Genomic DNA, 271,509 nt, shown 5'->3' with positions numbered 1-271,509 from the left:
TTTTCAATTATCCTCTTTTCTGTCAGTCATTGAGTAGCTAGCAACCGAGAAGAACCTGGTGACTATATAAGGAAAGTGCGTGACCAGGTGCGTGACTGGCTGTTGTCACATGAATGATTATTTGTGACCAGTCAGCCTTAGTTCTGCTTTCCGAATGTTACTTTAAACGTTTTGGTGAGCGCAAACCCCGAGGGCTGATTCTTTGCCCTCAGGCCCCGCTCTTCCGCTCGCTTCGCTCCCGTAACCCCACTCACTTCGCTCGCCGAAACCCCACTCGGGAGCCTGTTCGCAGGCTAGTATTTAACAGCATCACCCTCGCCTTTATTGTTATCACATGGATAAGACAAATCGTGAATCTTTTATTACTTGTTATCTATTTCGTTTTCAGTAAACGTACAGAGACAAGAGTTTAAATTTAGTGATTATTCTCTGGACATTTACTGAAATGCGCAGAGACTATAGTTGAAACTCATTCTGTTGTCCGGGATGAAAACGCTCCTGAATCAGTTGTTTTATAGGGGCTGGCTCAGTAGCTATAGAGGAGTTTGATGTATTTGGCAGGATTTGGTTATTGACATTTGACGTCCTGGACAATTGTTTCCGTATTATTTTTAAAATGTTACGGGAAAGCAATTGTCCAGAGACGGTTTTGTTTTTATCACACTAATAACTACAAGCTACTACAGCATTATTTGATTACAGTTACAAAAACGAGAAAAAAAATAAAGAAAAGAACTCATTGAATTAATAGATAGTCCATTGAAGTTTTCTTTTTCTGTCATTCACTGAGCTAGTTTCCCCTTTGCGTTAAAATAAACTAGACCCTGGTGACTATACAAGTCAAATGCATGACTGGCTGTTGGCACATAAATAATCTTTTTTAAGCAAACCAATATGACCGCTGGTCACATGGGTGAAAACGCTCTATAACGAGACTCGCAAAACTGAATGCATCATTAGGTTTGGGTTATAGAGCGGTTTTCACTTGAGTGTCGAAAGTAAATTGCGTTTGCTTTGGTTTTGCATTACTACGCTTAGTGATCGGCTTAAAAATCTCGCGCCACTTTCTCAGCCAATCAGAACTAAAACCAAAACCAATCGTGACTCGCTCGCGCACGTTTTCCCGCGCTTCGTGCCGGCTACATGTATTTGCTTCGAGTTTTAATTGGTTCACTGGATTTTCTGTGTCCTTTATGATTGGCCGGAGTAATTACTTTGGTTTTGGTTTTACGACACTCAATTGAAAACTGCTCTACAAGGTCTTGCCAAGTTTTATGAAATCCATTCTTATAAATGCCAAAACAATCCTGTTTCCAGAGTCTCTCTTCAGCGGGAAGAAGAGAGAGAGACCCTGGAAACGAGATTGACGTAAAAAGGGCATTCCATCAAAATAAACTCTTCCACTGCCTCCACGGGGGTTTGTACTATCTGACCGACTTATGACGTCACCTCATAGCAACAAGGCCGTACGTCTACACCTACGTGTCTGGGTTGTGAGAGGTGATAAAGGGATTCGTTAAAAGGACTCGAAAAATTCTCGGATTCATTAAAATGGAAAATTGCTTGACATTCCCTTGTCGCCAATTACTAAAATTTAATTTAAATGGAACAGATATTTAGGGCTCTTCAATAGATTGAATAAACCGTCAAAAGGGAAACAGCGACTTGCAAAAAAAAAAAAAATCGTGTTTCAGAGTCTTGACTTATGTTTAAGAAAGTACTCTTATCATGGGGGTGGGTGTTGTGATGGCTCAAATCCTATTAGATACTGACTGCTTCATTAAGGCTGTTTTTTACTCGGCATAAGCACAACTACAAGCATTAGCCTATAAGAAGAAAGAATACACTCATTCAGATCTCTTAAACCTATGCTCACTAGGAATAAGCAAAACCATTAGCGACCCCCATTAGCTTGGGAAGAACGAAACATTTTGTTTTTTTGTTACTGGTGCTTATCTTAGTAAGGACAGCATGAGATGAATAACACATTGCTTATGCTTGTGCTTCAGACTTGTGAGAATATTAGGAGTTGGTATTGGAATAGCTAACAACTCCTTCAGGTATTGCTTCATTCACAAACGATTGCCTACTCAATGTACTGACTGATGAATTATAGAAACGAAGTCAAAAGTGCGTAAAGCTTATTAAACGAATCCTAACACTCGCGTGGAAAAAATGTTTTTTTGTTTGTTTCAAGATCAAGGCAAAAAACTTAGTATACCATTTCGCGCATTTGCCCCCAATCATTCGTTACTTCGAGTACATGTCATTGTCGACAAAATATAAAGTTCTTTGTTTTTTATTTCCCTTCTTACCTCTGATAATATTTCATGTTCGATGCCGAAGGCTTTTATATTTTTATTTAAATAAATACTTATTGTATTCTTAATGTTTTTTTCTGGCTGTTAAGTCGTGCTTTAGATAAACAAAAAATAATAACAATGGTATGTTTTACTTGTGTTTTATTTGCGTTATTAACCAAATACCGTGAAACAAAAATATTATTCACATGAGATATCATCGCAAGAATCAATTTTATTTGCATAAGGTTATTTCATTCTTCATTTCCAGTAAGCTTAAATCGCACATACAATTACAGAAAAACGACATAAAATGTGAAACAAAGCATTTTATTTCATTTTGAAATAACTTTATCGTTAGCTGCACTAATTAAAAAGATTTCCGTAGATATTCTTTAAAGACCTACCGCTTTGATAAAACTGAATAGTCAAATATGGTAAATAGACACAAGTTAGAACACTTTGACGTGGATAAAAAACCAAAGGCTCTAAACAGCTTCCTCAAGAATTCGATAATCATCTCGTTGATAAAAAGAGGACTTTTCCGCGGATCAAACTTCATTGTTCTAAACTGATTCATTAACAACTTTTCAATTTTGGTTTATCCTTTGAATGGTGTGTGGTTTCCTCGAGTCTTAGCTAATCTTATCTCTGAGAAAATTTTAAAGCTAGCCATTCGTTGTCAAAATAAATGGATTATGTTTAAATATATTCATGAGTGGGGGTATCACGTTAGAGCATAATTGTACAGAAACACTTTCTTTTAACTTTAAAAACGCCGAACAACTCATATTCTTCTTTTTAATGTAGACGGCTCTTTTGCAGTTAATACTTTGTCAATCAAAACTAGCTGTTTTGTGTGGCATAATAAAGAACAACAGGCATAGAAAATCCCCTTAAAATCTCTCACTTTTAATTGTTTATAATTTTATCTCAACTGACGTGAGCTAGCTGTTTCCTCTTATTATTAACAACTTCTTGTAGCTTTTTGGGGTAAGGTGAGAAAACGCCTGACAATAATTAAAATCGCACAAAATTCGTCTTCCGATTTACATGTGGGTAGCTTTTTCTCACGCTATCGGAACAAAAACCTGCATCGGTGACAAATTCGTTTCCTCAGCTCTAACTGAAATCAGAAATCTTTTGTGTTTTATCAATCTAAGTAATAATCCTATGCTAATACATCCGTTCCTTTGATTGAATGTTATGAATATCTACCTATAAATTAACAAGCTTGGCTTCACATCTCAACATTATTAAGTGACTGAGGAGAGCCGGTGATCGAGCTAACACAACTCAGAGAAACAAATTTAGGTAAGTTACTTTAAAATGTTCATTTTTTTACATACGAGAACTTTACCAGAGCCTAAATTCTTCTTTATATTTTTCTTTTTTTATATATATTTTAAATGGTTGAATTTAATCGTTCTTCAAATTAATCGCATCGTTAACTTTGGTTTGTAGTTTTGGGGGGTTTTGTAACCTGTACTCTAACAGTATAAAAGGATTACACTATAGTATAAACTCGAGTTAAGATGGCCGAATAGCATTCAAACATTCTGTCTTGTTATTTATTTTTGATTGCCGAAGACATTGACATGTAAGATCTCTCCCTGTTTACATGTTTTCCTAGTGCGTTCCCTCCCTATAGTGGCTAAGTTAGTAAAACAGTAAAAGATAAAACCCTAACTTCCCATTTTTATACTCAAATGTTTCCATTTACCGTTTAATTTTGCTTACCAGTTTTTTGTTTTTACAAAAATGTGTAATTTATGTTGATACTTCTGTACTAAACTTTATAATTTCAACTTTTTTAACCCGTAGAAAGACAGGTTCAAAAACCTCTCTCCCCGTCTGTTTCTCGCCTCGCATTTGTATTTCATTTTAGTTTTTTAAAAGAATGGCAGAAAAAGCTGTACATAATGTTACAACATTGTTCATTCCCTGTCAGTTACTCTATTAAGGTTTCTCAGACACTGCTAACTTTATGGTCGACGCTGCAAAATTGTCAGGCGACCAGATTTTGGTGTAGAGGCAAAATTTTTTTCGTTTAAATTTTGTATTGTTTTTCTTTTGGTATAAAGAAGAAAAATTATCCTAGTTAGTAATGAACGACACTCACAGAATATTGTGAAACAAACTTCTGTCGTAAAGTACAACTTAAATTCAAACGATTCCGAACTTTTGTTTTAAATTCAGCCTGTGTTATTGTCATTGAAAACAAAAATTGCATTGCATTGTTTCGACATTCACTAAAATGACCCTTAACATCGTTTTCAAGTTGGAAACCAAAATTGCCAAATTAATTAGTCTGAATGGTCCACGAACTTCGGCAACATTAGAAACCTCACAGGCACGAAACAAATAAGACGAAAAAAATAAATCTTTTGCTTTCATGCCGATGTAATTTAAAAAAGCCGAAAAGTCATCATTTTAATTTATTTTTAATAAAAATAATGTCACATTGTTGGCATTTAACTATGAAAGTTTTATGACTTGTAGAATAATAGTGAAATTTCTGAAACCCAAATTTAAAATTGATGTTACAAACAATTGGCAAGACCGAATTACATTTTTGGTCTGGACATCGAAGAATGATCTTTTAATGACACATAATTCGTAGCGTATGAATTTCATTGGTTAAAATGTTATCATTAATTCTTGTAGTTTGGCACCTTTGAGACTTGCGACAAAAGACCATTAAAATTAACTTCCGAAAGTAAAAAGGACAATGATATATAATCACGCTGAAACAGCTGGGATTTGGAACGGAACTGAGCGGATTTTTACAGCAAGATATTATCAGAAGCTAGCTTTCCCCACATTTGATACCAATAATTGCCAGTGACCAAAACAGCACAAAAATTAAGATTGAGACATTTTGTCCTTTTTTTAAAGACTTCTTACTTATCCTCATCTGGCTCATAAGGACTCTTGAGGCCGGCTTTTTCTTAATAGCTATAGATATTTTTCCCGTTGAATAAATCGCCGAGATTTTTTTGCGACACTTAATTTCAGCTCGATGTTTCAAGCTACCAATGACCGTAGCTATCTTAAATCTTTATTAATTTAAACTGTACAAAACCTATCTTTTTGCAATGTTTCAGCTCTAGGTTATTGTATTTAACTTCAGTTGACTAGTTTTACTTTCAGCTTGTATCTCAGTGTTATGCCTTAAGATTGTTAAATACCATATTTCGATATCAAAAAGTGCCAGTCTTGAATTTTACCTGAAAACATTCTGTGTATTTATCGTTGTCAAGCAGTGTAAAACAATTTTTTGAAAGTCAAAATTTGAACTTTCAGATCTATGAAATAGATAAAAAATATTAATGTTTGCCAAAAAATCCTAGACTATGAACACACACAGACTTTAATTTGTATCTTAGCAAGCAGGGCACTCGTTTCATATATAAAAATTAATTAAAATTATGACAAGCTTTAATTGGTTTATTCCGTTACAGAAAAATGTCTTAAAATTAAAGAACAACACAAGACCGAGTCAGAAAAACGACAAAAAAGTTCAAAATACTTAAAGATAAAACGAACACATATTGCTAAGTTTTAAAAGACTTAAAAGATTACAACTGATAAACTTACACTATTTCGAGTTATTGCATATCCATTGTTTTAGTACATACAGACACCTACCCCAAAAATAAGTTACAATGAGTACTTGTTTTTAAAAGACCGACAGCCTAACACTATGTCAAACTGGTGTCACATTTTCGAAACATTGCTACTTCTAAATTTGAGATCAAAATTCATTTCGTAAGTATGAGGGTGTTTTCCTTTGGCCTAACTCTGTTTAGTTTGCTGAGAAATGAAAAAAGACAGAACATTTGGGAATATTTTGACCACGTGTGGGGCCTTCTTTATAACCGAGCCTTAATTAAAAAAAAATATTTCATAGCGAAAAATGGATTTACTTCTTGAGAACGTCAGAAGAACGAATTCCGAAATTTCTGAAATAATTTTCTTTTACTTTTTTAGGCAAACAAAAATCTTTATCATGAACCAAGCCATCGTAACAGCCTTCGCTATCTTACTCGTGATGGGAGCAGTTGTGCAGAAAGGTGATTCATACATCAGAGCGGGAAGAGAAATGGTTTACAACAACCAAGGAAAGCCGATGCAGTTTGCAGATAACCTCTTTGACAGACCTGAAGTCAGGCGCTCTTCACGGCCATTTAAGAAAGGTTAGAAGATATAACAGGGTGGGGAGGGGTGGTTGGGCTGAAGGGGAGAGGTGTATCATGACTACCCGTACCTCTTCTCTCTTACTTGAAAAATGAAAACAAAAATGAAAAAAATGACTGACTGACTGACTGACTGACTGACTGACTGACTGGATGACTGAATGACTGAATGACTGAATGACTGAATGACTGAATGACTGACTGACTGAATGAATGAATGAATGAATGAATGAATGAATAAATGATTGATTGAATGAATCAATCAATAAATGAATGAACACCTCAGTTTAGTTGTGAGAGATGGTAAGAGAACAAAAGGAACGCTTGCCTTGTTTCACTAATTTTGGCTGGTTGTGGTTTTCACTGGCATAATTTTTTATAAGATGCAGGACCTCAAATATCCCACTTTATAAAGTACGGCTTTTTCTTAAAGCAATTCTAGAAATACTTTAAATAGTATGCTACAAATTAAAGAATGTCTTTACTTTTTTCACAGATGTTGTTATGAGGCAAAAGAGAGAGGACAGAGCCTTGAACAGAAACTAAACAAGATATATAATAACATGAAATAAATTCCATCACGTATTCTCTAGCCAAACACTGGATGTCATTCACTTATACTTGCTCAGTGATATAGCTGGGCTATTGTACAATGAATTGTTATTAAAATGAAAATAAATGTAGCTTTGATCTTATTTCTCAACTCGTTGATTTTTCCTGGGTCATTCTTAAAAGGTTAATAGTCCTTTCCTTTTCGTTTTGTTTCGCTGGACATCTCTCCTCTCCTCCAGCCCATCATCATCATCATCATCATCAAAACCTTTATTTACACACGATAGGGTTTAAAGCACAATGCTTGTGGGGTCGTGTATTAAACTAAATATTACAAAATACTAATAAACTAATAGATTTCTAAATTACAACTAAATGCTTATATACTAAATTGGATCGTATCTACTATAAAAATAATTAATTACATAACAATCAGTAACATTTAAAGTCATTGTAATGCCTAGGGAGCGACTGAACCGACTGAGCATTGAAATTAAGCTCCTTAATATAATTGTCATTTTTCACTTTTCGATAGAAAACCGAAAATTGGGATCCTGTATTATACGACGAAACAGCATTCCATAGGATGGCCCCCCTATGTTCAATTGAATTTTTTACAAAGTATGAATTAAATCTAGGGACCACGATGTTATTGTTTCTTCTGAGGCTGTAAGAAATCCTGGCTTTTTTCGCTAGGTGTGACAATGCAGTTGGTGCTTCACCGTTTACCACCCTGTAAATTAGTTTAATTATCCGGAGTTTGTATAAGTAGTTTAGTGTGTTCCATTTCGTATACTGGTAGACTTCAGCGGATGGCATATCGCGGGGCAGGTTGTAAATCACTCTGGCCGCCCTACAATGGAGCACTTCCAAAGAATTTAGTTGCTCTGCATTAACACAACCGCCCCAGACGACAAGACCATAAAGAACTGCCGGCAGGATGACCTTATAATACAAATCCAGAAGGGCTTCTCTCCTTAAGAACGAACTCCTCTTTAAGAGGTTCAGTTTGTTCACAAAACTCTTTTTTACATCTGTAAGATGATGTGACCAGGCCAGCCGGTCATCGATAGTGACGCCCAAAAGGCGAGTGTGTTTCACCCAGTCGATTCGATTATCTCCGATAATGACCGAATTTAGAGGACCGATATGCGGTTTTCTCATCAGAAGCATTGCTTCGCACTTTGCCGAGTGGGGAGTTAAAGCCCTCTACTTCCCTCCCCTCCCCTGACCCTATCCGATCTGCTTTGCGTATCAAAGAGGACAGCAAACGGTCAGCTAAGTGAGCAAAAAAATCCAATTTATCGTACACAACCGAACTTCATGCTTAATGAGCATCCTACGAGAAAATTTAAGTAAAAGGCTTTAGTCTTGGCCGGAATGTCGTTGTTCTGTTTTACCATATAAGACATATAATTTCGGGTATACTTGTGTAAACTAACAAACTTTGTCTGTTTAGAATTTTTAGCTGAATATTAAAGTAACAGGAACTATTAGGGAACGAAATTTTATTACCTGAACTTGTTTCAGGGTGGCGGTCTTTCCGAAAATTGTAACGTTTCCTCGTACTCAAAACGATATTTTAACCTCTCCGAAAACAACAGACATCATATTTACAATATCACGAAAGTTCGAAGCGACATTTCAGTAAAGAAAAGCTGGTGAGATTACAGGCCTTTCGAATAGACTTTCTCAACGCCCGTTTCTGGTAGTTAGGTCATCTGGCGGAAACGAACTACTCGCGACTTGCGTCGCTCGCTTCTCGCGACTTCGTCGCTCAAAAGAGTCGACTTGTGTCTTTAGGGGCCCTTTTCTCGAAGGTACCGAAAGGTTTTCGCACCCGGAAAGCAATAGCAAAATTCCAAACCCTTATTATTACAAAGCTTATTCATATTATCTTCGAAAAGCCCCCATGGGGAAAGATAATAAAGTATGTATGTATGTATTCACTTCTCGGTTTTTAAGATACAGATATTAAAAAATGGCTTTGCATGGCCGAAAAGTTCCCGGAGCTTTCGAGAAACGGGCCCCTGGGCTTATACTATATCCTGGCGGTTTGGGTGGGCTTATAACTGGGAAAGTGTTATATGCGAAAGGGCGTAAGCGGTATAAACTATGTTGCCGACTCAATGTGGCAGGCATACAGTCTTTGCACGGTAATCTGAAGGTATGTAATGTATGTACTTTTGAACTACAGAATTTATTTTTATAAAAACTGCGCATGCATTTTCCTTCTGAAATGGAGCTAACATCTGTAGGGATGCATGGGGAAAAATAAAAATGCGTCTGCAAACTATCCAGGATTCATGATCTATATCTCTCAAATTTTTAGAGGGATTTTTTTTCTATTTGTAGCATACAGATTCTGATATCTATTTTATGAATTTAAAACAATTTGACATTGGATTCACAAAAAGTTTTGCTATGAGTTTGCACCACAATAGACTCTCCTTTAAAGCAACAATAAACATGATGATAACTGATTTTAAGTAAAGACAGAAAAGGCGCGTCATCTGGTTATTTCAGAGTCAAAGAAAGTTTCCTCTTTCCTTTTCTTAACCCTCTCACCCTGTTCATGGTCCACAGATGTTACAGCAGGGCAGTAATTATGATAATTTAGATGATAATACAGTTGTAATATGCTATGCTATTTATAGACATTTGCCCCAGGCATTGACTTTAACTTATCAAAATAATTTTACTGTTTGTAATTGAATAATTTTTAAGCGTAAAACAAACTTTGTTCATCGTTTGCAGCAAAACATCTGGTTCACTTGTCGCAGTGTTGTCTTTTTCTTTGTTTATGAAAAGCGACTGTCTAAACAAAGCCTTCGCACACTCCATTTACGCTTCATTATTCTCCAAAAGAATCTTTTTTATTCATCGGGCTCTTAATTAGTTGATCAGAGAGTTAGCTTATGTAAACATGATGTAGGACCAAGACATTTTCGAGACTGGATAATCGATTCCGTTCGGCTTTCTGTATGTTTTCTACGATTCACTGGCTTGGTATATTACTTGATGTGTAATTTATACGCTCGGCGTGGTTAATTATGCGTTTTGAAAATTCTGAAAAACTTTAAGTACAGCCGGCTGCCTAAGAAGAACACATGGCATTTTGAATGGTACTGTTTAAGGTGTAATGCATTAATAAACGCCTTAAGTATCTCACTGTCGTATTTTTAGATGTTTATATTTTTTATCGCGCTGGAACAAGGAAACACCAAATCACATCTAAATGCAAGAAATGGTCTATATTGAATTCAAGTTTTTGTATTCTGTAAAAAAAAAAATATTTTTGCAGTTTTTAACTTTCAAAACAGCTTTTGTGAGCTTCTGTTTGTTTTTACTGCAGTGCGCATTAACGTATTTAGCGATCAGCAAAGAAATTTGTAGGCAAGATCTACTTGAATAATTAATCGAACACACATACATACAAGTAAAAAATACTTATTCTTTACCCCGTTTTGTTTTTTGAGACTAATGAAATTTGATTCATTATTGCTGTAGAAAATGTAGAAGAAAACTCTTTAAGCAAATATTTGAAGGAAGTTAAAAGGCTTTTCTTACAACTTGAGGATTTGTTTAGTCAGTTTTGTCCGCGGGTCACTCTGACTAACAATTTCCACTAACTCATTTTATAAAAGCCAAGAAGCCCAATTTGGAGAAAGAGAAAAAAAAGGAACTATGTCTATAAACTTTGCCAATCTCTGTTAACTTCCTTGTTTCTTTTTGTTTGGTCGATTTTTACTTTTAATGTTTTACTATTATTCCGAGTTTTTCTTCGACTTGAAAGTAATTATATACACCGCAAAAATGGCATAATTAATATATCCTAAGGCTAGGGCAATAGGGCAAATCGCGCGCTCCTATTCTTGTCTTCTGAGCCGTACGCATACATGTCAAAAGCTGCTCTACCATCGCTTGTACGGTGGAACTGCGATGATTTCTCAAACTCGAACCAAAAAGCCGTTTCCTTTGAATTGGTTTGCTTTACTCAGTCAAACACTGCACTTTTCCCCCCGATATCTTGAGGGTTTATGGTGCGGTGTCGATTCGCGGGGAGCAGGGATAGCGCAATGGTGAGAGCGCTCGCTTACCACCAAAGTGGCTCGGAATCGATTTCCGAACCCGGCGTCAAATGTGGGTTGAGTTTGTTGTTGGTTCTCGTCCTTGCTCCAAGGATTTTTCTCCGGTTTTCCGCTTTTCCTCCCTCTACAAAAAACAACACTTCTCAATTTTAATTCGATTGGGAATCCGAGGGGCACAGGTTTGTCAGTCGAAAGACTGTTATGTGCAACCCTCGTAAAACAAAGTCGATTTATTTATTTATTTATTTATTTTAAGGCGAACCATGCTTGCCTTGCGTGCTACAAAGAAAGAAGAAGAAAAAAAAAAAAAGAACTGAAAATGAAATTTAATATTAAGATAATTTAGAGATCTCTGTTAATTGAATTAACTACAAAAAAAGATTTCACTCTTTTCAGTTTCATAATCCGCCCTTTTTGGAAGCTTCCTTTTGTGATTTTTTTCGTATACGTTTTATACGTAAGGCAACAAATGTCCTAATTATAAGGCGTGTTTGGTTCAGGAACCAATTGTTTCAACCTGAATCGTACTAGTTTTTCCGTGGTTGAAGGCAAACTTGAAACCGTATTTAACGATCTGATTGACCTTGTGTAGTCCGAGTTTTTATCAGTTGAAATTAATTAACAAAAGATGTAAACACAACATCGCTTAAATGAGCGAGATGTATTAAATTTTGAGCCCAGTTTACACGTTTGCCGGCTGCGAATGGTATATAACAACCAACCTTTTAAAATGTTCTTAGGTAATTAGACGCCCTTAGGTCGTACGGGAGGTTCAGTTTCAGAGGGATGCAAAAGCTTCAGTTATAATAAACGTCACCCCTTTTATAAAGAGAGACAAAGATTTTTATTCGTGTCTATGAGATTATAACTAGATATTCTCTCTCGAAAATTCTAGATCTAGAGTTAAACATGCCCTGGAGATATGTTGGATAAAGCTTTCGCCTAGCCGAGAAAAACAGTGTCAAAATGAACCTTAAGTTTGTCAACAGCGCGATGGAACATGGCGTTCCATTAGGACCAAGTTGGTATATCCTTAAAAGACACAATGATACGATGAATAAGAAAAGTCAAATTGTAAACAGAGAAATGCGTATTTCAGCTACTTCTCCTTGAAGTTTGCCCGGTCAAAAAGATATATTGTTTGAAAAAAAAAAAATCGGTTTTTGGTACTGCTGTAATCTTTGCCCTTCTCCGCTATTGGAATTAATTTGGTGCTGACTATTTATTTTTTACAAATTTATTTCGCTTCTTTTTGTGATCTGTTTATAACACACTTACACAAAAATAATCTGCAGATGCCAATTTATTAATAGACTCAGCTTAGTCTCTTTGTTGCGTTGGGTTATTTTTGTTACATATGGCGTCTATAGCAAAGCTTGTCACACAATAATACTCAAGGAGCCCTTCTGCGACTGCTTTGTTATGACAAGTTGTATAATAAGAAAACAAATTTGATTTTATTGTCTGACATTTATTGACCGTCTATTTTTAACAGAGTTTCCCCGAGCTCAAAAACATCCCTTCAGGCTTAAAAAATCTAACAATAATATTGTTTTGTTTTTGTGCGACAATAATCGTAAAATGCCAAGAATCTATAAGACGAGAGGTGATGGCCGGGATGGAACTAGCGGATTAAAATTTTGAAAACCTTTGAAAAAGAGAAGCATTCAGCGATGTGTACAAACTTTTCTTTATAAGAAGAAAACTTAACAATTACAGTTTACTTCGGTAGTAAAACAACAAACTGTCAAGAGTCTATAAGGATGCGAGGATCGCTAACAACTAGCAAATTACAATTTTGAAAAAGATGTGAAAAAAGAAAAGCATTGAGCTTTGTACTTTTTTTTGTAACTGTGTACAAAATTATATTTATACGATAGAGACTTTACAATGCAAATTTACTTCGGCAATAAAATAACAGAGGGGCAAATATCATCCAAAAAAATCAAAAATGGTTGAGACAATTAATTAGGTTGGCGAACTTGAAAACTGCAGCCTAACGACATTTTAAAATAGCGCCATCATATCAGTAGATTGCGTCCTTAATTACTTTTACTCAGCTTACCGTGTTATATTATACATTTCAACTTTTATGTAGCCATGTCACTATTTTCAAATTCATTTTTTGTCTGAATGTCTGAATTTACAGACGGAGAGTGGTGGACTTATTAAATAGGAGGACTTATTAGATCGGGCTTTACGGAACGTGCTCAAGTAAAAATGTATAGTATATATATCGAGAGAAAGGGGGGAAAAAAAAAAAAAAAAAAAAAAAAAAAAAAAAAAAAAGGGGACGGGACGACCCGGCCCCGCGAAAAATATTTTATTTTATTTTTATTTCATCATTTCATATACATACAAGTATATATAGTTTACACCAACAGCGCGCGGTCTCGTTGGTCATTTCGAGGTCACATGATTTCTAACAATAAAACTGTTTCCCCCCAAAAGTCTTTTGAGCTGGCAGTATTGCAAAACCTATGACGTCAGATGGTAACAGTGTACTGTTGCGCGCAAATGTTGACCGCCGACCGCCGATTTTACATGTTTGCTTTTTGTAATCCCTTGGCTGTGGTCCCTCAAAAAACCAGTTAATTTTGTTTCCCTCGAATCTCAATGTTTCCCCAGGCGGAGCCGAGAGAATTTTTGAGATTCTCGGGAAACAAAATTAACTCTATTTGTAAGTGTTAAATTGTGTATAATGACATCTTCATTTTATAGATGATGCATTCAGTGAAATGAAAGTATATTGTGGCACTATAAAGTGGATAATCTCGAGCATTTTCTCAGTCTTTGAATTCGCTATTTTATGTCAAACAAAAAGAAAATATTTATTAGTGTTAGTATTTCCAACTGATAGAAATTCAAATTAACCATTTTGTTTAAAATGCTAGAAATAACCGATTGCGATGTCAGCAGCCTTAGGATTTTACTGATGCCTTTCCGACAAATTTTAGCATCGGTTACAATCTTGAAAACTGAATTCTTCAGAACTTAGAGTTGATGTCGAACCGAATGGTTTACAATAAGTCATTTGTTCATGGGGAAAATAAGAAAAACAGCATAAAAATGAGGATCTTATTTATTTAAAATAGCCTCTTTACCGGTAATTAAAATGTTTGGAAAAGGAAGGCGTTGATAGAAAAATATTTAACTTGCCATTATTCAGTGTTACTAACACACTGAATGTTTTTTAAAAAAAATCTTTTACTGATAAAATTTATTTACCCAGGTTGCTACAACTGCTTAGTTTGCTGCAAACTAATAAGCGCTACTCGGCGCAACTTTTAATAATTTATATGTAGCAACATAAAAAGGAATAAAATGAGAACTAACCGATTAATCGTGAGTGGTAAATGTTTATAATGCGAATATTACATCTGCTTGTCCTCCATCGTTTTTTTTTTTCTTGTGAAATGTTATTTATATTTAAAAAAATGTTCCTTTACCAGAAAAGATTTAGTTTAGCTAACAGTATCGTAATTTTCTCAGTATCCTTAAAATGCTCTGTTCTAACTGACGACTTAAAAGCAAGCCCGACTTACACTGTTGGGCCCTATTGTTAAACGTACTGGCCAGAATTCTGCTTACGTCTTGAAAGAACTTAAAAGAACTTCAACGTATATGCTTTTTGTGTAGAAACACATTACCTTATTTCATTCAAAAGGCAAAGCAAATACTTAGTACATAATTTATTGGTCAATTTTTGTAGATTGATTTAATTTAAACGAAACGAAGCCGAAATTTTAGTCCTAAAATCTGTTATAAATATTTTAGAGAGGATATACTGGACGAAAGCTAGAGTAAATTTTCGTTTTTATTTTGTACTTTTCCTCCGTCTTCGTTTTTGGTACTAACAGTTAAAAAAAAAATTCGAAGCGGAACAGTTTATGCGGTATTGAATATTAACAAGCGCAGTAAAATACAAAGGAATACAAAAACAGAAATCCCATTGTTTGTAGTTAACAGTCCAGAGAGTGTTTTATGATCACGCAGATAACATCTCTCGAAATCATCAAGCTAATTTAAGTTTTAGGCCATGCTGCTAGCAGGTCATATCTCCATTTAATTTCGCTACAAGCCCGGCCCTCGACGCTATGGATAATTAATTTATTTTAAATAATAACAAGACACTGGCAGAGTTGCGATGCCAGGCTGCGATAGCAAAGCAATATGTTTATTCCTTCCCTGATTTGATAACTTATCTATATTTTGATTGTTATTTTCTGGAAACTGTTTTTCACAACTTCTTACTTTAAGGACTGATAGAACAATACCAAGTTTATTTAATTATATCGTATATTTTAACGAACTTGTATATGGCGTCTTTTCGATGATCGAATCTTTTTTGCGTCGGCGAGTCGCGCGTTAGATAAGTTCAATAAACCATAAAGTACCATAAGAGCACAATGTGATAAACCGCAATATCTTCCCTGGTTAGCTTGTCGCTAACGGTAGGGCCAGGTTTGCAGTTATTAAAAAAGGTGTTTTTTCTGAAAACAGAAGTTAATTTAAAGCGAAAATTACCAGTAAACATTGTTAATTTTTTTTTCAAACAGTGCTCAGTCTGCAAGCTGTCGACAATATAAAATACTATTGTTGTTTGCACGTCTTTCGAGTATCACAAACACTTCAAAGAGATTCCGTACGCGTATTGTGGTTAACTCATTGCTTAAACAACTCACATACGCATATTACGAGCGATGATATCTTACTACTAGAAAATTCATCTCTCTTAAAAATACCAGCGACTTAACACACTGAATTGTTAATATGAGAACGTTGTTTGAAAACAAAATTCGATATCGAGTTATTTAGATCAATTTTAATATTGACTAGCACACTTTCGAATAAAAGTCGAACACCGATTTAAAATAAAAGTCAATAGTTGAAAAACAGCAACTATTACCCGAAATTTGATTAATAGTTGATCCGTCGAAGATCTCTAAAGCATGGCGGTTTTAACAAACATAAATGCTCAGAAAGTTTTCTATTTCTTGTGGGACACGACAGAGAATCTAATTGTTTCATCCTTTTTCGCAACATCTGTCCCTCATTTAGTATTGGGTCAAATTTATCTCTACTAATGCGTTCATTATATTAAGAAATTTACTTTTCAACACAATGGGAGAGAAAATACATCAGTTTCACACGAAAGATAAAAGCGGATTCGATGCGTATGCGAAATTATTGCTGAAATGTACTCCAGTAGACCTTTAAAATCTTCATAATTTTCATGTCGTTTTTGTGTTCTTAGTTCAAAGTTTCAAATCTATTTTTGCTGTTTCAATTTTTTTACTATTTGCGCCATTAAAACAAGAATCTCAGCAACAAATCGTAATTCATAGCGGAAATGGACATGCGTAAAAGATTTCATAAAATTGACTAGTTAATCCACGATGAAAACACAATGAAAACCCTATTTAATAGATTTATCATTTTCTTTGAATGATCACTAAAAATTATTCTTGTAAACATTCAGACGCTCAGTTCGACCATAGTTAAAAATTTCAATATTCATTTGGCAATTAGACAATTTTACCTTCGAATTTAAAGACTCCATCAGCTGTAAAAGACAACGCAAGGAAGTTCACTTTATAAATTGGACCAAATATATTCTGCTCGTTTAGTTAAAATATTTTGCGTTTAGACACTTGAGGCATAAAAACGCCGACACAAGTTAGGGCGAAGGGCGTATTTGAACAGTAAACACGCTTTGAATCGCAAAGTAGACGTGTTTTTCTCATTTGCCGTGGCGTTCGCGGGCATATGTACTGTGCGGTAACGCACGGGCCATCTTGATTCTGTAGTTTCGTTTTGTTTATCACGTTCGAGGCATATGCATGTGAAAGTGTGAATTTACGCCTAAACGCGACCTTCAATAAATAATAATGATTGTTTTACGTTGTAATAACCCGTGTTCGGTGTGGCACTCTGCATATTAACCTGCCATAACAGCTTTGGTCTTTTCATTGTAAAATTAAAGATTGCACTTCTGATAGGTGACACTGGTGATGGTTTTTGGCTAAGGAATTTAATCCTTGTAGAAAAAAAAACACTCATTTTTTCCTTCATGATAAGTAAAAACTAACGAATAAATCAAATATTTGCAAAGAAAGTTGTACACTTTAATAGAATCCTTACATGCGCACGTAAACTATACCACAGCAAAATTTTGTGGCTTAGAAAAGCCATCGACTATCCCACAGTTTACAGTTTGTTTCTGACGCCGAGAATCCGTGCTTAATATTTAAAATTGTGGATAAGAATCAAAGATCATGAATATTTTAAACTAGCTGATTTCAATAGCAGGTACGACTGAAAAAAGGTAAAAAGCTTTCTTCATTTTAGCTAAGGAGGTAATACAGACTCTAAGATGCCTTAAAAGGCAATTACTGGTTAGTTCTCAGTAACGAAGCTCAATCAAAAAATAGTTTGTTAATTCTCATTAGATCGCTTAACAACAACAAAACCGTCGTTATCGAATGCAATCTCGCAAATTTACTCTGCGCCATTAAATTGTTGTCTTTGTTAACATCTGGAGTGACCTCGCATTATTCAAATGAGGTTTATAAAGGCTGGGAATGGTCTACTTTCGATTACTAAGCTCACAACTGCGTTCGCCTCTTAAAGGTGTGTTAAGCTTAGCAAAGCGAAGATCAGTTCACTACAGCAAGGACATCACATCTTAACACTAGCAAACTCTGCAACAGTTGCTTCAATTTATAAGGTAAGTTCAAGTACTGTTTAAGTCACTCTCACCAATATGTGTTTTTTAGCCTTTTTTCTGGTATAATCCCTGCCTTCTATAAATTTTACGTCGCATAAGGTTATAGTTACGTATAAGCTTTCACCACCCTATCTTCAAGCAAAAGAAAAGCGTTGTATTTTGGCAATGTCTTGTCCATTAAAGAGTCCGAAACGGCAGTATTTTAACAGCTTAAATATATATATCGTTAATACAAAAAGCAAACTAAGACGCTGTAATAGAGAGAATTATTGCAAGAGTTTGAGAAATATCAACTAAAAATTTGTTTAGAGTGTAATTATGTTAAGCTTAAGGCTCGATAAATAGTCGCTTTGCTTGTTTTCATGCTTCACGTTTTTTAAACAAACACTCACAGCAATGTTTATCCCTTCTTAGCTGGCATGTCAGATAATGTCGCTCACTCTAACCCTTTTGTTAAGGTATTCTTGATTAAAAAAGAAACCTTGAAGGAAAACCAACGCAAAAAATATTGATTTTTGACATTGATATATCGAGTCAACGAATTAACAAAAGGAATGGTTACACTAAGTTTTCTCCAAAAAATATTGTTTCATACACTGTCTCATCGAAACGGCGATTCGAAATTTGGTGCTAATTTTCTGCTTTGCAAGTTAATTTTCAAAGCGCCGGAGATATTTGTTAAAGCTGAACCTTTTTCTGACAAAATAATCATTTCTGCTATTTAGAAACGGAACTGTAAAACAATACAACCAAAATTGGGATGATATTGAAAGTAGTGAAAAGAAGTGACTTTTATTTCGGGAAAAGCTTAGGAAAAAAAAATACAGTGTTAAGGTGCCGCCTGCTAAATTTCCGGCAATTAAAACTGAAACAGTTTTAAATTGTGATTTCGTTTTTGTTATAGAACATATTTAACCAATAGGAAAACGCTAGCCTAACCATATAGCATCACCGCTATTGAGAGTTTTTTAAGTACGGAAGCAATTTATTCGTCGTATACTATTTTACTGTTTTAGAATATGATGAACTAAATGTGAACTACTTTATCTTTCTACACCATACTTATGTTTATTTTAAAGTAAAATTTCGTGCAATGTATTCAGGTAATAAACATAATGTTTTTAAAACGCAGTATTTTCCAAAATTTGAGTAAAAAGACCTGACTTAATATTGCGTTTGTTGTATTATACGATGCGCTTTTTAAGTCTTTTCTCGCAATTTTGGCGTAGCTTTACTTGCAGTCACTTTCTTAGCAGAAATAAATTGAAAATCTGTTGTCAGTGTTCTAATAATTTATCGACTGTTTAAATTACACAACCAAAACATTGACAACAAAATTGAATAAAAGCCAATTACAGTATGTTAAAGATATAGTTGATATACGATTAGTTGGACTTTTAAATAAATTCTTAAATGAAGAGTTTTTAGCAATATGGATTTCCAGTTAATGTTTCATTTTCATTTATATCTTTGCTATTTTGTATTACCTTTGTAGGAAAGCTTGGTTGTTATGAAACCATCATTCTTTTTAGCGAGATTGTCAATTCTTGGTCTTGTTGTTACAGTACAATTGTCATTGTAATTAACTCATTTGCACCCATGTTAAAAAAACTGTACCATGAAAGGGAGAAACAAAATTTTGCGTCGATGTCCTAACACGCCTCGCTGATGTTCGAAGGAGCGGCTTCAATTCTCATTTGCACTGAAGAAAATTTTTTCAGCAAATAATGAGGTTTTTTCGTGAGTGATATTTTTGTTCGTTGATATTTTCTCAGGTGAATTATTATTTTATCGTGCATAGAAAAAAAATATTTAAATTGAACCATCGTTAGCCTGGCAACTTTGATGATTATTTGAAAGAGAAATTGTATAATAAGACATCAGTCGAAGACACCCGTGGCCTCAATTTACTGCCGAGAGTGACTGGGAATATTTAGTAGCCGGGGTCTTTAATCATTAATGGCGATTGCCGTCAAACATCAAAATTTTTCCATTTTAAAAGAAGAAATTAAAGGGTTTGTTGTTTTTAATGACAGCGGAAATCGTCGCTTACCCAAAGGGTACTTGAGATTTCATAAATCAAAGTTAGAGAAGTCTCGATTGTACGGGGCATTTCTAAAATCTAAATGGTAGCCAAATATTCAGTATCGTTCCGAGGGACTGTTTAAAGGCTGAGTTAAGTCTTATTTTATTAAGTTTTGCTAAATACACGATATGAAACTTAACGTTAGCGAAGACACTACTTGTATGACAAAAGCATGGCTTCATAACAAAAACTGAAAAAACATGACTCCCGGCCGTTATAATTAAAAGTTACAAACAAACAAGAAAAACTTTGAAAACTGTTCAGCCTCACAGTTTTTCAAAAACCCATATCGCAATCTAAATCTCCCTCGATTTTTGTCCATCCGTACCTTTTTGTTTTTGCTGTGTTACTGAAATGCTTTTCAATGTTTAAGTGCAATGTTTAATATATCACTCAATTTGGTATCCATTTTCTTATGTCTTAATTTGGCTGAACCTGTGACAGTTCCTTCAATGAGACAATTTAATCATGTTTAATGATAGAACTTTCAGGGGACATTGCCAGTTAATTCTAGAAAACAAAACTAATAAATGAACAAATAAAATATATATACATTTTCTACATCAATGGACTCCATTCCGTTTAAACATAGCTTTCCATCTATATTTATAAGTGACACGGTAAATAGCTTCCTCTTTTACAGTCTTTGTTTTGTTACATTTAACCGCAGAAAACAGAACTATCATTTCTTGTAAAAGTTCACCGTTTGCTGGTTTTCGATCGCTTCTCTCAGGCTAGGCCAATGCAAAATTGAACGCGTTTATGTTAAAAGAAAACCAACCCATTAATTTAGCTTCCCAGAACGCGCATCGTTTTAGTTCTATGCGCCATAAGATTGTAGCAAAAATATTTATATTGAATATAATGAGCTAAAAAAGTATTTTAGGTGATGTACATACCCTTTGAAGTGTTGGTTTAATCAATTTTCTTTTTATTTTAGTTCTGGACCAAACTGATGGAGTACAGTGATTCATCAGTGTTTTTTCCATTCACCTTCACCCAACAAGATATCGACAATGTTCTTTACGGTTACATCCGGACTCCTGAGAAAACATCCAATGGGTTTGCGCTGTCGGGAATTTATGTTGACACGTCAGTTAATGGTAAGCATTGTGAGGCTCCTGTTAGCAGATACATGTTAACTGAGTGCAGTTATTAAATAAAGAAAAATTAAAAATAACGTTAAAGGGGAAGCTGTGGTGTAATTACCTGTACTTGTTTAGGAAATAATCCTAGAACACCAAGAGGAAAATATCAACCAAATTCTTGAAAAAAAAAATCATATACAGTAAAAACCCGCGTATAAGAACCTAGGTTTTTTCAAGTTAGCCTAAACAGGTTCTTATATAAATGGTATTAAGTGTAAAATTAGGCTTACTAGGTTCTTAATTAGGTTCTTAACTTTTGTTCAAGAAATAAAGTAGAATTTTTAAATGATCTGCTCTTTAATGTCCAATAACAGTATTCTTGGAGGCTTCGGTAAGCAAAATACTATACTATTTTAATCTGATTCTGTTAAAATCAAAACTATACTGTAACCTTCACAATAATTCCCAATAAATCTTGTAACTATGCCGTAACTATAAAGTGTATAGACTGTGTTATAAATATATTTTTGAGAGGATTTTTTAATTCTATATTTTTGAGAAGATTATTTTTTCTTTTTTGAAAATAACAACCTGTTTTAAAATTTTAGCCTAAAATGGTTCTTAAGTGAAGGGTGCTTAAAAATGAAATTTTAGCCTAACAGGTTCTTAAATGTTAGGTTCTTATATGCGGGTTTTTACTGTATCGTATTCCGTCACCGATATAATAATGATTTTTGTTTGGCTCAATTACATAAATATTGATCCTTGTAATGTGTAAAAATATGTTAATAAAGTGCTGTTAAGCTTTTCTCAAAAAATAAAGAGCAAGGCAAATTATATACAAAACTTTATTTTGAAAATAAAAATGCAACATTTCATTATTCAACATTCATTAGCCTTTGTGAGCAGCTATCTATACGAGTATTTTGACATTATAACGTACTAAATGTTACTCAATATCCTCTTTTTTGATAAGAAATGCACTGGAATCCGTGGATTGCTAACATTTCCCAAGTTCATCAAGAACCATCCCCAGGCCATCCCAATCCATATATGGAGATGTTTCACGAAGAGTTATGTACGCAAAATTTACCAGAGAATGTAAAGATTGTCGAGACTCTTTTACCGACTGGACGACACCGAGGAGTGTTCTCCGGTCAGCTGAGGATAGCAAAAGGAACTCGGTTTGGGCCGTACACTGGAAATATCGTTTTACCACCGGAAATGAGGTCACTTGAAAAGAACAGCGTCTGGGAGGTAGCGTACAATGAAATCGCCATTGCGTCACTGCGCATCGATATCTCAAGATATAAAATTTTTTATTTTTATTTTTTTTTTATTGCTATCATACACAAAATACGATTACATTCATTTGTAGCACGCCTTTTATGTTACAATATTATTTGATACTAATTGCAATAACACTGGAGTAGGTTACAAAATATTACACTAGAGACACTATATACACTAGAGACAATTGCAATAAATTAGATGCACGATAAAGCAGAATAAAAGGTAAAGGAACATCTTATCATATAAATGATACAATTACATTCATTTGTAGCACGCCTTTTATGTTACAATATTATTTGGTACTAATTGCAATAACACTGGAGTAGGTTTCAAAATATTATAAATTACAATTACGCTAATTACACTAGAGACAATTACAATAAATTGGAGACTCAAGATATAAATACAGGCGTTTGGGGGGTTGGAAAGCGGCTTTCGCAAGATCTCACATGAACGTCTCGCTATCCTTCGAGAGAACAATAGAACAGACAACAGGAACAATGATCTTAGCCTCCCAAACAGTAGCAACTGCTACACTAGAGGACCAGTAGAATTACAAGCTTACGAGAGCTAATTTCTAGCAATCTACGAGCGTACTTAGTTGTCGCCACCTTTTAGTTGCCAAAAACTAAATTGAGTCTACATAAATTCTTCATGGAGCTTTCCCTCACACTAGGTGACAACGTTATCGATAACTACACTTTATGCAAGTGCTTAGTGGGTCCTTAGTTACTAGACAAAGTTAGGCCAGACTATTAATGTGAGCAAAAACCCTTCGTGTGGTTTAATTTTACCCTAAGTACAAATTTATATTTTCATTTTATTCTAGTTTTTGTAAATATATGAAAATGAATATTAAAGAAAGGAAAATACCGGACTGTAACAAGGGTAAAACTGAACCACAACTTACTCATTAGCCAAGTCTGCAATTCGACTTACATAATCTTGCCCGTGTTGTTTACATTTCAGATATTTCAAGATGGTGAACTCACCCACTATGTAGACGGTGCTGGTGACCAAAGAAACTGGATGAAATACGTCAATTGCGCAAGACATGAAGGCGAGCAGAACCTGGTGCTGATTCAAGAAGAAGGTGAACTGTTTTATGAAGCGTGCGTGGATGTTGCCGAAGAAAGCGAACTGCTTGTGTGGTACGGTGATACCTATCTCAAGTACATGGGTATTCCAATCACTATGAAGACCAAACTAACCAAGATAGAAAACGATGGTGGAATCGGTATGTATAAACGTAGCAGCTCTCGCAAGCTTACAATTCTAGCGGTCCTCTAATTTAGCAGCTGCTTTTTTTTATTATTATTATTACTTTCTGGAAGGGTAGAGAGCAATTCACGTGAGACCTTGTTAGAACTCTCACCGACCTCGTCCATGCATCAGGTTTAGAGTTAATGGGGTCCATCCGGAATTAATATAAGTCAGTAAGGGAGTGACTGTTTCAGTGCTCTTTCTATCTAAAGATCTCTTTTCGACCTGGCTATCATGACAGCTTGAGTGTGAGAAATTAATGTTATGACGTTTGGTAGGAAGATTTAAATTTCAAGCTTGAGTAAAATGTGATTTTGTCTTTTAAAAACAGGTGGAGACAGCTTTGCTTGTGACCGATGTGGCAAAGTGTTTGCCTACAAATATTACCGCGACAAGCACCTGAAGTACACACGATGCGTTGACCAAGGAGACCGGAAGTACCCTTGCCACCTTTGCAATCGCTCCTTTGAGAAACGAGACCGACTCCGCATACATATCTTGCACGTTCATGAGAAACACAGACCTCATGAGTGCAGCCAGTGTGGCAAGCGGTTTTCGCAGTCTTCGAGCTTAAACAAGCATCTAAGGGTTCACAGTGGTGAGAGGCCTTACAAGTGTCCTTACTGCATCAAGGCGTTCACTGCATCGTCTATACTACGGACTCACATCCGACAGCACAGCGGTGAGAAGCCATTTAAATGCCGTCATTGTGGCAAAGCCTTCGCTTCGCACGCGGCACACGACAGTCACGTGCGCCGAACACACACCAAGGAGAAGCCCTGCATTTGTGAGTTTTGTGGTAAAGCGTTTGCACAGTCATATGAACTCAAATTTCACATGAACATGCATACAGGCGAGAAGCCCTATACCTGCGGGAAGTGCGGCCGAGGGTTTTCGAGCCCTTCATCCCGTGATCGTCACAAATCAAACTTCGATTGCACGACTCGGAAAAACCGAGCGCCGAAGATGATGCGAAAAGGTTCCGAAGGGAACGAGGGCGATTGCAACGGTATAGACGGTGATGGCTTTACTGCCGAAGAGGAACAAGTTAAATAAGTACTGTTTTGCTGTTTCTTTGGCGGCAATCAATTTTCTAGTAAGAGGACTTGTAAAGGACCTGATATAGCCACCACTCATTTTAAAATGGCTTGTGTTGGGAAGAAAATTACATTTTCAACGTGTCAAAGCGAACGAACGAAAGAAAAAAAATTGCTTCTTTCTTCTTGCCACATAAGTGACTGTTATTGACATTAAAGCCTTTGTTGCAACTTCCAATTCAGGCTGAAAAAAGTTAACTGAAAAACCACGATTCAAAACAATAGATAACTAATGATTATTTAGTCCGTTTGATGTATATGTTACATATTTGATGTTTTCCTATCTTAATGTGAAATAGTTCAGTTATTTTCTGTCTTTTTGTTATTTTACATGCTCAGCGGAGCCAGAACTCTTGTAAACAACGACCGAGAATGACTGAATAGTAACAATTATAAGAAGAAACGAATGCTAAAACTAAGTTTGTCAGTTATTTCATTTCCAAATGGACTTGTCTTCACGGAGGCGGCCTCTAGGTTGTAACATGAACACTCCGCAAATAAATTTAAAGAAAGCTTAGTAAATTCCGCTGGACGGTTTTTTACAGTCAATTTAAAAAGGCTTCTACTTAAACCAATAATGTAATTCAACATTCTTATTTCTGTAGTAATATATTGTTATTACAAGCAGAAGGTTAACGAGATTGAAGACAGTTATCAATTGGGAGATATCATTCTCTATTTTCCAATTGCCCATAATGCACTTTGTTCCCCCAATTTTCATCTATTGTTTTGGAAATATGCAGTCCTCCCGGAATTTGACTGTTATGCAAAATTTGGGGGGCAAACAAAGTGTATTATGGGCATGGAAAATAGAGAATGGTGTTGATGTGCCGCAAAACTCTAATAGTAGGGAAAATAATACAATGAGCTTGTGTCCCTCTCACTTCAGATCAATTTATTTCTGGGAAACTCTCACCTACCCCTCCCCAAACCTAACATTACCCTTACTTATCCTTTGGGCAAAATGTTAGGTTTGGGGAGGGGTGGTGAGCAGTTTCCCAGAAACCTAAATTGATCCTCACTTCTCCCACACACTCCTCCCGTCCGATTGCTCCTTCAGAAAGGTCGAGAAAGCTTTTGATTCCAAAATTCAAATATCCCTTCACCCCTCCCCTTCCTCTACCACCGGAATAACGAACATCTGAGTCTGCGATTTGTATACCCTGCGGTAAATTTAGCATGGAAGCGTTCAATCTAAACGCCATTTAATTCATAAATGGCGTTGAGATTGAAATATTTACGAATCAGCAAAAGTCAAGATGTACCAAAACTAAAACTATCGAAAAAATGTGCAGGCAGATTTCATAAAACTTTAAATGAAACTAACTTACCTTACGACTTGCAGGCAATTGCAGCTCCATCCGATTAATTTTTATGTAAATTTATTCGAAAACCACTAAAAACATCATTCAATAAATAACAGGCAGCAGACTTCGCAAAAATTCCGAAATCTTCTACCTTTGAACTGCTAGAAGCCGTCTTTGAAGATTTATTTCTTACGTTTTTTCTGTAATTCAATAGTTTCCTCCAGTGGCTTCTCAACTACACTCAATTTTGCTCTATGTAAGCCTCACTGTTGTGTATTATCGGAGGCCTTATGAACCCAAAGTCAGGCCTTTGGATCAGCGGTAATTCCCAATTTTCGCGAGCAATCAGTGTACGTTTCATCAAAATTCGCCTGTACTCGAATTCTGGCGATCCGTTATTTTGTTTTGTTTATTAGCAAAATATCATTCCATTTTTACTCTTTCTTTGTCTGAACCCGATTTAACATATTGTTTGCACAGTAATTAACATGTAAACAAAGCATTGTTTTTCCTATTTTTTTTTTATTATATTTCCCTTGGCGTTCAAGTTCCCGGGAGATCAGGCTTTTTTTTTTACGCCTGATCGCAGGTTACCCCTTCTTCAGTGTTAAGGTGGCTCCATACAGTTTTTTCAACAAGCGCTTAAAACCGAAAATTATCTGAAAATTACAATACGAGTGGTCGTAAGAAAAAAACAAATTCTCAGTATCGCGTTGTGGAAACTCGACAAACCTTTCACGACTTCGAAAGATTACTTTAATACACACTTTGGCGTTATTTGAGATTACTTCCTCTACGTAGTGTTTGTGTCTCGGCTCATTTATTATCGCTACACCAAAAGTACAATCTGAAACATTTTTGTGATTTACTCGAAATCAAACATACAGAATTTTTTAATTCTTGAATATTTCATTTGCAGTACATCATAGTTTAAGATGCTGGTATTACTAGTTTTTAAGCGGCAAATCTGATTCACGCGAAAATCAGGTTTTACTGTATTAGCGGTTTTCTGTTTATCGTTGCTATGGAAATATCGATTACTTTAAAATATATATCAAAGTAAACTTCAAGCTAAAATCAATATATGGTGTAATTTTCATATCGATCCGAGTCAGGGAAAATCGTTTAAAGGCCAATTGCAAATTGAAGGTATGGCCCAGAAAAAACTGTATCGAGCCACCTTAAGATCTGCCACTGACACTTCTAAACACTGAAGAAGGGCTAAGCCCGAAATTTTTGTGCGTTTTAAAAAAAGTTTTTTTTTTTGACACTAAAATGAGTTTTGCAACCATTTAGCATGAATAGTGCTTGAGATACTTTGGCGCTGGCAAGTTAATTGTAATTTTCACTTCCTGACACTATCATTACTGCCATGTTTCGCTATCATTGCCAACGAGTCAGGCCTTCTGGAAGACCAGAAGGCCTGACGAGGCGGCAGAATATAGAGCCGCGAGAAGATTTGTATATGCGAAAAAATCTCAGAAACACTCCAAATGTCGAGTAATGTAAGTGATGTAATGTAATGTAATGTAAGGTAGATCGTGACGACACAATTTCTGATGTTTTTTAGCCAATCCGTTCAGCAGAATCTGTTCAGCACGTGCACACTTTGTTGTAGTTTGGCCAATCAGCGCGCTACTAATTTGTTCAGCACGTGCATGAGTCATTGGCTACTAAAATTCCCAGACACGATGCGTCTCAGATAACAAAGAGGTTTCAAATCTGTTCGCTTCAAAAAGCCAAAATTCCCGAACTAGAGATTGAAATACGAAAGAAACTTGAATTAAACTTTGTTTAGAATTTAATTTCATTTAAGATGAAGGTAAGAAATGCATTCCAAAGCTTCAAGATTTCCAAAGCTTCGAAAATTTCGAAGTCATACAAATTTGCATGCGTAATTAAGTTAGGTCTGGCAAAGAAAACAACACAGATTTTATCAATCAGAAGAGAGTTTTATTTCGTTTCTCGAATTTATAAAATAAATTCCCTAAACTACATTTTTTTCCTGGAAACTCCGGCGTTTTTTTCCTCGGGAAACAGGGCCTTTAATTTTCCTAAAAGCAGCCGGTTGCCCGAAAGCAATTTGCAGTGTCTCAACAACAACAATTCAACGTGATATTTGAGACATCACGCATTGCGCGTGATGAATTATTCTCGGAATAATAAAATAAACTTGTTCCATCTTTGACCACAAACTTGGCCGACCAGGCTTTTACCTTTTAAAACCTCAAATTTTTTTAATACTTATGTGCTGAATGGATTTAACTGCAGTGTGGAAAGATTGAAATGCTTTGTTTTGGCAAATCTTTGTAAAAGTTTGCTTTTTGTTTCGTAATTTATTTTTCGTGTTCAGTGGCTCATAGCCACTTTGATTAAGACCTATAGGACTTTAAAACAGCGGAAACCTTTCCAAAATAGCGGCATCGGATAACAATGGCTTGAAACTCGCAAATAGCATGAAGTTTACAAGATTTCTCACTAAATCTTCACTACTTTGGTATTATTTTAGAACTTTTTGTTAGCCTTCATAAAATCGCATTTTATTCCATGAACATTCAAGATTTTCAAAGAAAACGCGCAATGTTTATTGATCGACCAAAATCATAAAGCGTCCCGTTGTACTCGTTGGCATTTCTACCGATAGGTATCACTAGTATATTAAATAGTTTCAGTTTTCGCAATGGGGACCGGGGTTTGGGGAGGTGTACTTTAGTTATTAGCTTTAACAGGGCCGGCGTGAGATGTTATTTCAGCCTTTGTACAGGGGAGTCCGTATTGTTCTCATTTTAGAATCCCCCTCCTGATAATTTTTGCACAATCCCTGTTAGCAAACAAACCATCATAGCTTTGCCAAAAAAGCATTACTTCTATGTTTAAGTAAAACTTTCTTTCGTTTTGCGTGGACGGTTCTAGCACATTTTCTTGTTTGTTCTTAAATTTCCAAAAAATGTTTTATCCTCGAGCTCTAGAAAACTCCTTCTTCAGTTTTATCTTTTAGCGATGCAATTAGTGCTCAGCCTTTTATCAGATGATTGTCAGGTTTCGATGGGGAATGCTCGGTTTAGGATTTTATCGGGACATTTGAAATTAGATGGACAACTAAAAGTTTATTTTATCTGCCACAAATTTGACTACCGATCGATTTTTAAAAATTTCAATTTTGGGTAAAAAGTGGACGTGAAGGAGTAGTATTTGATTGGTGAGTGGGCTCTGTTGTCTCTCCTGCTTTTAAAATGAGAGTGTGTAAAATGGCAGTAAACAGCAAAATATGAGATCAGTCAGTCAATTTGTGCAATTCTCAAGTAGATTAAGGCCTGGTTCTCGTCATTTTTGAGAGGGGGTGGTCTATACTAAAAGCAATAAGAGCTTTCTGTAAAATTGAAATTTAAAGTTAATCATGACCAAAAACCATCCAATTTTTTTGTGTAATGCATATCATATTTCAATCACGTGACTAACTACGCATGATTGCGTGACAATTTCACAACAAGAAATTCCCACTATTTAGAGATTAAAGGAAGAGCCAACGCTATATCAGAGTAATGGCTACTAGTACTTACTTTCAAACGCCGGTCGGAATGAGAGGAAACTGTTTAATGTCTTGTTAGTAGATTTATTAAATATTTGAGAGGGACTGGCACTAGTCAAAGATAGGAAATAACTGTTGTCCAGTTAAATGTTTTGTTTCATTCCGAGCAGATTCCCTAAACCCCTCTTTGGGTAATTGTTTTCATGCAATAAAACTATCTTTTAGTGCGACAAGTGGTGGGAATCGTTAACATTGGTTTTCTCGAACTGTAGGGCGTGGTCAATCACGTGACCAAAATCTTTTACTAAAAATATCCTTGTTTGATTATCTTTAATCATTTGAGCATTTTTTATTTACATTACCGCGCACCGAAATGTGATTTCTAAAAATTGCCAGAAAATATGAAAAAGGTCTCAGAACCAGGCCTTAATGTACTTGAGTTTTACAACTTTTAGCAGCTGCAAATGAATTCTTTTTGCAAAGTTAGCAAAAGTATTAAGATTTTAAAATGCAATTTGTTGAAAAAATCCTAGCACTTATAGCTAAAACTGGGCTCGAAGCTTGTCAGAACGATCAGAAACGTTTAATGGTTCTTAAAAAGAGCTAGCTGGGGTCAGAAAGAATTAAAATTTACATGCATTTCTGCCTCAAAATATTGTTATTTGTTCTAGAAATTTTCTGAATTGTGGCATTAAAGATCTGCTAAGTATTGCATACGCTGAAGTGTCGTCTTCCTTTTATACATTAGTCAGTTCAAATTTTGCCATTTATACGGTTACGGTAGTAAAAAAAATCGTTGTTATACGCTAAACGGTTAACTGAAGCTAAAATGAGCTAACATAAAGTATGGTCATATGCAAAACATTATAAAATTATAATGAACTTCCGTTGGGACAAGTGGGAAAAACAAAAGTCAATTAAATCCTCGTTGCAAAACAAATAAAATAAAATAAAGTGTATTTTCACAGGATGTTGGAAATTAAACTTGAAAGAACACGAAGCAGGGATCAAGAGAAAAACTAACTGTTCCAGCTAATGTTGAATTCGAATTACAATATGAGTTTGAATCAGGGAAAATTGACATATTAAAGAAACGTCAGGGAAAAATGAAATTATAATGGCTTTGATTTAACTGATACCATTGAAGGCTAGAAGAAACATTTAAGGTCAATGTGGTCTCCGCAATGTTTTATTTTTGATAGCGGAGGCTAAAGGCTGCTGCTATATCTGACATTTTGTATTTATTTGGTCAGGGAAACTGTTTGTGGCAACTATAAAATAGCTGGCGCATTATGTTTACAGGTCGAGGTACAGTCTCACAAGAAATAGGAGGCGGCTATAGCTACACGCAGGCTTGTAATTGGGAGGCATATGCAATGCCTGTGAGCCCTACTTGGTAATCAGATTTGTAAAGAAAATGATTCCGTATCATGCCCAATCCTTAATAAACGACTTATATAGATTACCATTACCATATTAAAAAGCAAAATACTGCGTGCCAGAATGGTTTTAACTATGCGTTGGTGAGCGGCGGTGAAGCTGGAGAAAAAAAGTAGTGTTGGGCTTTATACCAAAAAGCGTTAATATCGAGATAAAAGCTGGTAATGTTCACGTGCAAACGTGATAAAATGGATGAGAGTTTAATAGCAAAGAAAAGATCGAGTCCATTTTCACGGCAGTCATTCATCTTTTAAAATCGTGTTTTCGTTAGTTACACTCCCTTTTAAATTATTTTACTTAACACTAGTTTTGTACGTATACAATGTAATAATCATCCGTTGAGAAAGCGCGGAAAGCAATAAATCCTTGTTTTAGACAGGCGTTTTAAGGACAAAAGACAACAGTATCTAGTTCTGGAATAAGATTTTAATTACAACTGAAAGTCCTTTTACAGAAAAAAAAAAGGTTTCGCTCCATAAAACGATAGAATACATACCACAAGTTAATAGACATCAAACGCAGCTTTTTTTTTTTGTCTATGTTAATTACAGTTTTTTATTCAAAACTTCATGTTCAAACTCCAGTTGTAGGTGACTCGGATCTGTTCGTATTGTTCTAAACCAAACATAAAATAAAACCACAACACTAGTTGTGACCGAGAGTTTTTTGTCAGCTTTATTCCCATTTGAAAAGACAATCAACTGACAAAAGTCTGTAACATGAGAACTAATTCCATCGCTAAAAGATAAAACTAGTGAATGTATTTTCTCGAGATCGGAGAATTATCTGTACTTGGAAATACAAGAATAAACACGATAAGGACTAAACACCTGTTTTTTATTCTTTTGTTGTTGACTGAGATATTACATTTGCGTCAAATTTATTAATTTTTGGGTTACTTTAATTAGTTCATTATATTTTGTGTCAAAAGTTATTACATTTTGGGTTACCGGGTTAATTACTTTGCGTCAAAGTTATTACAATTTGGGTAACTATACATTTTACGTCAATTATTACATTTTATGGCGTAACAGCACCTCTTAACAGTTCATCCTTCATCCAAAAATGAAAAACATATCGGCAGCTAACACAAGCAACAACAATACAACTAGTTTATCAATGAGCGTTCCTTCCAAGGCAGAAGGCATCGCATGGTGCACCGCTTTCATATTGACATCCATCTTCATTGTCGTAGGAAACTTGTTCACCATTATCCTCTTTGCAGTTAACAAGAAACTTCGTAAAAAAGGCTTATATCTAGTCATCAATATGGCGTTTGCTGATTTGATGCTAGGAGCTTTGTCTCTACCTATCTACATTTACGAAACCGGAGCTAAATTTCAACTCTGGACAACAGGATCTTCCCGAAATATATCTTAATATTTTTTCTTTGGAATCGTTGATACAATTTTCACGAATTCCTCATTAATTTTTGCGGTCTTTATTTCGGGTGAGAGATTTTATGCCGTGTATTGGCCATTTAAACATCGAACGCTATCCATGCGAGCATACCACATTGTCATCGTTGTGGCGTGGGTACTAGTTCTTCTTGATACCGCAGTTTTTATCGGATTAGGGATGTTTCTTTCATATCAATTTGCAATGTATGAATGGTTGTCATTTTTCTTGGCTCTTACATTCATAATGTTCGCTTGTAACATGACCATTTGGAGAAAGTTTCGTCACGAAAGTTTTGCTTCGCAACAGCAAAACAGAGCATCGCAAAACAAACGCTTAACAAAGACTTTGCTATTTGTATCTGTTCTTGCTTTGTTGTCATGGCTTCCAATAAGTATCATGCATTATTTAATCTATGTCCGCAAAGTCAAGAAACCGGTAATATTTTATCAGCTGATAACATTGTTTTCTTACTCAAACTCTTTTGTCAATCCAGTCGTGTATGCATTAAGAATTCCTGAGTTTAGGCAAGCGCTCGCTTCGTGCTGTTTTCGAAGGCAATTGGCGACGAACATGGACGGTGCAAAACGTGGACAGAAAGCGGCGGCCAGTTTGGTGACACAGGTTAGAACATTACAAACCGGTCCGAGTGACCTTAAACTGGAGCGTGAACAAGAAGTTATGGATACCAAACTGTAATCAACATGGACGAGAGAAAGATGATGTATTAACTAGTCTACTGTATTTCTATTCCCTTGTGGAACGAAACTTTTTTCTCTGATGGGACTTTGTAAGCACAATCTGATTTTAAAACTTTATACTGTAGTTTTTTGTCCTTCTAGTGTAAAACGCCTTTCTAAAACAAGGATATTTCGCTTCCTACGCTTTCCCACGGCATACGATAGTATACAGTTGAATGTCTACAAAAAGGCTTAGGAGAGCGTGCAAATAGTTCAAACACGACATTAAAAGATGAATGACTGAAAATGGACTCTTCCCTGCACTTTACTATCTTATCCATTTTTTCACGTTTGCATGCGAACTTTACCAGCTATTTTAATAAAATGTTTATTAAAATTTCGTTGAACATTAAGAATTGGGCATGAAATGCAATCATTTTTTGTCACAAATTTAATTACCAAGTAGCGCTGACGGTCAACATATGTCTCCCAAAGACAAGCTTGCGTGCAGCTGTGTCCTATTTCATGTGAGACAGTACCTTGCTATTTGTGGATATGTCCATATTTGTACTGATCTCGCTGATTCCTTACAGTTGCAAGTTTTACAAAAATTTCTTCGTAAGATAAGCACGCATAAAACTCTTTCTTTTTTTCTTTTTTGTGGCTTCCCTGCGTTAAAGTATCTAAGTGTTCAATTACCTTCCAGTTGTTTGAATTATTGTTTTAGTAAGGAGTCAGGTTTTCGTTCGCTCTTTCATAGCTAATACATGTATACAGCAATTCTGTTTTGGGTAAGAGGTTTAGTTTCTTTTCAAAAATCATACTGTAATTCGATTTTAGCCTTAGATAGAACAGTTATTTTTTTTTCCTTGATCCGTGCTACGTGTTCTTTCAAGTTTAACTGCAAACTTCCTGTTTCATCAATTCTATTTTATTTGTTTTCAACCAGGACTTAATTTACATTCATTTTTTCCCACTTGTCCCAACGGAAGTTCAATACAATCTGATAACGTTTTAAGTGTGGCCACAAAATCTTGTGTTACGAACTCCTTTAAACAGTTATTTTTTAGCTTCACTTTAGAAGCAGGAGAGACAAAAAAGCGAACTATCCAATTTTGTTATAATAATTCGTTACGTTCACTTTTTACTCAAAATTGAAATTCATAAAAAAGTAGCAGATGGTTCATTTTGTTAATGGGTAGTCAAATTTGTGGTAGATAAAATGAGTTTTTAGTTGTCAAACTAAATTTAAATGTCACGATAAAATCATAAAGAAAGCGTCTTTTAGTTTTCATTCCACTTCAAAACGCTAATCATCTGTTAATAGTCTGTTAAATGAGCACTTATTCCATCGCTAAATGAAAAAAAACTTAAGTAAGTATTTTCTCGTCGACCGCGGAAATTACTATTTCTTAAAAATTAAAGAACAAACAAGAAAATGAGTTTTAACCGGTCAACCATTTCCGTTGTAAGGAATATTTGTATTAAGGTCGCGTCAGTAGAAAATGGGTTGCAACTGATGGCAGTCTTCCAAAGCAGTAAAATTTGACATAACGAGTTATCAGTATATACCTATTATTCTATGACTAGTGCTTGGAGCCGATATAACGCGCGCTGTGATTGGCTGCTAGTTTTAAGGCGGGATTTTCCCGTAATGCCCACGGGCATTATGAGTTATTGTTAATGCCCTACAAGAAAAGAGCACGAAATAATTCCAAACCATTGTCGCTTTTATCGAAACTGCACAGCTGTACAACACCGTACAAAATGAGTGACGATAAACATTCTGAAAGTGAGTTTTATTATCCTGACGAGTTACAGTTTCATGAAGAAAACGAAGTTTTAAACGAGGAAAGTGACCGAGTTGGTGTCGAACAGCACGAAAACAACAACAGCCAAGAAGAAATTGAAGCTTTTGTGAACGAGCAAAAAAGCAAGAACACGGGAAGAAAAACAGCTAGTGACCTTAACACATTCCAGCGTTATTTAGCCTTAATAGACAAGAGTAATGTACAGCTTCTGTACTTACCGGCCGGCGAGCTCGACCATTTGTTGGCGAAGTTTTTTAAAGACGTCCGAAAAATCAACGGCGAAGAGTATGAACCCGATACCCTTTCGGGGTTCCAGCGAAGCATTCAAAGATTCCTTTCAGATGGGAAATATCCATCAAACATTCTTGTGGATAAGGAATTTGAGAAGTCACGTCAAGTCCTTGCCGCCAAGCGGAAAAATTTAGTACAGAAAGCTGGCAAGGGAAACAAGCCAAACGCCACCCGCTCGCTTACGGATGAAGAAGAAGACAAACTCTTCAAAAGTGGTCAGTTTGGTTCCTCTAGTCCTGAAGCTCTCCAGAGACCATGTGGTGGTTTTTGTCCCTCTATTACGGCTTTAGGGCAAGGGATGAAAGCCGAAAATTGTGCTGGGAAGATGTGGAATTGCAACAAGATCCAGTCCAAGATGGCCGCGAGATGCTTGTCTGGTTAAATGAACGTGGGACGAAGACGCGGAAAGGGCAAGAAAATGGCCAACAGCGAGCTTTCCAGCCAAAGATTTACGCAACGAACACAGAAAGATGTCCACAGACCAGAGGACATGAATCAACCAGATTCACCCTTCTTTTTAGCTGTTCGACACGGTAGCCGTCGCGAAAAAAGCGATATATGGTACATGAAGGCGCCACTGGGAAAAAACCAAATTGGAAAATTCCTGAGTTCGGCAGCAGAGAATGCAGGCATTCAAAGAACCGGAGCAAAAGTCAGCAATCATTCTGTTCGTAAAACAAGCATTTCGAGGCTGCTAGACGCCAACACGCCTGAGAATTTTGTAGCTCAGTTAAGCGGGCACAAAAATACTCAAAGTTTGCAGTCGTACAAATCAGCGAGTGAGCAGCACCAGCGGCAGATGTCACACATCCTCAGCAGAACGCATGAAGCCGTAAACCAGTCTCTTCCAGATTCTAATTCCGTGCAGTTTTTGGCTAACGAAGCATCTACAATTACAGGGCAGTCGATGAAATCGGTGCAGCAAGTAACAGCAACGCATTCCCTCGCTGTCACACAAGCAAGTAATCAGTTGATTCCAGTTACACCAGACGCGAACAGCCGAGCGGTTTTTGCCGGTGCAAATATAAGCACTATTTCAGGATGCCAATTCCAAATCTTCAATGGTCCGGTGAAAATATTTCATGGAGCTCAGAAGAGGCGAAGAGCTGTAATTAAAAGTGATGATGAAGATTGAACACAAAGCTTATTTTCTTACGCCGCAAGGCCGTTTGACTTTGACAAACTTTTCATCGCTTTTGTAAACTTTTGGTCGTTGGATTCTTGACATTCTTGAAAGCGTCGATAAATTTTATCCTCTCAAGTTGAAACTGATTTCCATTTCAATACTTGTTTCTTTTATTTTGAAAGTATCAGCAAAATAAAGGCATTTTTCGGACAGAAAACTCTAATTTATTTCGCTAAATAAATTCGCGGGGTTGGGAACGAGATTGAACTGGTGTCCATTGAAGCGAAACCAATATTATCGCGCGCGCGTGCAAAACCGGATGTGAACCAACCACTTCCGCCTGACCAAACAAATGTCATATAATAAACAACTTATTAACCTCGAACGTTCGGTCTTTACGGGAAAATCTCAAACCTCGGCCGTGCCCAGTATTGACCTCGCTATCGCTCGGTCAATACTGGGCAAGGCCTCAGTTTGAGATTTTCCCGTAAAGACCTCACTCTCGGTTAATAAGTAGTTATTATTAACCGAGTTCGAGGTCCGTGCTGTAAAATACGGACCCGAGTTATCCAACTCCAAAAAGATACCTTGATGAATGAAAACATTGCCTTCAAACCGGAATATCCAAAGCCTTTCGTGATACCAAAATCCGCTATTTATAACTCTAAAAGAGATGAAGACAAACCCCGCCCCGTTCACATGGAACTGTCCCGCGCATTTCTGTAATGCTGAATGCAGACTAGCAAGCAATGAGCAAATACACGTTCTATTTCGATATCATAGTCTAGAATCTTTTCATTGCGTGATAATAAAGAGCCATGAATAACAGCTTTGTTAGTTCTTGTGCAAATCTCAGTACTTTAATACAAACCACTATTAAAAAGAAGTAACAGTTGATATGATGTGTTAAAACAGTCATTAAGTAAGGACTGTGTAAATGGTCAGAGATGATTGGCTTTCTAATGGAGAAAAAACTGCAAAAATACTGTGACGTGAAACTTAGCCATCAGTCCAGCTAAGTTTCACACAAAACTCTTTTCTCTGCATCGAGCAATAGCACTTATTCACAGCTTCTCTTTCACCCAAAAATGAACAACACATCGGCAGCTAACACAAGCAAGAATAATATTACCGGCTCATCAATGAGCGTTCCTTCCAAGCCAAAAGGCATCGCATGGTGCAGTGCTTTCATATTAACAGCCACCTTCACTGTCGTAGGAAACTTGTTCACCATAAACCTCTTTGCAGTTAACAAGAAACTTCGCAAGAAAAGCTTAATATTCCTAGTTATCAATATGGCGTTTGCTGACTTGATGCTAGCAGCGTTGTCTCTACCTATTGACATTTACTACACCGGAGCTTTTTTTTTTTGAGCTCTGGAAAGGAAGATTGTTCAGCAATAAATATTTATCTTTTTTCTACGACATCGTTAATAACCTTTTCGTGGACACCTCATTAATTTTTGCAGTCTTTATATCCATCGAGAGATTTTACGCCGTGTATTGGCCATTTAAGCATCGAACGGTATCCATGCGAGCATACCGTGTTGTCATCATTATGGCATGGACACTAGCTCTCGCTGATACCGCAGTTTATATCGGATTACCGTATTTTCTCAAATAAACGCCCCCGGCGTTTATTTCAAACTTGGCTTCGTGAACCCGGCGTTTATTTGAAGCCGGCGTTTAATCGGGGCCCGGCGTTTATTAACGGACTGCAATTTTCTGCCAATTTTTTCAGATTGATTTATTGTTACCGATCTTCGAGACCAAGGGACAGTTTGTCAAGGCGGGACGATTTTTTCTCTTCGTTCTGCTTCGAAAAAGTGTCCTTGGGTATCCAAAGGTGATTATTTCCCAAAGGTGCACTATTACGGATTGGATAGCTTATGTTGCAATCGAGATTTGTGACAAACAGAATATATTTTCTTTTTAGCTTGACCTCAAATAAACGCCAGGACCTCAAACAAACGCCCCCGGCGTTTATTTTAAAACTAGCAATTTTGACCCGGCGTTTATACGAGGCCGGCGTTTAATTGGAGTCCGGCGTTTAATCGAGAAAATACGGTATAATGGCTTGTTTCATACAAAATTGCAATATTTGAATTATTGTCATTTTTCTTTGCTCTTACATTCATAATGTTCGTTAGTAACATCGCCATTTGGAGAAAGTTTCGACACGAAAGTGTCTCTTCGCAGCAGCAAAACAGAGCTTCGCAAAACAACCGCTTAACAAAGACTTTGCTGTTTGTATCGATTCTTGCTTTGTTGTCATGGCTTCCAATAAGTATCATGCATTATTTAATCTATGTCCGCAAAGTCAAGAAACCGGTAATACGTAATACGCCGCGAACATACCGTGTTGTCATCATTATGGCATGGACACTAGCTCTCGCTGATACCGCAGTTTATATCGGATTATACTGGCTCGTTTCACAAATTTGCAATATTTGTTGTCATGGCTTCCTTTGAATATCATGAACTATTTAATCTATGTTCGTAACGTTAAGATACCGGTGACATGTTTTTACCTGATGATCGTTTTTGCTTATTCGATCTCTTTTGTCAATCCAGTTGTGTATGCATTACGAATTCCCGAGTTTAGGCAAGGGCTTGCTTCGTGCTGTTTTAGAAGGCAAGTGGCGACAAACATGGGCGGTGCTGAATGTAGAAAAAACGCGTCGGCCAGTTTGCCAACACAGGTTAGAACATTACGAGCCGGTCCGAGTCACCTACAACTGGAGTATGAACAAGAAATTATGGATACCAAGCATACCAACATAGACGAGAAGAAGATGGGTTTGATGTCTAACAATTAGTGTGCTGTATTCCGGCTACTCTCTTGTGAAACTAAACCGACAGGACTTTGTAAGGAAATCTAATTCGAAAATAAGATACTGTTATTTTTTATCCTTTTAGTGTTAAACGCCTTCCTAAAACAAGGATTTCTCGCTTTCGGGTATGGCATGCGCCTCCCAAAGACAAGAAATTTGTGGACATGACATAAGGCGCTAGCTACTTTGATGTCCATATTTGTACCGATCTCGGTGATTCATCACAGTTGCACGTTTTACAAAAAAATTCTTTCTTTTTTATAATGGTATCGCATTAGAATTTTCCTGAGTAAAAGTACCTAAGCGTTCTATTACCTTCCACCTGTTTCAATTATTGTTTTAGTAAAGCGGTCAGTTTTTCGTTCGCTCTTTTATAGCTTATACCGGTAAACAAAAACTTGGTTTGGGGTATTTTTTTTTCTTAAAACCATGCTACATGTTCTTTCAAGTTTAATTTCCAAGATTCAGCGTAATTATTGTGAAAATATATTTCATTTCATTTTATTTGTTTTTCAACGAGGACTAAATTTACATTCATTTTTTCCCACTTGCCCTAACGGAAGTTCAATACAATCTTATAACGTTTAACATATGCCCACAGTACTTAATATTTCCATCTCCTTTAATCAGTCACTGTTTCTTACCTTCAGATGGTGAACATGGGATTGACTGTTAGCGTATAACAACGATTTTTGACTATCGTAACCATATAAATGGAAAATTTTGACCTGACTTACGTATAAGAGGAAGTCGACCTTTTAGCATATACTGTACATAGCAGATCTTTACAGCCAATCTAATTTGGAAAATTTCTAGGAAAAAATAGCAATATTTTTGAGGAAAAAAGCTCTTGTTGAGAACTACTGCACATTTCTGATCGTCTTGACAAGCTCCGAGGCTACAATCCCGGACAAAACGGAGACACTTTGCTAATTTTCACCAATTTTGGTACTACAGCTCATTTTTGTCAATCCCTCTCAATGTTGTCGTTTTATGGAAACAAAGCCTGGTGAATTGCAAACCCCATAACAAGCTTGCCAGGCAAGACATTCGCGAAAAATCTGTGAAATGCATTTGTCTCAATTGGTTTTGGCCGTGATTGTAGTTTTAAGTTCTTGGCTTTTCTGATCTTTTAGATCTTCACATTCAATTTCCTGTGATTTTAAAAGGAATATTTATTCAAGAGAGTTAACTCAACATCGATTAATGACAATCTTTCAAGTTTCACACAGCGCATTTCTACACAAATTATCGCCAAGAAATCAGTAGCCTACCTGTAGACCTGTAGCCGTACTCAGATCCAAACCGCATCTCCCCTACCCCCCTACCCCCTAACCCTACTTGCACCCACACAGCGGTCAAACGCAGCGCGCGTGCGCAGTTCATGTGTAATTGCCGCCAAAATTTTCCATACAAAGTCTTAAATTTTCCGTAAACTTTTGCTTTAAAGCCAAAAGTTAACGCCGTCCCTGGAAAGTTAAGGTTTATACGCTGCTTATGGATTGGAAATTTGATAATTCATCTCCACTGAGTGTCCCAGCTTGAACTGTTCTTTCACCGTACTATTTCTTTAACAATTTCTTGCAAAAGTTTGCTCACTTTCGAGTCAAAAGTTCGAGGCGGCGAAGAGCGGATGTGACGTCAACTTTTGCGTTTGACCGCTGTGTGACTTGCACCCCTCGTTTCTGTAAAACTGCACACAGATTAGCAACCATTTAGCAACCGCACGTTCACTTCCAATATCATAGTCCAGGATCTTTTTATCGCATGATTGAAAAAAGCCATTAATGACAGTTTTATTATTCTTATGCAGGTGGTCGTACAAAAAGGCTGCAAATTCGGTTTCTCTTAATATAACCCGCTGAAAGCAGTCAAATTATATATGATGTGTTAAAACAGTCATAAATTAAAGATTGTATTAATGGTCAGAGACTGATTGGCTTTCTGACAAGGAACAACCTAAAAAAATAACTCTTACACAAAACTCTTTTCTCTGCATCGAGCAACAACACCTCTTCACAGTTCATCCTTCACCCAGAAATGAACACATCGGCAATTAACACTAGCTCGAAGAATTCCACTGGTTCATCAATGAATGCTCCTTCCAAGGCAGAAGGCATCGCATGGTGCAGCACTTTCATTTTGACTGCCATCTTCATTGTTGTAGGAAACTTGTTCACCATTATCCTCTTTGCAGTTAACAAGAAACTTCGTAAGAAAAGCTTATTCCTAGTTATCAATATGGCGTTTGCTGACTTGATGATAGGAGCTTTGTCTCTACCTATTTACATTTACGATACCGGATCTTATTACAACCTCTGGACAGGAGGATTATCCAGGCATATTTCATCTTACTTCTTCGGAATCGTTCATGCCATTTTTATGAACGCCTCATTAATTTCTGCAGCCTTTATATCTGGCGAGAGATTGTACGCCGTGTATTGGCCGTTTAAGCATCGAACGCTATCCATGCGAACATACCGTATTGTCCTCATTGTGGCGTGGACACTAGTTTTCACTGCAACCGCAGTTTCTAACGGATTATACTGGCTCGTTTCATACAACTATGCACTTTATGAATGGATGACATTTTTCTTGGCTCTTACATTCATAATGTCCGTTTGTAACATCGCCATTTGGAGAAAGTTCCGGCACGAAAGTGTTCCTTCACAGCAGCAAAACAGGGCATCGCAAAACAAACGCTTAACAAAGACGTTGCTAGTTGTATCTATTCTTGCTCTGTTTTCATGGCTTCCTTATAGTATTATGTACTTTTTAGTTTTTGTTTGTTACATCCAGATATCGGATAGTTTCTATTACTTAATAACCTGTTTTACTTATTCGAACTCTTTTATCAATCCAGTTGTGTATGCATTAAGAATTCCTGAGTTTAGGCAAGCGCTCGCTTCGTGCTGTTTTAGAAGGCAAGTGGCGACGAACATGGACGGTACTGAATGTAGAGACAACACAGCGGCCGGTTTGGCGACAAAGGCAAGAATATTACGAACAGCTCCGAGCCACCTACAACTGGAGTATGAACAAGAAGTTATGGATACCAAACTGTAAACAACAAAAACGAGAAAAAGCTGTGTTTGATGTCTAGCCTATAAATTGCTGTTTTCCGGCTACTTTCTTGTCGAACGAAACTGTGATAAGACTTTGTAAGGAAATCTAATCCCAAAATAAGATACTGTTGTTTGTCCTTCTACTGCTGTAAAACGTTCTTCTAATGTACAAGGATTTTTTGCTTTCCACGCTTTTCCAACGGATGGTAATTACATTTTATAAAAGTCCGTGGTTAATCGAAGTATACATTCGAAATTTAGAAGCGCATGTAAATAGAGCAAACACGATATTAAAAGATGAATGACTGAAAATGGGCTCTTCACTTTACTTTCTCATCCATTTTTCACGTTTTCATGTAAACGTTAACAGCTATTCTCCTGATAAACTCTTTGGCATAGACCAACAATGCTGTTTTTGTTGACTATTTTTCCGTCTTAGCACTCGCTAGGAAGACTACAGCTTTACCGCCAGACACAAAAGCATAATTAAAACCATTTTGGCACGCAGCACTTGGCTTTTTATTATGACAACAATATACCATTTGAAACGTCTCCTGTTCCATTTTTGTACTGATATCGCTGTTTCCTTACCTACGTTTAACAAAAATCTGCTTTGTAAAATGAGCACCGCAAAAATTTGGACTTATAACCCTGAACTCTTTCTTTTTGTTTGTCTGTGGTAGCGCACTTTAATTTTCCAGTATTTAATTAGCTTCCAGATGTTTCAATCGTTGTGTTAGTAAAAGAGATTTCTTTCGCTCTTTCAGCTTCCTTTATAACTAATACAGGTATGCAACAACTCTCAGTTTTGGGTCAAATGGCTACCTTTTTACGAAAATCAGACTAAAATTCCAATTCCACATTAGCCTGAACCGTTTCTTTTCTTTTTTTGATCCGTGATACGAGTTCATTTACAACTTCCTGTTTAATTATTGTGAAAAAATATTCTAGTTATTTGTTTTTCTTCCAGGACTTAATTTACATACATTTTTTCCCATTTGTCCCAAAAGTAGTTCATTTTACGTACGGCCACAGTACTTAATATTATCAACTCCTTTAATCTGTCGCTGTTTTTAGCTTAATTGAATTTCAGCAGAAAAGTCACAAGACTATCCAATGGTACTATCCAATGGTGTTATTATATTACTTGTTCACGTTTAATTTTTACGCAAAGTTGAATTTTTTTAAAAAAAGTAGCAGATGGCCATTTGTTGATCAGGACTCAAATTTGTGGCAGATGAAATGAGTTTTTAGTTTCCGATCTAACTTCAATGTCATGATAAAACCATAAACCATTTATTACATCTTTACTTTTTTTCTCTTGTCATAATCAGACAGAATTTCATGCCAGTATTTTAGTTTTCACTTTCCGTCGAAAAGGAAATCATCTGGCAAAAGGACTGAACCTTAATTTCATCCTATAACATAAAACAAAGATTTTTCCTCGTGCTCGAATTCGAAGATGAATATTTCTTGGAAATTCAAGAACAAACAAGACAAGGAGTAAACCCCCTGTTTCGTATTCTTTAATTTGTCGAGTTAAAAGGCAATCATCTGACTAAAGATCTGAACCCTAATTTCATCGTAAAAGATAAAAGGAAAGTGTTTTTTTCGTGCTCGAGGACGATATTTCTTGGAAATTCAAGAACAAACAAGACAAGGAGTAAATCCGAGTGTTTCGTATTAATTCTTCGAGTTAAAAACTGGCCAGCCATTTCCCTTGTAAACAACATTTATAATCAGCTCGCGTCTGTAGAGAATGGCCTGCAACAGATGGCAGTTTTCCAAAGCAGTATAATTTGACATAACGCGTTATTAGCATATACCTCTTATTACACGAGTTCGAGGTCCGTACTGTAAAATACAGACCCGAGTTTTTCAACTCCAAAAAGATACTTTTTTTGATGGGTGAAAAAATAACTTTACACCCGGAATATCCACTAGGGCACTAGGGCGCTCTGGCTGCACGCAGACTAGCAAGCGTTGAGAAACCGCAAGTCAGATGCGGTTTCTTTGAACTCGCTAAAAGCAGTCAAATTTGATATAATGTGTTTCAACAGTCGTAAATTAAAGATTGTCTAAATGGTCAAATTCTATAAGCGTTCTGGCTTGATTTGTGTCAATTTCCGCTATTTTCCTCGCAAAAAAGGAAGAGAGGCCCTTGGAACGAGGTTTGTGAAAACCAAGATGGCGGCTCTAATGACGTTTAATTACGTTTCGTGTCTTGAATTGAAAACCTGGTTTCCTTGTTTACCACCGGCTCTTTTAACCTTAGACAACCTTACATTTCTGTATGGCGTTTCGCTTTACATTTGCAACCCTTTTTTCAATGTTATTTTATATGACGTGAGATCAGCCACGATTTTTAAAATTATTTTGTACTAGTTGAGAGGTCTAACGCAAACCTGTTACACCTGTCCGCATTCGGCATTTTTTATCCTTACATATCCCGCTACATTTCCTTATGACGCATTTTGCGGGCTAAAATGGAGAATTCAACGGACTAAAATGTATTTTAGCCCACTGCCGTGGACCAATCAGAAACAAGAAAATAACGAAGCCAGCCAATTAGAACTGAAAACCATTCAACTGTTCGCGCCGTTTTCTTGCTGGCTGGCAAAAGCTGGCATCACTTCAAGCTCCTTGAGTCGAGACGCTTCCATCTGCAATTGCAAACTGTTTTTAAGCTTTATAACGACAAAACGGTTGAAGGACGGAACGGGGAAGCAAATTCTCAGTCTTCTCAGCTAGATGAAGAGAAATTACAGAAACTTAAAGAAGAATCCAGGCGGCGAAGTAAATGTAAGTTTGTCTTCGTCGAGCGAAACTCGCTCAGTCGAATTTCAGGCATATTCCAAACTGCCAGATCAGTTAATAGCACAATTAATTTAAACACTTCTAAATGACGACTATCATTCTTTCCTGCCGCGGCTCGGGCTAAAATGAGCCTTAGTCGGGCCAAAAACATATTTACGCCCGCGAACATCAACTCTATTGTTATATTAATTCTTCTTCAGGCCGGTGCGTCGCATAGAAAGGCTGCAGGTGCAGGTACCATAAATATAACCCACTTTTAAAAAGAAGTCAACTCTGACACGATGTGTTAAAACAGTCGCGTCATTAATTAAAAATTGTCTAAATGGTCAGAGATGATTGGCTTCAGGCATGAAAAGAGCTTTAAAATTTACCGTGGCGTGCAACTTGGCTATCAGTCCAGCTAATCAACACACAGAACTCTTTTTTCTGCATCAAGCAACAACACCTCTTCACAGTTCATCCTTCACCCAAAAATGAACAACATATCGGCAATTAACACTAGCTCGAAGAATGCAACTGGTTCATCAGTGAGTGTTCCGTCCACGGCAGAAGGCATCGCATGGTGCAGCGCTTTCATATTGGCATCCATCTTCATCGTCGTAGGAAACTTGCTTGTCATTATCCTCTTTGCAGTTAACAAGAAACTTCGTAAGAAAAGCTTATTCCTAGTTGTCAATATGGCGTTTGCTGACTTGATGCTAGGAGCTTTGGCTCTACCCATTTACATTTATGATATCGGAGGTTACTTTAAGCTCTGGACAGGAGGATTATCCAGGAGTATTTCTTTATCTTACTTCTTTGGAATCGTCGATACCATTTTCACGGACACTTCATTAATTTCTGCGGTCTTTATATCCAGCGAGAGATTTTACGCCGTGTATTGGCCATTTAAGCATCGAACGCTATCCATGCAAGCATACCGCATTGTCATCATTATTGCATGGGTACTAGCTCTCCTAGACACTGCAGTTTATAACGTATTATACTGGCTTGTTTCGTATCAATTTGCACTTAATGGATGGTTGTCATTCTTCTTGGCTCTTACATTGATAATGTTCGTTTGTAACATCGGCATTTGGAGGAAGTTTCGACACAAAACATTTTCTTCACAGCAGCAAAACAGGGACTCGCAAAACAAACGCTTAACAAAGACTTTGCTGTTTGTATCGATTCTTGCTTTATTGTCATGGCTTCCTTTAACTCTCATGAACTATTTAATCTTTATCCGTAACGTCCAGATACCGGTGACATATTTTTACCTGATAATGTTGTTTACTTTCTCACACTCTTTTGTCAATCCAGTTGTGTATGCATTACGAATTCCTGAGTTTAGGGAAGCGCTCGCTTCGTGCTGTTTTAGAAGGAACAAGGACGGTACTGAACGTAGAAATAACGCAGCGGCCGGTTTGGCGAAACAGGTTCGAACATTACGAACAGGTCCGAGTCATTTACAACTGGAGTTTGAACAAGAAGTTATGGATACCAAACTGTAATCAACATAGACGAGAAGAAGCTGGGTTTGATGTCTATCAACTAGTGCGTGGTATTGCGGCTACTTTCATGTGGAAGGGAACCGTGATAGGAGTTGGTAAGGAAATCAGATTCCAGAACTAGATACTGTAGGTTTTGGTCCTTCAAGTGCAAAACGCTTTCTATAAAAGGTTTAATCGCTTTCCACGCTTTTCCAACAGATGGTTTTTATTTTGTATACCTAAATAGGTCTGTGGTTAATCGATTGGAAGGAGCATTCGAAAGTCTACAAAATGATTTAAAGACTAGTGTTAAGTAAAGTAATTTATTTAAAAGCACATGTAAATACAGAAACACGATATTAAAAGATGAATGACTGAAAATGGACTTTTTAAATCTGGTCATTTTTTCACGTGTGCATGCAAACGTTAACAGCATCTATTCTCCTGACCGTAAATGTTAAAAATAAAATGAAATCGAAGATTGCATTTCCACTGAGTGGCTCTTCGTCAACTGTTCCCGATCGAATTGGAATTTAGAAGTGTTGGTTTTTTGGAGGGAGGAAAACCGGAGAATTAATCCGGAGAGAATCCTCGGATCAAGGACGAGAACCAACAAAAAACCCAACCCACATATGGACCGGGTCCGGGAATCGAACCCGAGCCACATTGGTGGGAAACGAGCGTTCCCACCACTACGCCATCCATTTTCCCCATGGTAAAGCCCAACCCTGCTTTTAATGTTGACAATTCTCCCGTCGTCCACACTCTCGTCGTCTTCCGTGCCCCTTAAGACGCCTCCAGCTTCACCGCCGCTCAAAAACGAATGGTTTTTTAAGCCATTCTGGTCCGCGGTACTTGGCTTTTTAATATGTTAACGATTTTCCTTATGAAACGTTGATTAAAATTTCGTTGAACAGTAAGAATTGGGATGGAATCATATTTTCGTGACAAATTACCAAGTAGCGCTGACGGGGATTGCATACATCACGCAAAGACAATAACTGGGTGAATACATCTTGTCATCGGTGAACCATGAAATATAAAGTGCTATCTGTACTGATCTTGCTGTTTGCTGACAGTCGCACCGTTTACAAACATTTTCTTTGGAAGATAAGCACCTACGAAATTTGGCCTTCAACTCAAAACTTCTTTTTTCTTTTCTTTTCTTTTTTGTGGAAGCGCACTATAATTTCCCTGAGTTAGTTAGTATTCAATAACATTATCCCAGCTGCCGTGGTTCATTTATTGTTCTAGCAAAAGGAGTTTTTCTTTCGCTCTTTTATGCAACAATTCTGTTTTGGGTGAAAAGGTTACTTTTTTACGAAAACCAGACTGTAATTCGAATTTTACATCAGCTAGTCAGTTTTTTCCTGATCCGTGTTACGTGTTCTTTTCTAAATTCCAACTTCCTATTTAATTGTTATGAAAATATATTCTTTCTTATTCTTAATTTAACCCAACGGTAGTCCATCTCAACGCTTTACGTATGACCACAGTACTATGCATTAATCAGTTGCTGTTGTTAGCTTAAGTCTAGCAGAAGAGTCAAAAGAGCGTGCTATCCAGAATTTTATATTACGTTTACTTTTTACTCAAAGTTGAAATTTATTAAAAAATAGCAGATGCCATTTGTTGATCGGGACTCAAATTTTTGGCAGGTGAAATGAGTTTTCAGTTGCTGATCTAATTTCAAATGTCGTGATAAAACCATAGACCATTTATGACATCTTTTCTACTTTTTTTCTCTTGCCATTATCTCGTCGAAAAGGCAATCATCTGACAAAAAAGTCTGAACCTAAGTACATCGCTAAAGACTGAAAAGAAAGTCTTTTCTCGGGCTCAAAAATGAATATCTATTGGAAATTCAAGAAGAAAATTAACTTTATGGGGTAAACACAGGTACAGGAGTAAACAGCTGTTTGCAGTGTTATTCTTTTGTTGAGTTAAAACCGGCCAAGCATTTCCGTTGTACACAATATTTGTATTCAGGTCGCGTCAGTAGAGAGTGGCTTGCGACAGATGGCTTGGGACGCGAGCGGAATGAAATGTTTAAAGATATACATGCAATTTAACACGGAAATGCCTCAATATCGAACAGATGTCAAATACTAAAATTATAACGCGCACGTACAATCGAACAACAGGAATACCTTTAAACCATACTAGCTAATGTACAATTAAAATTAGACTCCGATCATGATGTTCACACTAAAGTTGCACGAAAAAAGCGATAAAAGCGTAGCAAAAATGCCTATAAATTACAAGAGTAAAAGAAAAACTCATTTACTAAGACAAAATAATTAACCCAATCGAAGCAGCTACCAGTTGATTGACTACAGTGGAGTTGTTTAATTTTCACCCACATGTACAGGGCAATTTAAGGACGTTCGCGCTAATATTTTCGACTACTCGAAGGATTTTTTATTTTTTTTTACTGTGGTTAGATAATGAGTTACTTGTGTCAGAAATGCAAAAAAAGTCTGAGTCACCGACTTCGTTTCAGAGATAAGCGTGTGGGGAAAACCCCTGATTTTTAAAAACTGGTGCACGTAATTCAGCGTGGTTTATAATTACTAACCCTTGGTGCTAGGGTTACCCTAGCAAGAGGGTTAGAAGATAGCCCGGGTTTACAAGCAAAATTCGCAGGTAGGGTAACCCTACTTACCCGGGTCAACTTACACCGGTTACGCTTCAGTTAACCTTGTAAAATTTTGTTGTTAGAAACTGTTATTCGAAAATAATTCCGTTCCAGTGCAAAAATACGACAAATTGTGAATGAACACGATGTTTCTTGGTCACAATTCGCTGTTTTTGTCGGTATTTTTAAACATATTTAGCTTTTTGGAGCCAAAATAAAGTTGTCCCGGGTAGGCGAGTTATCCCTAGCAGAGCGTTTACAAGGCGCTGGGGTTACCCTAGCTGCTAGGGTAACCCTAGCACTCAGCTAGGGTTACCCTAGGTGCTAGGGTAACCCTAGCCCCTTGTAAACACGTCGATGAAAAAAAGAAGAAATGTGGGAGCGCTAGGGTAACCCTAGGTGCTAGGGTAACCCTATGTGCTAGGGTTACCCGCCTGCTTGTAAACGGAGGCAAACGATCTTTGTCACCTTTTGTAGAAGTGTGTTTATTGCGTAAATAGTTCCTAGTGTTACCATCTTTTTTGTAAGACTTAACCCTGGAAAAGCTATTTTAAACCCTCACACGGCAAAATGAAAAGCTCAAAAACTGTAATTCGAACGTGCGTGGAACCAAAAAGTCAAACTTTTAATCGATAGATTTTTTTCATTTTCTAGCAAACCTTCGATTATCGTTAACAAAAGCGATCAGTTATATACAAAAGTAAGGGTCACCGACCATTTAAGAAAGCAAACTGCAAGAAAAGTTATCGCAACGGCTACCAACCCTATTTGTGTTTAGAAAGTTCATGGTCCTTGTTCATTTAACAGTGTTTTTATAGTGAAAAGACTACACTGTATAAATATCGTGTATCGCCTCAATCTTCATCATCATCGTCGTCGTCGTCGTCGTCGTCGTCGTCGTCATCATCATCATCATCATCATCATCATCATCACCATCATCATCATCATCATCATCATCATCGTCATCATCATCGCTATCACCACTACCACATCCAGCAACACTGTCGTCATCATCATAGTCGTCGTTATCATTATCGTGGTCATCGTCATTAGGGTCACCGTCTTTGTTGTTGTTGTCATCGTTTTCGTTACTGTCATAATCATCACCATTTTCGTCGCTCTTTACAGAGATGTAGAGTACCCGTTACTTGTTTCGTCACTATTACAACAGTTACTTGAAGACTGGACATCTTTAATATCAACCATTGCAACCTCGTAGACTTGAAAAGAATTCTTGCTGTGTCTGCTTGGATTTTCCCTTCTTCGTGTTGTGCGGCATTTACACGATGGGGAGATTTCTTGTCGGAATTTCTTTTCCCTTAAAACGTAAAGAAAAGGATTGACCAGCGAATTTAGTGTGAATGCAATTAAGATGATCAGGTGCCTGACTTCTTTGCTGGCAGTGTTCTGACGCCCAAAGAATGCGACAGCTATTGCAGGGACATACCAAAACACCATCGTACTCAAAACAAGGGCAAAGATCAGCTTAGACACTCGTACATATGTTTGTGTTCCCATTCGCTGGTTCTGTGTCTTCACCACTCTGTAGATTCGAAAATACATTATGCAACAGGATACAAACAGAAGAGCACTGGAAGCAATAACGGCCCTCTCAATGTACGAGTCGATTGAATTTGTTGATGAATTCACCCGTGAGCAAAGACTCCCATAGTTCACTTCTTTCATAAAGCCAACTGACCCGATGCTTACAACAACAATAGCTATAAACCATGCAAAGCAGGCGGCTAATGATATACAGCGACGACTTAAAGGAGGTTTTGAATGGTTAACAATGCGTTTGTAGCGATCCATAGTCATTAAGAACAAGACCACTGGCTCGACGATGAGTCCCGCTGAACGAAATGATATTATGACAGGACAGACGTATCTTTTCGAAGAATCGATGTATCTTCTTTCTTCGTAATCAAAGGCAAGAACTGCAACAACTAATAGGAATAATCCAACGAAGAAGTCACAGACTGCTATATGCCCAGCTAAGACCATAGTGCTAATGCGCTTGAGCTGGGATGAAGTGAAAACAACAGTTACCGTGACTAAGTTGATCAAAACGGCCAAGAGACCCAAGATGAATATGAAGGTTTTTAGTTCGATGCTGCCTACAAGAAGAGACGTAGACGTCCGTGAAGCATCGGTATTGTTAAAGTTAGAAACGTTGCCTTGCGTGATGCTGAGAGTGGCATATTGTGCAAAATTCACATCGCTTTTATCCATTTGGTTGGATCTACACGACGAAGAAGGATAGTAGAGGCAGCTTACGCTCAAGCAAAGACCGGTCACGTTTCCAAATGGAGGGATCGTTCTTGACTCTCTTCTTTCGTCTGAAGGACATTTGGATGATAAGTTTATCTCGCAACTTTCACAGCTTCTAGAAGCGTCCACTTGAAGCTTTTCCAGTGACGGCAGGAACAGTGTGGTAGACGGTAAATGTTTGTATCTATTACCTCTGAGGTTTAAATGTCGCAAGGATTGTAGCGGATGAAACGCGTCTTGTGATACGCTGTGGATATGGTTATTTTCCAAATCCCTAGTGAGAAAATCAACACTAACCTAAGTGAAAACTCATTTTACCTATTCATTTAATGTATTGAAATTCTTGATATTGATTTCACTTTTTATTAAAATTTTCGTGTTAATTTTTCGGAATACTTTTGATGGAACATTAAATATATAATGTTAAATATGTTCCTTATTTACAAAGTTTACGAGGTCTCTAACCCTGCGAAAGACCCATTTGTAAGCTGGACTTTCAGTTCAAAAACCTGCCAAAATACTACTCTTCAGTTTAAAGACGCTGCTTTGTATACAAGTGTCAGTTACAAGGTATCTGTTCATAGTGTTTGTGTACTCACAGAAACTGGAGTCGAACAAATCCTTTGAAAACTCCAGGAGGTATATGCTTGATTTTGTTTCTTGCTAGAGATCTTAAAGTGAGAAAATTGGAGGATCTAAAATTAACAACACTAAAATTACCGGCCCACATTCTTAAATCTCAAAATCCCAGACTTCGTTGCTTTCTGTATTCACCGTCCTTATAGAATCACACTATACACATTTAAGTTTTCTTTGATCAATTTTGACATCTCTCTCACAATTTCCCAATTGATCTGTTTGATTTGACCAATGAAAAATATATACGACGCTAGCTTCATAAACCGACTATACAGGTACGTAATAACAACGTAATATTCTTTTTGTGAAATAACATTAAACCATATCATAAAGGACAATGTCAATATCTAACAATAGCTCAATGTACTGAATTCGGTAAAGAAAAGCATAAAATTATTATTTGTTTGTGGTTAAGATCATGGTCACGTCATTCCGCTCTCGAGGTGGCGAAATAAAGTGATATGATATTTATCAGACGCCAAATATCTGATTCTCTTGCAATACTGCTATGACATTTAAAATGCACAGAAGCGAGTTTGCGACAATAGTTTTTACTCGCACGAAAATATGACGTGTACTAATAGCCGTTGTCTAATATTTTTGTATCCACTCTTTTATAGCGCAACCGGGCTGAGGTGGAAATTTACATCAAAACTTGAGGACCTAGACTTCGCTGACGATGTAGCTTTAATTTCCTCAACCCAAAGGCACTTGCAGTTGAAAACAAACAGGCTGGTAGAAAATGCAGAAAGGACAGGCCTTCGGGTAAATGTCGGGAAGTGCAAAGTCTTGAGAGTCAATGCAAAGAATAATGAAGCCATCACAGTGAATGGTCTGGCGTTGGAAGATGTAGAGAAGTTTATCTATCTAGGAGCCACAGTATGTAAGCAAGGGGGCGGAGAAGAAGACATCAAGGCTAGGCTAGGGAAAGCGAGGGGAGCGTTTGTGAAGCTAAATCGAGTATGGAATTCCAGCAGTGTGTCGAGGAAGACGAAGATCAGGCTATACAAAACATTGGTCAAACCAGTTCTCATGTATGGTTGCGAAACATGGAAAATGAACGAAGGTGATGCTAAGAAAATCGATGTGTTTCAGAACCGATGCCCGAGGAGGATAATGAAGATTAAATGGCAAGATAAGATTAGTAATAGAGAGCTACTGGAAAGGGCTAACGTGGAGAGGTTGAGTGAAGAGGTAAGAAGAAGGAGATGGCGATTTATTGGACACATCCTCAGACAACAACCTGACAATGACTGTGTTACAGCCCTGACATGGACCCCAGAGGGAAAGAGAAAGAGAGGCAGGCCAAAAACAACCTGGCGGCGCACAGTAGAAAAGGAGAGGTCCAATGCAGGGTGGCAGTCCTGGAGAGAGGTGCGCACTGCAGCGCAAGACAGGAATCGATGGAGAGCACATGTGGAGGCCCTATGCGCCAACTTGGCGCCAGGGGACAGGTGAAGGTGAAGTTTTATAACGCGCATCGTGTCATGCGGAGCTTACGCGTGTAGGATGGCACTCTTTGTCCCTAGGGGGAGAAGGGTACTCCCGTAAATTTGGGATAGCTGTGTGCCGCAACGGTTCTCAAACCCTGACCCTATTTTAACAATAGAGTGTTTCTGTCGAGGAACTATCGGCTGATAGTTGCCCCGCGGAAATTTGATGTTCTTAAAACAAATATTAGCCCGAGAAGCGAAGCTTCGAGGGCTAATATGCTAGTTTTAAGAACATCAAATTTCCAAGGGGCAACTATCAGAACGATAGTTCCGAGACAGAAACACTCTATTGTCTTTATTGTTTACCACTAAATTTTCTTCCGCGCGCACATACAAAAACCGAGCTTCGTGAATTATTTTTACTTCTCAGGATAAAAAACTCAATTGAAAGCCGAAATTTAACAAACGAAACAAAACCAAACAAAAACCCACGAAATGCAGTGAATTTGTCTGCAGCCACGCTTGTTTACAAAAAACAGTCACGGGCGGGCTCTATCGATCCGGGCATTTTTCACGGGAGGGCACTATGGGCTGATAGTGCCCTCCGGCGGACGGGCACTATCGCGTCACGTGTTCAATTTAAACCAATCAGAATCGGAGAAAATTTAGTGGTGAACTATAATTAAGGATAGAAAACCAAAAAATACCCTTTTCAAGGCCAAAGCCCCCCAAAATGACACTATTCAACGATAAAACGATAACTGAGAATTGTGCGAACAGGTCGTTTGCATTTCTTTTCTTTTCAGTTTTGACAGACCAAATCTTTTTAATTTGTTGAGCTAAACGTTTACGCACCAAAATTCGAACTAATAAAATTTAAAGGAATCCTATCCAAGGATCACACCACGATTGCAACGCCAATAGGGGCTAAAATTAAAGGATACCCGTTTTAAGGACTGAGGATCTCTGAAGCCATAACCTACCCAGAGGCACATACCTAATATAGCTATGACAAGTGTAAATTGAGGGCGCGTTCGTTTGGGAATATTCCGGAATAAGAATATATTCCGGCTATTCTGCTCCTGGGAGCAGAATAGCCGAAATCGAAATCCAAGTATTCCGGAATAGGAAGAGCAGCCAAACAAACGCTTATTCGTATTGTTCCAATTATTCTTATTCTGGATTGATCCCAAACGAACGCGCGCTAAGTGTTAATTGACTATCACATTGTGAAAATATGTTACATTGATACTATTTATGATGACAAACTCTTACAGACTAGTGATGTTTTCACCACGAACGGTTTTAAGAGATCGGAGATCGTCCATGGTACAACGCATTGCTGTATCTTTACACAAGCACTTTGGAGGACAACTGCTAAGTGATGGGTAGTAAGACACAAGTCCAAAGACCAAAGGCAGCATCCATAGCTTGATCATGTTGCTAGACTAGAGAGTTTCCCAAAGTAAAGAAGAAAAAAATGCACGTGAATTAACGAACAAACGAACGAATAAAGAAATGATGGATGAATGGACGAACAAATAATTAAACGAACGAATGAATGAAGAAACGAATGAATGAAAGGACGAACGAACGAAAAATCTGTATAAAGAGATGGGTGGCCGAATCATGATCAGTGCATTTGCTTGAACTTTGCTTTCATTGCCGCTATCTTGATTTCTATTACGTGAGGCCCCCTGCTAGGGGATAGATATGAAAACGATGAATGCAATTTCACCTGATGATTTACGACTAAAAAGACTAACATTTAAGGTAGTCTATCTTTTTCTCCTTACTATATACACTCTTGATTGAAAGTTGGTGTTGTTTCGTTTAATCAGTAATGGCCCCGGGGGTACTTCCTATTGTGGACTATATGAGAAGGCCCCGCCCGAAAAAGGTACCTTTTTCTGGCTGGAGGCATATGAAAGCGTAGCCATTTTACATTGGAGTAAAGAAAAAGGGTAGGTAAAACTGTCGTTTTATAAGGGCCTTTCAAAATATCTTAAACGGGCCCACTGAACGGTTGATTCATCTAAATATTTTATGGCGCTGTTAAGGTAATAGGTTAAGAAAATCGTGAAATAGAGATCTTTTCATCAGCAGCTACAAGTTCAGTAAACACCGCGTGAACATCAATTTTTCATTGTGGCCTATTTTAATGACCTGCGTACGTGCTCTATACCAAAGAGCAATTATTTTATCTGTAGTGCGATCTTTCATTTCTTGTTCTTTACAAATTAAAAGAATGCTTCATATATTGAAACAACTTCTTATCGAACGGCATGACTCAGTTTATGATTGTTTCATCCGGCTTTGGTTTAAAATTAGCTTTAAAAATCAAAAGACGATGTTGTTTCATTTTCATATATTGTTATATAACCATTACATCACTATGCGTTGGATTTTAATTTGTTTATCTCTTCGTACTTCTGAATCGATCATGAATTTCATAAATCATCTTAAGCCTGAGATTGCCTTAATACAAATCACTGTTGATGAAATGCTTTTTTCTGGCATTTATTTATTGTTAGCATCAATTTCTAAAATCAGCGAATATTGTTCTCGCGACACTGATAGTGCCAAAATGCTTTCGATAAAACCGATAAAGTTAGTCAAGTATATTTTCGTTTTCACCTCGTCCCAAGTTATCACATTTCTGGCCTTATGTTACTGGAGAACTGATTAGCAAGCTTTGAACAAGTTACAATCTTTCAATCGGGAATAATTTTTGTCATCTTTCTTGGTCCTTAGCCCAACAAATCACTGAACACTGTCTCAGGTATATTAGATCTTGTTTTCCGAATTTTCTAGTATTTAAAAGAATAAAGACATATAGATTCCTGCTTCTTTGTGGCAGAAGGAATGGTAGGCACATAAGATATTAGTCAGTATGTAGTGTCTCTACTCACCAAATGGCCTTAGGCACGATAGCTGAAGACGACGCTGACTTAAAGGGCATCAAGATTGTGAATAACTGAGCATCTAAGTTGTATTAAATATTACTTTCTGCTTTTGCTTGAATACAATATCATATGTTAAGTGATTAACTGTTGCCATGACTATATTTACGTTTATGTTTTCATAATGACGACACGAAGTCTGTGCTTTTGGCTGAAATATTGTTTTATTTGCTTAAAACTATAGATATACCGGTATCTTACAAAAGGCCAAACTACGTGTTATTGCTTTGCTATTTTATGGTTATTATGAATCCTTTTTTCAAAACTTTTTTTAATATTGAACGTTAAATGAAACGCTAAATAAACGCTTAAAAGAATGTCTTGAGAAAAACTGAATTATGTGTTTTGAAAAACTGTTTGACTCGAACATAAGAGAAACACTCTTTGGACAAAAGTCACTGAGTTTGCTGATTTCAAATGAAGCTTTCGTTACATTCCGGGAATTCAAAGATCCGTTTCTAGCACCTGATCTTCGCAGCATTCATTTCCACTCTGTGCAGTAACACTCTTTGGCGGTCTAAAGATTTACGTTGCTGTGTTTTAATTCTCAAAAGGATAATCTGTTTTTGTACAGTCTCAACCCAACAACAAAATCACCAATTGTAAATTGATGGAATTCCGAGTTTAAATAAAGTGTCACTCACTCGCTCACTTACTCACTAAATTATGACAATCTACCAAGGTTTTATGCACCAAACAACGTAGGAAATACGGCAATTCCAGCTGCTTTATGTGTAACGTAAACCTCTTTCGATGATTATTGACAATGAGTAATCAGGGCAATGTTTTGACGTTGACTGAAATATTGACCATAGGCACAATCCAGTTGCAATCCTCAATATCTGTTTATCTCGAGATATGATCATCTGACGAATTTGCATCTCGAGATATATTCGTCAGGCACAATATATTTTTGTTTCTCGAGACATTTTCGTGTTATACATGATTTGTAAATAGAGCAAAGGATTGCTCGTTGCTGTAAAAGCAGATCTTTTTAAACAAGATAGTGGCAATATCGCGTGTCATGTAGCATTTATTCCTTTGGACATCACACAGCCACTGCACTTGCTTTGACGTAGCACCACTTAACTAAATTGGACATATTAGCAAGGGGACGGTCAGATATCCATTGCAAAATAAAGGAGACTTTGCCAGTGATAAGAGATTTAAAACCCGCCCTGAATGATAATGTGGGCAGCGAAATTACTATTTTATTTTTATTATTTTTCATCATCATCTGTTTTTCGTCATCTGTCAATCCTATTGTTTTTCGAATTCAATTAAGTTGTACTTTCATTATAACGGTTACTTCTAGCTTTTGAAGATGTATGTTGAAGCATATGGAACGTCAAGTAAAGGGTTTTTTTTTTTCTAACAATGCGTTTGTCAGTTTGCGAGTTATTTTTAGTTGAATTCGGCACATTGCTGCCAAAGATTCGTCACACAGCCACTTCACAACACACTTCTTGCGAATACTGCCCCAATTATCGAAATGAGTGCTACTCACGTACATGTATTATATATTTCGATGCCCAAAAATCTACAACCTTTTGATAGAACAAATATTTAGTAGCATAACGTCACTACAAAGAAATCAGTATATTCATCTAAACGTGTTTGACGCATTTCGTGTATCGGGGAATGTACTTACTCATACGTTTGTTTTCGTAAAAAAAGCAGCAATATTCCCATAAATATGTGTATAAAGTTGCTGTAGGTAAAAAAATGTCGAAGTGGCCTGGGGCCGAATTTCGGTTAAGGACTGTGTGTCAAATGTATCAAATTGGCCTGGTGCCGAAGGTTGGTGACGTGGCCGTGTGCCAAATTGGTCGAAGAAGCCTGGTACCAAATCTCGCAAGAAGAAACGCCAGCTAACTTGTGAAGGTCTCTTTAAATTGAGGAGAAAAATCTGTTTCTGCATGATACTGTTTTAACAGTCTTGAGCAGGACTTGAGTTCTATTTCAAAACTGACCGCTCCTTTGACGAACCGCGTAACAGTATCTCGAAATACAAAAATATCTCTACATATGGAAAAAGATATCTTTAGATGCAAATTCTTCAGACGGTGGCATCTCTGGGCCACCGTACGTGAGTGAGGGATTGATGATAGCTATATTTCACTATCTAAACAACTCTCGATTACTGCGATGGTTATTCGGAAGCTGATAACCGGTTTAAAGTGATCCGTGTCAAGGATTTTAGCCACACTTAGGCATAAGAAATGACCATTTAATTCTTTTAGATATATAAAATAACCTCTTGAAACAGTGAAGGAATATTTAAAAACACACCAAATGCAAAAGACGGTGCAGATGGCCAAAAGTGTCGATGAAGCTATGGTTTTGTCATTTAGAATCATAGAATTAATTTCTTTGCAAACACTAAGTTTCATAGCGCATATTTGCCAAAACTAAATGACAAAATTAACTCAGCCGTGACACAGTCCCTTTAATATTCAGCCAGAATATGTGTTTCCTACGTTGTTTGGTAAAGACACCTTTCCAATTAAACTGTCCGGTTAATTGATGTTGGGCTGCGTGACTTAAAAAAATAATCCTTTTGAGAACTAAATCGCAGAAATTTGATTCTTTGGACCAAAATCTTTCATCACAGAAACGTATGATACCAAAAATTAATTTCACGAAAATCTAAATTTGAATTTAGCACAAAAAGAATTGTTCGAAGCACAACCAAATTGCAAACAAACCACCAAACATCCTTTTGTCATTTGCCAAGAAAGCATTTTTCATGCTCGTGAAAATCATTTTACCCAAGCCTTTCACATGTAAATCTCTGTGGAAATTGTCACAATTAAAGAAATCGCCTTCAAACAAATGAAATGATTATTTTTTCAATTCCAAGTCTTAATTTAGCGTTTTATTAACTGGGCGTTAGTCCAGTTCATAGATTCGGTAGCTCATTATACAATTTATACCTCATTCTCCCTGTTGTTTCGTTAATGAGGGTTTTGTTTTTTGCGTATATTTTGAAGGAAAAGGAGAGACGTCATGTTATGTTGCGTAGAATTAGGAGGAACGCTAGGACTGAGTTGGATGACAGGGGAGGAAGCAGGTGAATGCGAAGTTTTCGGGACGAAAAGATTGAAAAAGTTGTTCAAAAAACGCCATTTTGAATAATAGCGGACATATTTGACCGGTGGAGACTAGAGGAATCGTGGACTCTGGGGACGAGAATGGCGAGTCGCAGCCTGAATGTGCGTTTGGAATCCAAATGAACCGAAAAGGAATTTTGTAAGGATGACAGGAAGAATTTCTTGTGAGAGGAGGTTGAATTATATAGGCTGTGCACTGAAGGCAGACGGTAATGAGAGACGAGTTCAGGTATGACATGTGTTTATAATAGAATGTAGTTTGCGCGTCCCCATGTTTATTGACCTTTATTGCCAGCTTTCGCTTTGATTTTGCGATTTTGGACCGGCGATCCGATTAAAACAACTTGAACTGTTTAGTGAAGTAAGAATACTCAAAGCAATGGTCGTCGGGTTATTGTTTTTGGTTCTTTAAGAGCATTTTATCGACATTGCATTATGTAAGCTTATATTTTTGGTTTACGTTTTTGGCTGTGTTTGCTCGATCTGGTTTTGTTTGGCCAGAAAATTACTGAAATAAGCTTAACATATTTCTTTTACCCTTTGTTCGCTTTTTGGAGGCAAAGTTATTTTGGCTACTGTGTGCAACATTGAAGGTGATAAAGAGGGTTAATTGTTACTGATATCCGTTTGCTTCAAATCTGTTTATAAGCTCGGGGAACTTGCTACAAAACGGAAATAATTTTTGAAACTGCATAAAGCTGATATTGCATGGCTAAAAATAGTTGCCTAAGTTCATCACAGGTAACCCAAGCTCCTAAAGGAGCCGTCAACATATAGACCACATACGACATTGCGTAATAACGTTATTATAAGGGTTTGTATGGGAATATAACGATCGTAAAAAATAATTCAAAATAGAGGAAAACTATCCAATAAAATTCACTTAACTATCCTCTTCTGTCTATATTTTGTGTTTCTATGCCGTTTGGAGGCGATTTGAAGCCATTTCAGTGGGTTTTAGGTTCGCTGGTTTCCTATCATTTAAGGGTTTGTATGGGAACAACGATCGTAAAAAAATCATTCAAAATAAAGGGAAAATATCCGACAAAATCGACTTACCTATCCTCTTCTATGTAAATCTTGTGTTTCTATGCCGTTTGGGGGCGTTTTGAAGCGATTCCAGTGGGTTTTAGGTTCGCTGGTTTCCTCTCTATATATAATTCCTCAAGGTAGGGCACTCGAGTGCCGAAGGCCAGCAGATCGACTGAAGGAATTCAGCCATAAATTCGCCCCAAAGGCTCCGATTGCCCCAAATTTTCGCCCAGAGCACCGCCGATAGTTGCTTTAACCATTTCTGTGCTTCATCTGATAAATACGCCCGCCAAGGAGCAAATTTAGCTCGCAAATGTCACAAGGCTTTTCCATCGAGAGCCGTTGAAACATGCGTTGACTGTGTGATCCGTGCACGAAGGGTTTGAAAATAGCTTAGCGACCCGGCCTTTTGGTTCAAATTACCTGCGGACCCCACAGGAGAAGGGATAATGTAATGTTATTACCGTGCGGTGAACTTTATCCCTTCTCCTGTGGGGTCCGCAGGTAATTTGAACCAAAAGGCCGGGTCGCTAAGCTATTTTCAAACCCTTCGTGCACGGATCACACAGTCAACGCATGTTTCAACGGCTCTCGATGGAAAAGCCTTGTGACATTTGCGAGCTAAATTTGCTCCTTGGCGGGCGTATTTATCAGATGAAGCACAGAAATGGTTAAAGCAACTATCGGCGGTGCTCTGGGCGAAAATTTGGGGCAATCGGAGCCTTTGGGGCGAATTTATGGCTGAATTCCTTCAGTCGATCTGCTGGCCTTCGGCACTCGAGTGCCCTACCTTGAGGAATTATATATAGAGAGGAAACCAGCGAACCTAAAACCCACTGGAATCGCTTCAAAACGCCCCCAAACGGCATAGAAACAAAAGATTTGCATAGAAGAGGATAGGTAAGTCGATTTTATCGGATATTTTTCCCTTTATTTTGAATTATTTTTTACGATCGTTATATTCACATACAAACTGATAGGAAACCAGCGAACCTAAAACCCACTGAAATGGCTTCAAATCGCCTCCAAACGGCATAGAAACACAAAATATAGACAGAAGAGGATAGTTAAGTGAATTTTATTGGATAGTTTTCCTCTATTTTGAATTATTTTTTACGATCGTTATATTCCCATACAAACCCTTATAATAACGTTATTACGCAATGTCGTATGTGGTCTATATGTTGACGGCTCCTTTAGGAGCTTGGGCTACCTGTGATTATAGTCGCTACGTATAGATCTGCTACGAAATGGAATGAAGTTGTTTAAAAACTGATAGCCTATTGAATATACACCGATACAAGCAATTTGTTCTTTAAAAAGAAAAAAAAACCTGGCAGTTTGCTGCTGTGTGAGAGTTTTAGGGCCTGTTTACATGATTCATGAATGACTCATTCCGGAACAAGTTAATCCCATCCCGATATATTTCACTCTATCTGTTTACATGATACCAAGACAAAAGTCAAGTCATTCCCGAATGAGTTCATTCCGGTTTTTAAATGAATTTGATTCCGAGATGAAACCGCATCTTGTGAAACCACATACAGAGGTCACAGTTTGAACTCAGAGCAAAAAAATGTAAATTATAGCGTTTACTGTTTAGCCCAAGAAGCAGCCCTAATGATCAAATTGCTTGTTAAAATTGCAGATATAGCCATCATGAGCATTAAAAATAACATGTTTGTGCAAAACATGCGCCATCTTGTTTTGATCTTGAGTGAAAACTTCGCACGTGAAAACAACCTTGGTTGAGCTGGTCGATTATGTCATGTGGAATGTATGCAGTCAATGAACTTCATTGTGAACTTGTTCCGAAATATAAGTCATTCTGGAACTATATGTAAACAGGCCCTCATGTGCAAGCAGCAAGGCGTGTGAGGCATGGCAGCGAGGTATAAGAGGTGAAAATCCCTACTCCAAGTGAAAAGGTTAATCAGAGTGCTATATTTAAGCTAGCTGATCTGCTATTTAGCTGGCTTACTAGAATGGATCGCACACCTTGCTGCCTCGCACTTTTGTGACGACCTGCTGTATGACCCCTTATAATAGACTGTCTTTACTAACCCGGTGGAAGTCGTCGCTCAAAATATGGGTATCACAGAACTGTAAATTGTAGATCACTACAGCAAGGTTTTTTGGTGTTGTGTTCATGTGTATACATAGTACTCGTGCCCGAGGGGGGTACTCCAAAAAGTTTTGTACGGGGAGGCTCCGCCCCAAGTTCTAACCCCTTACCCTTTTATATACCATTTTTGACAGAAATTGTACCCCTTTCGTATACCTTTAACTGAAAAAAGGTACCGGTACCCCTTTCATATACCTAAGAGACATAACATGGTCTTAAAATAGGATGTTTTCTTGTCATTTTTATGTAGCGCTTAATTAATAAATTAAAATAATACAGCCATAAATTGCGTCTGTTTGAAATATTTAAATTAAAGGCCCTTTTAAATAGCCAAATGACATATTTCCATACCCTTTCATATACTTAAACGCGTGAAATCCCTACCCTTTTATATACCTGAAGCCTGAAAAAGGTACCCCTTTCGGGCGGAGCCTCCCCGTATAGGCCATTATAGGGAGTACCCCCCCCCCCCCCGGGTACTCGTGTGTGGAAAAATTCACTGCATTTAGTGGGTTTCTTGTTTAGTGTTGTTTTGTTTGTATGCACTGTGACCAGTGATTTTTTTTCCTCCCTTCCCCTCAGGCATTAGCAGGCCATTCACTTGTTATGCAAGTGAAAGAAAGTAAAATCCCAGGTACCTGGGAGAAAAGTGAGTGGGGGGACTCCCCTGCCTCTTATGTTCTCCCACCATGGAACTCCTTTGTAAAATACTTATACCAATCAAGTGTAAAGGTGGATGACGATAACTTGCACGACTGTCATTAAGTTTTTATGCAGCCAAACATTGAAGTTATCACCCGTAGCATTTCATTCTGAATGCAACTTGTAAAGTAACACTAATCAAAATGTTTACCTGTAACATTGAGTGAGCTCATGATCAGCCGTAACAGGTGTTACGGATTACAGCCCTTAATGACAGGCCTGGATAAGGGATGATAACATTGTTGGTAGCTGTGAAATGAATTCTTTATCTTACCTTCTCAATTGTGGTGCTTTCAAGATATTTACTATACTTAATCGTTTGTTTTTTTAAAGGTGTTATTTGGACTTGTGAAAATTTAAAAAGAATATTTGACAGGTGAACTCATGTAAAAATGCAAGGTGAGATTGTGTGAGTCCTTCTTGGGTTGCTGTATGTTCATCCCACGTGGGATGCTGCCTAAAGGATTCTAAAATGACCTGGGTGGGGTGTCACCTAGGATCCTGCTAATTACTCCAGGTGGGATCCCACTCGAGATACCTGCTGCTAATTCCACATGGAATTTTAGCTGTGCATTGATCCCAGGGGGGATCCCACCTGGGATCCTAACTAGTTCTAGGCAGGATCTCAGCTGGAATCCCATCTAATTCTAGGTCTCTGCGCATATTATCTGAAGTGGTAATTCCACATGATCAGGCAAAAAAGATATATTAATTAGCTGTCTTAGATAACAACAGAATCAATACACTGTAGTGTTGTCATTTGAGTTTGATATATTCAATGTAGTCATCTCATTCATCATAAATACATTGTAATTCCATTCGTGTGGCCACCAATGAGCCACTGGTACTGAGCATTTGCTCAGGTCAACTTGAAGGGGCTTTATAATTATTATAGGTAGCCTAGTTGATTGTATTAATGGGGTGGTGGTAATAGACTTGGCCCATTATTATTGTTTTTTGATTATGTAAAATTACTGAAAAGTTTTTTCAATAACTCAATTTTGTTTTTGTTTATTTAAGGAGTTATAATAGTTTCAACAACTGATGGGAACAAAGTGGTGCAAGGAACACTGCTGCTATCATCTGCATACCTAAATCTGGAAAGGCTGTATTAGCTCACATGAAGGGAGAAAAAGGTTGCTTTTTATGTGAAGATAAAGGCAATGGGGTTGGCAATCAGAGCTGGGCTTACAGAGATTTTGGCTTTACAGCACAGGCATGTTGCTCCACATGATATCCATGGAAAAGTTGTTATCCGGAATGTTATTTAAAATGGAGAACAGGTAAGTGTTACTAGCAGTTATTGTATGCTGTTACTAACCAGTTAATTATTTTCAATACAAGTTTTTTTAACTTTTTCATGTATCCAACACTTATTAATTAACATGATATATCTTCTGGTATATTTTATTTATTAATATTATTATTGCTGTCAATCATATGGAGGTGATATCCTGAAGGGAGAGATGAAATGGAAGTGAAGTCCGTCTGATCAAAACCAGTGAAGTTGATAATGACATGCCTTGACCACTTTATAAATAATTATACTGAATATTTTCAAGTGCTGAATCGATTTTTTTTTATTGAGGTCAATGGGATAAATGGTGCTTCTGTGTCTTTGCTGTTTAAATAATTTGACCTTGTGGTGTGTTAACTACAATTGTCAAGGTCATTAAAAATTTTAATTATTGAATATCAAGTTAATAAATCATTAAAATGATTTATAAACTTGATATTCAAGCTTCAGAAAACAGAAATTAGCCTCTCTACTAGTATTGAAAGGTGTCTTAGTGCCCCCTAATTACTTGCTTCACTACAGTATGCAAATGACAGCTATCACAATTCTTGTGAGTGAGCAGATAACATCAACACAGCTAATAATGATTAATAAATGCATTTATATGGCAGATTTTCCATATGTATTATGTTCAAATAAGCTGATGAACTGTTGGACAATTTCTACAGATTGACGGCAGTACCTTATGGTTAGATATGAATTGGTTGATGCTTTGGCATACACTTTTCATGTCAGTGCACCTGCATAACTCATAAGTACTTCCGAAATGATTCGATTTAACACCCGGGGGGCTTATTTACTTTTGGCACCTCATGGAAGGGCGCTTATTGAGACAGGGCACTTATTTAATTTTTTGAGAAAAAACCAAATGTTCAAAACAAAACTTAAATATATATTGAAATAACTAACAATAACAGAAACTGTCAGTAATAAATTGTTGAAAGTTCAGTTACTTTTAAAAGAATTGTTTATTTTAGCAGTAAATATATACATGTTCGGTAAGGTCAATGTTCGTGAGTTTACTATCTATTTGACATTGATGACATTTTCGTTCCCAGAGGCCGCAATCCTTTTGGGAACGAGAATGCATCGATGACTTCAATAGGGGTGGTTATCCACAATAGGGGGGTTATTTGAATAGAGGCTCATAACAATGGGGCACTTATTAGAATAGAGGCTCTTATTGGAATAGGGGCGCTTATTGACAAAAACACATTCGAAGGGGGGGGGCTTATTCGGAAGGGGGCGCTTATTGGAAGGAGGGCGCTAAATCGAATCATTACGGTAACCAACATTGTTTGGCTTTTTCACTGCCACTGGAAGTGTGGAACTAAACTAATACACCAAAATGTTGCATAGAGAAAGTGCTTTACTCACTCTATTATTTAGCAGTATATCAGCGTGAACTGTTGTCTTTTTGCACGGTCACATGTGCCGAATTTAATTGCAAGGCTGTTTTATGTTATAATTTATTTCTCAATTGTGTTTACAGAAAATGTCAATACTTCCTCCACAGAAGGGATTGGGAATTCCTGGTGATGGGAGGGGTCTCAAAGGCCAAAACGGTAAGGAAAGGTATGAAGCTAAATTGGATTTCCGGAGGGTTCCCTCAGGTTGGGGGTGGGGGGGGGGGGTCTTAGGAAAAATTCCTTCTGTGAGGGAGTTATGGATCACTTTTCTTCAGTTAAGCAGAATATTATTTTCTGTTAAAAAAATAGGGCGTCAGATGTCAATATTTCTAACTGCTGGAAACAGTATGATGATCAACTTGAAGCAAAAAGCGATAATGATTGTTTGAATTCTTTGTTAGACCATGTGTAGGGGTGGGTAAGGTGGGGTGTAAACTCCATTGAAGGGTAGGTGCTGAGGTAATTGGCCCTTTGAGAACTAAAGATGCACACAGTGTCCCTTTCCCATTCCCCAAAGATCACTTGGTTTCCTGTTGTCTCTGGTGGGGTAATAGAAGGGATTTTTTTGTCTAAATCATGAATCATCAACAACAAACATCGGGGATGATGTGGTCCAACTTCTACAACAATAAAATAAAGACTTTTTGATTTTGTATCTTTTTTTCTCACTTAATGATTAATAATAATGTTACAAAAAAATTCTTTAATATAGAAAAGTGGAAAACAGACGTTATAGTAAAAAACGTTAGGTTTTTATTTGTACATATTATAGCCTTTTAACTTTTTTTTAAAAAAAATTACATCTTAGCGAACATTATGTTGAGTAAAATTTGTATAAGTAATTGTGGGTACTTGCAGTGATTCTATAAAGTAAGCCTTTTAAAATAGTAAGCTAAAAGGATTAGGCTCGAGATGGGATTTAAAGTTGGAACCTGGTCTTACCAATGCAGTACTGTATGATGCTTTTAGATACCACTGAACCAACATTGATAATTTTGCATGCCTTGATAATTTTGATAATGGTAGAGCATCAGAGTAATATCGAAAAGTTTCAGGTACATGTATGAAGCTGATGTCAAGTGCGATTTTTGTTGTAGATTTGTTTGGAATCTTATGTTAAGCCGCTTCAGACTTGAAATCGATAAAGCTCTTTGGTAGTGATTGCTGGCTGAGAAGGCTGTAGGCTAACAGAGTTTCTCATTCCTAAAATCTGCAATTTGAATTAAGTTGTGCACAAAGCTGTGGTATAAAAAGACAGTAAACGCCAAGAAAAATACATTTTTGCACCGTGTTTTCCAGCATGATAAATAGATCAAGTTATGTTGATTTGGACTCAAAGTTATTGATATTTTTGTTACTATGGGGGGCACCCATGGAGGGGAGGGGGGCAGCACATTGTGTTGTTTCGAACAAAATTTTTCTTGTTGTGTGTAGAAGCATTTCATCTGTTCGCTAAAATCTGCTTTTGTTCACGTGTTGCCAGTTATGTTTTCCTCTTGTTTGTATATCCCCAAAGGCTATTTCGATTAAAGGCAAACGTCAGTTTACTATTTTTAACCAAGCCAAAGTTGCAAAGTGCCCAGCCGTCGCGACTAACAAATACAGCATTTCCTCCGCGAAAATAAAAAAAAAAAATGCTTGAACTGAAAGACGTTTGCATTCTTCCATAATATGTTCGAACAACAATGCCCAGGATAAACCTTCTACTCATACTAACTTCATGCAAAAAAGTCGATATCTCGAAGAGATCTTTGATTTATTTCAAAATTTAACTTCCCTTAAGGTAAACAACCAACTGGCAAAGTTTGGTTGGAAATCTATGAGCAGTTCTATTTCAAGGGAATTACCTTAAGGTCTCTATTCAGAATTCTTGCAATACATAGTTCCGTTGTGAAGGCCTTACTTACAATTTTAGTGGCATTTTGTGGAAGCGCCGGGAGTAGACGAATGGTGACACCAAAAAATTTCCATACAGATAGCGCATCCAATTTTTTAATAAGCGCCACACTCGCGATCCAATAAGCGCTGCATTTGAGGCGCAAAAAAATATAATAAACAGCGCCGCGCTTATTCGAATAAATACCGTAACCTGATGATAGTACTAGTGGCTACGTGCATATCAATCAGGATGTGAAAGGTATGGGAAGCTTTGTGGTAAATTGACAATTTCTTGGGAACTTAATATTAGATGCACCAGTGTATGCAACAGTATCAACGCATACCGAAAAATAAGGGTTATAAGTGCTCCTGCTTATAATCGTGTCTAGTTATAAGCTCATCTACATGGAAACAAAAAAACATCCGGGTATAAGCTCCCCTCCCCCCCTATGGTAGATGTCAGTACTGAATAGGGCTAAATGTTGCTTTACAGTACACACTCTTTTATCGGACACATATATGGACAGGTGCTTTGTTGCGCATTTTATTTGATTTTTGATTTTTGTGTTGGTCCCCTTTTTTATTCTATTTTACTGTACCTTTTATTGGGATTACACGCCTCCCATGCCTCACTGCCTCGCCTCGCATACCCCGCTGCCTCACATATTTGGAATACTCTAACGCAGTTATCCTTCAACAACACCATTCCATTCCTTAGCTCTAGGTCTCTATGGCTGCGGTCACATCTACGACGTAACTAAAGTTTAACTATAGTTAGTCTCAAGTTACGTGACGTCACACCTAACTATAGTTAGTGCTTTCTGTCGTCTTGGAGGTCACACCAATGCAGTTAACTATAGTTAGTTCTGATTAGGTTGTGAATAATTTGGTATTTAAATTAGTTCATGACAGCCCTTGTTGTTCATCTGTGTCCAGTTTTTCCTCTATTTTTTCTATTTTTGCACGGCATTTCGGCGTTGAAGAAAATAAAATGAAGAAAGGATGCTAGAAACCGAAGAATTCAAGCTATATTTTTGCTAAAATTGATGATATGTAATTTCTTGGCATGTTGTTTTTCTTGTTTTCCTTCCCTTGACCCTTTGTTTTGCATATTTATGTTCATCTCGCACGTGCGAAAAGAATTGTCGCATTCTGATTGGCTTTTCGTTTGTAAACTTAAGACTAACCCATGAACCTTGCTTGGGTATAACTATAGTTAGTGTGTATTGTTTTGGATCAGCGAGGCGTAAATTTTCTAACTATAGTTAGGGCGAACAGAGAAGCGGTCACATTACCGAAATAGCTAACTATAGTTAACGCCGTCCTAACTATAGTTAGCAGTCCAGATGTGACCGCAGCCTATATCTCCAACATAATTCTCAGACACTTAACTATTGTTAACAAAATCAATTTGCTATCCAGTCCTTGATAACCAAAATATTAAATGTCAGCCGGTTTCATATCATCTTAAAGAAATTTACTAGCCTCCTACAAACTCAACTTATCTTGTTATCTTCGTTCTAAAACTTAAAAGGATCTTTCTCTCATTTTATTCAGTTGCAGAGCAAGAAAATACATGGTTCACAACAAGTCAAGTATACAAGAATTAAAGGCAACAACTAACGAAATGGATCCACAAGAAAGAACCATCTCACAATTATCAAGAAGGATTATAGTTCAAACAAAATCCATGGATTCTGACTCAACTTTATCAGCTGATCTGACGTTCCACCTCTACAGAGTAATGCATCACACTCGCGAAGCAACTAAAATATAAAACAAAGTAAACAAAAAGCCAAAGAACAAACTGCCGTGCAGTTATTAATACTTCACATCTGTAGAGGAATTACACTTCTTGCTTCAGTCCATTTGCCTTCTGCTTTAAAATAAAAATGTTCTTTATCGACACACGAACTATACGCAATCGCGTACTTCTGTTTCAGGGATAAAAGTCTTCAGTTTGTAAATTCTGCAACTCACTTGAAGTTAACTTGAGCCATGTGATTTGTCTAACAACGTCACAGCCCAAACGTCACTCGACTTACATAATGAAATACACTTTTTATTTATTTAAAATGAAAAATCTCAATGAACTGTACTCACAGCTGGTGATTACAATGAAAAGCAATGATTGTACTCTGTATATAATATATTACTTATATATTGCTATTTCCATAATATTTCACACTCTAGCCATTAACTGTGCCTGACAACAATCCATGATAATAATCCATCTTCCCCATAATTTTTTTACAAACCTAAAAAAAGCGTCTCTCTCCCAGCAAGTCACACAACCGCACGTTTTGTCCCTCGTCTAAACCAGCCAACGATTACCTACATAAAGCTCGCAACCACACTCACCATCAAGCAAACGAAAAGTAACTTTTCCATTTCTTCTGTATGACTTGCACAACCGTCTTTACTCCTTTGAAACAACTCCTTATATTAATCGAATATACAGAATAACCACGGCCAAAAACCTACCATTTTCACGTTGTACCGACATACATGTATATATAGACCTGTATAATACACTAAGAAGTTCACAGAGCGTCGATGAAAATGACTTAGAAAATTTAAAACCCTTATTCAAACTTTCTCTAACCGCACCTTACCGGCAACCGAAACGTCCTTTCTACACAAAAATATACGAACTGACCTCCGTCCAAAAAGAATCGCCTTTTCAGACTGAAGGTAACTAATATCATCAAAATTTCGCCACAGGACGAACACGAAAGCATTCAGAAAAATCACAATTACACCTTTACAATTATCTTTCAAAGTGTCTCGTCATTTCTCGCCCAGTTTTAAGCTTCTTAAAGCTTCTTGTTTAATACTAAAACACATATATTTGAAAAAAAAAGATAATTTAAATTAAAACCTACCAAAGCAATAACTTGCATTTTGTCCTTTTGTATATTATCTATAGCTATTGACAAGTAAGACAATATTTCTGTCAATGGCACGGTTTTTTTGGTTTCATTATGCAAATATAGAGAGATGAATTAAGCCAACGCAACAGTTAATCACTATTAAAGACTGATAAAATTGTATTGAAGGAAAACCAGAAGGTAATAGAAATATACACTAGCGAACCAAGCTGGCAAAAGATCTAATGTTTTTTTACGTCAGTGTTGTCGTAAATTGTTTTTCCTTTGGCGGATGTTTCTGGTGACAGTTTCAAGCCTAGTTTACTGTTATCAAATAATTTTGGTAAGTAAATACGTTTTCCTGCCATTGCTGACTGTCAACTTTTGTGACGTTTTTTACTTTTTTCTTTAAAGTTTGAAGCCTTACGCTGCTCAATAAAAGGGGCAAAAATATCCTTTCAATTCAATGCTGTTAAAATCTGAAAGAAAACGAGCTCAAACATGGGCGAGATAGGGTCTGTTTTTTATAGCTACGGTCCTAGGAAGAATATGATTCCTTATTTCTTAATGCTTCCTAACCAGTTAAAATTTGATCTTGTAATTTCGTAGTAATTTCTGAGCCAAAAATAGGTAAGCTCGAGACGAGGTTAAAAAGGCATAGGGAAGAAGATTGTCATTTATTGACATACGAGAAGCTTTCGCACAGAGTCAATATTCTCTTTTTAAATAATGCTAAGAATAAATTTATGCCCATCGAAGGCCTGTCATCAACAGCGGTTTTGTATAAAAGGAATCTGATTCTTAATATGATTTATGAAATCCAGCAATGTTTCAAAAGTACAAAGCCAAGTAAAAAAAAGCAAAATAATAGCGGGTGATATATTAGTCAATTGGTCATACAACAATATATGAAAATTGAACATTACTATCGTAATTTTATTGAAGAAGTTTAATTTAGACCACAGCCAGTTAAAACACTCATAAAAGAAATCTTGCGCTTTAAATGGTAGTTAAAAGCTGTTGTTTATCTACAAGGCGATTTGTAATTTAATTTTCTAAAGAACAAAAACGGCACAATGGCTAAATATGATTCCCTCGGAAGGACTAAAGCAAGAACACATGCACGTTTGGAAGAAAAGTGGCTTGAATTTATAATCATCTTAGGATCGCACGAATGTGTAGACGATCGGAGGACGACTAATTCCTTAATATTGTTTGCGAGCTACGTAGATATTGATGGAAAAACTTTATAACTATTTTTTTAACTTGCCCTTCCAGTCGAGAACTTTGAAAAAGCGAGGACAAAAATGAGCTGAAACAGCATTAACCGTCTGGTAAAAAGTTATTGTTTTAAATCTATCTGTTAGCGGGGGGCCTTACACAAAGCGTACTTCCTCCGTTCTTTTCTTATTTCCTTCATTTTTTCCTTCATTAATACATTCATTTTTTTCCATTTAGTTTGGAAGGTCTCTTATTATGATGAAGCCGTGGATTCTGCCTTTGGTCTTCGGTATTGTGTATTGTAGCCTCGCAGTAAGCAGCTGTCCTCTAAACTGTTCCTGTATCGATGCAGTGATGCGTTGTAACATGGACGATCTCCGGCCTCTTGAAAAAATTAGTGGCGAAAACATCTCTAGTCTGTAAGAGTTCATCTAAGACTTGTAATTTGATAAAAGAATGGATGATCCTAAACTACCTCTAGGATATATCCTAACATTAGGTCAAAATCCAACCCATTGTGTGTAGACTGAAATCAGATACATACTATGCTAGGATGATACGCCTTTAGGAAGCTAAGATCTTCTTCCCTCTATGCAAACAGGTGAAGTCCCGAGAAAAGGGGTCTTGCCTGGTCATTCTCACGCCCAGTTGTCAGTGTTTCATATTTTCTAAGAAGACCAGGAATATAGCATGTTATAAAGTGGTATGTTTTGGTTTAATGGGACTTTGAAGCATGTTCAGTTTTCCAGACGAAAGAACAAATTTGCATTTCGCGCCCCAAAGCTTTGTGTAATGTGGTAGGTACCATTCCTTTTATAGCAAAACTCCTTGGTTGTATAACAAATAACTATTTTGAACCATAATTGACTTAATTAAAAAGCGTCCTTTGGTTCCCAAGTAAAAGCTCCACGTAATCAAAGGCTATACAGAGGTGGACATTTTCGTCCAAAAATGACAATAAGTTTTAATTCAGCAAAACCTTTAAGTATGACCTTGTCAATTATAAGTATTATAGAAAACTCTTGAGTCGAGGAACGAAATGGATGAGAGATATATCTACCTACAGTAAGCTTCAACTGAAGAATTTTGAATTTTGACAATATTTGGTAATTTTTTTGTATTTTTTTTTTCGATTTTCTTATTTCATCTATTAAAGATCTCTATCAAGAAACAAAATCAGGCATATACCTCCTGGAGTTTTCAAAGGATTTGCTCAACTACAGTTCCTGTGAGTACACAAATGCTAGTTTTTGTTTCTTGGTTTGTTGATGCTGTTGTTGTATTTTCCTTTTATGCATCACACAGTATGTTTCTAATCTAATGACCACGCTTCAGCAGAACTACTTAGTACCAATGTTTCAGACTAGCTAGGATATGCACTATAAAAAACTTATCGTCTTTTCATAATTCATGGTCTAGAAATTTACAGCGGTATCCGTTTAAAATCACTCTGGCAAATCACAAAGGACAAAGACAGCCCAGTTAACCAATCAAAACTCGAATTCGAGGAGCGACATGTTACCACCGCGAAGCGCGGGAAAACTTGTGCGAGCAAGTCACGATTGGTTTTAGTTTTACTTCTGATTGGTTGAGTAGATGGCGCGAGTTGTTAAATCCAAACACAGAGCGTAGTAAGGAAAACCAACTAAAGCAAATACGTGTCACTTTTGACACTTTCGAAAATTGCTTCAATAGAAGTCGTATTTTTACAGTTTTTGCCGTCATATAATAATAAACCCATTGTGATCTAAACTACATTGTACTGTGTTATTGACGATATACATACAAAAGTGCGTTTTATACTTAAAATAGTTGTATTTTGATAGGTTTCTGGAAGGAAACGAAATAGATCAGCTTACAAGTGGATCTTTCGCAGGGTTAAATAGTCTGCAAACTCTGTAAGTAATACGACACCATACAATACTCTACTCACACTCATTATATACTCAGATTTATAATTTACTTATACTCATATCTGCAACAAAAAGTCATGAATAATCTTGAATCTTGAACTTTAATGAATCAAGTAAATAAGTAAATTGTATTTAACTTAGGTTAGTGTTGAATTTCTCTTTAGGGCTTTGGAAAACAACCATATCCACAACGTAACACAAGAAGCGTTTCATCCTCTACAATCTTTGCGACGATTAAACCTCAGAGGTAATAGATACAAACATTTACCCTGTTCCATACTGTTCCTGCCATCACTGGAAAGGCTTTTAGTGGATGACCCTATTGACTGCCGAAGTTGCGAGATGAACTTTGCAAAAAACTGTTCTTCACACCTGAGAAGACGGCAAAGAAAAATCCCTCCATTTGGAAATGTGACCGGTGTTTGCTTGAGCATAAGCTGCCTCTATAAATCTTCTTCGACGTGTAGATCCAACCAAACGGATAAAAGCGATGTGAATTTTACACCAGACACAGTACTCAGAATCACGCAAGATAACGTTTCTTATCTCAACAGTACAGAAGCTTCATTGACGTCTACGTCTCTTCTTGTAGACAGCATTGCATTAAAAAGCTTCATATTCATCTTGGGTCTCTTGGCCGTTTTGATCAACTTAGTCACAATGACTGTTGTTTTCACATCCCTCCACCTCAAGCGCACTAGCACTATGTTCTTAGCTGGGCATATAGCAGTCTGTGACTTCTTCATAGGATTATTTTTATTAGTTGTTGCAGTTCTTGCCTTTGATTATGAACAAAGGAGATACATTGATTCTTCGCAAAGATACGTCTGTCCTGTCATTATATCATTTCGTTCAGCAGCACTCATCGTTCAACCTTTTGTGTTGTTTGTAATGACTTTGGATCGCTACAGAAGAATTGTTAACCATTCAAAGCCTCCTCTAAGTCGTTGCTTTATATCACTAGCTATCTACTTTGCGTGGTTTATAGCTTTTATTGTAGTTAGCATTGCGGCAGCCGGCTTGAAGGGGGAAGAGAATTATGGAAGTCTTTGTTCGAGGGTAGATTTATCAAGAAACTCAATCTACTCTTACATCCAGAGGGCCGTTATTGCTTCCAGTGCTCTTCTGTTTGTATCCTGTTGCATTATGTATTTTAGAATCTACAGAGTGGTGAAGACACAGAACCAGCTAATGGGAACACAAACATATGTACGAGTGTCTAAGCTGATCTTTGTCCTTGTTTTAAGCACGATGGTGTTATGGTATGTCCCTGCCATAGCAGTCGCATTCTTCGGGCGTCAGAACACTGCCAGCAAACAACTTGAAGTAAGGCAGCTGACCATCTTGATTGCTTTCACAGCAAACTCGCTAGTCAATCCTTTTCTTTACGTCTTCAGAGAGAAGCAATTTCGACAGCGTTTACAACTCTCCTTCTTGTGTAACAGCCACACATCACAAAGACAGGTGAATCCAGATAGGCAAAGGAAGAATTCAGTTCGAGTTGCAGATATTCCAATGGCTGATATTAAAGATGAACAGACGCCAACTAACTGTTGTAATAGTTGTGAAACAGAGAAAGAGTGTTGCACTTCCATTTAGAGAGCGGAAAAAGAGGAAGACGAAACGGCGACGATGATGATGGTGACGACGAAGACGGTGACGACGACGACGCTGATTCCTCTTTTGTAAACAGTCGATGCCGTAATTAACGAACGATGCCATCATTGGTTACCAAGCCTTTCGTAGAGGTCGATGTCATTTCTGGACTAGGCGGAAACTATGCTCTGATTATAAAAAAAAATTGGTTTAAATAAGGCGATCATTAGACCAATGTTAAATTCACGCTTACATTAGGGATGAGGTCATCTATGGATGTTACAGTTTAGATAGACACCTGTTTAAAGTACGATAACACTAAAAGTAATAATTATAGTAAACAATGAATTTGCCTTCTAATTTTGGAGGCAAATTTCATTTTTGCCTTCTGTCATGTGTGTAGACACGTGGCAGGAGGATATGTGGGGGATTTCTTCGTTCTTGTGTAAGAATTATTCGCATTTCTGAATGTAAGATTACATTAACTTTCCTGTGATTCTGGCGGATTAATCAGATAACCGCAAATGACAGGCTTAATGATGGCGGTTCGGGCTATTGAATGGATTTAAGTTAAATACAGACCCACGTTAACATTCTTACAATTACATCCTTGTCGTTCTGACAATTTCCTAGCCTGCGTGAAAAGCTGTTTTAGAATCCCATTCAACTAAATTGAAATTACCAGCACAAAGGACTTAAACAGTGTCGTAGCTTGGGAAGGGGCTGCCCCCCACAAAAAAATGGCAAACACAAAATAAAAATATTCAAAAGTAGAACAGTAATAATGTTAGGATACTGTTGGATTCTTTTGGCGTAATTAGTGTTTTTCCAGTGCTATCTTTATGATTTTAGTCAGATAAAAATTGATGGAAAATAAACATAACCACAACATCAAAACAAATCTAACGATCACGATGAGCCGATTAAGAACATCTAACATCTAATGCTCATTTCCCAAGAAAAAGAAGGAAGAAATCAAGCAGAAATCAAGTGCAACTCAACATGAAATCGCCGCGTAGAACACAAAGCAAAACACAAACATGCACCTGGTAAGTTAGAAAGGGCTTACACAAAATATCTCTTAGATGCCCACGCTCCGGCCAATCACAGGACGCATTGTATCTTAAGAATAATACGTTTTTTTTAAGTAACTTTATGAATTTGTGTTCAGTTGACCAGTTTTTTTTTTTTTTTTGAAACAACTGATTGTTTATCTTTGGTTTGGAAGAATTATATTACTGCATTTTTTTTAATTTAGATTTTTTGCAAAAAAAAAAACAACAAACAAAAGAAACTGCTTTCATTTAAGGAAGCAGACAATAAAGTCATCCATTTGATTCCGTAATTAAAGCAAGTACAGACAATTGGTGTTAACATGGACAGTAGTATAACTTTCAAAAGTACAGTCAGATGAATTCCCTGTGAAGCGCAGGCATGGAACGAATATCCTGCAAACGAAGACGGAATTTGGCAAAAATCCGTCCTTTTTCCGCAGTTTAGGAAATGAACAACGGCTTCCTGATGTTTATTCAATGGTTTAAAAGCGGCTAACGTCATCATAATTCAACAAGAGATCTATTAGCTGCATTAAACGTTTAGTCCATAAAAGCTTTTAACGAAGAAACTAATTAAACTGTCGATTTGCTTTAGACCGGTAATTAACGAAAATTTTAATATTGAACTTGGTTTTCCAGCATAATGCCTTGCTTTTAAAACGATTTAAGATTTGGCTACGGATTTAGTAAGTTTGGTGTTCAGCTACCCGGCTTTTTTCAAGATGCGAGAGCTAACCTTGAGAATTTACAAGGTGAGTCTTTCGCTTATAAAATCAGCATGCACATGGTTGGCAAAATGTTTTCTAATTTGGGTTTACCATATGATAGGTAAATCATTGAGACAGGTAAAAAGTCTTGGAAAATTTCGGTGTTTTTTTTTTGTTAACTATCATTGCATGACAGTTATTGTAAAGCAATACAAAGCTCTCTCGCCAAAAGAAAATGTTTTCTCGGTAGTTTTCAGTAATATTTTCCGTACAATGAGAAGAACATTGGATATTCGTTGTTCAAACCGCCAGACTATTTTTTTTTTCGATTTTTACGTTGTTTTTACTACGGTTTAATTAAACGATGAGTTATTGGATAACTCATCGATTTTGCCTTTCTTAAATCCTTCTTTTGTTCAATTCACGGAAAATGTATTTAAATTTACTAGCAAAATTATCCTGCAATTCAAAAACGAATTCAAGTTGGTTTCAATTTGGTCTCTTCTAAAGCGCGTTTCCGTAAAAATCGACCAATTATTGTCATTTTTTTTTATTAAAATGTATTCTGATTGGCCATCTGTGACAAAATGCTGACTCTGATATCTGACTAAATTGGCTGAAAACTCAAAAGGTCGGCATGTGACGTTCGCTTTTAGACAGGACATTTAAAACTTTCTTACTACTTTAAATGTCCAAAAGCAATTCATTTTAGGCTGCAGCAAAAGTAAACATTTTAACAACTTAGAAGTGATTTCTGGTGGTGTTAAAAGGTTTATACATCCATTGAACTTGACACAAGCTGTTTTCGTATAACGATTGTTCTTTCTTCGCGTTTATCTTTTTCCTTTAGTATTTTAATTAAAACATAGTCTTGAAGGGAAACGGCTTCAATAAAAACAAGAACAAAAGTGGGAGGAAAAAAGAGGTAACACAATTTCTTTGCACGGACAGTCCTTTGAATTACCACCGTTTTGTCGGTGGGAAATCTTCATAAATGTATCCGAAGAGATCCCATCAGAAATAATACGTGCATACTCCTCTGGAAGTCGTCACGTGACAGTATATGTCACGTTGCTTAGCAACGTACTTTTCTGCGCCAACACGAACTTAGTTTACGTTTTTACACCACCGTTTATGCAAAACATATTGCAAAGTCGTCCTCCGATGATTTCCCTCTGACATTCTATCCACAACTGGTATTACGCGCCATGACGAGAAATGTCCACAATGGCCCCTTTTTTTTATTATGTCAACGGGGTTATTTTTTCCCCCCACCCCCCCTTTTAAAATGCACAATTTTAAAAAATATTAAGAAAGAATTCCCAAAAAAGAAAAAAAAAAAAAAAAACCCACGTGAAAACTGCATGAAGGTGGCGAAAGATTGCGAATTATTTGCGTAAACGAGGCTTGGTGGTGAATTTTGAGCTTATGACGTTATCGTGCATAACTCCTATTTCGGTAAACTAGTTGACTAACACCTGGTCGTTTGCCTCCGCTGTCAAAATATTAGTTTTTTCAATCTTTTATTTAAATACTGTGGTTGTACGGGGCATTTTTCGCAACACGGTCTCAAGGGACTTCAACATAAACTTAAACTTTAATAATGAGATAACAAAATAACTACATATCAAAAAATTATTGCTCACCAGAATCTTCTGTAATACTGACTAAACACAACAGCTATTGTTTCCTGTTTAACGTTACAATAATAACGTACAAGAGTAGCTAATTGTTTTGCAAATATACTAATGGTGCATAAATTTATTCATGTTTTCTTTTCACCTTTCCATTCAGAAACAAATTTTCGGTTTCTCAGTTAGAAAGTTAACCGCATATTGAAAACAACAAAAACTATACAATCCAAACCAATGAAATTTACAGCTACTCAATGAAATCGTACCTTTATACAGGAAGACACAGAATTTATCAGCTAGTTTAATCTTTGGGGTATGTATGTAACACAGACGTTTGACGCTTTCGAAACGTTATTGTGTACCAGTTAACAATAGGCCAATAAAACTGTAACCCGTCTTAAGTTGCCAAAACCGCGAAACTTGTGAATTATTTACATATTGCGTTTACGGCTTCTGTTTCAGTGCTTTGATGGCTAAGACTCTACCTGGCGTTTGTTGACAGCTAAGAAAACGAGAATCATCTTCCGTTCGGCGCACAAGGTAACTAAAAATCTGCTGTTGTGAAAGCAGTATTCTGTAGCCAAAAATATGTTACCAAATTTGATTTACAAAATTCCCTCAATACATCTGTTAAGTTATACCTTTTGCAAGATCGCTGATGAAGGTGGTCGAAGGTAGTAAGTAATACCTATGTGGTTTTTTATAATGCTTGAATATTTCTGTAATTTCTGTAATGCTTTTAACTTCGACAAACATTTTAAATCAAAAGCTATTTAGAAAGGCTTAAAATTATTCAGTTAAATACAGATTCGAGTAGATTGAAGGTTATCGCGACGCAAGAACATTTCGCTTAATTTCCGCGAAGGGAAAATGATTATCGATGTTTGGTCTTTAGCAATTACAAATGCCTTATATCAAGTATAACATCATCCAATTTAAAAGCTACATTAAGGGAGTCTAGTCTGTTTTTAAAATAACAAATTAGTGCAATAAACTTTCAAATTAAAAATTTGATTCCTACTTTGGCGTTTTACGTATTCGACTATGAGGGAAAATTAAACTGTATTCCAGCGCTCTTTAGTCTACGGTTGAGGATTAATATTTTAATCTCCGTAGTAGTTTTCCTTTATAAAATCAAATTCATGATCTATAATTTTAATATCTGGACGTTTGGCAAATATATTATATATAAAAAAAGTAAATATTACGTACAAGTCAATATACCACGAAGATCTCCATGTACTTATATATATGCAATTTATGATTTCAGTTACTTCTGTTCTCAAAATCACTGCTCGATGTTATTCTTAGCTTGCATAAGGAATTTAGGTGTGTTAAGCCATGGCAAATTTAATCTCCGGCAGAAATTGTTTGTTATATAGTTGCAACAGCGTGAATTATAATATGTGGAGAGAAAATTTCGTTAAAAAAAATTTTAAGGTGCGCAATTCAAAACTGAGGAGAACAAATGTTGCTTTTCAGCTGTCGAAAGAACATAAAAGTTTCCTATTCAATTGCAAATTAACCAATCAGCGCGGTTTTACTTTTAGTTAATTGCCAACAATTGTCAGCGTTTCATAAAAAAGAAACACCTTTCACTTTTCTATTTTACTCTAAACGATTTCCTGGATCTTTTATAAGAAGCAATTAGCAAAATAGATAGTTTACCCAGGCATTGTGTACTGACATTACACATTTCAATATTCTAAAAAAACTTACGTAGTCAAGCGCTTTTCGGTCCTGAAGTAAATTCAAACGTTTAAATTTAAAACCAAAAGATAAAACATTTCAACCTAATGTGTGCAATCAAAGTTCTAGTTGGTAAGGGTCATTAAAATTATTAAAACTGCTAATGGTTGTCACACACTTGATTTATAACTTGTGTATAAACAACAAGAAAATCCATCAATAGGAAAGATGTGTAAAGAGAGTTTCTAAATGAATATTTAAAATACTGTACCTGGAGAAAAAGTCGAGAAGCAGCTCTCCAGTGCAAGGTCTCACCCTTTAGTTTACTCGTTACCCTTCGAGTAAACAAAAGAACGTTAACAAACAACACCGTACAATGCCTCTAGCCCCTATAACAATAGCAACAGCTACACAAGAGGTCCAAAAGAATAACAAGCTCACGAGAGCTGCTACCGACACTACTGTTGGTGTTAGCGTATTCACCTAATTGAAGAAACGTTGACCATGTGATAATAATAATAATAATAATAATAATAATAATTTAAAAATATTGCGCTTTTCAGTCTGTCGCGCTCTATTTCCATCATCATCAACTCGAATGATCATCATCTGTCTCACGTTCGCACGCAGTCGGCAGCACTGTTCCATGCGGGTGCCGATGGGACCTCCCCAGTGCGTCCCTGCTCTTTGGCGTGCGGTGCTCGCTGCACTCACTCCATGTAAAAAGCATACACTACGAACGATATGACCCAATAGTGTTCTGGGTAGACAGCCTGTATATGCTAAGTAATATTCCTTTTATTGATCATCAAGATATTTTCTTTCTTTGAGAGCTTAAAGGGATTGTGTCACGGATTTTACCCAAATTAAGGCATGAGAAATGACCATTTAATTCGGTGAAATATAAAAATTGACCTCTTAAAGCAGTAATGGAACATTTCAGAAACACAGCAAATACAAATGAAGGTACGGATGGGCAAAAATGACGCAGATTGAAACGGATTGCGATATGGATTTTTCTAATATTGTTGGGTTGAACAGTTTTCAAAGTTCATCTCGTTGCTTGTATCTTTAAATTATAACGCCCGGGGATACACATTTGATTGCAATGAAGCTATGGTTTTGTCATTTGGATCCATAGAAGAAATTTCTTGGCAAACATTAAAGGGACTGTGTCACGGCTGTTTTGTCTTGTGTCTTCGCTTCTGTGCGTTCTCGGTCCCGCCTGCTCTCCGTGTCTCCGGCGGCCCTCTGACTACCGCGGCCTTTCACCCTTCGCATCCGTTCATCTCTCCTCCGTCCCCTCCTGGTGTCTTCCTCTGTGCGATATGTCCTCCGTCTCCGGCACGTCCCTTAGATTTATAGCGAGTATTTGGCAGAACATAATAAAATAAACTTAACTCAGCCGTAACACAGTCCCTTTAAGAGTATGATTTATGCACCTGCCTTGTTATTTTGTTAATTCTGTCAAAGACGACGATTATTTATCCCATTTCCCAGTAAACATTTGGGTCGCATCGTTCAAGATTTATGCTTTTTATGGGTCAACCAATCGTCAGACAGGTATATATAGTTGCTATTGACCAAGTGTGAGGTCCACAGACGTAGAAATAGTTGATCTTATAATGAACGCAGTAAAATAAGCGTTAATTCCACAGTGTAAGTTCTCAATGATAGAATGTTCACCGACTTCTTTTGTTGTTGTTGTTGTTGTTGTTTCCAAAGTAGACGGAGACAAAATCAAGGTCCACTAATGGACAAAAAATTAAGCAGGTTAATGATTCTTCCTCTGCGCCGGACAGGTTTGGTTAATAAGATTTTTGTTGTTTTTCTAACAAAGCAAAAGGTTGCTTAAAATGGCCAACGCGCCGGGGGTCCGGGTGAAAGTGCAATCGGTCCAGATGGGAAAATCTGGACCGCTTCATTAACCAATCAGATTGCAGCTCGATTCAATTCACCTTGACCGCGCGCCGAGCAAAGGAAAATAATTGAAAAAAAAAAAACAATATCGACTTTAAAGGCCTTCACAGATTAGCATTGTCAATCGTAATAACTAGGTGATAAATTCGTTTAACTGAGCTGTCATGCTCAACAAATTTATTTAAACGTTAAACGGTCAATATTTTTTTGCATAGTAGCTCATGTCCTATCCAGCAGAGGAACGCTCATCTCCAATGCAAACAGTTTCTAAGAGAAAGACAAACTGCTGATTAAATGTTTGTCGACTATCGTTGAACGCTGATCGACATTGGGGCAAAACAAAGGTAAAATGCTTCAAAAATGAATATATTTGTTAACTGAAAGACTTTCCCATGTTAGTAACACTGTGATAGTCTATATCAGAAATATTTATCTCACAGGCCTCAGAAAGGTAGAGATTTTAGGTTATGCGGACATTCGTTCAGCTTAAACATTTTCTCTCAGTTCTGGCAAATATCGACAGTATGTTGGCAGTGTGTTTTCGAACTCTATTTCATACCAAGAAATAAATGTTTCTAAGCGAACTCGTTAGATTGAAAGGCGAGCGCCTACAGCACTTTGCCGCGAGTTAGTGAGCCCGGGCTAACGTCATGAGGAAAACACCATAACCAGAAGAAGAAAAAAAGAAATTTATGGGTGTATAAACTGTTCAATGAAATATATCTTAACCTTTAAACTGTTCACGAATCCCGCCAAAGCTCTCGGGTCGAAATGTCAAATCCTCCAGCACGCGCTTATGCAAACGTAGTATTTTCCATTTCATTTACAATGTGAGCATTATACATAAAAGTGCATTTGCTTTTGTATCCGGTTTGGAGAGGACTGTAGAGAACCCTAACTTATTTTAAGCTGTGTCGTGCAAAAAAGTAACTTTGATTCAAAGCGGCATCTGGTTTGACTTTACTATGATTTTCTTATTCTCTAAGGAAACTTAATTCTTTTACTAGTATCAAAAATACATTTTTCCGAGTCGATATTTTTTTTGTAAAAATCGCATTTTCATATATTTTGTTTTGAAATGGGTACTTGTTTTAAAAACTATTATTGGAGTTGTTTCTTGAGTATTATTTCGCAATATGATGTATTTTAAAACGACTTTCCGTGCAGTAGAGAGAGACAAGCTGTTAGTAGTGGTTTTGTGGTGTCTACCGAGCTATTTTAATTTTCTTTGATTTTAATTTGAGGACAGCAAATGAATGAAACAAAGAAAGAAATTGACTTTTATCTTTGGCAGTATGCAGACTAGTGTGTTCAGTTTCAGTTAGAAGCCCAAGGTTGTAACATGACTTGACCACTGATACCGATGGCGCTTTAGCTCCAACATGTTCTTGTCACAGTTGCCACGGTTTTAAATATCACAGCCTTTATAGTTTCATCAAAGTTTCTGAGGTATTTTAAGATTTCAAAAAGAGTCTCTTCGTGGTCACCTTGGACAGCTAGGTAGATATGCAGGTCAGTAAATCACACTTATCAACTGACAAGTGCTACAACAGCCAATAAAATGTCAGTTTCTAAAGCTCTATCGTATGTGCACGAGAAGATTTGTGCACATCCAACTTCTTGATGAAATAACTTTGCCTATTCACTAGATTTTTTAACACTGCGCCTGTTTTCAACTAAAATGCCAAATTTCTCAGCAGGTATGTACTAACGCAGTTTTCTAGGAAGAGCTAGTTCAATCCATCAAAAAGTTGTGCTAGTTTATTGTCGATATTTTTTTCTGCTATGAAGAAGAGTTGACGAAAACGAAAGTTTCTCCCAAGCTGGACAAGAAATATTAACGATTTTCTACTCTGCAATCTAATTTTAAAACCTTCTGTATCGAATATCGATGGCCTGATTGACATTCATAACGTCAACAAGCGAGTAAACATATTAACCTTTTTTTTTTTTTAAAAAAAAGGGGAAACCCAAAAAAAAAAAAGCAAAAAAAAAAAAAAATTAAAATTTCAATTTATTTTCAAAAAAACAAAAAAAAAAAAAATGGATCGGATCCTACGTCTTGTGCAATCATTACAGTAAGAAAAACAAATCTACTTGCATAGAGTAGAAATTTCAATAACAAACATTATCCTTTTCTTAGTGTGTGCTAACTAGTTTTCGATTGAACTTCTCAAGACTTTTTCACGAAATTTGTTCAAATTACGTTGTTTCTAAAATATTGACATTGTTTCAGTAGTATGATTGTGAATTTTTTACCGAATTTTTAACGAATTTTATTACATGTACACAGTCACAAATACCGGCTCTCGGAAGTCGACGGAAGGCTGTCATGTTAAATGACAACTGCTAAGAATTTTCAAAATCTTTGCATCTGTGACCACACAATATCAGGATGGTAAGCCTGTGGTTTTCACTTAGGCGTCTGCATCTAATTTCTGAAACCGCCAACATACAAAAAAAACTAAAACCTGATACGTTTGTTTCTCTTGCAGACGAATGTTACATGATACTTTAATTGTTTTCCTTTTTCGCCTACATATCATTTAATACACTTCCGTTTAATTTTTAACTTTCAGAATATTTTTAAACTGGCAAAATTGTTCCAACGTCAACATCTTCGCTGGGAACTGTAGAAAGGCCAACATTTTAACTAACGTGCATTTACACAGCCCCCTCCAGATCTTAAGATATCGTATCTTCCACATGTATCAAGTAACTAGAGATTTCACATAAAGTTCCTTGACTACCAATATTGGGAAATTGCATACATTATGCAGCCATACGGAAAGTTGATCAGGCATACGAACTTGAAACCTTAGTCTTGTACACGTGCCATTTTTTCTATTCAGGTTTTCCTTTTTCGGGGTTGTATTACAACAATAAAAAAGAAAAGGTTTTTTCTTCACTGCATGTTTAATTACATCAAATGCCCAATTTGTCTATTTGGCCTCGGGGAAAATCTTATAATTACAGTTTCAGTTTCTTTTGTTATTATTATTTTTCACGCTTTTTATTGACGAGGTTCTAGAAAATATAGGAACAATTCAAACTACGTCCAGAACGTTCGCTTTTGGTTAAAATAACTATTCAAAAGGCTTAAAAAATTGTTAAAAACTTCAAAAAAGGATAAACCACACGTTTTCAACTTAAACTGACTAAACTAAGTCAACATCAAGGTAATTCGTTTTTATTAAAAATACATTAGCCTATTAAGTAGAAAAAGTGAAGAAAACATATGTGCACAATGACCGAGGCAGCTTGCCCTCCCAAGTCCATCGAAAGATAAGTTATCACTCGTTCGTTGTCACGCAGACTCTATAAATATGCTGATCTATTAGCATAAATAAGGGTGTTTTTCAAGATACGCAAAACTTCCGCGTTAAACAAAGGACTTAGGTCACTCCATTAAGTTTAGGCGAGAAAAGGTAGATTCTTCAAAACCGCAGAGTTGTTGTTCATATGGTGAAAATGGCTCAAAATTAAGACGTACGTAAGTGAGTAAGTAAGTTAGTAAGTAACTTTATTTCTGTATCAAACATAAAAGACAAGCCGGAGGAAAGAATCCTTCTAAAAGAATAAATATTAGAAATACCATTTACATAGTACAGTAAAATAATTTTAAGAAAGCATAGCTGCACGAGAAGTGATATTATATATAGAAGACAGTTTCGCGGAAAGCGTAGCTTTAGTTACTCAGAAATCGTCTCTTTAACTTAATAATTCAGTAAAATAGCATTGTGTAACTAAATTTGTTAGCTACATTTGAAACTGGCCATTGACGGAGACAGGCAGTCATAGCACGAAATTGTTCTTCATTTTTACACCAAACATCAGATGTGCTTAAGTGTTCGGTCGGAGTCGCTTGTAAATTGGCCAAAAAGTAGCTCATTATGAGCGGTAACAAGCATGATTCTGTTCATCATTTCAACACCAGTCATAGATATGAAGATATCAGCAGTGTTTAAATGGCGAATTGAAGTTGGCTGTAAACCAGCTAGTATGAGCATCTGATTATTTGTACCCTAGTGTAAATCATATAATTTATGCGATCAAATTGCGGGTGATTGAATACAAAGGAAAAATTTCCTAAAAAGTAATGTAGAAACAAGTAAGCATTTGCAAAGAATGCATAAAACATCAGAAAAAATAGGTTTCAACGGGATACGAACCCGTGAGCTGCATACGCAAAAACACTCTAATAAAAAGCCACCCGCAGCAGGTCGGTCGCGAGTTCTATTGACATGTGATAAATAATGTCTAATTGTGAATTCACAGTTTCATTTTTGTGAGCTTTACTGAGCCAAGACTTCGATTTAAAATTTGCCAAACGCTATTTTTCTCTAACATTTCAGCATTTCAGTCTAATGTCACGATATTATTTATATTTTTTTCTCCAGGATCAGTATTTATATTCAAAGATCCCGCCTCTAGGATGCAAAAAGCCGCCTTAAAAATTTGTTGGCATGAATCCATAGTAACTAGTTCAGGGAAATATTTTCGATATTTCTTGTGATGACTCATCGTTGTAGGTTTTAAAATATCTTCCCGGCCTTTTTCAGCAAATAATATAAATAAACAGAAACAGAAATAAATAAAATATGACATTTTTATCTTATCGGTACATTACATTTTCTCGCGCTTCCTTGCTTTCGGAGAATCCGAATGTGAAATACATTTTTTTTAATTAATCCTCAGTTCTGTCAGTTATTTACATCCAGGGAAAAAGGTGTTAAACTAAAAAGGTTTTTATTTAAACATGGATGAATCTTACAGTACAGTACATCATCAGCTTGTTAACAACTGAAACCTATTAGGACCGTTTCTTTCGTGAATTTTTATAATTAAATACAGTCACAGAGTTAAAGGAAAATTTAAATCAGTTGTATAATTACTCCCGCGTTTTGCACACTGTATGTGACACGGCGAGGCGATTGAATTTATTTCAATCGTTTATTCCAGCCATCTTCAAGCTTTTAAGACAAAACAGTAATGTCTCCCTGAAGGTTATTAACGAATGCAAAGTGAAAACGTTTGCTCAACTTTTAAGTCAAGAGCCAAGTTAGCCAATAAAAATGGAGAATTTCTCGCTGGTAAATAACACCATCTGGTTGGCTTTACTCTGCATAAATATCGAATACATCTAATGCAATTTTCTATTTTAACTTTTTTTTATAAGAAAACAGGGGGAAATGAGTCTCTTGTGTGACCACAAGGTTTTTGTTTTTATAATAAGCCAAGAACACCGTTGAGAGAGTGTGTATACTAAATTCTCCTTCTGTTTTGCCGGTGCGTTTCAGGTGAGAAGTCGACGGCTCAATGAAAACCAGACAACGATTTGAGATAATACCGCGTGTGGTTGATACAACCCAGCGTAGAATAATTTTGAACGTAGGTGGAAGAAAGCACGAGACTTATTTGAGCACTGTGCGGAATTATCCCGATACGCGCCTGTACTGGGTCGTCGAAAACGTGACAAAAGCCATCGACTACGACTCGGAGAAAATCGAGTTGTTCTTTGACCGCCATCCCGGCATATTCGAACAGGTTTTGAATTACTATCGCACGGGAAAGTTGCACTGCCCGCACGATGTGTGTGGCCCGCTCTTCGAGGAGGAGCTCGCCTACTGGGGCATTGACGAAAAGGAAATGGAACATTGTTGCTGGACGTCCTACAGCCAACACCGAGATGCAGAGCAGAATTTGAAAAGTTTTAACGTGCACGAAGGTGACCTAGATCAAGACACCGATTTGGAGAGTGACAGATTAGAGGATACTACACCGGCGCGAGATTGTGGTCGCTTCACATGGTGGACAAAATATCAACCGAAGATATGGCCCATTCTGGAAGAGCCCCATTCTTCCAAAGCTGCAAAGGTTAGGTGCGCTTCCTTGCGCTTCACGATTTTCGATAATTTTTTGTATTGTTTAGAAAAACGTTGGTTTGACTTTGTTTATTCAGGGACACTCAATAACAATACTAATTTTAAACTCGTATCCGCTATGGAGAGTGTAACATGGGTGGAACATTTCGATTTGGGAAAAAATATATTTGCGATATCTCGGAAAGCGTGCTTGAAATTTCGTGATAAGTTCGTGTGATTCGTGATGTAGCATATTGTGTCGGCGCAGACGGTAAGTGACGAGATTTAGATCGTGTTAAAACAGCTGCTTCGCGGCATTAGATCCTGGAATTTTTCCCATTGTCAACTGAATCTACGGTTCGTAATTTGTGATTAGTTTCAATTCTGTAATATGCAGTCAAAATGAATCGCCAGGGCAAAAATTGGCGACGACCATAAATCCGATGAAAGTGACGTAGGTCGTTCAGTGAAGATGATGTCGGAGATTTATCTACTGATATCACCCTGTTAAAACTTCACTTTGAGATGCAAATTAGCGTTTGGTACTAATGAAAAGATTTTTGGCTTTTCAATCACCGACAAAACATACTGTCATCTATCATATGAGCACGCTGTTTTTTTTACAAAAGCTATGTCAGGAAAATGTGTGCTTTCCTCCCAAAAGCTTTATATGATAATTAATTTCGTGTAGCTCAAAATAAAAACTTCTTTTTCTGCAAAGCCCCGCTGCGGTTAGATGGGCGATATTAAAACTGCTAAAACTGTGCGATAGTTTGCACGTAATCTTGCCGAATAATCGCTTTAAAAAGCCGCAAAAACAAATTTCGGTTAATTCAAGAAGTTCAGTCTTTAATCACCCCAGTCTCTGCGCGGCTGTTTATATGGAAGTTTAAACAAATTATTTGCATTACCACGACAGTTTGACACTTTCGATAAGCAATTTATAGCTACGACACTTGGCGGAGCTTAACTTCACACACAAAAAAAAACAAGCTAACCGCACGAAGTCTTCTTTCACTTAATTCAGTATAAAACCAAATTGCCTGCGGGGTCGTTATTAAAAATTGTTTCTATACAGCAATAGTTATCAAGGAAACATATACAATATTGCATTCCATAATTTTTTTTTCGGCTAAGCGGCTAAGAAAACACTTGTTAAATCACCTGGGCAAAAATCAATAAATCTTTCGCCGTGGCTAGTGTTAATTACCTAATAGTTTCTTGTAAAACTATCGAGGCTAAGCTTTCGTCCATATTTATGCTATCTAGGCCGAGCTTTCAGCTGCCGGCAAGGTCGGTTATTTTTAGAATGAATTTCGAATTGATCGAATTGGATCTATATTCTTATATAAAAAGCTTCTTGACTTAAACAAAAATTTGTTTTGTGCGAAATTAAAGCAACCCAGAAAGGAATTAATATTTGGGATCATCTTCAAGTCATACGAATTAAAATTAATTGATATTTCTTTAAGGGAGGGATGTCGAAAACTGATAGAAATTCGAACTCATTGGGTGGTGGTGCATTGTCTGGCGAGGGGTTTTAAAACAAAATATAAAAACAATTCTTAATTAAAATCCACGCCTGCTTTCACACTGTGCTCCGTAACGTTAACAAGAAAACCTTAAATTTTCATAAGTTTCATGGGTATGGTGCTTACAATTTCCAATTCCAAAGCCTGTTTTCTTCTACAAGATCACAAAACCGCTTTGTCAATCAGGCAATGAGAAGACCATCAACGTCTCAATCGATTGTCTAAAGCAGAAGTTGTTTTGGTTTTGTCTTACTACGCTGTGTGATTTTTTTTCAACTCGCGCCACGGTTTATGGCCAAAATTAGACATAAGAAATTGAGTGAAAAATAAAAATAACCACTTAAAACAGCGAAGGAACATTTCAATAACACAGCAATTACAAAAGAAGGCACGGATGGACAAAAATTAACGAAGATTAAAACGGATTGCAAAGGGTTTTTGAAAACCTGTTAGCCTGAAATGTTTTCCAAATTAATTTCGTAAATACTTTTTTCTTTGGCCATCGTAGCTTAACAAGAAATAACACGCAAACTGCGGTGATAAACATTACGAAGAAACGCATTGTCGGAAAAAAAGTATCCCTTTTTACTTGAAATTTGTTTCAACATAGATCAATGTTTCAACATAGATCTTCAAAAGTGACCGTTGAAAATGGAAGTAAAGACTAAAAAGGTACAACTTTTTTTCAACAATGCGTTTATTCGTAATGTTAGTACCGCAGTTTGCGTCTTATTTCTTGTAAAGTTAATCTTGTTTGTTTGTAACTCTTAATTTTAACGCCCGAAAGACATATTTGTTTGTAATGAAGCTATGGGTTTTTTCATTTAGTTCTATGGAAGTAATTTCTTCGCAAACATTGAGTTTCAGTCAGATGCCTAATCAAAACCAACCGTGTCTTAGTCACGCGCGTTTTCCCGCGCTTTTTTTCGGCGCTTGGCGCTGAAAACGTGAAATTTTTTCGAGTTCTATTGTTTTTATTGTGTTGTTTGCGTTTTTTGTGATGCCGGGGACTGAGTTTTAGGTGTGGTTTTTCGATTCTCAATTGGAAGCCACTCTAAGACTGCCTTAGAACAACAAATTCTTAGATGGTCAGTTCATTTGATGACTTCATATGTTTATAAAGAAAGTTTACCATGCATGAGGTATTCTTATATGACCTTATGTGCACCTAACATTCTCAGACGCAAATTCCCTTCCAGATATAAGCTCGACCAAACTTGTTTCCTGCAATAAACTCTCCCGCCATAAAAAGTCGCACTTCCTTCCAACCCCTCTCCCAAAAATGAGTCCATCAAGCCAAACTCAGAGCTGATACTTGTGTTTCAATTGCATTGCTCTTTCAGATATTTTCTATCATATCCGTGGCGCTGATTCTGCTGTCCGTGGGCACGTCCTGTGCCTTGACTCTTCCCCAGTTCACCAAGGATTACCGAGATGCAGAAGGTCCCTCAGCCGCGGCCAGAAACCCCACCACGGATACCATCTTCACCACTATCGATTTCGTCTGCGGTATTTGGTTTACATTTGAACTGTTGCTACGGATAATCTTCTGTCCACGAAGGCGTGTCTTTTTCCGACAGGTGACGAACTGGATCGATATCCTGTCGGTGATGCCGTTTTATCTTCGGATTCTCGATCCCGAAGGTGGTTCTCCGATAGCTGATGCACTGCTCATGATCCGTCTTCTTCGGCTTTTTCGCTTCTTCCGCCTGCTCTACGGTCTGCAAATATTACTGCACACATTAAAAGCCAGCTCTTATGAACTGGGGCTGCTGTTGCTGATTCTTTTGATACCTGTGATTCTCTTCTCTTCGATAATTTATTACATCGAGCGAACCATGGATGGCCTCCACACAAAATTCCGCTCCATTCCTGAATCGTTTTGGTGGTCACTTATCACCATGACAACAGTAGGTTACGGTGACATGACTCCACAAACATGGGTGGGAAAGATTATTGGAGGAGTATGCGCAATCTGCGGACTTCTCGTGGTAGCTCTACCCATTTCCATAATAGGAAGTAACTTTAATCTCTACTATGCGCACGCGCAAGCGAGACTTAAGCTTCCGAGAAAAAGGAACAAAGTCTTGTTAAATTCGATCACTTCGGATTTTTCGAATCGTGGCAATTTCTCCGGTGTCAGGCGCAGGGGACTACGCATGCGCAGTAATGTTGGTATTGAAACGGGAGAAGAGGAAAACCTACTAACGGGCATGCGCAATAACAGTTCACCCTGGCAAAATAGCTCTCCAAAACAGAACGCTCGCGAAATGAGCCGAAACTCGCGAGCTTGGAGTATCCCTTCCAGTAAGTCTGACAACGGTCAAAACAGCGATGTCAAAACGTCGCCGACGACTTCAAGACCTGCCAGAGAACGAAAATACAGCCGTAATGAGAGAGTCATACCGAAACTTGGAGATCTCCCTGAAAAAGACGAAACAGAAGAGAATGATTCTTCTGATACTCAGCAGCAAGCAATGAACAACAATTCAAGGAACAGTTTAAATGTTCCAGGTGTTACGCACCTTACTCCGAAGGATCGACTACCACTTTGGATAGCAGAAAACGGGAAACCGTCTCGTGTGCGTTCCTTCAGCGTTCCTACCAACACGCAAAGACCGTTTCCAACACCTCCGCCACGAAAAACCCAGTCGCAGAGCTCTGATATCTGCGAACGCTGCTCTTTACCAAGAGAAACGCAGAATTTATATGAAAACGAGAACGCTAAGAGTTCGTCGTCTGGTGAAGTTTGTTGTTGTACGGACAAAAGAGGTATGGCAAGGGAATCTAGCAATAATTCAGTGTACACAATATACATTCCTGGTGTGGATGAAGGAGTACAAGTTAGTATGGACAGCTTACCATCATGGAGTAGAGAGCTCCCCTTCAATGGAGCCTCACCAGTGCAATTTAATGCTGTTCCTCACTGGAAGCGAGCGCTGTCAGACGACGGCAGTGACCCAGAAAATCTACATGAACAGGAAGAACGAGAAACGCTTGTTAGTGAATTAGGTGATAGTCGGCCTACACTTGAAAACCCTAGGGGAGAACCTAACAGAGAACTTCCTCTTTTATTTATAGACATGCCGAAGAAACGCGATAAATATTCTGATAACGAAACAACGATTTGAAATCAATGGGACGGTTAGGTCTGGCCCCTCGGGGGTTCGAGGAGCATCCTGTATTTTTTAGGTGGGGGGGGCCGCTGAGACTCCTAAACCCTTACCCTATACCAGACCATCTTCAGCTGATTTTGCAACCCTATTTTGGAAAAAAAAAAAAAAATTTTTTTTTTTTCAAAAAAATTTTCTTCCCCCCCAAAATTTTAAAAAAAAAAAAAAAAAAAAAAAAAAAAAAAAAAAAAAAATTTTTTTCAAAAAAAAAAAAAGGGGGGAACCGGTTTTCACCGGGGGAAAGGGATAATGCCCCCCGGCGGCGGCCACTATCGCCACGTGTTCAAATTAAACCAAACAGAATCGGAGAAAATTTAGTGGGGAACTATAAACTAGAATAGAAACCGAATATCCCTACCCTATCCCAGACTTGCTTCTTTTTAGAACTGTGTTACTATTTGTGTTTTTATTGGCAAACCATCTCTCAACAACATTGCCGCGACGATTTTATCTACGTCAAGGGAAGCCTCTTTCTCTTCCGAGTATCTGCTCCCATGTTAGACTTAATTCTTCGCACCACTGATCAGATTTCCGGCAAATGATACCCTATTCTAGACCAAAACTCTCTGATTTATATACCCTATCCCAGACTAAACTGCCTGAAAACCATACCCTTCACAGCTGCACATACATATATAGCTCATATATGGGAGTGCCCCTCCCCGGGGGTCTGGCTCACACTAGCAACAAAACGGCATAACGGCACCGTTTTATGTCACCATTGTGAATAACACAACATAACGACATAGCAGGAACACAATGGCATAAGCATAACGACATAAGGGAAAAAAACTGACTGATCTTTTCTTTATGTCGTTATGTCCATGTTGTTATGTCGTTATGTTGCTACGGTGAACCTGGCCTATCGGTTTGAAGCTAAAGAGCACCTGTACAAATTTGGAGAGAACTACTTGAGACAAAGGAAGAAGACGCCCCGATTTGACCTGCTTTTGCTTCCCCTGTTTAATGTTTAGAAGACCACTTAAAAATATCTGTGAATTTTCTTGAAGCAAAAACATCGACAAGTGGTGTGGACTTGAAAACAAATTGTAGACTTTATTAAAGTGACAGTTTACAGGTGTGTCTTAGCAGTTTCAACTAGGATTGTAGCTCATTGGAAACAGTAATTATGGGTTACAGAACTTTGTAGAAAACATTGGACAAATCAGTGACATAAACCCGGTTTACGTGAGGATTACAAATTGAGGAGGATGAAAATAGATTGTAATATATGTTTGACTTTGGAATCCTGACAGAGTCGTAGTGCTTTTTATATCGAGTTCCAGCCATAGGGGATTTTTTCCTAATTATTCTATTATCATTTTTATCTATTTATATTAGCTATTATCATTCATTTTATACAAATATATTATTTTTATCCTGAAAGAGTCTCTTGATAATCTCTGTTCTTAAAAAATCGTCTGGAACCGCCATGGCTCAAACGCAACATTGCAACATAAACAGGCCAGTATACCTGTACTTGGTCCAGGTCCCCTTTTCAGTGTTTTCCAAGATACGTCAAAACTTGGCCGGATACGAAGAGTGAAAGTAACGAGAATAAGAAGAAGAGAAAGGAAGCAAAGGGGCAAAGGACGGTGGTGAACTTGGCCGCACCTATTTTTATAAAAAATAAATATATTTTAGGAGGGAGGGCTCCAATCACCTAGGGGGTGGTTTTCAGGGGGTCCTCGGAGAAAATAAATTTAAACCTAAAATCCATTAAAATCTAAAATACAATAAAAGAAAAATCTTGTGGTATGCTAATAAGATTATAGAACAATATTACAATTGAAAATATTGGTTTCCTGCTCCGGATCATAGTTAAAAGGGTTTAAAATGTTTTCAACTCGGAGCGCAAATAAAATTTAAAAGCGTAAATATTTCATCTGATATCATCAGACTTCATCAGAAGTTAAACCCTTTTAACTAGGCAATTTGTACGTTGTTACACAATCTTTATCAAAATGTTCCAGTGTAAAAAGTGCTTCTACATTTTCAGACATAGCACACATTTCAGTTGAGCGGCTAAAAAATGTCTTTGGGGAAAATTGGGAGTAAAGGTTAATAAGCACGACAATGGCGAAAGCGAGATAAAAATAGTATGTATGAAACACTTAAGTGCACTCCATTATCCTCGCTCTTGATCAAGATCCCTTATATACAGGGTCGTACCAGGTATATGGGATCGGGACACCCTCATCATCCCTCCGGCTCATCTGCAGTCAGGGTCCACCCAATCTGATGGGATCAGATGGATCAGGGATCAAGTGCCACATTGGGGATAGGGAGGCTTGGGATCCGAACATCTGGACCCAAGGTCCGATTTAGGTACGACTTTCTCGCATGCAACAAGCTAACGACGGGCCTACGACATGGCGTAGGTCCATTTACTCGCGCGATCGTCTGTCGTAAGGATGTCGTAGGTTGATTTACACAAAACGATTCGTGTTGTAGTCATAGCGTAAGCGTGTCGCATGCAATAATCGAAGACAAATTGGTACCGTCTAATTCGGCATTTTACTAACACCCCCCCCCCCCCCTCACCCCCCAAACAAAGCTCCGGTACTTCGCTTCTCTCCCCCCCTCCTCCTCCTCTCCCGCCCTCCTCCCGGCCCCCTGTTGTCGTCCCCCGTGTCCCGCCGGCCTGTGGGTGGGTCTCGGCGCCGCGTCGACTGCTCTCCCCCCCCCCTCCTCACCCCCCAAACAAACTCCGGTCTTCGCTTCTCTCCGCCCCTTCCCCCTATATAAAGCAATGCCGATTTCAAGCATCCCACACACCTTACTCAACCAAAATCATTTCCAAAACTATCAACAACGTTTGGAGGAAAGTAGCCGGGAACAAATGATGCTCCAAAATCAAAAACAAACATCTTTCGTCAATAAAAAGGGAATGATTATTTGCCTGTTTGCTGATTTACAGAACGGCTTTGACATGTCCCAAGTCCTGACTCGTCCCCAGTCGTCTTTTGAGTCCGTCTTGAGTCGACTGCTGAACACGGAGGGAATCATGGTACGACGACTGGGGACGAGTCAGGTGGTGGAACGACCGACTGGTCACGTGACAGGTGTGCAGAAGGCCATAGGTTCAGAAAGCCAACATGAATGCCGATTCAGCCAATTCGGCGATCGAACGACAGGGCCTTTAAACGATCCGAACACGCTGTTGGTCGCAAAGGACCATGAACAGCCTGAAATCATATGAATCGCAATGTTTGAGTATTTAAGTATACGATTCATTACCAAAAAAACAAAGAAGTGCAATGTATGCGGAATCAGCCATTGTTTACCTTAGACTCATATTGTGCTTTGCGGTTGTTTTGACATTGAGTCCATTGGCAATAAAAGCAGTGACCTTTTGTACTCGTTTTGTGCAAGCTAAGAAAGCTTAGCATTGATCAAAGACTATTCAACTATAGAGGCAACCGCTTCAAATGGAATATTTGATTAGGAATTGTTAAAAAGTGCAGCAACATACCGGAGGTATTATTTTCTTTACAAAGAAAAGTTAATTAATTGTTATATAAACTATTTCAAACGTTGCTCCGTTTATATGCTTTTCTTCGTGTAGCTTGTTCAATTCTTTAAAGCGTTAATATCATGCATTTGTAACAACAATTTATATTACATATAACACAATCATGGTCGTACTCCTGCCTATTTTCCTTGGTCGACAAAGGATCTTGCGTCAGATTTATCTGCCTTTTTGTGTACAAAGGACTTAATCCGAGTCATCATTCAAAACATATCACAGCCCTTCTGATAAACAGATCGCTGAGCCAATATTTTTTCGTGGGAAGCAGTTTAACACTGAGTGGATAATTTTTCCTCAAGTATACGGACGATTTTGCACGCACGCTGGCAAATCATTTTTAGGAATTAAAGTCATTCTTAATCGCCTCTGTGGTTTTGGCAAACAGTAAAGAAGTAATGAAGTAATGAAATAAGTGATCCCAAGAGAAGGTAACGACATGAGCGTACAAGTTAATTAACTGCTAGGCGGTTATTTCAATCTAATGACTTTGTTTACAGTTGTATGGTGCCGATTAAGACTTGATACACAATATGTAATTCACAGAAGTGTCGCAGTAAAGCCAGATGTATAGGTATGATAATCGAGAACTTTCAAGGGAACTAGCTAGGCATGTGTTACAAGCAACTGACTTCAGGATTCGCCAAGACTTGTGGAAAGCCAACAAGATCGCTCAACTGACAATTCAGGTTAGTGCTAGATAATGGAACGATCGGGCTTAGAGTGCAACATGGTGAAAGTGGTTCAAAGTCTTCAAAAGGGCATAACATCTTGAGTTTAAGCACTCTATAAGAGAGTTCTTTCAAGAGACTCGCCTTGGTTAATTTAAGAATTTATATTGTCCCATGCATCGGTCACTAAAAGTACCAAAATGTCATTGCACGTGTCTATTGTTTTCAGACTTCTAAAGGCAGCATGATACTCGGTTATTTTTTATGATCTGATACTAGTAAGTCTTGATAGTAAAGCAAGCCGCTGTAAGACCGACTGAGTGAAACGAAATTGAGTGAAATATTATAAACAGCTATTAATGCAAGCTACCCAGTCATTAATATAACAGAATTAATCTCAAACAAACACAACACTTTCTGGTGTAGTTTGGGAGAAGACGTTATTAGTTCACTGAAACAAAAAGTCATGCTTTCGCACACAAAAACATGGAAGAAATTTCACCTTACCCCCATCAACGGATGGCATTGACATGTATCAAAACATCAAAAACTCGTTATGGAAAGCGCGGCAGAAAGATCGGTATTCCTATTACGTTAACACATATTTAAACGTTGGCTTTTCGTCATCTGTCACATTCGAGTCTTACACTGTATGGACCGAAGCGAACCTTAAAAATTGGTCAATGGATGTTTCTACCGAAACAATTTAAGAAATAGGAAGCTGTGTTGAAAATTCTTAAAATAAAGGTAAAGCTAAAATCACACATTCATAAACAAGAACGGTAACGATCAAAGAAAACAGACAGAAGGAAAAATCATTACTTTCTTATTTGATTTCAGCTTAAAAGTAATCATGAAATAATTCTTTCCTCGGGCAAAAATCTGTGGATGTCATTTAAAGCCAATGTAAACAGCTTACGAAATGATTAAACTTTAAGATGTTAAAGGGCATATGTGTTCAACTGGCAGAGTCCTAACAACACTCAACGATATCCAAATAAACAAAACCTATTGTATACATGGATTATAGTCAACGGTCCCCCGCGAAATAAACAATACTATAGTGTTAACGACGCGCTTTCCATTCATTTTTAAAATAGTAATTACCGAAGTATGACATTACAGGAAAACGTCAGACAGCCGAATTTAAAGTAAACACAAAGTGCCGCCGGGTGATGCGAACTTTGGAAATAATAGTAACTAGCTGTGCTGAGATATAATGTGTTCGCGCACAGGTCGCCTAAGCCCGATGAATGTCCGTACTGTGTTATGCATCAGTTACGCAACAGTCGAAATATAAGGATTTGTACATACATACATACAATCTTAAAAGCTACAAGCTTGTAGGGTCGTGAAAAAATTTATAAACCTGAAAATACAAGCGAGTTTTGAATTTAAAGTACATTACCTCGCTTCAGTCTTTTGTTTCTTTCTTTTTTTTTTTTTTTTGCGGTGAGGTTTCTGGGTCAATTTATCGCTATTTTGGGTAGTTTTCAGTTCCATTGCTTTGCTCTCCTATTCTCAGGTTCAAAAATTCAACTGTTTTTCAGGTTTCTCGCCATACAAATCCTTTGCGAACTACGTACACTCATTGAGCTTGCCCTACCTGCAGCTGTGGCTACGGCTACGCTAAAACATGTTAAAAACCTTTAGTAAAACATGGTTTTAAATTGCTCTTTTTAAAATTTCTGCTTTATCGAGTTGAAAGTTGTCATACTAAATAACACACACAGCGAAACTTTGAAAATTACAAATTGCATAAAGAAAAAGTTGGTTAGTATTTTCCACTCGTAAAAGTTCGTTTTGAGCCATTCTTACTTTCTTCATTATCATGCATTGGAGCGGTCCAGGATGCTTTTCACGAGAAGCAAAAATGCAAGTAACTCTGAAGTAAGTAACTCTGAAGACAACAGTCACATCTTTGCTGTTTGCTCTTAGACACAATTTTGCCTTATTGAACTGTCATTTTCACTTCCCGCTGAGCTTACAATCAATTGTAGCACATGAAGGCTTCAATCGACTTCAAGATATATCAATCTCCAACAATAAACTCAGAAGCACTGATGAAGACTATTTGGAACAAGTCAATAAAAGAAAACACACGATATAAGATCATTGAAACTCATTGTTAATTGCTTTTCTGCAGTCTCTAATAATTCAAACGTGAAGTTTTTTATTTATATTTTTTTAATTTTCGACAGTAGCAATAAGTTTTTTAAATGTTTATTTCTAAATTATGACAAATTTTTTATCCATCACATCATCAAAACTCTTTAAATTGCCCAAAGCGTTGATTTTAATCATTGTTAAAGTCTATTATGGCAGCTGAATGTTAACAAAATCTACCTCCTAAGTTGGTAATCGCCAGTCCGGTATACGGCCAGTCGGTGATTCAATTTGCATTCTTTGGCGCTTTTAATATTCGGATGTCTACACCCTTACGCATATCTACTTCCCGCGCATTGTTTACGCTTCAATGTCTCTTCTGACGACTGACAAGCTAAATTATTTCCTCCACTACATATGCAAATATGAATTTACTTTGTAATTTTTACCGCAATTACGCCCAAATGCACTGTATATAGTGTGCTGATGAATTTTTGCACCTCAGCAAAATGGGATCCAAAACGATAAATAATTAATACTCATTTTCACTGCTGCAGTATTCCTGGTTAAAAGGTCTCTAGGCTTTCAAGTAAGGTAGGGAAACGAGTTCAAATAATTTACCGTTCTAAAAGTAAGTTAATACTGTTTTTATTCCTAGAATCGAATGTACAAGAAAATATATTTTAATTGGAATCGTAGACTGAACGACTGCAACGCTAAGATCTATAATAGCATCGGCCACACAGTGGCGGGCGAACTTATCTGGCAAAAATCTACCATTGGACGGCTTTCAAGACACGACAATGTTTTCCTTTTATCAAAACATGATTGTATCAGTTGAGTTAAAGAGATTTCCCTGTGTTCACTCTCAACAGTAACCGAAAGGCAACGATTATTTCAAAGTAAGGTGTTGAAGGTTGGGCAATTTTCATTACCGGCGGTCAGCTTGAAGCTGAAATGTTTAGAATTAATCCTTTCGTCTTTTTATTTTTAAATTTTTGCTTTGTACAGTGTACTAGGAGAAAATGACTGTTAGAAAAGAGAAACGCGAGTACACAAATAAACTTATCGTGGAAAATAACAGATTTTTTTTGCTTATTTGAACAACACACCAAAACTCTCGTCTTTGATAACTCAGCACTCAATCCGACTTCTAAACACAAACTGTCTGAAGCCAAATCTCGAGTGTAATTTTTTCAGTAAATTTTTCTCAAGAACGCCGAACGACGCAGATTTATGTTCGTCAAAAACCCGTGCGTAGTTGTTTACTTTTGGACAGTGCTCGCCCTTGCTAAAATTGCGGTTTAAGGTGCCGAAAAGTTGATATTTGGTTTGAAGTTGAGGAAAACATTTGTATGTTATATTAAAAGGAAAAATAACTTGTTAAATTCGCATTTTAATAATTGTAATTATTATTCCTTTGCTTTGAAAAACATAGAGAAATACATAACATTTTCAGCTGTTACGTTCTGGATAACTACAAGATTTCTTGCGACTAAAAAATAGATTTCGTCTCAGTTTATGTATCTATTTCTTAATACCTTCATAATGGGGAATGGCTAAATTTTGAAGATAAACGACTTTCTTTCATAATGGAAACACCAAATGTGTTAGTCTGCACGTAAAACCAATATGTGAATCCTGATCGAGAATTTAATTGAAGTTCAAAGATATTAAAATGTCGGAACTTTGCGTAAATTAAAAATTTACATCTGTCATTTGTGTAAGACACCCCGACATATTGAAAACTCTTGAAGGTTCGAAAAACTATTATGTTTTAATTGCCAATGACTTTGAATACTGGAAAGCAATTTCCACGTTTTATTGTTTATACAAAAGTCCAAAGGGATTATCTCGAGAACCAATGAAAATTGGCATTTTGATTTCACTTAAGAAATGGCGATACAAACCACTTAATAAAATGCTTTGATAAACAGAATGTCAAAAGGCTTTTATTTCAAGCAGTAATTATGGAAAACCATAATTAAACATTATTCAGGCTTTCAAAGCTAGACAGTGAAATGAAAAATACATTTATCCACGGCGATAATCGAACGTAATATTCTTCCTCAATTTGGTTATAAAAACCAACATACATGTCTTATTTTTTAGATCTACCTAGATGCCTGAAAATTTGTAATGTTAAGCTAATGTTAAAAGAAAGCAATATAGCCTAAAGCGTATGCATAAACTTTGGTCACCCTTTTAGTTGATTTTTTTAAATTTAATTTACTTTTTATTTAAGATCAAAGTCTATTTTTTACAAGATGAATACATTGTCATGCAAAACGATTTTGCGAATAAAGAACTTTTAACACACTAGGCCTATTATGTGGAACCAATTTTTCATCATTAAAATAAATTTGTGGCAAGCAGTAACAAGAAACACTAATTCAGTAAGCCGAAACTTTTAAAGAGTCGAGTAAACATAAATAAAACAAAGCTAACGCATTTTGTAAAACTAATCCGATTTTTTCTCAGATTCTGTAGAACATTACGTTCAAAACGATTGTTAATGGCTGGATTGCAACAATAACTGCAAAATTCTTGAGAGTTATTAGCGCGGTTTTCAGCGAGTTATTTATACCACTTTAAAAAGTAAGTTGTTTTTATTCCCTTCCTCCCTCCCCTCGCTACAATGACTGTCTAATGTTGAAAGAGCTTTAAAAAATTTTAAATACAGGTGTATTGACTTTTCCGTTTTAAAAGGCATGAACGATTTTTCCAATGCATAACAGTTTAAGGTCAACAACAATCACTCCTTTTTCCCCCCCAACCCAAAACCAAAATTTTAACCTCTAAAATAAAACTTTCCAAGTGCCAGCTAATGTTCGAATGTCTAACATGACCGTTTTCGACCTGCACCGGCTTTTGATACTGTGTTGGGATCAATTTAGGTTTCTGGGAAACTGCTCACCTACCCCTCCCCAAAGCCTAACATTTTTCCCAAAGCATAACAGTTTAAGGAAAAAAAACCCTTTTTCTTTCCAAGTCCAGTTAATGTTAGAATGTTTGGGAGGGGTACATGAGCGTTTCCCGAAACCTAAACCTTGATCCCTGTGTTGGCGGTCTAGACCGATCAGACATCAAAAATTGCCTCTTTTAGGGCCGGTCAAAAAAAGCTTGAGCCACGCCCACATTGGTCTCCTTAAAGGGACAGTGTTACGTGATTTTTCTAGGTTTTTGTGTAAACTATGCTAGAAATATGAGGGTGCTCTAACTGATCAACAAAATTACCTTTGAGCAACAAAAGAAAAAGGCCTTTAATTCATTCTCCAAGATGTGAATTGACCGTGATTAATGGTTTTTAAGAAATTTTATTCCAAGTAAAACTGTCGAACTTGAAAACGTCGGCCCGACCTTTTCAAGTTTAAGGCCACTTATTTCCTACAAGTCCGTAATTTAACCACACCACTGTTTGGCTAACCCTAACCCTACCCTACCCTAACCCTAACCCTAACCACTTTTAACAAGGCCAGGCCACTATTAGTGGATCTCCAATACCTACCAACACCTTCATTGGATTTTCACGAAGCACTAAATGTTGGTGACACTGAACCTTTAACTGAAGGAGGCTCCATGTAGTTTTTTTAGTCAAAGGGTGGCAGTTTTGAAAATTAAAGTTATCTAGGAAACCAATGTCCAATTTCTTTCCAGAATACACCATATATCTAAAATTTCGTCAACAGATAGTCAATCTACTAAACTTTAATATATCAAAAAATAAACACCAAGAGTCAATCTAGATTTCGAGAAAATCAAGCTTGTTTGAGAACAAAAGAAAACGTCAATCATTGCTATGGTAACCTTTGTGACTAAGTGATGGGTAAAAAATTAAAAATTGGTCATATTTGATCATTATGGTGTATTTTGGCAAAAATCGAACATTGGCTCCCTAGATAATTTTAATTTTCAAAACAACCACCCTTCGGCTAAAAAAACTACATCGAGCCTCCTTAAGGGGTTTAAGTTAAATTACGGACGTGCTTCCTCGTCCTTTTTCATGAGATCCCCAGGATCAAAAGATACATTTGCAGAAATGCAACTAATCAGTGTCTGTCTTGTAAAATCTACGATATTTTGACATTCTAAAACGATGTAGGGTTTTTGTTTTTAACCAAAAAAAAGACATGCCATAAACTAATTAATCACCGCGGTTTCTCGATCCTTTATTGATTGGACAAAATTCCTTAAATCGTCATGCATATGGTTATGTGTGTTGTTTCATTTAATCTTTATTTTATTTCATAAACAACCAATTGATCTAAATACATATTGCATGCTCAAAATATTCTAAGCAATGTACCGAGTTAAGATTCAAACGTTTTATATGGCTTAGAAAGAAAAACGCTCAAAATTTTAAGTTATAGCAAAAGTTATTCAATCTTTTCTTATTTCAGCACATATGCCCTTTTACTGAAATTGAAGAAAACTGACGTTTAAGTTGCTAATTTCCAGCGCATAGCTTTCTAAATCAAAACGTGGTTCCATAAACATCTTGTTAACCAACCTTGGTCATGATCGCACAGGGTGAATATCACCCCATGTGACGCCGCTGTAATCTATCCATATTGTGAAGACTTTGTGTTTATATTCCCGCAGTACGACATTTGTGCTTTGTTAATAAGTCGAGCCGAACTGTTAATAACTGGAGGTTAATACGTCGATCCGTGCTCAGTGTCAAGACCTTAGGCGCTGATATTTCTTCAAATGTTGACCCTTGTGCTTGGAATAAGTTACCGAAGTCCTTAGTGCATAAAATTAACGCAACAAAAACACTTTAAATTTTACTTCGCAACAGAAAGTAATTAAAAAATCTATTGATATCTGTTTCGCGCTGAGTCAAGTGTTTAAACATATCCTAGAGTAATTAATTAACATGTCTTTGAAATAATCAAAATATTCATAACTTTGTGTCGATGTCAGTATTGCTTTCACAAAACTCTTCTTATCACCTCTCAACCAATCCGAAGGACCGACAACCCCACTTCATCAAACAAGTTTCGTGAAGACAAAGCAACCTTCCGAAACCTTGCGGTCGCAAGTATTTTCAAAGAAATTACCTTATCTAATCTCTTGCATAATATTACCGTAAAGTACAAAATGTGTCCTTTTAACGGTGAATAAATAAATTGTAAAATCATCTTCAAGTCTGTTAACTTCCCACGCCACAGTACTTTTTTGTCCAAAGTGACGACTCCGTGTCTCCGACGTCACTACTCTGCGGTTTATTTCTTCAATTGCCATTGCACTGTCTTCTGAGAGTACATTAGAGACTCCTTTCGCATAAGGTATTATTTATTATTCGAATAAGTCACCTAAGTCCTAGGTGCTTTAAATAAACACAGCAAAAACACTTTTTACTTCGCAACAAAAGTAATATTAAAATTTTAGTCCTACGTTTTATACATGAGCCTCTGGCTCGGACATTGAGGAGACCTCTCCCACGTATGGACAATAAAATTTTACATAAATTTTTATATATTATTTAACTGTCAGAATATTGACGATCAATTAACAGAATGGAGAGTCCTATTCAAATTCAAATCATCTTGCCAAGTTGCCAGTTGACTAAGCGCCATGTTACTTAGCATGAAGACTACAACACCGAAAATATCGCATATTAATATCCCCATAGCAAGTTGCTAATTCTCACCAAAATATTATCTGACCTGCTGGTTGTTATCATTGGCAATATCATTGAAAAACGACTGATATTGAGAAAGCCAGAAAAGCGACAAAATGGTAAGTCAGTTATTATCCTTTTCGTACAGTCTCAATGTAATCGCTTCGAGACAAATTTTCGTTTCTCGATTGCAATATTTATTAAGGCATACTAGATAAATTATGAAAAGTAAGATTACGTTTTATTCAAAAAATGGATGAAGATAACAATAACGCTTGTGATAGGTAAGCTCGCGGAAGGCTACGAGGTCTCTTTATAAAAATAACAAGAGAACCGGCACTTTTTTTAAGAAAAGTGTTTTTATCTCTTTTGCAAATTGCAAAATTCAAGTCGTTTAATATTATAATCTTTCAAACAATGTTTGCGTTACCAGTGCGAAAGCTAGAAGTTTGAGTATGTCAAAAACAACAGGGCATCATTTCGGTCGTAATTTTTAGTTCTTCCATTCAAAATTATTATAAAGAAGTCGCTTATTGAAGACCGCACTCCCAAGAATGAAATATTTTTCATATATTTATGAAAAAGCCAATCCACAAAAACATCAGGGAATATATTATTATAAGCAATGCTAAATAGCTTAAACAGTTTGCGGTATAATCATTAAGAAAATTCTGGTGTATTATCGTGTTTTTTTTTTCTGAACAACACCTCTTATCCCAAGACGCCGGCATTATTGCACCATAACAAAATATGAAAAAAACTGGGCAAAAGATCTCCAATTTTTTATAATATTTCTGCTGTACCTACAATAACAAACTATTATGGACTGAATTAAGTTCTTTTCTCGCTGTTGATTAAGGTTTCCAATTTTTAATGAGACAGGCAGATGGATTCAATATTTACACAGAAAAATCCAGTGGTTTTTTATAATACTTCAAAAAAAGCCTTACTTGTTAGCAATAATAACCTTTTAGCTATCTTGACAGAAACGCTTATGCCTGAGAGGAATTTCGAAAAACTAAAAACGTTGTGTTTCGCAGGAGCTGTAGAAGAGAATATTATTAATTCACAATTGTTCCGTAGCTATTTTACGTTTTTTTTTTTTTTGCCAGACAGAAAAGTCCATAAATAATTGATGGCAGAATTATTAAAAAATGTCTCTTTTTTTCTTACTCTCCGTGAACTTATGGACTCTAACCCACGAAATATACTGAGCAATGGCAGATAATAGATATACCTTTGAATCGTGTTATTTTGGTAATTGGTATCTTTTTGGGACATATTAGGCGAGTTTGGTCCCGCCATTGTTGGCATGTTGGCGGCACGCAATCGAACGCAAATACCTAAGGCGAGACTAAACGAGTCTGATATGTCGAGAGTGTGATTTGTCGATATTGGTGTGGCCTTGTACACGCTAACGTGATTTTTCAGGGTTTTTAAATGAACATCTTGCAATTTATCTGTGAAAGGACGTTTGTTGAGACAGCCACGGAAACGAGACATGACACCCGTGGTGCATGCGCAGTGCCCGCGTTTAAGGCACAAAACTGATAGCTTACTCATTATCTTTGTAAACTTTGTTACATTTCGTCCTATTCTTCAGCATATTTCTTTCAGTTTTAGTCTCGATGTTATTTTTCGACATTTATATATGACAATTCAGCAAAAATGTTCCGAGTTTTCCATTTTATCCCAAGCTGCTTATGATTTCATCTTTATTCTCTATTTTACAATTGCCCATAATACACTTTGTTTGCCCCCCCCCCCCCCAAAATTTTGCATAAACTATTGTTTTCAAATTCTCTTGGGAGGACTGCATATTTCCAAAACAATAGTTTATGCAAAATTTGGGGGGGGGGGGGGGGGGGCAAACAAAGTGCATTATGGACAATTGGAAAATAGAGAATAGGATATGTGGCCAGTGAAAAGGCTTCTTCTGTATTATAGAACAGACAGTACATAAAGTTTACCAAAGTTTATAAATATTTTATTCTTATTCTTATTTTGGACAACAAACATTTTATTTTGCCAGAAATATAACTGAATTACAAGAAAAACAGCATAAATAAATTTACTCAATAAGGCAAAAAAAAAACTACTCAGAATAGTTAAACCTAAACAAGCTGCGTAGTTTCAAAAATCACTATGCTTAATCTGGGTTGACATGCTTAATTTTGGCCATGATAAGCGTTTATATTGATTGCTAGCCTAATTCAAGGATAATTCATGGTTATGCTCGATAGTAGCCACATTACATGAAAATGTAAATATGTATACCTCAGAAGTCAACGTCATTTTCAAGCATGTAAGGCTCGAACAAATCGTTTTAAACATAGTTTCTTTCCTTCTATGTCAAATTTTTAATATAGTTATAATAGATTTTAATAGTTGTATTTTTAATATAGTTATAATAGATTTTAATAGTTGTATTTTTAATAATTTATCTCTGTAAATTTTTACGCAATTCAGTTTTTAGACTGTCATGTAAGAATATCAATAAACTATCTATCTCTATCTATCTATCTATATTGCACGTCGTAGAGGTTTTTTCAAACCAGTAACCAACGTAAACTTATATTGTTCCCAAGACAGCTCAATTAGACTAATACAATACTTTGACTTCTTTGGTGTTACTTTCTATACGGTCCCCGATTTTAAGATACTTGTCATTGGTTTTAAAAGCAGGATGATTATAATATCTGAATTCTGAACCTGTAATTCTCGCTTCCAAACTGAATAACTGAATTTCTGAATCGTTAAATTCTTTTACAAAGGTAAGATTTACTAGCTTGCAGTTTTTTCTTATCCCGGGTTCTTATAATATGGTCTGGTTAATAATGGATGAAATAAGATGTGTCCTCTTCTCAGAACTTGCTATTTGTTATTGTTTGGTTGTTGGTTGGTTGGTTAGTTGATAAATGTTTCTTGTGTTGTTTGTTTCCTCAGATTTAAATCTTGAGTGATTCAGTGGGTTTTTGAAAAAAAAAGAACAAGAAAATTTTCCGAAGTGTGGTTTCGAAATTTATTTAGTGCACACAATCTGAAATTTAGGGCCTGTTTACAAGAAGGTAGGTACCGCTGGGCCCCCTCTTTTTTTCCGCGTGTTCAGCTGGGTACCCGCCGGCGCTGGCCGCGCCCTGCGCCTTCGCTCTGCTGGGCTCCCTCTCGGACAACTTTTTTGCTCCGAGCTATGTTCGGGACAGTCGTGTTCTCACATTTGTCTTTTTTTCACTGCGTTTTTCCATCAGCTTCTTACGACAACACTTCAGGTCGGCGTCGGTGTGCGGGTAGTGGGTTCCCCCAATTTCGTACCCGGGCTTCCTCCCTCTGGGCCCCCTGGGTCCCCCCTCTTGTAAACAGGCCCTTATACGAGGCCGTGATTCTCGGGAAAGTGTTCAATCGTTTTCATTTCGTTCGTTTGTTACATGGCAATCGGATTTTCTCTTACTTGACGTCTATACTCCAGGTCATTATGGCTTTCCACAAGCCAAAATAAGGAAAATAGTAATATGCTTCTGCTTTTTGTTATAGTTATAAATAGAGTAAGAACCTTTGTTTAGTGCCATACAAATTCTACCGCACAAATCGGCAGTATTGCAGACATTAAAACAAAAATTGAATTTAAAACTTCTAAAAATTCCTTATACATGTACAAATAAAATGCACCTATACTCTTATTTATGAAACATTTGGAGACAACGTTATAAAATTAGCTTCGAATCCATAAGACGAGGCTACTTTCATCAACGAGTTTAATGCAATTATGGACAAAAAAGTGGCAAACTATTTAAAACTGACGTCAATTTTCATGACTATGACGTTATATGTAATTAATGTGAGATGAGAATAATAATTCAGAAAAATATCCCCCGTAGGTTAATTGCATAATTAATTGCATATTACTCTATATTATTGGCAGGTTTGACAGTGCCTCTTATCAACTTTTAGGCTAAACCACTTTGGGTAAACAATTCCTATTTCTTATCGATCCTTGTGTCAATTGAAAAAAACAATTGTTAAAAACAGATTTCCTCGCAACAGGATTACCTAAACTTTTTAAACGTGAACACCGGAAAACACGTAAGAGAATGATCGTTTTATTGGCAAAGGTTTTGAACCTTTAGTCATGTTAAATCACGTTTGCATGGAATGGACAACTTTTAAGAAAAATTCTTTTTTATAAGGTGTCTGCCAACACCGAACTTTTTCATTTCTGGTTAAAATAAGCAGGCTTCTTTTACAAAGTGGGGTAGATTTTAAAATTTTTCGGTATCAGTAAAAGTACTCACAGTTTTTTGGAAACGTTAGCCCATATTTGACTTTCTTATGTTGGGAAAAACTCAGACCAACAAACTTGGTATAAAATCTGCAACTCCTGGGTTCCTTTGTAACACAGGCTCTTTAACCGAAACATTTTAATTAACGACAATAAGTTTTACATGAAATATTTTTAGTGTCGTGTTAGTTGGTTTCTTAGAAGGAAAATTGTAGCATTGAGATCATTTGATTGATTAAGTAAATTGAAAAAGCAGTAATAACCTCGCTGAATTTAATTGCCATTGTTTTTTTTTGGCGAATTCATAATAATAATAATAATAAAAACATAATATTGCTCAAAATCCATTAAATGTTCAAATGTGCAAATCAAAATTAAAAACGGGATAAAAAGACTAAAAAGGTTAACGATGGTGAATTGATAATAACAATTTGCAAAGGGCCTAAAGCAAAGAGGTAAAGCACCAATGTAGATAACAAACGATATTTAGGTGATACGTAAATAACAAATGATATTTAGTTGTCACGTCTTAAAACTTTACTCACGTTTCGTAGTAGTAAAAAATGTACTGTTCTGATTCTTATTGTTACAAAAAATATAGCAAATCTTTCCTTCTTCAATGCATGGTTGTCGACTTTAATAAATTAAGCAAACTAATTAAGTAAAGTATATCACATTGTAAATTTAACAATTAGATTGCCAGCCTGAGTTTTCCATGAGCGAATAGTCAACGTGGCGCAGCCGAGTTTACTACATCGCGAGTTGTCTGCAATCCTTTGAAGTGTCCACTAAAACTACTAGTCCAAAACCTACAATTTTATGTATTTTTAAGCAAAAACTGAATCACACATGATTTTCCCTTTTAAGAACAACGCTCGCAGATTGTGTTCTATCAGCGAATACAAAACAGTGAAGGAACCAATCGGATTCGCGGATTCGATTAGCGGCTTACTAATGTTGTATATTGTAAGTACTTTTAAAAAAATCGTGTTTACTTCAGTAGTACGTGCACAAACATAATTAATTTTGTCAGGGCAGTGAACTGACCAATCGTAGAAGCAACAAAATAATATACCATTCATAAAAATATTATCTATTTAACGCTTCCAGGAAGCTTAAAAAATAAACAATGTCAGCGAAGGATTCGTTCGCTTAGACCATCAATACAAAAAGCTTGTTGAAATATAAAAGGAAAGCTGCAGAAATTCAAAATATTTTAATCATGTTACGTCAACCTAAATCCTCTCGCGTAAGTTTAAAGGGACTGTGTCAACGGTTTTAGCCAAATTTAGGCATGGGAGAAGTGACCATTAAATTCGGTGAAATATAAAAAATAACCTCCTTAAACAGTGAAGGAACATTTTAAAAACACAGCAAATACAAAAGAAGGTAAGGATGGCCAAAAGTGACGAAGATTGAAACGGATTGCCATTTGGGTTTTTGAAACATGACATATTGTTGGGCTGTACAGTTTTTAAAGTTAATCTTGTTTGCTTGTAATTTTAATTTACAACGAAAAGGAGACAAATTTGGTTGCAATGAAGCTATGGTTTAGTCATTTACATTCAAAGAAGTAATTTCTTTGCAAACATAAAGTTTCATAGCGAGTATTTGGCAAAACTTAATAAATTAAACCTATCTCAGCCATAACACAGTCCCTTTAAAGTTTGAATCTTGCGCGCACGTAACGTTAATTCACTAAGCACGTTCGCATGTTTTCTTTTATTAAAACTGTAAATGGCAAACACAAACATCTTGAATAGCTTAGTTAAAATACAGAATAATAGCAGAACCCTTTTCTGGTTGTGGGTTGAAGTCATTGAAGTGTGCTAAAGAGACGATTGAGGCAAAAAAAACCAGTGAACTTTACTGAGACGCGGACAGATAGCAAACTAGAGGTAATATGCATGTGCCAGTGAGATAAGCATTGAAACTCGAGTGAAAAATTGTTGATGTTTTTTTTTTTTACGAAAAAGTTACTATGTTGTTTCAATCGTATGCTTAGGGCCATTAATAATTTCCATAAAACAGATACGCAAAATATTGGATTGATATCGCATGGTATCAGTCCGATCAGTCTGTAACGTTTGTAACATTCGTTTAATACGTGATCTTGTTAAAAGTATTCAATTAGACGGTCATTTCTCTCCAGGCTATCTTTCATGAGATAAACAAAGCCTTTTTATTCAGGAAACGTGCGCGCTTCCTCTTTTGAGTATGCGCTCCGCTCGTGTCTTTTAACTTTTTTAACACGAACAAAATTTCTATTCATTACATTAATATATACATTTATATTCTTTCAACCTTGGCTCCTGAAAGTTGGAATTCATTTTTTTGTCGGTTATTTCCTTCGAGCAACTAAATTATCATATTGGTAGATTTAATTATTCCACGGTGCGACTGTAAAAACTGTAAAAGTCTTGGTTTCCCTTAATCTTTAGTTAAGACCATGAGTTGTGTAAATGATCAAGTCTCGCCCTTTAAAATTAATGAGGCTGTTTCGACTGTTGAAAACACACATGCACCTTAGCCGTCCCTAATTAATGACGAATGCCTAATTCACGGCAAAGCCTTTTCAGTTTCCTGTTAATCTTATTCATTGAGTTCTTTGTTTTTCGAGTTCCCTTCCAACGCAAATTGCATCAATTTGATCAGTTTTATAAAAGGATGAATACATCAACAGAGGAAACCCGATTTATTGGGCCCTCGGTTTCGCAACTTTCCGATAGCTCTCTAAATCGAACGCTACAATTTTTACTCCCAATTTCGCCAACCAACTTTTGGTTTCCCTAGGCAGTTGTGCAATGACAAAAATCAGGATTACCATGTATCTAATTAATTTTCTTCCGTGTTTTGGGTAAATAAACTAAGAAAACTAGTTAGTATATGCAAAACTATTTTACACAATGCGTGTAGGCTGAAAGCCAGTTTAAAATATTCAGTTAAAATACGGGAGGCCATTACGGCTGTTTTGTGGATTCACTCAATAGCCTTAACATTTGCTTCCAAGCGTACCACTCAATTAGCACAGTTGGGAAATTCATTGTTGTTTATGCAACTCTAAGCCGAGGAGATTTTCGTATATTTAAACGTTTATTTCGCAGATGTCCCACAGCAAGAAATTTGCAAACGGTTAGTTTTCTTCCATGAAGGACGTGCGCGCTATTCCATCGCAAGAAGTGAAAAATTCTACGACAAAAAAGGGTGTATCAGACAGTTTAAAAAATATTACACGGAGCTACCTTAAAAGGTATCGTAAAGAATATCTGAATTGATTACGTTTTGGCATCGTGTCATTCATTATTCCAGTTCTTGATGTTTTTTGGTTGAGCAGTGGCAAGCGCTTGCTTTTACGTCGAATTTTATCAGGCTTAATGATGGGAGCAGTCAGGTTTTCGACTGGTTTTGATTCTTTAGTAGCAATTTGTAAACAATCCATTGTCTAAAAACCATTTCTTCGATCCAATATTTGCGCGGCCGTGGATCCATTTGAATTGTTGAATTAAGAAAAAAAAAACGCACAATCGAAACAACGTCAAAGTTGCTGATGATGTTTTCATCTTAGTTACTCGGCGATAGCAAGCCGGGTTTTGGAAGTATTGCGATAAATTCAAAGCTTCCTTCCCAAATCTCTCGTCGCTAATGAAATTATCATCGTGGACATCTCCTCTAGTGCATAGCTTAATATCACCTGCTCTCACTGAACAGAGCAAATAAAACCGCCATGAAAGTGACGTTTTTAATCTTATGTCCCACAGGGTGTTCGTGCGAAAACGCATTTCAAGCGTAGTTATCAACTGATTTCAGTCAAGAACTGACAACAAGGTTGGACGACATCGCCGGGATTTATCAACGCGGAAAAAATCTGGAATTTGCAGACTAAATCTGCGGCCCTTGTTGTGGTACTTCATCAAGATCACCCGAAACCGCTAACAGTTAAAGCGTAGAGTGTTTTCAATATGGATTTTGAAGCAACATCGCATTTTGATGCGTCTGACAAATCCCGTATCTGGATCAATGTTGGCGGCTTTCGCCATGAAACGCATATGTCCACACTCAAGAATATTCCTGACACAAGACTTTACTGGATAGCCGAGAACCATTCGACCGAAGGAAAACGCGAGTATTTCTACGACCGGCATCCGGGAGCGTTTACGCAAATTTTAAACTACTACCGCACAGGAAAATTGCATTATCCAACAGATATGTGCGGACCGATGTTCGAGGAAGAGTTGAACTTCTGGGGAATTGACGAGAAACAAATGGAGCCGTGTTGTTGGGCGATTTACACGAAACATCGCGAGGCTGAAGAAAATTTGAAAGCTTTTGTAGGTCCTGGGTTTGAGAATTTTAGAGAAAATAACCTTGAGCGCTCTACTTCTGACATCTCTGGCATGGATGAAAAGAAAGATAATTTCTGGAAGAGAATACAACCTAAGATTTGGAATATTATGGACGAGCCTCATTCATCGAAGCTAGCGAAGGTAAGAATGTATTATTTGTTCAAAATACTACAGTATTGGTTAGGTTTTTTTTGTAATGACTTCCCTTAACCGTGCGACTTTTTCAGTTTGCGGCAAAATAACATTTGTTTAGTGGTTTCCTTGCAACAATGAAAACCACCAAGACTCCTTAGAAAACTAGACGTCATTGACGCCAAATTCAATTTAAATTAAAACCTGTTTTTTTTTTTTTTTTCTGCATCTCAGTGAAATGGTGGGAAAATAGTGTACTGTTCACAAAACCGCATTGCCGTAGGCAACGGACGCAGATTCGGTTACACCGCAAAATTTAGGCCCCTTAAGATCAACCTTAGATTGTAAGATTCATCATTGATATTTTTTTCCTGTCATCAATCGAATTAAGCCGTAGTTAGTCCCTTTACTAAAATTTTGCCGTCAAGAATTTTTTTCAAGTCTGTGAATAACTACACGAAAACTAAGCTTCGCTAGCGGTCGGTATTATATAAGTACGACCATAGGATGTTTTGATATTGTAAATTTTGATTTTATCCATGTTCGTCGCTGCTATGTTTTATAGTATGACTATCAAGTCGTACTGTAAGAGGCCAGTTTCAAACAAGTATTTTTTTTTTTAATTTAGTGGACAGCAAACAGTAGAATTCGTTTCAGTGTTGCTATATTTACACGCTTGGTAGTAAAGCAAAGAAAGAAATATAAGTAACACTCAATCGTGCTAAAATGCATTTTCTTGGTGGAAATGGATAAATATTTTTTCTTGCACCTTTGCCAATTGTTATTGAAGATAAAAGAAACGAAACCAACTTGTTTTGGTACGATGGAGTTTAAGCAAACGATGTTAACATTGCAAATACTTTTTGCTTAATTGTGGGCAAAACTATCTCAAAAATGAAACCGCGAAAGAGGTGAATTATAAATGTAAACAATTCTGTCAAGAGTCATGGAGCGAACTTAAAACATTAACATAGAGTTTTTCTCTACTTTTACAAAATATACAAGGAATAATTGCAAAAATATTAAGCCTCAACTTAAAAATTCATTAATCATTTTTAAATACCGTATATTAAACTAGCTACTTTCTCAGTTGCTTTTAATTTTAAGAAAGTCTGATCGATGCTCGAAAAGCGAAGCGAGCGAAGCAACTACCAACATGGCGGAAGTTGCACTAATTAACAATCGCTAATCAATTCGTGTTTTGGAAAAAATCATTTTCGTTGACCAATCACAACACGCGCCGCAGGTGCCGATGACGTCATTAAAAGTAATTGAGGCTATTAATTGCATTGTGTCGGTGTATTTTCATAGAAGACACCTCGCTTATCGACCCATTGTCATGGCTATTAAGTTGGCTAAAATTTAGTGCTTTCATTTGAGAAAATTATATTGTTTTCGTTTGATTATGCTGCTGGTTTTACAGAAAACTAAGGCCCCGTCCGCATACGAATTTAGAGGCCTAGCGCGTTCATTTTGTTTTTAAACGGTCTCTTTTCGCGAGGTATTTCTATTTTTTTTTTTTTAAAAAAAAATGCTGAAAAGTGTTTTCGAGTGGAACTAAACTGGATAGTCCTAAGCTATATTCATGGTATATTTCAATAATTTTTATATCACTCTTATAACAAGAGACAATTAATTTTTTTGCGATATTTCTATTTCAAAAAAAAACGCTAAAAAAAGTCGCTATATGCCCTTCCTTAGTTTCATGCAAGATCTAGTCGCAATTAGCCCAAAAGACGGTCCAAAACAATCAATTACTCTTATTATTCTCTAGCTTCATTGATGGCAGGGGAAGCAAAGCCGACATCGTTTGTTCGAGGTGCTCAATACATTACCTAAACATTTTAATTGATTTTGGATGAATGTGACATCGTTAAAACAAAAAACAAAATACACAAAATTGAAATGACCTAATATTTAGTTCAGTTCAAGTTTATTAGAATGTTTTGAGCACGAATGTAAGTAATAATTCGTTAACACATTATTTTCAATCACCCAATTTAAGTTAAATGGTAACTCTCTAATGGCAGTTGTTTTATTTTTGTACGAGTCGATTTAGATGTTTTTTATTATTTTATGCAACATTTTTTCTTTTTCGCGAGTTAATATGATATTAATTACTTGTACAGTTCGTTACTTTAATTTTCGTTTTTATGACTGCGATACCGAGACCGAAATATGAGCGCGCATATTGAAGTCCAGAGCTCTCCGCCCCATCATGCTCTCCGCGTAGCATCGCATGAGCAGGGCAAGGGGGAAGACAAAATGTGGCGAGTGTTTTCAAAAGTGTTTCCCGTGAGTAGCCTGCGAGACAGGCGTAAAAGAGGGGGAAGGTGGGAGGGAAAACACGAATAAGGGAAGGGGGCGAGCGCCCTTTCCTCTCCCCAATTCATTCTCCCATTTTTCATATGTTCCTCTCCCCTTTCGGGTAGCCGCCACGCAGGCTACCCGTGTGGGGTGAGACAATCATGCTTCGCTTGTCAGTGTTTAGTACAGTCCATAAATAGACCACATAGCAAAAATTTACTTAAGCACACTACAGGCCCGAAAACAGAGCAAAAAAAAACGGAGCATACGCAGTGTCTCAAATTGCGCCACCTCTCAAACTGTTCTGCGTATGTTTTTCAGAAGCAGATCACTTTATACTTTTTTCAAATTGCGCACAATAAAGTTTATTGATTGATTGAATTTCAACCTCAGAGAACCAATCAAAACGAGAAGCAAATTCATGTAGCGGGCATGAAGGGCGGGAAAAAATCTGTTACAGAGTCACGCTTGGTTTTTAGTTTCACTTTTTATTCTTCGAAGTGGCGCGATTTTTTAAACCAGTCGCTAAGCGTAGTAATGCATAATCAAGGCAAATGCGAATGACCTTCGACCTTCGACACTCAAAAGCGCATGACTGACTAGTTTTTTTAACATCCCTTAATGTCAGAGCGTAACCTATAGTCAAGCGATCGAAACGACGTCCGAACAAACGTTGGAGCCTCTGAGCTCCGCTCCACAAACCCTCCGTTATGCAGGAGACTAGCACACTTATATATGTTATTTGCCGGCTGGGAGGTCCGTATAGTGAAAAACTGTGACCGAGGTCTTGAAAATCCTGCCCGAGGCCGCAGGCCGAGGGCAGCATTTTCATTGCCGAGGTCACAGTTTTTCACTATACGGACCGACCCTAAGCCGGTAAATAACTTATTTATTTTTTTCCTACTTTAATGTGTTTGATTAAAAAACACCTAAAAAACCTACAAAGACTTTCTTGCCAAATGTGTTTGTATTTATATACGCGCGCATCCAATGTTGAGTCGATCGCCATAAGCTACGGCAAGAGTAAATAATGATCTGTTTGCTATAAGAGCTTACTGCCAAACAAAATAAATTCACTAAAATGAACAGTACTCAAGGAAAATTTCATCTGAAAAAAAAAAGCATCTGAAATAATAGAAAAGCACAATGTAGAACAGAGCAATCAGCGAGTTGCAAAACACTTTAACTCCATTTCGGCTTGTGAGTTCTTTAAGTTAATTAAACTTACTTTTCGGACTGGAAAGCACTTAGCTATTTACATTTGTTTTTAACGAGTCAAAAACCTCTGTGTTGATTCCCACAGTATTATGTTTTGACAAAAAGTTTGCGAAAGTGAAACTGAATGAAGCTGAAATGTGTAGTTTGGTCGCCTGCACAGTGACGGCACAATATTGCGAGAATTAATTTGACTGTTTTTTAATAAAGCATCTCATTTTCTTGAATGACGATAAGCAGTATTCGGTTTTGGAGAAAAGTAGCAGAGAAGCAAGGTGTTTGAAAGGATAAATCGAGTCTGTAAACCGGCGACTTGCAGTTAACCGCAATGGCGTAAAAATCAGTGCGAATGCACAAACAACGATCGGCAAACCACGGCCATAAAACTATAACTTCATTTTGTCACTAAAGAGAATAAATACTCGCCTTTTGGAGAACTTCAAGGCCTTTAATTCCGCTGCTAATTTTCCCTTTCAAATTTACAACGGTTGGTGAGCAACTACATCGATTTAAATCATTTTGGAGAGCAAAACTGTCATGGGTTCGTTCGTCTCGCCGCGAAATGAAACTCACGAAAGCGTTACCGTGGCCCGTGGGCAGAGATAGGAGAATCTTGCCCGCGCTAATAACCAATCAGATTGCAGGATTCGTTACCGTGCCCTCTTGGAAAAAAATAAATTGTGCTTATTTAACTGCTAGGATGAGAATCGTTCGTTCTGGTTGCGCAGGCTTTTCAACGCTTCCCAGCGGCGTTTTAAAACGCTGGATACATGTCTAACTTGATTTGATAAAAGGTGTCTCCCGAAATTTGACATGACACCGTAGATCTGAAGCCCTATTTCTGTAACGAACGCTGAATGAGGGCTAATTTTAGCTCAAGTTTAACGTAAGGCACTCTAGTTTATGTGTTTTTTAACCAAAAAGACTGCATATACGGCCTTTTATTTTAAATCAAGAATTCTATCAATTTAATTAAGACTGTTTACAACTTGAAATGTGAGTCAAAATTAATACCAAGATAGACATAAGAAAACACTCGGCGGAGAGCTGAACTGTAGCTTTCTTACAGCATGCACGTCTCAAATAAACTGAACTAAAGCATTCTACATCGACATTCGATTCAACTTTAAGCAAATCAGGCGAAATATATGAGGAAGCGGGCATGTGTTATCTCAATTGTCAACTCCATTGTCGCGGCCGGAAATGCACACGATCGCATCGCCTCCCACTAGCGAATCACAGAGAACTATGAACTATGAGTGTTAGCTAGGCGGAGAACGCCTAAAATTGAGGGAAAAAGAAAACTATGTACTCACATCAGCGCTTGAAGCGATTCCTTGGCTATCCAATCCGACATGTTTCTTTTAGAAATAACCGACAATGTCCCGGACGTATTTGAATGTCGTCGAGCGCGTAACGCCCGCTCCACAAACTTCAACAGTAAAAACCTAAGTCTTTAGCCACGGTAAAGTTCAAGCCAAATATCGTTATGACCGCCTTCAAATCAGCCCGTATAGTCTAGTTCCGAGTCCTAATTGATGTGGCTAAAGATCTTTGCTGTCTAAAGCAAGCTCAACATTATCTGTACCTGGCAAAACGAGCCGACCGGTTATCTGTGTTTAACCGCCTAAAGCTCGGTTTGAGGTACGATAACAGCCGACGCACAACTTGCAAATCGTAAGACTTTCACCTTCACGGGACTTAATGATGTCCTCCGGCAAACTTCCTTTAGACAGCAGAATGGAAAGCTACAGATCACAACTGTTCTACTAGTTAGCGCGCGCAACTAGAATTCAAATGAAAGAGAGGGGTTGGAGTTAGAGACTGGGCTAGACTAACCACAAGTAATTCTAGGGGGAGGGAGACAGGGGGGGGGGAGACAGGGAGGGAGAAAAAAAAGTAAGATTGCATTCACTACATTAGACAGGGCGACATTTCATTGGAAGAAAGCCGAACAATTCTCCGTATCCTCAAAAAAAAAAATATGAAACCCCATACATTCCTTAACAGCCCGATAGCCACCTTTTATCAAATCAAGGTAGATGTATATCTCGTCGTTTAGAATGTATTTTTGGTTTAAAATTTTCAAACCAGTATGATTTTCAGTTCCCTTTGTTTCAGACTATGATAATGAATATTTGACAATGAAGAAGAAAAATCGAATTGGTTTGAAAATATTTCAACCAAAATCCAAACCACAACATAGATCAACATATACAAATATGCTATACTTGGGGTCTGGGTGAGGTTTAACTGATAGCTGATAAGTGGTCAAAATTTTAAACGTCGGCTGAGAAATGGCGAAGTTTTTCACTGTTGGCTGAGATCTGAGATCTGCAAAATATACTGAGGGCTGAAAAATCGGCTGAAATTTTAACTAAGACCTCACAAATCGCCACAACTGTAACCGATAACTGAGATTCCAGCACCCCATACAGACCCTCTATACTGATATTATGTCAAACATTTGAACTTTTATCCATACTCTCTCACTTTTCCTTCACAGGTCGTATCGTATCTCTCATGTTTCTTTATCAGCTTGTCAATCGCTGCATTTTGCGTCTCTACATTACCAGGAATTCGCACACAAGGAAAGATTATGGGAAGTCCATACTGGTTAAGTGTACTCGAACTTGTCTGTAGCAGTTTTTTTACACTGGAGTTCCTAATGAGACTGATCTTCTGTCCCAAGAAACTCCTCTTCTTCAAGAGGCCCATGAACTGGATCGATCTGATCTCCATTTTACCATTCTATGTTTCATATGTCTCGGATGATGACAAAGTGAAGATGTTTCTGGTTATTCGAGTGCTACGATTATTCAGGTACGAAATTAAAAAATACATAAAACTAATCCCAGTAATTCGGCAAACGTCCGGTTCACTTGCTAATTAAATAAAGTCGCTGAATTTTTAGCTCTCGGAAATCTGTTTGCTTCTCGTAACAGATAATTCAGTGTTTATAATCCTTTAAATATTTTTCGCGCGCGCGATTGGTCTAAACACGTCAAGTGATGTGGCCAAAACTGGCGAATATAAGATTTTATTAAAAACTAGCCACGGTAGCCACGGTAGATCATATACCATGGACCACAAATATGGTAGGTGTACGCGTCAGCGAGAAATGCCGGGAAGCTCAAACATTGGTATTATTCGGGTGTTTCTAATAAAACAATTATTCCACTCGTGCTTGTTGGATATGAGATAGTTATAGGCAACTAGGCACTACACGCCCGTTGGCTATCTACCATTCTATATCCAACGCACACTCGTGTAATAATTGTTTAATATACTGGTCATGATATTACATTATGCAATAAGCAACACGATTATTATTCGATTTGCAGTAATCATGTCATACTGGAGGTATATTTAGCAATTATTCCACGAGCGCACGTTGAATAATTATGAGATGATAGACGATCTCCTATCCAACAAGCGCGAGTTGATTAATTGTTTTATTAAAAAGGCCCAAAGAATTGCACTATTCAGCTCCCAAGCTGTTTTCGTTGACGCGTATTGGCTACCATATTTGTGGTCAATGGTATATGAGCTCATATACCATTGCCTGTTAACCGATCAAAACGCAGGAATTGCAATATACCATTACTAGTTTTTAATACAAAATGGTAGTGATTTCACCAGTTCAAGTATAGGAAAGGGAAGGAAAAATTGATTTTTAAAAAGGCCCTTTTAAAATATTTTAAACAGACCCACTTGACGGACGAAAGGGGTTACCCAAGTGAAACGTTTACAAAAAGGATGTATTGTTTTTACTGTAGAAAGGGGTATCATTTTTACGACTGAATTTTCAATGAAGGAGTATAGTGGGTAGCTCGACTTCACTCACATGGTTGGTCGGTTGGTTGGTTGGTTGGTCCATCAGCTGTAAACATTTTGATAAGAGAAGTAAGAGTGTAGCAAGGCGGCCGTAATAAGGCTATTTTTTTAAGGTTAAACAAGGAAGACAAAAGCAAAGAAACAAAATGCGTCTGAAAATTATGTGTGGAAGGTACTTGACCGCCGAAAAAGTGGACATTAAGAGCCGCAAAAGCGATGTAACATGCGATATTTGCATGCGTTACAGCTGCTTGTAACGCATGCATGAAACTGACACTCGCGCATTCATACTAAATATAGAAGATTCCTCGCACAACATAATTTCCTATTGCAAAGATAAGGCCGGAATTTTCAAATACGATAAACAAGTTTATCTTCCACATTAAGAGCCGCAAAAGTGATGCACCGATCGATCTCTTTCGTATACTTACCTGAATCAGTCTATATGTTCTGATATATTTATTTACAGCGTTATTACTTTACGGCTTACATGTAAATGCTTTTATTCTCCAATGTACCTTATTCTCACTTAATTTCGCGAGTACTAAATTTCGCGATTTTCGCGATTTTGAAAAAATCGCGAAATTTAATACTCGCGAAGTATAGGACACGCGAAGTTTAAAATCGCGAAATTTAATATCGTACTGATAATATAAAAAATAATGAAACTCGATGTGTTTTATCATAGTTATTCTAACATGTCTGAGCTTCATGTTTAAGAGTTTTATGTTTAATTTTGTCCATTAGTCATCTCTCAGTCTATCAGTCGCACTGTTCGAACTGATCTCTGCCGCCAAGTTCCTCAAAATCTCGCTTTTGCAGTCGTAGATGAACCTATTAGGGATTTAGACTGTTAAATACCTTACGTTTTGTCATGTGTATATTGTTTTGTTTGCTGTTTCTACGATGACTTTCATATAAATTATTGTGTTACAGTTTCGAGGTCAAAGCTTCATATTGAAGAATAGATAAAAATCGCGAAATTTAATACACTCCAACTGTACCTTCCTCTCAAAATCGCGAAATTAAGTACTCGCGAAATATGGCTCTTGATTTTTCGCGAAATTAAGTACTCGCGAAATTTAGTGAGAATAAGGTATACAGGAGCGATAAAATAAACAAACCATTTTAGTGCTGCGGGGTAAAAACAGAAAAAAAGGGGAAAAGGAACAGACACTTCTGGGTTTTGATCTCACGACCTCTCACACTCCATCCTAAAACATACACGACTGAGCTAATCCGACAATCTCAGTCACGTAAAATGAAAAGATCTTATATCAATGTAATAGACATTGTAGGGTCAACCGCCGATTGTCTGCAATTGTCACGCATGTTTGCTCGTTTTTTGCTTTTTAATTACATCAAAGAAATGTTTGAACATCTGCCGCTCATATATATTTAAGATATGAAAACCAAACGTAAAACTTGGTGAAAAAAATTCAGTCGTGGCTCGAAGAGGCTTTGATTTATGAAAAGTATATGAGTTGGGTTATTTTTTCTGTCAAAAATGTTTCATGAAACGATAAGGGTTTGTACATTGGGGCGGTGCTATCCCTTATATAACTTTGTTGAGTACCCTGAGGGTTGCCCGGAGGCTCCCGGGGCCTCGGGGGTTACCTGCAGTCGAATTTATGAGTTGACATTAAACAAATGACTGTTCATTTCAGATTTGTGAAGTTGTCATACGGCTTGCAGATCATGATTCACACGCTGAAAGCCAGTTCACACGAGTTGGTTCTGCTTCTTCTCATTCTTTTGATACCAGTGGTCATGTTCTCCAGCATCGTCTACTACATTGAAATAATGATTGACACCCAGTCAGTATTCAACTCCGTCCCACAATCCTTCTGGTGGTGCCTCATCACCATGACAACGGTGGGATACGGTGATCTCACCCCACAAACATGGCCGGGGAAAATCATCGGTGGCGCCTGTGCAGTATGCGGAGTGTTGATCGTTGCTCTGCCGATTTCGGTTATCGGCAGCAATTTTAGCTTGTATTATGCTCATGCGCAAGCGAGGCTTAAGCTGCCAGTCAAGCAGCACCGATTGGTGCTTGGGGGTGTCCCAGGCTTATTGACAAAACATCAGGAGCTGAGTTCCCGCAGAAAGAAGAAGTCTTACGCTGTGCCAAACCACCTTGATGCAGAAATGAGCTTTGTAACCGAGCGCACGTCACTCAGATCTTCACTAATGCCTCACAGCCCGTTGCTTGAGCTGCGCAGAGCCACGAACAGAACTGTTAATGACTCAGTTGTGGACCTCCTCACGGGAGATGAGGATGAGAGAAGTATTTCGTCTCCGCTGCTTAAGCCAAGTCCTCAGTTACATCCAAGAGGTAAATATTAATCCATTACAAGGTGCAAAGAAATAGATTTCCTAGGTTGCCCTTTGGGCAAATTGAAGCCAATGTGTGCTAGCCAGAAGGTCGTTCCCAATGGCCTTACTTCCTCTGCCAACAAAAAAGCCCAAAAACTGTTATTTGCACATTAAGCAGGTTAAAAAAAGTTTAAGCTTGCTGTTGAGTCAAGTGGCCCATCAGGCCGGAACGTATTTCGGTTTCTGTGGTGTGAAGCGGCTAGAAGTATTCCTATTCTCCTCACTGGATGGAATGCTAGTGCATCGCAGGGTCACCCCCAGCAGTAAAATCGATAGCCTGGAAACTTCAAAACTGGAAGTAAATCGAGAGATCCGCCAACAACTCAGTCGACACACGATTCCAGGATGGAAAAGCGATGGCTTATTCAATAACACCTTCCCCGCTCCCCACAAAAGAGTAGGGAAAGGGTCTTGCCCCACAAACGTTTTTATCACCTAAGTATTCTTGAACTCTTTTAAAAGCTGTACAAGATTTCTGTATGAAGTCTTTTGCCGATTAACCTGCACAGTGTTTGCATTTCTAATCAAATCAATAGAAATCTAATTGTGAGTGAAAAAAAAGAAATGAAAAGAATCTTCCCAAATAAAACACAATGCATTACTTTAGCAAGTGAATCAATAATGCTTCGCATGATCACCCCTGGTTTAAAAACAACAAAAAATGGTCTTTAATGTTCATCAACATGTGTAACATAAATTTTGTTCTTAACCAGGCCTAGCTGAGACTAACAAGGCCGTTAATTTCCAAGGGCTTCCAAGACGAAGACCACGACGAACATCCGGGACACTGGTCCCACGTAAAGCTCTCCCGGATGAAGCTGAAAAAGACGAAGAAGAAGTGCAGGAACAAGGTGATACATTGTCACAGCAGTTGTCCCAAGCCGAACAAGGCACTGCAGAATCCAACAACGAAATCCGCGTACCAGGAACAATTCCTGCACCACCAAATCAAGAGTCCAGTCCATCTATGATACAAACGGTAGATTTTTCTGGACAAAATGGTGATGATCAAAGTAACGAAACACTTCAAAATGAAGCGGATCCTCTCGTTCCCGTGGCCTGTACTGAAAAGCGAAATATTCGTGCAAAGTGGTTTCTAGAAGGGACTAACTGTGCCAAGCCAAAACAAAATGATCCAGAAGGTAACGTTATGGTAAATGGGGACGTTAACTCGACGTGCTTCAAAAGACCTTCGCTGGACTCTAGCGATAAATCGTCTGAGGAGTTGAATAGCAATCATCTATCTCCGGGTGAATATCCTCTTAAAAAACGAAAATCTCTGTCGGACTCTCTCTTGTGTACGGTTCCACAAGATAGTGGAAAAATGAAAAACAGTGACCTTCCTAATGGTCCTAGTCTCCATCGCGGACCTTCAATGGAAGGGAATGCAAACAAAGGGCTGTATATAGGCGCTTCGAAGGATAAACTTTCTCCGAACATTGAACGCAAGCAGAACTTTTCCAAGCAAAATGGGTCCCCATTCTCGCATAAAAAGCCAGCTTCTAGTAATGGGCCTTGTTGTAAGCATTCAGATGAGGACATAAATAATCAACGAAACAGGACTACGACACATCCTTGTTACGATCCAATGGAATTGCCCACGAAGAGAAGACGAAATGCAGCTTGCACAGTTGCGATCTTGTCGCCTGGAGACAGAAGTGGGAGTGAGGATTTCTTGGAAACGAAAATTTAATTGCAACGATAGTAATATGTACATGGAAAAGAAATAATTAACACCTAATTCTGCATCGTCCTCGCCACACGAGTAAGAATATGTTACCGGTAAAAGAAATGGATTTTTGTTTGACAGTCCAACAAATTGTTCAGAGAAAAGAGAAAACCCATGTTTCACATACTAATATGCAACTAAGAAGCTTCTCTTGGTATGGCGTCATATACGTGTTTCAAAACACATGTGTACTTTTTAACTAAAGAAAAAATGTTTGACAATGTTTTTTCCGATCGATATGAACACCTTTTCCGAACAAAAACTATGAATGAAAAGAGTGAGAATTCAATCTACATAATTATTAATTTATCTAGTAGAACAATTTAATTAGAAATTATAACAACACTAAAGTTCCAGTTTATCTCGTTACACGCCAGAGTGACTAAAAACTGACATGCATCAATAACCTGGTAGATCTTTGCCGCCATTTTCAGCACGCCACTACCTCTATAGCCTCCCACGCAGTCGTTTTAGGGGCAATTGTGTTTTCCAAACATGATCGCCCCTAAAAACGACTGCGTGGGAGCTACTACCTCTACGGAACCTGTATTTTTATCCGTCTGTTGTAAAAACTACCTCTATTGTTTTCTTGGGCTAGGGCCTTTGTTTCAACCTGTTATCTTTGACATGTCTCGTTAAGAGAGGTAGTAGGCGACCCACCACTTTATCTGCCCCCCCCCCCCCCCCTGAGTTATTATACGAAAATTCTATCGTGCAAAGAAAAGCATTGATCTTTCCATCACGTAACACTGCGTGTTAAATCACTGCTATCTCTTTGTTTTGGGTTCCCAAAAATTAATTACGTAGCTCAGGTTTGGTCTGTAGTGTTTGTCTTACATTTGTGTAAGATGATGTGTAAAAACTTTAGTAAATTAGTTCATTAAATCTTGTTAATTTTGCTGATTTGTTAACTCTTGTCCATATGCGAACTTGGAATGGCATACCCACATAAGAACAAAAGCAGACATAATGATGTACAAAATACTGCGATCGGGGGCATTTCTTCAAGATCAAATTTCAACGTTGTTTTCTATTTATGTTTACATCACAAACTAATCGCTTTACCAAATGAATTTTCAATGCAGTGCAAACCACCAGCACCTTAATAATTGAGGTATTCAGAGAACTTAAGAATAAGCCATAATTTGCGGTTCGTACTTGGAGAGTAGCAATATTAAACCCATTAAACCGATAAGGCTAAAGATGGGGGGGTGTACTAAAGATGTTTCTGGAAAGTTCATTGTGTTTCTTCCAATCAGTGATGAGTAGAAACTTTAACTACGATAAAAGAGAAATTAGTCCGAGAGGTCAAAAGGCACCAGTACGGGACGGTCTATTAGAAATAACCGGAGGAGGGGTGACTTTTCCTAAAACAAATTCCTGTAAGGGAACCTTTCGAAAAACAATCCTATAGGCGGTTATGCCTAAAAAGAATTTGTGCAAAAGAAGAAAAAAATGTTCAGACAAGTAGGCGTTAAAAAATTCCTGCAACGAAGATTGACTTCTGTTTTCTCTGTTTCCGCTCTTGCATCCGCCATTTTGGGTGACGCAGTTTCCTGTACCTCGAACTTTGAGGTAACGAGAGTTGAAAAGCGATCAGATAATTTAATGCAACTGGTCTTTTCCAAAACCTTATTTTGATGCAAATTGTGAGTGATGTTTTTCTTTTAGTGTTGTTTCCGGTTAGATATTATTTCGTTTCTATACAAAATGCACAGGTGTTTAGGAAATTACCATGGAGCCTTTTGTATAGCTTCTGGCGATCTGAACAAAATTACCGATATCACACAATTTAGAAAATCTACTTACAAAATGAGGACGATTTATTTTGCCACGAAGCTCATCAGCAATCGTGAAAACACAATGGGAATTTTCATATTTTGCCAAAAATCGGTTTTTCATTATTTTCAATTTAGTCATGTTTTATTGATTTATTCGCCGGTCATGAATATTTTACCATTTTTCCGGCTTGACAGCAAGCGCAATCACACCACATATATAGCGTTCTGCCACTCGAGGAAGAGCGAGCACTTCAAACTTCGCCCGCTAACACGATGTCTCATCATGCTCATAGGAAGCGTATACTGGTGCCGGTCGACGAGAAGGAACATTGTGTAAGAGCCTTTGACTGTAAGTATATTATGGACGCTGAATACTTAAAGCTGATTTCAGCGTATGGCTCCGAGGCTAATCCAACTAGTGACAGACAGTTCAACACATTTGCCCGAATCTAAAGGCAAAAGAAGCAAAAATACAAATCAACATCGATGGAAATGAGTGAAAGGCGCACATCGTTCACAATTTCATAATCAAAGGTGATTTTTTCTGGGAAAGGACTGCAACAAAACATATTATTATTATTATTATCGCGATTTCGTGTAAAAGAAAAAAATATCCACAATGTTATCTAAATTTTGCGGTCATTTAGTTTTCCTTGCCAGGTGCAATCTTGTCAATCGTGAGATTGTGTCTTAGGACAAGAGGCTTTCTAGTTTACGTGCGATTGAAAAATTAAAAGCGATGAATATTAGCTCTAAAACCCTTATCAGCAACAAAAATGTCAAAATTTCAAATTTCACACTAGGTGTTTTTGGCCTTTTTCATTAAATTAAAAATTCTCCATGTTTACCATACAGCTAATTGAAGCTTTGCTGTTAACAATGTGCCAACTTTTTTGTCCCTCGTATCTTTTGCTGATTCCTGTTGTTAGCTAGCTTTCCGTCAGTGGACGAATTTCAATCCTGTCCTGCTAAAGTTATCAAAGAGAATAAGGAAGTTGAAAGCATATTTATCAAAGCGAACGCAATTAGCGCGAAATGTTAGAAACTATCAGTGAATTGGATTACATTTCTCCGAGAGCAAAACTAATCCCGCAGGAAATTACATATCGAGCTGAGCAAAACACAATTATATTCTTAATTTCAGTAAAGTTCATGGTAAACCTTTTAAACCTCGAAACGTTTTCTTATAGAGTGTACGTATGCTGAAAAACTTTCTTTAACTGACCGATTATCTATGCAACTTCTTTCGATTTGAGCTTGTTGTCCACCCGTTCAAATATGTCAACTAAACCGTATATACGTAGTTAAATTTCATTCAAATTTATTCCAGGATTCTCAGTTGGAAAAACTAGTGAACGTTTGATAAATCTGTTCAAACCTAAAAATGCCTTGAGGCACAAAATCTACTTATTATTCATAATTTGCAATTTTAGAGTGAAGTATGTAAGTGACCGCAACTCTGACCAAAAATGAAGACATGAAAACACTCCTAAGAAAAACATCAATTACTTTTATCTTCCTATTCAAATTTTATCAAGAGGTTTGACAAGCTCGCCAAGAAAAATCAATTGACCGAGCGAAAATGTAATAAAAAAATTTAACCGCTAAACAGCTATAATATGGAAAAGAAAGAAATTGTTCTTCTATAAAATGCTCATAAATGTAGCATTTTGGTTTTAGCTGCCACCATCAGATCCTACTCGGAACAAAAAAAAACACAACATCAGTTTTTAACTCCCGGTGTGCGTCTTTGTGTTGTGGTTACAGATGGACGAAATGGCAGATTTGCACAGCTGTCACATCGATTCTTTTTCAGAGTTCATGCTGCGAAGGAGACCTCAGTGCATGCAACCTGGCACAAACTTTTTCTCGAAAATTGTCAGGGAGATATTTTTCTGGTCGTTGTTATTACTCATAACAATAGCAATATTTCAATAGGGGATTTCTCAAAATTTGCTTGAAATAAAAATATTGTGTCACGGCTGTGATATGTAAACAAATCAAGTTTTCAGATTAAATCGGTTTTCTTCTAGTCTGCTTTTAAATATATATAAATCAGATACTTAAAGTAAGCCAAGGATCGTCTCTCTGTTACCTTGTTGCACATCAGCCAAATTAACACTTAAAATATTAAAATATTGCAATCCAGTTTATAAAGATTGAAACTACTTCAAAGTTCGCTGTGAGTCACGTTTTCATGAGAGGCCGCCATCTTGGATTTGAAAGGTACAAGGACCGGCTGAGGACGAGTTGTCGTTGTTGCCCGACATTGTCCAAAAGATTTAATATATATGTTTGCTTTCGTTTTCTTTTTCTTTTGCGTAGCAGCAAAATGGCTTTGAACATTTCAAGGTACGTAACGTTTTCAATTAGATCAAACATTCCAGGGTTTAAGTTGTTATTAGCTAATTCAAAAGAAAAGCCTGTCGGAGTTGGCTTGGGTGCGTTTTTCGCATGCTTCAATGACGCAGTTTACACGGACGTGGTTTCATTTGTAACCGCGTCGCTTTCGATGCGGTTACGCCTTTGGTTTACACGGCGCCGATCGAGTCCGATATTATTAAAACCATCGTTTTGAAAACGTTGTCAAAAGTGAAGCGTTTTCAAAACGATACGGTTTCATTGGCCGTATAAACGGCAAAACCGCATGGATTTGAAAACGGTAACGTATTTTGGCGGGAAATTGGCTGGCTCGCGAAGAATAAACATGGTGAACCTCGCTCGAAGTTCACTGAGCTCTTGCTGAGATTTTGTTTTGAGTTCCCACTGTTTTACCTTGTTACTTGTTTTGTGTGGTTAAACAGCTGTATTGACTTTGGTGCAGTAGTAATTGGATTCTAATTTCCTTCCATTTATTAGTAGCTATTTTTTCTTTATCTTTGTTAACGGAACATGGTCAGTTCTTACTGCGCTGCCTGGACCTTTTCCGTTTTGAAAGACCACTGGACTTTTCACTCCTCTTCAATCTCTCAGTTTTCACTAAATGGAATTAGAGACACTGGGTGGCGTCTGGGTTCTCTACGCGTTTTTCGGTTGGTGGACTACGTGAACGCTGACATGTCCAATTTTGATCAATAACCGTAGCATTTCGTTGGCAAATGTTTCATCCTTTAACACTGATCTACCATCTCAACCATCCTCCTATCGTCTCATTACTATACTATTTATAATGCATAGTCTTTTCCCCCATTGAGTAAACGTGAGTAGACCAATTTTTTTGGTAATTATCATGAACAGCGAAGCTATGATTGGTAGATGATATCAATAGCAGCTTAGCTATCCAGTAAATAGAGCGGTTTTCACTTGAGTGTCGAGGCGTTTGCTTGGTTTTGCTCGCTCGTGTTGGCTTTTCTCGCGCCCTTTCTCCCTCCTCCCCTCGTGCTCGCTCCCCGTTTTCCCCCTTCGTCCGTTCGTTTTGCTTCGTGTGGTTCCGGGTGTCCGTGTCTTTGTGTGGCGGTTCAGGTGGTCGCACTCACTCTCTATGTGTTATTGTCTAAACGTGAGTTCAACATAACTGGACGTTGGCCAAGTAAACTTTTTGGCGTGGTTATGGACCAAGGCGAAACCGAGATTCATAATCACACATTAACAAAATAGCATAAAGAACACTAGTTACAGTTTAAATTAAATGAGTTGACTCAGATGGAAGGGGGAATAACGCTTGGAACGTTTAGTTCAGGTGTTATATAAACCCAGTTTGTAAACCCCTTACTCTAACAGGGTATATATTTTTCTACATCTCATTCCTAACTTCTTAAATATATTAGAGTTCAATCATTACTCTTCTTGCATACCTGAAAAGTATTTCATTAATGAGTCTTACCAAATTTCTTGACTTTTCTTTGCTTCTTTTCCTCCTCTGTTCAGTAAGCGCTTGGAGACTACTCTCGGTTTTGTAACATCAATCCGTACCCTAGACAGCTTTAAAAAGTAGAAGTTAACAGTTTAAAAACCTTTGGTTTTGGATCAATTTTACCCAAATTGCTAATACAAGGGAATAACCTTCCCTGCCTATCTATTCCCTAAAGAAAGACGGTTATGTACGTGCGAGGAAAATAATTCGCATTTGCTTTGGTTTTGCATTACTACGCTTAGTGATTGGTTTTAAAACTTGCGCCACTTTCTCAACCAATCAGAAGTTAAACCAAAACCAATCGTGACTCACTCACACACGTTTTCCCGCGCTTTGCGCCGGCTACGTGTATTTGCTTCGAATTTTTGATTGGTTCACTGTTTGTGTCCTTTGAGATTGGCCAGAGCGAATACCGTGACTTTGGTTTTGGTCTTACGACACTCAATCGAAAACACGTGTTCTTATATGTAATTGTCATGTTAATGTATTCGCACAGGGTATCTAGAGAACTACGGACAAGAAAGACAAGAGATCATCTTGCTACATGCTTACAGCTCGGTTGTTAACGTCACGCAAAACTCGGACGAGGATTCAGAAGGTAAGAACCGCGCATTTTTACACTTTCGACACAACCAGGAGGTAAAAGGTAAAGTTTGCTTCGAGCCTAGTGGCCCATACAGGCCGGAGCTCATCCCGGTTTCTGTAGCATTAAGCGACTGAGAGTATTCTACTCCCCCCTGGATGGGATGCTAGTCCACCGCAGAGTTACCCCCCAGCAGTAAATTCGCCGGTACTCCTATATACACCTGGGTGGAGAGAGGCACTGTGAGGTAAGTGTCTTGCCCAAGAACACAACGCAGTGCCCCGGCCAGGCCTCGATCCCGGGCCGTTCGACTCGGAGGTGAGCGCGCTAACTATTAGGCCACCGCGCCTCCCACACCTCCCTACCAGGAGGTGTGGTGGCCTAATGGTTAGTGCGCTGGACTCCGGATCGAGCGGTCCGGGTTCAAGCCCTGGCGGGTCGCTGCATTGTGTTCTTGGGCAAGACACTTTACAGTCGGCTCTCTCTTAACGAACACCTATATTAGACGGATACCTCTTAAGACGGACACCTAGTGTTGGTCCCGTCCTTGCCGTTTTTCAGTCATTTTGTTGTAAATTAACTCCCTATAGGACGGACACTTCTTTAAGACGGACATTTGGCATGATTTGGAGCCGGTCCCGACAGTGTCCGTTTTAGAGAGAGTTGACTGTACTCTAAAAGGTCCTCTTTCCACCCAGGGCCAGTTATTTAAGGGGTGGATAATACTATCCACCGGATAAATCGCTGTCCAGTGGATAGCGATTTATTCTGTGGATAGCGTTATCTCCATTTTCAACAACTGGGGTCAGGTGTATAAATGAGTACCGGCAAACTAATGCTGGGGGGGGGGGGGGGGGGGGGAGTAACCCTGCGATGGAGTAGCATCCTATCCAGGGAAAGTATTTTTTTTTAATGCATTTACATAAAACAAGACATTACATAATCGATACGCTACTTACAAAAAAAAAGAAGCTTGTACACACACACACAAAAAAATTACATTGACGATTACAGTGAGTACATTCAAACATAGATACTACTAGTGCTTTTTTTTTACAGTGTTTTTTCCTTTCTCTTGTTATTAGATAATAAAACCTACTGGTAACAACAATATTTATTGTCTTAAGCATTTCTATTAATAGAAGAGAACATAAAGTATCTAAATTAGTGGAAAGGGAAAGTATAGAAATACTCGTAGTCGCTTCCTGCTTCAGAAACCGGGATTAGCCCCGACCTGTATGGGCCACTAGGCTCGGCGCAGACTTTAACCTTACCTACACTTTCGATACTACCATACGGGGAGGCTCCGCCCGAAAGGTAATCTTGAAATACCCGGAAGATAGGCCCCTCGACTGATTCATCACAGTATTTTGAGGGGTTACGCATGGGATCAAGTCAATATTAATGAGATGCAGTTTTTTTTCCGTAGGTATGTGAAAGGGTTGCTGTTTTCCATGGAAAAAGGATAACAGTTCGAAATGGTATAAAAAAGGAAAGGGTCTGGACCTGAGGCGGATCCTTCCCGTATAAAACTTCGTTGGGTACCAGCTCCCCCCCCCCCCCCCCCCCCCGCAACCACAACCCGGCAACACAACTACAGTAACGCAGTGGCCTATTGGGTATCAAACAGTCTGAGCGTGATCGGGGTTATAGCCCTGCCTGGGGGGTCATTGTGTTGTGTTCTAATGCTAGACATTATACGTAGAATTCCGGTTATAAGCCCTTGGCTTATACAACTCCGTAAGAGTTTTTGGGTGGGCTTATAAGCGGGGGGTGGGGGGGGGGCTTATTTTCGGTTGGGCTGGGCTTATAAGCGGAAGGAAAAAAACTTTTCGAAACGAGCCTCGGGAGTGTTGATCGAAATACGTTTGTAAGTTAAAAACGCACAAAAAAGCAACATTTAGCCCTGTTCAGTACTGTCATCCGGCAGAAGGGGGCTTATATCCGGGGGGGGGGGGGCTTATAACCGGATGTATTTTTTTGTTTCCAGGTTGATGGGCCTATAACCGGGGGGGCTTATAACCGGAATTTTACGGTACCCGTGCAGTTTAGATTCTCCACCTAGGTGTATAAATGGTTACTGACTCATGCTAAATCTGCGAAGGACAAGCATCCCATCCAGGAAGAGCAGAAATACTCCTAATCACTTCATGCCATATGGGCTACTAAGCGTTGCCTTTTTTACAGTAAAAATTATTTAATAATATCTGCTAATAAATATCGTATTTATATCCCTTCACAACAGATGAGTCTACAATGAAAGCAGATGAGTTGGAGAACATTTTTAAAGCAGCAAAAAAACAAGCCAGAGGCATGCTTGGGAAATTCGAAGAACAGTGCAAGAAAATTGGGGTACATGTGAACATGCTGATTATCTTACAATGAGAATATGAAAACCGTGAACACTTTTATTACACTTTGAAGAAGGAAGTAGAGGAAATAGTTGACGAACTATTCACGAAAATTAACCTGCTGCTTCACCTCTGTCCATTCGTTTATACTCCCTGCAGTTTAAGCTATCATTCGATGGTTTTTTGTCGAAATTTACATACCGTATTTTCTCGATTAGACGCCCCCGGCGTTTATTACAAACTTGACCTGGTGGACCCGGCGTTTATTTGACTTCTGCAGTTTTTCGAGCCTGGTTTTCATTTAGAAACGATTTTTATTCGTTGTTTTTGACAAAAATGTATCTGGCTGGTATAGATACAACTTATCATACCTTAAATAAATACCTTAGGGGCCTATTTTCAACTCCACCTTGGAGACCCGGCCTTTATTCGGTACCCGGCGTTTAATCGAGAAAATACGGTATGCAAAATAGAGTAAAGTGTCTACGGTTTTCTGGTTCACACTGTAATTCACGGAGATAGCAACAAATTAGTAAACCTCTTTTTAACAGTAAACGGTCTCCCTTTCCAAAAGCAAGAATTCCTTCGAAAGCAGAGACGAAATTTAATTTTTCTGATCATAAAAATTAACTTGAATCCACAACATTCTTTACCATATGCATTGCGTAAGAATTTAGCTATCTAACTACATAAAGAAATCACTAACATATCTTGATAAACTATGTAACGAAACTTCCACTCGTATATCACATTCGATAGAAACACGGAGAATGTTTTCTCTTAAATGCTTAAATGACAACCTAAATAAAGGCTTGGGAAATGGCCATCAAATTCGGTGAAATATAAAAATAACCCCTTAAAACAGTGAAGGAAAATTTCAATACCATAGCAAATACAAAAGAAGGTACGGATGGCCAAAAGTGAAGAAGATTGAAACGAATTGCGACATGGGTTTTTGAAATGTTGTTGGGCTGAACAGTTTTCAAAGTAAATCCTGTTTGCTTGTAACTTTAAATTGTAATGCCCGGGAGACACATTTGATTGTAATGAAGCTACGTAATTTCTTTGCAAACATTATGTTTCAAAGCGAGTATATGGCAAAACGTATTAAAATAAAATAAACTCAGCCCTGTTACTTTTAGTTTAAATATACTTTTTTCTAAATTTCAGATACCACACAGAACCAGAATCGAACTAGGTACACCAGGAGACGCCATTTGCAAAGTAGCCAAGGAAGAAAACATCACGTGTATTGTGTTAGGAAATCGCGGGCTCGGGGCTTTCCGAAGAACCATATTAGGAAGTGTTAGTGATCACGTGCTTCATCATGCTCATGTTCCGGTTTTGCTTGTGCCACCAAAAGAGCATTTCTCAGGGTAAACATACAGTGATTATGTTCGTTGATTGGTTTGTCTTTGGCCGAGTGGTCGCTCGGTTGGTTTGTTGGTTGGTAAATTGGTTGATTGGCTGGTTCTGATTGGTGGGTTGGTTGGTAGGTTGGTTAGTCGTCTGTTCGTTTCTTCAACTAATATACGCTTAAAATATCTTATTTCCCGACCGATCATTGCAATTTTGAACTTTGGTGATGTTATTATTGACTCTACAAATGTAATTTACTGAATAGAACGGTTTTCACTTGGGTGTCGAAAGTAAGTCGCGTTTGCTTTGGTTTTCCAATGCTACACGCTTAGTGTTTGGTTAAAAATGCAACTATAATACGCTCACACACGTTTTTTCGCGCTTCGTGTAGGCTACGCACGTTAACTTCGAGTTTTGATTGGTTCACTGGATTGTCTGTGTCCTTTGTGATTGGCCAGAGTGGTTACTTTGGTTTTAGTTTTACTTTAACCAGTCGAAACTTGTTCTTAGTGTTGCACATTGAGTTAATTAAAAGAAATGTGTCAAATATTGTAATATGTTTCATGTTATTAAAGGACCTATGCACGAAACTATTCTACACCAGACTTTTTTTTTATTAATATGTTATTTATCTCAGAGATGAAATAAAAACAAATAGGCGTAACCGTTTCTGTTGCAGAAGTAAAATAAACACTACCCTATGATTTTTAACAAAACTGCATGGTTTTTAGTTGAAAACATTAAAGATGAGGCAAATTTAATTTTTCCGTCAGGGGGCATGCGGACGAGGCGGCAATATTCACAAATTGCATGACATGGAATGTAACAATGTAAATGTTGTTTATAGTGGTCATGCACTTAGCTTCGAGATAGCTAGTTGGCAGGAATGCCACTGAAACAGAGGAAACAAATATCATGAAATATTCTAAATGAACATAACTTGATTAAAAATCCCAACTGGCAGGAGGCAGATCAGTTGGCTATTTACAAATATCAATCAAATATCTTTTCGAGTCACGTGACTGGTGATATTCATCCCTTTTCAACATTTAAGATTTACGTCCGCAAGTTCTTCCAAGAAATTGTTTTGAACTGATAGAACCTCTGAAGTTTAATCAGAGCATAAAGATTTTTGAACATCAGCAAAACTTTCGTTTTGTAGCTTGGGTGAAAACTCCCTACCCGCCGCTTGTGTGGAAATATAAACATAATAACCTTGATTTTCCTTCAAAATGTTTAGAGATATTTTCCGTGGAATTTATCTGTCCTTTGAATCTCACAGTTTACTGCGAGCTTTGCACTCAGGGATAAACTTGCCGTTTCTTTTAACAGATAATGTCCGCAGACAAATATCGCGCACTTTTTCGCGCCAAATGGCTTTTGTTGTCTCTGTATTTGCATAGAGTTGTCAACTTTCAACGTTTAACTGACGTAATAGATAACAAAACATTGTGCAGTGTAACAAGGCTTGCACATTGAGTTTGAACTGAAGCTAAAAACTGCCTCTACGAAAATTTTGATGAGTAGTCTGAAAATAGTTTTAGGACGACAAAATAGAATAAATTCTACCTTTTTTCGGCCTTTTATATACCACCACCAAAGCTAAACATCTTTTTAATTTTACCCGTTCGTTAAACTCAAACAATTTATCAATTTTTCTGTTAATTATTAATGCTGTTGAGGTCCAATGTTTGGGTTCCAAATGAACGGAAATCATTTAGCTGCATGCAATAAAGATATCTTGCTATCAATCTTGATTTTGACACTTGCTGATAGCTGACTTTCGCGAGCGAGCGTCAGTTAAATTTTCATCGATAGAAAATAGGCATAGTACTGATTAGCACACAAGATGCCTTCGACTTGTCCAAGAACCATTTTGATTGCAGTCGATGGAAGTGTTTACAGCGAGAGGGCTTTCAACTGTAAGTAAAAATATTACCTTTAATTTTGTTCTCTTGTATAGCTTTTCGGGTGGAAGTTGTCGCTGTAATTTTTTAGCATCATTTTTGGTATTTCTTTCTCGTCTGTGGTGAGACTTGTCTCAGAACGCCAGTTTCGCTTTAAGGCGAAAAAGCAGTGTTGATGCACTCTTTAAAGTGACGCACATCGTGATTTTAAACAAAGCTACAAGCGTGTAATTTTTTACCAAAGACAAGAAGAAAGCAAGCTCGTTTTAGCTGGTGCAATTTGACACTAATCTCTGTTAGTTTTATTGCCGCTTTCTACAAAGCGCTCTTTGCAACACTTTTTAATCACTTAGTCCTCTGCAATAACGCAGAACTGCCGAAATGGCTGAAGCATTCAATATTATAAGCATATATGCTTCTGATATTATGGATAAAAAATTTCAATTTTGCTCACTGTGTTTTTAATATTATCACTAACTTTTGGCTCCTTTTGAGGACCAACTCGACCACGGTCTGAAAGCCAAATTCCCAGCAAAGTAGACATACTTGGAAAAGAAAAAAATCTGAGAGCAAATGATGCAAAAACATTGAATATGCTCATGAATTCATCAATCTTCAGCTAGCGACGTGACTGAAGGCCCGACCAGGGCGTAATTCTTTAAATTCGTCGATTTGTGATGGTAAAAAATATCAGGGAAACCGCCAAAATGCCATTTTACAAAGACGGTTAGCCACAACAAATAATTCAAGAATACAGTTTCGGTGTTCCAGAAACACTAAAAAACTCTGCTGTTTTTATTTTCCTGCAAATGTAAAGCCACAAATTAGCATTTTGTTTTCGGCTTCGCGCCAGATTATTATTTGTTATCATGTTCGACAGCGCGTCACCTGCACAAGTCTGGAGCAGGTGTTCGTGAAATCTTCGGTTGGTTGTCGGTTAAACCTCGGACGTTCCGGGTGAATTCGTTCGATGCGAAGTTTTTTTAGAGAGTGCAAAGGGATTTTATCGGTTTATTCGGACAAACAGCCCTCAAATTTGGCTGTAAACCGATTTTAACCTTTTCGTCTTGCCGACTTGAAGGTCACAATTAGTTCATAGCACAGCGGGCAAAAAAACTGAGCTCTTATTGGCAATTTTCTATCTTAGCTGTCGAATGCGTTTCCTACTTTTGGGTCGGTCGGTCGAATAAACAAAATCCTTAAACAAAAAATCAGGGGCAATCTGCTGGAACTAGTTGGCACGGTACCCAAGCATCATTGCCTTCACTCAGATTGAGGCTGGAAACAACGAGACGTGGTTACAAAATCAACATGGCGGCAATGGAGGAAGAAAAGATCGATGCCGTGGTAAAACTCAGCTGAGAAAAGCGATTAAAGGATGAACCGCCAACACTTCTTTGTGATTCGGCCAGCATCCATGACTTCTATTTTGAAAACGCAAAAATATGGGTCGGTTGGACGACGGTAAACGGACAAAAAAAGGGGGTACGGCCTTATCAGGGCAAACTAACTTGAATGGCTGGCAATATCATGTATCAGTCAAATCGAAGGTTCAACATCCCGCTCGGGCAGCCACCCCCCCCCGGGGGGGGGGGGCAAAAAGCCGTTCAAATACTCCACTACAAGCTCATTTTCAGTGATCAAATGTCCCCACCCCCTGTGTAGCTTATGCTCGTAAAATCATTCCTGTGTACTGGTTTTATAAATAGACCACACAGTTTTTCCTCTATTCTATAAGTTATACATAGAAGATAATCGGTCTCCGCCATGGTTATAAGCCCACGTGCGTTTACTGGGACACATATAACCAGAAATTGTCTGGATTGAAATTCCCCACCCCCTATGTGGTTGGATCAAATTCCCCACCCCCAGAAAGACTTCGATTATCAAATTCCCTTCCCCCCGGGAAGGCAACGGTGTCAAATGCCCGGATTATGCCCGGGGGATGTTGAGCCTTCGATTTAACTGATACATTAGGTCGCATGGCAGCGGTGAAAAAAATTGCTTATCGTTTCGAGAAATTTGTAATGCAATATAACAAATGAGCGAACCTTTATGTGAAGTGGCTGAGGGTCTTAAAAAGACGAAGCAAAGCCGGTTATTAAAACCCCGATTTGTTATAATGAAATTTTTGCATTAATTGGAGGTGAAAGATGCCACGTGTGTTTAAGATGTAGCTATAATCTGGAATATCAAACGACTGTTTAGAAATCACAGCATTGAGCAAACGGCCTGTTCTACCTTTCCGTGATAAACAAACCGTAAAAGACATCGGATACAAGAAAACCTTTAGTGGGCAAAAAAATACATTCAGATAGTAAAATGCCTATAGTGGAGGCGGAGCCTCCCCGTATAGGCCATTACATGGAGTACCCCCCCCCCCCCCCCCCCCGCGATGAGAACTTGTCAACGACAGTGCTAGGAAGACCTGGGTGAAAACGCTGAAAAAAGTTCCAGTGTACCAAAGTTTACAACTCAGGAGACAGAAGAGAACAGCAGATGATTTCAAGAATCATTGACAACAGCGTTCCACCTCCAAGAAGCGTCTTGAGTCAGCTGTTATCCATCAAAGTCATCCACTTATTTTACAGTTCCATGTTCTCCCGGTCCTGTTACAGCTTCAGCAATCGCAGCGTTACTCTGAATGTCACCGGAAATTCTAAATTCAGTCAAGTCCGCGCAAAAAGGCTCAAGCGTCAATGGAGCTAAGCGAGGTTTCTTTACAAGCACATCTTCAGTCTGATTCCGAGAAACTTCTTAACATTTTGGAAATATTAAATAAGACTTCGCTTGATAAACTTGCCTGGTGCGTTTTTCACGCATTATATTGACGCTTACTGAACACTGAAATGGTTTCCTACAAAATTACATAACAGCGCACACTTTTTAAAGAAACTTTGCCCACTATTCTATTAACAAGTAATCGCATGGTTTCTTATAAAATAAAGAATAAAATGATTACTTGTGTTTTCAGGAGTAACCAAATTTCCCCCGTCGCTATACTGTCAATTTCCGCAACTTCACTCGGCCTCAAGCGATTATCTACACTATTCTTCGGGATAAAATTAATTCAATTGGGGAATTCAATTTAATAAGAAGTTGTTACTTTACTTGATCGTTCAAAATCTGAAATTAACTTTCTTAAACACAGGCACCCCAACCTAATGATAAGAGCACAGGGGACTAAGAAGGCTCGATTTGTAAAGTTTTGTATGGGAAAGAAACAGTTTATATTTTAGAAGGTATAAATTCGCTCGTTTTCTGAATAAAATTGATCTATATTTTTGTTGTATTGTATTCTTCATTGTCTGCCAGCTCTTGGACCGGTTTGAAGCTATTTCGGTATGTTTGGGAAGATTTCGAGCACATGGCAAGAAAAAATTTCGACTGCTTCTCGCTCGAAACGCGATAAATTCCAAAAAATAGTCAAATCGTCTGCAAATCGCCACCAATGTAATCACAGATAATTCTTCTTACCTTTGGTTGTTTCTCAGGTTCCAAGTGCCGTATCTAACTGCAGAAAAATTCCCCAAATAACGGCCATTGCCTTTCCTGGCGTGCGTGACACAAAATGGCGTCCAGTCGACAAAATCACCCTTGCAGGGGAGGGTATGGAGATATTGTCAGTCACGGAAAACTACACTGTGTGGGACCCGGATAGGTCGACCTTTTCACCAGAAATGATCCCGGAAATGAAAACCAGCGGGAAGTGAGAACTGGTTTCCATTTCCGGTAAAAAAAGCGCCCTCTTCAGGCACTGCAGTAAAGTTTTTAACTCTTGCCTCCTATTATTCTCGTTTGCCATGTTTTGCATCTGGCGTGATAAAAACAGAGAAGAGAGATTGCTATGCATGATGTTAAAAAAATAAGCATTTTCGAGGGGGGGGGGGGGGGGGGGGGGGGGGGGGTGGGGGGGGGGGGGGAGAACAAAAATCAAAAAAACAAAAAAAACAAAAAAAAAAATTTTTAAAAAAAAAAAAAAAAAAAAAAAAAAAAAAAAAAACAACCTCCCCCCCCCCCCCCCCCTGGGATCTCGATGAGCTTTCCACAAAGTTCGGACCGCTCGGGTATCCAGTCACTATTGTCCCTATGATCACGGACCAGTTTATAAAACATTAAATAACGTTTTTGCTGACCTGCAGGGTATGCTGACAAGTTTCGAAAGAATGGCGACCAAGTGGTATTTATTCATGTGTATGAGGCAGCCATCACTCCGCCGCCAACTTTTGCAAGTAAGGATCATGTCAATAACGACTACTATACCGTAAAGCCCGGGCCAAACAAGGATGAGAGTTGATGAGAGTTCAAACTCTCACTCACGTTTGGAATCGAACTCTCATGCACTCTCATCGACTCTCATGTGCTCTCATCGACTTTGAAAGTGCTCAATTTTTTTGGGAGAGTCGATGAGAGCTGGACGTACTCTCGTTTTCGTTTGGCCCGAGCTCGAGTTGATGATAGTCGATCACAATCTTAAGAAAACCCTCATGTGAGCCAACTCTCATCAACTCTCATCCTCGTTTGGTCCGGGCTTAACATTTAGCAACTATTTATGTTTGTTTGTTTTTTTTTTAATAATACTTTTAAAAGTTTGAATTTCTCTCGCCTTTGCAGATTGCATGAGTATTCCGTCGCGGGAGGAGTGGGAACGAATGCTACAGAAGGCAGAGCGACAGGCAGTGGAGCTATTAAGTAACTATGAGAAGAAATGCAAGGATATAGAGGTTATTAACCAGTCTTATAGAATAATACTTTGAGGATATTTAGAGCTTTTAGGGGAAAAACCTCTTTTCAATCTCCCAACGCAAAACAAAGAACACAGCTCTGGAACAGAAAATCCTAAAAATTTAGTATAGCTCATTTTAAATTTTCAAACATCCTATATGTAATTCCCTGTCGCGGATTGCAGCCAATGTAATTACTCACGGTTAACACTGTATCCAGTTGTAGCTACTGTGAGGCTGATTGTAACAGTTGACTCGCGTTGGCTGCACATTCTGTTCTTTGTGGCTATACTGTACTGACGAGGACTAAAGAGTCCGAAACAGCTGTCTACAGTTATGCATTCTTGACTCTCGGATTGGTCTCTATCATGTCTCTGCCGCATTAAGACGGATTCCGCTGAAAGTTCGAGCAATGAGTTCAAAAATAAAGTACCAAAACCTACTCATCGTAGGGTAACCTGCTATACTATTTGAAACATTACTGAATCTTCTTATTGACCCCGTGATTAAACTCTTACATTCTCGAGAAAATTAAAGTCAAACCTCATAAAAATGTTTAAAACGCGCGCCATTGTTTTAAACTGGCGTAAAACGTCCATTTTAATGAAATGTAGATAAATTCAAATCCATTTTTCTCTGGCGGGGTCAGCTTAAGAGCTTAAATTTTAGTAGGTTTTTGTTAGCTGTACTCAAACTGTTACCATGCTTTGAGATCTCTGTGGTAACTTAATTTTTGCCTGTTGCTCGAATGTTCGGCGGAAACCATCTTAAGTTTTCTATGCAGTTCCATCAGCCTTGCAGCTTCACGTTTCATGATTAATACAGTTATTTTACATCTCAATGTATGGCAACTGCTTTACAAAAAGTGACTAAACAACTTCTCTATTTTCAGCTACCCTTCAAGACAATTTACGCATATGGACCAATTGGTCAAGTGATCTGCACCGCGGGAAGGGAGCAAAACGCCGAGTGCATTATTTTAGGAAGCAGAGGATTGGGTACCATAAGACGAACGATCCTGGGAAGTGTTTGCGATTACGTCACGCAGCACATGAATGTGCCGGTTTTGATGGTCCCTTCGCCCGATAACCGCTGACGCAATGAACATTGTTAATAAGGGACTTGCCTGTGCGACAACAGTATCCAAAGAATCAACTACCTTATCACACTCAGAAAAGAGACAAAGAATTCTTGCTAGAGTAACTGCCCACCTTTTAAAAAATTGTCTTTGTTTTGCATTGTGTTACTCTCCTTCGCATGGGTCACGTTTCTTCTCACAAGCGTTGCGTGACCACCAAATCAACACAACTGATTTCACACATTTTTAATTTTAAATACAGTAAACAAATGAAATAAATGTTTTTCCTTGCAAACGTGCCTTATAGAAGCTAAACCTTTAACGATACCAAGTCCACTCATCACTGGAGGTTTCTCATTGACATTGTAATACTGGCAGGGTTAGGCTCGATTTCCAGCCGTTCTGGGAGTCCGGTGCGTCATCCTCCTAGGCCTCCCAACGGTGTTGGAAGGAACGCGGGCTCACAAAACGGCTGGAAATCGAGCCTATGGCAGGGCAAAATCCCCCTGATTTAGGCTTCAAAAAATCTCGGCGCAACAAGCTCACACCAAAACAACACGAATTACCCCTCACCCACAAAATTGCACTCAAGACCTTATCGAAATTCCTTACCTTGTAAACCCTTAACCATCGAATTTTGGCTTCGGGGGGGGGGGTGGGGGGGGGGGGGGGGGGGAGGGCTTATTCATCAGTGTGGAATGCCTTTTCAAGGCTCTCACAAACGCGCCACGCAACAAAACTTGGAAATTTTTGCAATTTATTCCTCGCTTGTTATTTGTCAATGGCGCGTTCATTTCACTCGTTGTAACACAATTAAGTTAAGGCCTCAACAGGCCTTCTTGAACGCAAGATGCTGACTCGTCCCCAGTCGTCTCTTATGCGAAAATTACAAGACGCGAAGGATGATTTGAGCAGTCGACTCAAGACGGACTCAAAAGACGACTGGGGACGAGTCAGCGCAAGATGCATTGTTTTTCTATTCTACATACAATTTACAAATTCCGCCAGGATCTTGGTAGAATATTTTATTACTAAAGGCAATATTACAACCTTGTGATACATATAAACAGGTCACTTTGAATATAAAAACCTAACGAAAGAAAAACCATTAACAATACAACACTTTCCCTACTGTATCGAGTGCATCAAGAAAATAGGGTAACAGAGAATATAATTCATTAGTTTAAAAGAAAACAGAATTCAAGGAGCAATGTTTCACGCGACTTTAAAATTTGCCTAGAAACACAACAGTACAGATCAAAACACATCTCGTCCCCAGGCGTCCCTCCTTGGTTGGAGCAAGGTGCGCGGAGTGCACGTGGGACTGGGCCTGGGCCCGTAACCATCACGCCTAGCGCTCCCTGTTTCCCGCCATTCACGGCGAAATGCACAGCAACGGCGTTGGGGACGAGGCGGTCAAAACACAATATACCTGTTAGGCGCCATGCAACGATATATCAAACCTGAATTGGCCCTGAGGATTTGGAAAATAAAACAAGAAATAAGAGCAATTTGATTTCTTGTTTTATTCTCTTGAGCCACGTGGCCAAGTATGAAAATTTTGACATATCGAAATTGGCCCATTTATAGACAGTTAAACACAATATATTCTGTATGTAGGTTCAGCCATAAAACAGAAACACTTGATTAAAACTACGTTGATAAAAAGAGCTTTAACAAGTATCTTCTTTAAAAACAAGTACGTTTTGACAGAAGTCACATTTGAAAAGGATCTGTAGAAAGGATGTATGGTTAAAAAATCTGCACATTAACCTATATTTAATCTAGGAAGTGTAGCTAAAATACCTTAAAAACCGCTAAAACCATAACCCCTAAAATCACACCCCTTTTTGGAAATGTTCCATACAAAAATAATTTATAATACAAATGTATCCGTTTAAAAACTGTCACAAGACAGTGCTGTACAGGGATAAGAGGCATATATCACGCCATTAACTAAAGTTAAATGTCTTCGCAAACCGTTGTTTGCTAAATAATTGATGTTGATTAACTTGATCCCTTTCTCTCAATATGACTTCTAGTAAAAATTGCAATCCTTTAGCATTGGCACTGTTATGTGGCAAACAACAAGCCGTTTCCATTAGAAATTATAACCATCGTAAACACAATTAAAAAGTCAGCACGCTTTAATAGATTTTTGAACAGCCAAAATTTATATTTTTGAGGAAGGAAACTTAAGAATAATGGTCTATTGTTATTAACAATTGCTGTATCAGAGACTGAAACTGTTAACAAGCGTATTTGGTTGAGGGATAGCTAGGATGGAAATGGATGCAACTTGAAAAATTGAGGCTAAACTTTTCAAGTTGTTTCTGGACATTTTCAGAAAGTCGATATTTGTAGCAGGAACTTGATTTCTATCCGCAAATTAAGGTTATATCTTTATACCTAAGATATTCAAAGATAATGTTTTTCATGGGTTAAGTTGCCTGCCACTAATTTCAGAACAGTTTAGACCAAAAATCTGTGAAATCCCCTGTGACGTTGCTCCTTTAACTTGTATATAACAACCCAACAGCTCAAAAGCTGTACTTTAACTAGAAGTCACACTGAGAGAGAAAGAGGATCAATTTAACCAGCTAAGACACTGAAACGTGTATGGCACCCACGCCGCGCGTGTACGCTCGTGTTTTAAATACCAAACACGTTGACAAAATCACGCTAAATCATTTTATTTATAGATGTATAGACAGAGTAAACTATGTTCAATAAAGTTATCTCCTTTCAATCTCGCCGAAAGCTAATGAGATAATTGTTTTTTTTGAGCAAATTTCACTAATCATTTAAGTTTCATAAAAACAATAACTTATTCTCGTAATAAGAATTAATATTATTAAGTTATTAGGATAAAATAAAATTCGTAATGAATTAGTAAATTGTACATTGTTTCTGTACAAATTTACAAGTGCTGCTTTAGCATTCAAATTAGTCCTATACTTTTAACACATCGTTAAAACTTTTCAGTGCGTTCAAAAACTTTCAAATCTTTTATCAACTTGCAAACCTCGCGAAGTACGATTTTCACCGTATCAGTAATGTTTTCACGAGATTAGCGAGAACAATTTATATTCCCTAAACAATGGTGCTTGCCGATAACTCAGTGACATTGTCCTCCACTACACTAACAATACTCAACTTCCTGCTTTCTGTAGTTTCTTATGACCAGCATTTCCCATGCCCTTCCAATGTTGTGCTAAAGTTCATTCACACTTTCTAGACTCGGTCAGAGTACCCTGCAAAAGATGCCATTTTTTGGCCTGTTGTTTCACATCATAAAAGGTAAAAAAAGAAGCTCCTTTTGCAGAGTACAGCCAGTTGGGCTCGGCTGCTCGAAAGCTGGTTAACGCTGATCCAGGGTTGAAAGTTTACAAAGCGTCTTTTCTCTCTCTCTACTTATTTGATGCTTGTTTGACATGCATCGAAAGAAATTTGTGTTTGCTTCTGTTTTGCATTCTCACGCTTACTCACGCCACTTTCTCAACCAATCAGAGGTGAAACCATAAATAAAAAAAAAAAAAAAAAAAAAAAAAAAAAAAAAAAAAAAAAAAAAAAAAAAAAAAAAAATATAATACCAAAATACACCTTTAAAACAACACCAATCATGACGCGCATAGCACGTTTTTCCGCGCTTTGCGCCGGCTACATGCATTTGCTTTTAGTTTTGATTGGTTCTCTGGATTGTCTGTGTTTTTTGTGATTGGCCAGAGTGACTACTTTGGTTTTGGTTTTACAACGCTAAAATCCTGGATTAGCTGGAACCTGCTTTGAACAACCGAACCCAGGCCTGTAACATCTGACCGAACCAGCGGTTTTCAGTGATCTCACACAAAATATTTTACTGAGTACTTATTCCTTAGTTATGTCTTGGCAAGCGCTGCAAGGTTCAGTGCTCTACTGCTAACACGGGATGACGTCATACGACTAAAAAACAATTGAAAAGAAATTGTTAAAATTATGTTATAAATGATATTTGTTGATAAAACATTACTATTTCATTACCTTCGTAGCATGTGCGATGAAGTCCTTGTTGTCCTTCGTGGCAGAGCGGAAACTTTGGATGTCTTTAGCGGTGACATGACTGATTGCATACCAGCTGTGTTTCCAAGCCTGTAACAATGATATTAGAAAACTGTGTTGTCAGTATCGCGTTTCACAAGACCGTCTCTGTTAGTACTCTTTTCCTTTCCTCGTTATTTCTACATTTCTTATCCTTTACATGTAATCTGCTCGTCTATGTCTTTTTTTTCAAAATTACTTTTATTAACATGATTAGCATCATAAACAATCCACACAGTACACAAGCGTACATGTAGGTTTACTGAACAGAAGCTGTCCACATCTCTAACAAAGACAGAAATTTGATTAACTACTTGTCTAAATATGATTTACTCACTTCAATGACTGCCCCGTTGTGGAACGCGTATGACCAACTCTACCATCCTCCAATCTGCAAGGCAAATAAAATTTACACTCGCACAATCAATAACTTAGAGTCAATTAACACAAAAACGCACGGTCCACCGCGTTACACGGGACCGGCGGAGCTGTCCCAACTTTTAAGTGGATAAAGCCCTAACGATTGGCATTCAAATGAAAGCCTTTTAAACAGTACTTTCATGTAGTACTGTTTATTATGCTGTACAATGTGGTTCAATCTTTTAGTCTGTAGGTGAAACCCTAGTGTGTAACCATTCAAATGAAATTTTAATTTAAAAAAAAAAAAAAAAAAGAAAAGGGAGACGCGGCAGAGACACCTGGCTGGATTAAGATAGCTGGGCTATTAAGCAGTACTTTCAATTGGTACTATTTATTATGTTGTACAAGATGGTTCTAACTTTGAAGTCTGTGGGACAAAACCCGAGTATGTGACCATTCAAATATAAGCTATTGAGCAATACTTTCATGTGGTACTGTTTATTATGCTGTACATGTACACGGTTGTTTTTACTTTCAAAGTCTGTTGGCGAAGCCCTAGTGTGTGACCATTCAAATGAAAGCTATTGAGCAATACTTTTTTGTGGTGATATTATGCTACACGCTTAAAACCTTAAGTTAATGTGACCATTCAAATAAAAGCTTGAGCAGTGCACTTATGCGTCACTTTTTATTATGCTGCATAAAATACTTCAAACTTCTAAGACTAAAGATGAAAATGGATCACTTTTTTTTATTTGAATGGTGACAACCAACTCACTTTAGTGTTCCTGTTGTTGCTGAGCGTGGATGTCGTAGGGCACGACTTGTTTTGAGCCGCCTTAACTCATCCCCTTGCGTTGTCTCCTCGTTGTCATTAGAATCTTTTCTGACAGTAACCTCCTTGGAAGAAAGGATACTGCTACGTTCACTTATCAAGGAAGCACTGGATGTTGGGGTGGCGCGTAGTATTGGCGTTAAATCCTTAAAGTAGAAAAAAAGATACAATACCCTGTTAGGCATAGTAACTTCATAGTAACTTTAAGTTAAGAGACATATGTGTGTTTCCAGTACTCCTTTTTTAATACACGCCATTGAACTATTTTTTTGCTTTTTGTGCCTAAAATAACACAGCTATGAGCAACTTACAGAGATGCAAAACCACATTTTTTAATATGAGAGCTATACCTGACTTGTATCTTTTCAAGTAAATGATACATTCAACTTTTTTTTTCTCTCCAGCCCTTCGCAAAATTCTAACTTGCAGATACATTCATGTAGCCTTGGGGTTTTGGGCTTTCTCATTAGGGATTCTGCTATAGCTGCAAAGTAAAGAGCTTCAACCCAGTGAGGTTGGGGGTGGGAGGGGGCAGGGCTGTGCTCTAGCAGGGCCTGGGTAAGATAGGTGACTTACTTTTGCATTTGGGCAACTAGTAAACCTTTGCCATCAAGAAAGATTTTAAGAGTTGAGCACCCAAGAGTTCTTACAGAAGGACCTTTTGGCACCCTCCAATTCTTCTAAGAGAACAGCTTTTGGAGGGGAGGGGTTTTAACTAGCACGTACTAGCACAATGAAACCCAAAACGAGAGCCTGCTTTCAGGTATGAATTAGCAACTTCCATTAATGTCTAACTACAGAGATATGAGCTTCTTAGAATTTTACCTTGTAAAGTTTTCCTGGTCTTGTATTGACAGAATCTTCAATCTTGATTGTGTCCACACCACTGATGAGCCTGCTCACACCACACTTGTCCACTGCTGTTGTAATGTGGAAAGAAAACCTATACTGAACTACAGGACTTTCCAAACATGACTAGATTAACTGCCCAAGAAACTTGTTTGAAGGCAAGCACTCTTATGTTTAATAAATAAACAGATTGAACAAACCTTTCTCTGCTTTCTCTTTCTCTCTTGTTCTAAAAATGTCCCCTTGAATCCATAAACTAGCTTGTTTTCTACAGAACAAAAAATAAGTTATCAAACTTACAAGGACAGCAGGTAACTACTCAATCAATAAGTACTAGATAAAATATGAGCGGGAGATCTGTATGAGCCATTGTAAACGCCCATACAGATCGGATGCGAAATTTTATTCTACTTGTGAAATGAAAACAATAAATTAAAAGCAAAGTATTGTATGCGAATCAGTAGAGATCTGTATCAAAAGTTAATGAATACTAATTAGCTGAGCAGGAGTTTGTATCAAAAGTTATTTCTATTGTTTGATTTGTATTGGGGTTTACAGATATGTACATGTGATATGAATACTGTGCTAAGATTGGTTTGCACCCTCATAAATAATTAATGAATTTTACAACAGACTTTACAACAATCTTGCTGACAGTTGTAAGTTATGAAAACTTTCCTTAATATTCAGTGGAATCAGCTATTTCTCAAACATCTGAGAGAAATAAAAATTGGTTCAAGAAACCAGGATTTAGAAGACTATTAACTCAGTAAATCTGAATAACTTTTACCTCAACACTTATTTCTATGAACAATAAAGTGTGTGACTTACTCTTCTAAAAAGTTCTGTTGTGGTCCGATCACTGATCCAGGACGGCAAATTCTTTAGTTAAAAGATAAAAATAATTCAGAATATTGTCATTTACATGTACAAAATCATAACTTTACAGTAAAATAATCTCTTACACTCTTACCTTAACCATGCAATGGCTTCGGCAGCAGTGAACCGGTAGTGTTTTATCATGTAACACGCAATCAATGTTCCAGTTCTTCCCAGACCAGCTAAAAAGGTGCAAATCAAATAGTAACTAAGTTAAATTAGAACTTCTGTAAGAAGGCATTGACACACTGTTGACCTTGAATTTTCATTGGGCATTACATGTACAATGGAACTCTGTTTTCTCAAATTTCCAAGGGAAGCAAAAACTGGTTTGAGAAATTACGAGTTCAACAAATTAGGGGTAAACTTAGTGTTCAACCGAGTAAGGCAATTCCAAGGGAAATAACCTTTGGCTTGTGTTATCGGGATGTGTGAGAAAACAGGGGTTCAGGAAATTGGCATTACTTATTAACCCTTTGAATGCCAACCCAGATACGGCCTGTGACCGGCGGCCATATTGGATTTTTCACACAATTAGTTTCTCATTTAAGCCCTAGGCACTTTATTACTCTTTTTAGTTTTCATTCTTGGACTAGAAGGCACTCGCAAGTAAATATATATGTTGGCTGGCGTTACAACTGCTTGGCGACCTGTTTGTATTCACAACAAAACACTGATGCTGTTCGATACCTTCGTTTCTTCTCTCTTTCCTCTGAACCTGAACTATTTCATTGCACCCTAAACATCGTCACTTTATCCCTTTCTTTCATTCTTCGGTCTCTATCTCTTCTTCGGCTAAACTTCCGTGGTTTTCTCCACGTGCCTTGCTGCCGACGGGGCCGCTTGGATTACCATATGTTGTGCCAACAGTGCCAACAATGCAAAATTCTTTGGTCAGCGGATTCTTAAAGGCTTCCCAGATCCTTTGAACGACCGCAGAAAATCTTCGAGGGACCGAGAAAACCAAAACAAGGCTTTACAGAGGACGTATATATCGTCCTGGGTATCTGAGGCTCATATTTCAGGACGTATATATACGACCTTGGCATTCAAGGGTTAATATTACTCTAGTTATATAGCAATATTTCTATCCCTATCCAATAATGCTACCGTGTACATAAATAGTGGGATTTCACTGTTTTTGTTATGAGTTTCAAGGCACAATTCATTGCAAAAAGTGAACAATGTAGTCCAACTCAAAATCAGTTTAAGTCAAATGATGTCACAATACATGTATGCCAGCATAGTCATTTTAAGCGACTATCTAATGAAGTAATATACATGAAAACTAAATCTTGTACCTTTACAGTGAACTGCAAGGGCACCTTTGGAATTTTCTGCTATTGTCAGGAACCGCCTGGTGACCAAGAGTTTTGAAATCAATATATGGAAAGACAATAAGCATTAAAAGTACACAATAGTAACTCAAGCCAGGGGGCTTACTAGTAATGGCTTTTATGGTCCTTCACAAGAATAAAGCAATGAAACCTTTGCTATCCATTAAAATAGGTGGCTAATTGCAATTTACGCGAGGTTAAGCTCGAGATCATACTGACCAGGGGGGGAGAACCAAAAAAAAAAATTTTTTTCTCTCTTTTTAAAATTTTTTCAAAAATTTTTTTGGAGTTGGGGGTGGGCCTAAAACGGGGGAAAAAAAAAAAAAAACCCAAAATTAAAAAAAATAAATTACAAAACAACTAACGTGTTTTGAACAACCGGGCCCATGGTCTCAATTGCAAATGCTGGGCAGTCTCAGGGCTTAAAAGGGCCTCAGTAAATTTGCAGCTCACCAGTTGAGGTCAAACCATTTTTCTTGTGTTGTCTTTCGCATATACAGTGTAGTCCTCACAAACGCTCTTCACTCTGTCCCTCCCTTCACTTTACGTACTGGAAGTATTGGCTACTATTAAGAAATGTTTTCTATTGAGTCTCTCCATGTGACAGTGCCTGGTGGTTGCCGTTTACCGTTGCCGTTTACCTTCTGTGCTTGCTGGCAGCTCACACATAGATTTCAGGCAACTTCACCACACTCATCTATTGGTGATGAGTTTAACATACAAAAAAAAATTCCCTCCTTCTCCTCCACATTCATGTATAGTACATCAAATTTCATTTAATTTAAAGTACTGTATTGAATCAAAACTGACCTGACGATCATGTCACTTGGTACTGTGCCGTCCACAAAGAACAAGTCAAAATGTTCAATTCCATGGTCTGTGAATCTCCTTGCATCATAAAATTTCTTGTTGAGTCTAACAACAGATGTTACATTGTGCTTTTTAAAGTAAGGGACATAGGCTTCGGGTGCATGTAATGGGTAACCTAAATTGAAAGAAAATAAAAATAAAAGGTTACCATATTTTCAAGGAAATAACTTTTTCCTTTTTAACTAAACAATGTACAGTCGAAGCCCTCCTAAACGCACCCTGGGACGCGAGTGTCCCCTGCGGCCGCTTCGTTGTTCTCGTGCGGCGGGGTGGGGATGTGGCCGCCGGGGCCCCTCTTGCTTCATGTGTGTGTTTCTGCCCGGACATGGTCGTTCTCGGTGCGCGGCCGCTCGGGTGTCCGCTTACAAGAATGTATCAGAGTTGTATGGGAGTTAAAACGGGGTTTCAAACAAGGCGGTCGTGGTGGCTCAACTGATTTCAGTCGGAGGTGTAAAGGTAAATAAGGTGGCACATGGCCTTCTTTACTTTGTGTAATGCACAGCACTTATTGCACAGCACTTGGGATCGACACACTGTGGCCTAATGGTTTGCGCACTAGAGTAGTCCAGTTTCAAGCACTGGCCACGGTTGCTGTGTTGTGTTCTTGGGGAAGATCATTTTTTTACTCTCCAGCAAACATATTTTTTGGGAAAAAAAAAAAAAAAAAACCAAAAAAAAAAAAAAAAAAAAAAAAAAAAAAAAAACGTTTTTTGTTTTTTTTTTTTTGGTGAAAAAGGGCGATTTTGCACAAAAAAAAAAACAAAAAAGATTAACTTTCACACTCAAGTGAAAACCGCTCTAACACTGGGGGTAACCCTGTGACAGAGTAGCATCCATCCAGGAAGAAGTATGAATACTTCTAGTCACTTAATGCTACGGAAACTGGGATATGTATACTCAGGCAGTTCGGGCCACTTGGCCTTACACAGAATTAACCTGCTTACTAGTGACACCCTTCACAAGTGTTAAGAGTATGAATTCAATTAATAACACAGGCTACAATATATAAAAGAGACAGATGCAAGTTATAAGGATGACAAAGTACATGTACATGTATCAAGATTTCAGAATTTCAATCAAAATCATTAAATTAATGCCCCACTGTAATTTAACTTACTAGTAACATTCATTAACTATTCATAAGGGTGCAAACCAATCCTAGTACTGATTATTTTACAGATCACATCTTGTACACAACTGTTGAAACCCCAATACAAATTTCCACTATTTAGCCAATAGAATTAACTTTTGATACAGACTCCTGCTCAACTAATTAGTATTCATAACTTTTGATACAGATCTCTACTGATTCGCATAACAAAACTTCGCATCAATTTATTGTTTTCATTTCACAAGTAGAATAAAATATTCCTGTCCGATCTGTATGGGCGTTTACAATGGCTCGCCTATCGGCTCGCCATTGTATGCGCCCATACAGATCTCCCGCTCATATTTTATCTACTACTTGATTATTTTACATAACTAGTATGTACCATCTTTAAACTCAGTACCTACATGTTGCTGATTTGGCACAATAAAAATAATAAAAAGATAAATAAACCTTCCTTTTTAAACAAACACTAGTTATGCTTACCATTTTCAATTCTACTTTTATTGTGAGGTCCACTGAATGCCAAAAATTTATCTGATAAAAAAAGAAAATTAATATTAATGATAAACACTTTTTTTATTATTTCACTCTACATATAAATTTATAGTATTGTCTCTTACCTGGTAATAACCAATTGAAATCTCCATTTTCAACTCTCTGCAAAAAGAAAAAAAAGACAGTGTCACACTTGGCGGTGTACAAACAACCACCCTTGGAAAGGAATTTCGTACTCATAAGATGTCGAAAAATTAAACACTCATAAAAAAAGTAGTAATCCTACCTCATAATGCTCATACTCCTCAACATCAAAAGTATCAAAGTTAAAAAATCCATTTTGCGATGCCTAAAAATGGAAATACAGGAAATCACTGTAGGTTATCAATCGGTATAAAACATTCTTGTGCCAATTTACCTTTCAAAATGACAACAGTTACCAGATGAAATTGTTCAATGTTTCAAGTAGTAAGTATCTAAAATCAAATTCTGACCGTCTAAGAATTGCTTTTCGAACAGTCAGACTCGTTTCATTCTCATCTTTTTGAAATGCTTTTTTTTTGGCCAGCCTCAGCATTGCCAAAAAAAATATGGGCCTGAGGTACAAGAAAAATGAAGCCAAAATTTTACTTCTGATACAGACTACTTTACAAGCTGTAACAGATCAGTTTTTTTTATAAAGACACCTCAGAAACAAGTCATAACATCTCTATATTTCAGGGGGAGCTTCTAATATTCCAGACAAATCCTGTCAAAACATGTCCCTTAGCAAAAAGCTATGAAACTCACAACAAACCACATCAAGGCAAAAAAAAAATCTGGACATTCTAGTTGTAAAAAAATGTTAATTTAAGGTGGTAGACTGAAGTTCGTCCTTTGGAGGCGGGCGCCCAGGCCCGGGGGACCGCGGCCGCGGCCGCGCCCGGCCCCCCCCGCCCCGGCCCCCTCCCTCGCCCCCCCCCCCCCGCCCCCCCCCTCGTCCCCCCCCCCCGGCCCCCCTCGCCCCGGGTCCCCCCCCCGCCCCCGCCCCCCCCGCGCCCCTCTCCAGCGGTCCTCCCCCCCGCGCCGCCGCGCGGCCCTCGCGGGGCTTCTCGGGGCGTCGGGGTCGGCTCTCAGTCTACCACCTAATAAGCTATATGTAATTTCATTGTACAAAGTAGTGTACCTTATGAAGGCCATTCAGTACGTCCATCAAAGAGAGATTATATGAACATGTTCCAAAGGAGGCATCCCTAAAGAGAAAGTATAATTATATTTATACAATATAAAAAAAAAACAAAGGCACTGCAAGAGTAAAGTGCATTGTCCAATAAAGTGGCTATGTTGCAATTATTTGGTTAGGTAATGAAAATTGGATGATTTTGGAATCTAAGCAAAAAAAATTTTCCAACCTACATGTAGGTTAATCTGTTTCAACATGAATATAACACTCTTACAATCTTACCTTTCAGATATAAAAATGATCTCAAGATTAAACTTACCTAAATGGTAGAAATGGTGGGTTACATCCATTTATTAGTGGTCTGTAGGACTCATCAGGTGTTCTCTTCAAGTATACAACCTACACGTATAAAACAATATCATACATGTATGTAGTTACCAATAACTCAGTTATAACCACACTCAAATTTCGTCAGATTTTAGAAATTTTTGTTATAACTTGAACTTGTATTAAATCTTGGTACATGATTGTACAGGAGTAATCTTTACAGTCAAACCGCATGTTCTTTTGATGGGAACTTTGCAATGTTGCGGCGCAATGTTCCAATATTGACTGACAGTTTGCTTGTCGCAACTTGCAACTTTCAAGTCAAATTTACCTGAGCAAGTTGCCAAGTTCCGGTTTTCATTTTGCCGTATTAAACGAGGTTATACCACCTTTGTTTCAAAGGAACAGAAAATAATTGCCCCTTATTAATTTTTGACTGTTCATCAACAGAATGCGAGAAACAAGCGACAGGTTTAGTTTACATTGCTAAGCTAGGAATTACGCTTCAAAATTACAAACATAAGCCATAACTTGCGGAGCAAATTTGAATACGAACTTCGCAACGCGGCACGGTAAAGTTATGTGAAATTGACTGTAAGGGATGCTATCATTACAGGAAACACGGTGTTGTGTTTTTTATAATACTTACAGAATATGCTGCTATTAGGTACGCTGCATTTGCTCTTTTCCTACTGTCAAATGAAGTGTAATGAACAATCTTCTTCTTGGCTAGTGAGAAGGACTGCAAGTACAAACCAACAAACATGTTTTACAAACTACATGTACTGTGCTTCCAGTAAAATATTTGAAGTTGTATGAATTGACATGTATATCTCAAGACAAGTTAATATTAGTCTGTGTGCAGTGGTCTCATATTAGGTAATATTTATGACAGTATGTTTTCTTTATAATAAAAATTCATTTAAGTTGTTTTCTTTTGAACATTTTCTTCTAAACCAATGACAACACTGGCTTGGTATCATCTGACGACACATTTTAAATTATAAAAAAATAGGCAAATGCTAGCTGGAAGCTGCCTGACTGCTAAACTTGACTTCATTACTGGCACATACATTTTTTACTGTCATGAAAAATGAGAGAAACAAGCCTGGTTCAAGGGAACAGAAATTGTCTTGCGATAAACAAGATCCTGCAAAGTGGTGGTAGCTATATGACAGCAATATTATTAACCATCTAGAAACATAAAACAATGCCACAATATGCCCATAGTAATATCATATTTACACACTCTTGAAAATCTTCACTGTTCAACAAAAATAAGCATTGGAATCCTGGTCTTAGGAAATGCTGGTGTAATAAGTATATAACGAGCATTTAAAGAAAAAAAAAAACCTTTGGGAAGTTCCTATGCATCATACTATAACATTGGGCACTTTCCATTTGTTAGAACTGGCCAGAGCCAGAATTCAGTTGTTAGCCAGATTTGTCCTGTCAAATCAGTTGAAATATAAATATTATACTTGTGATGGTGGATTTGTGGGAAAACCTCGTGGAAGAGGCCAATTTTTACATTTAAAACCACCGGACCGGCCGGCCAGTTCTGACAAATGGAAAGCAACCCTAGTGACAAAATATTTCAAAAAACAACTCAAATTAATTTCATAAACAGAATGTGTGAAGAATATCGTAAAGAAAGAGAACATAGGTTTTCTTATAATTTTATCAAAGGAGAATAACAAATTTCATAACGATAACCTACATAATTTGAAGAGATAACCTACATATTTTGTAAGCTCGCAAACTTAAAAAGGCACACAAAATCGTTTGATATTGACTACACTATCATTAATATTATGACCGTAATATCATCATCAAAAGATAAATTTTATAGTTACTGTCAGAATTGTTTATTTCATTATTAAAATGACTAAATTAAATTAAAAACTTCGTATCAAAGAAAAATATACATGTACCCCTAGGCGATCGTGTAAAAATACATCATATTTTGCGCTTTAATTTGACAAGAACGAAAAAACGGAAATATGCTTTAATCAGCTAAAAATAATCTGAAGTCACAGGATCGGAAATCTTTTATTCGGCGGCGAGAAACATCGAAGAACCCAAATTATCCTCAGTTATGGTTTACAATAGAAAGCTAATTGAATTTATATATATTTCACGGGCAATGAAATGTCACGAGTATAAACCCTAAAGAAGGAAAAGAGTTTCAAATGTAAAGTCGGCTCGATATCACAAGTTGTTTACCTGTTTTTAAAATAAGACAACGGACACGAGGCGAAATTCCAAACCACAGCGCTAAATGTAGTGGAAACCAGTGTTTTGCATAAAACCACAACATTTCAACCAAATGAGGCTGGAATGACATGGGATATGAACATTTTAGGGGTTTAAAACGATCTTACAAGCATTTAAAGCGGCGCCGGAGAGAAAGGGTATATTTTCGTGCCAACGTAAAGGACTCAAATATAAATACGAAGCTCTGTGATAAGCAAATATACGCCGGGACTCGTAAACAGCGAAAACATGTATTCCTTCGATCGATGTTTTGATCCTGTTCTTTGATAATTCGTATCTTTGGCGATACAAGCTCGTTTATCAACAGCGTTTAACACAATCAACACAAAAACATTAAAGTACGGGATGTGAAAGCTTTAAAAACACTTATTCTAGTCGTTGATGTACACAAAAACATGCTAATATCCTCGAACGCGAGTTATTCTAATGTCCGCGTGAGCATTTAGAAGCCCGCTAGAATTCAAGAAATGTTGACACCGGCCGAAAGCCAGAATTGTATATCAAGCAATCTACTACCCCATCTTCAACTACACGTTTTTTTATCCACAGGTATGAGATTAAAATTCAGACAACTTACCTTTAGCTTCTTGTTTAACTTACAACAGTAACGATACAACATAGCGAGGTTCAAGGGTCCGAAGTCAGCGTAAAAACTGCAGAAAGACAAGTTCACAAATTTGACTAATTAGAACGCGATTTGACGGCAAATAACGAGCCAAATTAGAACAAACTTACTTCTCATAAACCAGCTCATCGTCCACACAGAAATAGTGAACAGAAACGGTACTCCGAGGCTTGTTTCGGAGAGTGGCGAAGTACAGTCGATCTAGAAAGAAATTAACAGGGGACATCTTGGATAAACACACGAATACTGGTGGTAAACCGAACTGGCAACAGATTAAAAACGACCTAGATATACCTTTCAGAAACTCGCATGCATTTGACAGCTCACTGTCGTCGGCCATGGCGTTTAAAACAAGCAAAAAGGAACAGAAATCTTCGTAAAAATCCACAACATCAAAACCCCGTTCACTCCATTCTTCTACTGTGCCTTCGACTGCATTACTCGTTTCCACCAATCAGAGAACAGAGCATCGGGTTGCCATGGGAGATGACCCGTTCATTGCACAATAGGAATCTATTAGGGCGCAAAAAATGATAAACAGAACAGAAGGCTTTTATCGCCTTTGTGTTTACATGAACGAAATAGAGTACTTTTTAACAGGTTTGACGAACTAGACAACCAAACTAATAACCTTTTTTTTTTTTCATACTAAGTTAACCATACCACAGAATCTTGTTCAAAGTAAGTACTATTGATCTAAATATTATTACACTTAAAAACAAAATAGGACACAAACAGAATTTAAATAAGAAAATTTTTATAATAGAAATAAACAATTTATCTTTATAATGAAAACTACACGTCCCAAAACCCTAAACAAGAACGTAGTTCAATTTCGTGCGCTCCTGGAAAAAATTATGCAAATGACAATTTTTCCGCTCATTCCCCGGGACTCAGTCTTTGAACTTTTTTCTAGACATGAATTTTATACATCGACAATTTTTTTTATCTAAGTTGTAATTTTTTCTCACAAGCATTTACCTTTTTCCCTAGGCTTTAGCTGGACAAATAAAGATTTTTTTCGCCAATATTTTGGCGACAATCTAAGGACTCTTGATTCCAGATCTATTAATATTGTGTGTTCAGTTTCTAGCGTAATATAGATGTAAATTAATTGCGGTTATTTTGTATAAACTTCCCGTTGTAGCAGCACCTGCTATTTGTGGTCAACGGTAACATGTTATTATGAATACTGTAACAGTTGGTTGCTATTTATGGCAAAACATAACCTGTTTCAAGCTGTGAGCTATTAAATATAACTTCACAAAATGAAACACTCACACCCTCTCCATGGAGTGGCAGCCTGCCTCATTTGTCAGTGCAGCATCATGGGACGGATTAGTTTAATCGCATTGGATGAAGGGAAGACTGACTGGCGACCGCTGACATCACGTGCGGTGTTTCAGTGATGTTTTTCGTACGTACTACCTTTCAGCGCTATTTTCTCGTCAGTCTCTTTGAGTTTTTATGCATTCTGAAAGCATTCCGTCATCTCGCCCCATGCGACAAGGTAGGGCGAAAAGGATAGAGGATGAGGAGGAGGAGGAGGAGGAGGAGGAGGAGGAGGAGGCGGAAGGTTGAGAGCGAGGAGATCTCCTTTAGTTTTCTTCTCTCTTCCGGGAATCGTTTGACGGATTTGACGAATCAAATATTCAGAAGCGTGATAGGTCGGGGTTACTGACATGATAGAGTTCCTGCTGGTAGACTGTTCACTCTGCTGTCTCGTTTATTTTCCCTTCGATCTTGGAACACTTACGCCCGAAAAGGATCGTGAGAGAACTGAACGCAAGCGCGACAGCGCGAAAACCTGTGGACGCTGTTTTCATCTCACAGTCTTTCTTTGCACTGAAAAATAGTGAACAGTCTATCCAGCGGCCACTGATGTGCTATTTCAACTCCGCCTCCACATGCTTTTATTTGACAAATCCAGGTCAAAAATGTAAAAAAGTCAAAACCAATGTTAGACTGCAAAACAGTTGCATTTTTTTTGCGAACGCGCGCGGTCTTCGAACGGAGCGGATCCGTAAAACGTGCGAGGTTTGCGCGCGCTAACTCTTTCCGCGCTTCGCGATTTATGGGAAACAAGGACTGTTTTGCAGACTAAGCCAATGACGTGGTATGGGAACGCCAGTAGCTGTGTACGCATTGCGTGGCTCACATTGACTTTGTCAGAGTTTGCTTACATAAGGGACACACGCAGGATAATGTTTAAGGTTGAAAATGTGTTCCAATCCAAAGGATCGATCGTAGGTATCCTCCAGCATTTTTTTAAGGTTGTCCCAACAATTGATCGGTACTCATTTATACCCCTGGGTGGAAACAGGCACTGTGAGAGTTAAGGACTCCAGTAATGGTCTAGCCTGGGCCTCTGAGTTCGTATTCCAGTAGGCCACCCAGCTTCCCACTAACAAGGAACGTACCTGCACTCGTACAAAACTGATTTTATTCAGCTCGGAAATACTAACAAAATATTAAAACTTGCAGACTCATAGAAGACAATCAGACAGTTTTATTTCAATCACAGTAAAATATCGGTCGTTACAAAACAGGCAGTATGTTAATGACTTAAATAAATATTTATAATTATAATAATTGTTGATAGAGCAGTTTTCACTCGAGTGTCGAAAGTAATTCGCGTTTCCTTGGTTCTGCATTACTACGCCTAGTGATTGGTTAAAGAAACTCGCACTACTTTCTCATCAACCAATCGGATGTAAAACAAAAACCAATCGCGACTCCCTAACACACTTTTTTCCGCGCTTCGCGCCGGCTACATGTAACTGCTTCGAGTTTTGATTGGTTATTTTACAGCACTCGATCAAAATCACTCTAGGGCTTATATAGGGCAAACTCTGATTAGTAAGTCTTATAATTATGCTTTGTACTGCTTTCGCTCGTTATTTACAAATTTGCTCTCTTGTCGCAAGAGAATATGAATCTCTTGCTTGTCATGATTGTTTCTCCTCGAACTTCCTTGGCGCTGAAACATCCACCGCATGTCTCTAATAGTCGTATTTTTGGCGCGAAAATTGGCTCCTACTTTTTCTTTGTATACAAGTGTCATTCAAACTATTCTACATCTGGCCTGCTACAACATATTTACTGTTTTAAGTTTGGCATTAATTTTGCGACAAGAAACGTAAGCAAAATGTGCAGAGTTTGACCTTTTTTCAAGCTGTTCGTGATTTCGTAGGATAGTATAGTAGATAGAGCTTGCAATTGGCTGAATTTGGGTATATAAGACGGTTAATTGCGTTCTACGAAGGAAAACGCATTCCTAATTCCGTGTGGTATCCTGTGTACATAATAGGTGTCCTGCGTATACCACGTGAAATTTTGGGCGGAAGCAAATAGCCTAGCTTTTATTATATCGACCTCGAATTAATGCGCATACACAAGTGGACTTGCCGCACATACCAACGTGGATCTTCACTGGCGCTGCGATTTTTACTTTTAACCTGCTGTTGGTAAATAAAATTTTACTAACTTGTTGTGGAGGGAGACTGGTGATGGCAAATGCTCCTGCGAAGGAGTGAAGGGCGAACGCACATACAATGTAATCATATAGTCCTTACTTTATGAAAGTAACGTAAATACACTAATCAAGACTAGTCATCATTGTTGGCTCGCTTGAGTTTTTCTCTAACCCGTCAGATTCCAAAGTTTTTTCCTTCTTCTGCAAAACGTATCTTATTCTGCGAAGTGAGCTTCTTATCTTGACACTTACAAGTTCAACACTTTTGTCTTCGGCGGTCGCCTGTATCTTAGCTTCTGTGGTACTGTAAGACTCCCTAGCTCCCAGTCCTAAGTACTTCTTAGCACTTTCCTTGATCTGAGGAAAACACAGAATGGTGATCAGCGGATTCACAGCAGCGCTGCTATTTGCAATGATGACGATCGAGCGACCAATCAAATAAGAGGTTGGAAACTCTGGACGGCCCAATCCAGAGATTATCAAATAATAAAAGCCTGCAGGGCTTGAACACAACCAGAATCCAGCGGTGATGTAAAACGACGAAAATACAACTCTTCGTGTAGCTTTCATCTCTAAATCCGCTTGCGCGTTTTCAACGTTCGGGCTTCTTCTCTCGTTGGCTTTGTTAATTTTTAGAATACGGTTGAGCGTTATTAACGAGAAAACAGCAATTGCAATGGCTGGCATTAAAAATGTCACGCCCAGATAGGCACGGGCAAAACTTCCTCGCAGACCTGTTTCTGCAACGCACACCCTGACATAATACCGATCATTGTCATACATGTCCTCAACTTTGGACCGATATAAGAAAAGAGAGGGAATGTTGATTAAAAACGCTGCCAGCCAGGCGCCCCTTGTCATGTATACGATCTTATTGCGGCTGAGCGGACGAAGAGGAAATGTCACGGCCCAGAAACGTTCAAAGTTTATGACAATCAAGACATAAAAACTCGTGCTGATTGCCACGAATCTGACGTACTTCGATACGGCGCAGTATTCACGAGACCTCCTGAACTCCAGCCGATATATCTCCAGAGCATCAAAAGGAATAGCAACGAAGCATGTCAGCAAATCTGAAAATACCAAGTGTCGAAGAAAGTAGTAGGACCTTTGCTGTGGGCGCACCATTTGCGGCTGGCCATGTACAGCGGCATTAAGCTTGCGCGCCTGCGCCTCGCGTTTCCATAAAATGTAAAGGGTCAGAAAGTTGAGTACCAGTGCTACAGGTTCAATGATAAAGTAAGGCACAGCGAGGGACACTTTTTGAAACGTACTCAGGATGTCAATGAGTTCCTCCCTGGAATTGTTGCCATGGTTACCAGCTGGGGTTGTATTTGTCATCGTGGCAAAGACCTCTGTTACATTCGACATTGCAATGAGCGTTCTGTTTGTGGAAAAGAATTAGAAAAATGATTTAAAACGTGCAACAGATAGATTCGTAAGAAGTTTTTTTGTGAAGGAAGGGATGGTAGAAAGAATAGAAAACTATTCCGGCCTGGCTGCCGGTTCTCGTTGTGTTCTTTTGCTTTTGTTTGCCGCCCCTTCTTGCGTCGGGTCGTCCTCTGTCCTGGCTCCCTGACCTCCCGGAGCTGTCACGGGGCTGACTCGCGCTCCCGAGTTCTCCGGGGCCGCGCGCTCACTCCTCTCCCTCTTTGGTTCTCTTTTTTCGCGCTAGATCAAACAGACGCTAAAAAGCAAATTATATATTAAAAACTATGCATGCTTTGCATCGAATTGGAAAATTAAAATTGTGTTTCGTGGCACAAGCACCTATAGCAATTAACGGGACGAGTGCTCCGGCTTTTTGCGGTGACTTTTAAAAATAATTTCGTGTTAGCACGGTTTGTTAAAATTAATTTATATGTACGACGCAAACATCCAAGTACAAGAACATGCATATATAAAACGCAAAAACAAGAAAAGAGCTCTGAACCAATCAGAGCGAACGTGTTGCTTTTTAGCCAATCAGATGCGTTCGTATCTTTTCCCGCAGGTTGAACGTTTAGTTTGCAAAATTGTGATTGGTTGAATACACTTTGTCCCCTTAAGTGATTGGTTCAAAGATTTGCTCTGGGATTACATAATTCTCTTCTTCTAGAGTTTGAAATTTAAAACCGTGCCGCTCCATTATAAATTTTCTACGACACTGCACTTTTTATTGCATTTACGTACAAGCAACTTTTTTCTCTTATAAACTAAATAACCGAAATGGAGCGTTTCTTAATCTTTAAGTGCTTGTATTTAATTACACTGAAACTTTTTCGCATCAGATATACCTTATTATAGGAAATTAATGTTCTATCAGTGAAATTAACGCGACTTCAGCTCAAAATTCGCTTTATATTTTGTGAGCTTCAATTTTCGAGTTATTATTATTCTCAGAACACATAAACATAAATTATAGAAACTAGCTATAGGAAACAAAAAAAACTCTTTTCTGTGCACTATTTTTCAGTCTTTTACAATGTAAATGTCATCTGCAATATTTCCAGTTTTATTCTTGCTTTCAAAAGAGCGGTACAACAGCCATAAAATACCTTTAGAGACCTCAAAATCGCGTTAATTTTCTTCATTTTGAAAATTTGCGCCCTCCCTCGCTTTAATTTCTTTTTTCAAAAGAAATTTTCCCTCCAATTCGATTCGCGTTAATTTCAAAGACCTTAATTTACGGGAGCGTTAATTTCATATAATAAGGTAGGAGATAGGTCCGAGAACATATGATGTAACTGAATAGTTATCGATTGCCGGAAAGGGGTATAGGATTAATTTAAATTACTCGCAACACAAAACCGGCGCAGGGTCGAGTGCCAGGGTTTATGACTTTTCGACCTAAAAATTCAAGTCAGACAAGTTTCTGGTAAACGGTACGCTCGTTGCAAAATGGTGAAGACACTCGCTTTTAATTTTTTTCCGCCAGTGCATAGAAACAAAACTGGAACTACTTTACATTTTACTAGTACTGAGAAAAAATTATACAGAAATTATACAGTAACCAGAACTTTATAGCCAAATGACCCCTATATTCGCGAGGTCCTGCGAGAAAGGTTTTTCTAGTTAATTAATGTAATCGGGTATACTACGCAGTAATACGCGTCTTTAGCTAGACCTGGCAATATTGGCAATGTTTGAAAACATGCCGAAGCAACAGACAAATTAGCCAAGTTATTCTCGGTTCTAAGTTTCAGATAACCTGCGATCAGCCTTTCTTTTTTTCGCGACGGGGAGAAAATAGCGCCGCGAGGAAAAGAACGCCTGATTGCAGGTTAAGTTTCAGATAATATGCAACGAGCTAATCGCTCCATAATTTTAATCACGGCCGACTTCATAAAAAATATTTTTCAAACCAACTCGATTCGATTCATCGAGTTCAGATGTTAGCTACACGACGGACCAACTAGCAATTTCTTGCTAATCTGCAGGGCGCTTTACAGAACCTTGAATCTCACTTATCTGTTAAATTTTCGGCGATTTTTCAGTTATCAGTTAAAATTTCAGCTCATTTTTCAGCTACCAGTAGACTATGGAACACTTTGCTGATCTCAGATTTCAGCTACCAGTAAATTCCAGTTAATTTTGACCAGTTCTAAACTGCCAATTAAAAAAACCCATTTTCGATGCGGGCGATAACAAATAATTTAAACCCAATCCGTTAAAAATCAATTAAATCTTTCCAGTTTCGAAATCATATTGCTTTTCGTTGTCATCATTTCTGAGCCTTGATGACTTTTTGTTTTCGCGACACCTTTTTTTACGCGAAATATTCCTGGTAAAAAAGATCCGACGGCATAACACCTGTTCGATAATACGATCCCGTTAAAACAATAATTAACCTTTAAAAAGCAAATTTCACTAAGCGCGCATCGTCCCCCATTTTTTTGTAGCCATGGGGGAATTTCTGCACATTTTTAATACTGAACGGATTGTTTTGTGAAATTGTTTTTCAGCAACCACTCGAAGACTGCATATCCTCAGCTCGTATCAAATTCGCGATTTTTACCGAGGTAACGTAAGCGTACATTAAATAAATGTTATCACATGAAGGTATTTAATTTCCATTTATGAAAAACAAGCGTGAAAATTAGCTAAATGTAGTCAAAGATAGAAACAAACTATTAATCGTTGACATCCAATCCTGTCACGGTCGATCTTACAATCGTTATAGTTAATTCGTCCAAAAAACGACATATTACATAACAATAAGTTGGAAAAATATCATACAAACATTTGCTTGTACTTACCTTCATAAAACACAGCTTAAACAGTATTTTGCGTAATCCACTCTGCAAAAAATGCTTTTGCCGGAACAAAGTAGGGATGTTGAAAACTAACACGTAAATGCAATCCAAACGAATTGGGCAAGATAGATACGAAAGAAATTGTTTTTAGGAACAGCGAAGTAATTGAAAACAGCGATTCTGATTGGACGAAAGACTTCGTAAAAAAGGGCCGAAATGACGGTAACTCTTTGATTTGCCGCATAGCAACGTACCAACAAACAAAAGGTCCCCGACAACAATTTTTGGGTATTATTTTATGAGGATTTCTTCAAAACTCCAAACGGCCTATCTTGAACGCCGCAGAATTTCAGGACCTAGCGGGGTCCAATTGGGTCTATGTAGAGTGGTTTTCACTTGAGTGAAAAAGCGAATTCGTGTTTCCATTCGTTTTGCATTACTACGCTTAGTGATTGGTTTAAAAAACTCGCGCCACTTTCTCGACCAATCAGAAGTAAAACGTGACACACGCACGTTTGCCTACGCTTTGCGCCATTCTCGTCCCCAGAGCTACTCGTTTAATTTGTGCCGTTACGTTTCGCCGACCACGTGATAAAAGAAACGGAGGCCCTGCGTACGAGAACATGTACCGTAAAAGCTCTGCTTGTGAAGGGGGGATATTTCTTTTTAAGACCTTTGGGAAGGGGGGCTAAATAAATAGGTGGGCTTTTTAACGGGGGTTTTCAGTGGGGGGGCATGGACCCCAGCCTGTCCCGCTTCCCTTCCCCTCTGCGCTCCGCCGCCCCCCCCCCCCCCCCCTCCCTCCCGGGCGCCGCCGCCTCACTGGCTGTCGGGCTCCCCTCCTTCTGTCCTCCGTCTCTCCCGTGTGTCGCCTTGCCCTGCCTACCGTGCTGCTCCGCGTCTCCTCCCCTCGGTGGCGCCCCCCCCTCCGGGGTGGGGGAGGCAGCGGAGGGCGGGGGGCCCCCGCCGCTCCCCGGGGCCCACTCGGCGCATCGGGGGGGGGGGGGGGGCTTAATTCAGCTTTGCCGTATTTGCTTCGAGTTTTCAATGGTTCACGGAATTACGGTCTGTCCAATTTGTAACATTTTCGGGAAATAAAAAACACCTCTGTCTGCAAGACTTTGGCAGTCATTATCCAATTATTTTCCCAATTGGACAGTGCGTAAGTCCTGCGCTACATATTTTTATTAAACAGGTAGTTCTGTTACCCCCAAGAAGAAGTAGACAATTTGAAAAGCCATTTCACATTTTATCTCCTTGTCTTATACAGTATTTGTCTAATTCTTAAAAACCGCGTTTCTACACGGAATAAGTTTGTTTTCTGTCCCATCCGAACGCACAGTAACATTCAAATAAGTATATAGCCAGCAATCTAGCCTTAGAGGCGAAGCAACACTTGAACTTTCAGAAAAAAGTCGCGTTTGATCCACGAATTGAATTTCTTCGTCACAAACGAGCGCGCCTTTCGCGACCCGTGTCAGAAATTTTCACCGTGGCCTGAAACGCGACTTTTTCGTCCAAAATTTTGCGTCGCCTGTCTAAACTAACATGGCTCCGTCAGGTAAAGTGCTCCAAATTGATCGGTTCGATCCTCTACAGTGAAGTGCTATATATAAGAACGAACGTTGTTTGAGTCCTTATAACGGATAGGCACACTCGAAATAGTAAATAATTGATAGCAAAACGCACAATTGTTAGGGCCTGGCCAAGTTTTCAACTTGCGTCCACTTGCGTCTCCGTTTGGCCTGGACTTGCGTGCACTTGCGTTGACTTGCGTTCAATTTGGTCGAGATCAAATATGCACGCAAGTCAACGCAGGTTTTTCACCGTTTGGCCACCCAACACAAGTCAACGCAAGTCTTGCTGTGTACTTCAAGTACTGAGTTGCAGCGCGCATGAACTTGCGTGCACTTGCGACTTAACTTGCGAGTCCGTTTGGCCACCCAACGCAAGTCTGTACCCAAGTTCAACTTCCGACTACTTGCGAGCACTTGCGTTACCGTTTAATTAAAGACCTACACTGGGACCCAAAATCGCCAAGTCGCCTAAAGTCGCCCAAGTCGCTCTAAGTATGATTTTCTGTACATGCTTTATGGTGTACCGGAGATCCCATGTACAGTTCACCTGTCTGGTCCACCATCCTGTCACCTATGCCTGTCGCTCATCGCCTAGTCGCCCATCGCCCGTGACAAAGCTCGCCTAGTCGCCTGTCGCCCATTACGGCGACTGGGTCCCAGTAGGCCTAATTAACCACCTTCGCACGGATTGCTCTCGCGTGTTTTTTAGCGCTTTCACCGTAGAGAATCAAAAAATCTTGCGCCTGGCTCGAAAAGAATGAAAAAGAACTCTTAGTCTTACAGTTTGAAAGGCGATCAGCTAAAAGAAATGAGTTAACTTTCACCTAGAAGTTAATCAAGGTAAGTTATTCGCCGTGTCAAATTTTAAAAAGCTGTGACGTTTTGAGCGTTTGCCCTTCGTCGGAACAAAATGGATCCGTCTTGAAAGGGACTATGCCAAGGATTTTAACAGATTTTTGAACAGGCAAAATTTATATTTGTGTCGTAGGAAACTAAAAAATAATGGTCCATTTTTATTAACACTGAATTGCTCTTTTAGAGCACTAGAACTGGTTAAAAGCGCGTTTGGCTACAAATGGCTCGGATACAAATGGATTGCAATTTGAAAATGTTAGCCAACGTTTTCAAGTTGTTTTCCGCGCGCCTTCAAAAAATTTGATAATCATAGCCAAAGGTTGATTTCTATCCCCAAATAAATTATTTTTTTTTTAGAACAGTTAGACTAAAAATCTTCGAAATCCCCGTGACATAGTCCCTTTGAAGAAAGTTAACACCATGGCTTGGGACAAGAAACCAGATTGGGTTGAAATTATTTCTTGTTTTTCGTGAAATGGTAACGAGATAGTCTTAGCAGATTATACAGATTTTATGGGAAATATTGAAATGAAGAACAATATTAAAAACTACCCGGGTGTTACACCGGCGTTCTTCCACAGAAAAATGAGAAACTCTACAATTCTAACATGAAGTTTGAGATCAAGTAAGTCTTTACCCTCGGTAAGGTTCGCCGGGGGACATAACAGAACGGGGCCGAAACACACTGACAGATTGTGCCCGTCCATTTTGTTTGTGTCCTTCTCAGCAATGACCCGCATGAAATGATTCAACAGATAGACAAGGGTCTCTCTGTTGTTCTGTGGTAACTGGACGAGTAGCTTGGAAATAAAACGCTTCTGTGCGGCTAAGTCCTGATCTTGAACCTGTTCTTTAGCTGCTTTGATCAGCTGCTTTGATAATGATTCTGTAATCAACGGCTCGGGGAGCTCTCGGAGGTAATCTTTCAGAATGCCCGCGATGATGTTAATATCAGGGTAGCTTTCTTCCGACAAATCGACGGCGGTGCTGTCTTCGTCAAATTGCGCCTTTAGCAGTTTCTTCCGTCGGGCGTTCCCGGAAATTCTGTACAGCCCCACAGCCTTAAGTCCTCGCTTCTCAATCTCTTCCACGCAATTGCGTACGATTAATGGCACACTCACTTTCTCGTTTCGCGAGGTCACATTCAGTTGAAAGCCAAACACGCCCGATTTTCTATCGGACGGCGCCCGTTTAAGCAACGTCTTCATCTCAATAAATTCCATTCTCACATGAATCGCGCCTTGTGGATGCATACGAAACACAACATTATGTTGCTGCCCGCATCTCACAAAAGGCGACAGGTTAAAAGACGCTTTAGCCACAGGCTTGTCAAATTCGTGGCTTGACGTGAAGCAAGAAAGGCACACTTCTCGGCCATGTTGGACTTCTACTTCAAAAACTTCATCCCAGGATAAAGTTTTTGATGCTCTCTTGGTACTTGTGAAAGCTTTTCGTTCAAAGTCCACCTCAACAGCACAGAACACTTTCTTTTTCTTTTCCAAGAGCTTCTTATCCGCGAAAGGCAAGTGCGTGGCTTTGATGATGTACAAAGACACCATACCCGAGACTGCGTGTGACGACAAAAGGTTATGTCCACTATAGTCATCCGGGAATATCAAGAACCCAGGTTCTGCCTCACTTCTGAGACGGTCACTGTCAGTCAAATCCTGCGAAGCGACCTGATTGGTCAAGGTCTTGTCACTTATGGAATTCATGCTGGCTCGTCTTCTGTAGAGTTTTCGGAGAAAATTTTGAGTTCTCATGGGATGGCGAAGTTGAGAGCTTGGATTTAGTAGTTTCCTCCTGAACCGGCATTAAAAGTTTCAAATTCGGTTGTGACGAACGACTTGTAAGCCTTTTAGGAGGCTGCAGCCCGCCAGAGGCGTACGAATGTAGCAGCATAGAGTGTCTCTGCTGCTCCAAGATGTCGTCTCGATGTGATTCGCTCTTGCGCGTAGGCCGTTTGGGTGACGATGGGATTTTATAAGACTCGTTCCTTTCTCCGTCTTTGCTCTTTTCTGCTGCATCGCTGCTATCTGAATGGGTTTTCAAGGCAAATGCGCCAAAAATTTGGCTCAGCGATAAACCTGACTCTTTTCTCGAGGGCGAGGGCGCTGGTGATTTTTCATCCATCGTATCACTGTCCACCGATCCAGTCCAACTGTTCCTATTTGGCCTTCCACTCTCTGGACTTTCACCTGTGGACGAGCTTGTTTGCCGACTGTTGGCCACTTCGGCTTTATGCGGGGCAACCGGGGAAGGCGGGGGTGTCGGAAGCATTCGGCGGCTCCTAGGCTCCACTGGGAGGTTTAGCAGTGGTTTGGGAGACGTGGGTGAAACGCTGTCACTACGAATAGTGCGCGTGGGGTCTGCAGGCACAGACGGAAGTCTTCGTCTTGCCTTCGGACTGCCTCCGGGAGAGCCCGGAGGGCTTCGTGAATACATCGCCGCAGAAGAAATCTTTAAGGAGTCCTCGTTGGAAATACTGTTCTTCGCAACAGGAGTTGTAACAGCAAAATCGTCAGGATCATCAAAAATCAAATTGACTGAGGTAACAGGCGTTAAGGTGCTTGACTTTCGACCGGCGTTTGGAGGTGGCCTATTTGACAAAACTATACTGTCAGCCGACGCTTTTCTCATCTGTGGACTCTCGGCTTTACTGAAGTCCTTCTGTTTGAACAGATTGCTCGTTGAATTGCGAGAGTCTTCGGAAGATAATGTGCAGTTGCCTTCGCCTTGCTCGAAATTTCTCTTGCTCTTCTTTGATCGACTGTTTTGCGCACGAATCGCGTTAATAAGATCTTCAATGGTCGACGAGTCTTCGGAATGAACTGTTGATTTTAAAACTCCGTCCTGCTGCTCATTTGCATTATTGTCCACTTTAACATTTTCCGCTTCTGTTTGCAGAGTTTGTTTACCTTTGTTGCTGGGTTCTTTATAATCATTTGCCCGAGACTGCTTACCTTTGATTTTTAAAGCCTTTGATGTCGCTTTCTCTGCCTTTTTCTGCGTATTAGTTGCTAGAGAGCCGTATGAATCTCCCTCGAACGCACTCTGCTTGATTAAGAACGCATTTATCCGAATGGTCAAAATCAATTTTCGAGGAGTTTGAATCATACGCACTACATCGTCCAAGTTGAAGCCTTCGATGTCGACGTAATTCACGGCAATGATTTCATCTCCAACTTTGAGCAGTCCATTCGCGTCAACAAAACTCCCCTGCGTCACACGTGAAACAAATATTCCGTGTTTTTTAAATCCTCCATCACCTTGTCGAATAAAAAACCCTAGCGGTGACGCAGAATTTTTAACAATCACTACACTGCGAATAATAAACCTTCCTGACTCATCCAAGCGATCGTCATCTTTCACTTTGACACCGTGGCTCGACAATTCGCCGGTAAAATCTGCTGCCAGCTTATCTCCCGTTCGATGCGAAATTTTCCTGCTCGATGTTGAGTCTGTTTGGATTGTACTGATGTCGTCTTCATAATTGTCTACCGCTTGTATTTTTGCGATTATATCAGGAGTCAATGCCCTTTGTGCCATGTTTTGTTGTGTCCTTGTATCCATTTCATTTGCGAGCGATGATTTCGTTGCCGTAGGGCGCTCATCGAAACTAAACTCGATTTCGCTCAAGTCGTTTGACACTGTTGACACGTTTGTACTCCATAAATTTCCATTCTTTTGCGTCAATGCATTTGCCTCCCACATCTGAACAATTAAACGAAGCAATATAAAACTTCACCTAAAGGTCATGTTGGTTGATTGAAACAATCAAAGCGCGGAAACCGCACTCGCCGCTGTGAAAGTAAATCCACTCTCCATCGCGAAACCCACAAATGTATTTAGCTAAGAGAACAACGTGTTGGCTTCAATTCGTCTCAAGGACTTCCAATATCGCTTTGTGAGAAGCCAATTTCTACTTAAAAGCCCCCACGGGATTAAACTTCGCACCTAGAGTGTGTACATAACCACTGAGAACAGCCCAGCCTAACGTTTATATTGTAGCCGCATAATTATAAAAAATTTGCATTGCGTCGCGAAAACTTTTGGCATCTGAAAGTTAAGCGAGATTATTGACCGCTCATCCGGTCCATAAACAGGAAGTATTAATTCAATTTTTAGCTAATACTCTATTTTTCTGTGTCTGAAACGGTATTAAAAGAAAATACTTATCCAAAATGATCTCTTAAAATGGCTGATTTCAATATAATACCCTGCAGTCAGTCAGTAAACAAATAATATCAGACCTGCCTTGCGTATACAATAGATTTCAAAACAATTTACTGGGTAAAACAACAGGCATATAAAACCGTATGGCCACTTAATATGCTAAATTGTGTTTATAAAATAAACGAAAAAAAAACTTGTGTTGTTTGTGAATTAGATTATTGGATTTTAAAAGTCGACCGTCCTTTTAGAAGAGTAATGCAAAAAATAAACAACATTTTTCTAATATTGCTCTTTTTTTAAAATACTCAAAATTTGTGATGTTTTCATTTCTTTCAAGTAGTCCAGTTCTTTCTATTTGTTATTGTTCAAAGTCGACATTTTTGGTTATAATCTTTGCAAGCAGGCAAAAGAACAAGACCAGATAAACGTCTTTATATAGTTGGAAAAACTAAACAAAATATGTATCACCTATACTACCATCGTCAATGCGACTCCCCGAAAAATAATATCAAAACCTGAATAACTCGTTACCCCCCTGCTCATTACGTTTCCTTTCAAACTGTTCAGAGTACGGTCAAAAGTCTAAATTCCAATATTAAATATCACTGTTTAAAAAATGTCGGGTTTTTATAACAAAAAATCAGTTGGTTAAAGCAAACAATAAATTTGGAAGAAAGAGCTGGTTTCTTTAATTTACTGAAGGAATCAAACAAGCAGATACATTAGGTTTGAATGTGTGAATTTATTTAAAAAAAAACCCTACATGAATACATGTGATCTATACGTCGGATTTTTTTAAATTCCTGTAATTTGATGTATATATTCAGTTGTCCGGGTGCTTCGTATACTTGTAAAGAACGAATCGCCACCTTTGGAATTGCATGTATTGTAAAATGTAACTAAAGTTTCAATTTTTACATTTTAAACATTACATTATATAATCACAAGTGGAATTATTTCAGCATCACTGATTTTTAATTTTTTTTTAAAGCGGTTAAGCTTATTAACTAAACATTTAGCTGGTTAGGTGAAGGTTGTTTCTGGCTTTGCTAATATATAAACGAATGGTATCAAGTTGCAACTCCACGTACGTAACATGGACGATGTTTTATATTGCTCACTTTTTCATAGAAATTAATAAATGTTGCGAGGTTCCGTAAAAAAAAAGAAACAAAGCACCGAAAAAAAATTAGTTGTTTCGGTTTTTTTGGTTGCGTGCGTTTTTCGCTACCTTCCCTCTAAAATTTATTACATACGAATTGCTTGCACTTTACTATACAAACATGTCAATGCTAAAAGCACTTTATCAGTATCGCAAATAATGCTAATAGGACTGAGTGGAGTCCAATTCGGTCTGTCATGTGTCATACCAGTGACTAACAAAATTGGACGTTCGAGAAGTCACGAGTACGCATTTAATATCAAAACAGAATTGGACGTCACCACGCACTAATACCATTTGATCGCAACTACAAAAATTGAGGAAAAATACCTGTCGCTTTAAATGCATTAGAATAGAAACCCATTTAAGTGCACAGCGCGCAAATGACGCGTACTGTCCAATTACCCGGCAGAAAAACCAATCACACCCGAGAATTTTGTTATGGTTTTGATTATTAAATGATTATATTAGTACAATGTATGATATGTAGTATTATACAATGAACGAGCTTACAGGAAAATTTCTAACTTCTTTTCTACTGGGAGTTCTTATCTGAAACAGTTGTTCATCAAACACTGGTATTGCACGGCAGTTTTGTTAATGGACCTCTGTGTACATTTCACGCGGTTTCGTTCCACGGCGCGGTCGTGGTCTGGGCACTGATGCGTTGTGTTTCGGCGATTTCCTCAGCGCGTGGTATTTCCACGCCTCGGATATCTGTTTGATCTGAAATTAACCAACAATTTTGAGATTTAGGCGGTGAAACTTAGGAAACGCACGCACGAGAGGCCTGTTACCCAAAAAAGAACCTTCTGAGTACTACATACACTCCAAATAGTTATTATTGGGAAATTATTCTGATAGTTGAAGCAATTCTCCCTGACTAGCACTGTAAGAAATGTATGGAGACAAGTAAGAAAAATTTTCATGTTGACCATAAGGCTTAAAGTACAGTAATGTACGAAACACAAGAGAGTGTTTCATCACATTTCCAAACACTGAGAGAGTTGAGAGAGAGTTGTTTGGAAATGTGATGACCTGTCTCGAGTGTTTGATACATCTTCTTGAGCGAACTTAAACTACATAGAAATAAAATCGTAAATATGTATGCTAATTAAGATCACATATCCAAACCACCGTTTTCTACATTGTTTTAACATGATGAATTATAAATGAGTTTGAGAAGGGTTTATACAGACGTCGTTGTACCAATCATTGTGGAATTCTAGTATCCAGGATTAACACTGTAATATTTATAATTCGACTTACTGGAATCATTTTGTCCTTTTCATTGTCAAGCTCTACTTGTTTTAGTTCCTCAGGTGTTAACAGCGCAAGCCTGACATGTTTGATTACATTCTGTGCCACCTCAGCAACTGACTTTCCAAGAACCACCTTAAAAAGAAAAAAAAATACAAATGAGATCCTTAATAAACTTATCTCCAAAACACCAATTTGAATGGACAAATCTTTCAGGAGGTTGCCTGCAACAGAAAAGAGTCAGATCCAGGGTTTCAATGCAAGTTTGCAACAAGCTAAGGAAAAAGAAGTCAGAGCTTGTTGGCTCATTAAGTTCCAGGGCTTTACTCTGACTAGTTTCTGTAACAAGAAACAACTAGGAGTGTTGATACCCCCCCCCCCCCTCCCCAGATGACCATTGCAGGTCATTGCCCTAACAGTTGGCCACACCTATTTTCCACACAGAAAAAGGGCTAAACCCAAAACGTCAGTGTTTACCTTAAAAATAAAATCGATTCTGTTTAACAAGGGTTGCCTGTAACAGTCTTACGACTGGCAAACATGTGGCCCTCAAATTCCCGATCAAAGTGAAATTTAGAAGTGTTGGTTTTTCTGGAAGAAGGAAAACTGGAGAACCCACAGAAAAACCCTTGGAGCAGGGACGAGAACTAACAACAAACTATGCCGGGTCCAAGAATCGAACCTGGGCCACATTAGTGGGAGGTGAGGGCCATTACTGCTGCACTAATTCCCTGCTCCCCTCGTACATGTATCTAGTTATTTGACACTTAAAATTAATTTTTCAACCTTGTGCCTTACTTATTTCACAAGTGCCATCCATCACATGAGTTCCATCTCAAGTATTCTGCTTTCCTAACAATTCTCTGCTACCTACTTGAGCTATTTATATTCAAGGGTGGAGAAAGGCATTCTGAGAGTAAATTGTATTGCCCAAGAACACAACATAATGACCCTGGCCATGGCCAGAGGTTGATTTCTTAAAGGTCCCAAAAAATTTCCAGAGCTCTTTTCGGGCCTTAAACTGAACATGGAGGGAATCAAGGGAAGGAAAAAGGGAAGTTAAGGAGACAATCTCATCCCAGAGCCTGCAATCCTTCTGGTCTGCGCCAGGGATTGGGACCTCTTTGCTAGTCTGAAAGCCCACCAAAAAGACAGCACAATCTGATTGGCTGTTGAAAACAGCCAATCAGGAACCAGAGCCATTGAGCTAAGTTCCGACCGCTGGTAAGGGAGGACACAGGCTCTGCAAACAAGATTGTTTTCCTTTTTCCTCCTTCCTATCACCCCTTGGGCTGGCACCTGCATTTCCCCCCTTCCTAGTCTCATGTTCTCGAATGATGACTGAGGACAAGTTAGGTTCCTAAGACAAGATGACACCATGAACAGATATAAATTAACTAATAAAACAAATCTTACAGAATTAACTGTGGCCCATTCCCTCACTGCTGCAAGGATTTCCACCTCATCCATCATGAGTTTGTCACTTTGCAGCAGTAGTGCCAAGGCCTCCTCAGACAGTTCATGAAATCCTTTTGTTCTGAAGACATTCTCTGTGTTTTCTTCAATGAAATCCAAACAGCGTTCTCTCAGTTCTTCCTGTCCATAGGTAACAGCGATCTGAATGGACAAGGATAAAGTCGTTGGCACTATTTTGCCTTTCACACGGTAAAACATTTATTCCCACTTAGCATAACCACACTGGCTGACTATTGGTAATCGCGCAATCTGATTGGCTACACAGGTGCCATCTATTGATCGGTAGATGGTTCTCAGAGCGCACGCTTAGTTTTCACTAAATTTTATTAATCAAAACCTTAAATAAATCAATTCTAGCAATATTCTGAGTTAAATGGATCGGTCAGTGGGTTATGCTAAAAGAATAAGACGGCTCACTCTCAATTTCTATCGACTTTGATAGTTGGCTCAGGGCTTCGCTCCCTACCAACTATCTTACCTGCGATCAGGCATTATTTTTCTTGTCGGTGTAGTCAACGGAAAACAGGTTACCGACTATCAGCCGATAGAAACCTCAAGCTCACCGTCTAATTGTTAAATAGACTGTTTCAGACTATAAAGCTGGTTCACACTAGCAACATAACAAAGTGGACATAATGACATTTCATTTTTTTTGCATAAATATGCTTATGTCATTAAGTTCTTCTTGCTATGTTGTCATGTCGTGTTGTTGTCACTGGTGACATAAAACATCAACACAAGGTGTTTTTTGCATTTGTGTGACCTGCCTTTATGTTGCTAGTGTGAACCAGGCCTAGGATTGTGGAGAAAATGTGTTCTGGCTCCATTTAATTACCCATTTAAAGTTAAGGAATAGATAAGAACCTCTGTTTGTACATCCTTATACTCTGATTTAAAGATTGTAGCCTTGTCACTGCGCTTCTGAGATGGCATAGGGAGAAACTGAGCCACAAGCAAGGGCATGCTGGGATCTTTTTCAGATTGTGTGGTTCCAGAAAATATCCATACTCCCCCCACAGAAGGGATTGGAAATTCCGGGGAGGAGGGGGAATCACAAACTCCAAAACTTTAAAGCAATGTATGAAGCTAAATTGGAATTTCCAGATGGGTGGGGGGTCATAGGGCCCCAGGGGGGGTACTTCGAATTGTAAATGACAGGGATGATCGAATGGCGGCAAAACTCAGTACCCAAAAAAATCCCTAAGTCTTCCGACATTACCCAAAAAAATCCCTGGACCAAAAATAACCCCCCAAAAAATCCCTTGTCAAATTACCCCTAAATTGCCAGGAGGGGCAATAATATAACACAAAGAAAACCATAAAAAATTGAACTCTCTTGTTTGTTTATTCATCACACCATTAATACGCGAAGGCCGCGCCAAGTCACTTAAGTTCGTTTTTAATACCCCCAAAAAATATTTAAATCAAGTCACCCAAAAAAATACGTGCCAAATTTTCCAACCCAAAAAAATCCCGGAATCGAAAATTTCAAACCCAAAAAAATCCTTTGATCATCCCCGTCATTTACAAGCCGGAGTACCCCCCTGGGCATAGGGCAAATCTTTTCTGTGGGGGGGGGGGGTATGGATATTTTTCTGGAACCACACATTTTAAAAGACATACATGTAGACACAGGTTTTATTTCTTTTTTACTATAAAAATTAGCGAAAATAATAAGGCTATGACGTGTCAAAGTCATTCTTGACTCCATTATCAACTCGACTGTTATTTTTCTTTCTACTTGATAAAGGAGTCAAGATGACTTAGAAACGTCATAGCCTAATTTCACTAATTTTTATAGTAAATTGTATATCGATATGTTCTCTTATTAGAATTCAAAAGTACCCACTATTCTACAATCACAAACCTGCATTGCTTCTGATGCTGTCTCTACTGCAAGAGTTTCACCAATGAATTGCTCACAAATCTGCAAGAAAAAATAATCCATCATGAATGTAACATTAAATGGTCTAATTAGATAAAATAACGCAGTATACAGGCAAAACTAATACATAAATTATTTTAATATTGTATTCTAACTACATGTATATGAAAATTGAATTTGATAGCATGAACATGCATGCACCTTTTGCAGTTGTTCCAAATTGTACTCCATGGCTGAACCCATGACTTCCATAACCTGAAAAGAAGTTTAATATAATTTTATATTTACGTATATTTAGTATTTTTCTTGTATGTCCTTGAAGTCCTTTTTGAAAACCACCTATGTGCGAAAAAGTCTCCTCATTAAGATTATTATTAAGTATCAATAAAGTGTGTTTTATGTTTTGTGATAGGCAGCCACATGAACAGTGTGAGGATCTTTTTATGTCTTCATTAAACTCCCAGCAAAAGTTATTATGATGAAAACCAAATGGGGGAAGGGGGGGGGGGGTTCTTCCTATTATGGACTATATGAGAAGGCTCTCTGCTTTAAAACAGTACCTTTTCCAGGCGCGAGGTATATAAAAGGGTAGGAATTACACAATTTGAAGTATAGAATAGGGTGGGAAAAACTGTTATTTTCTAGATGTTTATAATAGCCTTTCAAAATATCTCAGTCTAAGGGTATAGAAAAGGGATGCGCTGTTTCTACTGCAGGTATATGAAGGGGCTACATTTTCAGTACAAAAAAAAATGGTATCATAAAACTCCAGAGAACCAAAATGCCTGGAAGAACACAGTGCACAGATCCTACAACTATGTATTAACTAAAGACGTTTTCCACTGAACATTCAAGAAATAAAATAAAAAATAAAGTTACTTAAAGGAAATCATAGCATGGTAACAGTTTGAAAACAGTTAAGAAAAACTTAGTGAAACTGAAGTTCTCAAGCTGACCCCATGAGAGAAAAATGAATTTGAAGTTATCCAAATTTTTTTAATTTAAAACAGATGTTTCACGTCAGTTCAAACCAAAAAAGGCACATTTTTTTACAGCATTTTTACACGGTTTGACATGAAACTTTCTCAAGCATGCTTTCGAATTCAATCACAGGGTCACTAAGAGAACTGAATTATAGTGAGATGTTTCAATTGGTGAGAAGATTTTTGGTAATTAATTCTTGCACTTAATTACTGAATCTCTCAGCAGAATCTATGTTACTTAATATCCATTCCTATAGACAAGAGATCAGCATAATATAATCAGCAATTAAAATACTTTCAAAAGAACATTTCAACTTACATTCTTGCTGTTCAGAGTGCATGTATTAGTGTAAAGAAATTCCAACATCGACATAAAGATTTCTGGTGTAACATCTGCTAGCACTAGTGGTACATCCTGCTGATCACCTTTTAATCGGACATTGTCTTTCTGATCTGACAGCATTGCCTTGAAAACTTCACACCTGTAATGTTTATATTAAAAAATCATCCTTTGAGTTGTTTCATTATCTGAGCTACAAAAGATGGTGTTTGTTGAAATTCTCTAAGTATCTGAAAATTAGGGAACTTGTGTGTAGATCTGCACTAAGTCTCTATTGGCTGTTATTAACATTTAGGTGTGATTTTCAACCAAACTGAGACACTAAAACTCAATTGAACTTATGAGTTTGAATTTGAGCTCAATCAAAGCAGATCATTGGCTTTCATCACAAGTACATTAAACTATACATTACAACTAGTAATAATCAGAGATTAGAGGAGTGCATTCGACCAAAGATACATGTAGGTACCCAAGATAAGGCTAGCAAACGTCATCCGAGTTACACGACTGTTGATAACGTCATACAAATGTAAAACGACCGCGCGTGCAACATCAGTATAGACTACTAGTAGTCTCTCTTTTCTCTTAGGTCTCTTAGGGTCGGAGCGCGCGGTTATATCATATCAGGAACGCGAGCAAACTGGTTGAACTGGCGGGTGGAAGAGAAGGGGCTTGGGGTGAGACGAGAAAAGACAGACTACGGACTCTTTTGGGATTTTTGAGGATATCCGTCAGCTCTCCGTTGGTCCAGCAACGGAGTTGCTGATTGGTCAGTTCATACCAAATTACGTAACTTTCGCGAGAAGCAAAGGTTGCAAAATAGCATAGCACAAAAATTAACCTCGGCTGCCTACTGGTTTTGGGAAAACTGCAATCCTCCAGTTGTGAGAATACACGAAGGAGAATTTGCGTCTGTCTTAATCATGTGGTCATCGAAAAGCAGCTACAAGCATCGTCGTGTGGATTAAATCAAGGATTTCAAAGCGCAAAGCTTACGAATGCTCTCGCCATCAACTGCCGTTCCTTGTGCACGTGCTGCTTATTGATTATTGCAAATATCCTTTTTCGCAAACCAAAAGATAGATTTCACGATTTAGATTGTCCAGCTTTACCACGAAATTAATAAGAAGACCTCAAGTGGTGCTTGCTTATATTGAAGGAATTCAGGCGCTCTTTGGAAAGGATTTTGTAAAACAAAAAACTATGCTGACGCAAACACGTACACTCCGTTACGCCATTCGCGCGCGCAGCCTACGAATATAGTTTCTCTATAAATGTTACCAGTAAAACTCTATTGTAAAACAAATAAAATAGCCTTGAACGTGAAAATAACTCCGAAGCGAAGATCTTGGACTGCAGTCGAGTATGTGCAAAGTTGCATTAAAGAAGCGGAGCACTGTCAGCCATTCTGTTTCGTGAAAGTTTATTGCCGCAGCCGGCTCTAGACTCCAGTGAACGCTGGAAGCACATGTTGAAATCTCCATCGCCCACGGAGAATCTAAAGTTTGCCATGATACATACATACAAATTTTATTAACCCATCCCTGATGAGGCTTTTCAGAGTTAAAGATGCAAATATACTATGAATATAATAAAAATAAAAATTAATTAACATAAGAATTCCGTTAAAAGTAGGTTACGTTAAAAGTAGGTTCTTAAGTCGGTTACCAAGGTTACTCCCGCGAGAACCAAGTTGATTGACAGGAAGCCCGTATCCTCAAAAAGTATACAAGAGTCCGCAGTCTGTTTTTCCTCGATCGTGCGATCCGATCGCGCGCGCACTCTTGTCTCGCCCCAATCCTTCCTTGCGCGTCTTAAACCCTCCCTAGCCTCGCATTCCCTTACTTAATTTCGAGAGAAAAACAGACTGCAAGCAGTCTAACATCAGTAAAGCGCGCATCCAACATCACTTGAAACTATCAGAGACACAATCTCAATCCAACAGTTCACGAGGCAGCACAGCAATTTTTTTTACTACTGTTAAAAGGAGGACTGCCGAAATGTTTATTTTTCAGCACAACTTACAGGGCAAACTCGAAAAACGCAAACCGAAGAAGATCGTTAGAAGGAATCAACCTCATTCCCAGGGTCTCTCACAAAGAAACTACGAAGTCATTAATTAGCCAACCTGCCACATACCAAGATACATAGAACAAACATAAAACGACTTTCACAGGACAGCCACGGGACCACACGCCACCACAAGATTAGGATTTTTTCTCCTACCGTCGAACACAAAATTAATTGTTTACAGCCTAGCGTTATCGGCTTCATGAATTGTTTTTGCGCATGCTGTCTTTGTTGATGTTGCTGTGACGCAACTTATGCTTTCTTATGTCTAATCACATGAGATCGAGGCCAACTTGCCATACATAATACGGCACATAGAATCACTTTCGCTTGTGCGTTCACAGGACAACCACGGGGCCACAGGCCACCGCAAGATAAGGATGCGTTCTTCTACCATCGAACGCAATCATGTACAACTCCTTGTTATAAAAGTTGCATGCTATAGAAAGTTATTCACTTGTCCTGATTCAGTTAATGACCAGCACTCTCTCCATGTGTATAGCATAATTATTGTATTTCTCTTAAGCAAAGTTCTGAAAGTTAGTATACGTAATTGGACTACATGCTGTCCAATTTGGAAATAATTTGATGAAAAAAAATTCCGAGGACAGCCAAAATTGGACGAGGCCATAGGCCGAGTCCCATTTGGCTGTCATAGGAATTTTTTTGAATCAAATTATTTCCAAATTGGACAAGCATGTAGTCCGGTTACATATTAATTATATAGCTTGTAGTCAGTCAATCCAGCGTAAACAATAAACTTATGTCCATAACGGGAAAAGCATTCAACAATAGTAGGCATAACACAGCACAGGCAACTCATTCAAAGCATTAATTGTCTTCACAAATAAAACTTAAACAAAACTGTGCAATTTTATTCACCTGAGTTTGCGAAGCTTGCTACAAAGTGAGTGAAAACACTGCATCAATCAATGAAAGTCGTACACAAAGTGTCCGAAGAGCGTTACAACTTCTTGAATCTGACATACTCCTTTCCACTATCTCGTTCGTTCTTCATCGCCGTCTTTTCTTTTCGAATTTCAGCAAAAAACGACAAAGAATTGCATCTAGCTCATAGCGATGAATATCTGACAGATTTCTTGCTTCGCTTCGCTGCACTTAAGCTTACGTTCACCCAAGTTTTGTACTATTGGAGGTGTTTTGCTCTTGGTTTTTGCTTCTTAGTGTAGCTAGCTCCACTTCTGACAACATAGAAAATTTCTCTTTGTTGTAACTATTGCTGAAAAGCTCCAAAAGAATGGAAAAACGTAGCAAACTTGCCTTAGAAAATTCCGCCATTGTTGACTAACAATGCGACAAGTTTACAGGGCTGTAGCTATGCTTTGTGCTAATTGGCTAATATCCGTCACATGTTGTTTTTTCTTCGATTTGATTGGCTGAGACAAAACTGTCCAATTTTTCTTAAATTGGACAGTTTGTGCATTTTACCTGAAAGTCCTAATTGAAACTATCCAAATTTAATCCCAAATTGGACAGTTCTCAGAAATTAAGGAAAAATAGCTGCGCTGACAATATAGGATTTACTGACAGCTATATAATTAGTATATTTAATCAATCTTACCTTGCCATAAGAATTGCTTTATTAGCACGGATCACTTTTCTGTTAGGTCCCACAATGAACTTAACATCGCTGTAGTAATCAATTGATAGAAACCAAGTTATATTTTTGGTTGTGGATGTATAGAAGCCATGGTTATACCACCCCAGGTAACCATGATTTCTACAGAATAATTTTTCCTTAGCAAAATTAGCTAGGGATTCAGTTTACCCAGACAAATGAAAGGAGGAACACGAAGTTCTTAATTTTTCTTTCTTTTTTCATTCTAATATTTTTCATTTTTGTTTGATTTTCTCCTCTTTGGCTGCCTGTGCCTTTTTTCTTGCTTCTTGATAGAAAATAGAAATAAAGAGAATGGAAACTGTAATCTTCTCTGGCCTTAAAATGTAAGATATTGATAAGCTTAATGCTGTGGCGAGATTGCTTCCAAAAGAAAAACTAGCAACCGATCACGACATTGAAAAGACTCCTTGTAAACGAACCCTAAGCAACAAGCCTTCGATTGTTTCCTACAAATTATGATAAACAATGAAAAACATTTCACGGGTAGGCACCAAAATGTGTAATTGTTTGCACAAATAAAGCGATCTTGTTTAGCGTGATCGATCGTTCCAAACCTGAACTCTTTCTTGTCAATGATTCCTCTCATATCGTCAGCGAATGCCCAAGGGCATCCAGGAATTGTGCGTTCTTGTGCCATTGTAAATTGGAATGAAGAAGAACTAGACAGCTCACATTTTGATTAAATGTTCTCGAAAAAACTGTTGTTATTTGCTAAATCAAAATCCCGCGTTTTACATTTTCTGCTAGGCGACAATCAACAACACCCTCCTGGAGGCTGGGAACGATACAATGTAAGACATCGTGTAAGCGACATGAAATATGTCATGTCCACACTGAAGAGGGCCAAGCCGCCATTACCCAGCCGCCAAGGGGGATGGCGAACGTTTTGGAAACGTACATTTTGGAAGGAGGCGGGGAACCATAGTTAGTAGAGGGGGAACGGAGGGTCTTTTTAGGCATCAGTAATGTATGAAAAGACTGAAAAAGGGGAATTATGGGTTTGCATGTTATTGATTAGGCGGGGCCTTTGCACGAGGAAAAAACGGTGTCCGGTCTCGCGGGGATGGGGCATATAATAACACATGTACAAAGTGTTATGATGTAACAAAAAGTAGCTTATCAAATCAACCGTTGTACAGTATTTGCAAAAAAGTGTCTTAAAAAGTGTTCAAAAATTTAATGTCCGAAATAAAACGTCCGAATTTTTAACGTCCGAAATTTTTTGCAAGTAATTGAAACCGGCCTTTTGATACAAGGGAATTTCAAACGGCTGACTTGAATGACTATATTTGAACAAAGTAAATTTCAAATCAAACCAAAGTCATGTGTCGTTGAAGCTCCGATCCGCTACCGAAACAAAGAACTCGCACGTAAATTTCCCGCCAGCTACGCAGGTTAAAATGTGTGAACCGTTCGTTCATCACATATTCAAGGCTGGTTACAAGATCTCTTCCACCCTTCACCAAATAAAAGTAAGGAAGGATCGTTTTGCGCTTACTACCAGTGTCAGTGTAACCCCAGAGCTGGGTGGGGGGCAAGGTTGAAAAACGTGCAAGTCTTTAGCGGTTGGGGGAGGGGTAATTTTTTGGTTTTCTTTTTTTTTTTTGTAGTGGGGGGGGGGGGGGTAACAATTCAAACGAAATTCGAGTCGTATCTTCAATCAAATCATTCCACTATTCAGTTAACTAGAACTTACAGTGTATACCATGCTCGCGAATCTTCAAATTGAAATCTAGTTATATCTTAATCCTTATTGATGCATGGTTGTGGAATTAAAGCTACAAACTGTATAGCTAGTAAATTACCAGTGAGAGCCATTACAAGAACTTTAATTTACATGGATTTATAGGTAGTTTCACTTTTTCACCAGTAGATATCACGGCTCTCTGGAAGAACACAATTATAATGAATATGATACCGTGATAATGATGACGACGAGGACGAATTGTTAAACAAAGCAACTCCCAAAAACAAGCGTGGCATGTGCTCCATGCAGTTGATGACCGTTATTTTGAAATGTATACTATTCTTTTTTGGTCAGGTTGCTTCTGAGTTCAAGTCCAAGATATCGCCTAGATTTTGGCTAAATTTCACACTAAAATTGGGACGGACTGCTCCAAACAGGCTAGAGTGCCTTTAAAATTACCTTACCGAAACTGGTGTTTCTAACTACAAAACCTCGGCTTATAATACCGCGAGAAAAAACCGAGAATTAACATTCTCGCGTGAGGCCCAATTATGTTTCAAGACCAGCTTGCAAGAGCGCCTGCCAACAAGAGTTGTTAACGGCCCATAATTTCAAGGGAGTTCAGACAGCCTTTGATTTAATCCAAAAGTTACACCTTTTACCGCCGTCTAAACGCGGTCTTCTTAATCTACGGCTAATATACAATGTAATAATTAACAATTTGTTCCGTGTCGAGCCAAATACCAGCCGATAGAAACCTCGAGCTCACAGACTATTGTTTTAGCATAATCCAGTGGCGATAGAGCTAATTTATTGACAGTTTTGCCATTGTTTTGTTTTGCACCTTTTGGTCTCATTGCCGGCCATAATGCCGCAGTAGATGCCCTGCCTCGTACCTCCTTCTTGGTTGTGCACGGTTCGCTTGGCGCTGTGGTCCGCAACCTAACTATCAACCCCCGCGCTCCCTGTTTTCCCGCCTAAACCATCCCGCCGATCGGCGCCTGGGGACGAGGCAGGTAGATGCCTTTGGCACCAATCAGATTGCAAGTTTTCTTATAGTCAGTCAATGGGTTATGCTAAAATTAGCTTCGTTCTTATAATCGACCAAAACCGTTTCTGCCCCTAAAGCAGCTGATCATATATGCATAGATCGTGATGCTAAAATACTCCTAAAAACATATCTATACAACCACGATTACATCCTTGAAGAAGTGGCACGTCCATTACAAGTATTCGTACTTAACATAACGGAAAACGTATTTCTTATTTTTGTACAAACAGGGTTCGCACTCTTTTGAGCATTTGAAATGTCATGACTTTCCATGACCGTTTCCGTGGCTTTTCAAAGTTTTCCACGACCTAAATTTGACCATTTTTCTTGGAAATTTTCAAAAATGTTCTTGTTTTCGGGTACGTTTTTACCCTTTTCCTCGCAAAAAAATAACCTGCCTAATTTTTTTGTACAATCAAAACCATTTTCCATGATTTTACATGACTTTCCAGGCCTGGAAAATGAAATTCTAAAATTCCATGACATTTCAGGTTTTCCATGACCCGTACGAACCCTGTTACAAGTATACGTACACTACTTAACATACGTTAACGGAAAACGTATTTCTTATTTTTGTACAAAAGGCGATGCAAAATTTAACAGTACTGGGCGAGACATTCTTCATGGAAGAAGTTTATCGTTCCTTTTCTGTCAATGTAAAGCTGTGGACAGCTTGGAAAGTGTCTTTATCCTTTGATCTGCACAAACATGAGTTCAGCATCGGTCTTCTTGAGGTTTTTGATATTATAGGAGTTGCCTATGAAATGAAAAGTAAATAACCAAATAAGTGCAAACGACCAAACATGTTTCTACAATAGTGAAATAGATACTAGTTATGCAACGCTTTCGAGTGGTATACTATGGAATATCCCATGAGTCACTTGTATTTTCTCGGTATACACACGAGCCTTTAGGCGAGTGTGTATACGAAGAAAATACAAGTGACAAGTGGGATATTCCATAGTATACCACGAGAAAGTGTTGTGTAACTATTTTATACCATGCCATAGAAAATACGCTCACTAAATTTCATCGAGAATAAGATCGCAGCGCACGATGGGAAGGTTGGGTTGAATACCGTCGAATATACAACGGCTTTCCTGTATTCTGATTGGCTGTATTTTCTATGGCATGGTATAAATTCTAGTATGACAGACCCTATTACCTTCATTTTTCGTGCAAATTTACGTCAATACACGATAAGTGACGTGGGGGATATTTCAGTGTGTTTTCTCATTATCGTACCGAAAGCCGCTTGTCCCTCTTAGCCGGCTGAGCCGGGGGCACGAGGAACAAGTACCTCTGGGGACACATGAATTGATTCGCTAGATTTTTAAGAAAGGAAATTTAAATTTAGCAAATCAAATCAACCGTTTTAAAATCCGTTTGTTGTAAAGGATTTTTCTACGGTTGATTTGATTGGCTAGATTTAAATTCTCTTTCTTAAAAATCTGGCCAATCAAATCATGTGTCCCCAGAGCCACTTGTTCGTCGTGCCCCAGGCTCAGCCGGCTAAAAGGGACAAGCGGTTCTGGGGACGAGAATGTGCGTTTTCCTTCCAAGGAAAAAAGTTGCGAGATATGTTTTTCAGGATATATTACACAAGGCTGGTTTCTCGTGTAACTTGTTTTGCCCCAAAGCAGATTACGAGAAGAGTGGCCAGAAAAAATGTCTTGTGGAAATAAAAAAATACTATTTACCTTGAGGAACAAAGAATGTCGAGCCAGTGTGGAGCACGGCTGAGGACTGGTGAACAGTGACCATAACTCTTCCCTTTATAACGTAAAATACCTGCCAAAAGAAAATTAACAAACATCAGTCAGAATTTACCCTTAGTAAAACAAAATCAAAGTGGCTATAAGCCACTAAACTCGGAAAAGAATAAAAAACAACAAACTGACAAATAAAGATTTGCCAAAACAAATGATGTTAAACTTTCCACACTTCAGATCACTTTACTTAGTTTGATTGTCATCTTGCTTCTAATCGAAGACTGGCCGAAAGACCGAGAGATTGAGTTCTCATCCGTTGCAAATTGTTTCCTTAACTTTTATTTTTCCTTTTTGTTTTTTCGAGGTTAGGCAAAATAATAATATCATTAGAAAATTTAAGTTTTGGTCTTTTTCATCATTAATACAATATTTCGGCTGGTAATCAGAGAACATGTGTAATTCTCTAGAGGCCTAAAACACTTGCAAGCAATAAGTGCCTATGTTAACAGGAATCGAGTGAAATTCACATCGCTCACTACAACTCTTTTCCGAGTTAAAAACTACATCAGTTAAGTTCAGTCACTCAAAATAACAAGATTTTCCCGCTCGAGAACGTATTTGAAATTTTACGCTGATGCGGTGTAAGTGTGAATTTGAACTGGGGGATATTAACTAACCATTGTGTCATTTCGAACAAACTGTCGTCCCTTCTCGGCCCCAGGCCTCAAGACCACATGTCCACCTCCAAAGAGAGGCTGTGAAATAAACTTGTGAACGATGAGCGGGTCGTCATCTTGCGCGGGTTTTCCTGACGGATTGGTAAAGTTCAACATGCCTGGGAGATGGAAAATATCTGAAAGAAGAAATTCAGGTTAGTCGCGTTTGCTGAGCTACGACTGGTTCGTAAAATCGTGCAACGTCTTTACCCAGTCAAAAGGAAACACGCTTTTTCTTTGACCAATGAAAAGCGGATTTGGCTTCGCGCGTTTTCCCGCGCTTAGTGCCATTTACATTTTTTCCCGCGCTTGGAATCGGTTGCATGTTTTCCCGCGCTTGTCACGGGTTGCGTCACGGGTTGCATATTTCTACATCGAGTTCTGATTGGTTCATTGTTGTATTATGTACGTTTGTTGTGATTGGCGGGATAAATGATTTTGGTTTCGGTTTTACGACAGTCATGAGCCAATCCCTCAAGTAGCGCACAGTAATTGTTTTTCTCAGCGTTTCTTAACGAGCTACAGCTGGATTATTCAAAGTTTTAACGAAGCAAGCAGACGTTTTTCTTCGTGCGAACATTTTTTCCCGCTCAAATGACTTCGGAGATTCGACATGAAAAATTCCATACTTATAGGTAACTTTTCCGAGATTCATGCAGTATACTCGCTTCTGAATTTTCACGCCCAAGCATTAAGCGACTAGGAGTATTGCTACTCCCCCTGGATGGGATACCAGGGTTACCCCCCCCCCCCCAGCAGTAAATTCGTCGGTACCCATTTATACACCTGGGCGAAGAGAGGCACTGTGAGAGTAAAGTGTCTTGCCCAAAAACACAACGCAGCGCCCCGGCCAGGCTCGAACACGCACCGTTCGACTCGGAGTCGAGGTTCAATAAATCGGGTATCCACTATAAGGGACGGACCATTATTTTCTTGGAGGGGGGGGGGGGGATGAAAAATTTTCCTCTGCAAACATTTTTTTTAGTTTATGCACCTCTGCAAACATTTTTTTTTCCGAAATTCTTACTATTTTTTGTTATACATATCGTGTTTGCAAACAATTTATTTTGTCCTTCCAGGCCCTGCAAACAATTTTTTTCAATATTTTACATCCCCCCCCTCCAAAAAAATAATGGTCCGTCCCTAAAAACCAAACTGAGGCATAGAGCAGGTTTCAATTGAGTGTCGTAAAACCATAACCAAAGTAATAACTCTAGCCAATCACAAAGGACACAGACAAACCAGTGAACCAATCAAAACTTGAGGCAAGTACATGTAACCGGCACGAAGCGCGGGAAAACGTGCGCGAGCGAGTCACGATTGGTTTTGGTTTTAGTTTTGATTGGCTGAGAAAGTGGCGCGAGATTTTTAAGCCAATCACTAAGCGTAAGCGTAGCAATGCAAAACCAAAGCAAACGCAATTAACTTTCGACACTCAAGTGAAAACTGCTCTAGGAGTAATTTGACCAGTGTGTTGCTGATTGCATAAGCCCTGTGAATTTGTTGACACATCAGGAGAATATTCCCGAGTTGATGATTTTTTAAATTCCCATTACCTGTCTGCTTGACAATGTATTAATATGGTGAGGAGAATTCATATTTTGATCCATGTTGACTCACCCATTTCAACCTGCTCGTTGTTTTCTGGATTCAGCACCGTGCCTGATGGGTTGATAATTTCTTGGAACCCCTCTAAATCCTGCTGCAGAAAAAAAACACAACACGCATGTCAGCTGCATCATTCCTTTTAAATATACAAATATCGGTAAGGTGGAAAATAAAACTAATCTCTGGAATGTTACCAGGATCCAACAACAACAAAATTCCATCAAAATTTTCACCGATAAACTTTTGCTAGAAAAGGAAAAAAGTAGTGTAAGAAAAGCGCCAACGTTTTTAGCTACCGTATTCCTATATCCTTGAAATTATAATTGTATTCATTGTTTGGCTGATCTTATCTTTTATAAATAGGTTACTTTCTGTTTAACCAAAAGCAACGAAGCTGAGACTTATTAAAGCGACTTACATGTTCAAATTCTTCCTCTGTAGAATCAACAGCATTTCCTGCAAAGAGAAAAACAATTGTCAGTGTTACAAGAGTAAGACTCTTGAAACAATAATTATAGTCATTTTACTACGTAGGTAATAGGGGTCTTCCGATCGGAGTACGATGGGAGATTGAGAACGAGTACGCCTTTTCAAACCTAATGCTTATGCTTTCGATTAGAGCGGTTTTCACTTGAGTGTCGAAAGTAAATTGCGTTTGCTTTGGTTTTGCATTACTACGCTTAGTGATTGGTTTAAAAATTTCGCGCCACTTTCTCAGCCAATCAGGAGTAAAACCAAAACCAATCGTGACTTGCTTGCGCACGTTTTCCCGCGCTTCGTGCCAGCTACATGTATTTGCTTCGAGTTTTGATTGGTTTACTGTATTTTGTCTGTGTCCTTTGTGATTGGCCAGAGTAATTACTTTGGTTTTGGTTTTACGACACTCAATCGAAAACTGCTCTATCACATTTTAAACCAATCTCTCAATTCAACTGGTCAGCAACAGGAAAAGACGTACTCGTGCTCGATCTCATATTCGTATTGTCATCAAAGGGTGCGTTCCTTTGGGATGATCCGGATCAGAAACTCGGATCATGATGCATGATCCGAATGATGTTGGATCATCGCAAAGGAACGCATCCCAAAAGAGATTCAACGGCTACATTTCAAGATAGAAAGAAGGGGAAATTTAAGGTGAGGAAGGAAGGAAAAGAGGACGAACGGGAAAAGGGGAATAATCAAACAGTTCAAGTTACCGTTTCTTTCTTTTGAAACAACAGGCTTCTTGGTCTGTTTAGGTTTTCTTTTGTGTTTGGGTGTCGGAGTCGGATTTTTGATAATCCCTTTTATACACCATCCACCTAACAAGAGAGAACAAAGCAATGCACGTTACACCACTCACTAACTAACTTTGGACTTGCTAATTTCGGTACGACCTATTTTGCACTCTGTTTGTTGCCGTTGTTATTGTTCTTTAGTTCCAGGCCCTGACCCGTTGACCGTAATTTTCGGTTCCATGAATAGTAACCTGAAATTTTAATCTGTTTTACCCGGTAAACTACCTCAATCTCGCTTAGTTTTAACCATCTTTGATTCTGTTTTGTTTTCTAAATTTAATAGATGATAAAAAAGTTATTGCCGATTTCAGTGGCATGCGAACTCTGAAACTCAAACTCAAACTAACGATTGCGTTTTTCGCTGCCGTCAATTATAATTATGGCGACAGCCAACGAACCACCCCCTGATAAACGAAAACAAATAAAATGGATCGAAATCTACCAATCACAACTGACAGACGTGACCTTTTGACCCAGTTGAAAGTGAACTTCTGTTTCCCGAAAGGCTCGCTAAGATGTAATATTAAGTATAATACACGACCCCACAAGCATTGTGCTTTAAACCCTATCGTGTGTAAATAAAGGTTATGATGATGATGATGATGATGAGATGATTGATGGCAGCCAAAAGCGTAAACCGTTGGTTGAGGATCAAATTTCAGAGTTCGTATATCACTGAAAACCGCAATAATTTTATACATTGCAGCAAAGGTATACAACAGTGGGTTAACTCCCCTTATCTTAAAACAAGTGATTCTTGTTAGACAAGCAACAGTATTTGATGTACTATACCAGATTTCCGCCGTTCATAATCAATCCGTTCATTTTTCCAGTATTGCAGTGGTGGTACAATAGTCCTTTTGCTTCTTCTTGTATTCTGTTCATCAGATGTATCTAGTAAAACAATAGACAGTCAAATTATCACGTGAAGCAAGTTCGCTAACTGCATCATGCAAAGAACATCCAGTCCGATAGCTCGGGCTGTTGGCGTCTGTCCCGTTTTAAAAATAACTGCTTAAAGGGACTATGTCACGGATTTAACCAGATTTTTGAACCGCCAAAATTTATATTTGTGTCGCAGGAAATAATAATCTATTTTTATTTAAAATTGTCATATTAGAGCACTGAAACTGTTTACGAGCATCTTTGGCTGCGGATGGAAAGGGATTGCAACTTGAAAAAGTATGGCTAACGTTTTCAAGTTGTTCCCGCGCGTCTTTATAGCTGTAGCTTGTTTCCTTTCTGTAAATTAAGGGTATATCCTCCTTAAGATGTTCAAAGGTAATATTTTTTGGGGGTTAAGTTGCCTACCACTAATTTCCGAACAGTTTAGACTAAAAAAATCTACAAAATTCCCGTTTGCTCAGCAGTGTAAGAAAATTTGATGTTGATTCAACTCACCTTCTAGCTGTCCAGCATCATTAGTGATGGTGATCTCCTCTTCAGGATCAATAACAGACTCCCCAGCACTGGAGCCACCAGCAGACCCCACAGACGACCTAACAGTTCGGGCACTCCCTGGGGTGAATGTGTCATCTGTGGACCGGTAGCTGCTGTCTTTAGACACGAACGACAGGCCAGCAGGTGTGCGATTAGCAGGCACAGACAGTGACCCTTGGACGAACGGAGTGGAAGCAAAACTGACTGTGGATAGACGTTTTCTGTTGGGTTGTTTGGCTGGTAAAACACTTTCATCGTCCGCATCGCTACCACCCGAGTGTGATTTGTCTGAAGTCATTACACGCTTTCTGGACACTGGAAAAAGTAACAAAAAAATATTTGCAACAGTTACTACAAGACACAGTCGTTTTAATTATCATAAGCTTGCCAAAGAAATTTTTTTTTTGTTAATAGAGCGCTTTCCAATTGAGTGTCGAAAGATATCCTAAATTGCATTGGTTTGCTTTACTTTTGTTTTGTGATTGGTTTAAAAAACACGCACCACTTTTTCAACCAATCAGAAGTGAAACCAAAACCAATCGTGCCTAGCCTGAATTTCAGACATCCCTCTGTGCTCGCCTGTTTGCCAGTTTGGACGTCTGAACACATTTGAGCTTAATGCCGTCCGGTGACGTCACTACCCGAAAACCGGGTAGTGATTTTGATTGGTTGATTTAAAAATTATTTGCATAATTATGTGAAATTATGACTGAATTTTACCGCGCGAGGATTGTAATTTGAAAACGTGTGGAAAGAGTTCGAAAGAGTTCACCTTCCCAGAAATGAATTTATTAGTCATTTACCTTGAGTTTATTACTTTATTAGTTTACCTACGGATGAAGAATAGTAATGGAAATCGGTAGGTTTTAAGTTGGCGGCATTCGTCGCTTCGACATGCAGTGTTTTGCCAAATTTATATATGTATTCTTGTTTTGTCAACAAAGCCGCTTGACGCTTATGTCCTGCAGCCTCGATGAGCCAGTGATTTCTGAACTCAGTGCCCACAGTCAAGTAGGATATTTTTGTATTGAATTCCGTTTCTTGATGCCTCTGTAACCGTCTAAATTTATTCATTTTAGTACTCATGAGTGTGTTGTATTTGTCCGCTGTGTAACAGTATTATATTTTGATCGCTAGATAAGCAAATTAGTTCAGATTAAATCGGTTCCGTAAAAGAATATAGCCTGCAGTCGATTAAAATCTCATTGATTTGTCTCAAGTTTTCAATGGTTTACTATTAAAACAATTTTATACCCTGTAATCCTTTATTGAAGCGATTTTTCTTTCACAATTTCATGGCCTCGACAGAAACTTTTCCGCATGAATTAAAACCAAAGTGTAGTGACGTCACCGGACGGCATTAAGCTCAAATGTGTTCAGACGTCCCTTCTGGCAAGCAGGCGAGCACAGAGGGATGTCTGAAATTCAGGCTAAATCGTGCCTCGCTCATTCACGTTTTTTCGCGCCTCACGTTGACTACATGTATTTGCTTCGAGTTTTGATTGGTTCACTAAATAGACCAAAATCGTATTCTTGATATTGGACTGGAACTAGCTTGCAATGGAGGCTTATGTGGAAGAATATCATCAAAAATAGATGTACCATTTGAAAAGATTCCCCGCATTAGCCTCCATTGCAAGCTAGTTCCAGTCTAATGCCGAAAATAAGAATATGGACTATTGTCTAAGGGGGGCACAAACAAAGATCAACCTTAAGCGTCAATACCTGTAGCAGCTCGTCCTACGCTTCCTCCTGATTTAAGAATTGACTTTAACGCTGTGACTGGCTCAGCAGGAGCCACCTTGCCCGTTGAATGTGGGGCTTCTTCAAAGGAACTGTCTCCCACTCCAGTAGCCTCTTGCAGTGAATCATTTACACTGACCTCGTCAACAACAGAATCAGCATCATCAATCACGCCATCATTGTTATCGGCAGTTTCTACTGCAACGCCTGACAAACCATGGGTACCTTTGGAATGCTCTGTTTCGCTGCCTTGCGCAGCAGATTTTGTCGCTCCTTTAGACCTCCTTCCAGTTTGTTTAGCTCTACCAGTTTTCCTTGCGTTTGTGGTAGCTCCTTTCTTCGACGATTTCTCTGCAATGTTTGTTTCGTTTCCTTCGTCATGTAATCTGCGCTTTTTTGTGTCGACACTCAACTCTGATTCAGTCAAAGAATCACGGCTGCTTGTCGCAGTTGAGTTTTTCGAGCTGTTGGGTTTACTTAGTCGTCGTTTGAAGGCGTAAGGTGGTAATACTCGTGAGCGCTTTTTCCCTTTTCGCCTTAAACCATTACCGACCTTTCTTGAAGACTCGGAGCCAGAAGACGCACTGCTTGTTACATTGGAAATGTTATTGACTGAAGCATCATTGGCTGTTTTTTCGTGTTCATTTGACGAAATCTGCTCTTCAGTGTCATTTTGAGTATTAGTCAACTCATCGACAGTATCAAGATCATTACTTTTCTCTTTTTGTTTTCCTTCTTTCACTTGCGATTTTCTTCCTCTTCCTCTTTTCCCTCCCCTGACCTGAGCCTCAGCTTCCACCTCTTCTGACAAATCCTGCCCTTCTTCCTCCTCCACAGTCTTTTCTGTCATAGCACTTTGAGATTTCCTATTTCCTCTCTTACTTTTAATCTGAGTCAAGTCCACTTCATTTCCAACTTCATCGCGTCCCTTAATATCTTTCTTTGCTTTCTCCTTTCTTTGCGCCCTCGACACCTTGTCATCTTTGCCAAAGTCCTCTTTTTCCTTTTCTGTCTCCACGTCTTCGATTTCTAAATCATCAGTAACCACCTCCACATCTTTTCGTCCTCCATCAATATCTCCTTCCTTGCCATCTCCTTTGTCGAGTTTGGCATCTTCAGCTTTCTTCCTCTGTGCTCTGGTCTTTCTTCCACTCAGTTCAGACGGATTGTTGTCATCTGGTTGTTCACTCCCCCTCGCAACACTCTTGCTTTGTTCTGCGTTCTTGCCACTCTCAGCTCCTTTCTTTGCTCTTGTCCTGCGACCAGATGGCTTCTTATTATCACTGTCCTCGTTATTTTGTTCAACTCCTTCGTCTTCCACATTTTCAGTGTCTTTTTTCTGCTTTTTTCCTCTAGGGGCCTTCGTCAGCTGTTGTGTGGTGACTGGTGCACTCTTCCTACCTCTTCTTCTTCCCTTCTCGTGTGCAATATCAACGGTATCACCCTCGTGTGCGATATCATCAGTATTAACTTTGTGTGCAATATCTTCGGTAGTACCCTCGTCATCATCATCTTCTTCATCATCATCATCTGACGCCACAACCTTTGATTTGTCCTCCTTCCTTTCTACCCGACTTGTCGACTTTTGCTGTCGTTGTTGTTTACCTGGTAAGCTCTTTGCCCTTCTTTTCACCTTTGTTTCATCACCTTTTTGCTCAACCTCGACAACTTCTGACACAACAGGCTTCGCTTTCTCAGCCTTCTGTCTTCTTCCACTGGTGGACTTGACTTGGTCTTGCTTGGTGTTCGACACATCTCTTTCTTCATCCTCCTCCTCGTCAGCATGTGCCTCTTCCTCCTCCACAGTCTCTGGCTCTTCCACAACGTCTGACTCATTAGGCTTCACTTTCTCAGCTTTCTGTCTTCTTCCCCTGGTGGTCTTGATTTGCTCTTGCTTGGTGTTTGACACATCTCGTTCTTCTTCATCCTCCTCGTCAGCGTGTGCCTCTTCCTGCTCCAAAGCCTCTGTCTCTCCCACAACTTCTGACTCATCAGGTTTCACTTTCTCAGCTTTTCGCTTTCTTCCCCTGGTGGACTTGACTTGCTCTCGCTTGGTGTTTGACAAATCTGTTTCTTCATCATCCTTTTTCTCGTCATCTTGTGCCTCTTCCTGCTCCACAAACCCCGCCTTTTCCACCACCTTTTTCTTTCTTCCCCTGGTAGACTTGATCTGGTCTTGCTTGGTGTTTGACAAATCTGTTTCTTCGTCATCCTCTTTCTCGTCAGCTTGTGCCTCTTCCTGCTCTACAGTCCCCGCCTCTTCCACGTTCTTTTTCTTTCTTCCTCTTGTCACCCTCTGCTGCAGTGGCTTACTGCTGGGTAAACCCTTTTTCCGTACGGGTATCTTCGATTTCTTAGCCCTGGGGTCAGGTTCTGTTTGACTGTCCGAACTGGAGCCGAACTCTGGCGACATTGTCTTATGCTTGGTCCCTTCAAGAACAAAACTCTCACTCATAATAAAACTGTCAGCCTGGCTGGACAGCGGAGATTTTTCCACAGCTGAACTACTCTTGACATTTCGCATTGTATTATTTCCAATAGTCAAAAAGGTTTCTTCTTCCTCGATTTCCTCAACATCAATAACCTCATCATCATCATCTTCCTCAATGTGGTTTTTCGTGTTTCTTGTATGTGTTCGCTGCTGTTTTTTAGCCTTCTCTGTAGTCTTGACAACAGGAGAGCGGTTACGAGTTTCCTGAGTAATTAGCTGAGAGTCATTGGTCACGTCAACAACGTCAATTTCAGTGTCACTTTCCACTGGCTCCTCGCTGATAGGCTCTGTGGTTTTGTCTCTTGGGGAATCTCTATTGATATGAAAAGGACACATTTTTATTAATAAGATGAAGCACTTGTATAAATTATTTAGATAATGCTTAACTCAACCTGAGGTGTGAACATCCCTGCCTTTCAGGCAAGCCATCGCCTGCGTGCTGACTAAAATCGTATTGAAAAGAAAATTAACACAAGCATGCAACTGTCCCAGGCAAGCAAAATTTTAGCTACTGCTCAACTGAAATCCATTTTGTTTGTTTGTTAGCCCTGCTAGCCATGCAGTATTCAAAATCTTCAAACACGAAATCAAAACTTCTGGAGAGTACGTTCACTAAAGAGATGATGAAAACTGACCAAGGATGGTTAAGACTATGGAAGAATAAGACAAATTATAAGAAGTGTCACTCAGAGAGAGTTTATCACAAGTAACAACCAACCTGGACTGTACTTGACTATCTTCTGATTCACTTGGAGATTTGCCATTTGTAAATGACAGCCTATGGACAAAGACACTTGATTCAGATTATGCATTTAATTGAATTCTTCTTTATGTACCTAAGCCCAATGAACTTGAAAAAGAAGTTAAAATTACCGACAGACAACATTCACTGCATGACAGTTTCACACTTTCATTCTTCAGTAGTGCCACATCCTGGTAATCATTTGGTTTCAATTGCTTTTTATCAAAATCACAACTATACTAATTACTTGAACACGCAACACCTAGTTACCATGTCTGTGTAAACAGATCTGTCCCGTTGCCTTCTGGTTTCATCATTAGCAAACGAAGCAGTTCAGATTCCACTCTTACTACAGATAGATCTGTGTCATGTCTTTGACTGATAATTGCTTGTTTAAAGGAGTTTTCATGCACACGTGATATCCAATCCAAGACAAGCCTCATGTATTTCTAGCCCCCAAACACCCTCAGCATTACATGTACATTTGTGTACCTTGCCAGTTTGAATTTTTGTCAGATTGAGTCTCAGATCTCTTTTGTGTGATAATCAAAGACCAAGAAAAGTTAATTCTTAAACAATTATTAGACTATTAGTCAACTTTTTCATACACAGACATTGTTAACAATTCACTGATCAAAGAAAACTTGAGCTGTAGAAAACATGATGTAAGACAGTCTAGTTCACCTACCTTTTTTTAATTGGTCCCTTTAACTGTGGAGTTGGTTCTCGGGATGCAGGGTTTTTAATGGCAGTTCCAGTATCATTAGGAGACTCATCACGTCCTTCAGGAGTATCTGGTGATTCAACTTCATCTGGAGATAACTCCTTTGGTTTGGTGACACCTTTATATTGTAACATGAAAGGTGAAGCAAGAATTAACTTAGATGCTTTCACAGAAAAACAACCACAATAGCTCTAATACATTTGTTTATTCATTTCTTATTTTTACATCACCCAGTAATGGGAAAAGTGGCCTTTGAAATGACAAATTTTTCCCGACCAATAATAATTATTGTGCCTGATTTTCAATTAACACCTTAAATTCACGGTCATGTTTCTCACAAACTCAAAGATGACTGTAGTCATCTCTTCTGGGCTTGAAATACATGTAATTCTTTACAATGGCCAAAAAATGCAGTCCCCCCCCCCCCCAAACATTTATTTTGAAGACAGACAAATAGACCTTTTTTTGAATTGTCTTGTGTCACAGTGCCAAAACAAGTCTTTGTGGGAAATCACTGATATGAAAATGTGCTTTACCTGGATGTTCATGTGGTGTTTTACATTTATCTTTCATTTTTCAAACCAGTTTGGTTTTGGTTTTTCATTGTCTCAAATTCACTATGATAATCTAAAACAAAGGGAAATGAAAATCAAACTGGTTTGAAAAAATTGAACCAAAGATAAATTTAAACCACAACATTCATTTTCATGAAAATCAAACTTGTTTTCATTTGAAAAGTTTTACACAAGGACTTGTTTTGAAATGGAGGCAAGAGGCACCTCAGAAATAGCCTATTACCTAATACCATAGGTCCGCAATGTGTGCAAAACAGCCAAAATAGCTCTTTGCCATATCATGACCTCTATAATATGCAATTGCATGGCTGTGTCGTTGAACAAAATGCATCTGATGTGTCTGATGTCAGACTGGTATTTCCAGCCCCGATGTTTATTGTCACCAATGAAGGACAAAACTTTTAAATCATTGCAATCTGTTGTATAAGAAAGAACAAAGTACAAAGCACATGAAGAACAACCTGAATCTGGGCATTCATCATCATCAACATTCTCAAGCTCTTGAGAGTCCTTCCTAGGACTAACAGTCACTGTTTTCCTAGAAAAATAATAAAAATAAATATGTTAAACATTGGAAGACAATCCTTTATAAAAACAAAGCTGTGCTCTTAGAATAATTGCAGGGTGCCTGAAGGCTCTTCTGTAGGAAATCTTTGGCTCTTAAAAATTTTTATGATAGCAAAGTAATACAAGTTGCCCAAAGGTAAAAGTAAGTTACCTGTAGCACACAGGCTCAGCTAGAGCACAGCTCTGCTTAATAATAAGCAATTAAACAGGGTGTTAGCTTTATTGCAACAAATACTAAGGAATTGTAGTTCAGACTTCTCAATCACAAATAAAAACACCACTCAGGTCTAAAAAACTTAAATTTCGGATTGATCTTGGGACAAAAAAAGTTTTGCTTGCACAGGGCAGTCGCATGCTTGTCTTGCCTGCTTGTCTTGCTTGACTTGCCTGGGCCATTACTGATTGGGTAAGTGAGCATGAAAAGGTACTTCCTGGACAGGAAAATCTACAGTACTTGTACCAGACGATCAGACAGGAATTTTTTTCAAGCCCTGGGACTGTGTCTCTAGTAATGCTAGTTCAAAAATGAATCAGTACTAGGCAAAAAAACACAAGTCAAAGCCATGTAATAATATACTACATATATATGGAAACTCAAGAGGAAATAATTAAGAAAACCTGACCTGTAAGGCTTTGACCCAATCAGAACATGCTTTATTAATACAATAGAAAATTACTACAAACTGGTCTATAGAATATAGTGAAATCCATGTGTAAATTTCTGCCCCACATATACCTTCCAACAAGAGGATCCTCATCTGTGCTTTGTGTATTTGGGACAACATTCTCTTCCTCTGGATCTAAATAAGTAGTGGAAAAAATATACAGTTTCACTTTGGTTGCAACCTGACTTCTACATGTGAGAGTTCATGTAATTATTCAAGGTATGCAGGGTTTTTAGGTATACGGTATACAGGGGGATTTTAAATTGGATATACATGTACAGTATTTTTACACTAAAATGGGCCTTTATGGGTATAAAGTATACTGTGTTTTTCCAAATTTTGGTATTTTGCATCATTGTGAGAGGAAATTTTGGGTATGCTGGGTACATGTTTTCAGGTATATATTTGCTTTACCACTTACATTTGTACCCCCCCCCCCCCCCCCTGGTCGACCCTGATTATTTAGCAGCTTAGAGTAATTCCGATTCAGTGTTGTCAATGGATCCACAAACAAAGTTATCGCTCTAGCCAATCACAAAGCACAAAGACAAAACATGAAGCAAATACATGTAACCTGCGCCAAAGGGCAAAAAAATGCATGTGAGCAAATCACGATTGGGTTTGGTTTTACTTCTGATGGATGGAGAAATTGGCAAGAGTTTTTTTAATCCGATCACTAAGTGTAGTAATGCAAAACCAAACACTCGAGTGTGAATTACGTTTGATACTCTTACTAGTGAAAATTGCTCAAAAATCCAAAACATTTTCAAGTATGCACACACCTATGATAAATCACATATTAATTTATTATTTCACTTTGTATGTATAGTGTAGTTATAATTTACAAGTAACTTCACCTGAATCAGGAAAGTAGTCATCAATGTTATCAAAGCCATGTGAATCTTTCCTGGCTTTAATATTTAAAGGAACTCCAGTGCGTCTGTAAAAATGTAATTAAAAAAAAACCACATTATATGTTTTGGCTTAAGATGCAAAATGGCTGGGCACATGACATTTTTTATGATGTTGTGTATTCAATCAGAAAAATAACATGCAATGTTGTGACATATACAATGTAGCTCCTGTAATTAGAGAGTTCACTCACATCGTCAGAGCTTTTTCGGAAGATTCTACGTAAATTAGTCTTAATTTTACCTTCCTATGCGTGGATCTTGAAATGGATCATTTGGAAGATGCATAAAAGTATTTCTTCGAGCAGCCTGCAAAATAAATACAATGCCGTAGTAAGTCATTACTCACAATACATGGTATTTCTTGATCAATGATGAAATTAACTATAGGAATTGCTAAATGAAAAGTAATTTTTTTCCACCACAATGCCAGCTGATCAAGTGATTATCTTGCCACTGCATTGACTCGAGAACACACTTTCGTTTTGGCCATTATAAGCTCTAGCTGAAATATAATTCGTACCACATCTAAACTTTAAACTTTACACGATCACAATTCCATTAGCTACATCTGCAGGCTAAATTTGTGCTTCAAATGCAAGCCAAATAGGTTGAAGTAGAGATCAAAAATAAGTACCAAGTTTTAACAAGTTAAATTTGGCACTTTATCGACGAAAGAAGAAAGCTTACCTTCGCTGCGGCCATTTTGGCTTGACCTAATTCCCAGTCTTCTCGACTTTACATCTGCTCCAAACACTCGCAAAACACGATTTTAGTTGCAGTTCACACGTAGCTGAACAATCAGTAGCCAATGAATAGATCTTTACACGATTTAATCACAGTGAAAGCCAGAATTTAAGCAAAATGTTTTGATTTTTGTATTTTTCGACTTTCCCGCCTGCGTCGGTTTGAAAAACTCCCATGATACTTTGCTAGTTTAGTTGACCGACCGCTGACTTTGTTCGCAGGCACATATTTTCAGCGAAAAGGGAAAAGGGAAGTTTCGCAGTTAGAGATTTTATCATTGAATTCTTCAAAATTATGCTCTGCTGAGCGACTAAGTTGTCGTGAAATCTGAACTTGTGCTCGTGGCAGAAACGTTACAGGTTAGTTCTGGCTTGTTTTGCCCTTACTTTTTGCCATTTCGGTCTTTTCCGGGCAAACTTACAGCGCAGCGGAAATCTATACACTTCTCTCCGTATTTTATAAACTGTTGCTGCAGTTTTATAGAAGTGCTGATCTATCATCTTGGTATCTTTTCTGGTTGTTATTTGAAAACACAGTACAGCTCCATAAAGAGCCTCCCGTAACTTTTTTATTCTAGGAGTAGAGGTCATACAGCTCACCCGGCCCCTTGTTGGTGACATTTAGGGGATGGCGGGGGCGGGCAGGGGGGGGGGGGGAGGGGGTTGCTGGATGGGGGGTGGATGGACGATAAAGGAAAAATCCAGACTGCAAACTAACTAAAACCAAACCAAAAACTAACTGCAGCCTAAATATGGTTCTTAACCTAGCTAAGGCTAACCTTGAAAATATACTGCAATACTTCACTGACAAAATTTTCTTGATAATATTATAATTCGTATTAACAGTGATTTAGCTATACACAAACAGGTAAACACAAACGATATTATTTCCCGACGTTTTGGCGACATCTTGACGCCATTATCAAGGGTAAATTGAGAAAAAATAATTAAATGCAAGGTTCAAAGAGATAAACATTTGCATAATGGTGGTGGCTATACAAATACTTTAGCATGGATTGAATCCGTTTGCACGTTCAGACTCGGTGTTAATTGCTTGATGTAAAGCATCTCGTTGACAAGACAGTCAAATTTGTTCTTGCATTTCTTTAGCACTTTGAAACAACTGAGGAGGTCCTCAGGGACAGCACCCGCGTGGTCGTTGTCATACATGTAGTGCTTGCGTACAGAAGATGACGTGCTTTTGTGGCCATCCACGCGGGCATGCAAATGCCCGCTCGTGTAGGGAGGGAGGGATACGTTGATAAGGGAGCTACGTTGGCTACACGCGCGGGCATTTGCATGCCCGCGTGGATGGCCACAAAAGCACGTCATCACGCATGCTAAAATATTTGTATAGCCACCACCATTATGCAAATGTTTATCTCTTTGAACCTCGCATTTAATTATTTTTTCTCAATTTACCCTTGATAATGGCGTCAAGATGTCGCCAAAACGTCGGGAAATAATATCGTTTGTGTTTACCTGTTTGAATATTATAATTATAATTTATTTAAAGGTGTATCCATTGGTTAAAACAATGCCGAGTCCCTTGCCGTGGACAGCCTTTGAACATGACAAAGTCCACTTCTGGGTCCACTATGGTCTCTGTGCATTTGGTTTCCTGTTAGCAGTTGTAACTTTCGTATCTCAGTCTACAAAGCCTGCACCTTACGGCCGACATCAAAAATCCAACCAGTCATGTGGCCCTATGGTCCATCAAAGAATAGCGCACACTATCTCAGATGCCACACCAGGGGTTCTTCTGTTTTCATTAGTATTTTTCCTCTATGGAACTCAAAGAGAATATACAAACATAACATTTTATTGCCTATGGCTTTGTCATTACATACATCGTGGACTTATTCACCCTTGGATCATGAAATACAGCAATCCGAAGACTCCATTGGGTATACCCCTTGGAGGACTTTTTCCTAACCTTCTTTACAGTTTCCTTAATGCTGATTGGATCAGCGCCGCTGATTATGACCCTGGCTACTACAAAGACCCACGATTTATCATTGGTATTGTGGTTTTTGTCACAGGATACATTATTAACCGCTATGCAGACTTAACACTTTGCAAACTAAGATCTAATAACAGCACAGGATACTCTATTCCACATGGATGCTTGTTTAACATAATCTCCTGTCCTAATTATTTTGGTGAAATGTTACAGTGGTTTGGTTGGGCATTTGGAACTTGGTCGTTAGCGGGTACAGTGTGGTGGCTGTTTTCTTGTGCCACTTTTGTCCCACGTGCCAGACATAACCATCAGTGGTATAAGGAGCAATTCCCTGACTATCCTGAGAATCGAAAAGCCTTGATTCCACTTTTGTATTGAAAGACTTTGTGGCACTTAGTCAGTGATACCAATAAGAACCAAAAGTAGTTATAAAACCATGTGATACAGTTTTCACATGTATGAGTCATACATACATTTAACACTGATTTAATATGTAGTATTCTAGCATACAGTATAATCAAAAGTGAAGCCTCGTAAATTACTGTAAAGTTCTGAAAGTAAAGACCCAAGTTATTTTCAAATTAAGCAGCCTTATTTTAATGCTTAACTTCTTTTGGAAGGTGACTACTTTCAGGAAGTTAAAACGTGTACCACATGCGGCCCAAACCATCTTAATAAAATTAAGTTTCGTTTGTGGTCGATACTTTGTCTTTTGGAGGGTTGCTGGTTTCAGGACTTGCTAACAACCATGACATTTTATCGCTACTTTTGGAAATTTATAGCAGCACATAATGTCATCATATAAGACTATGAACAATATTACCGTATTTATTCGATTAAGCGCCCTGGGTGCTTATTAAATTTTTTGACCTTGAGAGTGGGCGGTTATTCGAGGTGGGCGCTTATTCGAGGCTGGGCGCTTGTTAAATTTTCACTATTTCTCGCAAGTAGTTAGTTTATTTAACAACAATACAATGAATAATAATAAAACTGTTCATTGAAAGTTTCTGTAAAATACTAAGAAAACTTGGTCTTCGGGGAAGTCTCTTAGTAGTACTAAGTCAATTTCAATCTCAATTTCAATAATAATCAAAGTACTCCTCTTGTGCTCTTCAGGGGGTGGGCGCTTATTCGAGGCTGGGCGCTTATTAACTTTTTCTGCCTACAGGGTGGGCGCTTATTCGACTGAGGTGGGCGCATATTCGAGGTTGGGCGCTTAATCGAATAAATACGGTATGTCTGTACACCTAAAAAGAACGGAGTTTATCTCTTTAATAATTTCTTTTTTAGTAATTTAGTAATGTAACTGTCCCGTAAGTAGTGTGAGTAATCTTTTTGTAAGTAGTCTTTTTTTTTCTGTAAGTAATGTAAGTAATTTTATCAATTGATTTAAAAAAAAAAAATGTCTGTACACCTGACCAGTCGACCTTAAATTGCCTGATGATTAACCACAACATTTTTTACGATAGGTCTGTAAGTGTTATGGGGAAAAAAAAAAAAAAAAAACCAACCACCCAAAATATAAGTTAAGGGAAAATCATTTTCTATTTTTGTTGAAAAATAAAAATTATCTTACTTTATCTTTGCGTTGGAATTTTTTTTACTGATTTATATAAAGGGATGTTCACTGAGAAGCTAGCCTCCTACTTAGATGCTTTTTGGCTATGGGTCGTCTCACATCAGTGGAGAGGAGAGATTGCGTGACGATCCCAAATAGCGTCAAAAAGTAAGAGACTACTTTAAAGCATGCAGTCACGGAACGTGTCACGGAGGTTTACTCGGTTTTGGTGTAGCCATCATGTCATCCGTCACCATAGTCACATAAACATACTTCTAAGGTCATTGTGCTTGCATGAAGTAAACAAACGGAAGGACAAACCTTTTAATCCGTGAACAATTGTATTTGAAAAAAAGATTACTAAGATTATAACTGTTTTGTTCTTGGGTTTATAAACTTAAACTAATTAAAACCAAACTCCGTTGTATAAGCTCTATGGCATTGTTTAACTTTAAAACGATGTCTGTTTACCAAGTAGATTTAATCTCTTTTAATAACGCTTTTTAAAATTTCTTAATGGTGACCAATATTTAATTTCTTTATACGATCTCAGAACTTTATTGTGCAAAAAGTTTATGAGAATAAGGAAAATCATCACGTAAGGGATTTTCTTTGATGTATTACCGAAATCTCAGAACTGACACTAGAAGGATTATAGGAGCATAAGAAAGGAGAATTAATTTTTCAATCTCATAACTGAAAGGGTAACACAGTCGCTCATTAAAATTCGCACCAAGATAGCAACAGACCACATCAAACCTCGGACGGTTTTGTCTAAAGTGAACCGCGCGGTCACGTAAATTTTGCGTCGTTTTTAGTTGAGAAAACGAAACGTTTTTACGTCAGTTTAGCGAATGATTTGCTTGTTATTTGTATTTTGAAAGAGTTTATTGAAGTTAGCGCACAAATACGCGTTTTTCTCAACGGAATTTGCATTTCCTTCAGTGAAAAAAATGGCAAGTTCTGTTACACCTTCAATGGAAGACAGTTCGTCGACAGAACCACCACTTCGCGGAGTTCTGAAAAAGCCAGGAAACTTGCGTCGCCGAACGCTAATCCCTAGCCCGCCATCATCGATTCTATTCTCCTTAGAAGAAGACAACTACAACAAGACTCCGAACCTGGAAAACTCGTACAAAATGAGTCCCGACATCTCGTTCAGTTCCGAAGGCGCCCGAAGACTCGCCGAAGATATTTTGAGTCGTACCTTCCACGGAGTGAAATACGAGCCCGAAAAATGCCGAGAACTTGTGGTAAAGGCGAGCGAAGAATTGAAAGATAGCGTGAAAGCCCTTGGATGTAACAGGTTTAAGTTTGTCTGTGTGGTTTATCTGGGACCTCTACAGAGTCAAGGGATGTGTATCGCAAGTCGTTGTATGTTGGATGAAAGATTTGACAGATGTGCCACGGCCACTTATCGGAGTCATTCGCTGTATGCTGTAGCCACGATTTATGGCCTCTATCGTGAGTAGCTTCATATAAAATGGTGTACGAACCTCGGTTTAACGAACCAGGATAAACGAACAAACCTTATGGTCCTGGTCGTTTCTTTTATAAGGCCATACAGTAGATCATCGAGAGAAATATTAATAGGTTTAAATCATTGTTAAAAACACACCTCTTTAAAAAAGCCTTTAATTAGATTTTATTTTACTTGATATTTACTTACCTTAATTTCATATTTTTTTTCTTGTTATATATTCTAATTTTTATATACTTTTTTAGCTTTTTAATAGATTTTAGGGTACACAATGTAATTTTTTAGTATTTTTTTTTTAACGTAGTTTTTAGCAATTTTCTAAATTTGTAATGCGCATTTGACCATTTTTTACATGTATAATTTGCGCACTATAAATATTAAATTATTTTATTTTAAAACGAACCTCTATATAACGAAGTCCTCGGTATAACGAACGACATTCTTCGCCCAGAAATAGTAAACTATTCCACACTGCATCCATTGTCACACCGCAATAAGATTGGGGATAAATTTGAAGATCCGACAACGGTCTAAAGGGTGGAAGGGTGGGGAAGACAAAAAAACTAGCATTGAATCCCCGGGGCCTCCCGGCAAGCACCAATCGTCCCGTACCTTTACGATCCCCGCACCGTACGGCAGTTGAGCCAAAGTGATAATTTATTCATGTGCACTAATCTTATATGCGTTGCTTTAGTGTATGCAGTGTGAATAGTAAACATATGGAAAAGAACCTCGATATAGCGAACATTTTTTGCCAGTCCTTTGGCTCTTCATCTCTTCAGGGTTGAAGCTAGTAGCAAGGCACTTGCCTCGGTAAAACCCTTGAATTTATTTTTTCATGTTTTTGTAAGAGGCTATGCATTACTAACCAGTATGAGAGTAAATATGCACGAAAGAAGTGTTTTTTTTCTGATATTGCCTCGGTTTTTTGTCTGGCTACGGCCCAGCCCTTCGTTATATCGAGGTTCCACTGTAACTTGAGACTTTTTGCGTTCGACGAAGGAGAGCGCAAGCCTAATTTTGTTTTTGCGTCCTGTGTCTTTTGGGTTGCTATGCCTGTGTACTGTTATGCGGAATGAATAGAGCCGTAATGCGCGCGCAGATGTATGGACTCCAGATTGGCCGCCCCGATTGATTTTTGCAGGGGCAAATCTCGGCCGGGAAACTGGTTGCCACAGATGGCCTCGATTTTATGCAAAACAAGATGGCGTCCCAAACGGAGCTTAGAAACATTATTTTGCTTGAAAAAAAGGGTTAAAAAGGTGTTTCCAAAATTGTAATTTTGGCAAAAATGTCATGGAGAACATTAGAAGGTTATCATCCAAGGTAGCAGAGTTGTCTTCAGCCACCGAACGTCATAAAAAGAGTGAAAATCGAGTAAGTCGATGCGTAGTTTCGTACGGAGTTCGTTCGTAGGTAAACCAGCGTATTTTCCTCCAATTATATGTTGATCAAAACTACAAATTGTTAGAATTGAATGCATCGAGAGTGGGTATAATACGGATCGAAATTGTTTTATCACTTCTTTGAATTTGTGATATACCGTTCTTCCTAGAAACACTAGACGTTTTGACGAGGAAATCGTTGTGTGAATGTTATATGCGTGTAGTGGATTACTGTGTGAATTGTCTGTATTTTTAAGTACTTTGTGGAATTTTAAATCAAAGTAAAACTATTTCCAGAATTCGAAGTTTGTGGAAGTTTAAATCTCGTTAGTGCCAAACGATAACAGGTCAAGTGAAATAAATAATTATTTTTGTGTAAATAATATTTCATTCATTTTGGCTCTTCGCACAATCTTTCTCACACTTATCCTCCTCGCGTTTAGTGAGGTATAAGCATGGAAACTAACTTTGACTAGTTTGACATAAGGCATACTACTAGTAGGCCGACCATGTCGGTTTTTTGCCACTGCCTGCTTACCTTACCTTACAGATACGTCGAACGCACTCCCCTAATCTCTGATTACTACTAGTTTACGTCAGTAACGAACTAAAATATAACGTTCTCCATTCCCAACAGCCTTATTTTTTGTATATTCACGGGTCAAACCAATATTGAAATTCAGGACTTCAATAAAGTGGTCGTCGCGTGAATTTCTTCAGATATCTAACTATGGTGGCTCGAGGCCGGAATAAAAAGGCTGGATTCAGGAATGTACAAATATTTTCGGCCTTTCAGCCCTTCTCGCCCTTAAAGTGGTGATCAGAGAGTTTTATATAACAATATCATTGGATGTCCCCGGAAGTTCAAGATTGTTTGAAAAATGTCCAGGATTTTCTTTAAAGAACACAAAAAGTTCTATACTGACTGATAGAGATCGGTATGGGGATTCTGATTGGTTGTAACTCGAACGCTAAATTTCAAAACTAAACGCTAGTTTTCACTAGTTACAAGCACAGGCATAAGAAAAATGAGCTGCTCATTTTTTATGCTGACCTCGCCGGGGCATAAGCATAAGCGTAAAATAACAAAATTATTTGTTCGTCTTGTGCTTATGCATGCAGTTATGTTTATTCTTAGTGAGGACAGCATTGGCAGTGTGCTCAGTAAAAAACAGCCTTAAGGGACGGACCATTATTTTCTTGGAGGGGGGGGGGGATGAAAAATTTTCCTCTGCAAACATTTTTTTTTCGAAATTCTTACTATTTTTTGTTATACATATCGTGTTTGCAAACAATTTATTTTGTCTTTCCAGGCCCTGCAAACAATTTTTTTCAATATTTTTCATCCCCCTCCCCTCCAAAAAAATAATGGTCCGTCCCTTAGACGGCTCTCGAGCCGACGAAGGATTTGACTATGGAAGGTCTAAAAGTATTTGTTTACACTCTGGTACTGTAAGTGGTATCAAAACAAGCTACCTTGTATCCGTTAAAGGTACAACAGGCTTCCCCGCAGTCAATGCTATAGACGCAGTCCCTACTCATTCGCCATCCCCCTCCCCACCCCCCAAGTGGATTACTCAGCTGGCCAATTGGGTGACAACGGCGCATGTTACACTAAATATCTGCTAAATCAAACATTGACATACACGGTAGAACTTTTAGCTAATGATATGTAAGCGGTATTCTTTAGCCTGCCACAAATATGACCTCTGGACTGTCGTTGTAAGCGACGCGGAATGTCTTTTAACCGCGGGCTAGTATCAAACGTAAAAGCTTGCATTCTGCAGACGAAACCTTATTGAATTCCTTTACATGAAACGCAGCTTTTAGACAATATTTTTATTTTTTGACTAATCGATTAATCGTTTTAAAGGTTTACTTATTGTATCGATTTAAATCCTATTGTTTCGTTGTCTGTTTGATTACGTTAGGCCCGGCTGGTCTACATATGTACATAAGCGAGATTCACAGCTTCTTTAATCACGCTTTTATGTGTTAACCCTCGGAACTTTCATTTAATAAAGTTATTACGTGACTCAGTTTCTTAATTTTTCAGTACAGTCGCAGAGGCCCAGAGGCCACCAAAATTGCGCGCGGGGGTTCTGCCCAATCTCCGCGCGTTTTGCAGAAGTTGCGACGGAAATTGAACCTATATTGCTTCCGAAACATGTTATTAATATTATTTGACATTGTTATTACTTTTTTTATTTTAATTTGCTAGCCCAAAGCTCTGATTTAAATAACAAAGGAAAACAAAACAATCTGATCATGTACAAGTTATATTTAGTCTAGGTATTGTGTTACGAACAAAAACCGCCCTGATACAATACAAACAAAACCTCCCGGCGTGACAGTCAATCAGAATATTGGTCTGAAGTTCATTTGAATCCAACAAGTTTACTTTAGCTTAGATTTCATTCTGAGCACCGGCACTATCGAAATCTTCAGAAAGCTGGTTAAACCTATCACTAAAAGCAAATCGAATTTTTAGGGCCCGGAGAAGCCGGCAAAATCGAACGGACTCTAGAGATCGAAGGGTTTTGAAGGATTTTAAACTATCCAAGATTAGCATATCGTGTCAGGGAATTATGCTCGCCATAGCGGATTTTGTCTCGAGGTTTGCTCTCGCATCAAACTCCTATACATTCTGGTGGTTTGTGCTTGTGTCTGCTGCCGTGGCGGTCGTTTTAAACTTTGTGATCAGCTTTGTACAACAGAGACGAATCGCTGCCAGATCAGTGGCCGGTGTACCGGGACCTGCGGGTCATTGGCTTAAAGGACACATGGATTACGTGAGTTTTGTCCTTCTTTTAGCTTCCTTTCTTAAATGTTAATATTTCTTTGTTAAAAAGTGGCGAGCCGTGTCTTGAAATTCTATACAGTTACGAAACATTCACAGAAAAAATGAAGTGGTGTAATCGTTAGCGATTTCTTTAGAATAGGAACAAAGCTTGTAGCTACTGTTGCCACAATCGTCACGCGGATTAAATTAAAACTACAACCGCATCGAAACCTAAGCCCAGTAATATTATTATATACAATAGCTACAACAGCTCTTCCACTTTAAAGGGGTAAAAAAGAAAAGACTTAAGTCTAGCTGAGTCTCATTTCTAAATAAGTAAAGCGATATAAACAGCAACGGAATTGCCTTTGCCCCGAACGTTTGCAACGGTATTAGCGAGAATTGATTAGTCACGACGTGACCTTGTAGTCGCCTTGTAGCTAAAGTACACGTTTTGAAAACTGATTGACAGAATAAAACCGGCTTCAAAAACTGTGCGGCGGCGTCTGTGCCCCAGGCCATTACAGAAATGGCATTAAAATTCGATAGCCTGCGATCATCGTGTACAAGTTTACTACGACCACTGCGAGATGGGAGAGGGGAGGGGGGCGGGGTGGGTTAGGAGGGGGAGGATTGGAAAAAAAGTGTCGGTGAGAGGGGAAGAGGAAGTCGGGTGGGGTAGGGCTCTCTCAAAGATGCTCGAAATTTCCGAAAATGTTGCTCGAAATTTCTTCGAAAGTTGCTCGAAAATTGCTCCAAAAAATCCAAAACGTTGTTTTTAAAAAAAGGACATTCTCCAAATATATGTTAATTTCCCTTTTGAAGGTAAGATTTCTACGCGTTTTCGCGTAACTGCAACAAGAATATCTAAATAACATTTTAAGGCCAAAATTTGTTGAATAACAATGAATTCTTTTACTACCAAAAAACAATCCTGAAGCTACCGATGACGTCATAAAATGCTCAATGATCCGAAAGTTGAAGCATCTCTCAAACGTTCTTGGAAATCTTCGGCAAATTTCGTTGACCTTCGGAAAAGTTCGAAAAATGCTCGGAAAAGTCCGTATGGCCTTCTTAAAACACTCGAACAAACTTCGGAAATCTTCGGTCTAGAAATTGTAAAAAGTTTTCTGCTTTCCTCTCTCAGTGGCTCTCTTCGCACGCGCCCTTAAGCCTGGTTTTCACTAGCGACGCAAGCACAAGCGCAAGGATAACAGCTCTCTTCTCTCTCCGTGAAAACGGCTTCGACTCAAGCAAAAGCACAAGCGCATTGCTTTTTGCGTGATCGCGCTTGTGCTTGGGCTTGTGCTTGCGTCGCTAGTGAAAACCAGGCTTTACGTTCGCGGCCTGTCTTTTCTTTGGCCCATTTCCCACCAAGAAGCCTGGTCACTATCGACTGTCGAGTATATATACTTAGAATCTTTAATCTTGGAAATTCGACCACTGAATAAACCATTTTGTCGTCTGTAGGCGAGGTTTGACGGAGATGGTCTTAAATTCCACCTCAAGTGTACCATTGACTACAAAACTTGCTACAGCCTGTGGTTCGGTCCGCTGAAATCACTGGTGGTCCTGTGCCATCCGGACACGATTAAAGTCATTCAATCAAGTAATGCACCTAAAGAACGATTTGTGTACAACCTGGTCAGGCCATTTATTGGTGAGTCATCCATTGAAGTACTAGCTTGCTTTTAATAACTTCTACATGCAAGGTCGGGAGATTTTAATACGAACCCTGCAATTTTTAAAAGTACTCGAAACGTTGGAGCGGTTTTCACTTGAGTTTCGAAAGTAACTCGCGTTTGCTTGGTTTTGCATTACTACGCTTAGTGATTGGTTCTCAACCAATCAGAAGTAATACCAAAACCAATTGTGACTCACTCGCGCACGTTTTCCCTCGTTTCGTGCCGGGCACATGTATTTGCTTCGAATTTTGATTGGTTCACTGGATTGTGTGAGTTACCAGAGTGATTACTTTGGTTTTGGTTTTAGAGCGGTTTACACTTGAGTGTCGAAAGTAATTAGCGTTTGCATTGGTTTTGCATTACTACACTTTGTGATTGGTTTAAAACCCTCGCGCCACTTTCTCAGCCAATCAGAAGTAAAACCAAAACCAATCGTGACTCGCTCGCGCACGTTTTCTCGCGCTTCATGCCGACTCGTCGGCTACATGTGATTGGCTTGAATGATTACTTTGGTTTTGGTTTTACGACACTCAATTGAAAACTACTCTATGACGGGCAATCGAAAATCGCTCTATAAGACTCTGTAGAAGGAAATGACTAGGAAGTCCGGATACTGTTTGTTTGTTTGTTTGTTTGTTTTTTTGCTTTTTGACCTTCACCGTGCACAACACACTAAAGGTTTTGATATGTGTCCGATCAACTAACCAATAGAATCGTCACGGCTACATAGTTTAACCAAAAATTGCCGGATTTTTTTCTGAGCTTGCTTGGGACCTTTACCTGAGAGATTATCGATCGGCCCTTGGTCTTTAGCTTTTCTGTAAGGCCCTCGCTGCACTCGATCCTTATTGCCAAGACTTAGGACAATGTTCTCCAAGTACGGCGTCCGCGATTGTACTGACTCCAAAAAATGTCCTCAAGAAAGATGACCACAGCTACAACTATTATGTAAGATAATTGTTAAAAAAAGCAATACTGACATTTACTTGTTTTGTGTCTGTTTTCAGGGGACGGTCTAGTAGTTTCAGAGGGAGACAAGTGGTTCAGAATGAGGAGACTTCTCACGCCAGCCTTTCACTTTGAGATCCTCAAGCCATACGCACGGGTTTTTCAGGAGTCTACCAATGTGCTTCTGGTAAACATGTAACAAAGCGATTATATTAGATCGTTTTTCTTAGCGGCCTAAACCAAAGAAAATGTTTGCATAAGAACTGACATTGTTTGAGAACACCAATAATAATAATTATTATACATTAGAATTACTTTGAAACATGTGATTGGTCGAGAGCATTCAGTCAATATACAGTAGCATGTGAACTTGACATGATAACCCAATATCTGCAGCAGATATTGGGTTATCATTCGGTTCAATCCCCTAGTTTCCAGCCCCTCGTCCGCGACGTGCTGTCAAACTTTTAAAAATATGGCTGAGCGATTCGCCTCCGTTTCCAAAGAGAAATTGAAAGTTTTGATCAAGAATAAAGATTCTAAAAACACAAGAGAACAACAAAAACAAGTGTAAAAATTCTGAATGATTATTTGAGGGAGAAGAACCTGGAGGAACCACAAGATAAAACCGCTTTGGCCAATGTTCTGACGAAGTTTTACGCCGGCGCTAGAGAAAGCGATGGCAAATTGTTTGAAAACGTATAATAAAACAATTATTGAATTCGGTTTTCGCATGATATTGTGAATTATCAAAACTCGTTCTGTGTCCCTCGCCTTCGGCTTCGGCAGATAACACAGACCTCGGTTTTGATAATTCACGATATCATGCTCAACCTCATCCAATAATTGCTTAATAATAAATGGTGTTTATAGTGGACATGCACTTAGCTTCATATCTCAACGAGATAGCTAGTTTACAGGCATGCCACTGAAACAGAGGAAACAAATATTTTTAAATGAACATAACAAGATGAAAAATCCCAACTGGCAGGAGGCAGACCAGTTGGCTATATACAAAGCGTGGTCGAGGATTTGAACTCGGGACAACCGAGAAACAAATCCAGCTAGTGGCAAGGGCAGGTCCTGAACCGGGGACCCCCGGATTACAACACCAGCGCCCCAAACCACTCGGCCACGCTTGCCTCCTCGAAACTCTATTTTACAGCTTCTTTAAGGTGGCTTGTAGCAGTTTAAACCTTTCCGTTTGACATTTTATCGCAGTTCCATCAATAATGTTGACAAATAACTTTTATCCCAAATATGTATGGTTGTATTGAGGTCTCTGTGGTGTCAAAATGCGTTGCGAATATAACACCAGGACTTGTACTATTTTAAGATTTTGAGACTAATAACTTAAAAACTATTGGCGGTGAAAGTTCTTCTTTTTGTTTATTTTTATCTAATCGAAGAAAGAAAACGATAATGAGAAGAGCCACCTTATTTTTGCATAAATTTAACGTAGCTGCAAACCCCACTTGAATAATTTTCTAAGAAAATTACAAAAATGTTCTTTTGTTGAATTTTGCAAAAGAAAAATGAATGAAACATCTTCGAACCCCTTTACTATTGTCATGGCAACGAACTTTGACGTCATTGGGATGTTACTCTGTTCACAGATAAACGGATAACAGGTTTACACTTGACATTCTTTAGCATGTATCACCGGACTAGATGTAATTTTTTTTTTTTTTTTCTTTTTAATTTTTCTTTACCTTTATCTCCCAACAAAAAATATTATGTATTATTATAGAATGCTAAAGACTCCGGTAAAAGCACAAAATTTAACAAATATTTCTAGAACTAACAGCGTTAACAGTTTTACCAATTACATCGTCAGAGTAACTTTAAATGTGCTAACGTGCTCTTTGATGATCAGGAAAAGTGGTCCTCGCAGGGGAGTGGTGAGGTGGAGTTGTTCCATCACGTGAGCCTGATGACGTTGGACTCCGTTCTCAAGTGTGCTCTTAGCTACAGAAGCAACTGTCAGACTCAGGAGTGAGTACTACAAAACAAGTTGCAAGTTACAGTTAATTTTAGCGCTGTTGGTATCCCTGTGAGCAACAAAATAACTTTAAGACTAGTGATGGCAATCAGGACACTTTTTGCCATTTAAATTAAGATAGCATAACTGTCCAAGGTCGTTGTTTAATTTGAGTGGTAACATAAATCGAAAACCAATAAAGTATAAAACTACTATAAAGGGAGATAGAATTAACATACATATTACATGTCAGTCTAAATTTTCCGTTTTATTTTCTTTTTTAGAAAGAAGGATCCTTACATAATTGCAGTTTACGAAGCCTCGAACCAGATTCTGACCAGACTGATGTAAGAAATGTTGTTCTTATTGATTGTTACAGTTCCCACCACGGCCATTTTTTTCTGTGATAAAGTTTGCCCCCGCTAGTATCTCAACATATTTTAATATTTTGCTGGGTTAATTTTAACTTTTTTTTTTAGAAATCCCCTTCTTCACAACGACTATGTCTATAAATGGACGCCTGAAGGAAGGAAATTTTACAAGAACTGCGATATTGCTCACGCTAAAGCAGATGGAATAATTAAAGCCAGAAGAAAAGCACTTCAAGACAACGTAAGTATAACTTAAATAAGCAGCAGACAATCTCTGCAGACCTCGGCGGTTTGTTGATGTTCCATTGGCTTATTTGGCCATCCCAATAAAATGTTTCGTTTCCCATCGCCCGACCGACTCATTTTTTTCGAAAAGTAAAAAAAAAAAAATGCCAGATTCACTAGTCAAAGAAGCAAGTACTTCAATTTACAAGCACGCGATCTTGTTTTATTAACAACAATTCGTATGATGTGATGTCTTTGTCTTTAAAAAACATCGATACTACGTTATTAAAGACTATTTACAGACATTTGATAAGGAATAACGGACGAAAAGACCACGTTTATGAGTTGACTTTGTAATCAGACTTTCTTACATAGCAGCCCGGCCTTCTCTGGAACCCAAACCCTTCTTCAAGTGTTCATTCTTTCTTTTTTGCCCGACCGACCGACCCACCATCACAAGGGACGGGGCGATGGGAATCGAAGCATTTTATTGGGATGGCCTTTGAATTTTCTTTGCTTGTACATCAGGCAGAGAAGGAAAAACTCAGGAAAAGGAAATATTTGGACTTTGTTGACATCCTGCTAGAGGCTAAGGTAGGAAAGGCTAACCTTGCTAGTTTTGCCATAACCCGGGGGGAGGGACTCCTATGTGAAACGGACGGGGATGCTCGTCGGAAAATTTTGAAAAGAACCCCTAAAAGAGACCAATCTGGGTGTGGCTCAAGCTTTTCTTGACCCCTAAAAGATACCAAAAAACTAAGAATAGAAATTATATTTGTATATTTCTTCGTGTGTAACCCTAAATGAGACCATTATGGCTAAAAATATTGGCGTTTTGCCCGGAACACCCTAAGGGACCATTCATTTTTTAGAAGGGGGGGAGGGCCGGAGGAATCCCTGTGTGTATTCAGTTGAAACTTTTTGGCCCTCCCCCTGTAGTAGAGTAAAAAAAGGAAGGCCCTCCCCTAAAGTGCAATATTAAATTTTGCGACCCCCCCTCCCCCACACACACTCACACACAGTACACACACATGCACCTCAAAAAAAATTCACATCAAACCTCTTTTTTTGACAGAGCTCCATTCCGCTGTGTTGCACAAGATTATCTTTGATCGCAAAAAAATCTATGCTACAGTCAAACGCACGCCGTGCAATATACACGAATTGAAGCCCTTCTTCATTATGTGGAATACTACTCTCGCACGGCTAAGAAAGAACCACTCTTTAGCATCAGAAGTGACCTTTAACGGTCAAAAATGCAAAAAATAGCCTTCTAAACAAACACACTTAAGCACGGATCAAAACTACATTAACACAATTGGTCCATTTACGTGAGCCAATTAAAATCCAGAATTTTCAATCCTGCAGACAAGTACAAAAACGGCAAATCGATTGATTTCAAATCATTCGATGAGACTTTGACATAGGAGCAACTGATGAGGTCCACTGAAGGACCGAAACTCGAGTCTTGCTTTAGATAAAAAATTTTCCAGAAGAGATTGTTGCGGCATACTAGAGACTTCAAACGCAGTAATCAAACTGCCATAGAATTTACTTGGTGGATGCAAGTAACGCAATAAAACAGATCAACAATAATGGAGGTAAATTATGTCTTTTATAGCTCCCAGAGCGCAAATCACAACCACTCAAACTAAGGGGAGCTTAAAAACAACTCAAAGAAACCATCGCTCTCAATGTTTAGAGACTGCAGCAGGGACCGCGCAGGAAGAATTTGAGTGGGGGGGGGGGGGGGGGGGGGGGGCTAAAACGTGAAAACGCAAGGGTGAGTCAGCTAGGGGGGTCCGGGGGCATGCTCCCCCGGGAAATTTGGATTTCAATTTCTCTTAGATCCCAGAAAATGCATTTAAAATTAAAAATTAAACGTTCAGCACTTAAAATGTTGTGTTAAAAACTGACGAAATGTCGCAATAAAGAAAAGGTGCTTCACAAAACTTTCGATAAAACTACTCAAGACACGAACTTTTCTCACCGTGTTAGAGTACTGGTAACTGAGATGTTACCAGAAAGCACAATTTCATTTCATTTTTACAAAATGAATAACCTTTAGCAGCTGACTTCGAAAATATACCGTATCGTCTTATAAACCAAAGCCATTTGTTCGGATCGAAACTGACCAATGATGAAACAAGCCTTTTTCATGAGAAGTTCGCTCTTCCTTAAAGAGCCAGTTTATAGTAATATAAAGGACATCCTGATCCTGCAGTGTCATAAGATTACTTGATTATAACTGAAACCTTTTGAGACAATAGTCCTCGTTTACTTGTTCTTTATGTATCTATGTTGGAGGCGAGTCTATTTTGATAATAGTAACTGCTGTTACTTTTGTCCTTTACAAACTAAATCAACAACGCGGTGTCCAAAAACCAAATGTTTTTAGTAATTCTTTGTTTCTTTTCTTGTCCATTGTAATTTTTTTGTACTGTAAAAAAGTGGGGGGGGGGGGGGCTAAAGCCCCCCTAGCCCCTCCCTCTCCGCGGTCCTTGTGCAGTAGCCTTCAAAAGACTCGGATCTTTATAGTTCCTCACAACTGTGGTAACGAAACGTTATCCTACAAACTAACCGCCACTTCAGAATACGAGTTGACAGTTAGAAATCCACTGATCCGATACACAATATAGACTACAACATTCCTTTAAAGGCTTTTAAGAATCTTTCAACAAACATGAGCCGATAAACCTAACGAAATATGCCACAGAGCTAGCTAACACAATGGCATAAAGATCATCACTGAAACGGCTCTAGAGAGCGTTAATCAAATCCTCCGTTAACAGACTGAAGGCTAACATTTAGCAACCGGTGGGAGTCGTGCTTGGCCTGTCACATTTTATATCACTTAATATTTATTGAAAATAAAAGATTTTGATCTGGATTAAAATGCAGTGTTTTTCTACGCGACCCCCCCTTTTCAAAAACGAAAATAACGATGACCCTCCCCTTTTGCCACTGTAAAAAATTAGTGACCCCCCCAAGATTCCTCCGGCCCTCCCCCCCCCCCCTCTAAAAAATGAATGGTCCCTAAGCGAGACCAAAAATCCGAAATTTACAACCCAAAGCGAGACGACGAACATCCCCGTCACTTTCATATGCGAGTCCCCCCCCCCCCGGGAGCCATAAAGGAATTCGTTATGCAGTCAAAGCTCTTCGTGCGACCATTCTCGTAAGCGTCCAGCCTTAGCTATGACCACCTTCATGTAGCCCTGTGTGAATTGTTACTCGAACTCTGTAATTAAAAGTAGTGAATGCAAGTTACCAAGTCCGCGCAGAGTCGTACGAATACGGCGTCCGAGGCATGCGAGGCAACGCAGCGAGGCGTGCGAGGCGGAAATCCCTACTCCCAATAAAAAGGCTATTAAACTGCAAGCTACCGAAGTTAACTGTAGGCTAACCGAAGTGCTATTTAGGCTAACCGGAGTGCCATTTAGGTTACCTGATGTGCTATTTAGGCTGAACGGAATGGCTCGCCCGCCTCGCTGCCTCGCACTTTGTGACGACCCGTCCGCGCAATTTAGATATATTCGTAGCAGATCATATTTGTAACGCAGTTTACGACAACTTTGAGGTAATTGACTATAATTACAATTGGTCACAATTAGCGTTCCTGGAAGCCTTTCATATCAAGAATCTTAAGCCTAGCATTAATGAAGGACTCAAAGCCTCCAGAGAGTTAGAACTATTTATCTGATTACCAATATTTCTATACTGTATTACGTAACATCTACACGCCTTAGATATTTAAGTTTCCTCTTGTAATAGAGCCGAAATATTATTAAATCAAATTTTCTTGTAATAAACCAAAACTTGGTTTTTACAATGATTAAGCTTCTCGGCCTTGCCTTCTTTATATTATATTCTAAATTGTCAGATGGCTCCGGATTTTAAGTTCTGTTGTCAAACAAAAATGTAATGGCTCGTTACAAGGACAAACCGAAATCTGTTTTGGCTATTTATTTTCCTTTACTTGTAAGCAAAGTTTACTTATTTGCCTGAGTAAAGCAATTCATGTTTGATTCAGGATGAAGATGGAAACGGCCTTACCGACGAAGAAATTGTTGGGGAAGCTATGACTTTTATGTTTGCAGGGCACGACACAACGGCTAGTGGTATGTTTGACATAATTTAAAAAATCAAAAAAATAAATAAATTACTATATTTAGAGAGGAAGCAACATCAGCTCTTGCCGGTTTTCATGCAGGTCCTCTATCCAGATCGAATTGGAATTTGGAAATGGTGGTTTTTCAAAAGGCAGGAAAACCAGTAGCCTGCGAGAGCAGACGCATTTCCGGCCGTCGCTTTTTCTAAAAATCTCACGAAGCTTGTGAAATCAGCCTTAAGCCTATAAGGCTATTGTCACTGTGAAATGTTGAGCTGTGTTTGTTTGTTCTTACGTTTTTCAGTTATTGCCTGGACGTTATACAACTTGGCGAGGTTTCCAGAGCATCAAGAGAAATGTCGACAAGAGGTTGATGAAGTGTTTGGACACAAAGAGGAGTTAGAATGGTAAATAGTTAGTAAAAAGAGTACTGTTTTTACAGTACCAAACGAAAGTACTGCTCAGTAGCTTTCACGTAAATGGTCACACTAGGGATTCCACCTCAGACTTAGTTAGAACTACCTTGTACAGCATAATAAACGGTACCACATGATAGTACTGCTCAATAGCTTTCATTTGAATAGTCCCACACTGGGATTTCGTCCACAGACTTAAATTTAGAATCAACTTGTACAGCATAACAAACAGTTCCACATGGCAGTTCTGCTCAAAAGCTTTCATTTGAATGGTCACACATTGAGATTTCGTCCACAGGCTATAAGCTAGAGCCACCTTGTACAGCATAATAAACAGTACCACATGAAAGTACTGCTCAATAGCTTTCAATTGAATGGTCATATGCTAGGGTGGTTCCAACTTCTAAGTTAAAGCTTCAAAGACTTAAATACTTATACAACCAGAAGCATATTACAACATAATAAACAGTGCTACGTGAAAGTACTGCTCAACGATAACTTTCATTTGAATGGTCACACACCAGGGTTTAACCAACACTTCAAAGTTAACATCTATCGCGACGCCCCCCTGCTCCCTCCCACCCTAATAGTCCTTAGTTAGACGCGCTGTCTTGTTTTCGCAGGAAGGAGCTCGGAAGGTTGAAGTACCTTCACATGTGTGTCAAAGAGACAACCAGAATCTTTGCGCCAGTCCCTGTGATCAGTCGCACGTTAGACAAGACGTATGAAATTGACGGTCATCTTCTGCCAGAAGGTACTGTCTGTATACTGAGAAGTTGGATAAAAGAAACCGCAATTTCTCTGTCACATTACGTACGTAGCGTTGCGTGACAGAGAGAGGGCCAGAACTGAACTTTATCCCTGGGAGGGGGGGGGGGGGGGGGAGTACTCCCATAAATTTCGGATAGGGGTGTGCCGCGAAAGTTCTTAAACCCTGACCCTATTTAAGGATAAAGAAAGTGAAAATTGATACCCTTTTGGCCCAAGACCGAAAAATGACACCCTATTCATGGGGGGGGGGGGGGGGTTCGGTGCCCCCAACACAAAAAAATTATAAAAAATAAAATAAATTTTAACTTTTATTTTTCGTTAGCTGAGCGTTTATTTTAGCTGATAGAATTTAGGTTCCCTATCTAAGGATCACACCGGGAACACAATGCCAAAAGGAGCAATCAAAGTCTCTTCGAGATACATGTATCGACGTTTTTGCATGAAGTATGAGTCAAAGGTATATCCTGTGCATTGTTCTTCGAACTTATCATTACAGTTTCTTTGTAGTTTAGTTTAACAATTTCCTATCTTCGCGGAGGAAATGCAGCCATATAATTTTGTCCATTTTGGCTCGTCTGCGCCGGGTATTTATACATATTCCTTAACATTACACAAATGAACAGTGCAAATTTCAGCGAGATCTAACAATTCTATACTTTAAAATTGCAAGGACCTTTCGAGGCAGTCGACTACGGCAGCGAAATTAGCAAATGAAACAGCAAAATATGCGTTCGACGCTTTGTTTTTGCGACGCCATATTTGAATTGTTATAGGTAGACCGCTGTGTAATGTGTTCAAGGCCGTATCGTTACGATTGCTCCACGAAAAAGCACGAAAAAAAAAAAAAATACGGATATTTCCGACTACTGTCGGAGAAAACATTGCGCATATAATTGCAGCGTAAACAAATCGTTACACTCAAGCTGCGTTTTGTCTAGGCTCTGCGAGGGTCGGATAGCAAGACCCAGGATTAAACCAAAGCCATATGTACAGTGAATGCTTTCGAATCATATTTGAAGATGAAATACGAAAGAATTTTGCTGTCTTTGACTGAAATTCCACTCGAACTCAGGGACGGCGGAGCATTTTTCCAGGTGGGGGGGCTGACTAGTGACTTGAAGTGGGGGGGCTTAAGAGACTCTTCTCTTAGTAAGTCTTTATTTTTTCGGAAAAAGTGGGGGGGGGCTAAAGCCCCCCCCCCCCGGCTCCGCCGTCCCTGGAACTGCGTAGGTACGATCGCATATTGTAAAGCCGATTCATGCAACAGTGCTATCAACGCGAGGTCACGTCCCTAACGACCTAGGCTGATGACGAAATAGAAAGGCGCTTGCATGTAGCGACCAAGTTTGGCCTAAATTTTAACCGCTCCTAAGCTAAAAGAAGCCCCCATCTCTTGCATTTGTTTTAACTTCAATAATATCTTTGAAAAGAGCGAGTTTTTTGGTATGGTTTATTTTTGACGTTTGTAATTTTTAAACGATGAAAGTGCTAGTGATTATTTATTTGTGTTTTAGTTATGCTATCCATTGTTTGTGCGACGCTTTTTATAGATCGCCTTTCAGACACACGTGCGTTGAGATAAGAAAGCTGACATGTCACTTTTAAAATTGTTATATAACGTTTGTAAATGTGACAAGTCACGTTTTTTCCACGAGACCGCAAGTGATCACCCACAGCGGAAAGTAATCCCTTAAGAAATTAAAACAGTCCCTTGAGAAATTAAAAAAGTCCCTTGAGAGTTTACAAATATGTGGTTCCAAATTTTGTCCACATAACCCCTATTCTACCATTTTAGCTTGTAAACAAGCAAAAACGTCGAAAAAATGATACCTTATTTAAGGACCGAGAACCTCAAAAACCATACCCTATCCCGCGGCATATCCCTGTATAGCCCATATATGGGAGTGCCCCACCGGGAACTAAATGTATTACGAAGACAAGAAACGAACAAAACAAGGCCTTTTTACAGAGCCATACGAAAGAGACGTCTTTGCATCGAACTGGGAAATTTGATTCCTGATTTTCATTATAAAATGGGCAAAATCGCTAATAATATGTGTATCACTATGCTACTGCGACGTCCGCTTATCATTAAAACGGTATTTTTAAATTAAGTAAAATGATTGGCTGAGTTTTATTCTCGGGCTAAATGACTCGTGAAATGCCTATCCTTATATAAACCTCAAGCTTGAGAAAGGTAGCCCTTTTGGGCGGATCCGTTTTAGAGAGTACCTCCCGAGAAGGTTACGCGATTTTCCTTTGCAAGTTGTTGATTTGCTAGGGACGTATAGTGAAGATTGCATATCATTATCTATCTTTTTTGCACCACATTGTCACAAAAGGCATCGTTGCAGAACATTTTTTACCGACTAAAAACTTTTCGTACTCCTTCCATTGTGAAAACAGGGAGCTACATATAAGATAGCTTTTCTCTTTTACAGGATCATGGGTGATGACGAATGTGTACGCTTTACATCATAACCCGCACGTCTGGAAGGACCCAGAGGTTCGTATTTTGCAATCCACCTTAATCTTCCCAAATCTTAACAAATCTAAACCTTTTTTGGTTTATTTTAATCTCTTGGGTGGTATTCTACTTTATATTAGTAAACCATTATGGTATGCATTCCGTCGATTTGAAGGAGCGTCCGTTATTTATTTCAAGTTCAAAACTTACGCTATTCGCACTGCATAAATTATCGACATTGCATATAAGTGGCACAGAGTATGAATAAATTGACATTGTTCAAGTGCAGCGGCGAAGGAAATATACCAAGTGCGATAAGTAATTAGCTAGTTGTTTGTAGAATTTCTTTGGAAGTCTGTTGTGGGTGTTCATTTCGTTTGAAGGTATTATGGCTGGTACAACCTTACCCAACCACCCACCCATATTGTACTTAGCTTGCGCTGCGACTCTTGTTGCGTCGCCGAATGTTATCCCCAATCTTAATCCAACTTATTGCGATGCGATCATTGTTTCAGTGCAGAATAATTTACTATTTATAAAGTTTTTATTCCTGATGTTTATAAAGGGGCTGGAAAACATTTTATTTACAAACTGGTCTAAATTGTAATCAAACCTCTAATCGATGTTACTGAAAATACTGGAACCAGTAGTGCGATCGATAGAAGACATTTAAAGAAGATTTTTAAGCCGATCTTTTTCTTTTTAAATTTTCGGTGACATCTGTTCACCTTCATCAGAGTTAGTGAAAGTTTGTTGGAGCTCGCGCTACTAATCCGTGCGTTAGTGCGACATAATCGATGGTCATCTTGTACAGTCGAATCCCGATAACTCGAACCTTCAAGGGAAATCGTAAAAGGTTCGAGATATCGGGAGTTCGAGTTATCGAGGGTAAAATTAATAAGAAAATGGCCTGAAGGGAGTTAGCGGGAGTTAGAGTTAGCGGGAGTTCGAGTTACTGAGGGTTCGAGTTATCGGGATTCAACTGTAATTCTTTTGGTCCTCTAGTGTAGCAGTTGCTATTGTTCTGGGGACTAGGGGCATTGTTCCTGTTGTTTGTTCTATTGTTCTCTCGAAGGGAAGCGAGCCATTCATGTGACAAGAGCAAGAGCTGTTACCCGACCCAAAAAAATTGATTCAAATTTTATATTCTATTCCATTCTATTGAAGTTTTTGATCTTTCTACCACGCAGGATAACAAAGTCGAAAAATATCACATTTTATATTTCTGTAATATTGTTTACTGCGCCCTCACCTTTGAGCCACAGTTGTGCAATATTCAAAATTCACGTGATTTTCCCTGATTACGGCCGTTTAACTGGTATTATATTGTTATGTTTTATCTTAAATTTTCATGTCTTTTATACAGACGTTTGATCCTTTACGGTTCACACCTGAAAACAGCAAAGACATGTCACCGTATGCCTTTATCCCGTTTTCAGCTGGTCCAAGGTAAATAGCAAGGTTTGAATACGGGTCTGTACTGACGACCACACAGCGACAATCTCATTCCCAGAGCCTGCGTTCCCCTTGACCAGCGGTCGGGAAACTCAGTGGCCTGATCCAAAGCCGGAACCAGGAAATCCTGGTGATTGATTGTGCGCGTGCGCCGAAGATTGTGGTGAAACGAACAAGCTTAAGTTTTCAACAGCCAATCAGATTCAGACGCATTTGTAGCGGGCTTTCAGAATAGAAGGATTTTGATTGGGTCATTATGTTGTGAGCGTTTGTTTTGATTGGCCAGATTTGGCTTTTTGCTTTAGATTTCGCAACAGCCAATAGAAGCGCATTCGGTTACCGTTGTGGTTTATGGATGGTCTTTCACAGCATGCAGCTTTTTTTAGCGTCCTGCTTATATATTTAAACTTCACTTAATTAACTTAACATAGAGCGGTTTTCACTTAAGTGTCGAAAGTAATTCGCGTTTGCATTGGTTTTGCATTACTAGAGATTGGCACGACTTTCTCAGCCAATCAGAAGTTTTCAAACACGTTTTCACACGCTTCCTGCCGACTGCATGAGTTTGCTTCGAGTTTTGCTTGGTTTACAGGATTGTCTGTGTCCTTTGTGATTGGCTGGTTTTGATTTACGACTCTCAATTGAAACCTGCTCTATACGAATGATATTGTGAATACAGTATTTATCTCTACCTCGTACAGGAACTGCATTGGACAAAGCTTTGCGTTGGGAGAAGTAAAGCTTTCCTTGGCAATGATCCTTCGCAAGTAAGTCATGTGTTGTTAGTAAGTAAAAGAGCTTTATTGTTTCCAGAAAGACAGACTTATTTGACAAATGAGGAACACTGTAAAGGCATCCTCCATTGCAAAAACAACTCAAAAGGCTCGCAAATGGCTGCAGATAGTGTCTAAATGAACATTTGTCGAATTAAATTGGTAAAGCACTTATTAAAATAAATGTTTGAAAAAAACTGGAAACGAATGGTTTGATTTTGCCGCGCCCCATTTTGGACCTTATGACGTCATAAGGTTGCCCTTGTTTTCAAATAACAACAGCTCTTTTGCTCGTCTTACCGTAAAGTTTTTCAAGCGCCTCCACCCCTATTTTTAAACCACATCTTCAATTAGCCCCCTCTAGAAGTTCAAGCTATTTGTTTATATGTTTTATTGTTTTTGTATGATGTATTATTTATTTGTTGTTTTATTTTTATTTATTTTTACAAAGGTTCAAGTTATATGTTGGTCCTGACGGCCTCGTTCCAGTTGATGACCTTATTCCGGAACTTATTTTACGAGCTAAGAATGGAATACGGGTTAATATTTCTCCGCGTGTCTAATCCGTGCCACACCTAACACAAACACACGTTTAGTTAATACCAGAAGCATAGGTGATATGCTTCTGTTAATACTGATTTCAAAAAAAAAAAAACATAACGAGTTATATATAAAAGTTAATGTTTGACATGCAGAGGAACCGATCAAACTAAATAAATGACTTTGGCCAAGCGTAGTCATTTCACGCGTGGTGCACAGGAATTCGATGTTGTGTGCTCAACTCGAAACAATAGAAAATCCCAGAACACAAAATTATTTAAAACTACGAGATTGCTTCAATATTTACTCAATTTTGTGTTTATGTTAGACAATCTTAGAAGTTTTCAATGAACATGAAATTCGGGGATTGTGTAGTGTAATGATCAATTGCCACCCTGAAATATTTTGGGGAAAATTCATCGACAAGTTTTGAAATAATCGCGTTTTTTGCGAAAGTAGGCGTAAAATTGGTAAATAGAGCTAAACATTGAGCTTCACTATGATTCATATATTTCATATTTTTCGAAATCGCGCAAGTCTACCTACTTCTTACGGTTTGGATATCAGATATGGGACATTTTTTTACAGGAATGAGAGCTAAAGCCTCTCATTAAACATCAAAAAAGAAGCAAATTTCTTTATATGAAGTCTTGTCTTTATTTTACGCATAAATTATACCATCTGAAAACAAATTCCAAGATATTTCAAAATTCCTCTTGTAGATTTCGATGAAACTCCGCAGGGCTGAAGGCAAACACCCAAGGTATACGTAGCGTGGAGGATCTTGAGAGAAAATGCGGTTAAGGGCTTTAATTCGATTCAGAGCAAAAACCTGTGTGACGTCATTGTCACGTGATATTCATTCCGATCTCTCAAAAATTTATATCATATTGCAGTTCAGTCTATTTGTAATCCATATGATATAGTAGATATGTCATTGACCTTAATCCCTTTAAGTATGAAGGTTTCAAAGTTGATAGTTATCACTAGAAAAAACTGGGTCGAGCCACCTTAAGTTCCATGCTGGAAAGCCGAAGGAATGATTCTTTATACAAAGGAACAGCTGTTATCCTTTGGTTGTAGGACATTGGTTTGTTGGCATGACTATGTAATATTGTGACATAAAGTCCAGTAAAAGTTTTTGATTAAAAAGTTATGAAACCTGTATGAACCATGGAAGACAATATGTGGTAAACAGCTTCTTACGTGGTAAGAAGCTGCCCTCTTTATTTCCATTTTTTTTTCCTTTTCCTTTCTCTTAGTCTTGTAACAGTAAATAACGTTGTCGTTGTTGGTACTGTTGTCAGTGTGATAAAAATACAGAAACAACTGACAATACACAAAAACAAATTATTGTCCAAGACAGTTTTACACTTTGATTTGTCAACAACGAATTACATGAAGGTCCTTCTCCATTGAACAAGGACACTATTCTCATTCAACAAAAACAAATTATTGTCCAAGACGGTTTTGCACTTTGATTTGTAAATAGCACATGAAAGGCCTTCTCCATTGAACCAGCACACTTTACACGTTCGACTCCGGAATGTTTTCATCCCAGACTACAGGATCGATTTGGATTCGTGTCTCAGGACATGTACTGAAAACGAAATAGAGAACAGAAAATAAGATTCAAGATTTTCCCTAGCCACGTGATAAAAATGAAGAGTGATGCATCTAAATACAGTAGGATCTCAATTTCTTGAACCTCCAGGAGAAACAAAAATTGCTTCGATAAATCTCTTGGTGTAAAGTATTACAGAGAAGTACTATCCAAGGGAGTTTTGAGAAACCGTGGGTCCGAGAAATCGAGATTCTATAGTAGAAAGAAATAAGTAGGCTAGATAAATGTCAAACTGACATCAGGAATATTTATCCAGGGCCGGGTTGTTCGAACTCCGATTACCGTATTTATTTCATTAAGCGTCCTGGGCGCTTATTAATTTTTTTGGACCTTGAGAGTAGGCGCTTATTCGAGGCTGTGCGCTTATTAAATTTTCACCATTTTTAGCAAGTAGTTAGTTTATTTTGCAACAAAACAATGAATAATAATAAAACGTGAAGATGTACCAAAGCAAAACTCAAACGTACTGTTCAATAAAAGTTTTTGTAAACTACTAAGAAAACTCGGCCTCTGCGGAAGTCTCTTAGTACTACTAAGTTAATTTAATCGCAATTTTAATCAATACCAATCTTTTGCACTTTAGGGTTTTTTATGAGGTAGGTGGTGGATGGGCGCTTATTCGAATCGAATAAATACAATAAAAATAACTCAGAATTAAATGTTAATATAGAGGATTCAATATCTGTTGTATAAGTGCATTGGAGAATTGTTGGAGCAACCTTAACCCTATTCAGACCGGGCTTTTTTGGACCTTCTCAGACCGGGGAGGGGGGGGTGCTTCGGGCCCCCCTATGTAATTCCAGAATATTTAGCATCACCTGAACTTAAGGTGTATTGTCGTCCGAACTCTTTCTTTTGGTATACGTCACGTGGGATGGTGACGTCACATCACGTGACATTACATCATGATGTCAAAACAGCCGCCATCTTGGATCCGCCATCTTGGATTTCAATTTTTCCAAAATGCCAGAAAACAACATATCACTGCAAGTACTCAAAATGAATAAAAATGTGCTTTAAACCCGTCAAAATATAAAAATTATCCCATTTAAGTTAATTTTCATTAACAGAAACACGCAAAATACAAATTTTGGAAAACATGCCTTCAATGCCGGCCATGGTGAGTCGTTCCTGACATCATCCCCCTCTATTTGTTGCCAGATAAACTTTAGGAAAACTCAGAAAGTTTGGTAGCGTTTGGTTAAGTTATAAAAGTTTAAAGTCAGCGCGGGCCTCAAAAGCCCCCCCCCCCCCCCGGTCTGAATAGGGTTAAGGAAGTAATTGTAGGGACACCCTGAGTTGGGCTAATTAATTAACATCCCATCCAGGGTGGAGTAGCAATCCTTCTAGTTTCTTCATGCTTCAATAACCTAGCTGTAGCTCCTCCGAATCCCTGAATCAGAACGCGATTGCCATTGCCTGCGCCTTTTCCTTCCCCATCACCTTCCCTCGTCTCCTTCAGCGTTTCGTTCAACTTAAAGTTTAATATCTTTATCTTTAACTTACTAATGGCAGTAACTTACCTTTTGGGCACAAGATTGTGTTGTTCGGCAACCATACTTAGATATGAGATATCTGGACGCACGGCTTTTCTTAATCTCTAGAAAAATGAAGAAAAGCAGATATTACCTTTTCATTCAGGCCTCATAACTGTGGTCAATAAATATACTGTGAAATCTGTTCTTTTGCCAGACATACTTAATAAGAAATGTTTCTACATAATAGAGAACCGCTTTCATTTTTACCATGTTTTAAGAAAGCAATTTGTCTAAACTAATTTATGATGGCCAATCTTATAAAAGTACAAAAAGAATATCGGACTGCTCAGGAACCAATCAGAATTCTCCTTTTCATGAGGGATCAGTTTGCAGATTTATAAATGCGCATTATGGTGCTTTAGGGCCTTAAAGATTATAACTTAATTGCCATACCTCTCTAAAGGATCCCTTTGGATGGAATATTGCAAAGATCGCTCCAATCGGAATCGCCAGAAATGATAAAAGCGCCAATAGCCACGCAACAGCTTGTGCCCAGTCGGGGTAAACGTTTCCATCGAAGCTAATCTTCTTCCATTGTGAAAGGCTACCAAGGAAGATAAACTGTTGAAGAAAACGAAAGAAAAAAAAATTCTATAAAACGCGTGTGCTAACTGACTTAAGAGAGTTTTCCTCTTTCAACAACAATTCTGACAATTTCTAATTTAACTGCGACATATGGTTACGAGACCTTTAGTCATAAACTCATTGTTAGTTTGCTACATAAGTGCTACCCGATGGGAAAGAATTTACAATGAGGAACATCATCGAACATGATTCTTTTCCACTGAGTTACTAACATAACATTTCCCAGGAAACGGACTTAATTCACATTCTTAGGAAGTTTAACGTTACCCATTTTAACGGTCAGAAATTTTTAATCATGATATTAATATAACACGTTTGCTGACTGGCTTGAAAACGTGCCTCATGAGGCGGTTTATCTATCAACTTTGATCAAACAACTGTAATTTCTCCCGCAGTGGGAAAATTTCGTAGAGATCGGAGGTTGTGACTCGATTTTAAATTTTTGTGCAGAAGTACAGCAGTTCGCCACGATCATCGAAGTCTTCGCCGTTGTAGCAAAAAAAAAAAAAAACATGTACGCGTCCCAAAGGGGTAATGTATATATCTTTTTTTCTACTTTTACGACAGACCGAATCTAAAGCACACCACATATATTTGTTGGTTTAGGCTTAATGTATATATCTTTTTTTCTACTTTTACGACAGACCGAATCTAAAGCACACATATATTTGTTGGTTTAGGCTTTATCGCTACGAACAACATCAAATTGATTAACTAAGACGAAAACTGACCACGTGCACGGTGAATATATATTATCACATGTACTATCCGGGCACTTTAAAATAAACTTATTGTGTACGATTTATGGTCTTACCATTCCAACTATAGGTGTTATGTACTTCCAACATACGATAAAATACATGTTAGGTTTTTTGCCTATCATCGATTTGATGTTTGCACAGAACTTATCCACACCTGTTAAGTAAAAATATGAAAGCGTTTTGTTAACTTTATTTTAAAAAACCAGTCTGGAAAATTGGGGAGCTTCCGAAGCCCCCGTACCCCCTTAATAGTAAATTTACCAAATGCCAAATGTTACTACCTACCATATCCCCAACTGACAGCTACAGCCTCAAAAATAACCACAGACATTAGGGATATACCGCCACTTTGGCTGTCAAATATGCTTAAAACGTATATTCCACCCTGTTGAGGATAAAAATACAAGTGAAATCAAAAAACAAGAATTCACACAGCATTACAACTAACATTGAGGGAATTGGAGTTGATGAAAATGACGAGTTCGATGAATAGTCAACTTACTGGCTTCTCCATGAGAAAAGAAAAGAGTGAGAAAGTGCCACTATCTACCAATTTATCTTTTTATTAAACTATTTTGTGTCAGTCATAAACAAACTAAAACATCCGTGTGTAAGATGACAAAAGACGATCAGTTCGCACTCACAAGGAGCGCATGCTAGGTTAAGTATATATAATTGAACCCATTGATCATGTGATACGAGCAAATATTCCCCGAGGGGTCTACATACCTGGGTGACGCAAGACAGTCCGATAACATATTGAAAGATGCAAAGAAAAAGTAGACACAATCCCTTGTAGGGTCGAAGTTTGTTAAAGCTGTCCATGAGAGCAGCCATGATTGTTTCCGTAAAGACAAACTGAATGGTGAAAAGTGTAGAAAAAATTCTAGTAAATATGAAGCAGCGCAAAATAACTGCAAATTTATATTGTTATCAATCAGTCATTCAATCATTCAATCAACTAGTCAATCAATTGATCAAACAATCAATTAGTCAGCAAGTCAATCAATAAAACAAGTAACTCTTTGATTCTCACGTCAGAGCAAACTTAGACGGCAACGTTTAGCTTGTGAGCAAGTTGACTCATGGTGTAAAGGTGTTACTAACCTGGCTCCCCATTCCGATAGTAAACAGCATAAAGAAGAAGATGACCGCCCAAACTGAAGCAGCAGGCATTTGAGCAATGCCTTCAGGATACGCCACGAATCCAAGTCCAGGTCCTACAAGTTAACAAAGGAAAGTGTTTGAAAAATAGAAATAGAAAACATTCTATTTCTCTAACAGAACCTTTTTTTAAAAGAAGCAATGCCCTTTGATGACTTCCCTTCAAATTGCAACCCGGCACAGAGGAAAAGGACCTCATAGCAGGGCTGTGCTCTAAGGGTGCCCGGGTGCCTCAGGCGACTAACTTTTGTCTTTGGGCGACCAGATAATCTTATTTCTTAAGTTTCATATAAGCTTTATGCTGGGTACCCCGGATCTCATAGTTTGGAACCTTTGGGCTCCTTGTAATTTTTCTTAGAGCACAGCCTTGCTCATAGGAGAAGGACCTTTTTCCCTGCGAAACACGCAAAGATTGCTCAGTTACATTACTTACCGGACGAGACCACGTCTGACACCTCCATATTAAGTGAATGAGCCATAAACCCAATCACACTGAAAATAACAAATCCTCCGAAGAAGCTGGTCAAGCAGTTGATTGTGGCTACAACAACAGCGTCCCTGAAAAAATAGGATCACACATCGTGAAATATTCCAGTATTGGCCTGCTTGACGGGTATTTGTAACAGATTGAACCGGTGAAATTCTATGTGATGGCTTAGCTTCACAGAGATCCGTGTATTCTCTCTGATTGGTTGTTACTTGCGTGTGAGAATTCAAAACCAAACTGCACGGATTTTAGAAGGGCTACGTCATCATTTTGGAATTTTTCAGCACGAATCACCCAGACCTCTCTCGAGATCATGTCAAGACCTTCTCGTGAGCGAGCGACAAAAAAAAAAGGAATGAGCATGGCACCTACCTTTCACAGTTGTTGTGAAATTGATTGTAGCTGGCAAAAGTGACAAGTCCTCCGAGACCGACACTAAGGGAGAAAAAGATCTGCGAGGCAGCATCAATCCATACCTAAATGAGTTAAATGGGATATGAGAAAATGTCCAAAGTAAGTTACTTTTCTTATTCGTTTAGAAAATAACACAAAAGAAAAATTCTTACAATATTACAGCACTATTAACAAGATACTACTTAAGCCTGGTCTTCACTAGCGAAGTAAGCACAAGCGCGATCACGCAAAAAGGACAAATTTTAATCCTTGTGCTTGTGCTTGCCGCAAGCACAAGCATCCAAATGCAATGCGGTTGTGCTTTTGCTTGAGTCAAAGCCGTTTTCACGGAGAAATAAGAGCTGTTATCCTTAACTTGCGGTTTTGCTTGCGCTTGTGCGTCGCTAGTGAAAACCAGGCTTTACAATACACCTGTCCAGCCAAATGTGCCAAACAGGAACGCAAGAAAACAAAATGGAAGGAGATCTGTTGCGCATGCGTTTATCTTGCCAGAAGACTTTTTCCCTTGTAAAGACAACAGAACACAGCCGTCAAAGCAGTATTCTGTTGTCTCTATAAGGGAATCAAGCATCAATTCAAACCTAAGTGGGACTAGAAATTGTCCAAAGTAAGCTACTTTTCTTATTAAATTGGTAAATGGTTTTTAAAAATCTTTACACAATCACCTGTGGCTCTAAAAGTTTGTTGAAGTCAGGTTTAAGGTAGAATACGATTCCGTTGACTGCACCCGGCAAAGTGGCCCCCCGGACAAGCAGAGCAAGAAGTACAATATACGGAAATATGGCAGTGAAATACGCAACCTATCAACAGAAGGCGAGAAGGCGATAAGCTTTTTATAGCATGAATATCCAGCCCCAGTAACTTTTAAAATCAAAAGGTCCAAGCGCAAAAGGGCTATATATTTTTATGACAAATCCAATGCCTAGAAAAAAAAAAACGTGCTACACTCATAATAATTTGGCAAAATGAAGTTTCACGGATGTTGATTTGCTGGGAAACATACAATATTTCTGGTATAACAATCCCGTTTCGTGGATTATTCACGTTGTATTAGTGCATTATTTCATCTACAAGTGAAGGAAAAAAATCCATCGCAAAATGTGGCCAAACAGGAACGCAAGAAAACATTATTGAAGGGGATCTGTTGCGCATGCGTTTACCTTGCCAGAAGACTTGATTCCCTTATGCAGACAACAGAATACTGCAGTCCAAGCGAAAAGCAGACAAATGGCCAGCGGCCATCGGATTTCTCCCGGTTCATCAATGCCATTTGACATGGCGAGAATATAACGTCTGGCAACAAGAATATTAATATAAACGGGTTAATGGAAAACAAAATGTAACGAAGTTTCGGTGTTGATTTCCGTCAGCAAAGAATAGTCGGTTCTACGATCTGTCTTAGAAGAGATTTAACTGTCAAAGCAGAAAACACAAAGAAACACAAACGAAACAAACTATAACATCAAACGATACTCACTCCCAAAATTCTTCACTAGGTGAAGTCAGCTTCACCGTTGAGCGGCAGTTAAGCGGCTGACCGATGGAAGTGGTGCAGTTGGATGTGAAATTGCCCCACGCCTCACTAAGAAAAGAATATAAAATTAAAAAGAGGTTTAGTTGACGTTTTACGCACTACAATGATGAAACCCTATCTAAGGATTCACACTGGGATCACAATGTCAAGAGGGACAAAAAGAATATTATAAGGTGAGGACCTCACAAACCTTACCCTATCCCGCGACACAAACGAAAAAACAGTAAAGCCCCTTGATTAGAGTTAGAGGAATTATCACTTTTGCAAAAAAAAAAAAAAAATAAAGAAAAAATAGTGGATTATGATAAATATGGGGAAATAAATAAAAAAAATTCAAGGATTAAAGAAGAAGATAAAGAAATTAAAAATTTCTAAAAGGGAAAGAGAATAAGAAAAAATGGAAAAAACGAACCAGGTTACAGATTCAGATTCAGATTTTTTTTTACACTTTTTACAAAAAATCATACACCATTTGTAGTACAATCATACACCAAGTCTCCGCATCAAAGCCTGGACTCTAAATGATTTCCCCACCTGACAAAATTTTAGTAAATTTTACCAGTCATGGAGTTCCTTTGTAGCAAGGTTAAAAATATTTATTAGCAGCATGTTCATGCAGGCGTCTTAGCATAGGTATTCCAATTTATGCAACTAAGTGTTATTTTACCTGCAAGTTGCAGTATTCCACTCGTTCCCGCAAGATTTCCAGGGTAGATCTGGAGTAAACGAGTTATACAAGTAGTAGAGGCTCCAGGAAATTACCACGTTATAATATATTGATATTAACAAGGATGTTATTACCATGGCAACTCCGAGTCCTGCAAAAGATGACAGCCGTTAGCACGATTCTGTTAAAGGAGATAAGTCATTGGCGACTCGTAACTCGTCTTAATTTTTTCTTTAATTTTTTTCATGAGCAATTGATTGCTAACACAACGTAGTCATATCATGGAGCCTCAGGTGAACTTAAGACTCTAGGATATGATCACGTTGTAATAAATAGAAATCACACCGGACCAAAGACGACGTTTCGTATTCTGACTCTGGTAGCACATCCTTGTTTATTTTCGGTTTGTTAGTACTTTTGTGACATTTTTCTACTTTACAAAACTCTTATTTTAAAGTTTCCATCAATTAAGTAACCAGAACGCGCAAGCAGTGTTGCATGAGTTACCGCAGGATTTCCAAGGAAGTTCAAGACCACACGATTGATAAAGGCAGTTAAGACTCCACGATATGATCAGGTTTTAAAAAGAAATCATGAAAGTGATGTAATCACCACAGCCATTTAATGGCAATGGTAATTACATCGCTTTTGATTTCTTTTCAGCCGAGACTTGTAAAAGATCGACAGTTTTCAAGTTTTGACTGTGGAGCACATCTTTCTTAGCATTTAGTTCATAACTTTATTAGTTTTTATGATCTTTTCCTTCAGCTAAGTAAGTATTGCATTAAAGTGGTGTTACAGGAGATACCGCAGGATTTCCAAGGCACTTCAAGCATAAGGTAACGACTGCTAAAGGTACATAGGGCTTCACGCTATGATCACGTTGTAATAAAAAGAAATCAAAAGTGAAGTTATTACCACGGCCATTCCGAGACTTGTAGATGACGGTTTTCGTATTTTATCTTCACTTGCACGGTCTTCCTTGTTTATTTTTGGTTTACAATTGGTTTTAATGATGTTTTCTTTGATCTGCTCATTGTTATCGGCAATGATTATTATTTTGAAAAGTTTTGAATAATTCATATAGTAATGCTGGCCCTAAACCAACATTACAACACACGTGCTAAGTTGGTGCTACTGTACATGACATACCTTTGAGCACGGGGCAAACCACTGCCCAAGCTTTGACGGGACCGAGGCTCAGGTATTGTCCAAGAGCCAATTCGAGGTAAAAAAGTGGAACCCCACATGTAATGAGAGTCAGGAAATATGGGATTAAAAAAGACGCTGTGGAGAAAAGATAGAACATATAAGGAAAATTGAGAAAGACGGACCGGTTTTAACCCCAATCAAAGTTTTAAGCAATCGTTTTATAAAGAAAGATTTTAAACGATTCAAAGCTCTTCACATTTCTTGAACGAGAAAAAGAAGGCAAAATCTCGTACAAAAAACAATACGATCAACATTACAAAAATAGCTTAATCTTTTAACTAATTTTCGCTATTTTGAGCGTGCATAGACGAGATGGGCTTGACTTGGGGCGAGGCACAACTTGTAGCAAAAGATCGGTACCGATGGAAGCAGATCGTTGCCGCCTTATGTCCCACCAGGGACGAAGAGGAATAAGTAAGTAAGTAAGTAGAGACACTGTTAGAGATCGGCCATCTATCATCTCAACTGCATCCCTCGACGTCTAATGTCAATCAAATGCCAGAAATTGGTCAATAAATTGCGTCGCGTTAAAAAGGTACGGCTCTATTCAAATATATCTTTTGTTCTTGTCACTTCAATCGGCATATGGGTCTTATTTTACTGAGGCTCAGGTATTGTCCGGGAGCCAGTTCAGAAAGGTATCTTTTCTCCAGAGCAACCTTCTTAATACCATATTGAAAGAATATGGAATTAGGAAAGACGCTCTGGATAAAAGATATTAAATATTAGTAGAAACTCAGCTGTGTTCTATTGGAAATCCGCGAATCTGATTGGTGTTCCCACTGTTTTCTATTTTAACAATAGAGTGTTTCTGTCGAGGAACTATCGGTTGATAGTTGCCCCGCGGAAATTTGATGTTTTTAAAACAAATATTAGCCCGAGAAGTTCACTAGATTATAGTGAACTATAATCGCCGATAGAAAACAGTCGCGCGCGCGTAGCTCTTTAAGCGGTGATTTTTCTTGATTTTTGTAAGTTTTGGACTGCAATCCTTTAGAGTTTCTACTAAAACAATTAGACTACTCGCCCTCGTTTTCTATGAGCGATAGTCAACTCGGCTGCGCCTCGTTGACTATTTGCTTATAGAAAACTCGGGCTCGTAGTCTAATTGTTAATTAGAAAAGTGAGAATTACGGGCCTGTTTTAAAAAGATTGCTTTGTTTTGTTTTTTGTTCTTTATATAAGGACACGTGAATTGATTCCGGCAAAGCTCTTTACATTGCATGGCGCGCCGTGCCCATGTTATGTGACCAAGTCTTTGATTAAATTATGACATATTAAATAATAATTAAAGTAGTCGATTGTCAATGTTTAATTTTCTCATTTCTCGTTACTTCAATGCAGATTTAGTGAGCTTTATTTGATCTTGCTACAGATTGCATTTCTTTGTGCTTGTCTCTGATTATGTGGGCCTCATTTGATCTTGCAACAGATTGGATTTCTTTGTGCTTGTCTCTGGTTGTATTTTTTCTGGTGCTTGCCGCTGTTTGCATGTTTATCCGTGCATACCGCAGACTTACATGTTTTCCAGCGCTTGCCTACGATTAAATGTTATTCCTCGTTTTCTGACGTTTTTTTTTTCCGTTTGTATATTTTTCGCCTTAAGTTTACCTTAATGTCAACACTATATATTATTGTTACAAGTACGGAGCTGGACATATATGAAGATTCCGTTGAACAGCAAAGCGTGTAACCTTCTAAATTGTATAAAAATCATACTAGAGCTAATTTACAGTAGCTAATGTTACCTGCACGACGGCATAGCTGATATGCGACATGATAATTTATCACGAAAAATGGGAAAGAAAGTAGAGTTTATCACAAGATAAACTCTGCCTTTTTGGCCCACTTTTTGTGCTACTTGTTTTGCGTCGAAGAGTTCCGCTTCATTTTATAGCACTGGGGAATAACCTTGTTCAACATCTTGGATATTTTAACCCTTAATTGACTAGGACATCATGGAATAATTTGACCTCTATTGTTTTGTACAAAAACGCTAAGCTAACTTCATATGGCGTAATTCATAAATCGCTATTTGAGCAAATTTAACTACGCAACCGCGCGCGCCACTAAAAACAATAACTGATTTCGTAAATGCAACCAAAGATAATGTCATTACCACGTTTTAAAACTCAATACCCCTGGAACAGCCCGCTACACGCTTCAAAAAACTATCACTCACCACAAATCTATCCGACTTCTAACCGCTAAAAACTAACTGCTAGCTACCGATCGCGTAATTTACGTGTGCAATACTCGTTATTTGAGCGAGCAATATATTAACCCTAGCGCGCGCGTCTATTTTCTTTCTTTTCTGCATTGCGCTTGCGCGCTTGGATTTGCTTTCTCGCAGGCAATGAGCTGTTTCCGCTTTTGCCAACGCTTGGTTTTATTTTTCTTATCTACCGTCAATTGGGTGTTTTTTCTGCACTTGCAGAAATTGATGTTTTCCAGTGTTCGCTAGCATATGGCTAGTGTTTGCTGCCGATTATTTTTTTTCCCGTGCTTGCAAATGTTTTCCCGCGCTTAGCGCGAAATTCAGTATTAAACATATATTTTTATCTCCGAACTTTTCTTTGGATTACTTGATTTCCTGTGCTTGCTATCATAATGGATAATTTCCGTCCTTTCGGCAGTTTCGTATTGTACTTGCCAGAGCTTGGATGTTTTAGCGCACTTACCGTCGGTTGTTTATTTCGCAGCGTTTCGCAAAACTACGCAAGCCAAGCTCAAAAAAGCGAAAACTCTAAATTTACCACATTTTTAACTACTTTTCTTTAACAGCAGAGAATAGGACTTCTATAAAAAATAACAAACATCGTATTATTTACAATAGGCAAAGTTACCTCCACCATTTTTAAAACACAGATAGGGAAATCGCCATATGTTTCCGAGTCCCACAGCATACCCAATGCATGACATAAGAAACTCCAGTTTTTTCCCCCATTTTTGGCGTTCCTCGCTCGTGTTCGCAGTCTCATCTACCGTTATAGTCACTGGACTAATTTTGTTTTTCCTCATCTTGAAGACAAGTTTAGCATTTTTTCTCTCGTCGAGCGACTCGACTTCCATCTCTGAATCAAGACGGCAAATGCAAATGACGTCACAAAGGCTAATGACATAAATATCTTTTGACGTCATAACGAGCTGCCTTATTAGGATAATAAAAACTGTGTAACGCCGCTGACAATGAGCTCAGTTTAAAAGTTTTTTTCAGATGTTGTGAATATTACTAAAGTGCAGACGTTTCGAGACTGCTTTCTCTTCATCATTAGTATAAATCTACTAGCGTTCTATCACGAATGCTGTTCTCTGATTGGCTACGCTACTCACTATCTATTCTGTTGTAGAAGGTGAGTAGCGAAACAGCGTACGGTTGTCAACAGAATGGTCGCCGCTTTTTCGCTTTTAAATTGACCGTAAAGAAGGACTTGGATTATTTACAGGCGATGTTGGAGAAGATAAAGACTATACCGAAATATGTAATGAAGATTTTACACGGTAAGAAAAGCAATTAATATTCATTTACGCTTTTTAAAAGCGGGCGAATCTATAATTTTATAACATTCAGAGATGCGTTTCACCGAGACATTTTGTGGAAATAAAGTTTAAAATGTCTTTGCAAACTAACACAGTTTCATCGTCCCATCGAGGAGCAGTAAAAGAAAGGCTAACCAGATTCGACCTGCAAGTTTTTTTATGCATCAATAAGACTTAAATAAAACAACAAAATTGAAAGCGAATTCAAGGTTGCGGGCGACTCGTTCAACTTTTCATAAATTTCTTATCGTTCACGTTTCCTACATTTAAAACAACTTGACTTCCAAAGGGGCTTTGTAAGTCAGTCTATCTTTAAATTGTCATTTTACAATGAAAATCCGGCTTTTAGTTCAATTTCGAGCAAACGACGTTTTAAATAAATCGTGAATGAAATGCAAAGGCGCACACAGAAGCTAAACAGTGCAATGTGGTTTCTTCCGTGCGAACAACTCGCTTAACTTTTTTTAATCTTTTACGTTTTCGAATTTTAAAAAACTTGACTTCCAAGGGCACTTGTACGTCAGTACATCTTTCAATCGTCCTTTTACAATAAAAAACTTGGCTTTTCCTTCAGTTTCGGGCATATAACGGTTTGAATAAATCGTGAATGAAATGCAAACGCGCACACAGAAGCCAATGTAATGTGGCGCAGTTGTCAATTATCCGCGTGTTGTGTGACTTATTTATATCATTATTCAATAAAAACGAGAGCCTGTCTTGTTGTTAAGTTTTGAACGTCTAGTAGATTTATACTAAAACAATTAGTTAGTTCACCACTAAATTTTCTCCGATTCTGATTGGTTTAAATTGAACACGTGACGCGATAGTGCCCGTCCGCCGGAGGGCACTATCAGCCCATAGTGCCCGCTGAAGAAAAATGCCCGGATCGATAGTGCCCGCCCGTGACTTTTTTTGTAAACAAGAGTGCCTGCACACAAAAAAACCCAACAAAATTCACTGCATTTAGTGAGTTTCTTGTCTGGTTTTGTTTCGTTTGTTAAATTTCGGCTTTCAATTGAGTTTTTAATCCTGAAAAGTAAAAATAATTCACGATGCTCGTTTTTGTATGTGCGCGCGGAAGAAAATTTAGTGGTGAACAATAAAGACAATAGAGTGTTTCTGTCTCGGAACTATCGGTCTGATAGTTGCCCCTTGGAAATTTGATGTTCTTAAAAACTAGCATATTAGCCCTCGAAGCTTCGCTTCTCGGGCTAATATTTGTTTTAAGAACATCAAATTTCCGCGGGGCAACTATCAGCCGATAGTTCCTCGACAGAAACACTCTATTGTTAAATTAGCATAACCACACTGACCTACTATTGGTAATCGCGCAATCTGATTGGCTACACAGGTGCCTACTATTGATCCGTAGAAGGCTCTCGGAGCGCGCGCTTAGTCTTCGCTGAATTTTATCAATCAAAACATTCAATAAATCAACTCGAGCTATATTTTGTGTTTAATAGATCGGTCAGTGGGTTATGCTAACACAATTAGACGGCTCGCTCTCGGTTTCTACCGGCTTTTGATAGTTGGCTCGGGGCTTCGCCCCTCGCCAACTATCAGCCGGTAGAAACCTCGAGCTTGCCGTCTAATTGTTAAATAGAAATCTCGAGCTCGTAATCTAATTGTTAAATGGAATGGAATTAGCCGTAGAATGGAGCGCGCGTAATCTGGCGGACAGCGCGCGCTGCTTTGCGTCGTTGGAAACCTAAAAACAATAGTCCGTTTAAATAAAAAAATTGCTATATTAGAATACTGAAACTGTTAACGAAAATGAACGGGTCTCACTTGCCAAGTCTGTTTGCTTTATTTTCACACTTGCCGTGTGCTCGCGATCGGAGAAAAAATTGGGACGAGCTTTCATAAAAGAATAAGCAGTTAATATGACCAGCGGTTTTATCTCAAGTTCAAAATGGCGGCTCGACAAGGTCTTTCTGTTTCGGGTAAGAGAACTACCAATTTACAAATGATTTATTTATGTCCACGATTTGCACAACAGTGCTATATACATTGAAACCAAAATAAAGTTATTTATTTTATTTCATTTATTTTTCTTTGTAAACTTTCTGCTACATTTGTTCATAAATAGAAACTACATGTATGACTTGTCATTTGTCACTATATCCATTTTTTCTATTTAGGTGATTTCTAGGCTATCCTGAAGAGGAATCCATTCGTCTTGGAGGAGGCAATCCTTAATTCCTATGGTGATTGAACAAACGGTAGGGTTTACTATAAGACCAGGGTCTGGAAAGGGGGCCCTGATCCGTGGGGGGGGGGGGGGGGGGCAGAGGGGTCTGAACCTCACGCCTCCCGTACCATTTACTCCCGCTTCCCGTACCATTTACTCCCTCCTCCCGCCCTTTTTATATCTGTTCTCTCCTGTTTGTTCCATGATTAGTTGTTTCACTTATTTTAGTTTTTTTAGTGTCTTAGAAAAATTATAACATTATATTAGTTTTAGCTAATTTTTTTAATAGAGAAATGTAAGTGCATTGAGTTTTTTAAATGCGCCCAAAAAACCTTATTATTATTATTATTATTATTATTATGTCTATTGCGAAATATAATGAAATGTTACGAAATTTCACTCGTTTTCTCCCAGTTCCCGCCGCCTTAAGAATCCCGCTTCCCGCCCCTTTTCTCCCGGGCTCCTGCCCCCCTGTCCCCCTCCACGGATCCCACATTCCCGCTCTCTTTTTACGAAATTCCTGCGTCCTCATTTTTTATGGCTTTTCCCGAATCCCGTTTTTTTCTCCCAAAAAATACATAAGAGAAGATTAATTTTTGCAAAAGCTAATAAATGGAGATGCATATTATCGCTTTCATTTAAAATTTTGAACTTATGTGTGCAAAAAAAAAGGAAATAAATCTTCATACCTCAGTATGATGAAAGAGCACAATTGAAGTTTACAGGAACAGTTTCTACCTCATCTTATCTGAAATAGACTGCGTACGGAGTAGAAACATTCCCAGTCGCTTCATGCTAAGGAAACCAGAATAAGCTCTGGCCTTGATTGGCCACTAGGCTTGTATGAAGACTTAACCTTACATGATATGTCCACACTGGAAAGTTCGTATTTGATACGCCGAAGTTTTACGCCAAATCCCTATGAAATACGCCAGAAGTGGCGTAAATTATCGAGCTCCGCGCCGAAGATCTTCGGCGTAACATACATGTTTTCCAGCCCTGTGATATGTAGGTTGCAGCCAGGATGGCTGGGGGTGCCTAACCTCTAATGGAAATGCATAGCCTTAAAGATACTTGTTAAGTGGAATGGTGCCTTGGATAAAGTGAAAATAAATGAAGAAGCGTTCTTAAGTCGAATACAGGGTGCGGCTTATTTGCGGGTGCGGCTTATACTTGGGTGTTTATGGTACTCGGAAAAAAGATTTTCCCAGTTCCCCTAATAGGTCGGAGTCAAACCCATCAGTTGGCCTTCCAGAAATACCGGTTGGATGCTCTAACTACTGAGTCATGAGAGACTCGTGGTAAGCGAGGTCATAATTATACTAGGTTCTAGACTCCCGTTGGGGGAATTCAGAAAATCTTTTTTCCGAGTATTCGATTTGAGAATGCTTCTTCATTTATTTTCACTTTTATTTTGTTGTACTTTTATTCCTTTAATTTTTTATTTCCTTTATTTCCTGTATTTTTTTGTGTGTGTCGTTTTAATGTAAATGTTTGTATTTCATTCAATAAAAAAAAAATAAAAAAAATTAAAAAAAATAAAAAATTTACTAAAATATACTATTTTGTACATTAAAGCAATTTTCGATTGAGCCTGTCATAAAACCAAAGCCAATTGAAAATATTCACTCTGGCCAGTCAAAAAGCACAAGCAATTCAGTGAATTAATGCAATCAACTCTTGAAGCAAGTACATGTGATGCATAGGGAAATGTGCACAGTCAAGTTAAAGTCATGATTAGTTTTGGTTTTTCCTCCGACTAGATAAAAAGTGGTGGGCGTTTTTTCAAATCAAAGAAAATGTACCGTATGCCCGCAGCGTCTATTTCAAACTTGGCTTTGTGGACCTGGCATTAATTCAAAAGCAGGCATTTATTAATAAATGGGGGCCCGGCGTTTATGAACAGACTGCAATTTTTTGTCAATTTTTCTGATTGATTTATTGTTACCAATCTCTGATTCCAACAATCATTGACAAAAGTGTTGACACATTATTAATTTAAGCCCTATTTTATTGCTATTTGGACCAATTTATCCTTGTGCCCCACTTTTCCAACCCCCCTTCCCCCTATTAATGTTCTAGTTTGTTTTAGGAGCCCTAATTGCTACCATTTTACAACATTGGATAGGGGGGAGGGGGTTATTTTAGCAGACAGTCATGAAATTTAAAAACTAGTAAAACAACATAGCTTTAAGTTAGTTTAATAGAAATAAACAGACTCACATGACGAAGAAATAAAATTAACTAAATTTCATTTACCTTCCAGTTAATATTTAATAGAATTATTCAGTAAATAGAATAATAGACAGAAAAAAAGGTCTTGAGCCAGCGATCAAATGGGTCTGGATAATCTGTGAGCCAGCGAGCCATTTCGGTTAGCCTAAATAGCACTTCCGTTAGCCTAAATAGCACTCTGGTTAGCCTACAGTTAGCTTATGAGCCTGCGGTTAGCCTTTAATTGGGACTAGGGATTTCTGGCTTGCATGGCTCGCATGGCTTGCGAGTCATGCAAGCCATTCAGGTTAGCCTAAATAGCACATTGGTTAATTAGCCTACATAATACTCTGGTTAGCCTAAATAGTACCCTGATTAACCTACAGTTAGTTTAGGTAGCTTGCGGTTACCCTTTTATTGGGATTTGGGATTTCTGGCTCGCATGCCTCGCTGGCTTGCATGCCTCGCTGGCTTGCATGCCTCGCTGGCTCGCATGCCTCGCTGGCTCGCATATTCTCCTATCTCGATCAAATGAAAAACCATATTCTAGTTGGCGTTATTTCAGAAAACGGGATCTCGATAAGTTTAACACCTGAGCCCTAGCTGATAGCTTGTTTGATCTTGTTTTGGCATCTACCAGTGGATGTAACATGGATGTCAAAGAAATTAATGTGAAGGCGGCTTCCTTTGTGTTCTTTCCCATGGCAGCTTTAAAGCTCCACATAAGAAAAAAATACGAAATCAAGTCACTGTCTCAAGTCTATTTTTTTTGTCCATGATATTATACTTACTGAATGAATTTATTAAATACTAATTAGTAAATAAATTTAATTTATTTTATTATTTTCAAAATGTAAATATGTTTATTATAATTTTTCATTTCTATTGGATCCTAATGATCTTTGATCCCTGGTCCTTGATCCCTGATCCGTGATCCTCATTCCTGATTTTCTAGGAAACCAAAGGAATCTGCGTGTTAGCAATGGAAGCTGCAGTTAAAAGATAAAATATCATTTTCCTACAGGTAGGTGTGATATGCCTTCTGCTGTTTTGACTGCAAACGACTTAACATAACTAACCTATTTGAGACTAAAAACTATTTTCTACAGTGTACAGTCTGTGGTAAAATGTATTCTTACTATTAATGATACATAACATTTAAAAAATTAAAAATAAATTCTGTTTTTGAGCTCATGACTGAGAAGCTAGTCCCCCCCCCATTCACCCTTGTGGGAGGTGTGGTAGCCTTATGGGTGAATTGTTAGACACCGGATGGAGCAGTCTAGTTCTTACTACTGTATGGCAGACTTTTAAAACTTGCAATTGACTAGCATTCCATCCAGGAAGGAGTAGAAATACTCTTATCATTAATCATGCTATTTAAGAAACCAACAAAATCTCCAGCCTGACAGCTGGCCACTAGGCCCAAACATGGACTTACCTCCAAATCCCCCTCCCCCTCCCCCTTCCCCTCAAATTGACATGGTGAGTTAATTTTTATTTTTCGGTTGCTTTATTTACACAATGTAGTACACCATAATCATTACAGAGTTATAGTGAGAGGGGGTGGGGGGGGGGGGCATTGGGGTTGCTGTATTGTGGCATTGGCTACATTTTCCTGCTTCAGTATTTCCGATTGGTGTAATTTCTATTTTGAATCTTGAATTGTAGTATTATTATTGGAGTATTATCCAAATCAGTGGATGAGTTTTCATAGTGTTTTGGTCAACTATCACAGGGACGGCGGAACATTTTTCCAGGTGGGGGGGGGGGGGGGGGGGCTGACTAGTGACTTTTAAAAGTCTTCATTTTTTCGGAAAGAGAAGAGCCTGGTGGGTCTGCCTTCCCTGTTTCATTAGTATAAAAACTTATCCTTCAACCTTTTCCATTAACCTTTTTCAGGTTTTTGGACATTTCAGAAAGAAGCTGAAACAGCCTTTTCTTTTGAGTTGGTGTAATGATAAAAGGAATTAAACAATCAAGTAAACAATCATTTGCATACTGTGAAATTTTAAATTCTTTTTCATAAATTAATATTGATTTCTCGGACATTTGAGAACCCTGTCGGCTGTGACTGTCATCAGTACTAACTGCTGGTGTCAAAAGTAATTCGCCTTTGCATTGGTTTTGCATTACTAGAGATTGGCACGACTTTCTCAGCCAATCAGAAGTTTTCAAAAACCAAAACCAATCGTGACTCGCTTGCGCACGTTTTCCCGCGCTTCCTGCCAGCTACATGTATTTGCTTCGAGTTTTGATTGGTTTACTGGATTGTCCGTGTCCTTTGTGATTGGCTGGTTTTGGTTTTACGACTCTCAATTGAAACCTGCTCTATACGAATGATATTGTGAATACAGTATTTATCTCTACCTCGTACAGGAACTGCATTGGACAAAGCTTTGCGTTGGGAGAAGTAAAGCTTTCCTTGGCAATGATCCTTCGCAAGTAAGTCATGTGTTGTTAGTAAGTAAAAGAGCTTCTTATTGTTTCCAGAAAGACAGACTTATTTGACAAATAAGGAACGCTGTTAAGGCATCCTCCATTTCAAAAACAACTCAAAAGGTTCGCAAATTGCTGCAGATAGTGTCTAAATGAACATTTGTCGAATTAAATTGCTAAAGCACTTATTAAAATAAATGTTTGAAAAAAACTGGAAACGAATGGTTTGATTTTCCCGCGCCCCCATTGCGGACCTTATGACGTCATAAGGTTGCCCCTGTTTTCAAATAGCAACTGCTCTTTTGCTCGTCTTACCGTAAAGTTTTTTCAAGCGCCCCCATCCCTCTTTTTAAACCACATCTTTAATTAGCCCTTCTAGAAGTTCAAGCTATTTGTTTATTTGTTTTTTTTTGTTTTGTATGATTTGTGATTTATTTTTTTTTTTATTATTTTTACAAAGGTTCAAGTTATCTGTTGGTCCTGACGGCCTCGTTCCAGTTGATGACCTTATTCCGGAGCTTATTTTACGAGCTAAGAATGGAATACGGGTTAATATTTCTCCGCGTGTCTAATCCGTGCGACACCTTACACAAACACACGTTTAGTCAAAACTGATTTCAAAAAAAAATCTACATAACGAATCATATATAAAAGTTAATGTTTGACATGCAGAGGAACCGATCAAACTAAAAAAAATATTTTAGTATTGTTGGCAGGTAGAATTTGGATGAGTTTATTTTCCTCAGGTCATGCCTTCGGTGAATGAGTCATATGATTCTTCAGGAATTATTAATTCAAATGCGTTCTACGAGCGAGTAAAGTACAAAGTGAAGCAACTATCTCAAAACACAGATTCTAGAATCTTGTGGGAACGTTTTAAATATAATAAGTGTTCTGAAGTTGACACAAAATATTTTGTTTCGTTCGTGGAATGTACACCATGACTACACTAAACAAAGTGTCATCTATGATGAGTGATCCATTGTAGCATGTCCATCCTCAGACTTCACACTAACCCTATACAATACAATATAGCGGAGACGAAAGCATACATATTTAGGTACAACAGACATATTTGCCCTCACTTGGTTGCAAACAGGTTACCAAATCTGTTGTAGCGCTATTGTCCGTCGGTGTGCTTTAGTCATCCATTGTTCTCAATTAACGTTTTGATTGGTCAACTTTCTTTCAAGGTCCCGTTTGAGTAGCCCTGTAAGTCTCACATTTTCGTTTTTGCATTACATCATCATCATCCGGCGATTTAACTTAAAAGATGGGAATACTCCTTGAAAAACTGCTAAGTCCTTGAAAACTCCTTAAAAATGATGTCCTCCTTGAAACGTCTTGAATTTGAATAAGAAGTGCTGTCCTTGAATACTTGAAACTGCAGCAAAATGAGTCGAGAAACGCATTCACGCAAAGTGAAGCTCTTTATAGCGGGACAATTCAGTGTTCTTATTCAAAGTATCTAAGTAGCCGCGCCTTCAATGGGGTTTCCCAAGTGTATTGTGTAGATCTGTGTAGCCTCCCTTTAAGCGAACGAAACCACGAGGGAAATGCAGCTCGAAGCATGAAATTTATTCGTCTTTGTCCCTCTTTTATTCATATTGTACACTGAAATGAATTCAAAAGATCAAAGAGGCAACTGCATTCTTAATCAACAGTGGGAACGTAATTTCTGGTACAAAGGCTGGGTGACTGCATTTAAAGGTGACAGGAAAAAGGCCACATGCAGATGCTGCCATCAAGTCTGTTCAGTCATCGACATTTTAAACATGGGCACGAGTGCCTTGAAATCAAACATAAAAAATTGAAATACACACACAAAAAAACAGCCGGTGGAATTGGAAGTGGATAGCCAGTCGCTCAGGCAGATCTGCAAAGGACAAACTGAATGATTTGGCTGTCTAAGACAAAAATTAAGTTCCATGCTGGAAAGCGCAAAGGAAAGATTCTTTATACAAAGGAACAGCTGTTATCCTTTGGTTGTGGGACATTGGTTTGTTGGCATGACTATGTAATATTGTGACATAAAGTCCAGGAAAAGTCCTTGATTAAAAAGTTATGAAACCTGTATGAACCATGGAAGACAATATGTAGTAAATAGCTTCTTACGTCGTAAGAAGCTGCCCTCTTTATTTTTTTATTTCCATTTTCCTTTCTCTTAGTTTTGTAACAGTAAATAACGTTGTCGTTGTTGGTGCTGTTGTCAGTGTGATAAAAATACAGAAACAACTGACAATACACAAAAACAAATTATTGTCCAAGACAGTTTTACACTTTGATTTGTCAACAACGAATTTACATGAAGGTCCGTCTCCATTGAACAAGCCCACTTTACACATTCAACAAAAACAAATTATTGTCCAAGACGGTTTTGCACTTTGTTTTGTAAATAGCACACGAAAGTCCTTCTCCATTGAACAAGCCCACTTTACACATTCAACAAAAACAAATTATTGTCCAAGACGGTTTTGCACTTTGTTTTGTAAATAGCACATGGAAGTCCTTCTCCATTGAACCAGCACACTTTAGACATTCGACTCCGGGATGTTTTCATCCCACACTACAGGATCGATTTGGATTCGTGTCTCAGGACATGTACTGAAAACGAAATAGAGAACAGAAAATAAGATTCAAGATTTGCCCAAGCCATGTGATAACAATGAAGAGTGATGCATCTAAATACAGTAGGATCTCAATTTCTTGAACCTCCAGGAGAAACAAAAATTGCTTCGATAAATCTCTTGGTGTAAAGTATTACAGAGAAGTACTATCCAAGGGAGTTTCGAGAAGCCGTGGGCCCGAGAAATCGGGATTCTATAGCATAAAGAAATAAGTAAACTAGACAATTGTCAAACTGACATCAGGAATATCTATCCAGGGCCGGGTTGTTCAAAATCCGATACCGTATTTATTTCATTAGGCGTCCTGGACGCTTATTAAATTTTTGGACCTTGAGAGTGGGCGCTTATTCGAGGCTGGGCGCTTATTAAATTTTCACCATTTTTAGCAAGTAGTTAGTTTATTTTGCAACAAAACAATGAATAATAATTAAACGTGAAGATGTACCAAAGCAAAACTCTACCGTACTGTTCATTAAAAGTTTTTGTAAAATACTAAGAAAACTCGGTCTTTGCGGAAGTCTCTTAGTACTACTAAGTTAATTCATTCGCAATTTTAATAATAATCAATACTAATCTTATGAGGCAGGTGGTGGTTGGGCGCTTAATCGAAAAAATACAATAACAATAACTCAGAATCAAATGTTGATAGAGGATTCAATTTCTCTTGTATAAGTGCATTAGCGAATTGTCGGAAGAAATAATTTAAGGGACACCCTGCGTTGGGCTAATTATTTAACATCCCATCCACGGTGGAGTATCAATACTTCTAGTTTCTTCATGCTTTAGAATCTAGAGTTAAATGAAGGCATCAACAACCAAGCTAGCTCCTCCGAATCCCTGAGCAATCAGAACGCGATAGCCATTGCCTGCGCCTTTTCCTTCCCCATCACCTTCCCTCGTCTCCTTCAGCTTTTCGTTCAACTTAAATTAAAGTTTATCTATAACTTACAAACGGCAGTAACTTACCTTTTGGGCCCAAGATTGTGTTGTTCGGCAACCATATTTAGATATGAGATATCTGGACGCACGGCTTTTCTTAATCGCTAGAAAAATGAAGAAAAGCAGATGTTACCTTTCCATTCAGGCCTCATAACTGTGGTCAATAAATATACTGTGAAATCTGTTCTTTTGCCAGACATACTTAATAAGAAATGTTTCTACTTAATAGAGAACCGCTTTCATTTTTACCATGTTTTAAGAAATCAATTTGGCTAAACTAATTTATGATGCCAATCTTATAAAACTACAAAAAGAATATCGGACCGCTCAGGAACCAATCAGATTCCTCCTTTTCATGAATGATCAGTTTGCAGATTTATAAATGCGCATTATGGTGCTTTAGGGCCTTAAAGATTATAACTTAATTGCCATACCTCTCTAAAGGATCCCTTTGGATGGACTATTCCAAAGATCGCTCCAATCGGAATCGCCAGAAATGACAAAAGAGCCAATAACCACGCAACAGCTTGTGCCCAGTCGGGGTAAACGTTTCCATCGAAGCTAATCTTCTTCCATTGTGAAAGGCTACCAAGGAAGGTAAACTGTTGAAGAAAACGAAAAAAAAAAAAAATTCTATAAAACGCGTGTGCTGACTGACTTAAGAGAGTTTTCCTCTTTCAACAACAATTTTGACAATTTCAAATTTAACTGCGACATATGGTTACGAGACGACAGTTTGTTAGTCATAAACTCATTGTTAGTTTGCTACATAAGTGCTACCCGATGGGAAAGAATTTACAATGATGAACATCATCGAACATGATTCTTTTCCACTGAGTTACTAACATTTCCCAGGAAACGGACTTAGTTCACATTCTTAGGAAGTTTAACGTTACCCATTTTAATGGTCAGAAATTTTTAATCATGATATTAATATAACACGTTTGCTGACTGGCTTGAAAACGTGCCTCATGAGGCGGTTTATCTATCAACTCTGTTCAAACGACTGTAATTTCTCCTGCCGTGGGAAAATTTCGTAGAGATCGGAGGTTGTGACTCGATTTTAAATTTTTTGTGCAGAAGTACAGCACTTCGCCGTTGTAGCCAAAAACACATGTAGTCGTCCCAGAGGGGTAATGTATATATCTTTTTTTCTACTTTTACGACAGACCGAATCTAAACCAAACATTTATTTGTTGGTTTAGGCTTTATCGCTACGAACAACATCAAATTCAGGATTGGCAAAGACGAAAACTGACCTCGTGTACGGTGAATATATATTATCACATGTACTATCCGGGCACTTTAAAATAAACTTATATGCCCTTTGTGTACGATTTACGGTCTTACCATTCCAACTATAGGTGTTATGTACTTCCAACATATTATAAAATACATGTTGGGTTTCTTCCCAATCATCGATTTGATATTTTCGCAGAACTTATCCACACCTGTAAAAAGTAGAAATTTAAAAGTTAATGTTCTTTCAAAAGATAAGAAAATACAAAAATTGTCCTGATTTCTTTCAGAAACATTTTGTGTCCGCAACAAATGTTTTCCCCATTTCCTCGCCCAAGAAATCATAATGAGCTACGATGTCTCCTCGTTAACAACCTCCTTAAATTGAAGTTATTAGAATTTGATTTGATTTGATCCTTCCCTTATACCTTCCTTTATTCAGCATTGCTTTCAATTGCAGAAAAATGCTTTAAACATTTTCTGCATAAAATTGACTAGGTGTGCAGGGTTTATTAGAGTTAGACCCAATAGACCAATTAAAAATGTCGCGTGTTTTTTCTTTTAATGGAACTCAAGGTGGCGGCCACACACAAAAAAAATTTTATTGCATTTGTGACGTCATGCGTTTTTAAACCTAATCATTATACCATTGTAAAAATATTTCTCCAGTGGTTCTTGCCAAATGTTACTACCTACCATATCCCCAACTGACGGCTACAGCCTCAAAGGCGGCTTATCTTTGATGTTTGTGGTTCTAAACATCAAAGATAAGCCGCCACTTTGGCTGTCAAATATACTTAAAACGTATATTCCACCCTGTTGAGGATAAAAATACAAGTGCAATTAAAAAAACAAGAATCCTTTCGAGCCAACTGTTTACTACCTACCATATCCCCAACTGACAGCTACAGCCTCAAAAATAACCACAGAAATCAGGAATATACCGCCACTTTGGCTGTCAAATATGCTTAAAACGTATATTCCACCCTGTTGAGGATAAAAATACAAATGAAATCAAAAAACAAGAATCCACACAGCATTACAACTAACATTGAGGGAATTGGAATTGATGAAAATGACGAGTTTGATGAATAGTCAACTTACTGGCTTCTCCATGAGAGAAGAAAAGAGTGAAAAAATGTCACTTTCTACCAATTTATCTTTTTATTAAACTATTTTGTGTCAGTCATAATACTTAAATCGTGGCAAACTAAAACATCCGTGTGTAAGATGACAAACGACGATCAGTTCGCACTCACAAGGAGCGCATGCTAGGTTAAGTATATATACTTGAACCCGTTGATCATGTTGATACGAGCAAATATTCCCCGAGGGGTCTACATACCTGGGTGACGCAAGACAGTCCGATAACATATTGCAAGATGCAAAGAAAAAGTAGACACAATCCCTTGTAGGGTCGAAGTTTGTTAAAGCTGTCCATGAGAGCAGCCATGATTGTTTCCGTGAAGACAAACTGAATGGTGAAAAGTGTAGAAAATATTACAGTAAATATAAATCAGCACAAAATAACTGCAAGGTTATATTGTTATCAATCAGTCATTCAATCAATCAATCAGTCAAGCAATCAATTAGTCAATCAATTGATCAAACAGTCAATTAGTCAGCAAGTCAATCAATAAATCAAGTAACTCTGATTCTCACGTCAGAGCAAACTTAGACGGCAAAGTTCAGCTTGTGAGCAAGTTGACTTATGGTGTTACTAACCTGGCTTCCCATTCCGATAGTAAACAGCATAAAGAAGAAGATGACCGCCCAAACTGAAGCAGCAGGCATTTGAGCAATGCCTTCAGGATACGCCACGAATCCAAGTCCAGGTCCTACAAGTTAACAAAGGAAAGCGTTTGAAAAAAGAAATAGAAAAACATTCTCTAGTAGAAGCATTTTTTAAAAGAAGCAAAGCCCTTTGATGACTTCCCTTTAAATTGCAACCGGCTCAGAGGAAAAGGACCTCAGAGGAAAATGACCTTTTTTATGCAAAACACACAAAGATTGCTCCGTTACATTACTTACCGGAAGAGACCACAGCTGACACCTCCTTATTAAGTGAATGAGCCATAAACCCAATCACACTGAAAATTACAAATCCTCCGAAGAAGCTGGTCAGACAGTTAATTGTCGCTACAACAACAGCGTCCCTGAGAAAATAAGTAACATACACCATGAAATATTCCAGTATTGGCCTGCTTGACAGGTATTTGTAACAGGTTGAACCGGTGAAATTCTATGTAATGGCTTAGCCTCACAGACATCCGTGTATTCTCTCTGATTGGTTGTTACTTGCACGTGAGAATTCAAAACCAAACTGCATGGACCTTTGAAGGGCTACGTCATCATTTTGGAATTTTTCAGCACGAATCACCCAGACCTCTCTCGAGATCAGGACAAGAACTTCTCGTGAGCGAGCGACAAACAAGGAATGAGCATGGCACCTACCTTTCACAGTTGTTGTGAAATTGATTGTAGCTGGCAAAAGTGACAAGTCCTCCGAGACCGACACTAAGGGAGAAAAAGATCTGCGAGGCAGCATCAATCCATACCTAAATGAGTTAAATGGGATATGAGAAAATGTCCAAAGTAAGTTACTTTTCTTATTCGTTTAGAAAATAACACAAAAGAAAAATTCTTACAATATTACAGCACTATTAACAAGATACTACTTAAGCCTGGTCTTCACTAGCGAAGCAAGCACAAGCGCGATCACGAAAAAAGGACAAATTTTAATCCTTTGTGCTTGTGCTTGCCGCAAGCACAAGCACAAGCATCCAAATGCAATGCGCTTGTGCTTTTGCTTGAGTCGAAGCCGTTTTCACGAAGAAATAAGAGCTGTTATCCTTGCGCTTTTGCTTGCGTTTGTGCGTCGCTAGTGAAAACCAGGCTTTACAATACACCTGTCCAGCCATATGTGACCAGACAGGAACGCAAGAAAACAAAATGGAAGGAGATCTGTTGCGCATGCGGTTACCTTGCCAGAAGACTTGATTCCCTTGTAAAGACAACAGAAAACAGCCGTCAAAGCTGTGTTCTTGTGTCTTTATAAAGGAATCAAGCATCAATTCAAACCTAAGTAGGACATTAGTAATTGTTCAACGTAAGTTACTTTTCTTATTAATTAAATTGGTAAATGGTTTTTAAAAACCTTTACATAATTCATCCAACCTGTGGCTCCAAAAGTTTGTTGAAGTCAGGTTTAAGGTAGAATATGATTCCGTTGACTGCGCCAGGCAAAGTGGCCCCCCGGACAAGCAGAGCAAGAAGTACAATATACGGAAATATGGCAGTGAAATACGCAACCTATGAACAGAACGGGAGAAGGCGATAAGCTTTTTATACACTGGAAAAGTTGAAAATTTACATGCACATGTAAATTACGATTTACAAAATGTAAATCTTATTTACATTCTTTGTAAATTAAAATTTACATGTTGGAGTTTTGTAAAACAAAATTTACATGAAATTTACAGTCTTCAACGGATCATGTAAATGTATTGTAAAAAGTGATTTACATGGTCCTTTATTACAACGCTAATTGTAAGAACATGTAAAAAACATGTCAAATGTATTAACCACTTTTACAGTTTCTTTCTTTGTAAAAAACATGTAAATTTCTTTACTAAATCATGTAAAGAACATGGAAAATTGACAAAGGGGCGCCGTTCGGAAACAGGTAAAAACCATGGAAATTGACAAAGGGGGCCTGTTTGGAAACATGTAAAAACCATGGAAATTGACAAAGGGGGCCTGGTTGGAAACATGTAAAAACCATGGAAATTGACAAAGGGGGCCTGTTTGGAAACATGTAAAAACCATGGAAATTAACAAAGGGGGCCTGTTTGGAAACATGTAAAAAACATGGAAATTGACAAAGGGGGCCTGTTTGGAAACATGTAAATACCCTGGAAATCGACAAAGGGGGCCTGTTTGGAAACATGTAAAAAACATGGAAATTGACAAAGGGGGCCTGTCTGGAAACATGTAAAAACCCTGGAAATTGACAAAGGGGGCTGTTTGAAAACATGTGAACATGAGCTTTTAATTCATGATGTAACCCACCAAATAACTTTCGCGTGCATTCATTAGTTAGACAGAACGCATCACGTGGTACGAAATTAAACGACGAAGAAGAAATCGGAGGGATTTAAGAAAGAATAAAATAAATATTTCCCCTTCCGGCTTGCTGGAGGATAATACTCCTTGCCTGAAAGATTATCCTCAAAATTTCACAGTTGCCTTTGAAGCTTAGTCAACTGTTCATTTTTTCAGCCAAGGGCATTATCCTCCAATATGCAACCGCCTGAATGGGTTTTTATTATTTACTAATTATCTAGATGAACGAAGCGCAAGACGAAATTAAGCGACTGATATCAGTTTTAACATAACTCATTACAAAAGCTCTTAGTCACAAATCTTTTACTAATATCAAAAAGTAAACAGATTATAAATAAAAACCTTTTGATGCAGAAAACGAAGGCGACTATGACTTCGTCTATCAATATTTTAAACAATCTGGAGCAGTGGGGGGAAAACGCTAGCGTCCATCAGTTTGGCTTATATATTTTTCGAGACATGCGTTTTGGTTTTCTTTATATTATAGACAAGGAAATTTTGCACGCGAACGGCGGTAAAATTGGTCGTTTGCCGTGTTTGACCTGGTCGAGAGGTAAGGCCGAGAAGCACTGGCGCGAACGAAAATTAATCCCGGCGTCCTCTCTGGTACTTTTTGGCGCTCGGTTCAACGGTTCGAAGATCGATCATTGAGAGGCCTTTTCTCTCGCTAAAAAGGGCAATTTTCCTCTCTTTAAGACCTTATTACTTCCAAATTAGCTGCATGGAGCCTTCTTTCACCGGATCTCCAATCAATACGCCTGTTTTAGCCAAGTTTCTTTCCAAGGTAAGCTTATATATGACCGTTCAAATCATGTTTTGGTTGATTTCCTCTATGTACTAAGCTTCTAGGTGAGATTGGTTTTAATATTTTAATAGAAGTTCAAAATGTAAAATTTCGTGTTTGTTCTTGCACTTCATACGTATAATTCAGCACTTCTTAAACATGAAGTTATTGTTAGAATAAATTGAATAATTGCGTGTGCATGTAGAGATGTCAACACAAGACTGTTCAACATGTTTTATTTAAAATATAAGCTTATATAATTTAAGAGTGCAAGGCTTATTTATTCATGTTATTGTATGTATTTATTCATGTTATTGTATGTTGCCGATTTGCAACAGTTTAAACTCAGTGAGGCTTTCAACTGGCAAATTATAAAGCAAACTAAAACAGCTTTAAAATTATCACCCAAAGTATTTAGCAGTATTTATCAATGTTATCTACATAGTACTCCTGGCATATCAAACTCATTCGATTGGTTTTGTTAGTCGAAAAAAATCGAACTTCTATTTTGCTGTGAGTTCGATTATTCCCAGGGTAACCAATCGACTGTTCGGTAATCGAACTCAATCGAACACCAATTGTTTGATTGGGTTCGGTAATCGTACATAATCAAACTCACAATAAAATTTGGTCAATCGAACTCAATCGAAAGTTTGATTACCGAACTCCTGTTTGTTTATACTGCGTATATATTTATTTATACTGTGTACATATCGATTGATTTCAAGAGCTACAGCTGGGGCAGTAGAACAACGTACTCGTCCGAAACTGAAGTCAATTTTGCATGCAAGTTTTTTGCTTATTACGATGATTTTGGTCTTAAGAAAAAAAAATATTTTACTTGTTCACTTATTATTGTTGTCATCCATGTTGATAGTAAGCACTTCCTCCAATGTAATTATGCTGGAAATTGCTCTTCTCCTGTCAATGTCGCTTTTGGCCGCCCTCGAGGGCTAAGACAGACTGATGGCGGCAGCGTTTTGGCTCCCTATAATGATTCTTCACATATTGAACACACTGATTGCCTGTGTTGCAGTGAATGAAATGGTGCAACTTCTGTTTGAGTGTAACGGTAAAAACTGCAGGGCAGAAACCATATCCTTCCTTCTAATATAGAAATGTAAACAATAGTGCATTTCAGTTATTTTACCGTCCTTCTGTTCTCTTCTACCAAATATATTTTACTAAACATTGACATTCAGTTCGATATTTGGGAATGGACGTTTTTATATTTATTCCATTCAATAAAAGTTGATTTTGATTAGTCCTGCGTGATTTACTTATCAAGAGAAAGATTCAGAACTAGATCAAACCCGATTGAGTTTGACTGTGTTTGATTATGTTCGATTGGTTCGAAAATCGGACGTACAGCAAAATAGATGTTTGATTTTGTTCGTTTACCAAACCCAATCGAATGATTGGTGTTCGATTGGGTTCGATTGATTTTTGGTTCAATTTCGTTGGATTGGATACCCCGGGGAACCAATCATACACAACCGAACACAACCAAACTCAATGTGATTCGACTTTGTTCGGAATCCATCTCTTGATAAGTAAAACATGCAGGACTAATTAAACCGAGTGTCAATGTTTGTTTATACATATTTTGTGTAAGAGAACGAAACAACAGTTAAATACTGATATATGCACTTTTGTTTACTTTTTTATAGTGGTGGGAAGGAAATGGTTTCTGCCTTGTAGTCACCATAAGACTCAAACAGAACATTTTTTTCTACTTAAACAGAACTTGCACCATTTCATTCACCGCAACATAGGCAGTAGTAAAAACAAAATAATAAATAAATAAAAAAACAACAACAACAAAACATAGGCAGTAGTGCACCATACAAAATGTCTGCATAATATACAAACAAGCAAGAGTTCGTAATCAAACATTCCATTTTGTTGAATGGACCAAATTTTAATTTTAGTACGGTTATGTGCAATTACCGTACCCAATCAACCATTGGTGTTCGATGGGGTTTGAATATGGAATGTTCAATTGGTTACGTCAGGAGTACTGAAGTGACTTTTTAATTGAGTCGGCAAATGACATTGAATTGTTTGGATGTGTTATTATTTTCAGATGAAAGGGTTGATAGCAAGAGTGGCATGTAAGTACAAGCCTCAATTTATGTCTCAATGACTAGCAGCTAATCAAAGTTTTAAATCCAATGTAGACTTAATGACCTGCAGTCAAAGGCTTTTTTCTGTAAGTCGAATAGCACTGCAGTAAGCCCAAATAGGACTGAGGTTAGCCGAAATAACAACCTGGTTAACCTCAATACAGTGGAACCCCGATATAACTATCTTCGATATTCCCGATATAACGATGAATATGTTATGTCCCGGCAAGAATAAAATGTATAGGACAGCACCCTGACATAATGATTCCTTGATATATACTACTTATTAACCGAGAGTGAGGTCATTACAGGGGAATCTCAGACCGAGGCCTTGATGTATTGACCGAGCGATAGCGAGGTCAATACATCAAGGCCGAGGTCTGAGATTGCCCTGTAATGACCGAACGGACGAGGTTAATAAGTTATTTATTATATGGCCTTTTAGCGTTATTCTAACTGAAATATCTAAAAAACACCGAGGTGAAACTCGCTCTCGCTCTCTGTGGCTCTCTTCGTCGCTCATACTAAAGAAGTATCGTATGCTAATATTTTTCTTTTAGTTGTTGAAAAGATAGTTACATTTTGTCGGTATTTATTGTCGTTCTCGCAAATGCGCTAGTAGCTTTTACTGACAACTCAAAAAACCATATAAAAACCGCCGAGCCGAGAAAATTTTTCATAATGCCCGGTCATTACAAGAAAATAATGCCCGCTCAGCAGCCAATCAGAGCGCGCGCACTATTGTAGCCATATAATAAAACGATATAATTTTACTGCCCCCTTGGCATATCGTTATATCGGGGTTACACTGTACATGTAGCACTATTGTTAGCCTTAATAGCATTGCACTTACAATGTAGCCTAAATAGCACTCACGTTGGCCTTAACAGCACTTTGTGTGGCCCTAAATTTTAAAACTCTGGTTAGCATGTTTATGGTTAGCCTTAAAATAATTAATAGTGGTAATGGTAACATAAAGTGTACTTTAAAAATTCTGACAGTTGGCAGCTGGCCACTGTGGTACAGTGGTCATGAGTATAGCTTACCATGCAATCAACTTTATAGGAAATTTGCTACATGTACATTTACAGCTGGTCTAGTACAAATTCCTACATGTCCAAATGTGCGTTGTAGAGTGCTTAAAAAATACATGTTCAATTGTACATGTGCATATTTGTTTGAATTTTGTGATACCATAAGGTCTTTTATTCTTGTGTAAAGTTTATATTTGAGTGCAACCAGTGGACTGCAAAACTCTACTTCTCGCGTCCTTGACAACAACTGGATGGCAATGTACATGGAGCAATGTCTGCATGTAAAAAATTACTTTCAGTCAGCTGTTCTCAAGGTCAGCCCTCCCAGTTATCTTGAAGTCCCTAATGTGCAGGTTCAGAAGTGATGATGTTGTGGTTTCAACTCTTTGTTGGCTTTAATTTTTGCAAACCAGTTTTGATTTTTATTTTCTTTTGTTTCAGATAATATTAAGAAATGAGACAGTGGAAAGTTTGAAATTTTTTTAACCACAACATTGATCTAACCAGAATGTCATTCCTAATGATTCTTTATAATTTGTTGTTAGGTTAAAGAAGGCTCTACCACTTTCACTGATGAAGTCTTGTACATGATATACAAATACTAAAAAGGTGGCAATAACCAGAGGTGGTTAAGGTGTAAAATCGTTTCACCTCGGGGTCAGTATCAAGTCTGTACCATCACAATGAAGCATCTTGCTGAATGTTCAGTTGGTGTACATACATGTACATGTTGTGTGGTTTTCTGGTGGAAATTTATTCCATCACTTTTGTTCTACTTTTGTACAAATTATTTGAATTCATGGCAGTTTTCAAATAGGACCATGTTAACAAAGCCTGACAATTACAGTGATAAATGTGTTAAGTGAACCTAGGCTGGTCAGTGTTCGAAATCATTATTCAAGAGGTTCTACTATGGTTATTTGATGCCATAGCTTTTTTATCAATTGTAGTGCTATAACCATTTGCCAAATAACCACTGTTAAAGGTAAAGAATTATTCTACATCAGTGTCAGTCTTAGTTCTGTACTTTCACAATGAAGTGTTTATTCGATTAAGCGCCCAACCTCGAATAAGCGCCCACCTCGAATAAGCGCTTACTCTGTAGGTAGGAAAAGTTAAAAATAAGGTCTTGTAAATGTACAACAAGAGCGACCGAGCAAAGATGAAAATCAGCTTTTGTACAATTTAAATTCAAGGCATTTTTTTGGGACAATTTTAACATAGCTTAGCAATGAATGGTGTTTGAACTTACCCTGCGGGAAGGCTCACCTTGGGGCACGAAATATACTTTGGGGCACTCACGACTGGCGGGCACAGCAATATGGTGGGGAGGAGACTGGTGAAGAGGCACAGGTAAATTTCATATCTCAATGAATGTTATATCTTGTCAACATTCCTGTCAAACTTCTACTTTCTTTGAAATTAAATTGGCTTGTCAGTATTCCTGCGGTTTTCGGGGTGGGAGTGAAAAATTAGCAGAGGTTGATGCAGGTTCACTCGCGGCTTTGCCACGTAAATGTCGTTCTTGTGCGTGCTCTAAGGTGAGCCTACTCGCAGGCTAGTGTGAGCTTGGCTGTTCAGTGTTCAAAATCATTGTGCAAAAGGTTGTGCAATGTTTATTATTCGTTTGATTTCATAGTTTTATGATATGGAAGGGTTGTGGTAGTAACTGAAGGGCTGAATGCAAAATCATGTGCCAAACATTACATGAATTGAAGCAAAAGAAAAACATTCAACAAAAATTTAATCTTGAAATACCATGGTTTCATTTCCAACCCTTCAGTTACTGTAAAGTATATTTTATGCGGTTATTCAAAAAGACCATTTACGCCTATTAATAAAAGTGATCAATATCTTACCCATAGTATAACTTTAAAAGGCTCATTTTCATCCTACAATACATGTCTTTCATGATATGGTACATTTTCATACATATGCTAAGCTATTGCATAATTCTGTTATTGAGTGCATGAAGACACTTCAGTAGAGGAACATAGGATAAATCGGGGCACATGCCAAGCAAAATAGATTGGCTTTTTAAGAGAAAAGCAAACACCAGTGCAACATGCAGGATCAAAGTGGGCCTTTGCAATAGAGGAGTAGTATTATTACTATTTGGAAATGAAGTCACTGATATGTTATTAGACAGTTCTATCAATTAATCATGCATAAATTTATCTTAATCTTTATTGTTTTCCATAGTGATTACGTGAAGTTGAAATAATTGGTATCAGCAATTTTTGACCTAGTAAAACTGCTTTATTTGAACTGAAAAAACTATACAAAACTATACGATCTAAATCATTTTATTCTGAATGAAATGCTAGTTTTTATTATATTTATAAAGAATATTCCAAGCTATATATACATGCTTTATTGCAAGATACAGTACATGCAGACAAACTTTATTACTTATGGGGTATAAAATCATTTGTTTGTATTATTATTAACTGGAAAAATATATGCACTGACGTACTGAAAATGAATGTAGTTAGGATAGTATCAAGAAAAGGTTATAGACGAATAAAAGAAAACAGTGCCAGGCATTCTGTTCTTCATTTTAATTACAGGGGCTAGACAGGTCCCCTTTGTCAATTTCCATGTTTTTTACATTTTTCAAACAGGCCCCCTTTGTCGATTTCCAGGGTATTTACATGTTTCAATCAGGCCCCCTTTGTCAATTTACATGTTTCCAAACAGGCCCCCTTTGTCGATTTCCAGGGTATTTACATGTTTCAATCAGGCCCCCTTTGTCAATTTACATGTTTCCAAACAGGCCCCCTTTGTCAATTTCCATGGTTTTTACATGTTTCCAAACAGGCCCCCTTTGTCGATTTCCAGGGTATTTACATGTTTCAATCAGGCCCCCTTTGTCAATTTCCATGGTTTTTACATGTTTCCAAACAGGCCCCCTTTGTCGATTTCCAGGGTATTTACATGTTTCAATCAGGCCCCCTTTGTCAATTTACATGTTTCCAAACAGGCCCCCTTTGTCAATTTACATGGTTTTTACATGTTTCCAAACAGGCCCCCTTTGTCAATTTCCATGTTTTTTACATGTTCAGTCTATTTATAAGCATCAGGTATAAATGTTTTTACATGCTTTTTACAGGGTTGATCGGATAAATTGACATGTTATTTACATGGTCCGTGGTCTTTCGTTCGGGAAATTTACATGATGTTGTTGTGTTTTTACATGTTTTACTTCAAATATTTACATGTTTTGAGAAGAACATGTAAAAGGGTAAAAACTATGTAAATCATCCTTTACAGTGTCTTTACATGTTATTTACATGTTATTTACATACTATGTAAATTTTCAACTTTTCCAGTGATAGCATGAAAATCCAGCCCCAGTCACTTTTAAAATCAAAAGGTCCAAGCGCAAAAGGGCTATATATTTTTATGACATCCAATGCCTAGAAAAAAACGTGCTATTTGGCAAAATGAAGTTTCACGGCTGTTGATTTTCTGGGAAACATACAATATTTCTGGTATAACAATCCCGTTTCGTGGATTGTTCAGTTGTATTAGTGCATTGGTTCATCTACAAGTGGAGCGAAAAAATCCATCGCATAATGTGGCCAAACAGGAACGCAAGAAAACATAATTGGAGGAGATCTGTTGCGCATGCGTTTACCTTGCCAGAAGACTTGATTCCCTTATACAGACAACAAAAAACTGCAGTCCAAGCGAACAGCAGACAAATGGCCAGCGGCCACCGGATTTGACCTGGTTCATCAATGCCATTTGACATGGCGAGAATATAACGTCTGGCAACAAGAACATTAATTTAAACGGGTTAGTGGAAAACAAAATGTAACGAAGTTTCGGTGTTGATTTCCGTCAGCAAAGAATAGTCGGTTCTACGATCTGTGTTAGAAGAGATTTAACTGTCAAAACAGAAAACACAAACAAACATAAACCAAACAAACTATAACATCAAACGATACTCACTCCCAAAATTCTTCACTAGGTGAGGTCAGCTTCACTGTTGAGCGGCAGTTAAGTGGCTGACCGATGGAAGTGGTGCAGTTGGATGTGAAATTGCCCCACGCCTCACTAAGAAAAGAATATAAAATTAAAAAGAGGGTTAGTTGACGTTTTACGCACTACAATTTAATGAAACCCTATCTAAGGATTCACACTGGGATCACAACGTCAAGAGGGACAAAAAGAATATCCTAAGGTGAGGACCTCACAAACCTTACCCTATCCCGCGACACAAACGTAAGGCCCCGATTAGAGTTAGAGGAATTATCACTTTTGCAAAAAAAAAAAATAAAGAAAAAATAGTGGATTATGATAAATATGGGGAAATAAATAAAAAAATTCAAGGATTAAAGAAGAAGGTAAAGAAATTAAAAATATCTAAAAGGGAAAGAGAATAAGAAAAAAATGGAAAAAACGAACCAGGTTACAGATTCAGATTCAGATTTTTTTACACTATTTACAAAAAATCATACACCATTTGTAGTACACTCATACACCAAGTCTCCGCATCAAAGCCTGGACTCTAAATGATTTCCCCACCTGACAAAATTTAAGTAAATTTTACCAGTCATGGAGTTCCTTTGTAGCAAGGTTAAAAATATTTATTAGCAGCATGTTCATGCAGGCGTCTTAGCATAGTTATTCCAATTTATGCAACTAAGTGTTATTTTACCTGCAAGTTGCAGTATTCCACTTGTTTCCACAAGACTTCCAGGGTACATCTGGAGCAAACGAGTTATACAAGTAGTAGATACTCCAGGAAATTACCACGTTATAATATATCGAAATTAACAATGATGTTATTACCATGGCAACTCCAAGTCCTGCAAAAGATGATAGCCGTTAGCACGATTCTGTTAAAGGAGATAAGTCATTGGGGCTCGTAACTCTTCTTAATTTGTTCTCGGCTAATTCTCTCATAACAATTGACTGCGAAAGGTAGGTAAGACTGTGAACTATTACAACGTAATCATATCATGGAGTCTCAGGTGAACTTAAGACTCTAGGATATGATCACGTTGTAATAATAGAAATCACAAGTGAAGTCATCACGACGGTGTCACTTCGAGACCTGTAACAGATCGACGGTTTCGTATTTTGACCCTGGTAGCACATCCTTGTTTATTTTCGGTTTGTTAGTACTTTTGTGGCATTTTTGTACCTTACAAAACTATTATTTTAAAGTTTCCATCAATTAAGTAACTAATTTTAACCACTGATCAAGAACACTCGGCAAGCAGTGTTACAGGAGTTACCGCAAGATTTCCAAGGTAGTTCAAGACAACACGATTGCGCTATGATCAGGTTGTATTAAAACGAAATCAAAAGTGATGTAATCACCACGGCCATTAAATGGCAATTTTAATTACATCGCTTTTGATTTCTTTTCAGCCGAGACTTGTAAAAAACTCTACAGTCAGTGACTGTGGAGCACATCTTTCTTAGCATTTAGTTCATAACTTTATCAGTTTTTATGATCTTTTCCTTCAGCTAAGTAAGTATTGCATTAAAGTGGTGTTACAGGAGTTACCGCAGGATTTCCAAGGCACTTCAACCAAATTTTGGCGTTCCCTGGAAATCAGAAGGTAACGACCGCTAAAGGTAGATAGGGCTTCACGCTATGATCACGTTGTAATAGATAGAAATCAAAAGTGACTGAAGTTATCATACGGCAATTCCGAGACCTCTAGAAGATGACAGTTTTGTATTTTTGACTTTGGTAGCACATCCTTGTTTATTTTTGGCTTACCATTAGTTTAAATGATGGTTTTCTTTTTCTGCCTATTGTTATCGGCAATGATTATGATTTTGAAAAGTTTTGAACAATTCATATAGTATCTGCTGGCCTTAAACCGACATTACAACACACGTGCTAAGTTGGCGCTACTGTACATTACATACCTTTAAGCACGGGGCAAACCACTGCCCAAGCTTCGACAGGACCGAGGCTCAGGTATTGTCCGAGCGCCAATTCGAGATAAAAAAGTGGAATTCCACACGTTATGAGCGTCAGGAAATAGGGGATAAGGAACGACGCTGTGGAGAAAAGATAGAACATATAAGGAAAAGTGAGAAAGACGGACTGGTTTTAAAATCAATGTTTTAAGCGAACGCTTTATAGAAAAAGATTTTAAACGATTCAAAGCTCTTCACATTTCTTGAACGAGTAAAAGAAGGCAATATCTCGCACAAAAAAACAATACGATCAACAATTCGACTACAAAAATCGATTAATTTTATTACTAATTTGCGCTATTTTGAGCATACATTTAATTTAGACAGTTAAATACAGATCAGCCATATGTCATCTCAACTGCATCCCTCGATGTCTAATGTCAAACAAATGTCAGAAATTGGTCAAAATTTGTGTCGAGTTAAAAAGGTACGGCTCTGTTTAAACATGTTAAAATATATCCTTTGTTCTTGTCACTCAGTTCAATCCATATGGGTCTTATTTTACTGAGGCTCAGGTATTGTCCGGGAGCCAGTTCAGAAAAGTGTCTTTTCTCCGGAGCATCTTTTCTAATTCCATATATAAAATATCTAGAAGTAGGAAAGACACTCTGGATAAAAGATATAAAATATTAGAAACTGTGAGAATGATGGGCCTGTTTTACGATCATTGCTTTGTGTTCATTGTTCTACATATAAGGACACGTGAATTGATTCCGGCAAAGCTCTTCACATTGCATGGCGCGCCATGCCTTTGTTAAGTGACCAAGTCTTTGATTAAATCAGTTACGACATAATAAATAACAATTAAAATAGTCAATTGTCAATGTTTAATTTTCTCATTCCTCGTTAATTCAATGCTGATTATGTAAGCTTTATTTGATCTTGCTACAGATTGGAATTCGTTGTGCTTGTCTCTGGTTGTATTTTTTCTGGTGCTTGCCGCTGTTTGCATGTTTATTCGTGCATACCGCAGACTTACATGTTTTCCAGCGCTTGCCTACGATTGAATGTTATTCCTCGTTTGCTGAAGTTTCTCCAGTTCGTATGTTTTTCGCCTTAAGTTTACCTTAATGTCAACACTATATTATTGTTACAAGAACGGAGCTGGACATATATGAAGATTCTGTTGTACGGCAAAGCGTGTAAACTTCTAAATTTTATAAAATTCATAGTAGAACAAATTTACAATAGGTAATGTTACCTGCCCGACGGCATAGCTGATGTGCAGCATGATAATTTATCACGAAAACTGGAACAAGAAAGAAGAGTTCATCATATGATAAATTCTGCTTTTTTGGTCCACTTTTCGTGCCGCTACTTGCTTTGCGTCGAGGAGTTCCGCTCCATTTTATAGCAACGGGATAAACCTTGTTCAATATCTTGGATTTTTGAACTCTTATTTGACTGAGACTTTATGGAATAATTCGACCTCTATTGTTTTGTACAAAACCGCTAAGTTAACTTCATATGGCGCGATCCATAAATCGTTATTTGAGCAAATTTAACTACGCGACCACACGCGCCACTAAAAACAATAACTGATTTTGTAAATCCAACCAAGATAATTTATTACCAAGTTTTTTAAACTCAGGACCCCTGCAACAGCCCGTAACAGGCGTCAAAAACTATCACTGACCACAAATCTATCCAACTACTAACCGCTTGAAAGTAACTGCTAACTATCGATCGCGTAATTTATGCGTGAAAAATATTCGTTATTTGAGCGAGCAATATATTAACCCTGGCGCGCGCGTCCATTTTCTTTCTTCTCAGCATTGCGCTTGCGCGCTTGGATTAGTTTTCCCGCCTTTGCCAACGCTTGGTTTTATTTTTCTTACATATCGTCAATTGAGTGTTTTTCTGCACTTGCAGAAATTGATGTTTTCCAGTGTTCGCTAGCATGGCTAGTGTTTGCTGCCAATTATTTTTTTTCCGCGTTTGCAAACGCATGGATTCTTTCCCGCGCTTAGCGCGTAATTCAGTATTAAACATATATTTTTATCTCCGAACATTTCTTTGGATTACTTGATTTCCTGTGCTTGCTATCATAATGGATAATTTCCGTCCTTTCGGCAGTCTCGTATTGTGCTTTCCAGAGCTTGGATGTTTTAGCGCACTTACCGTCGGTTGTTTATTTCGCGGCGATTCGCAAAACTGCGCAAGTCAAGTTCAAAAAAGCGAGAACTCTATATTTACCAAAATCTTTAACTACTTTTCTTTAACAGTGGAGCATGCGACTTCTATAAAAATTAACAAACGTCGTATTATTTACAGTAGACAAAGTTACCTCCACCATTTTTAAAACACAGATAGGGTAAATCGCCATATGTTGCCGAGTCCCACAGCATACCCAATGCATGACATAAGAAACTCAAGTTTCTGTCCCCATTTTTGGCGTTCCTCGCTCGTGTTCGCAGTCTCATCTACCGTTATAGTCACTGGACTAATTTTGTTTTTCCTCATCTTGAAGACAAGTTTAGCACTTTTTCTCTCGTCGAGCGACTCGACTTCCATCTCTGAATCAAGACGGCAAATGCAAATGACGTCACAAAGGCTAATGACATAAATATCTTTTGACGTCATAACGAGCTGCCTTATTAGGACAATTAAAACTGTGTAACGCCGCTGACAATGAGCTCAGTTTTAATTTTTTTTTCAGATGCTAAGAATATTACAAAAGTGCAGACGTTTTGGGACTGCTTTCTCTTCATCAATGAAATGGAATTAGGCCTTGAATGAAGCGCGCGTGTCGAATCATCCGGCGATTTAACTCAGGGCGGTTGTTTGGGAATATTCTGGACAGGAATAATACGTTCCGGCTATTCTGCTCCTGGGAGCAGAAATCCAAGTATACCGGAATAGAAAGAGCAGCCAAACGAACGCTAACTCGCATTATTCCAAGTATTCTTATTCCGGATTGATTCCAAACGAACGCGCCCTTAAAAGATGCATCTCCGAATTACCCGACTTCCGACGATAATTAAGAGAGGGTCCATATGAAATCCATGCAATATTAAAATTTGAGTCTACATCGACCCTCTCAGATTTCCTTTATATTTTGCATGGGGTTACATATTGAGAAGATAATGCTGTAGGTAGAATATTATCGCAAAATTCTTTAACGTGTGGAAGATATCGTGGTCAACGTACCCATGGTCGGTTTTGAGCCAAAAAATACCCAAATTTTGACCCATCTTTCGACCAAAATATCTCTGCAAGAATTAAAGCTTTCCATATAAAAATACCACTGTAATTAGTATCACCTAGTACAATTTAAATGACATCAACAAGATTTTTCATCGCTTTCACGTTTGGTAGTAAACCTATTTTAAAAATAAGGTATTTCGGGCAATGCGTGACACTAGAGATTTTAGGGTAAAATTACGTTTGAATATCGCCGATGCGGCGTTATTCTGATGCTTCCATTAGCCATTATTTTGTAAAACATTTACCAAATAATAAATAAAATTTAAAAAAAGTATGTTAAGTTCAATCGGCACGTATGATTTTAGCGTACAAAAATGTGGTACATGTGAGCAAAACAAAAACAAAGTTCTGAAAGTTTTAGAACGAGTTTCATACATGATGGATAGGTCGGCTGAGGACGTGAGAAATACCGCTTACATAAATCCAATAAACCTTTAAGCATCTAAAGTGGTTCGTGATGTTAATTATCCGGCTATTTAGTGCCCATAAATACAGACTTACGGCGTGAGAAAAGGTAAACAAGCCACTTGACATGTTCATCATCGATCGAATTCAAGCGTATCTTCACGTGCAGATTGGAAAGAGAAAACGTCGCTCACTCCTGTCTACCTGGTAGTTATAATGTTCACAAACAATTCTGCAAGGATTTAGTTTCCACTTTTCTCGTAAGCGATGGCCTCAGTACTTCACATTTTCATAAGCCTGGTAAGTTACTTTTCACCCGGGCGCCATGTTGTTTTGGACTAGTACCCAGTCTCTCAAGACTTGCCTCAGTGCTCGATCGAAACGCTGGAATGGACCATTGTTTTACTCGAAGCGTAGTATAGTACAGTACAGACGATTTCTTTCCGTGGCGCTCTCTGTCCAAACAATTTTTCCAGCTGCATCTTTCTGCAGACAATGTTTTTTGATGTCTTCAAACAATTTATGTGGGCATTTTGCTATTGCAAACAATTTTTTTTCAGGATTTTTGATCCCACTTGGCCACTCCTCCAAAAAAATAATGTTGCGTCCCTAACTGAATGTTTGATTTATAGTGTGGATGTCAAAACCATTAATGCCAATAGGCCTTATTCGTATTCCCCGACGGCCCTGGGGCGAGAGCCTTCTAAACATGAATGCGAGGCTAATGCGGGATACTTTGCTCGAAATTGAAAAGAAACGTATGGAAAATTGCGACTGGGTTGCCGAAAAACCTTAAAAATAATAAACGCTTTGAGGATCTAGAGCTAGGAGGTGATCTGCAGGCTAGAGGGATACCAGTGTCAATCAGAAAAAATTAGAAGATCTGGTAGAACTGACCGAGAAGGCTAACAAATTTTCCTTGAAGTAGTCGAATCGGGGGAGTGCAAGTCAGTCATCGAGTCGCAAGGTAATGACCCCAATCTGTTAATATTTGTTTTGATTGTACATCCGACTTACCAGAGGCAATATACTTAACTTGGAGAGATTTGTATTGCTATTATTTTAAAAAAATAAGAATAAATGTCTGAGAGATGCTGCGTATTGACTACATATTTTGATCGGCATATGGACAAAAACAACTGAACGAAATGGTGCATTAATTATTTACAAATTCGTTTGCTGTTAAATGCTCTCACTGTTTAGTTAAAAGAATAGCTTTTAATTCCACTGAACTGATTTCTTTCACAGTTTGACTGCTATATTTCTGTGCTGCTGCCGAAACGTCTTGAGAACTAGTAAATTTAATTAATGTTCTCGCACGCCGGTACATGCAAACTGGCTAGAAAGACCTAAAAATCACAAGATCTAAACTTCCAAATTCATTTTGCCCCTAAATCATCGAATGTTCGAATAAAAGATAACTTTCTTATTTCAGTTAAGTGAGAATGTCGATAGTTTAATGATCATTTAATATTCTTTCACGAAAATGGTCTGAAACAGAACTGGATGTTTCAGATTAAAATCTCGCACGCACATCAAGATCGGCAAACTCACTAAATTACAAAGCAATTTACAGGTTCGTTTTGAAGCTAACTACACACAATTTTTGATTAACAGGCTAGATTTTCATTTGGCTCAAGTGATGCTGTTAATCTTTTCACGCTCATTTCATGCTCTTGCAGTGAAAATAGTTATCACAGCGCTACAGTAGCTATTGTTTAAAAAAATAAACAACTGAGATTGTGTGCGTGATCAAATTTAATATAGCAAGTTCCCTCTTCTGAACCCCTTTCTTAAATAGCAATATAAATATCCTCAAGGAAAGTTTAATCCCTCACTTAAGTCGGATGTACACTGAAAATAAAAATA

The 271,509-nt window shown here is 38.2% G+C and overlaps 16 protein-coding genes, 3 long non-coding RNA genes and 4 pseudogenes across 37 annotated transcripts; 16 read left to right on the top strand and 7 right to left on the bottom strand.

The window, feature by feature from the left end:
• The first annotated feature begins 3,459 nt into the window (after window positions 1–3,459).
• Window positions 3,460–7,194, top strand: LOC144638787 (uncharacterized). The gene is made up of 3 exons (XR_013568009.1): window positions 3,460–3,614; window positions 6,294–6,499; window positions 6,996–7,194. It is a non-coding gene; the product is annotated as an uncharacterized LOC144638787 (long non-coding RNA).
• A 10,566-nt stretch (window positions 7,195–17,760) lies between these two features.
• LOC144638582 (PR domain zinc finger protein 14-like) lies at window positions 17,761–25,297 on the top strand. The gene is made up of 5 exons (XM_078497773.1): window positions 17,761–17,872; window positions 20,899–21,061; window positions 22,023–22,303; window positions 23,309–23,576; window positions 23,934–25,297. The coding sequence occupies exons 2-5, from the start codon at window positions 20,914–20,916 to the stop codon at window positions 24,656–24,658; spliced, it is 1,422 nt and encodes a 473-aa protein (XP_078353899.1). The 5' UTR covers window positions 17,761–17,872; window positions 20,899–20,913; the 3' UTR covers window positions 24,659–25,297.
• A 6,683-nt stretch (window positions 25,298–31,980) lies between these two features.
• Window positions 31,981–33,117, top strand: LOC144639407 (adenosine receptor A3-like; annotated as a pseudogene).
• A 4,252-nt stretch (window positions 33,118–37,369) lies between these two features.
• LOC144638962 (neuropeptide SIFamide receptor-like) lies at window positions 37,370–39,099 on the top strand (annotated as a pseudogene).
• A 2,055-nt stretch (window positions 39,100–41,154) lies between these two features.
• LOC144638960 (adenosine receptor A3-like) lies at window positions 41,155–42,395 on the top strand. Its single transcript, XM_078498237.1, has one exon. It carries the CDS (start codon window positions 41,155–41,157, stop codon window positions 42,178–42,180), a length of 1,026 nt encoding a protein of 341 aa, XP_078354363.1. The 3' UTR covers window positions 42,181–42,395.
• Window positions 42,396–45,225: 2,830 nt separating this feature from the next.
• Window positions 45,226–46,835, top strand: LOC144637797 (adenosine receptor A3-like). Its single transcript, XM_078496878.1, has one exon. The coding sequence runs from the start codon at window positions 45,470–45,472 to the stop codon at window positions 46,487–46,489; it is 1,020 nt and encodes a 339-aa protein (XP_078353004.1). The 5' UTR covers window positions 45,226–45,469; the 3' UTR covers window positions 46,490–46,835.
• A 31-nt stretch (window positions 46,836–46,866) lies between these two features.
• On the bottom strand, window positions 46,867–56,533 carry LOC144637795 (follicle-stimulating hormone receptor-like). 3 transcript variants are annotated; one of them, XR_013567802.1, is made up of 5 exons: window positions 56,363–56,533; window positions 54,726–54,893; window positions 51,978–52,049; window positions 50,041–51,652; window positions 46,867–49,965 (listed from the first exon to the last, which is right to left on the bottom strand). XR_013567802.1 is itself a non-coding variant. In XM_078496876.1 (4 exons), the coding sequence occupies exons 1-4, from the start codon at window positions 56,410–56,412 to the stop codon at window positions 50,230–50,232; spliced, it is 1,713 nt and encodes a 570-aa protein (XP_078353002.1). In that variant the 5' UTR covers window positions 56,413–56,533; the 3' UTR covers window positions 46,867–50,229. The 3 variants fall into 3 exon arrangements, 2 of the variants coding, with proteins under 2 accessions (XP_078353002.1, XP_078353003.1); XM_078496876.1 differs by having other exon boundaries at window positions 46,867–51,652; XM_078496877.1 differs by having other exon boundaries at window positions 46,867–51,652; window positions 54,726–54,898; window positions 56,363–56,434.
• A 2,791-nt stretch (window positions 56,534–59,324) lies between these two features.
• Window positions 59,325–70,128, top strand: LOC144637669 (uncharacterized). Of its 2 annotated transcripts, XR_013567752.1 has the most exons (5): window positions 59,325–59,755; window positions 63,719–63,784; window positions 64,406–64,668; window positions 66,175–66,247; window positions 69,527–70,128. It is a non-coding gene; the product is annotated as an uncharacterized LOC144637669 (long non-coding RNA). The 2 variants fall into 2 exon arrangements; XR_013567753.1 differs by lacking the exon at window positions 66,175–66,247.
• A 2,971-nt stretch (window positions 70,129–73,099) lies between these two features.
• On the top strand, window positions 73,100–77,187 carry LOC144638959 (lutropin-choriogonadotropic hormone receptor-like). Its single transcript, XM_078498235.1, has 4 exons — window positions 73,100–73,125; window positions 73,217–73,288; window positions 73,887–73,958; window positions 74,138–77,187. Exons 1-4 carry the CDS (start codon window positions 73,100–73,102, stop codon window positions 75,570–75,572), a joined length of 1,605 nt encoding a protein of 534 aa, XP_078354361.1. The 3' UTR covers window positions 75,573–77,187.
• A 1,802-nt stretch (window positions 77,188–78,989) lies between these two features.
• Window positions 78,990–93,242, top strand: LOC144638505 (potassium voltage-gated channel protein Shaw-like). 3 transcript variants are annotated; one of them, XM_078497698.1, is made up of 3 exons: window positions 78,990–79,505; window positions 87,875–88,451; window positions 91,314–93,242. In XM_078497698.1, exons 2-3 carry the CDS (start codon window positions 87,894–87,896, stop codon window positions 93,099–93,101), a joined length of 2,346 nt encoding a protein of 781 aa, XP_078353824.1. In that variant the 5' UTR covers window positions 78,990–79,505; window positions 87,875–87,893; the 3' UTR covers window positions 93,102–93,242. The 3 variants fall into 3 exon arrangements, with proteins under 3 accessions (XP_078353824.1, XP_078353823.1, XP_078353825.1); XM_078497697.1 differs by lacking the exon at window positions 78,990–79,505 and adding an exon at window positions 85,979–86,063; XM_078497699.1 differs by lacking the exon at window positions 78,990–79,505 and adding an exon at window positions 85,982–86,079.
• Window positions 93,243–97,243: 4,001 nt separating this feature from the next.
• LOC144637678 (voltage-gated potassium channel KCNC1-like) lies at window positions 97,244–126,831 on the top strand. 8 transcript variants are annotated; one of them, XM_078496739.1, is made up of 5 exons: window positions 97,244–97,361; window positions 113,110–113,835; window positions 119,855–120,171; window positions 122,853–123,523; window positions 124,278–126,828. In XM_078496739.1, the coding sequence occupies exons 2-5, from the start codon at window positions 113,311–113,313 to the stop codon at window positions 125,255–125,257; spliced, it is 2,493 nt and encodes an 830-aa protein (XP_078352865.1). In that variant the 5' UTR covers window positions 97,244–97,361; window positions 113,110–113,310; the 3' UTR covers window positions 125,258–126,828. The 8 variants fall into 8 exon arrangements, with proteins under 8 accessions (XP_078352865.1, XP_078352869.1, XP_078352867.1 ...); XM_078496743.1 differs by lacking the exon at window positions 97,244–97,361 and adding an exon at window positions 99,938–100,043; XM_078496741.1 differs by lacking the exon at window positions 97,244–97,361 and adding an exon at window positions 104,435–104,740.
• A 260-nt stretch (window positions 126,832–127,091) lies between these two features.
• LOC144637690 (uncharacterized) lies at window positions 127,092–135,813 on the top strand. The gene is made up of 4 exons (XM_078496761.1): window positions 127,092–127,423; window positions 131,424–131,525; window positions 133,756–133,862; window positions 135,032–135,813. Exons 1-4 carry the CDS (start codon window positions 127,348–127,350, stop codon window positions 135,239–135,241), a joined length of 495 nt encoding a protein of 164 aa, XP_078352887.1. The 5' UTR covers window positions 127,092–127,347; the 3' UTR covers window positions 135,242–135,813.
• Window positions 135,814–136,907: 1,094 nt separating this feature from the next.
• On the top strand, window positions 136,908–143,224 carry LOC144637691 (universal stress protein Slr1101-like). Its single transcript, XM_078496762.1, has 4 exons — window positions 136,908–137,142; window positions 141,270–141,359; window positions 141,742–141,851; window positions 142,744–143,224. The coding sequence occupies exons 1-4, from the start codon at window positions 137,070–137,072 to the stop codon at window positions 142,945–142,947; spliced, it is 477 nt and encodes a 158-aa protein (XP_078352888.1). The 5' UTR covers window positions 136,908–137,069; the 3' UTR covers window positions 142,948–143,224.
• Window positions 143,225–146,542: 3,318 nt separating this feature from the next.
• LOC144637685 (dual specificity protein phosphatase CDC14A-like) lies at window positions 146,543–158,566 on the bottom strand. Its single transcript, XM_078496756.1, has 19 exons — window positions 158,428–158,566; window positions 158,244–158,334; window positions 158,086–158,161; window positions 155,881–155,973; window positions 155,224–155,303; window positions 154,908–154,974; window positions 154,029–154,091; window positions 153,868–153,904; window positions 153,731–153,781; window positions 152,077–152,251; window positions 151,231–151,286; window positions 150,024–150,111; window positions 149,882–149,932; window positions 149,251–149,318; window positions 149,027–149,121; window positions 148,145–148,347; window positions 147,344–147,397; window positions 146,950–147,057; window positions 146,543–146,871 (listed from the first exon to the last, which is right to left on the bottom strand). Exons 1-19 carry the CDS (start codon window positions 158,471–158,473, stop codon window positions 146,808–146,810), a joined length of 1,566 nt encoding a protein of 521 aa, XP_078352882.1. The 5' UTR covers window positions 158,474–158,566; the 3' UTR covers window positions 146,543–146,807.
• An 8,512-nt stretch (window positions 158,567–167,078) lies between these two features.
• LOC144637450 (uncharacterized) lies at window positions 167,079–172,272 on the bottom strand (annotated as a pseudogene). Its single transcript, XR_013567726.1, has 2 exons — window positions 168,098–172,272; window positions 167,079–167,858 (listed from the first exon to the last, which is right to left on the bottom strand). The product of XR_013567726.1 is annotated as an uncharacterized LOC144637450 (transcript).
• An 882-nt stretch (window positions 172,273–173,154) lies between these two features.
• Window positions 173,155–184,039, bottom strand: LOC144637686 (BTB/POZ domain-containing protein 19-like). The gene is made up of 8 exons (XM_078496757.1): window positions 183,824–184,039; window positions 183,210–183,278; window positions 179,537–179,699; window positions 178,436–178,489; window positions 178,217–178,276; window positions 176,290–176,490; window positions 174,883–175,008; window positions 173,155–174,339 (listed from the first exon to the last, which is right to left on the bottom strand). The coding sequence occupies exons 1-8, from the start codon at window positions 183,904–183,906 to the stop codon at window positions 174,211–174,213; spliced, it is 885 nt and encodes a 294-aa protein (XP_078352883.1). The 5' UTR covers window positions 183,907–184,039; the 3' UTR covers window positions 173,155–174,210.
• An 885-nt stretch (window positions 184,040–184,924) lies between these two features.
• LOC144637673 (uncharacterized) lies at window positions 184,925–202,086 on the bottom strand. 2 transcript variants are annotated; one of them, XM_078496730.1, is made up of 16 exons: window positions 201,869–202,086; window positions 201,423–201,487; window positions 201,125–201,207; window positions 200,339–200,402; window positions 199,497–199,573; window positions 198,425–198,578; window positions 197,713–197,772; window positions 194,486–197,307; window positions 192,722–193,075; window positions 192,113–192,214; window positions 191,240–191,344; window positions 190,462–190,499; window positions 190,056–190,137; window positions 188,397–188,572; window positions 187,708–187,798; window positions 184,925–186,764 (listed from the first exon to the last, which is right to left on the bottom strand). In XM_078496730.1, exons 1-16 carry the CDS (start codon window positions 201,881–201,883, stop codon window positions 186,694–186,696), a joined length of 4,359 nt encoding a protein of 1,452 aa, XP_078352856.1. In that variant the 5' UTR covers window positions 201,884–202,086; the 3' UTR covers window positions 184,925–186,693. The 2 variants fall into 2 exon arrangements, with proteins under 2 accessions (XP_078352856.1, XP_078352857.1); XM_078496731.1 differs by having other exon boundaries at window positions 190,056–190,134.
• Window positions 202,087–202,144: 58 nt separating this feature from the next.
• Window positions 202,145–205,378, top strand: LOC144637687 (uncharacterized). The gene is made up of 2 exons (XM_078496758.1): window positions 202,145–202,284; window positions 203,441–205,378. Exon 2 carries the CDS (start codon window positions 203,462–203,464, stop codon window positions 204,263–204,265), a length of 804 nt encoding a protein of 267 aa, XP_078352884.1. The 5' UTR covers window positions 202,145–202,284; window positions 203,441–203,461; the 3' UTR covers window positions 204,266–205,378.
• A 1,020-nt stretch (window positions 205,379–206,398) lies between these two features.
• Window positions 206,399–206,917, top strand: LOC144639122 (dynein light chain Tctex-type 5-B-like). Its single transcript, XM_078498372.1, has one exon. The coding sequence runs from the start codon at window positions 206,399–206,401 to the stop codon at window positions 206,915–206,917; it is 519 nt and encodes a 172-aa protein (XP_078354498.1).
• A 3,809-nt stretch (window positions 206,918–210,726) lies between these two features.
• LOC144637684 (cytochrome P450 4F1-like) lies at window positions 210,727–249,281 on the top strand. 3 transcript variants are annotated; one of them, XM_078496753.1, is made up of 15 exons: window positions 210,727–211,102; window positions 212,563–212,752; window positions 213,785–213,912; window positions 215,602–215,720; window positions 215,991–216,053; window positions 216,186–216,318; window positions 216,831–216,896; window positions 220,336–220,423; window positions 220,718–220,820; window positions 221,453–221,583; window positions 224,042–224,106; window positions 225,434–225,516; window positions 226,224–226,289; window positions 226,747–226,834; window positions 227,558–228,161. In XM_078496753.1, the coding sequence occupies exons 1-15, from the start codon at window positions 210,899–210,901 to the stop codon at window positions 227,606–227,608; spliced, it is 1,578 nt and encodes a 525-aa protein (XP_078352879.1). In that variant the 5' UTR covers window positions 210,727–210,898; the 3' UTR covers window positions 227,609–228,161. The 3 variants fall into 3 exon arrangements, with proteins under 3 accessions (XP_078352879.1, XP_078352880.1, XP_078352881.1); XM_078496754.1 differs by having other exon boundaries at window positions 210,728–211,102; window positions 226,747–226,898; window positions 226,931–228,161; XM_078496755.1 differs by lacking the exons at window positions 226,224–226,289; window positions 226,747–226,834; window positions 227,558–228,161 and adding exons at window positions 247,146–247,211; window positions 247,666–249,281 and having other exon boundaries at window positions 210,729–211,102.
• LOC144637679 (sodium- and chloride-dependent GABA transporter 1-like) lies at window positions 228,306–239,991 on the bottom strand. 2 transcript variants are annotated; one of them, XM_078496746.1, is made up of 15 exons: window positions 239,668–239,991; window positions 236,762–236,896; window positions 235,610–235,760; window positions 234,886–234,990; window positions 234,569–234,701; window positions 234,074–234,208; window positions 233,367–233,470; window positions 232,941–233,065; window positions 232,451–232,563; window positions 232,073–232,201; window positions 231,629–231,728; window positions 231,397–231,497; window positions 230,391–230,558; window positions 229,983–230,059; window positions 228,306–228,435 (listed from the first exon to the last, which is right to left on the bottom strand). In XM_078496746.1, exons 1-15 carry the CDS (start codon window positions 239,960–239,962, stop codon window positions 228,363–228,365), a joined length of 1,944 nt encoding a protein of 647 aa, XP_078352872.1. In that variant the 5' UTR covers window positions 239,963–239,991; the 3' UTR covers window positions 228,306–228,362. The 2 variants fall into 2 exon arrangements, with proteins under 2 accessions (XP_078352872.1, XP_078352873.1); XM_078496747.1 differs by lacking the exons at window positions 235,610–235,760; window positions 239,668–239,991 and adding an exon at window positions 238,683–238,759.
• Window positions 249,282–249,304: 23 nt separating the features above from the next.
• Window positions 249,305–268,735, bottom strand: LOC144637682 (sodium- and chloride-dependent GABA transporter 1-like; annotated as a pseudogene). The gene is made up of 15 exons (XR_013567755.1): window positions 268,316–268,735; window positions 265,975–266,109; window positions 264,746–264,896; window positions 264,037–264,141; window positions 263,720–263,852; window positions 255,188–255,322; window positions 254,465–254,568; window positions 254,042–254,166; window positions 253,736–253,848; window positions 253,356–253,484; window positions 252,898–252,997; window positions 252,122–252,222; window positions 251,206–251,373; window positions 250,799–250,875; window positions 249,305–249,809 (listed from the first exon to the last, which is right to left on the bottom strand). The product of XR_013567755.1 is annotated as a sodium- and chloride-dependent GABA transporter 1-like (transcript).
• Window positions 256,541–261,026, top strand: LOC144637696 (uncharacterized). The gene is made up of 3 exons (XR_013567764.1): window positions 256,541–256,919; window positions 259,006–259,033; window positions 260,625–261,026. It is a non-coding gene; the product is annotated as an uncharacterized LOC144637696 (long non-coding RNA).
• Window positions 268,736–271,509: the final 2,774 nt, after the last annotated feature.

This window comes from Oculina patagonica, chromosome 14 (genome assembly GCF_052425735.1).
Source record: "Oculina patagonica isolate OP01 chromosome 14, crgOcupat, whole genome shotgun sequence".
Lineage (NCBI taxonomy): Eukaryota > Metazoa > Cnidaria > Anthozoa > Scleractinia > Oculinidae > Oculina > Oculina patagonica.
Note: the sequence above shows the minus strand (reverse complement) of the source record. Positions and strands in the feature narration are given on the sequence as shown.

Bases quoted from the DNA above. Each gene is read 5' to 3' on its own strand.
- LOC144638582 (XM_078497773.1), top strand. From the start codon at position 20,914: ATGGAGTACAGTGATTCATCAGTGTTTTTTCCATTCACCTTCACCCAA. The intron at 22,304-23,308 runs GTAGCGTACAAT...TTTACATTTCAG, and splicing joins AAAAGAACAGCGTCTGGGAG to ATATTTCAAGATGGTGAACT. The intron at 23,577-23,933 runs GTATGTATAAAC...TTTTAAAAACAG, and splicing joins AGAAAACGATGGTGGAATCG to GTGGAGACAGCTTTGCTTGT.
- LOC144638960 (XM_078498237.1), top strand. From the start codon at position 41,155: ATGAACACATCGGCAATTAACACTAGCTCGAAGAATTCCACTGGTTCA.
- LOC144637797 (XM_078496878.1), top strand. From the start codon at position 45,470: ATGAACAACATATCGGCAATTAACACTAGCTCGAAGAATGCAACTGGT.
- LOC144637795 (XM_078496876.1), bottom strand. From the start codon at position 56,412: ATGCCCTTTAAGTCAGCGTCGTCTTCAGCTATCGTGCCTAAGGCCATT. The intron at 54,894-56,362 runs GTGAGTAGAGAC...TCTCTAGTCTAG, and splicing joins ATCGTGCCTAAGGCCATTTG to CAACATGATCAAGCTATGGA. The intron at 51,653-51,977 runs GTGAGTACACAA...TTTTCTCACTAG, and splicing joins TTTGTTCGACTCCAGTTTCT to GGATTTGGAAAATAACCATA.
- LOC144638959 (XM_078498235.1), top strand. From the start codon at position 73,100: ATGGATGAGAGATATATCTACCTACA. The intron at 73,126-73,216 runs GTAAGCTTCAAC...CATCTATTAAAG, and splicing joins GAGAGATATATCTACCTACA to ATCTCTATCAAGAAACAAAA. The intron at 73,959-74,137 runs GTAAGTAATACG...ATTTCTCTTTAG, and splicing joins TTAAATAGTCTGCAAACTCT to GGCTTTGGAAAACAACCATA.
- LOC144638505 (XM_078497698.1), top strand. From the start codon at position 87,894: ATGAAAACCAGACAACGATTTGAGATAATACCGCGTGTGGTTGATACA. The intron at 88,452-91,313 runs GTTAGGTGCGCT...TTGCTCTTTCAG, and splicing joins ATTCTTCCAAAGCTGCAAAG to ATATTTTCTATCATATCCGT.
- LOC144637678 (XM_078496739.1), top strand. From the start codon at position 113,311: ATGGATTTTGAAGCAACATCGCATTTTGATGCGTCTGACAAATCCCGT. The intron at 120,172-122,852 runs GTACGAAATTAA...TGTTCATTTCAG, and splicing joins CGAGTGCTACGATTATTCAG to ATTTGTGAAGTTGTCATACG. The intron at 123,524-124,277 runs GTAAATATTAAT...GTTCTTAACCAG, and splicing joins TCCTCAGTTACATCCAAGAG to GCCTAGCTGAGACTAACAAG.
- LOC144637690 (XM_078496761.1), top strand. From the start codon at position 127,348: ATGTCTCATCATGCTCATAGGAAGCGTATACTGGTGCCGGTCGACGAG. The intron at 127,424-131,423 runs GTAAGTATATTA...GTATTCGCACAG, and splicing joins TTGTGTAAGAGCCTTTGACT to GGTATCTAGAGAACTACGGA. The intron at 131,526-133,755 runs GTAAGAACCGCG...CCTTCACAACAG, and splicing joins CTCGGACGAGGATTCAGAAG to ATGAGTCTACAATGAAAGCA.
- LOC144637691 (XM_078496762.1), top strand. From the start codon at position 137,070: ATGCCTTCGACTTGTCCAAGAACCATTTTGATTGCAGTCGATGGAAGT. The intron at 137,143-141,269 runs GTAAGTAAAAAT...GCTGACCTGCAG, and splicing joins CAGCGAGAGGGCTTTCAACT to GGTATGCTGACAAGTTTCGA. The intron at 141,360-141,741 runs GTAAGGATCATG...TCGCCTTTGCAG, and splicing joins TCCGCCGCCAACTTTTGCAA to ATTGCATGAGTATTCCGTCG.
- LOC144637685 (XM_078496756.1), bottom strand. From the start codon at position 158,473: ATGGCCGACGACAGTGAGCTGTCAAATGCATGCGAGTTTCTGAAAG. The intron at 154,975-155,223 runs GTAAGTTTAATC...CTTTCTCTTTAG, and splicing joins CCACCATTTCTACCATTTAG to GGATGCCTCCTTTGGAACAT. The intron at 148,348-149,026 runs GTAAAATTCTAA...TTCTACTTTAAG, and splicing joins GACCAGGAAAACTTTACAAG to GATTTAACGCCAATACTACG.
- LOC144637686 (XM_078496757.1), bottom strand. From the start codon at position 183,906: ATGGCACAAGAACGCACAATTCCTGGATGCCCTTGGGCATTCGCTGAC. The intron at 179,700-183,209 runs GTAAGATTGATT...TAAACATTACAG, and splicing joins AAAGCAATTCTTATGGCAAG to GTGTGAAGTTTTCAAGGCAA. The intron at 176,491-178,216 runs GTTTGTGATTGT...TTGTCCATTCAG, and splicing joins CAGCATCAGAAGCAATGCAG to ATCGCTGTTACCTATGGACA.
- LOC144637673 (XM_078496730.1), bottom strand. The intron at 187,799-188,396 runs GTTAGTTAATAT...TTCTTTTGGCAG, and splicing joins TTGTTCGAAATGACACAATG to GTATTTTACGTTATAAAGGG. The intron at 186,765-187,707 runs GTAAATAGTATT...TTCATTTCATAG, and splicing joins GACATTCTTTGTTCCTCAAG to GCAACTCCTATAATATCAAA.
- LOC144637687 (XM_078496758.1), top strand. From the start codon at position 203,462: ATGCCGAGTCCCTTGCCGTGGACAGCCTTTGAACATGACAAAGTCCAC.
- LOC144639122 (XM_078498372.1), top strand. From the start codon at position 206,399: ATGGCAAGTTCTGTTACACCTTCAATGGAAGACAGTTCGTCGACAGAA.
- LOC144637684 (XM_078496753.1), top strand. From the start codon at position 210,899: ATGCTCGCCATAGCGGATTTTGTCTCGAGGTTTGCTCTCGCATCAAAC. The intron at 216,319-216,830 runs GTAAGTATAACT...CTTGTACATCAG, and splicing joins GAAAAGCACTTCAAGACAAC to GCAGAGAAGGAAAAACTCAG. The intron at 225,517-226,223 runs GTAAATAGCAAG...TACCTCGTACAG, and splicing joins CCGTTTTCAGCTGGTCCAAG to GAACTGCATTGGACAAAGCT.
- LOC144637679 (XM_078496746.1), bottom strand. From the start codon at position 239,962: ATGACGTCAAAAGATATTTATGTCATTAGCCTTTGTGACGTCATTTGC. The intron at 233,066-233,366 runs GTAGGTGCCATG...CTATTTTTTCAG, and splicing joins TTTCACAACAACTGTGAAAG to GGACGCTGTTGTTGTAGCCA. The intron at 232,564-232,940 runs GTAAGTAATGTA...GTTAACTTGTAG, and splicing joins GTCAGACGTGGTCTCGTCCG to GACCTGGACTTGGATTCGTG.